Source organism: Mustelus asterias, unplaced genomic scaffold (assembly GCF_964213995.1).
Source record: "Mustelus asterias unplaced genomic scaffold, sMusAst1.hap1.1 HAP1_SCAFFOLD_130, whole genome shotgun sequence".
Taxonomy (NCBI): Eukaryota; Metazoa; Chordata; class Chondrichthyes; order Carcharhiniformes; family Triakidae; genus Mustelus; species Mustelus asterias.
In genome coordinates this window covers 240192-518481 of record NW_027590164.1, presented here as the reverse complement: position 1 = coordinate 518481, position 278290 = coordinate 240192, and the positions used below count along the sequence as shown (strand labels likewise).

The 278290-nt window shown below is 45.8% G+C and overlaps 10 protein-coding genes and 2 non-coding genes across 14 annotated transcripts; 5 read left to right on the top strand and 7 right to left on the bottom strand.

The window, feature by feature from the left end:
* Positions 1–38046: 38046 nt before the first annotated feature.
* On the top strand, positions 38047–63833 carry LOC144484867 (uncharacterized). The gene is made up of 3 exons (XM_078203229.1): positions 38047–39129; positions 47574–48292; positions 63746–63833. Exons 1-3 carry the CDS (start codon positions 38047–38049, stop codon positions 63831–63833), a joined length of 1890 nt encoding a protein of 629 aa, XP_078059355.1.
* A 1385-nt stretch (positions 63834–65218) lies between these two features.
* Positions 65219–251317, bottom strand: LOC144484873 (uncharacterized). The gene is given in 10 exon segments (XM_078203235.1): positions 65219–66734; positions 95663–96001; positions 103835–105004; positions 105256–105690; positions 123021–123026; positions 161760–161952; positions 171104–171852; positions 185078–185083; positions 244838–246074; positions 251303–251317. Coding segments are annotated over 9 exon segments (4380 nt in total). The 5' UTR covers positions 245725–246074; positions 251303–251317; the 3' UTR covers positions 65219–66139.
* LOC144484894 (uncharacterized) lies at positions 71400–74764 on the top strand. Of its 2 annotated transcripts, none has more exons than XM_078203264.1 (2): positions 71400–71504; positions 73004–74764. In XM_078203264.1, exon 2 carries the CDS (start codon positions 74047–74049, stop codon positions 74686–74688), a length of 642 nt encoding a protein of 213 aa, XP_078059390.1. In that variant the 5' UTR covers positions 71400–71504; positions 73004–74046; the 3' UTR covers positions 74689–74764. The 2 variants fall into 2 exon arrangements, with proteins under 2 accessions (XP_078059390.1, XP_078059389.1); XM_078203263.1 differs by lacking the exon at positions 71400–71504 and adding an exon at positions 72424–72692.
* Positions 79376–110490, top strand: LOC144484875 (uncharacterized). The gene is made up of 3 exons (XM_078203237.1): positions 79376–79457; positions 83007–84641; positions 108352–110490. Exons 2-3 carry the CDS (start codon positions 83358–83360, stop codon positions 109570–109572), a joined length of 2505 nt encoding a protein of 834 aa, XP_078059363.1. The 5' UTR covers positions 79376–79457; positions 83007–83357; the 3' UTR covers positions 109573–110490.
* On the bottom strand, positions 113163–116881 carry LOC144484884 (uncharacterized). The gene is made up of 2 exons (XM_078203247.1): positions 116813–116881; positions 113163–115374 (listed from the first exon to the last, which is right to left on the bottom strand). The coding sequence occupies exon 2, from the start codon at positions 115263–115265 to the stop codon at positions 114228–114230; it is 1038 nt and encodes a 345-aa protein (XP_078059373.1). The 5' UTR covers positions 115266–115374; positions 116813–116881; the 3' UTR covers positions 113163–114227.
* On the top strand, positions 127769–213586 carry LOC144484874 (uncharacterized). The gene is made up of 5 exons (XM_078203236.1): positions 127769–128346; positions 158577–158928; positions 177189–178118; positions 194765–195451; positions 212446–213586. The coding sequence occupies exons 1-5, from the start codon at positions 127884–127886 to the stop codon at positions 213362–213364; spliced, it is 3351 nt and encodes a 1116-aa protein (XP_078059362.1). The 5' UTR covers positions 127769–127883; the 3' UTR covers positions 213365–213586.
* LOC144484898 (uncharacterized) lies at positions 131179–134029 on the top strand. Its single transcript, XM_078203266.1, has 2 exons — positions 131179–131285; positions 133123–134029. The coding sequence occupies exon 2, from the start codon at positions 133277–133279 to the stop codon at positions 133685–133687; it is 411 nt and encodes a 136-aa protein (XP_078059392.1). The 5' UTR covers positions 131179–131285; positions 133123–133276; the 3' UTR covers positions 133688–134029.
* On the bottom strand, positions 153666–156020 carry LOC144484887 (uncharacterized). The gene is made up of 2 exons (XM_078203251.1): positions 155906–156020; positions 153666–155551 (listed from the first exon to the last, which is right to left on the bottom strand). Exon 2 carries the CDS (start codon positions 155215–155217, stop codon positions 154294–154296), a length of 924 nt encoding a protein of 307 aa, XP_078059377.1. The 5' UTR covers positions 155218–155551; positions 155906–156020; the 3' UTR covers positions 153666–154293.
* trnah-aug (transfer RNA histidin (anticodon AUG)) lies at positions 209300–209372 on the bottom strand. Its single transcript has one exon. It is a non-coding gene; the product is annotated as a tRNA-His (tRNA).
* On the bottom strand, positions 218885–242915 carry LOC144484904 (uncharacterized). The gene is made up of 5 exons (XM_078203272.1): positions 242911–242915; positions 240581–240961; positions 227589–227602; positions 222790–222896; positions 218885–219826 (listed from the first exon to the last, which is right to left on the bottom strand). The coding sequence occupies exons 1-5, from the start codon at positions 242913–242915 to the stop codon at positions 218972–218974; spliced, it is 1362 nt and encodes a 453-aa protein (XP_078059398.1). The 3' UTR covers positions 218885–218971.
* A 2558-nt stretch (positions 251318–253875) lies between the features above and the next one.
* Positions 253876–261290, bottom strand: LOC144484900 (ER membrane protein complex subunit 4-like). Of its 2 annotated transcripts, XM_078203268.1 has the most exons (4): positions 261107–261290; positions 260358–260469; positions 259998–260151; positions 253876–254883 (listed from the first exon to the last, which is right to left on the bottom strand). In XM_078203268.1, exons 1-4 carry the CDS (start codon positions 261187–261189, stop codon positions 254876–254878), a joined length of 357 nt encoding a protein of 118 aa, XP_078059394.1. In that variant the 5' UTR covers positions 261190–261290; the 3' UTR covers positions 253876–254875. The 2 variants fall into 2 exon arrangements, with proteins under 2 accessions (XP_078059394.1, XP_078059393.1); XM_078203267.1 differs by lacking the exons at positions 259998–260151; positions 261107–261290 and having other exon boundaries at positions 253882–254883; positions 260358–260418.
* Positions 261291–276345: 15055 nt separating this feature from the next.
* Positions 276346–276418, bottom strand: trnar-acg (transfer RNA arginine (anticodon ACG)). Its single transcript has one exon. It is a non-coding gene; the product is annotated as a tRNA-Arg (tRNA).
* Between the last annotated feature and the right edge of the window lie 1872 nt (positions 276419–278290).

Here is a 278290-nt window from a genome sequence, read left to right as displayed (position 1 = left end):
CATAACCCCATGCATTTACCCCAGCTAGTCCCCCTAACACTAAGGGGCAATTTAGCATGGCCAATCCACCTAACCCACACATCTTTGGACTGTGGGAGGAAACTGGAGCACTCGGAGGAAACCTACACAGACACGGGGAGAAGCTGCAAACTCCACACAGACAGTGACCCAAGCTGGGAATCGAACCCGGGTCCCTGGCGCTGTGAGCGAGCAGTGCTAACCACTGTACCACCGTGCCGCCCCAGTTAAATTCTAACTCATTCTGAGTAAATATTCTCACCAGCTCCTCTGTTGGGGCCCTGCTAAGCAGCTTTATTGGTCCGTGATTGCAGAAACTGAGCAGTCACAGGAATGTGGTCAAGATAGTCCAGTCCCATAATGCCTCACATTCAATCTGCTGTCCTTCAATTATAACAGAATATGTGGCTGTATGTAGTTGCCTCGGCCATGGTCAACCCCAACACTGCCTTCCTGAACTGCTACAATGCCTGAGGTGTAAGTACACCCACAGTGCTGTTAGGGAGGGATTTCCAGCTACACATTCCAGACTTTCATTAGACTGCAGGTGGATATCAGATTGATATATTCCATTCAAATACACCCAAGGTGAGTTATTCCAATTCCTTTATTGTCCAGGACAATATATTCACAATATCATTAAAACAGAAATTAAACATTCCCATTTGATTTCAGGTATTAACATATTCTGTTAGTTTGTTCTTTATTGTCGAAGTCAGGCTGGGGTTGTTCTCCTTGGAGCAAAGGAGGTTGAGGGGAGATTTGATAGAGGTGGACAAGATTCTGACAGGTTTAGATAAGGTGGACAAAGAAAAGCTGTTCCCATTAGCTGAAGGGACAAGGACGAGGGGGCGCAGATTTATGGTTTGGGGTCAGAGATGTAGGGAGGGATGTGAGGAAGAATATTTTGATGCAGCGAATGGTAATGACCTGGAACTCGCTGCCTACGAGGGTGGAGGAAGTGGAGACAATAAACAATTACAAAGGAAATTGGATGGGCATCTGGGGGAGTTTAAAACAGAAATAGTGACTATCTCTTCCTCACACCCTGTCACTCTGTGATCCGTGTGAAATTTGAAACCAGGTATTCGCAACAAGACTCAAAGAGCACCAGCCACTGGAAGCAAAGTCATGAGATCGGCCAGTCCAGCAGAAAGAAACCCTCCGACCCTCCCCATTGACCAACTGTGAGAATGAACAAAATGCAGTCCTGGATGTAATTGAGAGCAGAAACAATAACAGCAGAATCCAACCCCTGGAATCACTCGTGAACTCGCTGGTGTCTCAACAGGTGGGAGGACCGAGTGAATCCCTCCCCACACTGAGAGCAGGTGAATGGCCTCTCCCCAGTGTGAACTCGCTGGTGTGTCTGCAGGTTGGACGAATGACTGAATCCCTTCCCACACTGAGAGCAGGTGAATGGCCTCTCCCCACTGTGAACTCGCTGGTGTGTCCGCAGGCTGGATGACTGAGTGAATCCGTTCCCACACTGAGGGCAGCTGAACGGTCTCTCCCCACTGTGAACTCGCTGGTGTGTCCGCAGGCTGGATGACTGAGTGAATCCTTCCCCACACTGAGAGCAGGTGAATGGTCTCTCCCCAGTGTGAACTCGCTGGTGTCTCAGCAGGTCAGATGACCGAGTGAATCCCTCCCCACACTGAGAGCAGATGAATGGTCTCTCCCCAGTGTGAACTCGCTGGTGTGACTGCAGGCTGGATGACAGAGTGTATCCCTCCCCACACTGAGAGCAGATGAATGGTCTCTCCCCAGTGTGGCTGCGCCGATGAGCTTCCAGCTCTGATGGAGATCTGTATCTCTTCTCACAGTCCCCACATTTCCATGGTTTCTCCATGGTGCAGGTGTCCTTGCCGCTCTCTTGGGTGGACAATCAGTTGAAGCCTCGTCCTCACTCACAACACGGGTACAGTCTCTCCCCGCTGTGAATGGTGTGATATTTATTCAGGCTGTGTAACTGGTTAAAGCTCTTTAGTCAGTGCACTGGAAGACTCTCACTCGCGTGTGGCAGTGTGTTGGTGCTTTTCCAGTCACACTGATGTTTGAAATCTTTTCAAATCGACAAACTGGACAATCATTTCTCCTTCTCGATTCAATGGCCGATGATATTCAGCTCCCAAGGAATATGACTCTGTCAGATCTGACGTGACGTTTGAGATTTCGGCCTGTGATTCCTCTTCCAATATCCTGTAAAACAAGTTTACAAAAGTCATCAGTGTCAGTACAGGATAGAAATTCAGAACAGACAATTCTCGTTTCTATGGAACATTCTTTCCTATTTCAGTCCCCAAAAGCTGTAAATCTCCATCCCACACAGTCTCCCTCCATTCTCACTCTGCTGTATCTAATATTCACCCTCCCAATTCTCTTGAAGGTGCTGATTGAGGCTGATTGACAGATCCATGCTCACTGCTTCCTGTCCTGGACACAGAGACCATAACAAATAGGAGCTGCAGTCGGCCATTTGGCCCATCGAGCCTTTTAAACTATTCAATGAGATAATTCGTTCATCTACCTCAGCATCATTCTCCCCACACTAAACCCATATCCCTTGATCTCTTCAATATCCAGAAACCAATCAATCAAACTCTTGAAAATAGTTGATGACTGAGGCTCCACTGTCCTCAGGGGTTGAGAATTCCAAAGCTTTCCCACATCCTTGAGTGAAGAAATCCCCCCACGTATTAGCTTTTGCTCCATCTTCTTGTCTGTTCCCCATAACCCTTGACACCCTTGTCAATCAAAGATCTGTCTAACTGGAATATATTCAATGATCCTCAGCCTCCACTGGTCCCTGTGGAAGAGAAATCCAAAAGACTCACAACCCTCTGAGGGAAGAGATGTCTGGAAATATATAACGTAGCTACAGTTCCATATTACAAGATATTCAGATCCCAAGAAATATGACTCTGTCTAGACGTGACAGTTGAAATTTTTGCCTGTGATTCCTCATTCAATATCCTGTGAAACGAGTTTGCAAAAGTCATCACAGTCAGTATAGGATAGAAATTCAGAGCAGACAATTCTAGTTTCTATGGAACATTCTTTCCTATTTCATTCCCAAAAAGTTGTAAATCTCCATCCATATCTATGGACTCTATTTAAAAATGAAAGTGGATGGGCTCTTGAAGGAAATAAACTTTCAGGAGAATGAGGATATAGAGTGGGAATGGGACTGGAATGTTATACAGAGAGTCAGCATGGACTCGAGTTACCGAATGGATTCCTTCTGTGCTGTAATGACTTTATGACTGGAAATGTATAACATCGCTACAGTATTATATTACAATGCAAGAAATAATAATAAATATATTTTATTACAGAAACATAAATAATTTATCTAATCTGGGTACCATATAATAACACTAGACATATCTCTGTCCTATATTAATTTACTGTCCCCTTAAATGTCAGCCATCTCCTGCCCTTTAATTGTGAACATTGGGAAAGAGACCATCCTTTTAGACAGAAAGAAGATTAACGTTTCAGGGTGGGCAGAATGAATTACAGGAAATAAAAATGTATCAGATTTTGTTGGTCAATATAAGCTCAGAAGTGGAAGGGAAATGATCTCCAGTGGAAGAGAAACAATTCCTGAACATTGTAGGACTAAGCTGGTAAATCAGCAGTGAATAGAGTTGTGAAGTGGTAAAAACCTCATCAAGACATAGCTTGCGGAAATAATAGTTAAAATACACCCATTATTAGAGGTAGAGGAAGGTAGACAATGGCAGAGAGCTGATCAGGGAGGGCAGAGGTGGAACAGAGAAATGGATGGCCGTTTAAAAATTCATAAAAAGCATGGTTAGCAAGTTTGCAGACGATACTAAATTAGGAGGTATCGCTGATAGTGAAGAAGGTTATCAAAAATTACAGGGGGATCTTGATCAGTTGATCGGTTAGGGAAGTGGGCCGATGATTGGCAAATGGATTTCAGTACAGATAATACAGAGTACAGAGGCATAACCTCAGGCTGAAGGGACGATCCTTTAAAACAGAGATAAGGAGGAATTTCTTCAGCCAGAGAGTGGTGATTTGTGGAACTCTTTGCCGCAGAAGGCTGTGGAGGCCGGGTCATTGACTGTCTTTAAGACAGAGATAGATAGGTTCTTGATGAATAAGGGGATCTGGGGTGATGGGAAAAAGGCAGGAGAATGGGGATGAGAAAAATATCAGCCATGATTGAATGGCGGAGCAGACTCGATGGGCCAAGTGGCCTAATTCTGCTCCTATGTCTTAAGGTCTTAAGTGTGAGTGTTGCATTTTGGAAAGTCAAACCAGGGGAGGACTTGTACAGTGAATGGTAAGGCCCTGGGGAGTGTTGAGGAACAGAGGAACCCAGGAGTACAAGTACATAGTTTGTTGGAAGTGGCGGCACAGGTAGACAGAGTGGTGAAGAAGGCATTTAGCGCACTGGCCTTCATCAGTCAGGGCACTGAGTATAGGAGTTGGGACATTATGTTATAGTTGTATAAGTTGTTGGTGACGCTGCACTTGGAGTATTGTGTACAGTTTTGTAATCCTGTTATAGGAAAGACATTCATAAACTGGAAAGAGTGCAAAGAAGATTTATGAGGATGTTGCCGGGACTAATGGGCCTGAGTGATCACGAGAGGTTGGACAGGCTAGGGTTGTATTCCTGCGAATGTAGGAGAATGTGGGGTGACTATGTTGAGGTGTATTAAATCATGGGGGGCATAGATAGGATGAACCCACATTGTCTTTTTACCAGGGATGGGGAATTGAAAACTAGAGGGCCTAGGTTTAAGGTGAGAGGGAAAAGATTAAAAGGGACCTGAGGGGCAACTTCTTCATGCAGAGGGTGGTGTGTACATGGAATGAACTGCCAGAGAAAGTGGTTGAGACAGGTTTAAACATTTAAAAAGCATAAGTACATGAATTGGAAAGGATTCGAGGGATATGAGCCAAACATGGGCAATTGGGACTAGCTGGGAGGGCACCATGGTTGGCATGGATCAGTTGGGCCCAAGGGCCTGTTTCCGTGCTGTATTGCTCTATGACTCTATGTGTTGGCTGCGTCAGCAGCTATTGCCCATAACTCATTGCCCTTGAACTGAGTGGTTTGCATTGCTGGGGGATGTGGTAATTCCCTTCTTTAAAGGACATTATTAAATTGGATGGATTTTTACAACAATTGTCATCAATGGACTTCTAATTCTAGATTTTTACTGAATTCAAATTTCAACATCTGCCACTGTGGGATTCGAACCCAGGGTTCACAGTGCATTGCCCTGGATCCCTGTATTACTAATCCAATAACACTGTCACTGCACCATTGCCTGCCCATCCATGGTAAAGGAGTCACAATAGCCTGAGATCCATGGAATCAGAGCATGCTCTAAATTTAAATTAATGCTCACTCACACTCACCCCAAAACAATTTCACTGTTTTCAACGTTTTAAATCTGCTGGAGTCTACGTCTGCAAAGATCTCAGAGAGATTGGTGTCTGGGAAAAATGTTGCAATCTTCAAATCTTGTCCCTGTAAATGAGGAAAGTTATAGGTGTAATTCAAGGTTAGAAATTCAGGACAGACAAACATTTATTTTGGTCTGAGTTTGCTGTGAGTAAATCCTCCCCTTCTAACCCCCTGTAAAAGGAGTTTCCAAAATCCATCAGCATTTGTCCAGAACAGAAATTCAAAACATTCTCTCCTGTTACCTGCACAGAATTACTTTAGTGGGACAAAATTGCAGTGGAGGCAGTTCAGAGAAGATCCAGTTGGTTGATTCCTGAAATGAGGAGTTTTATCTTTCAGGTTGAGCAGCTGGGGCCTGTACTCTTTGGAGTTTAGAAGACTGAGAAGTAATCTTATTGAAACATCTGGGAATTTCAGGGTGGCATAATGGTTCGCACTGCTGCCTCACAGCACCAGGATCCCAAGTTCAATTCCAGCGTTGGGTCACTGTCTGTGTGGAGTTTGCACATTTTCCCCTTGTCTGTGAGTTTCCTCAGGGTGCTCCAGTTCCCTCCCACAGTCCAAAGATGTATGGATTCGGTGGATGAACCATGCTAAATTGACCCAAGTGTCAGGGGGATTAGCAGGGTAAATGCAGGGGGTTGTGGGGATGGGGCTGGGTGGGATTGTGGTTGGTACAAACTTGATGGGCCGAATGGCCTCCTTCTGCACTGTTGGGATTCTATGATTCATATGATATAAGGTGCTTGACAATGTAGATGCTGAGGATGTTTCCTTTGGTGTGGAATCAAATAAAAATAAAGGATTCAAGATTAAGATGAAGAGAGATCTTTTCTCTCAGCGGGTTGTTGATCTTTGGAACTCTGTCTTCACCAGTGAGGATTGGAGGCAGGTCATTGAATATATTCAAAGCTGAGGTTCTGATCCACAAGAAAGTCATGGGTATGGATGGGGTGGGGGTAGCAAAGTCATAGATTCATAGAGATTTGCAGCATGGAAAACGGCCCTTCGGCCCAACTTGTCCATGCTGCCCTTTTTTTTTAAACCCTTAAGCTCATCCCAATTGCCCACATTTGGCCCATATCCCTCTATACCCATGTAACTATCTAAATGCTATTTAAAAGACTAAATTGTACCCGCCTCTACTACTACCTCTGGCAGCTTGTTCCAAATACTCACCACCCTATCTAATTGCAACGGGATCTTGATCAATTGGGCCAGTGGGCTGACGAATGGCAGATGGAGTTTAACTTAGACAAATGCGAGGTGATGCATTTTGGTAGATTGAACCAGGGCAGGACTTATTCAGTTAATGGTAGGGTGTTGGGGAGAGTTACAGAACAAAGAGATCTAGGGGTACATGTTCATAGCTCCTTGAAAGTGGAGCCACAGGTGGACAGAGTGGTGAAGAAAGCATTCGGCATACTTGGTTTCATCGGTCAGAACATTGAATACAGGTGTTGGAATGTCTTGTTGAAGTTGTACAAGACATTGGTAAGGCCACACTTGGAATACTATGTACAGTTCTGGTCACCCTATTATAGAAAGGATATTATTAAACTAGAAAGAGTGCAGCAAAGATTTACTAGGATGCTACTGGGACTTGATGGATTGAGTTATAAGGAGAGGCTGGATAGACTGGGACTTTTTTCTCTTCAGCGTAGGAAGCTGAGGGATGATCTTATAGAGGTCTATAAAATAATGAGGGGCATAGATCAGCTGGATAGTCAATATCTTTTCCCAAAGGTAGGGGAGTCTAAAACTAGAGGGCATAGGTTTAAATTGAGAGAGGAGAGATACAAAGTGTCCAGAGGGGCAATGTTTTCACACAGAGGGTGGTGAGTGTCTGGAACAAGCTGCCAGAGGTAGTAGTCGAGGCGGGTTCAATTTTGTCTTTTAAAAAGCATTTCGATAGCTACATGGGTATGATGGGTATAGAGGGATATGGGCCAAATGCAGGCAATTGGGATTTTTACAAAAGTGCGGCATGGACAAGTTGGGCCGAAGGGCCTGTTTCCATGCTGTAAACCTCTCTGACTCTATGACCCTCTGTGTGAACAAATTGCTCCTCTGGACACTTTTGTATCTTTCCCCTCTCACCTTAAACCTATGCCCTCTAGTTTTAGACTCCCCTACCTTTGGGAAAAGATATTGACTATCTAGCTGATCTGTGCCCCTCATTATTTTATAGACCTCTATAAGGTCACCCCTCAGTCTCCTGTGCTCCAGAGAAAAAAAGTCCCAGTCTATCCAGCCTCTCCAAAGTAGACATGATCTTATTGAATGATGCAGCAAGCTCGATGGGCCGAATGACTGGCTCCTGTTCCGAATTCTTATGTTCTTCTTCCGATGGTCTTGGATAGTTGCGCATGCGCCCTGCAACATATTGTCCCTCTGATGATCGTGGTTCTGAACCAGCCCCTGAAACCACGCCCATTGTGACCAGCCCGAGAGCATGCGCTCTCCTTCCCCGCTGGAACAAGATGGCGGCCGAAAACCGGGGCCTGTTCCCGGGGAAAAAAACCCGGGAGCTGCAAATCCGGAACTCGCATGGTCTTATTCGGGCCTTGCGACCTGGAGCGGGTATTTGTGAAGCCTCCGCTCCCTCCCCACCCCGACTCCATTCCTCCCTCCGCCACACTGACTCTCACCCGCTGAAAAAACGTCCCCCGCACTCGCAGGGCTCCGAGCAAAGTGGCACTGCGCACACTCCAGATAGAGCACTGCACCTGCGCAATAGGCTCCGGTGGAATGAATAGGATACTTTTAAACCCGCAGGGGCACCTGGGAATTAACGGCGCCATTGTCAATCAAAGACATAATAGAAAACTATCTTGTGCAATTGAGATTAATTAATTTTTAAAAATACATTCCTTTGAATTTGTGATGAATTGGCCTGTGTACTGAGCATATATTAAGGTTCCACTTAAAATTAAAAGAAAAGATGCTGGTAAAACGCAGCAGGATTGAGAGAGAACCCACAGAGGCAAGTTATGAATAGAGTTCAGACTGAAGCAACAATAAAAAAACGCACACGGGGGGCCAGGAACTGAGTTCTACATCCAACAGACAGCCTGAATCATGCCAGCTCCGAACTGTGTTTCTAAACTCGAACCTATAAAACAATAACACAGAAACAAAACTCTGTCGAGACTGTTTCTGGGACAAAGAAAATAAATACTGGAGATATTCATCAGGCCAGGCAGCCTGTGAGAGTCACAAACAGAATTGAGGGTTCAGGTTGCTGACCTGCCCTCAGTCTGCAATTAAATATGTATAGTCAGTCACTGACTAATGGCGGTCACAATTGCCACAATGCTCTGCACCTCAGAAACCCCTCCATTCAACGGTTGGTCACCGCAATTCACAAATCATAGAATCCTGACTGTGCAGAAAGAGGCCATTCGATCCATCGAGTCTGTACTGACTCTATGACATAGAGCATCTTTCCCAGGCACACCCCCATCCCCGTAAACCTACGGATTTACCCTGCTGATCCTCCTCCTGATCTTTTTCTTCACCCTGCCTGCAACGGCAACAATATATTCTGCACCCTACTCTTTTCCTTCCCCCCTATGTACATAGAACATAGAACAGTACAGCACAGAACAGGCCCTTCGGCCCACGATGTTGTGCCAAGCTTTATCTGAAACCAAGATCAAGCTATCCCACTCCCTATCATCCTGGTGTGCTCCATGTGCCTATCCAATAACCGCTTAAATGTTCCTAAAGTGTCCGACTCCACTATCACTGCAGGCAGTCCATTCCACACCCCAACCACTCTCTGCGTAAAGAACCTACCTCTGATATCCTTCCTATATCTCCCACCATGAACCCTATAGTTATGCCCCCTTGTAATCGCTCCATCCACCCGAGGAAATAGTCTTTGAACATTCACTCTATCTATCCCCTTCATCATTTTATAAACCTCTATTAAGTCTCCCCTCAGTCTCCTCCGCTCCAGAGAGAACAGCCCTAACTCCCTCAACCTTTCCTCACAAGACCTACCCTCCAAACCAGGCAGCATCCTGGTAAACCTCCTCTGCACTCTTTCCAGCGCTTCCACATCCTTCTTATTGTGAGGTGACCAGAACTGCACACAATATTCCAAATGTGGTCTGACCAAGGTCCTGTACAGTTGTAGCATAACACCACGGCTCTTAAACTCCAACCCCCTGTTAATAAAAGCTAACACACGATAGGCCTTCTTCACAGCTCTATCCACTTGAGTGGCAACCTTTAGAGATCTGTGGATATGGAGCCCAAGATCTCTCTGTTCCTCCACAGTCTTCAGAGCCCTGCCTTTGACCCTGTAATCCGCATTTAAATTAGTCCTACCAAAATGAATCACCTCACATTTATCAGGGTTAAACTCCATTTGCCATTTTTCAGCCCAGCTTTGCATCCTATCTATGTCTCTTTGCAGCCTACAACAGCCCTCCACCTCATCCACTACTCCACCATTCTTGGTGTCATCTGCAAATTTACTGATCCACCCTTCAGCCCCCTCCTCTAAGTCATTAATAAAAATCACAAAGAGCAGAGACCAAGCATTGATCCCTGTGGCACTCCACTAGCAACCTGCCTCCAGTCCGAAAATGTTCCATCCATGGGCTCTATCAATTTAGTTTTTTTCTGTATAGCACGCAAGAAATAATACTTTTCACTGTATCCCAGAACATGCAACAATAATAAATCAAATTAGACACTGCATATCTTGGGACACCAAGGGACAAATTTACCTAACCTGCAGAGGAGATTTGCAAGGATGTTGCCTGGATTCGGTGGCATGCCTTATGAGGATAGGTTGAGAGAACTAGGTCTTTTCTCCTTGGAGAAGCGAAGGATGAGAGGTGACCTGATAGAGGTGTATAAAATGTTGAGGTGTATTGATAGAGTGGATTCTCAGAGGCTTTTACCCAGGGTTGAAATGGTTGCCACAAGAGGTCAGTTTTAGGGTGCTGGGGAGTAGGTAGAGAAGAGATGTTAGGCGTAAGTTTTTCACTCAGAGGGTGGTGGGTGCGTGAAATCGGCTGCCGGTAGTGGTGGTGGAGGTGGATTCGATAGGGTCTTTTAAGAGACTTTTGGATAAGTTCATGGAAGTTAGTAAGATAGAGGATTATAGTAAGCCTAGCAGGTAGGGACATGTTCGGCGCAACTTGTGGGCCGAAGGGCATGTTTGTGCTGTAGCTTTTCTATGTTCTATTTCGAGTCCAGATGACCCTTTCTCAAAGCTTTGACAAAGCGTCATCTGGACTCAAAGCATCAGCTCTTTTCTCTCCTTACAGATCCTGCCATATCTGCTGAGATTTTCCAGCAATTTCTCTTTTGGTTTCAAATCCCAGCAGCCGCAGTAATTTGCTTTGATTCCACATAAATGTATTGGAATTTACCCTGGTGTTCTGAGACTTCTTACTGTGCAAACTCCACACAGACAGTCACCCACCGCTGGAATCGAACCCAGACTCAGTGAGGCAGCAGTGCTAACCGCTGTGCCACAGTGAAGGGAGTTTGCCTCAAATTTCGGGTGATAACAATGGGCTGGATGTTGCTCAGAATGTGGAGCACTGCAGCAAAGTACAGAGAGACAGAGCAGCAGACTGGACTGAGAAATGGAGTCTGCAGACTGGAACTGGCAGCATGAGGAGAGGTTATTTAGTCTAACACTCACAGCAATCTACAACCCACCCCCATTACCGAGACAGTGAGACAGAGATTACAAACACTCACCAACACAGCTCCAGTGAAACGTCCCAGGAAAAAGAGGGAATCTGTGGCAGTTCCTGTCCTGATATAGCCCCAGGGCTGTCACTCAAACCCCCAACCCGGCCCAGTTTACAGCTCAGCCTCTCAGCTTGCAGCTTCCTGCACCTTGAGCCAACCCTGCCCAGGTGTGGGAGGGTCTGTGGAACCACAGAGTGGGGGAGGGGTGACCTCCTGCTGTGCCCCAAATAGTTTCTCCTTCCCCTCCCCCTTGGCGCTCTCAGCTCTCAATGTGGGTGTGTTGATGGACATTGCAGAGCCTCACTGAGCTTATCCTGGGTCACCCCCTCCCCCTGGGTTCAGTGTGTTCAGTTCGCTGCTTCTTTCCCTGCTGAACCTTCAGTTAATCAAAAACAGAAAGTCATGGAAAACCTCAGCAGGTCTGATCACATCTGTGATCATCCAGACTGGAAGCATTAACTCTATTCTCTCTACACAGATGCTGTCAAACCTGCTGAGATTTTCCAGCATTTTCTGTTTATGTTTCAGATTCCAGCATCCGCAGTGTTTTGCTTTTATCTTCATTTAAACAAGCATTCTTTGATGGCCTTTACCCTCCGTGCTCCTTTCCAGAGCTTCCCACCTTCTGCTATTGTCCCTGACTCCCACATTAACTCTGTCATTCCTCCCCTTTACCCCGCTCACCCTGTCTGAAGTCAGGCTCAGAGTTTTACCGCCATCTCCCCCTCCCCCAGCTCCCACATCCCAACACCCGGAATCTCTAACCCAGCGGTTCCAGTTTGTCTGGTTTGAGTTCAGATTTGCCGCAGCACCGACAGGATTTCACTTCAAACCAGCCGGAACTGACTGCTCACAAATCCCTAAATGTTTCTCCAGCAGCCCGGGCTTGTTAATGTTGTTTAAAGTCAGCGCCCAAATGCAGTTACTCTCTTCAGTTTAAAAAACTTCTCCGTTTAATCTAAGATATTATTCACACCAGACACAAATATAAAACAGTGAACATTATCCCCCCACCCTGACCCGAGCTGGAGTGTCCCGAGGAAGAGACATCTGTTCCGGGTGTGACAATTCTTACACATTCTCTGTGACATAAAACAGAAAACGCTGGAAATACTCATGAATGAAAGCAAATTGTTGCTTTTGTCAAGAGAGTCACCTGGACTCGAAACCTCAGCTCTTTTCCCTATTTACCGATGCTGCCAGACCTGCTGAGATTTTCCAGCATTTTCTCTTTTGGCTGAAAACACTCAACAAGTCAGGCAGCCTCTGTGGAGAGAGAAACAGACTGACTGTGACCTGTCATCGAACTGGGAAATATATTTCCCGCAACTGAAAGAGGTATCTTACAACCTTCGGAACAAAACTGAGTTCAACAATTTTACACCACAATCTCTGCCCCCTTTGCGTTCTGTGTTTCGTTGTTGCTATCTTCACCTTTTGTTTTATTTACTTCGTATTCAGACTGCTGCTATTCACACCTCATCCAGAACATCTTTTGTGACTTTACTTGTCCCATTACCACTCGCTTTGGTATTGAGCCGTGAATCATTTTGTCAGTTTGCAGACCTTCCATTTTGTTCTTCTCCATCTCCCTCTCTCCCTCCTTCACAGGCCTGGCTTTCTCTGTGTGGCACTGGAGAGCGAGCTAGACTTGAGACGTTTGAGACAGAGAGATTGAAATGTTTTTTTCTCTCAGAAGGTCTTTGGTTTCTCTTCCCCAGAGAGCAGTGAAGACAGAGTCATTGAATGTTTTTAAGACTGATTAAGTGGATAAAAGCAAATTACTGCGGATGCTGGAATCTGAAACCAAAAGAGAAAATGCTGGAAAATCTCAGCAGGTCTGGCAGCATCTGTAAAGAGAGAAAAGAGTGGACGTTTCGAGTCCAGACGACTCTTTGTCAAAGCTAAAAGGCATAGAAAGTGGGAGATATTTACACTGCAGGGTGAGGGAATAAAAAATGAGTCACAGCTACAGAAACTCGGGTAAAGAGCTGCTAATGGCTGTCCATCGAGAGAATAAAGGGTGTGAATGGCCAACGGCAGGGAAACTAAAATCAACTGTGACAGATGAAGATGTGGGGGGAGGGGGAGAGGGAATGGGTGGGAGAGAGGTAAAATGGGAAAAGGGGAAAGGGAAATAAAAGGGGGAGAAAAGGTATGGAAAGGATGGATGGATTCTTGATTGACAAGAGAGTCTAAGGGTTTTTTTGGGGGGCGGGTGTTGGGGTAGACAGGAAAGTGGAGTTGTGATCACAATCAGATCAGCCGGGATCTTATCAAATGCTGGAGTAGAGGGGCCACTGCTGCTCCGGATTCATGTGTGTGTTTGACTGTATGTTTCACTCTGTTTCTGTCTCCACAGAAGCTGCCGGGTCTGTTCACTATTTGGGGCTTTGACTATTTTTATTTCAGATTTGAAACATCTGCAGGATATTCTGTCCATGCAAACCCAACACATCTTTCATTGTTTAATGCAGAGCAGTGCGTGTGCACGGTGCTCCCTGTCAACAGGAGAGAATGTTGTGAATTCCTATCCTGGATTGACAGGGATGGATTTTGTAAATTAATTTTGTCTGGGTTAGAAGGGAAGGATTTACACACGCAAAGTTCAAAACCCTGTTTCTGATTTCAATATTGAATATATGTATCGCTGGTAAGGTCGCTGCATTTCAAACAGAGCTTCAGACTGTTTTGAAGTCTTTTCTTTAAAAGTCCCCTTCACTCCTGTGCTACTCAGGAGAAGATTTCACATTCACATTCTCCAGGATAGAGGGGCAAGAGAACGGGCGGCACAGTGTTCAGCACCACTGCCTCACAGCATCAGGGAAATCATAGAAGCCCTACAGTACAGAAAGAGGCCATTTGGCCCATCGAGTCTGCACCAACCACAATCCCACCCCACCCCTACCCCCTTATCCCTACATATTTACCCGCTAATCCCTCTAACCTACGCATCTCAGGACACTAAGGGGCAATTTTAGCATGGCCAATCAACCTAACCCGCACATTGTTGGACTGTGGGAGGAAACCGGAACACCCGGAGGAAACCCACACAGACACGAGGAGAATGTGCAAACTCCACACACACGGGTCCCAGGTTTAATTCTGGCCTCGGGTCACTGTCTGTGTGGAGTTTGCACATTCTCCCCGTGTCTGCGTGGGTTTCCTCCAGGTGCCCTGGTTTCCTCCCACAGTCCAAAGATGTGTGGGCTAGGCTGATTGGCTATGCTAAATTGCCCTTTAGTGTCAGGGGGATTAGCAGGGTAAATATGTGGGGTTATGGGAATAGGGCCTGGGTGGGATTGTGGTCGGTACACACTCGATGGGTCAAATGGCCTCCTTCTGCACTGTCGGGATTCTATGATTCAGACCAATTGCAGGTGTGGCTTTCTTCCCACCTCACTCTCACAGACTCCAGTGAAGACAGTGTGGAAAGGCTTTGGGACAAGATCAGATCTGTGATGCAGTGAACACCCACTCAGCTCATCGGGTTTGAATTGCTCAGGCCGTCACACTGGCTCAACAAGAATGACAAAGAAGTGAGCAAAATCAGAAACTGTCTCTGGATTGAATGGAGTAGTATTCCTCCTATTGAACCATTCACACTGATGTCTCACTGACTGTACCTGTACCAGCTCTCTAACCTGACACATAGTCATATTAAATGGATAAGTGGGCATAGCCTTTAGGTGTTGGTCTGTTAACTACAAGGGAACCATTTTCTTAATTGATTCATGGACATGGGCAGCGCTGGCTGGCCAGCATTTATCGCCCATCCCCAGCTGCCCTTGAGAAGGTGGTGGTGAGCTGCCTTCTTGAAACCCTGCAGTCCATGTGCTGTGGGTTCACCCACAATGCCGTTAGGGAGGGGATTCCAGGATTATGACCCGGTGACTGTGAAGGAATGGTGATACATTTCCAATTCAGGATGGTGAATGGGTTGGAGGGGAACTTGCAGGTGGTGGTATTCCCATGTATTTTCTGCCCTTCCGATGAAGGGTCATCTGGACTCAAAGCATTGGGTCTATTCTCTCCCCCCAGATGCTGTCCGACCTGCTGAGATTTTCCACCATATTCTGTTTTTGTTTCACATTCCTGCATCGACAGTATTTTGCTTTTATCTTCTGTCCTTGTCCTTTAAGATGGAAGTGGTCGTGGGTTTGGAAGGTGCTGCCTCAGGAGCCTTGGTGAATTGCTGCAGTGCATCTTCCTTTAGCAATATACTATATCATCTCTCTGGCTTGTTCCACCAACCAAGATCCATACATTATACATTCAGTAGATTCACTTAATACAATTTTACTTTCTTTAATAATTTGATTGATCATTTGTACGTGAGACTTTAGGGCCTGACCATATGTTGTAAATGTATGGTTAAGATCTGATCTTAAGAGTGGCTAAGTTAATGGTATTAACAACCCTGGTGTTAAAAGCTGTTGCAGCATCATTCATTATACCCCATTACTGTCTGACATTTTGGATATTATTCCCCTTCCTAATGTGGTTTTGGATAACATCCAGATGAAGATGCTGAGGGGGATTGAGCTTCCATCTTAACGTCCTCCTGATACAATAGCCATGGTACAGGTGCACTTTTCACTTCTTTTTCATCATTGTCCCACAGTCACACAGTCCAAAGATGTGCGGGTTAGGTTGATTGGCCATGCTAAAAATTGCCCTTAGTGTCCTGGAATGCGTTGGTTAGAGGGATTAGTGGGTAAATATGTAGGGATATGGGGGTGGGGCCTGGGTGGGATTGTGGTCGGTGCAGACTCGATGGGCCGAATGGCCTCTTTCTGTACTGTAGGGTTTCTATGATTTCTATGAGGTCCGCAGCATATTCTTCACCATGGTGGCACGGTAGCACAGTGGTTAGCACTGCTGCTTCACAGCTCCAGGAACCTGGGTTCGATTCCCGGCTTGGGTCACTGTCTGTGTGGAGTTTGCACATTCTCCTCGTGTCTGCGTGGGTTTCCTCTGGGTGCTCCGGTTTCCTCCCACAGTCCAAAGATGTGGGGGTTAGGTTGATTGGCCATGCTAAAAATTGCCCTTAGTGTCCTGGGATGTGTAGGTTAGAGGGATTCGTGGGTAAATATGTAGGGATGTGGGGGTAGGGCCTGGGTGGGATTGTGGTCGGTGCAGACTCAATGGGCCGAATGGCCTCTTTCTGTACTGTAGGGTTTCTATGATTTCTATGTACCTAACAGTCCTGATCCTTCTCAGCTTCTTCCGTTATCTGGGACTCTGAGCTTCACCGAGTTATGAGAAAACCATTTGACTTTTTAGTAAAAACTTTTATTATTTTATTTGTGCCACAAATAGGCTTATATTAACACTGCAATGAAGTTGCTGTGAAAATCCCCTAGTCGCCACACTCCGTGCCTGTTCAGGTACACTGGGGGAGAATTTTGCACCTAACCAGCATGTCATTCGGACTGGGAGGAAACTGGAGCACCCAGAGGAAACCCATGCAGACACAGGGTGAACGTGCAAACTCCACATAGATAGTGACCTAAGCCAGGAAGTGATCCCAGGTCGCTGGCGCTGTGAGGCAGCAATGCTAACCACTGTACAAGCCGCCCGTTTGCATTTTCAATACAACTGACCTTATCCACTGTAGTGTATGGTCCCTTATACAGGGGTCCAAACACATCTCCCTTTGCACAATTTCTTACCCTCACTTGGTCTCCAATATGACACTCATGTGGTTGGATGGGGCTAATAGAGACCTACTCCAGATACTCATGAGAACCAGTTCTTCATTCCACTTCCTGTGCTGTTCTGTCCACTTCTTTTCTGAGAACAAGCTTCATTCTTTCTACAATTCCCAGCAATTGGTGTGAGCGACTTGCCATCTCCCTCCTTTCAATTTTCCAATTAAATAAAAGCACGGAGGAACAAACTGTTCTCTGGAGCATTCCACATTGCAATGACTCAGCCAGAATCAACTTCCCAACCCATCAGCAAACTCTTTCCATACAGAATAAATTGTTGTTCCCTTTGAAATTTGCTATTCTTGTATGTGTCATGTTAAGTGAAAAAGCTTCTGCAGCATGGCTCATTTTACAGCAATCCTCTGCACTTACAAAGTTTTGAGGAAGCATTTAAGAAGCATCGTAAAGAAAGAGAAAGAGGTAGAGAGGCTTATGGAGGGATTTCCAGAGCTTACAGGTGATGACGCTGAAAGCACTGCCACTGTTGGTCGAGCAAATGAAATATGGTCACTACACGAGGCCAGAATTGTAAATGATCTGATGTTTGAGAGTTGTGGGGCTGGAGAAGATTACAAAGATAGGGAAGGGCGAGGCCATACAGTGATTGAAAATAAGGATAGAAATTTTAAAACAAGGGTGCTGCTTAACCAGGGACTGATGCAGGAGTGATGTGTTTGTTATTTTGGGGGGAGTGGGGGGAGATGACAACAGATTTAAAGGAAAGAGGGACAATACCCGAAGAAAGAAGCGAACCATTAACAATGTAAGCTCACATGGGGATGTTGTGTAGTCAGCAGTTCGGCGAGAATAGGATAGAAGGTGCAGGAAGTGGGTCTTGAGGGCAGAGGTCATGAGGGGAGGTGGGAGAATCTAGAGAAAGATACAGATGCAGGACTCAGATAAGGGGTATTTTAGCTCGGTGGGCTAGTGCATGGGATGGACACGGCAGAAGCAGCTGTCACTAAGATTGAAATCTTCCAATCAAAGAAGATCCATGAGTTCCTCTCACTTGGAGGTGAGGATGGAGCAGATAGAAAGACGGAGAATCCTTCAGAAGGAATTAACTTGTGTCAGATATTCAGGCGACTCACATTGTTTAACACAAAGCCAGTTTATTTGACTTTTAGCCAGGAGATTAGCACTTGTATAACTGGACTGGAGGTTAGTAACATCAGCAAAAACAGACCCCAAATGAACACAGTTCAATCCTGGACGTGATTAACAATATCCAATCATTGCAATTACTTGTGACCTCGCTGGTGTTTCAACATATGGGATGAATGAGCAAATTTCTTCTTACAGACAGTGCAAGTGAATGGTTTCTCCCCAGAGTGAACTCGTTCGTGTAACCGAAGATGGGATGGCTGAGTGAATTTCTTCCCACACTGGGAGCAGGTGTACGGCCTCTCCCCAGTGTGAGTGCGCTGGTGGAGAGAGGGTTGATACGAATGCTTGAACCCAGCCTCACAGTGAGAGCACCTGAACGGTCTTTCATCAGAGTGAATGAGTTCATAGAATCATAGAAACCCTACAGTGCAGAAGGAGGCCATTCAGCCCATCGAGTCTGCACCGACCACAATCCCACCCAGGCCCTACCCCCACACATATATTTTTACCCGCTAATCCCTCTAACCTACGCATCTCAGGACTCTAAGGGGCAATTTTTAACCTGGCCAATCAACCTAACCTGCACATCTTTGGACTGTGGGAGGAAACCGGAGCACCCGGAGGAAACCCACGCAGACACGAGGAGAATGTGCAAACTCCACACAGACAGTGACCCGAGCCGGGAATCGAACCCGGGACCCTGGAGCTGTGAAGCAGCAGTGCTAACCACTGTGCTACCGTGCCGCCCCGATGGCTCATCAGTTCCCTCGAACTATTAAAGCATTTCCCGCACTCTGCGCATTTGAAAGGTCTTTCGTCTGTATGAACCTGCTTGTGTCTCAGCAGGATAGATGAACTAGTAAATCCCTTCTCACACACTGAGCAAGTGAATGGTCTCTCCCTCGTGTGAACGCGCTGGTGTTGGTGCAGATGCGCATTGCGATTAAATCCCTTCCCACACTCGGAACAGTTAAACAGCTTTTCCCCGGTGTGACAGCGTCACTGCATTTCCAGCTCAGATGGGAAATTAAATTCCTTCCCACAGACCCACATTTACACAACTTCTTTCCAGTGTGACTGCGTTTGTGTTTCGACAGGCCAGATGATCGACTGTAGCCCTGTCCACACACAGCACACATAAACGGTTTCTCTCCACTGTGAATGGTGCTTTTTTCATCCATGTTCAAAGTAAAATGATAGTCGGGTTACGATAAATTGGGTAATTCTGTCAGATTCTGCTGTGGGTTTGAATGTCCCGGCTGCAAATCCTTCTCTTCAAATATTCTGAGAGATTTAAAACAGAAAAAAAGAGAGAATGAGAAAACCCACAAGATCACAAAGGCAGTTTGTAAAATTGAACGGAATGGATCTGCTGGTTTATGGAACCAACATGAGGGCAGGAAACTTGCCACAGCAATGGGATGAGAGAGAAAGAGGTGAGAGAGGCAGAGCGAAGTAGAGATTTTTTATATGTACAACTTGACAGGAACAGTGACAGAATATCCCAAACCCTCAATCTCCACAGTCTAGAATGACTAGGGTAAGCAGCTATATGTGAACATCACCTCCAAGTTGCCCTGCACATCAGCCTGATGTTTAATTTGTCTGACACCAGTCCTCCAATAATAAACTGGGAAATCTGAAGACATTGTCCAATTCCTGGCTGCTGACTCTTCCTGACAACTGTGGCAGAACCAATCTGTATCATTGTGTGTTTTTTTTAATTAATGGGATGTGAGCATTGCCAATGATTATTGTCCATCCCTAACCATATTGCCAAATAAGGATGGCAGATTTCCTTCCCTAAAGGATATCAGTGAACGAAGATGGGTTGCTACGACAATTGTCATTAGCCTTTTTAAATTTTATTTTTATTGAATTCAAATGGCCCCCAGATCTTGGCCTGGGTCTCTGGGCTCCTAGTCCAGCGACAATACCATTACGGGGAGTTGATGGCCAAGTGGTATTGTCACTAGACTATCAATCCAGAAACTCAGCCAACGTTCTGGAGGCCCGGGTTCGAATCCCACCACGGAAAGTGATGGAATTTGAATTCAATAAACAAAAAATTAGCTGGAATTAAGAATCTACCGATGACCATGTAACCATTGTTGTAAAAACCTGTTTGGAAATCTGCCATCCTTACTCCGTCTGGCCTACCCATGACTCCAGAGCTACAGCTATGTGCTTGACTCTCAACTGCCCTCAGGCAATTAGGGATGGGCAATAAATGCTGGTCAGCCAGCAATGACCACATCCCATGAATGAATAATAACACCACCACCTTCCCTCATATTGGACCCCAAGATGAGTTTCTGACCACATTTCCATGTCATCATTAGAATCCTATTTTGGTCAGAGTATCATCAAACTTCACCTTTGCCTCATCTCATTGTCCACTGAAACCCTCATCTTACCCTCACAAGCTTCTGGTTAAGACACCACCTTAATTGTTGAAATGATTTTTCAAATCTCTTCATGGCCTTGACTCTCATGATCTCTATAATCTCCTCCAGATGCACAATGCTGACAAATCGCCACTCCTCTAATTCTGGTCTCCTCGCTCTCTACAGCTGTCCACCTCCCTTTCCTCTTTAAAATCTACCTCTTTGACCAAGCTTTTAGATATCTGCCCAAATATTTCCGACCATGGCTGATTGTTAATTGTTAACTCAGCAGGCCGGGTACTGCCTGTGGCGAGAGAAAGAGACAGAATGAACAATTCAGGAAGGTACTGCAGAATGAAATTTGGAGAATAAAAATGGTGCAGGATTTGATGGTCAATCAGCTCAGAAGTGGAAGAGAAATTGACTACAGGAAAAAAAAACGTCCTGATGCTGAAAGATGCACGGTGGCACAGTGGTTAGCACTGCTGCCTCACAGCACCAGGGACCCGGGTTGAATTCCAGCCTTGGGTGACTGTCAGTGTGCTGTTTGCACCTTCTCCCTGTGCTGGCATGGGTTTCCTCCGGGTGCTCCGGTTTCCTCCCACACTCCAAAAATGTGCAGGTTAGATGGATTGGTCAAGCTAAATTGCCCATTACTGTCAGAGGGGATAGCAGGGTAAATATGTGAGGTTATGGGGATAGGGCCTAGGTGGGATTATTGTTGGTGCAAGCTTGATGGGCTGAATGGCCTCCTTCTGCACTGTAGGTATTCCATGATTCTATGCTGTGGGAAGATAAAGCTAGTAATTTTTTAAAAAAGTCATTCACAGAAGAAGGACGAGCCAGCATTTATTGCCCATCCCTAACTGCCCTTGGACTGAGTGGCTTGCTCAGCCATTCCAGAAGACAGATAAGAGTCAACCACATTGCTGAAAATCTGGAGTCACATGTAGGCCAGGCCAGGCCAGGTAAGGACAGCAGATCTTCTTCCCGAAAGGACATTAGTGAACCAGATAGGTTTTTTACAACAATCGACAATGGTTTCATGGTCATCAGTAGACTTTAAATTCCAGATTTTTTGACTGCATTCAAATATCACCATCAATACATAGTCGGGGGAGGGACAACAGTGGAAACTTCATTTCGACAATCTAACAGTAAAATATTAAACACAGTTAAAACATACCCAGCATTAGAGACAGAGGGAAGTTAGACAATGACAGAAAGGTGATCAGGGAGGGCAGAGGTAAAACTGAGCAATGGATGGACATGGATTCAGATCCAAAGATGTGCGGGTTAGGTTGATTGGCCAGGTTAAAAATTGCCCCTTAGAGTCCTGAGATGTGTAGGTTAGAGGGATTATCGGGTAAAATATGTGGGGGTAGGGCCTGAGTGGGATTGTGGTCGGTGCAGACTCGATGGGCCGAATGGCCTCCTTCTGCACTGTAGGGTTTCTATGATTCTATGATCCACAGTAAAGAAGTCAGACCAGCCACACGTGGAACCTCTCTCAGATAACAGAACACACCACTAAAAACTCTCAGTTTCAGAGGAATGGTCACAAGCACTCGCCTCTGAAACAATGCCGCTGTTTTAAAGATAAATCTGCTTCTGGGAGCTGCAGCTGGAAAGATCAGAAACCAGAGAGAGATTTCAAAACTCCCGCCACTGTGGGAACCCCGGAAGTGGGCGTGATGACACCACAATGGTGTGTGCGTGATGGCGTCACCGCATGGTTGCGACTGCGCGATTAGCTCAGAATCTGCACGTGCGCGAACACGTTGACAGGCTGTTCTAATGACGTCACCTAAGGGAAAACTGCGCTTGCGCTGGCAGTGCAGAAAAGAAGTCTTGCAGTTGGATGTTGGGGCATGTTGTGTCTGAACAAAGGAGAGTGAATCACCCAACAAACCCTCAACATGATCAGAACCACTTCACTCAGGTTCATTCACTGCAGTCCAGCTTGTATTTTCATATCGCCTGATGAAGGAGCAGCGCTCCGAAAGCTCATGGTTCCAGATAAACCTGTTGGACTCTAACCTGGTGTTGTGAGACTTCTTACTATTTTCATATCATCAGTCCTTCTTCCCCACATCCCTCCACCAGGGGCGTGGGCACGGTGGTTAGCACTGCTGCCTCACAGCACCAGGGACCCAGGTTCAATTTCTGGCTTGGGTTACTTTCTATGCAGAGTCTGCATGTTCTCCCCGTGTCTGTGTGGGTTTTCTCCAGGTGCTCCGGTTTCTTCCCACTGTCCAAAAGACATGCTGGTTAGGGTGCATTGGCCATGCTAAATTCTCCCTCAGTGTACCCGAAAAGGTGCCGGAGTGTGGTGACTAGGGGATTTTAAAAGTAATTTTATTGCAGTGTTAATGTAAGCCGACTTGTGACTAATAAAAAAAATACTTTTACTTTACCTTCGAATATTCAATCTTTCAAAGTTTATCTTATCCTCTGTGTCTTCAATTCTTCCGGGTTAATCATTGTAACAATTCTCTGTTTTGATTTACATAAGAACATAAGAACATAAGAAATAGGAGCAGGAGTAGGCCATCTAGCCCCTCGAGCCTGCCCCGCCATTCAATAAGATCATGGCTGATCTGACGTGGATCAGTACCACTTACCCGCCTGATCCCCATAACCCTTAATTCCCTTACCGCTCAGGAATCCATCCATCCGCGCTTTAAACATATTCAGCGAGGTAGCCTCCACCACCTCAGTGGGCAGAGAATTCCAGAGATTCACCACCCTCTGGGAGAAGAAGTTCCTCCTCAACTCTGTCTTAAACCGACCCCCCTTTATTTTGAGGCTGTGTCCTCTAGTTTTAACTTCCTTACTAAGTGGAAAAAATTTGATTTATTATTGTCACATTTATTGGGATACAGTGAAAGTGTTATCTCTTGCATGCTGGTCGGACAATAAATACCGTTCATAGAGTACATAGCATAGAAGGAAAGGCTGCAGAATATAATGTTGCACTTACAGATAGGGTGTAGAGAGAGATCTGCTTATTGTGGTAGGTCCATTCAAAAGTCTGATGGTGGCAGGGAAGAAGCTGTTCTTGAGTCCGCTAGTACATGATCTCACCTTTAAAAAAATGATCTCAACTTTAAACTTTAACCTGGCTTTACATGTCCAGATTCAGCACCAATCCAGTATTAAGTTATAACCATAACCTTTTCTTCATGGGATAGGAAATTGTGAATTTCTTGTTATAAACCATTCCTGAAATGCTGCTGGTCCTGGAATGTAAAAGGGAAATTTGTGCTGATCTAGATTAAAGGGAACTGACCAAAATCAGTTTATCCTTTCAGTTGGGTAGATATGGAAAAATGATTTCCTCTGGTGGGGGAATCAAGAACAAGGGAACATTGTGTGAAAGATTGGAGCTCAGAGTGAAATCGGGCAGTAATTCTTCAACTGTGACGAAAAGTCAAAGGACCAGAAACCTTAACTCTGCTTTCTCTCTTGATAAATGCGGGCAGACATGCTGAGTTTTTCCAGTTCTTGTAGCAATTCTTTCCACATGGAAATAGAAAACAAAGGCTGGAAAATCAGATTTAGGAGAATGATTCCAGGGATGAGAAACTTCAGTGATGAAGACAGATTGGAGAATTTGGGACTCTTTCACTTGGAGAAAAGACTGAGAGGAGATTTGATAGAAACATTCAAAATCATGAGGGGTGCAGAAGAGATTCACTGAGACAATCACAGGGAATAGAGGCTTTAGTTATCAGGAAAGATTATAGAAACTGGGGTTCTTTTCACGAGAACTGATTGAAAATCTGGGGATGGGTTCAAAATTTTATCAGGTGAATGAGAAAAAACTATTTCTCAAGTCGATGAGTCAGCAACTAATGGACATCAGATTTAAATCATCACCCAAAGACTCAGAGCCAAGGATGAAATATTGAACAGATTTGTACAACATTGAATCAGACTCTCACTGTCCCTGTGGATTTGTGATGTGGAGTTGCCAGTGTTGGACTGGGGTAGGCACAGTAAGTAGTCTCACAACACTAGGTTAAAGTCCAATGGGTTTATTTGGTAGCACGAGCTTTCGGAGTGCCGCTCCTTCATCGGGCACTCACCTGATGAAGGAGCGGTGCTTGGAAAGCTAGTGCTACCAAATAAACCTGTTGGACTTTAACCTGGTGTTGTGAGACTATTTCCTGTGGATTTGTGTCCACACTGTGCCATTAAACACTGAGGACAGCTACATGGCTGTGTTACCGACACCTCCTCAGGATATCCAGGCTAAGAGAGACACTCTTGAAGGAATGGGCAGCTGGGATTTGTCCATGAGGGTAACCAGAGGTTTGAAAACTGAAATAATCCACTGTAATGATGAGGTGTTAACCTTGGCTCAGTGATTGCTTTCTCATATCTGAGTCAGGAGGCTGTGGTTTCAAATCCAGAGAAGTGAACAGAAATTCCAGACTGACATTCCACTGCAGTACTGAGGGAGCCCCGCACTGTCAGAGGTCCTATGTTCCAAGTAAGACTGAACAGTCAGGCATAAGAGATCCATTGATGCTATTTCAAAGAGCAGGGGAAGAGTCTTGATCAACCTTTATCCCTCAATCAAGATCACTCAAATACATTGTCTGGATTATTTTCCATGGGATCTTGCTGTGCAAATGAGCTGCTGTATTTCCAACATTGTCTGAACTTCAAAAGAATTTGATTGGCTAGGAAAACTTTGGAACAACCTGATATCATGAAAGGCTCAACACAAATATAAATGTTCCTTCAACTGAGAGAAGACCCAGAAATGGAACAGTCGAGAACAGGATTTCAGTTAGTCTCTTAACAAATATGCAACACACCGGGTGTTTGACACTGAGCTGGTTTATTTCATGTGTTTTCAGAATCTTAAACTCCAGCTCAGTTCTTGGGATTATTAACATAGTCATAGAGGTTTACAGCATGGAAACAGGCCCTTCGGCCCAACTTGTCCCATGCTGACCTTTTTTTTAAACCCCTAAGCTAGTCCCAATTGCCCACATTTGGCCCTTTTCCCTCTATACACATCTTACCCATGTAACTATCTAAATGCTTTTTAAAAGACAGAATTGTACCCGCCTCTACTACTACCGCTGGCAGCTTGTTCCAGCCACTCACCACCCTCTGTGTGAAGAAATTGCCCCTCTGGACACATTTGTTTCTCTCCCCTCTCACCTTAAACCTATGCCCTCTAGATTTAGACTCCCCGACCTTTGGGAAAAGATATTGACTATCTCGCTGATCTATGCCCCTCATTATTTTATAGACCTCTATAAGATTACCACTCAGCCTCCTATGTTCCAGAAAAAGCTGAAAAAGTTAGAATCAACATGGTTCAGTCCAGGATGTGAGTAACAGCAGCATAACAGCAGAATCCAATCCCTGCTGTCACTTGTGAACTCGCTGGTGTCTCAGTAGGTGGGATGAATTAGTGAATCTCTTCCCACACTGGGAGCAGGTGAATGGCCTCTCCCCTGTGTGAACTGGTTTGTGTCTCAGTAGGTGGGATGACTGAATGAATCCCTTCCCACAATCGGAGCAGGTGAACAGCCTCTCCCGCGTGTGAACTCGCTGGTGTTTTAGCAGAATTGATGAGTGAATGAATCCCTTCCCACACTCGGAGCAGGTGAACGGTCTCTCTCCAGTGTGAACTTGCTGGTGTGTCTGCAGGTTGGATGACTGAGTGAATCCCTTCCCACACGCAGAGCAGGTGAACGGTCTCTGCCCGGTGTGAATGCGTTGGTGAGTCAGCAAATCCGGTTTCCTTTTAAAACTGTTCTCACAGACAGAGCAAGTGAAAAGTTTGTTATCAGAATGAACAAGATGGTGTGTCTGAAGACAGGATAACCGAGTGAATCCTTTCCCACACACAGAGCAGGTGAATGGCCGTTCCCCGGTGTGACTGCGTCGATGAGCCTCCAGATGGGAAGGACAACTGAATCCCTTCCCACAGTCCCCACATTTCCATGGTTTCTCCATGGTGCCAGTGTCCTTGTGTCTCTCCAGGTTGGATGATCAGTTGAAGCCTCGGCCACACACAGAACACATGTACAGTTTCTCCTCACTGTGAATGGTGTGATGTTTTTTCAGGCTGTGTAACTGGTTAAAGCTCTTTCCGCAGTCAGTTCACTGGAACACTCTCACTCAGGTGCGTGTGTGTCTCGGTGCTTTTCTAGTCACACTGATGTTTGAAATTCTTTTCCCACAAACAGAACAGACAAACATTTCTCCTTCCACATTCAGAGGTTGATGATATTCAGCTCCTGATGAATCGAGTGAATGTCAGATATTGACGAGTGTTTCCCGATTGTAACTCCCTGCGGAAAAAAGTGTTTAGAAAAGCTGTCAATGTAAGAACAGGATAACATTCAGAACAAACGATTCTCTTGGTTTGAGTTTGCTGTGTGTTAATCCTCCCCTTTTAACCCCTTAGAAAAGGAGTTTCCAAAATCCATCACTGTCAGTCCAGGATACAAACTCTGAATTTGGTTATCGGAAGGGGATGAATGAACCGGGTTAGACGGAAAAGGCAGGGGAATAGCTCTCAGTGAATTGCTTATTCTGAGAGCCAGCACAGACACAATGGGCCAAATGGCCTCTTTCTGTGCTGTAACAATTCAGAGAAAGTCACAACATTCCCTCCTCCTGGTTTCTAGCCCAGGATGATGACACATTGATTTGATTTATTGTGACATGTGAAAAGTAATGTTTCTGGCAACCTATACAGACAAAACATACCATTCGTAGAGTATATAAGGGAGAAGTACAAAGTCTCACAACACCAGGTTAAAGTCCAACAGGTTTATTTGGTATCACGAGCTTTCAGAGCACTGCTCCTTCATTAGGTGAGTGTGTTCACCTGATGAAGGAGCAGTGTTCCAAAAGCTCCCAAATTTTTAACAAATTTAACAAAAGAATAACCAATTTTAACAAAAATAACAAACAGAACATAATTTCATTCATGCCTTGTGAAAAACATGGATCTGAATCTTGTGTTCAGAGCTGGGTGTGTGGAGATATTTTCAGATGAGCCTTGGTCACCACCACTGGGACTAACTTTAAATTGCAGCTTGTATGAATTGAATGGATTTGAAGCCCTGTTCCCAGAACATTGTGCTGTCTCTCTGGATTACTAACGCAGTGACATTGCCACAAGTTCAGTCTCTGAATTCAGGGGAATGATCACAGGCACATATTCTTAAAGGGAGACTGCAGGTCCAAGAACATAATCAGCCAATTAACTAGAATATTAAACTCCAGCCAGTACTATAGTTGGTAACATCAGAGAAACAAACCTGAATTGTCAGAATGAACATGGTTCAGTCCTGGGTATGATGAACGCCAGCAACATCAGTGGAATCCAAACCCTTTAGTCACTTGTGAACTTGCTGGTGTGTCATCAGGTGGGCTAGCTGACTGAATCCCCTCTCACACACCGAACAGGTGAATGGCCTCTCCCGGGTGTCAACTCGCTGGTGTGTCAGAAGGTTTGATGAAGTTTTGAATCCTTTCTCACACATGGAACAAATGAATGGTCTCTCACCAGTGTGAACTCGCTGGTGTGTCAGAATGTTTGATGAATTAGTGAATCTCTTCTCACACACAGAGCAGGTGAATGGCCTCTCCCCAGTGTGAACTCGCTGGTGTGTCAGCAGCTGGGGTAACTGAATGAATCCCCTCCCACAAACAGAACAGGTGAATGGCTTTCCTCCAGTATGAACTCTCTGATGTATCAGAAGCTCAGATGACTGAGTGAATCCCTTCCCACATACGGAACAAGTGAACAGCTTCTCTCCAGTGTGACTGAATTTCCAGCAAGGATGGGTATTTGAATCCCTTTCCGCAATCTCCACATTTACACAGTTTCTCCGTGATGCTGGTGTCCTTATTTCTCTCCAGGTTGGATGATCAGCTCAAGCCTCGTACACAGTACACGTGTACGGATTCTCTCTGCTTCAATTGCAATGTTTTATACACTATGCAACTGTTAAAACAATCTTCCCTCCATATTCAAAGGGCAATAATACTCACACTCCGATTCATTGAGTATCAGATATTGATGCGATGTTTGGTTTGCGTTTCCCACCTCCAAATCCTCTGCTTCTAATAACCTGATAAAGGAGTTTGAAAAGTCATCACTGTCAGTACAAGATAGAAATTCTGAACAGACAGTTCTCATTTGGTGGAATATTTTCCACTTTCATTCCCCCAAATTCATTTGGTCCTGAATTGATCCTAAATTGAATATCTTCTCCACAAATCCTCAGCTTCTAATATGTTGTCAATGGAATTTACAAATGTAACCAATGTCAGTCCAGGATATAAATTCTCAACAGACAATTCAAATCTGTATATCCCCATCCCACACACTCTCCCTCCTCCCTGGAAATCCAAATTAAGTTTTGGATAATTCTTTCGAGATCCTTTTAACAAATTTAACAAAAAAAAACAATTTTAACAAAAATAACAAATTGAGCATAATTTCATTCATTACTTGTGACAAACATGAATCTGAATCACTCTGACTGGCCAGACAGAATAACAGACGTTAACAGTTACATGGGTAAGATAGGTATAGAGGGATATGGACCAAATGCAAGCGATTGGGAGTAGTTTAGGGGTTTAAACAAAAAGGGCGGCATGGACAAGTTGGGCCGAAGGGCCTGTTTCCATGCCGTAAACCTCTATGACTCTAACCTTGCGTCCAGAACTGTGTGTGTGGAGATTTTCTCAGAGGAGCCTCAGTCACCAGGGGTTTACAATGGGTTTGCCTCACAGCATCAGGGACCCGGGTTCAATTCCCGGCTTGGATCACTGTCTGTGTGGAGTTTGCATTTTCTCCCCATGTTTGCATGGGTTTCCTCCGGATACTCCAGTTTCCTCACAGTCCAAAGGTATGCAGGTTAGGTTGATTGGCTATGCTAAATTGACCCGAGTGTCAGGGGGGATTAGCAGGGTAAATGTGTGGGGTTACGGGAATAGGGCCTGGGTGTGATTGAGGTCGGTGCAGATTCAATGGGCCGAATAGTCTTCTGTACTGCAGGGATCCTATGATTACCATCACTGAATCTAACTTTAAATTGCAGATTGTATTAATTGAATGGATTTGAAGCCCTGTCCCCAGAACATTGTGCTGTCTCTCTGGATTACTAATGCAGCGACATTGTCACTAGGTCAGTGTGTCCCCCCTGCTCTCTTTATTGGAGGTGGCTTGTGGGGAGAAAACGGAAGCGGTGGATAGTGAGAGTGGAGAATGTTCATTGTAATCCCCCCGGGCACTGACCTCTCACCCGACACCTCACAATGCCCAGGGACTGATTGACAGCAGCTCCGGCCAATAGGAGGAGGGGGCGGGGCTGGAGGACCAATCGGAATGCATGAGAGGCGAGGCTGAGTGAGGCATGCGCAGTGTGATTAAGGGCAATGGGGAAGATTTTTTTTCCGATCTGCAATCGGTCCAGGAGAGAATGGCGGGATGCAGGGAGCGATGGATCAGGTCAGTGACTGGATACGCTTCGTAAGCATGTTATATAGATTGCAAATGAGAAAGAATAACCCACCGGTTCCCGGGGACCGTTCCCCCGCCCTGGAGTGCTTTTCTCACAGAGCTGGGTTAGCGGCCGCCATCCTTATCCGGGCACTCGCAGTCGATAGAGCGCATGCGCAGCCGCCAGTTTTATTCGGGTACCAGGTAGAGTCTAAAGTCTAAAGGTGTGCGGATTACATGGATTGGCCATGCTAAATTACCCCTTAGTGTCAGGGGGGCTAACTATTGTAAATGCATGGGGTCATGGGGATAGGGCCTGAGTGGGATTGTGGTCAGATTGTGGGAGACTTGATGGCCTCCTTCTGCACTGTAGGATTCTATGATTGCACATTTAGATAATACATTGGTTTTCAATAGGGCCATTCTGTTAAAAGCAGGTTGTTACGCTGAAGCTTTATAAAGCAGTGTTTAAACCACAATGTGAGTATTGTGTTCATATCCAGTCAGCACACTTCAGGAAGGATGGGATGGTCCTTGAGAAGGTGCAGAGGAGACTTATCAGAATAGTTCCAGCAATGAGGAATTTTAACTCCAAGGTCAGGTTCAAGAAGCTGAAGTTGTTCTACTTGGAACGAAGGAGGCAGAGGGGAGATCTGATAGAGGTGAACACCATTATGACAGACTTGATTTGATTTATTATTGTCACGTAAATTAACGTAGTGAAAAGTATTGTTTCTTGCACGCTATACAGAGAAAGCATACTGTTCATAGGGAAGGAAATGAGAGAGTGCAGAATGTAGTGTTACAGTCATAGCTAAGGTGTGGAGAAAGATCAACTTAATGCAAGGGAAGTCCATTCAAAAGTCTGACAGCAGCAGGAAAGAAGTTGTTCTTGAATCGGTTGGTATGTGATCTCAAACTTTTGTATCTTTTTCCCGACGGAAGAAGGTGAAAGAGAGAATGTCTGGAGTGCATGGGGTCCTTAATTATGCTGGCTGCTTTGCCGAGGCAGCGGGAAGTGTAGACAGAGTCAATGGATGAGAGGCTGGTTTGCGTGATGGATTTCATGACCTTTTGTAGTTCCTTGTGGTCTTGGTCAGAGGAGGAGCTATGCTAAGCTGTGATACAACCAGAAAAAATGCTTTCTGTGGTGCATCTGTAAAAGTTGGTGAGAGTCGTAGCTGACATGTCAAATTTCCTTACTCTTCTAAGAAAGTAGAGGCGCTGGTGGGCTTTCTCAACTAAGTCAATTACTAGGGGGCATAGGTTTAAGGTGTGAGGGGCAAGGTTTAAAGGAGACGTAAGAGGCAGATTTTTTACACAGAGAGTAGTGGGTACCTGGAACTCGTTGCCGGGGGAGGTAGTGGAAGCGGATATGGTCGTGACTTTTAAGGGGCATCTTGACAAGTACATGAATAGGATGGGAATAAACGGATATGGTCTCTGGAAGGGTAGGGGGTTTTAGTTAAGTCGGGCAGAATGGTCGGTGCAGGCTTGGAGGGCCAAAGGGTCTGTTCCTGTGCTGTAATTTTCTTTGTTCTTTGTTCTATAGTGTCGGCATGAGGGGACCAGGACAGGTTGTTGGTGATCTGGACACTTAAAAAATTGAAGCTCTCGACTCTTTCTACTTCGTCCCCATTGATGTAGACAGGGGCACATTCTCCTCTATGCTTCCTGAAGTTGATGACAATCTCCTTTGTTTTGTTTACATTGAGGGAGAGATTATTGTTGCCGCACCAGTTCACCAGATTCTCTATCTCATTCCTGTACTCTGTCCCGTCATTGTTTGAGACCCGACCCACTACGGTGGTTTCGGCAGCAAACTTGAAAATCAAATTGGAGGAGAATTTGGCCACACAGTCATAGGTGTATAAGGAGTAGAGAAGGGGGCTGAGAACACAGCCTTGTGGGTTTAGATCAAGTGAAGAAGGAAATTGGTCAGAATCTACAGAGACTGCTGGAGGCAAGGCTGCTGATAAACGTAACCTTTAATTACACATTCTTCCAACTCAGTACAGTACAAGGCTCAGCACGAGGCTTCACAGAGAACCATCTCTCAGCACGCTCTTGTCGTCTGATCAATCATCACTGTGTAGAATATTTACAAATTTAACATGAACCCTTTACACTGCACCAAGTCTTTAGTCAGCCCTCCTAACATCCCCTTCTTTGACTCAGTGTCAGTTGTCTGATTTGTCAGTTAATGTTTCTGAGATTCACCTTGGGACACTCTCCTACATTAACGGAGATGAAAGTTATTTTTAAATCATGTTGTAACAGACTGGGGAAGTCAGGATTAAAACAATATCTGGGTAATTGGAGTTAGGTCACAGATCAGTCCTGAGCTCAGTGAGAACAGGCTCAGAGAACAGGCTCGGGGGGGGGGGTAAATGACCCCCTCCTGTTCCTGGTAAACTTGGACTCAGACACCAGCTGATGAATGGAAAGTGATGGGAGACCTGGGGAGAAGAGACTTCATCAGAAACCAGCACTGGAGCAGAGTTCGAGAGTGGGAGAAGCCTGGGGAGAAACTACACAGGAACTGGAGAAGGTCATTCAGCTCTTTGGGTCTGCTCTGTCATTCAGTTAGACCCTGGCTGATCAATCAGATTATCATCAAGATTTATTTGATTCTATTCTGTAGATTAAGCTGCAGCTCAGTTTTATGGGAAATTAACATCAGCAGAAACAAACTCCAACTATCACAATGGGAACATGTGAATTAGGAGCAGGAGAAGGCCACTCGGCCCCTCGAGCCTGCTCCACTATTCAATAGGATCCTGGCTGATGTGATTGTAGCTTCAACTCCACTTTCCTTCTTACCCCTCATACCCTTTGACTCTCTTGTCAATCAAGAATCTATTAAATTCAGACTTCAGAATATTCAGTGAGCCAGCCTCCACCACTCTCTGTGGAAGAGAATTCCACACTGTAACAACCCTCTGAGAGAAAAGGTTTCTCCTCATCTCAGTCTTAAATGGGAGACCCCTTATTTTTAAACTGCCTCTTGTTCTCCTCTCTCTACAATCAACATCCACTCTGTCAAGTCCCCTCTGAATTTTATGTTTCAGTCAGATCCTCTCTCATTCTTCTAAACCCCAATAGATACAGGCCGAACATGGTCAACTTTTCCTCGTATGATAACCCCCTCATCCCAGGAATCAGTCAAGTAAACCTTCTCTGAACTACTTCTCACACAAGCCCTCTCTTAAGTGAGGAGACCAAAACTGTACACCGTGCTCTTGATGTGGTCTCACCAATACCCTGAACAAATGTAGCAAAACATCCCTGCAATAAACAACAATTCATTTACCTTTCTAATCATTTGCTGTATCTGCACACGAACGTCTCCTAATTACAGTACCAGGACACCCAGATCCCTCTGTACCTCAAAGTTCTGCAATCGCTCTCTTTAAATAATCAACTACTTTTCCATCCTGTCCAAATGGACAAGTTCACATTATCCAAAAATCTTGTTCCAACTGCCAACTTCTAACCCACTCACTGACCCTATCTATATCGCTTTGCAGGCTTGTTATGGTCATTCACATCTCACTTTCCGACCTACCTTTGTGTCATCAACAAATTTTGACCCTGTCATCCACGTCATGAAAGTAGTTTGTCAATAGTTGAGGGCCCAGCACTGATCCCTGTGGCACTCCACAGGCTACATCTTGCCATCCCAAAAATGACTCCTTTCTCCCTCCTCTCTGTTTCCTGTTAGCTAATCAATCCTCTATCCATGCTGATACAAAGAACCGACATGGATGGGATGCTAATATGTTATGCCTTATGCTACGAATTCTTATTTTGTGTGGTAAACTTTGATGTGTCAAGTGCCTGCTGGAAATCTAAATACACCACATCCACAGGTTCCACTTTATCCACATTGCTTGTAACTTCCTCAAAGAAATCCAATACATCAATTAAACGTGATTTCCCTTGCACAAAACCATATTGACTCTGCCTGATTGCACAGAGATTATCTGTGTTCCACCCTCCCAGCCTCCTTAATAACAGAATGAACATGATTCAGTCCTGCATGGGATTACTTATTAATTACTTCTATGATAGATAAATAAATAAATGAACATGATTCAGCCCTGCATGGGATTAGCAGCAACAGCAGAATCCAACCCCTGCAGTGACTTGTGAACTTGCTGGTGTCTCAGCAGATTGGCTGACCGAGCAAATCTCTTCCCACATACGGAGCAGGTGAATGATCTGTCTCCTGTGTGAACCTGCTGGTGTCTCAGCAGGTGGGATGACTGAGTGAAGCTTTTCCCACACATGGAGCACGTGAATAATCTCTCTCCAGTGTGAATTTGCTGGTGTCTCAGCAGGTCCTTCGTGCTTTTAAAACTCTTCTCACAGTCAGAACACTTAAAAGGTCTCTGATCAGTGTGGACCAGTTGATGTGCAATGAGCTGGGGTGGCTGAGTGAATCGTTTCCCACATGTGGAGCAAGTGAAGGGTTTCTCCCCAGTGTGAATTCGCTCGTGTATCAGAAGGTGGGGTGAATCAGTAAATCCCTTCCCACACACCGAGCAGGTGAACGGTTTCTCCCCAGTGTGAACTCGCTGGTGTCTCAGACAGTGGGATGAATGGGTGAATCCCATCCCACACACCGAGCAGGTGAACGGTTTCTCCCCAGTGTGAACTCGCTGGTGTGTCACCAAATCCTGTTTACTTTTAAAGCTCTTCTCACAGTCAGAACACTGAAATGGTCTCTTATCAGAGTGAACTCGCTGGTGTGTTTGCAGCTGGGATAAACGTCCGAATCTCCTCTCACACACGGAGCAGGTGAATGGCTTCTCCCCAGTGTGAGTGCGCTGATGGACTTGTAAATCATTTTTACTTTTAAACCTCTTCTCACAGTGAGAACATTGAAATGGTCTCTGATCAGTGTGAACAAGTTGGTGTGTCAGAAGGTGGGATGACTGAGTGAATCCCTTCCCACACACTGAGCAGGTGAACGGTCTCACCGCCATGTGAGTGCGCTGGTGTCTCAGGAGGTCCTTTGTGCTTTTAAAGCTTTTCTCACAATCAGAACATTGAAACAGTCTCTGATCGGAGTGAACCTGCCGGTGAATCAGGAGGCTTGATAAAGCATGACATCCCCTCCCACATTCGAGGCAGGTGAATGGCCTCTCACCAGTGTGAACACGCCGGTGTGTATAGAGGCTGGATGAGTAAGCAAATCCTTTCCCACACTCAGAGCAGGTGAACGGCCTCTCTCCAGTGTGAATGCAAAGATGAATATCCAATTCGGACGGGTAATTGAATCCCCTCCCACAGTCCCCACATTTCAATGGTTTCTCTGTGCTGCGGGTGTCCTCGTGTGACTCCAGGTTGGATGATGAGTTGAAGCCTTGTTTACACAGAATATGTGTCGGGTCACTACTCACTGAGAATGATGTGATTATTTTTCAGACTTTTTAAACCATTTTCCACATTCAGCACATTGGAAACTCACAGGTGTGTGTGTGTCTCGGTGCTTTTTCAGTCACACTGATGTTTGAAATCTTTGCCCGCAGACAGAATGGACATTTCTCCTTCTGGAGACAAAGGCTGACGATATTCAGTTTCTGACGAATCAAATTACTGAAACAGATCTTGATGTGAAGTTTGGTTTGAGTTTCACATCTGGAAATCCTGCTTCATAATACCTTGCAAAAACAGTTTACAAATACCATCACTGTCAGTGCAGGATAGAAATTCTGAACAGACAATTTACAGTTTCTCTGGAACATATTTTCCTCTCTTGTTCCCCCAAATCTATAAATCCCCGTCCCACACACTCCACCTCCTCCCCTGGACTGAAATCCAAACCCATCTCAACATCTCCACCATTTCTTCCCTCCACTCCCAGTTTTCCCCCTCCCTCTCCTCTGTCTGGGTTCAGTTCTTGATGTGGAAATCTCACTAACTGTCCTGGCTGGAGACAATACACATCTCTTTAACCTGTGCTTAACCCTCTCTCCACTCACATTGTCTGTACCTTTAAGACTTGATTACCTGTAAAGACTCGCATTCCAACCATTATCTTGTAAATTGAGTTTGTGTCAATATATATGCCCTGTTTATGAACACAAGTCCTACTCACCTGACGAAGGAGCAGCGCTCCAAAAGCTAATCGCATTTCCTGCCAAATAAACCTGTTGGTCTTTAACCTGGTGTTGTGAGTCTTCTTATTGGGTTCAGTTCTCCAGCTCCTGTCTGCAGACTGACAATAAAACCAATGGGTCTTATTGGAGGTGTTGGGGCCTCCAGCGGGTGTTTGTGAATCCTCCCCGCCCACCTCCCAGGGTTTCCTTCCTTCCCAGAGATCAGAGTCCTCATTGATTTGAGGCCAAAGTGTAACCTCTTATTTATTGTCCCCCTCCCCCATCCTCTGATGTGAACCATCCTCCAGTGGCTGAGCCAGGATGGGGCCGTTAACCTGGGCCTGTTCCCGGGAGGGAGGGAGGGAGAAGCCCCGCAGCTGCAAACCAGGGAGCTGACAATGATTCTGAAGGGTTTGCGGATCCACAAAGTGTTTCCAAATCCTCCCAGCCACCGCCTAACGCTGACTCCGCTTCTCCGGGACAAACAAGCGCCAAGGACAGCAATGACACTGCGCATGCTCCACATCACAATGCCCAGGGGACTGATTGACGGCAGGTCCCGACCAATAGGAAGAGGGGGCGGGGCTGGGGGACCGAACGGGAGCGGCTGGTCCTCCAACCAATCGGAGTGAATGAGGGGCGGGACCTGAAGCATGCGCAGTGCGGGTAATGGCGACGGACGGCCGGTTTTAACCTGGAAGCGAGATCAATACGAGGTAGAGGGCGGCGTGCGGGGAATGATAAATGTGGCGGGTGGGTGGAGAGACTTTGTAAACATGTTGTTCAAACCCAAACCCCGGAAATGAACTTCCCGGTCCCCCCCTTTGTACCAAATGGAGCGGCAGCTTGTAGTGTTAGACCCGGGCTGACTGCCGCCATTGAGGCTGCATGTGGGAGGCCGGCAGGGATTGTGATCGGAGAGGGAAGCCCTGACGTCACAATGGAATGGGTGAGGGTGTGACGTCACAATGGAATGGGTGATAGTGTGACGTCACAATGGAATGGGTGAGGGTGTGACGTCACAATGGAATGGGTGAGGGTGTGACATCACAATGGACTGGGTGAGGGTGTGACGTCACAATGGACTGGGTGAGGGTGTGATGTCACAATGGACTGGGTGAGGGTGTGACGTCACAATGGACTGGGTGAGGGTGTGACGTCACAATGGAATGGGTGAGGGTGTGACGTCACAATGGAATGGGTGAGGGTGTGACGTCACAATGGAATGGGTGAGGGTGTGACGTCACAATGGAATGTGATTGGAGAGCAAAGTTTCACTCTGAAGCTCATTGGCCAACTTCCGCATTGTGATGCCACGATAGAGCCCTGCCTGAATCAGCCAATAGAAATCACTCTGCTCCGCGGTGACGTCTCCGGGTTCCAGTGAGCAGGCCCGGGCGCGCGGACCCGGGAGCCCCGCCCCCACCCATTGTTCCCCTCCCCCTGCACCACATCGAGCCAAGGTTTCCAGGCAACCGGCTGGCGGCTCCGGCCAGAGCGAGAAGCCGCTCGGTGATCTCCCCCTCCCCCTGGCCCGGGACTGCAAAATGTGCGAGGGAGAGGGGAAGCTGCGCATGTGCGGGGGAGAACCCACCCTCTGAATGAGAGAGGAAAGAATGTTCCATAGAAATTGTCTGTTCTGAATTTCTATCCTGTACTGACACTGATGACTTTTGTAAACTCATTTTACAGGATATTGAAAGAGGAATCACAGGCTGAAATCTCAAACGTCACGTCTAGCCATGACAGTCATATCCCTTGGGAACTCAATATCATCGGACTTTGAATCCAGAAGGAGAAATGATTGTCCAGTCTGTCGATTTGAAAAAATTTGAAATGTCAGTGTGAGTGAAAAAGCATCGACACACTGCCACACTTGAGTGAGAGTGTTCCAATGCACTGACTAAAGAGCTTTAACCAGTTACACAGTCTGAACAAATATCACACCATTCACAGCGGGTAGAGACTGTAATCTTGTTCTGTGTGTGGACGAAGTTTCAACTAATTGTCCATCCAAGAGAGAGGTAAGGACACCTGCACCATGGAGAAACCATGGAAATGTGTGGACTGTGGGAAGAGATACAGATACCCATCCCTGCTGGAAGCTCATCGGCGCAGCCACACTGGGGAGAGGCTGTTCATCTGCTGTCAGTGTGAGAAGGGATTTAATCAGTTATCCAGCTTACGGATACACCAGCAAGTTCACACTGGGGAGAGGCCATTCACCTGCTCTCAGTGTGGGAAGGGATTCACTCAGTCATCCCACCTGCAGAGACACCAGCGAATTCACACTGGAGAGAGTCCGTTCACCTGCTCTCAGTGTGGGAAGGGATTCATTCAGTTATCTGAGCTGCGGACACACCAGCGAGTTCACACTGGGGAGAGGCTATTCACCTGCTCTCAGTGTGGGAAGGGATTCACTCGGTCATACAGTCTGGTGACACACGAGCGAGTTCACACTGGGGAGAGGCCGTTCACCTGCTCACAGTGTGGGGAGGGATTCACTCAGTTATCCAGCCTGCAGAAACACCAGCGAGTTCACACCGGGGAGAAACCATTCACCTGCTCTCAGTGTGGGAAGAGATTCACTCGGTCATCTGATCTGCGGATACACCAGCGAGTTCACACTGGGGAGAGACCGTTCACCTGCTCTCAGTGTGGGAAGGGATTCACTCGGTCATCCGAGCTGCGGGCTCACCAGCAAGTTCACACTGGGGAGAGGCCATTCATCTGCTCTCAGTGTGTGGAGGGATTCACGCGGTCATCCAGCCTGCTGACACACCAGCGAGTTCACACTAGGGAGAGGCCGTTCACCTGCTCTCAGTGTGGGAAGGGATTCACTCAGTCATCCAACCTGCGGGCACACCAGCGAGTTCACACTGGGGAGAAACCATTCACCTGCTCTCAATGTGGGAAGGGATTCACTCGGTTATCCACCCTGCGGACACACCAGCGAGTTCACACTGGGGAGAGGCCATTCACCTGCTCTCAGTGTGGGAAGGGATTCACTCGGTTATCCAACCTGCGGGCACACCAGCGAGTTCACACTGGGGAGAGGCCGTTCACCTGCTCTCAGTGTGGGAAGGGATTCAGAGTTTCATCCCACCTGCTGAGACACCAGCAAGTTCACGAGTGATTCCAGGGGTTGGATTCTGCTGTTATTGTTTCTGCTCTCAATTACATCCAGGACTGCATTTTGTTCATTCTCACAGTTGGTCAATGGGGAGGGTCAGAGGGTTTCTTTGTGCTGGACTGGCCGGTCTCAGCCTCCAGTGGGCTGATGCTCTTTGAGTCTTTTTGTGAATACCTGGTTTCAAATGTCACAAGGATCACAGAGTGACAGGGTGTTAGGAAGTTTAGAGGTATTTAGTCAGAAGAAAACAGAGGTTGGCAGTGCAAAGGTACATTTCTGAATGGAGGGCTGTGACAAGTGACATTCCTCAGGGATCAGTGCTGGGACTTTTGCTGTTTGTAATATATATAAATGATTTGGAGGAAAATGTAACTGGTTTGATTGGTAAGTTTGTGGACGACACAAAGGTTGGTGGAATTGCGGATAGCGATGGGGACCGGCAGAGGATACAGCAGGATATAGATCAGTTGGAGACTTGGGCGGAGAGATGGCAGATGAAGTTTAATCCGGACAAATGTGAGGTAATGCATTTTGGAAGGTCTAATACAGATGGGAAATAGACAGTAAATTGCAGAACCCTTCAGAGTATTGATAGGCAGAGGGATCTGGGTGTACAGGTACACAGGTCATTGAAAGTGGCAATGAGATGGAGAAGATAATCAAGAAGGCATACGGCATGCTTGCCTTCATCGGCCGGGGCATTGAGTTTAAAAATTGGCACGTCATGTTGCAGCTTTATTGAACCTTTGTTAGACCGCACTTGGAATCTAGTGTTCAATTCTGGTCGCCACACTACTGTGGTATATTATGTGGTATCAGTATGAATTGACAATGTTGTCCTGGTCCTGCGCTGCATGCAGGCAGCTTCAGTATTCAGAGTTGTGAATGGTCATATACACTGCAATCATCAGTGAACATCCCCGTTTCCCACCCTACGGTGGGGAGACGGTAATTAATGAAGCAGCTGAAAATGATTAGGCCCAGGAGACATGAGGAACAACAAAATATATTTATATAGCGCCTTAAAGTAATAAAACATCCAAGGAGCATTGTAAAATAAAGTATGATATTGAGCCACAAAGAAGATCCTAGGTTAGATGACCAAACGTTTGGTCAAAGTGGTCGATTTTAAGGGGTGTGTTAAAGGAGTAAAGCGAGGTGGAGAGTTGGAGACGTGTAGGGATGGTATTCCAGAGGTTGGAGCCTAAGCAACTGAAGGTAGAGCTTGCAATGGTGAAGCAAGGTCAGGGACAAACTAAAGACCAGAATTAGAGCAGTGTAATATATTGAGGGTTGTGGGGCTTATAGGAGATTATAGATATTGGGACAGGCAAGGTCATGGAGTGATTTGAAACCAAGGATGAGAATTTTAATATTAAGTTGTTGCCTTACTGGGTGGATCATCGTGCACAAGGGTGATAGTGGAATAACACTTAATGTGAGTTTAAACATGGCCAGCAGAGTTTTAGATGAACCCTGCAGTGACCCATGTAGTGATGACTGACCTCGAACAACCACAGCCATCCTCGTCTGTACCTGGTATATCCCCAACCGGCGGAGAGTTCCCCCCCCCCCCAACTCCCACCGATTCCAACCCTGTGTAGGTCCCTTTCTGCCACACTCAATCAAATGATGTCTTGATGGATTTTCTTTGTTTTTTTTTGTTTTGTTTTGTTTTTTTTGTTTAAAGAAAACAAAATTTTCTTTGTTCTTCGTTCTGTCTGGAACATCCCAAATGCCCATCCAATTTCCTTTGTAATTGTTTATTGTCTCCACTTCCTCCACCCTCGTAGGCAGGGAGTTCCAGGTCATTACCATTTGCTGCATCAGAATATTCTTCCTTACATCTCCCCCCCACTCTCCCCTCCCCCCCTTGCATCTCTGACCCAAAACAAGTAATCTGTGTCCCCCCTCGTCCTTGTCCCTTCAGCTAATGGGAACAGCTTTTCTTTGTCCACCTTATCTAAACCTGTCAGAATCTTGTCCACCTCTATCAAATCTCCCCTCAATCTCCTTTGCTCCAAGGAGAACAACCCCAGCCTGACATTGACAATAAAGAACAAACTAACAGAATATGTTACTGTCTGAAATCAAATGGGAATGTTTAATTTCTGTTTTAAAGATATTGTGAATATATTGTCCTGGACAATAAAGGAATCAGCTATAACTGAGCAAGAAGAAGTCGGTTTCAATGTGGAATTGAGTGGAATATTCTCTCTGGATTTAAACAATGGAGGAACTACAAACATGGAAGAAAATAAATTTCAAAATGTGAACTCTGAACAGACTGTTTTCAAAATAGAACTTGAAAATTCACAAATGAACAGCAATGAAGACTCTCTTTTTGCAGGAGGAACTTTGGACTATAATTATTGTAAAAAGAAAACTTTCAGAAAAGACTGCAAGCAGTAATTTCCATCTTCAGTTGACTGAATTCCTGGACATGGAACCCAGCAGTGTGCTGTTATCAAGCTGGACTTGTGAATGTGAAGTGGACAATGGAGGGATTATTATGTCTATTGCAGGTTATAAGATAGATCAACATAGGAAATCAGTGGACTTAGGAACAGGAGGAGGCCATTTGGCCCTTCGAGCCTGCTCCACCATTCAATAAGATCATGGCTGTTGTTAAGATATACAGCATGTTGTATATTGTAATATTCTAAATGGGATATTATGAAGGTGATACGTTTCCATTTTTTCCTGTTTTTGTTCCAAAAATCTAATTTCATAATTCCTATGTTTTAGAAATAAGAATTAGTTTCAAGAATTGCTTTTAAAAAATGGAAAACTTGGATTGAGAATCTGATGAAAACACCCTCAGGGAATTCGCAGTCACAAAGCATGGCCCATGTTGGTTTAAGAAGTCAAAACTCCAGAGGTAAGACCTGTAAAAGGTCAGCTGGAACTTTTAGCTGGAGACATTGGGTCTGACAATTATTGTACTGTTTTTGTTCGGTGAATTCTTCATGCAGACCTCAGGGAAAAAGGGTTTAGTTTTGAAGCTAAATATCTGTCAGATATTCCACCTGGTCTCTGTTACCATGGGGATATGTGATTCAGGGTGGAGCCTTGGTTAGAATTAGACCATAAGATATAGGAGCAGAATTAGGCTATTCAGCCCATCAAATCTGCTGTGCCATTCGATCATGGCTGATAAATCTCAATCCCATTCTCCTGCCTTTTCCCCGTAACCTTTTGAGTCCTTTCCAATCAATGACCTGGTTCCAGCGGACAGTCTGCAGTTAGCTTGGAAGCCACCAGTTGTGGGACCAGGAGCTGTGAACCAGCTGTGGGACTAGAAGCCTGGAGGACCATTAGAAACCAGGGGTGTTTCCAACATTTAACTCCCTCAGCAAGAATGCAATGAAGCCCATGTTTGGACTGAGGAGTCCACAGTTTGAGAGCTTAAAGGAAAATTGGAGGCTTGTTTAGTGAAAAGATAATGGATGGATTCCCATTAACTCTTGGAGCTTGGAGAATATCTGGAGTACTGGGGAGAATTAAAGTGAATTGTGGAGAGCTTTGACATACCTTTGGGATGGTCCGAGGAACAGAAGTGAATGAACCTTCAAGATATCAATAAGTATAAAGAAACTCTTGGGGTGAGGTAAAAAAATAGAACTAGGTTTATATCATAAATCTTTATTGGCTGTAGTATTCAATTTGTAGTGTTGTCTTTTTAAATTTTATTTAAATATTCAGTAAAGTTTGTTTTTGTTTAAAAATGTGGAATCTTGTGATGTAATTCTTTCAGTTAATCACTGGGTGTTCGAATTTCTCTGCAAACGTTAACAGTCCTGACCGGGATCGCAAAAATTCACACAAACAGTGTTTCAAAACAAATCGAAGAAAAAGATGTTTTTTTCTTCTTCAGTCCAAATGTTACACATGAAGAAACCCTCTTCTGGTATCTCCAATAATTTGTTGCTTCGAGCAATTCTTTTCATGGAACAATCAGATAATTGATGACTGAAAATGGAACTAATTGTATCCCTTTAAAGCAGGAGGGCGATCGCCCGGCACAGAGGGGAATTAGGGCTTTCTCCCATAGACCAATTGACAGGGATTCTACCCTCCAACCACCTGAAGTGAATTCTTTACATGAATCATCCGTGCCAGTGCAGGTATCAACTTGCAGTTTGGCTGATCAGAAAATGCTTTGTTGTTGATTTTCCTTGTGTTAGGAAGTGACAGTGCCAAGGCCAGATCTTATTTCCTCCTTGATCGGGATGTAACCCGTGTCCACATCGCCACTTCATGCTTCCACTGGTTGTATGGTTCAGACTCCGAGAGCATCAGCAGGTAATCAGACCCTGACAATTCCCACTGCCTTTCAGTCATTTCTCACAAAAGCTGCTGGGATTGGAAGCTTCCGTCTGAAATATACTTTCTTTTAGTTTCCAACCTTCACCATTGGACAAGCATTTTCTGTTACCATCCTGACAGCCTTGGGGTGGAGTCAATCTTTATTTGGTATAGATTTGTTCACAGAATCAAACATTACAGGTTCAACTCTGACTCCAAGTTATGTTAGTGAGTCCCACTTTATACCCGCTCATTATAACTATCTAATCAGTGCCCTCCATCTGAATAAACTTAACCTCTATTGATATAATTAACAGCCACAGTCAGAGCACCGGAAAGGTCACTAATGGGTGTGACTGCCATGGTGTCTCAGCAGCTTGGGTGAACAAGTGAATCCTTTCCCACACACTGAGCAGGTGAATGGTCTCAGTTTGGAAACTGAGGGAAAATAAAATTTCAGGCAGAAGCTTCCAATCTGGTAGGTTTTATGAGAAATCGCTGAAAGTGAGTGGGAATTATCAGGGTCTCTCCCCAGTGTGAATTCCCTGATGTTTCAGTAGGTCAGATGATGTTCTAAACCTCTTTGCACAGTGAGAGTGCCTGAACGGGGTCTCCTCAGTGTGAATGCGCTGGTCGACCCTCAGGTAGGCTCAGGTTTTAAAGCAGCTCCCACAGTCAGAGCATTGAACAGGTTCCTTATTGGGGGAGGTGCCTCAGTATTCCAGCAGACTGGATGATTGACTGAGTCACTTCCCACACACACATCAGATGAATGGCCTTTCCCCAGTGTGTAATCGTTTGTGTCTCAGCAGACTAGATAATTGAGTGAATCCCTTCCCACACTCGGAGCAGATGAATGGCCTCGGCCCAGTGTGAATGTGTTGGTTTGTCAGCGGGAGGGATGAGTGAGTGAATCCCTGCCCACGCTCTGAGCAGGGGAACAGTCCCTCACCCGTGTGAAATCGCTGGTGGTTCTGCAGGGTAGATGACTGAGTGAATCCCTTTCCACACACACAACAGGTGAATGGTCTCTCCCCATTGTGAACCCGCTGGTGTGTCAGCAGGGCAGACGAATCGCTGAATTTCTTCCCACACTCAGAGCAGGTGAATGGCCTCTCCCTGATGTGAAGTTGCTGGTGATTCCTCAGGGTGGATGAATCACGAAATCCCCTTCCAAACTCAGAGCAGGTGAACGGTATCTCCACAGTGTGGCTGCATCGAAGGGTTTCCAGCTTCGAGGGACAATTGAATCCCTTCCCACAGTCCCGACATTTCCATGGTCTGAGTGTCTTTGTACATCTCCAGGTTCAGATGAAGGTTTGACCCCACAGTTAACACATACATGGTCTCTCTCCTCACTGTGAATCCTTCGATCTTTTCCAGGCTGTGTAACTGGTTAAAGCTCTTTCCACAGTCAGTTCACTGGAATACTCTCACTCGAGTGTCTGTGTCTCAGTGATTTTCCAGTCACACTGATGTTTAATCAGTTTGAAGGAACAGACAAACATTTTCCATTCTAGTTTCAAATGCCGATGGTATTCAGATCCTGAATAATTGGGTGACTGTCAGATCCTAACGTCATGTTTGTTGAGATTTGTGTCTGTAAATTCTCCCCTTCTAATAGCCTGTGAAAGAAATTCACAAAAATCATTGCTGTCAGTCCAGGATAAAAACTCAGAACAGACAATTCTAGTTTCTGTGGAACATTCTTTCCTCTCATTCTTGAAAATTTGTAAATCTCCAACTCAAACACTCTCCCTCCATTCTCACTTTGCTGGACCTGAAATAGACATTGTCCTGAGGGTGCTGATTCATCCTAATCGACAGATCCGTGCTGACTGTTTCATGTACAGGACACATATTCCTGAAATCTTCACACAGGCTTGTGTCTAAGCATATAAAAAATTAGCATATAAAAAATTCGCATATTTAGTGTACTAAAAATGTAAGCAATATTCAGAACTCTTATTACATGATTAGAGATACAGATGGGTGCGGAAGAACTTGACTTGGGGAGCAAGCAATCATGTTCTGGAACTCACTGACGATGAGAGTGATGGAAGTGGAGACGACCAGTGATTTCAAAATAAAATTGGTCGGGCACTTGAAGGAATTAAACGTGCTGGGGAACAGGGATATCGAGGAAAAATGGCACTGAGTGGATTCCCCGACAGAGACTTGGCATGGACTCAAGTTGCTGAATTGATTTATCTTGTGCTCTGATGACTCTTTGACTGGAAAATATACAGAGTAGTTACAATACTATTCTGGAATTAAACAAAATCAACTGTAATACAAATCCATAAATAACATACCCATTATGCACCATATAGTAAGAAGTCTCACAACACCAGGTTAAAGTCCAACAGGTTTATTTGGAATCACAAGCTTTCAGAGCACTGCCCCTTCATCAGGTGAGAAGGAGCAGCGCTCTGAAAGCTCGTAATTCCAAATAAACCCGTTGGATTTTAACCAGGTGTTGTGAGACTTCTTACTGTGCCCACCCCAGTCCAACACCGACATCTCTACATCATATGCACCATATAACAACACCAGACATATCAATGTTGTTACGATCCTCATGGTCACCTTATAATAAACAAATTCCCACAAATCCCAATCGAATAAACAAAGACAATGTTTCATTTTTAAAAAATTTTACTTTAAAAATTAATCTAAAATTAACATCACTGAATCATGCATTAAGAAACAGTATTTGAATAGACAAGATAAATTACACTTTAAAAAGCCCAGACAATAAAAACAGGTTCCACAAAATCACAAACATTTCCCCCTCAGTATATTTGTCTCTAATTCCAGTTCCAGAGAATTTCTCTGTCTCTGCATTTCCCAGGGGGAGAAAGTGTTTTCCTCACAGATGTTGTCCAGAGGATGAAGTTTGAGTCTGTGTGTGAAGTTTGAGTCTGTGGTGAAGTTTGAGTCTGTGTGTGATGTTTGAGTCTGTGTGTGAAGTTTGAGTCTGTGGTGAAGTTTGAGTCTGTGGTGAAGTTTGAGTCCGTGGTGAAGTTTGAGTCTGTGGTGAAGTTTGAGTCTGTGGTGAAGTTTGAGTCTGTGTGTGAAGTTGGAGTCTGTGTGTGAAGTTTGAGTCTGTGGTGAAGTTGGAGTCTGTGTGTGAAGTTTGAGTCTGTGGTGAAGTTTGAGTCTGTGGTGAAGTTTGAGTCTGTGGTGAAGTTTGAGTCTGTGTGTGAAGTTTGAGTCTGTGTGTGAAGTTTGAGTCTGTGGTGAAGTTTGAGTCTGTGGTGAAGTTTGAGTCTGTGTGTGAAGTTTGAGTCTGTGGTGAAGCTACAAACAGAAGCTGTTCTGTTTCAAATCAAACTGCGGGACTTGGAAGAAAATGATGGGAAGAGATTTTGCAAAGTCTCCTCCCCCACTCCCTCAGCTGGCAGCCCAGCGCGCAGGCGCAGAGAGCGCTGCTGAGCCGAGCTGTCCGGAGCAGGCGCAGAAAGCGCTGCTGAGCCGAGCTGTCGGGAGCAGGCGCAGAGAGCCCAGCTGTCCGGAGCAGGCGCAGTGCGGCTGCCGCCAGCGGTCGCTCTCGATCTCTTTTTGGAGCAGCAGCCGCCGTAGAGAGAGGGGGGGAGGGGGAGATCACCGAGCGGCTTCTCGTTCTGGCCGGAGCCCGTCAGCCGGTTGCCTGGAAACCGTGGCTGGAGAAGGTGTAGGGGGGAGGGGAACAATGGGTGGGGGCGGGGCTCCCGGGTCCGCGAACCGGGCCTGCGCCATGGAACCCCGACACGTCACTGCGGAGTCGCGTAATTCCTATTGGCTGATTGATGCAGCGCTCCATTGTGACGTCTCAATGCGGAAGTTGGCCACTGAGCTTCAGATTGAAGCTTCCACTTGGATTTGAAAAGACTTCGGCCATCAGTGAGTGGAAAAGCAGCAACACCCTGCCACACCCGAGTGAGAGTGTTCCAGTGCACTGACTAAAGAGCTTTAACCAGTTACACAGGCTGAATAAATATCACACCATTCACAGCAGGGAGAGACTGTACCCGTGTTCCGTGTGTGGACAAGGCGTCAACTGATTGGCCACCCAAGGGAGAGGCAAGGACACCTGCACCATGGAGAAACCATGGAAATGTGCGGACTGTGGGAAGAGATACAGAGCCCCCTCTCTGCTGGATGCTCATCGGCGCAGCCACACTGGGGAGAGGCCATTCATCTGCTCTCAGTGTGGGGAGGGATTCGCTCTGCTGCCCAGCCTGCAGTCACACAAGCGAGTTCACACCGGAGAGAGACCGTTCACCTGCTCTCAGTGTGGAAAGGGATTCACTGTGTTATCCACTTTGCAGAGACACCAGCGAATTCACACTGGGGAGAGGCTGTTTATCTGCTCTCAGTGTGGGAAGGGGTTCAGTCAGTTTTCCAACCTGCAGACACACCAGCGAGTTCACACTGGGGAGAGGCCATTCATCTGCTCTCGTTGTGGGAAGAGATTCACTCGGTCATCCGACCTGCGGACACATGAGCACGTTCACACCGGGGAGAGGCCATTCGCCTGCTCTCAGTGTGGGAGGAGATTCACTCGGTCATCCGACTTGCGGACACATCAGCGAGTTCACACTGGGGAGAGTCTGTTCACCTGCTCTCAGTGTGGGAAGAGATTCACTCGGTCATCCGACCTGCGGAGACACCAGCGAGTTCACACTGGGGAGAGACCATTTACCTGCTCTCAGTGTGGGAAGGGTTTCAGTCAGTTATCCACCCAGCAGAAACACCAGCAAATTCACACTGGAGAGAGGCCGTTCACCTGCTCTCAGTGTGGGAAGAGATTCACTCAGTCATCCCACCTGCAGAGACACCAGCGAATTCACACTGAGGAGAGGCCATTTACCTGCTCTCAGTGTGGGAAGGGTTTCAGTCAGTTATCCAACCTGCAGAGACACCAGCGAATTCACATGGAGAGAGACCATTCACCTGCTCTCAGTGTGGGAAGGAATTCACTCAGTTATCCCACCTGCTGAGACATCAGTGAAGTTACACTGGGGAGAAACTGTCCACCTGCTCAGTGTATAAAAAGTGTTCAGAATTTCATCACAGCTGCTGAGGCACCAACAAGTTCACAGGGGTTGGATTCTGCTGTTATTGTTTCTGCTCTCAATTACATCCGGGACTGCATTTTGTTCATTCTCACAGTTAGTCAATGGGGAGGGTCGGAGGGTTTCTTTCTGCTGGACTGGCCGGTCTCACAACTTTGCCTCCAGTGAGCTGATGTTCTTTGAGTCTTGTTGCGTATACCTTGTTTTAAATTTCACAAGGATCACAGAGTGACAGGGTGTTCGGAAATTCAGAGATATTTAGTCAGCATTTCTGTTTGAAACTCCCCCAGATGCCCATCCAATTTCCTTTGTAATTGTTTATTGTCTCCATTTCCTCCTCCTTCGTAGGCAGCGAGTTCCAGGTCATTACCATTCGCTGCATCAAAATATTCTTCCTCACATCCCTCCTGTATCTCTGGCCCAAAACCATAAATCCCCTCGTCCTTGTCCCATCAGCTAATGGGAACAGCTTTTCTTTGTCCACCTTATCTAAACCTGTCAGAATCTTGTCCACCTCTATCAAATCTCCCCTCAACCTCCTTTGCTCCAAGGAGAACAACCCCAGCCTGACATTGACAATAAAGAACAAACTAACAGAATTTGTTAATACCTGAAATCAAATGGGAATGTTTAATTTCTGTTTTAAAGATATTGTTAATATATTGTCCTGGACAATAAAGGAATTGGAATAACTCATCTTGGGTGTGGTTGAATGGAATATATCAATCTGGTATCCATCTACAGTCCAGTGAAAGTCTGGAATGTGTAGCAGGAAATCCCTCCCTAACAGCACTGTGGGTGTACCTACACCTCAGGCATTGTAGCAGTTCAGGAAGGCAGTGTTGGGGTTGACCATGGCCGAGGCAGCTACATACAGCCACATATTCTGTTATAATTGAAGGACTGCAGATTGAATGTGAGGCATTATGGGACTGGACTATCTTGACCACATTCCTGTGACTGCTCAGTTTCTGCAATCACGGACCATTAAAGCTGCTTAGCAGGGCCCCAACAGAGGACCTGGTGAGAATATTTATTCACAATGAATTAGAATTAAACTTATTCCAGGACCAGCTGGTGTTCAGCGGCTGAGATTCCTGAATCTGTAAAAAGGGGGTCTGACCAATCAACAAACAGTGGAAGGTAGTTGGTTAAGAAGTTAAAAAGCGTTCTGAACCATTGCTTAACCTATCATCAATTTGTGATAAGAACTGTGAGGGACTTGTGACCCGATATTTGGTGACGTGATGGTCGACTCCCAGGTAACACTGGATTAAAAAGCAGACCTCTGAGAGTAGATTCTAACAGTTATAATCCTATCCAAGCATGGCCAGTGAAAAATCAGAGCTCGAGTGGGGACCGGACAGGTCTCTTACCTGCCATTTGGAAACTAAGAACAAGAAGCTTATAGATGAAATGATTAGAGAATAGAAACAATGTTTTGATTCTGGATGACACTTTGTAAGAAGCTCATCCAGACTCAAAACATTGGCTCTATTCTCTCTCCAAAGATGCTGCCAGACCTGCTGAGATCTTCCAGCATTTTCTGTTTTCGTTTCAGATTCCAGCATCCGCAGTATTTTACTTTTATGATAATTTGATTTGGTCTGATTGGAATCCCCACGACCCTCCCGCAAAACAGAGGGAGCAGTGGCAAAAGGAGAAAAAGGATAAGGATGATAAAGTCTGGGTACTGATTCTCCGAGCCCATGTCGAATTAACAAAATGAGTGAACCAGTTTATAAAGAACACAAGTTACCCATCCCTAACAATAACTGATCAAATTAAAATAATTAGGTTGATGAATATAACAAAAAAAATTAATGGGTGAAGTTTAAAATCAAGTTTGTTTTGTTAGGGAAGTTTTTTAAACTTGTGTAAAGTGTCAAGTTTTTTAAACTTGTGTAAAGTGTCAAGTTTTTTCTGCTCACTCCCCACCCCTTTAGGTTCTGTAGAAAAGTTAACCCTTTCAACAGACAGTTGATTTGTTTTTAAATTGCCCGAAAACTCGTGTCTATTTTAGTTTATAATTGAAGATTTATGGGAATTGGCTAAGATGGTCTTTTGACATTTTTAAAGTATAAAAAAGTGATCTTGAGAAGCCAATTTGGTAGAGAGAGGTGGAGGGAGAGATGTTTACAGAGAGACGTTGAGAGCTGTTGGTTTTACAAGTTATCCACGTTTTCGGAGCCGTCACTTCATGTCCTGGTCTGAGAGGGATGGAGAGAAGTCTGTTCAATTGTTAAAGTTAAGGTTTCTGTAATAATTGTTAATCGACACTTTGCTTTTCATCTCTCTGACTTGTTACATTTTTAATGGTTAACAAACTTTCTGATTTCACCATTTAAAGCATTATTTCTTGCCATATGGTTAAGTCGCTGGAACCTGTTGTGATTTACGATTAGGGAGGTTATTGCAAACAAGAGAACCCTCATAAACCTTCATTCAAATAAATCAAAGTTCTTACAAATGGAATGCTATCCTTTATTATGAGAGAAATTGAACATGGAAGTAAAGATATTATGCTTCAGTTACAGTAAGAAGTCTCACAACACCAGGTTAAAGTCCAGCAGGTTTATTTGGTAGCACAAGCCACTAGCTTTTGAAGCGTTGCTCCTTCATCAGGTGAGTGGGAATTCTGTTCACAAACAGGGCATATAAAGACACAAACTCAATTTACAAAATAATGGTTGGAATGCGAGTCCAGGCAAGTCATGGGGGTTACAGATAGTGTGATATGAACCCAAGATCCCAGTTGAGGCTGTCCTCATGTGTGGAACTTGGCTATCAGTCTCTGCTCAGCGACTCTGCGTTGTTGTGTCGTGAAGGCCGCCTTGGAGAATGCTTACCCGAAGATCAGAGGCCAAATGCCTGTGACCACTGAAGTGTTCCCCAACAGGAAGAGAACACTCTTGCCTGGTGTGAACATTTGGGGAACACTTCAGCAGTCATGGGTATTCAGCCTCTGATCTTCGGGTAAGCGTTCTCCAAGGCGGCCTTTGCGACACACGACAACGCAGAGTCGCTGAGCAGAGACTGATAGCCAAGTTCCACACATGAGGACGGCCTCAACCGGGATCTTGGGTTCATATCACACTTTCTGTAACCCCCATGACTTGCCTGGGCTTGCAAAATCTCACTAACTGTCCTGTCTGGAGACAATACACATCTCTTTAACCTGTGCTTAACTCTCTCTCCACTCACATTGTCTGTACCTTTAAGACTTGATTACCTGTCAAGACTCGCATTCCAACCATTATTTTGTAAATTGAGTTTGTGTCTTTATATGCCCTGTTTGTGAACAGAACTCCCACTCACCTGACGAAGGGGCAGCGCTCCGAAAGCTAGTGTCTTGTGCTACCAAATACACCTGTTGGACTTTAACCTGGTGTTGTGAGACTTCTTACTGTGTTTACCCCAGTCCAACGCCGGCATCTCCACATCATGCTTCAGTTATGCAGGGCGTTGCTGAGACTGCATCTTGAACACTCGGTGCAGCTTTGTCTCCTATTTAAGAAATGATACAAATGCATTGAACGTGGTTCAGAGGAGGTTTAATGGATTGCTTCCCAATTCTTGACCCTCACAGGATAAATTTGTCTGATTTTCTTTGTCTTCAGCTCTGAAAAAGGGTCATCCTGACTTGAAATGTTGTCTCTATTCTCTCTCTACAGATGCTGTCAGACTTGCTGAGATTGTCCAGCATTTTCTGTTTCTGTTTCAGATTCCAGCAACAGCAGAATTTTGCCTTTATACCAATTCTTGTTGGATCAGGGAATCAAAAGTATCGGGTGTAGAACGGGAATGTGGAACTCAACACAAACAGATCAGCCATGATGTAAATAAACGGTGGAGCAGACTCAAAGGGCCAAATGGCCGACTTCTGCTCCGATGTGGAATGTTGGTCACAAATTCCTGAGAATTATGAAATAAGACTGGAAGACTTCTGCTGAGCAGAAACTGATAGCCAAGTTCCGCACACATGAGGACGGCCTCAACCGGGATCTTGGGTCATGTCACACTATCGGTAACCCCCCACAGCTTGCCTGGACCTACAGAATCTCACTGGCTGTCCTGTCTGGAGACAATACACATTTCTTTAACCTGTGCTTAATGCTCTCTCCACTCACCTTGTCTGTATCTTTAAGACTTGATTAGCTGTAAAGATTCACATTCTGATCAGCATTCTGTAACTTGAGTTCGTGTCTCTGTGTGCCCTGTTTGAGAGCAGATATCCATTCCATCTGACGAAGGAGCAGCGCTCTGAAAGCTAATGGCATTTGCTACCAAATAAACCTGTTGGACTTTAACCTGGTGTTGTTAAAACTCTTACTCTGCTCTTTCCCCACAGCCCTGCAAATTCTTCCCTTTCAAGTCTTTTCCCTTTGGGAAGATTCTATTGAATCTGCTTTCAGGCAGATCAGAACAACTCGCTGTGTCAAACAAAATAAAATCTCATCTCCTCCTCTGGCTCCTTTGCCAATTACCTGAGAGGGATTCACTTTCTGTTAAAGAGCCTGCCAACTCCTCTCACCCACTTTCCCTAAAGTGCATCAATCTCAGCAGGAAAAGTCCAGAACAATCAAATATTTTTATTGATAAAAGTTTATTAATGAAACAGAACATGGTTAAAAACAAACAGAAAATGACTTGAGGATTAAAGACAACCAGAGTAAAAGGATGTTCACAATGTTCTGAACCCAAATGGTTTCTCTTTAATTAATCTGTAGCCTGTTCCCTGCCCTCTTTGTGGAACACCTCCGCTCAGTCCACAAGCATGACCCTGACCTTCCGCTTGCCATTAGAATTCACCACCTTGCTCTCACACTCACATTTCTGTCCTCGGCCTGCTGCAATATTCCAGAGAAGCCCAACACAAGCTGGACAAACAGCCCCTCATCTTCCGATGAGGCATTTTACAGCCTTCTGGACTCAACATTGAGTTCAACAACTTCACACCCTGAACTCTCTCCTATGTTTTAATTTGTTTTTATTTGCTGAGTCAGTCTGCATCTTGTTTTCATGTTTTTTTGCTTCCAGACAGAGCTGTCCTTTATTCTGCCATTCACACTTACTCTGGACCAATGCTTTGTTTCTTTCCAACAACCATTACCTCTCCCTTTGCCTTTTGTTCCAGGACATTTTTGTCTTTTAATCTCACCCGTCCTCTAATCAATCCCTGATGTTCCCTTTTGTTCTACCTGACCCTCCCCCCTTTCTCACCAGCATCAAACCCATCACATTTCTCCCTCTCTTTAGTTCTGAAGGAGAGTTACATTGGACGTGAAACATTAACTCTGTTTCTCTCTCCACAGATGCTGCGAAACCTGCTGTGTTTTTCCAGTTCTTTCTGCATTTATTTTAGATCTATCTGTAGCGGTAGAAAAAACACTATTTGCTATCCAGGATAAAATTAGTGTCCTCCATCAGCTTTTCATAGAAATCATAGAAACCCTACAGTGCAGAAGGAGGCCATTTGGCCCATCGAGTCTGCACCGACCACAATCCCACTCAGGCCCTACCTCCACATATTTACCCGCTAATCCCTCTAACCTACGCATTTTAGGATTCTAAGGGGCAATTTTTAACCTGGCCAATCAACCTAACCCGCACATCTTTGGACTGTGGGAGGAAACCGGAGCACCCGGAGGAAACCCACGCAGACACGAGAAGAACGTGCAAACTCCACACAGACAGTGACCCGAGCCGGGAATCGAACCCGGGACCCTGGAGCTGTGAAGCAGCAGTGCTAACCACTGCGCTACCGTGCCGCCGATCTTTTGTGGATCATTTCAGTGGAAATGTGCTCTCCCAGGCTCAAAAAGCATCAGCCCACTGGAAGCAAAGTTGTGAGACCGGCCAGTTCAGCAGAAAGAAACCCTCCAACCCTCCACTTCACCTACTGTCAGAATAAACAAAGTTCATTCTTGGATGTGATTAACAGCAGAATCCAATCCCTGTCATCACTGGTGAACTCGCTGGTGTGCCTGCAGGTAGGATAACTGAGTGAATCCCTTCCCACAGTCAGAGCAGGTGAATGGCCTCTCGAGAAAGTGAACTCGCTGGTGTACCCGCAGGTCGGATGAGCTTCTAAACCTCTTTGAGCAGTGTGCACAGCTGAACGGTCTGTCCTCAGTGTGAATGCGCTGGTGGGAGGTCAGTTCCCGAGAGCTTTTGAAGGCACTCCCACAGTCAGAGCATTTACAGGGTCTCTCCTGGGTGTGAGTGAGATTGTGACTCAATAGGTGGGAGAACTGAGTGAATCCCTTCCCACACACAGAGCAGGTGAACGGCTTCTCCCCAGTGTGAACTCGCTGGTGTCGCAGCAGGGTGGATGACTGAGTGAATCCCTTCCCACACACCAAACAGGTGAGTGGTCTCTCTCCAGTGTGAACCCACTGGTGGACCTGCAGGCTGAATGACCATTTAAATCTCTTTGAGCAGTGAGAACAGCTGAACGGTCTCTCCTCAGTGTGAATGCGCTGGTGGATCATCAGTTCCTGAGAGCTTCTGAAGCCGCTCCCACAGTCAGAGCATTTAAACGGTCTCTCATTGGTGTGCATGAGATTATGTCTTTGCAAGCTGGGTAACTGAGTGAATCCCTTCCCACACACAGAACAGGTGAATGGCCTCTCCCCAGTGTGAACTCGCTGGTGTCTCTGCAGGTCGGATGACTGGGTGAATCCCTTTCCACACATGGAACAACTGAACTGCCTCTCCCCAGTGTGAATTCGCTGGTGTCTCCGCAGGTTAGAAAACCGTCTAAACCTTTTTGTGCAGTGAGAGCAGCTGAACGGTCTCTCCTCAGTGTGAATGCGCTGGTGGGTCACCAGTTCTCCAGAGCTATTGCAGCCACTCCCACAGTCAGAGCATTTAAAGGGTCTCTCATTGCTGTGAGTTAGATTGTGACACAGCAGGTGGGAAGACTGAGTGAATCCCTTCCCACACACGGAGCAGGTGAACGGTCTCTCCCCGGTATGACTGCGTCGATGAATTTCCAGCTGAGATGGGAATCTGAATCCCTTCCCACAGTCCCCACATTTCCAAGGTTTCTCCATGGTGCGGGTGTCCCTGTAACTCTCCAGTTGAAGCCTCTTCCACACACAGAACACGGTAGCAGCCTCTACCTGCTGTGAATGCTGTGATGTATTTTCAGGCTGTGTAACTGGTTAAAGCTCTTTCGTGATGTGGAGATGCCGGCGTTGGACTGGGGTAAACACAGTAAGAAGTCCAACAGGTTTATTTGGTAGCAAAAGCCACACAAGCTTTCGAAGCTCTAAGCCCCTTCTTCAGGTGAGTGGGAATTCTGTTCACAAACAGAGTTTATAAAGACACAGACTCAATTTACATGAATAATGGTTGGAATGCGAATACTTACAACTAATCAAGTCTTTAAGAAACAAAACAATGGGAGTGGGGAGAGCATCAAGACAGGCTAAAAAGATGTGTATTGTCTCCAGACAAGACAGCCAGTGAAACTCTGCAGGTCCACGCAACTGTGGGCGTTACAAATAGTGTGACATGAACCCAATATCCCGGTTGAGGCCGTCCTTGTGTGTGCGGAACTTGGCTATCAGTTTCTGCTCAGCGACTGCGCTGTCGTGTGTCGCGAAGGCCGCCTTGGAGAACGCTTACCCGAATATCAGAGGCCGAATGCCCGTGACTGCTGAAGTGCTCCCCAACAGGAAGAGAACAGTCTTGCCTGGTGATTGTCGAGCGGTGTTCATTCATCCGTTGTCGCAGCGTCTGCATAGTTTCCCCAATGTACCATGCCTCGGGACATCCTTTCTTGCAGCGTATCAGGTAGACAACGTTGGCCGAGTTGCAAGAGTATGTACCGTGTACCTGGTGGATGGTGTTCTCACGTGAGATGATGGCATCTGTGTCGATGATCCGGCACGTCTTGCAGAGGTTGCTGTGGCAGGGTTGTGTGGTGTCTTGGTCACTGTTCTCCTGAAGGCTGGGTAGTTTGCTGCGGACAATGGTCTGTTTGAGGTTGTGCGGTTGTTTGAAGGCAAGAAGTGGGGGTGTGGGGATAGCCTTGGCGAGATGTTCGTCTTCATCAATGACATGTTGAAGGCTCCGGAGGAGATGCCGTAGCTTCTCCGCTCCGGGGAAGTACTGGACAACGAAGGGTACTCTGTCCACTGTGTCCCATGTTTGTCTTCTGAGGAGGTCGGTGCGGTTTTGTCCGATCAAATATTAAGGATAAGTAGACAGTTAATGTACAGAGGGATCTTGGGGTTCAAGTCCAGAGCTCCCTGAAATTGGCCACACAAATATTTAGTCGGTAAAGAAGGCATATGGCATGCTTGCCTTTATTGAGTACAAGAGTCAGCGTGCCATGTTGCAGCTTTATAAAACTTTGTTTGGGCCGCACTTAGAATATTGCGTTCAATTCTGGTCGCCACATTACAGAAAGGATGCAGAGGCTTTGATGAGGGTGCAGAGAGGTTTACCATCTGATGAAGGGACAGCGCTCCGAAAGCTAATGGCATTTGCTACCAAATAAACCTGTTGGACTTTAACCTGGTGTTGTTAAAACTCTTACTGTGTTCTTCCATTGAGCCAATGTCTGATCCAATTTACTACCTCTCCATGTATACCTAGCGACTGAACCTTCCTAACTAACCTCCCATGCGGGACCTTGTCAAAGGCCTTACTGAAGTCCATGTAGACCACAACCACTGCCTTCCCTTCATCCGCTTTCCTGGTAACCTCAGAAAACTCTAATAGATTGGTTAAACATGACCTACCACGCACAAAGCCATGTTGACTCTCCCTAATAAGTCCCTGTCTATCCAAATATTTGTAGATCCTATCTCTTAGTACTCCTTCCAATAATTTACCTACTACTGACGTCAAACTTACCAGCCTATAATTTTCTGCATTACTTTTTGAGCCTTTTTTAAACAACGGAACAACATGAGCTATCCTCCAATCATCCGGCACCTTACCCGTGGATACCGACATTTTAAATATATCTGCCAGGGCCCCTGCAATTTCAACACTAGTCTCCTTCAAGGTCCGAGGGAATACCCTGTCCGGTCCTGGGGATATATCTACTCTGATTTGCCTCAAGACAGCAAGCACCTCCTCCCCTTTAATCTGTATAGGTTCCATGACCTCCCTACTTGTTTGCCTTATTTCCATAGACTCCATGCCAGTTTCCTTAGTAAATACGGATGCAAAAAACATGGTGGGCTGAAGGGTCTGTTCCTGTGCTGTACTGTTCCACGTTCTATTTGTGATCTCCATTTAGAAAAAGGAAATAGAGGCACTGGAGAAGGGGCAAGAAAGATTCACAAGAATAATCCCAGAACTGTAATCACTTGTGAACTCACTGGTGTTTCACCAAGTTTGCTGACTGAGTGAATCCCTTCCCAGTCAGAGCAGGTGACCAGCCTCTGCCTGGTGTGAACTCACTGGTGGGACATTAGTTCCCGAGAGCTTTTGAAGCCACGCCCACATTTAAAGGGTCTCTCCTGGGTGTGATGATGTTGTGTCTGGGCAGGCTGGATAACTGAGTAAATCCTTTCGCACACACCAAGCAGGTGAATGGTTTCTCCCCAGTGTGAACTCACTGGTGTTTCAGCAGTGTTGATGATATTCTAAACCTCCTTGAACAGTGAGAGCAGCTGAACGGCCTCTCCCCGGTGTGAATGTGCTCGGGGATCATCAGTTCCTGAGAGCTTCTGAAGCCGGCCTCTCAGGCAGAGCATTTAAAGGGGCTCTCCTTGGAGTGAGTGGCTTTGTGGTTCCTCAGGCTGGATGACTGAGTGAATCCCTTCCCACACACAGAGCAAGGGAATGGTCTCTCCCCAGTGTGAACTCGCTGGTGTGTCCGCAGGTTGGATGACGTTCTAAACCTCTTTGTGCAGTGAGAGCAGCTGAACGGTCTCTCCTCAGTGTGAATGCGCTGGTGGATCATCAGTTCCTGAGAGCTTTTGAATCCGCTCCCACAGTCAGAGCATTTAAACGGTCTTTCATTGGTGTGAGTGAGATTGTGTGCGCGCAAGTTCGATGAATGATTGAATCCCTTCCCACACACACAGCAGGTGAACGGTCTCTCCCCAGTGTGAACTCGCTGGTGTCTCCAGAGGTTGAATGATGTTCTAAACCTCTTTGAGCAGTGAGAGCAGGTGAATGGTCTCTCCTCAGTGTGAATGCGCTGGTGGGACCCCAGTTCTCCAGAGGTTTTGAATCCGCTCCCACAGTCAGAGCATTTAAAAGGTCTCTCATTGCTGTGAGTGACTTTGTGTTTCAGCAAGCTGGATGAATGAGTGAATCCCTTCCCACACACAGAGCAGGTGAATGGTCTTTCCCCGGTGTGAACTCGCTGGTGTGTCCGCAGGTTGGATGATGTTCTAAACTGCTTTGAGCAGTGAGAGCAGCTGAACGGTCTCTCCTCAGTGTGAGTGCGCTGGTGGGATACCAGTTCACCAGAGCTTTTGAATCCTTTTCCACAGTCAGAGCATTTAAAGAGTCTCTCATTGGTGTGAGTGAGATTGTGTCTGAGCAGGTGGAATGACTGAGTGAATCCCTTCCCACACACAGAGCAGGTGAATGGTCTCTCCCCAGTGTGAACTCGCTGATGTTCCCACAGACTGGATGACGTTTTAAATCTCTTTGAGCAGTGAGAGCAGCTGAACGGTCTCTCCTCAGTGTGAATGCGCTGGTGGGACACCAGTTCTCCAGAGCTTTTGAATCCGCTCCCACAGTCAGAGCATTTAAACGGTCTCTCATTGGTGTGAGTGAGATGGTGTGTGCGCAGGTTCGATGAAACAGTGAAACCCTTCCCACACACAGGGCAGCTGAATGGTCTCTCCCCGGTGTGAATGCGTCGATGAGTTTCCAGTGCAGATGGATATCTGAATCCTTTTACACAGTCCCCACATTTCCACGGTTTCTCCATGGTGCGGATGTCCTTGTGACTCTCCAGGTTAAACAATCAGTTAAATCTCACACAGAACACGGGTACAGTCTCTCCCCGCTGTGAATGCTGCGATGTATTTTCAGGCTGTGTAACTGGTTAAAGCTCTTTCCACACTCAGTGCACTGGAACACTCTCACTCGGGTGTGTGTATCTCAGTGCATTTCTAGTCACAGCGATGTTTACAATCTTTTGAAGCCAAGAGGCCAAACAAACATTTCTCCTGCTAGATTCAAATCTTCAGGTCCCAAGAAATTGAATCACTCTGTCAGATCTCGATGTGATGTTGGAGATTTGTGTCTGATTTCTCCTTGTCTAATATCCTGTAAGTCAATTTAGAAAAAACATCACAATTCAGAATACGATCGAAATTCAAATCTACATTTCTAGTTTCTATGGAGCATTCATTAAAGACACAGTCATGGAGCATTAACCTTGCCGAGCAGGGCCTCCCGTATCAGCACACAGGCAGCTGCTTTGTGAGACTGCCAGCAGCACAGACAAGTCAGAGATAAGGGTGTCCCCAGAAGTGGGATTCATTGTGAAAGCTCAGGGACGGTTGATAAGATGCAGCAATTCTATGATTCTAATGAACATTCTTTCCTCTCTCATTCCCCAAAAGCTGTGAATCTCCATCCCACACACTCTCCCTCCATTCTCACTCTGCTGTATCTAATATTCACCCTCCCAATTCTCCTGAAGGTGCTGATTGAGGCTGATTGACAGATCCATGCTCACTGCTTCCTGTCCAGCTCAGAAATCAGAACAAATAGGAGCTGCAGTCAGCATTCGGCCCATCGAGTCTGCTCAACCATTCATTGAGATTATTGGTTGATCTACCTCTGCATTATTTTCCCCACACTGTCCCCCACATCCATCGATATCTTCAATATCTAGAAACCTATCAATCCCTCTCTTGAAAATTCTTGATGACTGAGGCTCTATAGTCCTCTGGGGTAGAGAATCCAAAACATCACCACGTCCTTGAGTGAAGAAATCCTACCTCATCTGAGCTTTCTCTCCATTTTCCAGCCTGTTCCCAATAATTATTGACTCCCTTGTCATTCAAAAACTGTCTAACTCATCCTTGAGTATATTCAATCCCTCCACTGGTCCCTTTTGGAAGAGAAATCTAGATACTAACAATTCTCTGAGGGAAGAGATTGTTGGAAATATATAATATAGCTGCAGTCCAAAATTACACAGCCAGATATAATAAGTGTATTTTATTACAGAGCTATAAATAATATATCTAATCTGCACCATATAACAACAGGGGAGCTGATAGCCTCGTGGTATTATCGCTAGACTATTAATCCAGAAACTCAGCTGATGTTCTGGGGACCCGGGTTCGAATCCTGCCACGGCAGATGGTGGAATTTGAATTTAAAAACAAAATCTAGAACTAAGAATCTACTGATGACCATGAAATCATTGTTGATTGACCAGAAAAACCCATTTGGTTCATTAATGTGCTTTAGGGAAGGAAATCTGCCGTCCTTACCCAGTCTGGCCTACATGTGACTCCAGAGCCACAGCAATGTGGTTGACTCTCAACCATCCTCCGAAATGGCCCAGCGAGCCATTCAGTTCAAGGGGCAATTAGGGATGGGCAATAAATGCTGGCCCAGCCGGCAATGCCCGTGTCCCAAGGATGAATTAAAAACAACATCAGACACGTCTCTGTCCGATATTAGTTTACTGTCCCCTTTAATATATTTCAGAAATTAGATGGGCACATGAAGGAAATAAACTCGCAGGGGAAAGGGAATATAGAAAGGGAATGGGACTGACTGGATTGTTCTACAGAGAGTCAGCATGGATTCGAGTTACTGAATGGACTCCTTCTGCGCTGTAATGACTCGATGAGTGGAAATATATAACATAGCTTCAGTGTTACATTACAAGATGAGAAATAATAATAAATGTACTTTGTTACAGAACCATAAATAATATACCAAATCTACAATGTAACAACACTAAGCATATCTCTGTCCTATATTAATTTATTGTTCTTTTAAATGTCAGCCATCTCCTCAGGAAACCAGACCTTTAATTGTGAACATTAGGAAAGGGACTTTTTAGCCAGACAAATCAATGTGTCAAGCTGAGGGAGCAAAGGATCTCAATGTCTTTAAGAGAAATTGCAGTGTTAATATAAGCCTTACTTGAGACTAATAAATAAACTTTAAACTTTAAACTTTAGGGGCGGCACGGTAGCACAGTGGTTAGCACTGCTGCTTCACAGCTCCAGGGTCCCGGGTTCGATTCCCGGCTCGGGTCACTGTCTGTGTGGAGTTTGCACATTCTCCTCGTGTCTGCGTGGGTTTCCTCCGGGTGCTCCGGTTTCCTCCCACAGTCCAAAGATGTGCGGGTTAGGTTGATTGGCCAGGTTAAAAATTGCCCCTTAGAGTTCTGAGATGCGTGGATTAGCGGGTAAATATGTGGGGGTAGGGCCTGGGTGGGATTGTGGTCGGTGCAGACTCGATGGGCCGAATGGCCTCCTTCTGCACTGTAGGGTTTCTATGAGTTCTATAATATAAACTACCCAATTCTCCTGAAGGTGCTAATTAATGCTGATCGACACTCACCATTTCATGTTCCTGACAGATCATAAGAAATAGTTAGAAATTCAGCCCACCAAGCTGTTCAATTGAATTTTTTTTATTCATTCATGGGACATGGATGTTGCTGGCTGGCCAGCATTTATTACCCATCCCTAGTAGCCCTTGGAGGGCAGTTGAGAGTCAACCACATTGTTGTGGCTTTGGAGTCACATGAAGGCCAGACCAGTTAAGGATGGCAGATTTCATTCCCTGAAGGACATTCGTGAACCAGATAGGTTTTTCCGACAATCGAAAGGGTTTCATGGTCATCAGGAATTTCTTAATTCCAGATATTTTTAATTGAATTCAAATTCCACCAGCTGCTGTGGGGTGGGATTGTTGTCGGTGCAGACTCGATGGGCTGAATGGCCTCCTTCTGTACTGTAGGATTTCTATGATTCTATGGCAGGATTCAAACCCGGGTCCCCAGAACATTAGCTGAGTTTCTGAATTAATAGTCCAGCAATAATACCACAAGGCCATCGTCTCCCCATCAAGATCATGGCTGATCTGATTGTGATCTTAACTCCACTTTTCTTCCTGTCACCCTTGACTCCCTTTTCGATCAGAATTCTCTGTATTTTGAGTATATTTAATGATGCAGCCTCCACTGCTCTCTGGGGAAGAGAATTGCAAAGACTAACGGCCCTCTGAGGGAAGACATTTCTCCTCCTCGCCATCAGAAATGGGGGACCCTTTATTTTGACAATCTGCCGACTAATTCTGGAATCCCCAACATTGGAAACATCCTCTCTTCATCTATACTAATCACTACCTCACAATCTGATGTCAATACTATGATCACCTCTAAACTCCAGTCAATACAGGCCCAAACTTTCCTCACAAAACAATCCCTTCATCCCAGCTATCAGCCTGCAGATCCTTCTCTGAACTGACAATGACAGAGAGGTGATCAGGGAGGGCAGAGGTGAAACAAAGCAATGGATGGACATGGATTCAGATCCACAGTAACGGAGTCACACCAGCCCCAGAGACGTGGAACGAGAGTACAGATAACAGAGCACAGGACGAAAATTCAAAATTATAGGTAAATGTTCAATAATACTCACCTCTGAAACAATTTCACTATTTTCTCATTTAAAACCTGCGGCTGGAAAGATGTCAGAAGCACTGGAATCAGAGAAAAATTGCAATCTTCAAATGTTCCAACTCCCTGCAAAAGGAGATTACAAGAGTCATGTGTCAATTGTGGCTTGAAATTAAGAAACACACATTTTTTGGGGGGTTTGAGATTGCTGTAAAAATCCTCTTCTTCTAACCATCTGTAAAAGGAGATTCCAAAATCACAGAATCTCTGCAGTGCAGAAGGAGACCTTTTAGCCCATCGAGTCTGCACCAAGTTTCTAACAGAGCTCCTTTACTCAGGCCCTATCCCTGTAACCTGATGTACATACATCACTAATCTTTTCCTTCCCGCTCATCTTGGGACACAAAGGGACAATTTAGCATGGTCGACCAACCCACTCTTTGGAGTGTGGGAGGAAACGAGAGCACCCAGAGGAAACCCACACAGACAGAGGGAGAATGTGCAAACTCCATACAGACAATTACCCGAGGCTGGAATTGAACCGGGTCTCTGGCGCTATGAGACAGAAGTGCTAACCACTGTGTCACCTCCAACAATCCTTTGTCAATCCTGAATCCACATAACATTCTCCCCTCCTGTTTTCTGGCATAAGATTACTTAAGATGGAAAATACTTGCATTGGAAGCAATTCAGACAAGGTTCACTCGCTGATTTCGGGCATGAAGGGGTCTGTTTTATGAGGAAAGTTTAGGAGGGGTGCATCTGTGCTCATTGGATTTTAGATAAATGAGATGTGATTTTTGGAGTGAAATTAAGACTGTGACCTTTGAAAGTTAATGCGTACATGACTACAGGGCTGTGCCCAGCAGTTATCCTGTGGTTAACAAAGATCATTCTGTTGCTGACTAAATAACGAACTAACCTTTGAGCTACATCCTGTTATTGTATAAAAAATACGGAACAGACAAAAAAAACCAGACCGCGAGGTCCTGATGGTCAGCTTAGCTTAAGATAAAGGGGAACCGAAACAAAAAGTTGTGGGTTTTTGTTAACAGTTGTTTTTGAAGGAATGTGATTGGAGGTCAATTATTGCGAGGGGAGCCCAATTGGCTAAGTACAGGTAACCACCCAAAGCTAATGACGAAGTAACCGCTAATGTCTGTATGATCAAAGTGTATAAAAGACGGCGAGCCGCCGCTGCAAATTGAGAAGGTGAAAGGCAGCATCCATTAACCCGGCCTGTCAGTCAATGACTCAAACATTGTCTCTCCTGGTCACCCAAATCCTGAAGCTCTGCCCACTGACCGCGCATGCGCTCTGGTCCCCGCTAAACAAAGATGGGCCTGATCCTGGATAAAATCCACGGAGCTGCAAACCCGGGACCGGAAGGCTCTTATTCAGACCTTGCGGCCTACAGCAGATGTTTGTGAAGCCTCTGTTTCCTCCCCACCCCGACTCCCGGCTCCATTCCTCCCTCCGCCCCACCGATTCCCACCCCTTGAAATAAGCGTCTCCAGCACTCGCAGGGCTCCGAGCAAAGTGACACTGCGCATGCGCCAGATACAGCACTGCGCTTGCGCACCGGGCTCCTGTGCAGTGAATAGGGCAGTCACAGCCGCAACGAATGCTGGGTAATAACCGCCATTGAAACCTCATGCAATTAATTCATAATAACGTTGTAAGCATTTGAGGTAAATTAATGAAATATTGAGAATTGGTACATTGCTGTGCTCCATTTCTCAAAGTTCTGCTGCAGGACCATGCAATGGTTTCAAAGCTTTTATACCGTTTCCCCTCTCACTCCTCCTTTTATGGTGCTGATTCTGGCTGGGTTCAATCGCACAGTCACTGGTTCTTCTCTCTCTCCCTGATACTGAATATTCACTGTTTTAGAGAATGATACAGCATAAATAGAAACCATTTGGCCCATTATGTCTCTGCTGGCTCTCTGGAAGATCTATCCAATTAATTCCACAGCTCAGCTCGTCGAGTCAGAACAATGCATATCTGCTGTAGTAATCTGAGACCTTAATGGAAAAGGGTTTCCACAGTTAAGCATACCAGGTGGCTGGTAGAATGTAATTAAATGTTTCTGCAGATCCCATATACTGCAGTGACATTATCCTAAAGGGCCAAGGGAGTATTCCAGTGTGTTAACCGGAATACTCCAGGGCACAACCTCAGGCTAAAGGGACGATCCTTTAAAACAGAGATTAGGAGGAATTTCTTCAGCCAGAGAGTGGTGAATCTGTTGGAACTCTTTGCCACAGAAGACTGATGTGACTGTGCAATATTTCACTTCTTTGTTTCGCTTCCTTTCATCATTTAATTTCATAATGGACACGGCACTGTGAAGAAGTCAGTAAGAATTGTCAGCAAGGATTAATCAGCACTTTTTAATTGGAGATGTTAATCAGTGGAACATTTCAGACACTGAATTGTACATTTTGTATCAAAGATCAATTTAGGACTGAATTTGGGCGGCACGGTAGCACAGTGGTTAGCACTGCTGCTTCACAGCTCCAGGGACCTGGGTTCGATTCCCGGCTCGGGTCACTGTCTGTGTGGAGTTTGCACATTCTCCTTGTGTCTGCGTGGGTTTCCTCCGGGTGCTCCGGTTTCCTCCCACAGTCCAAAGATGTGCGGGTTAGGTTGATTGGCTATGCTAAAAATTGCCCTTAGTGTCCTGGGATGCGTAGGTTAGAGAGATTAGTGGGTAAATATGTAGGGATATGGGGGTAGGGCCTGGGTGGGATTGTGGTCGGTGCAGACTCGATGGGCCGAATGGCCTCTTTCTGTGCTGTAGGATTTCTAAGATTCTTCTAAGATTCTGAAAACTTCATAACTTTTCTTGCAACTAAACTTCTGCTGAGGGTTCTTGAATTGAGGAGAAAGATCACAGATGGCGATTTTAAAAAGGGACAAAACAGCCCAAAAATCGTGACATCTCCAGATTCTAGCGAGTTATCGGATTGTTAACATCAGCAGAATCAAACCAGATATTGTCAGACTATCGATCCTGAATGTTTTTAACAGCAGCAAACAGTCACTTGTGAATTTGCTGGTGTCTCAACAGACGTTGTGACTGAGTGAACCCCTCCCCACACACGGAGCAGGTGAACGGTCTCCCCCCGGTGTGAACTCGCCGATGTGACAGCAGTTGGGATGACCAAGGGAATCCCTTCCCACACACGGAGCAGGTGAACGGCTTCTCCCCAGTGTGAGTGTGTTGGTGTTTATTGAGGTCGGTTGACTGCCTGAAACTTTCTCCACAGGTGGTGCACCTGAATGGATCCTCCTTCGTGTGCATTCGGTGGTGTGACTGGATAGCAAATATCTGAGTGAATCCCATCCCACACACAAAGCAAATGAATGGTTTGGCACCCGTGTGAATCCGCTGGTGTTCAGTGAGAAGGGATGAAGTCTGGAATTTCTCTCCACAGGTTGTGCAGCTGAATGGCTTCTTCACAGCGTGAACCCGCTGGTGTAACCGAAGGGCAGCTGACTGAGTGAATCTCCTCTCACACACGGAACAGCTGAATGGCTTCTCCCCAGTGTGAACGCGTCGATGGATTTCCAGCCGGGATGAAGAATTGTATCCTTTACCACAGTCCTCACATTTCCATGATTTCTCCATGGTGCCAGTTTCCTTGTCCCTCTCCAGGTTGCAGAATCAGTTGAACACACACAGAGTACGTGTAGTTACTCCCCGCTGCGAGCGGTCTGATGTTTTTACAGGCTGTTTAACTAGTTAAAGATCTTTCACGGTTAGTGCTCTGCAGCACTCTCATTCCAGGATGTGTTTTGATGCTTTTCCCGTCACACTGATGTTTGAAATGGTCTCACAGACAAACATTGCTCCTTCCAAATTCAAACACTGATGATATTGGCTGTGGTGAACTGAGTGATTCTGTCAGATCATTCTGTGATGTTCAGTTTGAGCTTACTGTCCAATAATCCACACACTCTAATTTCCTGGAAAAAGGAGTTTACAAAATTTATAAATGGAGAAATTCTGAACAGAATTACATTTTTCATGATACATCTGTCTTTACTTGTGCCTTGAAAACAGTGACTCCTCATCCCACACACTCTTCCCAGGCTAACTATCTGTCCCATATTTAACAGGATTGATCTGTATTTGAGTCCACTGTCCCAGGCTTTCTCATTGCATACAACCCCATCCCTCACTGTTTGCATGTTCCCACAACTCTGGCCGACGCCACTTCCACACAGCCTGACCTCAGTTCTGGCAAGACCCATCCACCATTCATTTGGTCTCCAGGGCAGGCTGTACCATAATTTTCACCATGAGAGTTGATCAGCCTGCTAAATCCATCACACCATCTTCACAATTCCTTTCCTTACTTGCAGATTCCACCCCCTCCCTCTGGGGTGGCACAGTGTTTAGCACTGCTGCCTCACAGCGCCAGGGACCCAGGTTTGATTCCTGGCTTGGGTCACTCTCTGTATGGAGTCTGCACATTCTCCCCATGTCTGCGTGGGTTTCCTCCGGGTGCTCCAGTTTCCTCCCACAGTCCAAAGATGTGCCTCCAATCCATTGACTCTGCTACACTTCCTGCTGCCTCGGCAAAGCAGCCAGCATAATTAAGGACCTCATGCATCCCGGACATTCTCTCTTCCATCTTTATCGGTCGGGAAAAAGATACAAAAGTCTGAGGTCACGTACCAACCGACTCAAGAACAACTTCTTCCCTGCTGTTGTCGGACTTTTGAATGGACTTACCTTGCATTAAGTTGATTTTTCTCTACACCCTAGCTGTAACTGTAACACTACATTCTGCACCCTCTCATTTCCTTCTCTATGAACGGTATGTTTTGTCTGTATAGTGCGCAAGAAACAATACTTTTCACTGTATGATAATACACGTGACAATAATAAATCAAATCAAAGAATGGTGAATGGGTCTTGCCAGAACTGAGGTCAGGCTGTGTGAGGCTGTCTTCTCCCAGAGTTGTGGGAACATACAAACAGTGAGGGATGGGGTTGTGGTCGGTGCAGGCTCACTGGGCCGAATGGTCTCCTTCTACACTGTAGGGATTCGATGATTTATTGTCCCCCTCCCCCATCCTCTGATGTGAACCATCCTCCAGTGGCTGAGCCAGGATGGGGCCGTTAACCTGGGCCTGTTCCCGGGAGGGAGGGAGGGAGAAGCCCCGCAGCTGCAAACCAGGGAGCTGACAATGATTCTGAAGGGTTTGTTTCAGCTCACAATGCCCAGGGGCTGATTGACGGCAGCTCGGACCAATAGGAAGAGGAGGCGGGGCCGGATGACCGAGCGGGAGACGCTGGTCCTCCAACCAATCAGATTCAATCGGGATCTGGAATGAGCCTGGAACTCCCTCTGTCTGCGCACGCGCTCCGCCGCAAGCTGTGCCCGTCTCAAGATGGCGGCCGTTCACCCGGGCCTGTCTGAGGGTAAAGCCCGAGCAGCTGTCATCCGTTTAAATACCGAATCCGAGCTTCGTATGAGGACTTGGGGCCTATACAGCATGTCTTATGAAGCCTCCAAACCAACCCACCCACCGGCTCCGTCTCTCGTTCCTGATTTATCCGGCGGTATCTCCCGGGCTGATAATTCCCACAACCGCCTCAATCCTCAACTGTGAGCGGCAATGCGCATGCTCCAGATCACAATGGGGGTCCGCACTCAGCCCCGCCCCTCATTCACTCCCATTGGCTGGAGGACCAGGCTGTCCCGCCCCGTCCACCAGCCCCGCCCCTCATTCACTCCCATTGGCTGGAGGACCAGACTGTCCCCCTCGGTCCTCCAGTCCCGCCCTTCATTCACTCCTATTGGCTGGAGGACCAGGCTGTCCCGCTTGGTCCTCCCGCCCCGTCCCTTATTCACTCCGATTGGCTGGAGGACCAGGCTGTCCCGCTCAGTCCTCCAGCCCCGCCCCTCATTCACTCCGATTGTCTGGTCACTGGAGATAAATCAGCAGGGGAAACAAAACAGGATTTTAACCTCCTGAAGCCAATTCAAGTCTGAGATGAAGAGGAATTTCTTCTCTCAGGGCGTTGTGAGTCTTTGGAATTCCTTGCCAGAGAGAGCTATGGGAGCAAAATCCTTGTGGTATATTTAAGGCTGAGTTAGATTTTTGATCAATAAGGGAATCAGGGGTTATGGGGAAAGGGCAGGAAAGTGGATGTGAGGAATGTTGGGTCAGCCATGATCCTATTGAATGCTGGAGCAGGCCTGAGGGGCCGATCTGCCTTCTCCTGTTCTTATTTCTTTTTGTCTTAATCATAGAATCCTACGTACAGAAGGAGGCCATTCGGCCCATCGAGTCTTCACTGACCACATTCCCACCTAGGTCCTATCCCCATAACCCCATGCATTTACCCTAGTAGTCCCCTGATACTAAGGGGCAATTTAGCATGGCCAATCCACCTAACCCGCACATCTTTGTAGTGTGGGAGGAAACCGGAGCGCCCAGAGGAAACCCACACGGAGAGAATGTGCAAATGACACATAGACAGTTACCCAAGCTGGGAATTGAATCCAGGTCCCTGGCGCTGAGGCAGCCGTGCTAACCACTGTGCCACCCGAGGATTCTGAGGTCAATTATAGCATGCGTGTTGATGTCTACCTGTCATGTGTCAAATTTTTCCGCACAGTCATAGGTGTATCAGGAGTATAGTAGGGGGCTGAGAACACAGCCTTGTGGGGCACTAATGTTGAGGATGATCATGGAGTAGGTGTTGTTGCCTATCCTTGCTGATTGTGGTCTATGAATTAGGAAGTTCAGGATCCAGTCAGAGAAGGAGGTGCCAAGGCCCAGGCCATGGAGTTTGGAGAGGAGTTTCTTGGGAATAATAGTGTTGAAAGCTGAGCTGTAGTCAATAAATAGGAGCCTGACATAGGTGTCCTTGTTATCTAGGTGTTCCAGGGTTGAGTGCAGGGCCAGGGAAATGGCGTCTGCTGTGGACCTGTTGCAGTGGTAGGCAAACTGTAGTGGATCCAGGTAGTCCGGGAGGCTGGAATTGACTTGTGCCATGACTAACCTTTCGAAGCACTTCATAATGATGGATGTCAGAGCCACCGCCGATAGTCATTAAGGCATGCTGCTTGATTTTTCTTAGGTACCGGGATGATGGTCATCTTCTTGAAGCAGATAGGGACCTCAGATTCTTGTAAAGAGAGGTTGAAGATGTCTGTGAATACCTCTGCCAGCTAATCCGCGCAGGATCTGAGTGCATTTCCAGGTACCCCATCTGGGTCAGTTGCTTTCCGTGGGTTGACCTTCAACAAAGCTGCTCTGACATCTGAAGTGGTGACCCCAGATACAGGTTCATCCAGGGCTTCCAGGGTGGAGGGTATGCTCTTGCTGACCACTTTCTCAAAACGGGCGTAGAATGCATTGAGCTCATCAGGGAGGGGTGCGTTGGAGCTGGCAATTTTATATGCCTTCATCTTGTAGCCTGTTATGTCTTGCAGACCTTGCCATAATTGGGGTCGGTGTGGCTTGCCTGGGACTCTAGCTTGGTCTGGTATTGTCTTTTGGCATCTTTCGATTGTATCTGGCTTTCTTGTGTAGGTCAATGTCCACCTTCCACCTTCTTCTGTCGGGAAAAAGATATAAAATCTTGAAGTCACATACCAACCAACTCAAGAACATCTTCTTCTCTGCTGCCATCAGATTTTTGAATGGACTTACGTCGCACTAAGTTGATCTTTCTCTACACCCTAGCTATGACTGTAACACTACATTCTGCACTCTCTCCTTTCCTTCTCCATGAATGTTATGCTTTGTCTGTATAGCACGCAAGAAACAATACTTTTCACTGTATATATTTGACAATAATAAATCCAATCAAATCAAAACAAATTTGGATGTGAATGTACAATGCATGGTTAGTAAGTTTGTGGATGATACTAAGTTAGGAGTATTATTGATAACGAAGATGTACAATGTCAATGGCACCTGCTAGGTATTGTGCAATACATCTAATCCTATCAGATTAGAGCAGCAAGGATTAGGGCCAAGGGAATATTGGACTGCAGAGTTACAATAACATTAGATTTTTTTTCTCCTTCTAACCTGTCTTAGAATTTCCTTCAATAACGAGACGATCAATATTTCCTTCAACAACTAGATGATCAATATGAGAGGATGAGCATTTCTGTAATTACAAAAGGAAAATTAGTGGCTGCAATTATCCTGAGATATTCTGCATTGTCTACTATCTCCAAATGGGCCTGATAACATAGGGTGGGAACGGAATGTTTAATGTTAGTGTTTGTTGTTGTTTCTGTGCTGAATGTAAGATTCTGTTTCAGAGAAGAAGGTCGAATATTGGATGGTCAAGACTGCTCGTTGTCCTTGGAGGGTCATTTTTCCCGAAATTTCTTGAACTTTGTGGCTTTATCCCGAATATTAGACAGGTGGGTGAGCGTTGTCCGCCCCAAAGGACAGTAAGTGTCCCGTGTGTATATTTGTGTGTGAGTAAGTGTATCCATGTGTGTATCATGGAGTAAATCTGCGTATATCCTCTGTGCATGTACCTGTTGATATACGTGGGTTTCTGTGCGTTGAGAAGATGTCCGTTTGTGTGTGACTGCGGGAGAGAGTGTGTGGGCCTCTGTGTTTAGCTGTGTGCTGCTTTTCATTAACTGTACTACAAGCCTTCCTCTCCAAACAAACAATGTGGTTCCTGAGAATTCCATGGAGTGATTTGAATGATGCAATTCGGAGATTCTCCATCCAGGGTGAAACCACAGGCTGCCCGTGTGCTGTGTAAAACTTGACATTGCAGAGGTCCTATTTCTCCCAGAATAACCTGGTGTCTGCTGCTTTCCAGATCCCTTCCTTTCCGCTCATCTGTTTGAAGCCACAAACAGAAAGGTCCAGTTTTCTCCTGGAGTTTGACACAAAGCAGCTTTCACAATGATGCAGAGTTTCAGCCAATGAGGGAGATCCGGGCTCAGCCCCGCCTCTCATTCACTCTGATTGGTTGGAGGACCAGCCGCTCCCGCTCGGTCCACCAGCCCCGCCCCCTCTTCCTATTGGTCCGGAGCTGCCGTCAATCAGTGCCCGGGCATTGTGATGTGGAGCATGCGCAGTGTCATTGCTGTCCTTGGCGCTTGTTTGTCCCGGAGAAGCGGAGTCAGCGTTAGGCGGTGGCTGGGAGGATTTGGAAACACTTTGTGGATCCGCAAACCCTTCAGAATCATTGTCAGCTCCCTGGTTTGCAGCTGCGGGGCTTCTCCCTCCCTCCCTCCCGGGAACAGGCCCAGGTTAACGGCCCCATCCTGGCTCAGCCACTGGAGGATGGTTCACATCAGAGGATGGGGGAGGGGGACAATAAATAAGAGGTTACACTTTGGCCTCAAATCAATGAGGACTCTGATCTCTGGGAAGGAAGGAAACCCTGGGAGGTGGGCGGGGAGGATTCTCAAACACCCGCTGGAGGCCCCAACACCCCCAATAAGACCCATTGGTTTTATTGTCAGTCTGCAGACAGGAGCTGGAGAACTGAACCCAGTAAGAAGTTTAACAACACCAGGTTAAAGTACAACAGGTTTATTTGGTCGCAAAAGCCACAAGCTTTCGGAGCGCTGCTCCTTCATCAGGTGAGTGGGAATTCTGTTCACAAACAGGGCATATAAAGACACAAACTCAATTTACAGAATAATGGTTGGAATGCGAATACTTACAGCTCATCAAGTCTTAAAACCACATCATGAACTGAACCCAGACAGAGGAGAGGAAAGAAATGGTGGAGATGGGTTTGGATTTCAGCCCAGGGAGGAGGGAGAGTGTGTGGGACGGGGATTTACAGATTTGGGGGAACAAGAGAGGAAAAAATGTTCCAGAGAAACTGGAATTGTTCAGAATTTTTATCCAGTTCTGACAGTGATGACTTTTCTAAACTTTTTTACAGGATATTCGAAGTGAAGGAACGGCAGTCGGAAAACTCAAACCGGACATCACATCTGACAAAGTTATTCAGTTCCTTAGGAGCTGAATATCATCGGCCTTTGAATGTGGAAGGAGAAATATTTGTCTGTTCTGCCTGTGGGCAAAGAAATTTAACATCAGTGTGACCGGAAAAGTATCGGGACAAACCCACACCCGAGTGAGAGTGTTCCAGCGAACTGACTGTGGAAAGATCTTTAAACAGTTACACAGCCTGAAGAAACATAACACTTTTCACAGCAGGGTGAAACTATCTGTATGTTGTGTGTGTGGACCAGGCTTTAACTGATCATCCAACTTGGAGAAGCACAAGGACACCAGCACCATGGAGAAACCGTGGGAATGTGTGGATTGTGGGAAGGGATTCGGTTTCCCATCACAATTGGAAGTTCATCGGCGCAGTCACACTGGGGAGAGACCGTTCACCTGCTCCGTCTGTGGGAAGGGATTCACCCATTCATACAATCTTCTGACTCACCAACGGGTTCACACTGGGGAGAGGCCGTTCACCTGCCCTGTGTGTGGGAAGGGATTCACTCGCTCATCCCACATTGTGACACACCAACTTGTTCACACTGATGAGAAACTGTTTACATGTTCTGACTGTGAGAAGAGTTTTAAATGCAAAAAAGATCTGCTGACACACCAACGAATTCACACTGGGGAGAGACCGTTCACCTGCTCTGTGTGTGGGAAAGGATTCATTCAGTCATCCCACTTGCAGACACATCAACTTGTTCACTCTGATAACAAACTTTTTAATTGTTCTGACTGTGCGAAGAGCTTTAAAAACAAAAAGGATCTGCTGACGCACCAATATACTCACACTGGGGAGAGGCCATTCACCTGCTGTGTGTGTGGGAAGGGATTCAGCTGCCCATCTGCCCTACTGAACCACCAGAGAATTCACACTGGGGAGAGGCCCTTGTGGGGGTAGGGCCTGGGTGGGATTGTGGTCGGTGCAGACTCGATGGGCCGAATGGCCTCCTTCTGCACTGTAGGGTTTCTATGATTTCTATGACCTGCTCAGACTGTGGGAAGGGATTTATTAATTCATCCAACCTTCTGATACACCAGCAGTTCCATACAGGGGATCGACCGTTCACCTGCTCTGAATGTGGGAAGGGATTCACCCATTCATACAACCTTCTGACACACCAGCAGGTTCACAGTGAGGAGAGGCCATTCACTTGCTCCGTGTGTGGGAAGGGATTCACCCGTTCATACAACCTTCTGACACACCAGCAGGTTCACAGTGAGGAAAGGCCATTCACTTGCTCCGTTTGTGGGAAGGGATTCACTCGTTCATCCAACTTATTGAATCACCAGCGAGTTCACACTGGGGAAAGGCCGTTCACCTGCTCCACGTGTGGGAAGGGATTCAGTCAGTCATCCAACGTGCTGACACATCAGAGAGTTCACAGTGGGGAGAGGCCATTTACCTGCTCTGTTTGTGGGAAGGGATTTTCTCATTTATCTTATCTTCTGAAACACCAGCGAGTTCACACTGGGGAGAGGCCGTTCACCTGTAATGTCTGTGGAAAGGGATTTATTCAGTCATCCCACCTGCTAACACACCGGCGAGTTCACAAGGGACTGCAAGGTTTGGATTCTACACTTATCGATGCTGTTAATCATATCCAGGTCTGAATCATGTTCACTCTGACTTTTTTCTTCTGTTGAGGTTTGATATTCTGAATAAATGTGAAATAGACATTTGATTGAATCATTGTTGTAGATTTTTGTCTTTTCCATTTGAGTGTTTAACGTCACCAGGCTGGAGCTCAGAAAGGGCAATCTGAGGGAGGATCACACAGTAGCAACAGAACTTCATTCTTGACCCAGTCCTTCAGGGTCTCGCTGAGAGGGACAAACAGCACTTTGGTCTTTTTCGTCACTTTCCACTGACAGCAAAGTCCCCGTGTGGGTGAATCCTGAGGTGTGAAAAAAATGTGTCCCAGTCGCTCTTTTCCATGGTTCCGAGCTCCTAGACACGGAAAAGAAGCTCCTTTACAACTGTGTTTAGAGTCAGGAAGAACAATGGTGAATGCTGGAAACGTGCTGTCAAAGATTGGTGTAAAACTGGGATCTATTCCTGACTGAGAGTGAAACGGCAGGATTATGTTTCCAGACTAAAAATGAAAAAAAGTCTAAAACGTTTTAATGTGTGTGTGTGTCAGTCCTGGTTTATTGAACAGAAACTGGCTTCAAATAAATTGGTTGAAGTCTGCATCAAAGTAGCAGCTGGAGAAGTTCAAAGGAGCCTGTTAACTGCTGGGACAATTAGACAACAATTTGATTCCCAGATAGAGAAGGAGCTGCAGTGTGTGTCCAAGAATTCTCAGTTTTGTTGTGTGCTTCCCATACACTATCCTTTTAAATAAACCTCACTCCTATCAGCCTTTAACCATTATGAACAGAACAGAGAGAAGCTGAGCAGCACCAGAGCCCTGACTGATCATTTAAGAATGAGTGATGTGTTCAGCTGAAGTTTCCTGTTGGTAGTTTTCTGGGTGATCTCCTTATTTTGATCATCCTCAGTGACCCCTGGGTGTGAACCTGCTCTCCTCTCTTTCAGACATTCACTCACTTAACATCTCCTCTCTCTCAGAAACTCAATCACTCAACATCTCTCATCTCTCTCACACTCACTGAACGTCTCTCTCTCTCTCCAGGCATTCACTCACACTTACCTCACCTTCCACCTCTCTTACACTCTAACCTCGCTCCTCTCTCATTTTCACTTAACCTCTCTCCTCTCAGAAACTGTCTTCGTCACTTAATGTCTCTCTATCTTTCTTTCAAACACTCACTCATTTAACCTTCCTATTTCAGATCTGCTTATACTTGTTCATTGTTTTCTCTCTCTCATTACCTCTCTCTGAAAAAGCACAAACACACTTCATCTCTCTTCGCTGCCTGAGAAAACATGTAATTGATGGAGATTCAATCCTCTCTGTTTCTCTCTCCCACTGCCTCTGACAGGCCCTGACTCACTTTAAATCTCCTCTTTTCTAATAACCCTCTTTGGGAAAACTCATTTGTTCTCTAATTCCTCCTCATTTCTCCCAGTGATGACCCTCAGTCCATCTCCCAATTCAGTGAATGTGTTAAAAATCCATAATAATCTCCTTTCTTTATTGTTTAAAATAGGAATGGAGGTGACTGTAATGCTGAGACCGGCAGCAATCTGTGTGGTTGTTCTTGATGCTGTCAGAGTGAGTTCACCCTCACAGACAGGAAGACTGTTCATGGTGATAACATCAAACTGACACCGGCTGTTTCATTCTCAGGTATCACAACTTCCTGTTTCTCTGCTGCCGGTTCCAAACCTCACATCTCACTTCTGAGCAGAAAATAAATCCAGGGAAAGCAATCTGGTGAGAACATCTGTCAATGCGGCCTATATCTGTCCACAGAGTCGCGGCAGAGTCACACAGATCACATTGTGGTGACATTTACAAATGAGCCAGTTATTTCTGTTCAGAGTTTCCATTCGCAGATATAACCAGCTGTGTCTGTGGATCAGTTACTGAATCATAGAAACCCTACAGTGCAGAAAGAGGCCATTTGGCCCATCGAGTCTGTACCGACCACAATCCCACCCAGGCCCTACCCCCATATCCCTCCATATTTTTACCCGCTAATCCCTCTAACCTACACATCTCAGAAAACTAAGGGGCAAATTTAGCATGGCCAATCAGCCTAACCCACACATCTTTGGACTGTGGGAGGAAACTGGAGCACCCGGAGGAAACCCACGCAGACACGAGGAGAATGTGCAAACTCCACACAGACAGTGACCCGAGCCGGAATCGAACCCAGGTCCCTGGAGCTGTGAAGCAGCAGTGCTAACCACTGTGCTACTGTGCCGCCCACTGAGTTCCCTCTGCTCTGACGTGGAGATGCCGACTCTGCTCCCCATAGCTGGGAACTGATAGCCTGCTCCCTTATATTCTATATCATTCTCTCTGTATTGCTTGTTTCCTCTGTTTCTCAGCTTTTATCTTTGACCGCCTCATCTTCCTGCTTTTTAAAATCTTTCTCAATTTTTCTCTCAGTCTTTCTGTCTCTCCCTCTGTACCTCTCTCAGGCTCTGTGTGTTCCTATTTGATCAAGATGTTCAAAATCATGAAGAGTTTCTGATTGATTATAGAGGGATAAACAGGGAGAAAAGCAGAAAAACCCGGCAGGTCCGGCGGCATCTGTTCAGAGAGTTAACATTTTGAGTCCATATAATTCTTCAGGGCAGGAAAAACATGGGTTATCCATCTTAGATCAGGGAATGTGATGGGGAGATTTAATAGAGGTGTTTAAAATGACAAATGATTAATGATAGTATCAATGGAGAGAAATTATCTCCCAGGAGCAGGAGGGTCTGTCGATGGAGAGAATCGATTTCCTTGGTGCAGGAAGGTCTGTAAGCAGAGGATACAGAGATTTAATTTAATTGACAACAGAATTGGAGGGGGTGATAAGGAGAATGTTTTACACAATAACTTCATATGATCTGGAATGCACAAACTGACAGGTGCTAGAAACAGGTTTACTAGTAACTTTCAAAGGGAATTGGATAAATACTTGCAGAAGGTAAATTGGCAGAGTTATGGAGAATGGGATTAATTGGACAGTTCACTCATCTTTGTGACATTCTGAATGTTTCTCTCCTCAGGTTTTAATATTTGATCTTTTCGATTATAATGTGTCTCAAACAGAAGATTAAAATATTGTGTTTGATGAGCTGTCAGATCTCTTTCCTGTGTGTCTGTGTAACTTGAGAACTGGAGATAACCATGAGGAGGAACTGATTATTTTCAGTTCCTCGAACAGATACACCTCAGATATCAGAAATCCCTGGAGTTCCCCATGTCCTCATTATTCTCGCCTCGAGTATAACAGCTCTCAGTCAGGCCGAATCAGTCACATGTATCTGTCGTGATGTTTCCACTTGTATTTTATCACTCACCTCCCAGTAACACTCACCATAACACAGACACCTTAAAATATCATTGTTCCCTTACACTTTGTCCTCCTATTATAATCAAATGTTTGTTGGGCCTCTTGTCTCCCTTAATGTCAGATTACCTGCAGTTAAAATGACCTCAGAGACACTGAAACCGACCTTTGTGATTATTATACCAGACTCCAATCAGCCCCAGGAGCTGCAGTTGTAAAATACAGTAAGAGTTTTAACAACACCAGGTTAAAGTCCAACAGGTTTATTTGGTAGCAAATACCATTATCTTTCGGAGTGCTGCTCCTTCGTCAGCGCTCCGAAAGCTAATGGTATTTGCTACCAAATAAACCTGTTGGACTTTAACCTGGTGTTGTTAAAACTCTTATTGTGTTCACCCCAGTCCAACGCCAGCATCTCCACATCATGACAACCATCGACGTTGTAAAATACAGCAGAATTGGAATAACAGACAGGTTATTGTTTGATACTGACAGTGGCAGAGTAACACACACCGGAATCTAAATACATTATATCAATAGACCATGACTCACTCACACTATCAAATGAAACCTAAACTTTGGTTATGGTGCACTAGATACTGACTGTATTACCATTACATTGGATCTAATGCTGTGTTCGCTAACATACTGCAACGTGACTCTTATTATTTGAACAAACATTGTATTTGTTGCACTCAGAGTAAGTCAGTGCTTTGCTGTGTTGTCTCTGTGCCCCATCTCCACTCTGATTGTATTGGAGTCTGTGTGTGTCATTGTTACACTCAGAGTAAGTCAGTGCTTTGCTGTGTTGTCTCTGTGCTCCATCCCCACTCTGATTGTATTGGAGCCTGTGTGTGTCATTGTTACACTCAGAGTAAGTCAGTGCTTTGCTGTGTTGTCTCTGTGCTCCATCCCCACTCTGATTGTATTGGAGCCTGTGTGTGTCACTGTTACACTCAGAGTAAGTCAGTGCTTTGCTGTGTTGTCTCTGTGCTCCATCCCCACTCTGATTGTATTGGAGCCTGTGTGTGTCACTGTTACACTCAGAGTAAGTCAGTGCTTTGCTGTGTTGTCTCTGTGCTCCATCCCCACTCTGATTGTATTGGAGCCTGTGTGTGTCATTGTTACACTCAGAGTAAGTCAGTGCTTTGCTGTGTTGTCTCTGTGCTCCATCCCCACTCTGATTGTATTGGAGTCTGTGTGTGTCATTGTTACACTGAGACTCTGTCACTGTGATTATTGGACAAGCAGCAAGTCACCGTCACAATGCCCGGCTGATTGACGGCAACGCGGGCCAATGGGAAGAGGGGGCAGTGCAACCAATAGGAGCGAACGGGGGGCGGGGCCAACTTTAACTCGAGCATGCGCAGTGTGAGTAATGGCGATGGAAAACGGCTTTTGTTTTGGGCTCGGAAATCTGTTCGAGGTGATTGGCGGTACGGAGAGAGCAATGGATCGCCCGGGTGGGTGGAAACGCTACGTAAGCATGTTGTGTAAGCCGCAAACCGCGGAAGAGAGCTTCCCGGACCCAGTTTGTACCGAGCGGGGCTGCAGCTCCTCGTGTTCGTCCCGGGTTAACGTTCGCCATCTTTATTGGGGGCAATATGGAGCAGTGCGCACGTGCGGCCGCCATGTTTGTAGAGGGCAATGTTGTCAATGAGTGGGAGGCGCTTGTTCCCCAGTGTTCAGAATGGAGACAACTTGTCCATCAAACTGCATCAACCCTCTGAGTCCCAATGTCTTATTGATGAGACAGAGCGGTGACAGAGAAGGAAAAAGAAAGGGAAATAAAAACAGAAAATGCTGGAAAATCTCTGCAGATCTGACAGCATAGAACATAGAACATTACAGCGCAGTACAGGCCCTTCAGCCCTCAATGTTGTGCCGACCTGTGAAACCAATCCAAAGCCCCTCTCATCTACACTATTCCAATACCATCCATATGTTTATCCCCAATGACCATTTAAATGCCCTTAATGTTGGTGAGTCCACTACTGCTGTAGGCAGGGCATTCCACGCCCTTACTACTCTCTGAGTGAAGAACCTACCTCTGACATCTGTCCTATATCTATCACCCCTCAATTTAAAGCTATGTCCCCTCGTGCTAGCTATCACCATCCGAGGAAAAAGGCTCTCACTGTCCACCCTATCTAATCCTCTGATCATCTTGTACGCCTCTATTAAGTCACCTCTTAACCTTCTTCTCTCTAACGAAAAATTACACTGTAGATAAGTAAGCCCCACCAACTTTCCCAGAAGACTAAGGAAATTTGGCATGTCCGCTACGACTCTCACCAACCTTTACGGCTCCCGGGTCAAGGTCAGGGTAGGAGGATAAACATTCTCTCCACCTCTGTGTCTTTTTCTACCGCGCGGAGGCGTTTCCTGTGCGGGCTGCTGCTGCACACCTTCCACTGCCGCCTCCTCGCCTGTCGCGCAGATACACCTTGGCGGGCCTTGTTTCCGTAGAGGTCCCTCTATGGAGGGATTGCCCCAATTACATCGGGGACCTGGGGTGAAGGGTGATGCATGCAGCAGTTCCGCACAACCGTAGGATTCACTGGTTCACGGGCTATGAAGCTTGCCCCTTCTGTGGCCTTGTGGAGTCCGTGGACCATGTCTATGTTTTGTGTCTTAGGTTGCACTCTCTTTTTGTTGGGGTCGGGATGGCGACCTCCTCGTGAACCTGCTCCTGGGATTGGCGAAATGCGCCATTTACCGGTCCAGGCACCGGGCGATCGAGGGGGCCGTCCATCCTGACTGTCTTCCCCTCTACCGCAGCTACGTTCGCGGCTGGGTGTCCCTGGAGAGGCGGCATGCGGTGTCCACGGGCGCGGTTGACGCCTTCCGTGCCCGTTGGGCACTGCATGGGTTGGGGTGCATTATTGACCCTAATAATCACATTTTAATTTGATGTTTTTAAGTTTCCTTTGTACTTTGATTTCTGTTCAGGCTGTTCCTCCTCCTTTTGGGGAGCTGCCCCTTTTACTTTGTCCTGATTTAACTTGAGTTTGTTTATTTGTTTTGACCTAAAAGAGGGCAACATCTGTGAGTAAAACACTTTCTTTTCTCCCCCTTTCCATTTCTTTTCTCATTCTGGGGGAAATTGGGGACTTGCAACAACTGAAGGGAAAGGAAGTGAATCCAGGGAGGCTGCAGACTCTGGAAAGGTTGGCCCAGGTCTCCCTCTCTCTCTCTCTGGAAGACATTGATATAGAAACATAGAAGATAGGAGGAGGCCATTTGGCCCTTTGAGCCTGCTCCGCCATTCATTATGATCATGGCTGATCATCCAACTGAGTAGCCTAATCCTGCTTTTTCCCCATAACCTGTGATCCCATTCGCCCCAAGTGCTATATCCAGCCGCCTCTTGAATACATTCAATGTTTTGGCACCAACTACTTCCTGTGGTAATAAATTCCACAGGGTGACCACTCTTTGGGTGAAGAAATGTCTCCTCACCTCCGTCCTAAATGGTCTACCCTGAATCCTCAGACTGTGACCCTTGGTTCTGGACTCCATCGGGAACATCCTCCCTGCATCTATCCTGTCTCGACCCTTAGAATTTTATAAGTCTCTTTGAGATTCCCCCCTCATTCATCTGAACTCCAATGAAAACAATCCTAACCTCGTCAATCTCTCCTCATACATCAGTCCCGTGATTCCCTGAATCAGCCTGGTGAACATCCTTTGCTCCCTCAGCTTGACACATTTATTTGTCTGTCTAAAAGGATGGTCTTTTTCCTCATGTTCACATTAAAGGGCAGCTTTCCCCAGGGGATGGATGACATTTAAGGGGACAGTATGTTAATATAGGACGGAGATATGTCTAGTTTTGTTATAAGGTACCCAGATTAGATACATTATTGATGTTTCTGTAATAAAATACATTAATTATTATTTCTTGCATTACAATATAATGCTGTAGCGATGTTATACATTTCCAGTCATAAAGTCATTACAGCACAGAAGGAATCCATTCGGTAACTCGAGTCCATGCTGACTCCCTGTATAACATTCCAGTCCCATTCCCCCTCTATATCCCCATTCTCCTGAAAGTTTATTTCCTTCAAGTGCCCATCCACTTTCATTTTTAAATAGAATCCATAGATATGGATGGAGATTTACAACTTTTTGGGAATGAAGTAGGAAAGAATGTTCCATAGAAACTAGAATTGTCTGCTCTGAATTTCTATCCTGTACTGACTGTGATGACTTTTGCAAACTCATTTCACAGGATTTTGAACGAGGAATCACAGGCAAAACTCTCAACCGTCACATCTAGACAGAGTCATATTCCTTGGGATCTGAATATCTTGTAATATGGAACTGTAGCTACGTTATAGATTTCCAGACATCTCTTCCCTCAGAGGGTTGTTAGTCTTTCGGATTTCTCTTCCACAGGGACCAGTGGAGGCTGAGGATCATTGAATATATTCCAGTTAGACAGATCTTTGACTGACAAGGGTGTCAAGAGTTATGGGGAACAGACAAGAAGATGGAGCAAAAGCTAATACGTGGGGGGATTTCTTCACTCAAGGATGTGGTAAAGATTTGGAATTCTCAACCCCTGAGGACAGTGAAGCCTCAGTCATCAACTATTTTCAAGAGAGAGATTGATTGGTTTCTAGATATTGAGGATATCAAGGGATATGGGTTTAGTGTGGGGAGAATGATGCTGAGGTAGATGAACGAATTATCTCACTGAATAGTTTAAAAGGCTCGATGGGCCAAATGGCCGACTGCAGCTCCTATTTGTTCTGGTCTCTGTGTCCAGGACAGGAAGCAGTGAGCATGGATCTGTCAATCAGCCTCAATCAGCACCTTCAGGAGAATTGGGAGGGTGAATATTCGATACAGCAGAGTGAGAATGGAGGGAGAGTGTGTGGGATGGAGACTTACAGCTTTTTGGGGAATGAGAGAGGAAAGAATGTTCCATAGAAACTAGAATTGTCTGTTCTGAATTTCTATCCTGTACTGACACTGATGACTTTTGTAAACTCGTTTTATAGGATATTGAAAGAGGAATCACAGGCCGAAATCTCAAACATCACGTCGAGATCTGACAGAGTCATATTCCTTGGGAGCTGAATATCATCGGACTTTGAATCTAGAAGGAGAAATGATTGTCCAGTCTGTTGATTTGAAAAGATTTCAAACATCAGTGTGACTGGAAAAGCAGCAACACACGGCCACACTCGAGTGAGAGTGTTCCAGTGCACGGACTAAAGAGCTTTAACCGGTTACACAGTCTGAATAAATATCACACCATTCACAGCGGGGAGAGACTGTACCCGTGTTCTGTGTGTGGACGAGGCTTCAACTGATTGTCCACCAAAGAGAGAGGCAAGGACACCTGCACCATGGAGAAACCGTCGAAATGTGGGGACTGTGGGAGGAGGTACAGATCCCCATCTCTGCTGGAAGCTCATCGGCGCAGCCACATTGGGGAGAGGCCATTTACCTGCTCTCAGTGTGGGAAGGGATTCACTCGGTCATTCAACCTGCAGTCACATCAGCGAGTTCACACTGGGGAGAGACCATTCACATGCTCTCAGTGTGGGAAGGGATTCACTCACTCATCCCACCTGCGGAGACACCAGCGAGTTCACACTGGGGAGAGGCCATTCACCTGCTCTCAGTGTGGGAAGGGATTCACTCAGTCATCCCACCTACAGATACACCAGCGAGTTCACACTGGGGAGAGGCCATTCACCTGCTCACAATGTGGGGAGGGATTCACTCAGTCATCCCAGCTGCAGATACATCAGCGAGTTCACACTGGGGAGAGGCCATTCACCTGCTCTCAGTGTGGGAAGGGATTCACTCAGTCATCCAGCCTGCAGACACACCAGCGAGTTCACACTGGGGAGAGACCGTTCACCTGCTCTCAGTGTGGGAAGGGATTTACCCGATTATCCAACCTGCGGACACACCAGCGAGTTCACACTGGGGAGAGGCCATTCACCTGCTCTCAGTGTGGGAAGGGTTTCACTCAGTCATTCAACCTGCGGGCACACCAGCGAGTTCACACTGGAGAGAGGCCATTCACCTGCTCTCAGTGTGGGAAGGGATTCACTCTGTCATCCCACCTGCGGAGACACCAGCGAGTTCACACTGGGGAGAGGCCATTCACCTGCTCTCAGTGTGGGAAGGGATTCACTCAGTCATCCCACCTGCAGATACACCAGCAAGTTCACACTGGGGAGAGACCATTCACCTGCTCTCAATGTGGGGAGGGATTCACTCAGTCATCCCAGCTGCAGATACATCAGCGAGTTCACACTGGGGAGAGGCCATTCACCTGCTCTCAGTGTGGGAAGGGATTCATTCAGTCATCCAGCCTGCTGACACACCAGCGAGTTCACACTGGGGAGAGACCGTTCACCTGCCCTCAGTGTGGGAAGGGATTTACTCGATTATCCAGCCTGCAGATACACCAACGAGTTCACACTGGGGAGAGGCCATTCACCTGCTGTCAGTGTGGGAAGGGATTCTGTGATTCATCCAGGCTGCTGAGGCACCAGCGAGTTCACACTGGGGAGAGACCGTTCACCTGCTCTCTGTGTGGGAAGGGATTCACTCGGTCCTCCCACCTGCGGATACACCAGCGAGTTCATACTTGGGAGAGACCATTCAGCTGCTCTGTGTGTGAGAAAAGATTCAGTCTTTCATCCCACCTGCTGAGACACCAACAAGTTCACGAGTGATTCCAGGGTTTGGATTCTGCTGTTATTGTTTCTGCTCTCAATTACACCCAGGACTGCATTTTGTTCATTCTCACAGTTGGTCAATGGGGAGGGTCGGAGGGTTTCTTTCTGCTGGACTGGCCGGTCTCATGACTTTGCCTCCAGTGGGCTGATGCTCTTTGAGTCTTGTTGCGAATACCCGGTTTCAAATTTCACACGGATCACAGAGTGACAGGATGTTGGGAAGTTAAGAGTCGCTATTTTTGTTTGAAACTCCCCCAAATGCCCATCCAATTTCCTTTGTAATTGTTTATTGTCTCCACTTCCTCCACCCTCGTAGGCAGCGAGTTCCAGGTCATTACCATTCGCTGCATCAAAATATTCTTCCTCACATCCCCCCTTCCTCTCTGACCCAAAACCATAAATCTGTGTCCCCCTCGTCCTTGTCCCATCAGCGAATGGGAACAGCTTTTCTTTGTCCACCTTATCTAAACCTGTCAGAATCTTGTCCACCTCTATCAAATCTCCCTTCAACGTACTTTGCTCCAAGGGGAACAACCCCAGCCTGACATCGACAATAAAGAACAAACTAACAGAATATGTTCGTACCTGAAATCACATGGGAATGTTTAATTTCTGTTTTAAAGATATTGTGAATATATTGTCCTGGACAATAAGGGAATTGGAATAACTCACCTTGGGTGTGGTTGAATGGAATATATCAATCTGATATCCACCTACAGTCTCGTGAAAGTCTGGAATGTGTAGCTGGAAATCCCTCCCTAACCGCACTGTGGGTGTACTAACACCTCAGGCATTGTAGCAGTTCAGGAAGGCAGTGTTGGGGTTGACCATGTCCGAGGCAGCTACATACAGCCACATATTCTGTTATAATTGAAGGACAGCAGATTGAATGTGAGGCATTGTGGGACTGGACTATCTTAACCACATTCCTGTGACTGCTCAGTTTCTGCAATCACAGAACATTAAAGCTGCTCAGCAGGGCCCCAACAGAGGACCTGGTGAGAATATTTACTCAGAATGAGTTAGAATTAAACTGGGGCGGCACAGTGGTCAGCACTGCTGCCTCACAGCGCCAGGAACCCGGGTTCGATTCCCAGCTTGGGTCACTGTCTGTGTGGAGTTTGCACATTCTCCCCGTGTCTGTGTAGGTTTCCTCCGGGTGCTCCGGTTTCCTCCCACAGTACAAAGAAATGCGGGTTAGGTGGATTGGCCATGCTAAATTGCCCCTTAGTGTCAGGGGGACTAGCTAGGGTAAATGAATGGGGTTATGGGGATAGGGTTGGTGGGATTGTGGTTGGTGCAGACTTGATGGGCCGAATGGCCTCCTTCTGCACTGTAGAGATTCTATGAGATTATTGCGGGACCAGCTGGTGTTCAGCAGCTGAGATCCTGGAATCTGTAAAAAAGGGGCTGACTAATCAATAAACAGTGATAGGTAGCTAAGAAGTGAAGCGTTTTCAGGCATGTTTATATTATTTTATCATAAATTTGTGATAAGAACTGTGAGGGACTTGTGACCGGTAGTCGGTGAAGTGACGGTATACTCCAAGTAGCACTGGACTGAAAAATGGACCTCTAAGAGTGGATTCTAATGGTTATAATCCAACCCAAGCATGGCCAGTGACAAATCAGAGCTCGAGTGGGCACCAGACAGATTTCTTACCTGTGTTTTGGAAACTAAGAACAAGAAACTTACCGATAAAATGATTTGAGAATAGAGCCAACATTTTGAGACTGGATGACACTTCATAGGAGCTCTCATGAAGGGTCATCCAGACTTGAAACGTTGGCTCTATTCTCTCCCTACAGATGCTGTCAGATCTGCTGGGATTTTCCAGCATTTTCTGTTTTTGTTTTACTTTTATAACAAATGATTCGGTCTGATTGGAATCCCCACGATCCTCCTGCAAAACAGAGAGAAAGTGGTGATAAAAGGAGAAAAAGGAAATGGATGATAGAGTCTGGGTTCTGATTCTCCGAGCCCATGTAGAATTAACAAAATGAGTGAACCAGTTTATAAAGAACAGAAATTACCCATCCCTAACAAAAACTGATCAAATTAAAATAGGTTGAGAATATAACAAAAAAATTAATAGATGAAGTTTAAAATCAAGTTTCTTTTGTTGTTAGAGAGGGGATTTTTCACAGTAACTTCATTGCAGTGTTAATGTAAGCTTACTTGAGACTAATTATAAACTTTAAGTTTTTTAAAGTTATTTTGTTAGAGGGGTTCAGAATACCTTGAGATTAAAAACTAATAAAGGCTATTGAAACAGGGTGGACTGACTTAGACTAACGTAGAATAAGGATCACAATGTGCCTTATTTATATTATACAAAGGTACTGTCTGCATAGAGACACATATAACCACTGGTAGAGAATTTAAACATGTATTTCAGATTTAAATATGTACTTTTTGTACTGAAATGTATACCTTGGCCAAACTGCAGACTGCCCTAAAGCATAATGGGATAAAAGCTGAGTGAGACAGTCCACGTTCTGTCAGAACAGTGAACAGTGAAGCCACAGAGCACAGTTTTTATCAGTATGAGTTATAAGGGATGGCTCAGCAGACAGTGGAAAGGAACTTTTGAACCCTATAACCTTTGTAATAGAAGTTGCTGAGAGTCAGTTAGAAAGCAACCTTTGAACCCTATGGACCTACGTAAGTGAAAGTTGCAAAGTAACAGTGGGCAGGAACTTCCAGATTCTGCAGACCAATGAATTCCCATTCTTCCAGAAGATCGGATGTTATTGGCCAAGGTAAATATTGTGCACGAACATGATTGGAGCATCCAGTTAGGATGACAGAGTGGGTGGGTGAAATGAACTTTCAAAATAGTATAACTACACGGCCAATGTATTGTAACTTTAGAAAGGAGTTGGACTGCCCAGCTGCCTTTCTCCCAGCGCGTGTTGGTCAATAAAGAATGTCTTTAACCAGTATACTGTCTTTTGCAAATCTTTGTATTAACTGGGTTCAGCTCAATACTTCGCCTCTGAGAAAAACCCCCATCACATGTAAAGTGAAGTAATTGTGTGCCAAGTTTTTTCTGCTCACTCCCGACCCCTTTAGGTTCTGTAGAAAAGTTAACCCTTTCAGCAGACAGTTCATTTCTTTGTAAATCACCTGGAAACTCATGTGTCTATTTTAGTTTTTGATTGAGGATTTATGGGAACCAGTTAAATGTGGAAATTTTAAGCGGAGCCTGGAGGAATTTGGAAGAACTGTGAGAATTTTATATTGTTGTCATCTCGACCCCAGATAAAGAACAAAGATTTTGCAGCTGGCAACATGTTTGGGATTTTAAATCAACAAAGACTAGATGTTTCCTATAAAATCAGGCCTTGGAAGTTGGCTAAAAAAAGGTTAAGTTACAATGAAGGGGAATGAAGGATCTTGTGTCTTATTTTAATCAAGGAGTTGTGAGCTTAGACCATAAGACATAGGAGCAGAAATAGGCCACCAGACCCATCGAGTCTTCTCCGCTATTCAATCATGGCTGATATTTTTCTCATCCCCATTCTCCTACCTTTTCCCCATAACCCCTGAATAATCCCCTTAATAATCAAGAACCTATCTATCTCTGTCTTACAGACACTCAATGAACTGACCTCCACAGCCTTCTGCGGCAAAGAGTTCCACAGATTCACCACTCTCTGGCTGAAGAAATTCCTCCTCATCTCTGTTTTAAAGGATCATCCCTTTAGCCTGAGGTTGTACCCTCTGGTTCTAGTTTTTCCTACCAGTGGAAACATCCTCTCCACGTCCACTCTATCCAGGCCTCGCAGTATCCTGTAAGTTTTAATAAGGTACCCCCTCATCCTTCTAAACTCCAATGAGTACAGGCCCAGAGCCCTCAACCGTTCCTCATACGACCAGCTCTTCATTCCAGGGATCATTCTTGTGAACCTTCTCCGGACCCTTTCTAAGACCAGAATATCCTTCCTTAGATGTGCGGCCCAAAACTGCTCCGAATACTCCAAATGTGTCTGACCAGAGCCTCATACTGTCTCAGGCGTACATCCCTGCTGTTGTATTCTAGCCCTCTTGACATGAATGATAACATTGCATTTGCCTTCCTAACTGCCAACTAAACCTGCACATTAGCCTTAAGAGAATCTTGATCAATGACTCCCAAGTCCCTTTGTGCTTCTGATTTCCAAAGCATTTCCCCATTTAGGAAATAGTCTATGCCTCCATTCCTCCTACCCAAGTGCATAATCTCACACTTTTCCACATTGTACTCCATCTGCCACTTCTTTGCCCACTCTCCTGGCCCATCAAAGTCCTTCTGCAGCCCCCCTGCTCCTTCAATACTACCTGTCCCTCTACATATCTTTGTATCATCTGCAAACTTAGCAACAGTGCCTTCAGTTCCATCTTCCAAATCATTAATGTATATTGTGAAACGTTTGTAGTGCTCTGTCGCTTTAAGAAGCTATAGCTGCGAGAGAGAATGCTGAGGATTCATTTGAAATTTACGAGCTGTGAGAATCTGTGTTTCATTTGTTTTATGTGGATGTTTGTCGATGTGTTTTATCATTGTTTTGGGCTACATTTGTTAAGGTTTATCTTTCTGGAGAATTAACCTTCTCTTGAGTCTTTAATTAAAGGCATTTCTGGAAGTTTAGAAACAGAACCACAAGAACGCTTAAGGAATTAATTTCAGTTATTGTTGTAAAGCACATGCTAAGTTTCTCTGTTTGTGTGGATGATATTTGTGGGTTGAATGCTTCAAGCTTTGAGGTTTTCTGTCTGTGATTTAAATCAAACAGATTTAAATAAAGGACGTGTAATTAATGAAGCTTTTTTTCACAAAAGTTGTGAACCTAGAACCACATTCACTGGCCAGAGACATGATTCCAGGATACTGTGCTAAACTTGTGGGAATTTTAATCCGGATTCAAACTCACACATGTGAGAATGAGAGAGTTTTAATTGTAATGGTTATTTAAAATTTGGGACATGTGAAATAATTCTGACCATTCCTGTGTTCATTGAATCATAGAATCCCTCCAGTGCAGAAGGGACCATTCGGCCCATCAAGTCTGCACCGAGTCTCTAACAGAGCACCTTACCCAGGCCCTCTCTCCCTGTAACTTACACATTTACCATGGCTAACCTATCTAATCTGCACATCTTGGGACACTAAGAGGGAAATTAGCATTGCAAATCCACCTAACCCGCACATCTTTGGTCTGTTGGAGGAAACCGGAGCACCCGGAGGAAACCCACGCAAACATGGGGAGAACATGGAAAGTCCACATGGACACTCACCCAAGGCTGGAATTAAATGGGTCCCTGGCGCTGTGAGGCAGCTGCGCTGACCACTGTGCCACCATGCCACCCTATAGTTGAGGCCAAAACATTATCTGATTTCAAGAAGATATGAAATATAGCTCTTGGGGCTAAAGGAATCAAGGGATATGGAAGGAAAGTGGGAATCAGGAAATTGAATTCAATGATCAGCCATGATCAAGATGAATGGTGGAGCAGGCTCAAAGGGCTGAATGGCCTACTCCTGCTTCTAGTTTCTATGTTTCTCTCCACTGGGCCAGCATTCCATCCAGTGGCACAGTGGTTCGCACTGCTGCCTCAAAAAAGCAAATACAGCAATGGCTTTGGCATCTGCTACAATGTGACTGACAGTTTGACAACAGAGTCAAGGGCATCAGGAGCAAAAGATACCCTGGGAGGTGGAGAAGAATGTGACGGAGATTACGAGCGGGTCTTTGATAGGTTTTCTAAAGAGATTCAGAAAGGAAATAGCGAGTTGGAAAAAGTCCAGAATAAATTAATTTCCAGTTACATTGGAAACCTGTTGCCTCACAGCTGAGTACAAAATATAAAGAGTTGAGGGAACTGGTGGATAAGCTGCAGAATGGAGCTGATTGCTGGCAGGAGAGCACGTCTGACCTGGACAATCAGTTACATTGGGAACAGGGGGCAGATGATAGGGTGAGTGGAGCTCAGAAAAATCTACTGCTGTTCGGCCAAACTCTGGAACAAGATATTGATTTACAGTCAGAAAATATCAGATCAAGTGAAGAGTTAGAAAATGCAATGGGGATTTTGAGGAAGTTAACTCAGCCACAAAGAGACACCTCCCTGAGACAGACCACTCCCCGTGTTTAGCTAACATCAAACAACCTGAGACACAAATCAGTCACCGGTGAGAAGATGTCGTTGTTTTCTCCAAAAAAAAGAATCACTGAAAGCACTCCTCCCTCTCCTCTGCCTCTCCTGTGTGATAAGGGAATGCAGGTGTGTGAGGTTAGCCATGACTTCTGCACCGTCATGATCCACAACGCTTACTCCAAGTTGGTTTGCCCAGTTGAAGGAATACTGTACATTTGAGTCATAATTGTTGAAGCAGGGTGCTGTTTGAAAGCATCATAGATTCGAAGAATTAGTTTGGAAAGGGAATAAAAATTAATTTAAATTGCACTGCCGTGTGTTTCTGTTTGAAATAAATTCAGAATGTACTAAAATGTGAAAGGAATGTATTTGGGTTTGAATTGCGAAGGCCAATTTGCTCCCAAAACACAAAGATAAGGCTGCAGTTTGGCAGCAAACCAGTTCCAACTTTCCAAAACATCTGAGTTAAAATTGTTGAGATTCGGTTAACAACACATTTCACAAAGTATTTCTTTCAACTTTGATTAAGTAACAAATATTGAAAATTGAAATTGGTATTCAAAAATGGATAGAGAAAAGAGATGAAATTTGAACAAAATTGAAGAAAATAACATGAGGGAAGTTTTTTAAATTATGTAAGTTGATGCAATTGCCAAGTTTCCTCTGCCCACTCCCCGCCTCTCTCGGTTCCACAGAGAAGTTAACCCTTTCAGCCGACAGTCGATTTTTATAAATCTCCACACAGCCTTTGTTTTTTAATGTAACCTGTGATTGGACATATTAACTCACTGGGATCTTGGCCAGAGCCAGATGGATTGTTTGTGTTTTTTTTAAACAGGTGATGTTGTTTTCCAGCTCTGAGTGAAGTCAACAGTTTTGAGAATTAAAGCAGAGAATAAAATACTTTACTTTTCAGAAAACCACCAAGCCTGCTTAGGATATTGGAATTGATAAACATCTGACGTGAGTTGCTATTTCAAGCATTGAAAATGGAAATCACCTGTTGTTTAAGGGAAAGAACAAAGTTGATAATGCCTGGAATCAAACACAAATTTGGGGCAGCACGGTGGCACAATGGTTTGCACTGCTGCCTCACAGTGCCAGGGAACAGGTTCGATTCCCGACTTGGGTCACTGTCTGGGCGGAGTCTGCACATTCTCCCTGTGTCTGCGTGGATTTCCTCCGGGTGCTCCAGTTTCCTCCCAGAGTCGAAAAGACGTGCTGGTTAGGTGCATTGGCCATGCTAAATTCTCCCGCAGTGTGCCAGAGCAGGTGCCGGAGTGTGGCGACTAAGGGATTTTCGCAGTAACTTCATTGCAGTGTGAATGTAAGCCTACCTGTGACGAATGAATAAACTTTTACTTCAAATATTGTTAAAGTTTTTAAAGTTTATTTATTAGTGTCACAACTAGACTTACATTAACACTGCAATGAAGTTACTGTGAAATGTTTGGTTTCTTTTTAAAGTTATTATGAGTATATTTCATGTTTTAAAAGATTCTCCAGAACTCCGGAAAGTGTAGTTTAAAGGAATGCATACATTCGGGTACGGAACATTCTGGTAAAGGGGAAGTATAGACGAGGTAAATGAGGTGGCATCTTTTTCTTGGAGATATTTAAAGTTTATTTATCAGTGTCACAAGTAATGCTTACTGCAATGACGTTACTGTGAAATTCCCCGAGTCACCACATTCCGGCGCCTGTTTGGGACAATGCTCCTAATCAGCACGTCTTTCAGTCTGTGGGAGGAAACCGGAGTACCCGGAGGAAACCGACGCAGAGACGGGGAGAATGTGCAAACTCCACACAGACAGTGACCCGAGCCGGGAATCAAACCCAGATCCCTGGTGCTGTGAGGCAGCAGTGCGAGCCACCGTGCCACCCCTTGTTTGTTTCTTTGTCCATGAACTGTTTGAGAGAAGTGAATTTTATAATCTGGCCACCATCTGAGACATTGGGATTGTGCAGGGGGAAATCAGCAAATATGTCGAGATGGAAAACCCCTTTGACCCCGGCTTTTGACTTTCTTTTGAAGTTTCCAGCAGAATTATTGAATGGTGCATCCTTTGAAAGAGAGTGGAATTCAGGATGATGATTGGTAAAATACCCAGCACCATCGCTATAGACCTGATAAACCTTTCACAAATACAAAACAAGGATTTGTGGGAGAGGACAGAGAGATAACAACAAGCAAGACAAAGTACATGTCTAGTTAATAACAACAACATGAGAGACAACATTTAACATGCAGGGAAATGTGTGAAGATGGCTTATGAATGTGAGACTCCAACAGAGAATTAAAGAAGGAATTGGAACACTGATGTGAGAGTGCAGAATTGGTTTGTAAGTTGTGAATGAACTAACATCCGAGAGTGCACAGTGCAGCTGTGCTGAAGAATGAAGTGTGGCACGGTGGCACAATGGTTAGCAGTGCTTCATCACAGCGCCAAGGACCCGGGTTCAATTCTGGCCTCGGGTCACTGTCTGTGTGGAGTTTGCACAATCTCTCCGTATCTGCGTGGGTTTCCTCCAGGTGCTCCGGTTTCCTCCCACACTCCAAAGATATGCAGGTTAGGTTGATTGGCCATAGTAAATTGCTTCTGAGCGTCAGGCGAACTAGCAGGGTAAATAAATGGGGTTTTGGGGATAGAGCCTGGATGGGATTGTGGTCGGTGCAGACACGATGGGCCAAATGGCCTCCTTCTGCACTGTAATGATTCTATGATTCAAATGGGACTTTCTCAGCTGCTTGACTAACAGCGTGACATGAAATGGTTAATATGACCTGAAGAGTAAGAAATCATTTTGAAATGATCAAGGCACTGACACAGACTCCAGAGAAACTGACTAAGAACAAATTAAAGTCAATGGAATTTTGGACTGGGACAAATGAAGGCGAGGGAGAAATAATACTGAATAAGAATTATTACAAGATGGAGCAGGTTAAGGGACAGCTTGAGAATTGTTTTGAATCTATGCAATTTATACAGCAATTATGTTATCACTGCTTTTATATCCAATTATACCACTTCAATTATGTAATTAGTTGTGAGAAGGAGATTGTAAAGGGAATGGAAGTTGGCTACCTTGGGCTAAGCCAATGAGGAAAAGGGGGAAAATGCCAGAGTGAATGAATAGATTTAGTAAAAGGGGTGATAGATGTAACACCCCTGCATTAGAGTAAAATCACATGTTAATCAAATGCTCCACATCAAGGTTCTAATATCAGCAAGGTTGTTTACTTGTTTGAGGAACAAACAGTTTCTGGATTACAGACAAGTCTTTGGGTGAAGTTTTAATAATAAACCTACATAGGCAAAATAGGAATTTTTGAACAATGTTCTGTGTTCTGACTAACAGTATAACATTCATAGCTGTATTGGAGCTGGGAGCTGTGTTAGAATGCTCAGTGGGATTTGTGAGTGATCTTGGGCTTTGCAGGTTGGACTCTAGTTGTGGAGGTACTGAGTGCCCCTGGGGCAGGATTTTGGGAAATCGCCTTTGGTTCAGGACCCCGAGGAAGATTCACATTTCTACTTGGGGTGGTCACTCAATGGAGTTAGTGAAAGTCATTATTGTTATTCATAATTTTACCTTTCTAAAAATAAACTTTGAAATGGGAATGGGAAAATGAGCTGTAGTCCAGAAGCCAGTGTTGAGTGTTGTGAGGTACTGAGGAGGGTATCAAGGTTGCAGGAGTGTACCGGCAGACAGGAAGGTGGGTTGAAGTGTGTCTACTTCAATGCAAGGAGCATCTGGAATAAGGCAGGTGAACTTGGAGTGTGGATCGGTACTTGGGACTACAATGTTGTGGCCATTACGGAGACATGGTTAGAACAGGGACAGGAATGGTTGTTGGAAGTTCTGGGGTATAGATGTTTCAGTAAGAGTAGGGAAGGTGGTAAAAGAGGTGGAGGAGTAGCATTATTAATCAAGGATAGTTTAACGGCTGCAGAAAGACAGTTCGAGGGGGATCTGCCTACTGAGGTAATATGGGCTGAAGTTAGAAATAGGAAAGGAGCGGTCACGTTGTTAGGAGTTTTCTATAGGCCCCCAAATAGTAATAGAGATGTGGAGGAAGAAATTGCAAAGCAGATTATGGATAGGTGTGGAGGTCACAAGGTAGTTGTCATGGGTGACTTTAACTTTCCAAATATTGATTGGAACCTTTATAGGTCAAATAGTTCGGATGGGGCAGTTTTTGTACAGTGTGTGCAGGAGGGTTTCCTGACACAATATGTGGATAGGCCGACAAGAGGTGGGGCCACATTGGACTTGGCCCGTTTCATTACCCAGTACCAAGTGTTCGGTTTGTTTGTGGGAGAGCACTTTGGAGATAGTGACCACAATTCGGTGTCTTTCGTTATTGCAATGGAGAGGGATAGGGCCATACGGCAGGGCAAGGTTTACAATTGGGGGAGGTGGAATTATGATGGGATTATTTTGATGCAGCGAATGGTAATGACCTGGAACTCGCTGCCTACGAGGGTGGAGGAAGTGGAGACAATAAACAATTACAAAGGAAATTGGATGAGCGTTTGGGGCATTTCAAAAATAAATGCTGACTAAATATCTCTGAACTTCCTCACACCCGGTCACTCTGTCATTCTTGTGAAATTTGAAATCAGGTATTTGCAACAAGACTCAAAGAGCATCAGCCCACTGGAGGCAAAGTTGTGAGACCGGCCAGTCCAGCAGAAAGAAACCCTCCGACCCTCCCCAATGACCAACTGTGAGACTGAACAAAATGCAGTCCTGGATGTAATTGAGAGCAGAAACAATAACAGCAGACTCTCATCCCCATATTCACTTCTGAACTCGCTGGTGTCTCAGCAGATTCGATAACTGAGTGAATCTTTTCCCACATGCAGAGCAGTTGAATGGCCGCTCTCCTGTGTGAACTCGCTGGTGTTTCTGTAGGTTGGATGACTTACTGAATCCCTTCCCACATTGAAAGCAGCTGTATGGTCTCTCCCCTGTGTGATCTCGCTGGTGTGTCTGCAGGCTTCATATCCGAGTAAATCCCTTCCCACACTGACAGCAGGTGAATGCACTCTCACCAGTGTGAACTTGCTGGTGTCTCTGCAGAGTGGATGAATCAGTGAATCCCTTCCCACACACCCAGCAGGCGAACGGCCTCTCCCCAGTGTGGCTGTGCCGATGAGCTTCCAGTGGAGAGGGCACTTTGTATCTCTTCCCAGTGTGTTGTGCCTGATTCAATCGACAAACAGTTTATTGAGTTACGCCAGCGGGGAGAAGCCACAGGGGCTGACCATGTGCAACTCCACCCAACACAGAATATCATCAATTCTTATCCAGTTACTCAGCCCATCCCGGCTGGACACAATCCAATCAGAATGGTGATAGATTACACACATTATAGGTTCAATAAAATTAGTATCTGGGCATTATGGGGCTTTGTGATCATCTCATGGACAGGTGCCCCCATCATGATGCTTTCCAGACCCCCCTTGGGGGGGTCTTTCTTGGGCTTTCTTTGTACATAGACTCCCTTAGTTAGAAATGGGGCGGATTAAAAGTTCTCAAATGGACGTCAGCACCCTTCCTTTGTTTTAATCGAATGACCACATGGTCTGGGAATCATTTCTATTTAATACTCTCTCTTTTTAAACTCTTTTCTTCAGTATCCAATTCCAGAATTTTCCTTTCCTTTGTGTGACTTGTGTCAGGAATAAATCTTTGGACCTGACAGGAAGTTTAACCCAAGATCAATCCAACACAGGATTGGTCAGAATCATTTCACATGTGTCAAATTTTAAAGAACCATTACAAATTAAAACTCTCATTCTCACATGGGTGAATTGTATCCGGATTAAAATTCCCAGATGTTTAGTAAAATATCCTGGAATCCTGTCTCTGGCCAGTAAATATGGCTCCAGGTTCATAACTTCTGAACAAAAAAAGTTTTATTGATCACACTTCCTTTTTTAAAAATCTGTTTGATTTAAATCACAGACAGAAAACCTCAAAGCTTGAAGCGTTCAACCCACAAATATCATCCATACACAAACAGAGAAACTTAGCATGTGCTTTACAACAACAATGACCAAAATTAATTACTTAAGCGTTCTTGTGATCCTGTTTTTAAACTTCCAAAAATGCCTTTAATTAAAGACTCAAGACAAGGTTAATTCTCCAGAAAGATAAACCTTAACAAATGTAGCCCAAAACAATGATAAAACACATCTACAAACATCCACAAAAAACAAATGAAACACACAGGTGGAAAAAGTGGTGAAGGCATATGGCATGCTTGCTTTTATTGGAAGGGGCATAGAGTATAAAAGTTGGCACATGATGTTGCAGTTATATCGAACGTTGGTTAGGCCGCATTTGGAATACTGCGTCCAGTTCTGGTCACCACACTACCAGAGGACGTGGAGGCTTTGGAGAGAGTGCAGAAAAGGTTTACCAGGATGTTGCCTGGTATGGAGGGTATTAGCTAGGAGGAGAGATTGAGTAAACTAGGGTTGTTCTCTCTGGAAAGAGGTTGAGGGGGCAACCTAATAGAAGTTTATAACATTACGAAGGGCATAGATAGGGTGAACAGTTGGAAGCTTTTTCCCAGGTCAGAAATGACAAACACAAGGGGTCACAAGTTCAAGGTAAGGGGGGCAAGGTTCAATACAGATATGCGGGGGACGTATTTTACACAGAGGGTGGTGGGGGCCTGGAATGCACTGCCAAGCAAGGTGGTTGAGGCAGACACGCTAGGATCATTTAAGACTTATCTAGATAACCACATGAACAGACTGGGAATAGAGGGATACAAACGGATGGTATGTTAGGAATACATGATCGGTGCAGACTTGGAGGGCCGAAGGGCCTGTTCCTGTGCTGTATTGTTCTTTGTACATATTCCAGACTTTCACTCGACTGTCGGTGGATATCAGATTGATATATTCCATTATAGGGTCTGTTCTGTGCTGTACTGTTCTATGTTCTATAACATCTTTGTTGATTTAAAACCCCAAACACGTTACACCCAAACACCGGCAAAATCTTTGTTCTTTATCTGGGGATAAAATTCTCAGTTATTCCAAATTCCTCCAGGCTATGCTTAATATTTCCACATTTAACTTATTCCCAGAAATCCTCAATTATAAACTAAAATAGACACATGAGTTTCCGGGCAGTCTCAGGAATATGGTCAAGATAGTCCAGTCCCACAATGCCTCACATTCAATCTGCAGTCCTTCAATTATAACAGAATATGTGGCTGTATGTAGCTGCCTTGGCCATGGTCAACCCCAACCCCAAGGTTCCTTCTTGAACTGCTGCAATGCCTGAGGTGTACGTACACCCACAGTGCTGTTAGGAAGGGACTTCCATCGAAACACAGAAAAACTACAGCACAATACCAGCCCTTCAGCCCACAAAGTTGTGCCGAACATGTCCCTACCTTAGCGATTACTAGGCTTACCTATAACCCTCTATCTTACTAAGTTCCATGTACTTATCTAAAAGTCTCTTAAAAGACCCAATCGAATCCGCCTCCACCACCGTTGCTGGCAGCCCATTCCACGCACCCACCAACCTCTGAGTGAAAAACTTACCCCTGACATCTCCTCTGTACCTACTCCCCAGCACCTTAAACCTGTGTGGTCTTGTGGCAACCATTTCAGCCCTGGGAAAAAGCCTCTGACTATCCACTCGATCAATACCTCTCAACATCTTATACACCTCTATCAGGTCACCCCTCATCCTTCATGTCTCCAAGGAGAAAAGACTGAGCTCACTCAACCTATCCTCATAAGGCATGTCACCTAATCCAGGCAACATCCTTGTAAATCTCCTCTGCACCCTTTCTATGATTTCCACATCCTTCTGTAATGAGGCGACCAGAACTGAGCACAGTACCCCAAGTGTGGTCTGACCAGGGTCTTATGTAGCTGCAACATTATCTCACGACTCCTAAACTCAATTCCTCGATTGATGAAGGCCAGTACACCATCCACCTTCTTAACCACAGCCTCAACCTGCACAGCTGCTTTGAGCGTCTTACGAACTCTGACCCCAAGATCTTTCTGATCTTCCACTCTGCCAAGAGTCCTACCATTAATATTATATTCCGCCATCCTATTTGACCTGCCAAATGAACCACCTCACACTTATCTGGGTTGAACTCCATCTGCCACTTCTCCACCCAGTCTTGCATCCTATCAATGTCTCGCTGCACCTTCTGACATCTCTCCACACTATCCACAACACCTCCAACCTTTGTGTCATCAGCAAACTTGCCAACCCATCCTTTCACTTCCTCATGGAATTGCGGATAGCGAAGAGCATTGTCGGGCAATACAGCAGGATATAGATAGGCTGGAAAATTGGGCGGAGAGGTGGCAGATGGAATTTAATCCGGATAAATGCGAAGTGATGCATTTTGGAAGAAATAATGTAGGGAGGAGTTATACAATAAATGGCAGAGTCATCAGGAGTATAGAAACACAGAGGGACCTAGGTGTGCAAGTCCACAAATCCTTGAAGGTGGCAACACAGGTGGAGAAGGTGGTGAAGAAGGCATATGGTATGCTTGCCTTTATAGGACGGGGTATAGAGTATAAAAGCTGGAGTCTGATGATGCAGCTGTATAGAACGCTGGTTAGGCCACATTTGGAGTACTGCGTCCAGTTCTGGACGCCGCACTACCAGAAGGACGTGGAGGCATTGGAGAGAGTGCAGAGAAGGTTTACCAGGATGTTGCCTGGTATGGAGGGTCTTAGCTATGAGGAGAGATTGGGTAGACTGGGGTTGTTCTCCTTGGAAAGACAGAGAATGAGGGGAGATCTAATAGAGGTGTACAAGATTATGAAGGGTATAGATAGGGTGAACAGTGGGAAGCTTTTTCCCAGGTCGGAGGTGACGATCACGAGGGGTCACGGGCTCAAGCTGAGAGGGGCGAAGTATAACTCAGACATCAGAGGGACGTTTTTTACACAGAGGGTGGTGGGGGCCTGGAATGCGCTGCCAAGTAGGGTGGTGGAGGCAGGCACGCTGACATCGTTTAAGACTTACCTGGATAGTCACATGAGCAGCCTGGGAATGGAGGGATACAAACGATTGGTCTAGTTGGACCAAGGAGCAGCACAGGCTTGGAGGGCCGAAGGGCCTGTTTCCTGTGCTGTACTGTTCTTTGTTCATCCAGGTCATTTATAAAAATCACAAAGAGTAAGGGTCCCAGAACAGATCCCTGGGGCACTCCACTGGTGACCGACCTCCATGCAGAATATGACCCGTCTATAACCACTCTTTGCCTTCTGTGGGCAAGCCAGTTCTGGATCCACAAAGCAATGTCCCCTTGGATCCCATGCCCCCTCACTTTCTCAATAAGCCTTGCATGGGGCACCTTATCAAGTTTCCAGTTACTGAGAGAGACAAGAGATGAAATTGCTGGGCCTCTCACAAAAATCTTTGTTTCTTCATTGGACACAGGTGAGGTCCCAGAGGATTGGAGGATAGCAAATGTGGTCCCGTTATTTAAGAAGGGTAGCAAGGATAACCCGGGTAATTATAGGCCAGTGAACTTGATGTCCGTGGTAGGGAAATTGTTGGAGAAGATTCTTAGAGATAGGATCTATACACATTTAGAACTGAATAATCTCATTAGCGATAGACAACATGGTTTTGTACAAGGGAGGTCATGCCTCATAAATTTGGTTGAGTTTTTTGAGGAGGTGACAAAAATGACTGACGAGGGAAGGGCCGTGGATGTCGTCGACATGGATTTTAGTAAAGCGTTTGACAACGTCCCTCATGGAAGGCTGGTGCAAAAGGTTAAATCTCATGGGATCAAAGGTGAACCAGCTAGATGGGTACAGAACTGGCTTAGCCATAGAAGACAGAGGGTAGCAGTGGAGGGGTCTTTTTCTGATTGGAGGTCTGTGACTAGCGGTGTTCTACAGGGCTCTGTACTGGGACCTCTGCTGTTTGTGATATATATAAATGATTTGGAGGAAGATGTAGCTGGTGTGATCAGTAAGTTTGCGGACGACACAAAGATTGCTGGAGTTGTGGATTGTGATGAACATTGTCAGAGAATACAGCAGGATATAGATAGGCTGGAAAATTGGGTGGAGAAATGGCAGATGGAATTTAATCCAAATAAATGTGAAGTGATGCATTTTGGTAGATCTAATGCAGGGGGGAGCTATACAATAAATGGCAGAACCATCAGGAGTATAGACACACAGAGGGATCTGGGTGTGCAAGTCCACGATCCTTAAAGGTGGCAGCACAGGTGGAAAAGGTGGTGAAGAAGGCATATGGCATGCTTGCCTTTATTGGGGCATAGAGTATAAAAGTTGGCACATGGTGTTGCAGTTATATGGAACGTTGGTTCGGCCGCATTTGGAATACTGTGTCCAGTTCTGGTCACCACACTACCAGAAGGACGCGGAGACTTTGGAGAGAGTACAGAAAAGGTTTACCAGGATGTTGCCTGGTATGGAGGGTATTAGCTATGAGGAGAGATTGAGTAAACTCGGGTTGTTCTCCCTGGAAAGACGGAGGTTGAGGGGCGACCTAATAGAAGTTTACAAAATTACAAAGGGCATAGATAGGGTGAACAGTTGGAAGCTTTTTTCCAGGTCAGCAATGACAAACACAAGGGGTCACAAGTTCAAGGTAAGGGGGGCAAGGTTCAATACAGATATGCGGGGGACGTATTTTACACAGAGGGTGGTGGGGGCCTGGAGTGCACTACCAAGCAAGGTGGTTGAGGCAGACACGCGAGAAACATTTAAGACTCATCTTGATAACCACATGAACGACTAGGAATAGAGGGATACAAATGGATGGTCTAGTTAGGAACACATGATCAGCGCAGGCTTGGAGGGCCGAAGGGCCTGTTCCTGTGCTGTACTGTTCTTTGTGCTTTAAAATAGACACATGAGTTTCCGGGCAGTCACAGGAATATGGTCAAGATAGTCCAGTCCCACAATGCCTCACATTCAATCTGCAGTCCTTCAATTATAACAGAATATGTGGCTGTATGGAGCTGCCTTGGCCGTGGTCAACCCCAACCCCAAGGGTGCCTTCCTGAACTGCTGCAATGCCTGAGGTGTACGTACACCCACATTGCTGTTAGGAAGGGACTTCCAGCTACATATTCCAGACTTTCACTGGACTGTAGGTGAATATCAGATTGATATATTCCATTCAACCACACCCAAGGTGTGTTATTCCAATTCCTTTATTGTCCAGGACAATACATTCACAATATCTTTCAAACAGAAATTAAACATTCCCATTTGATTTCAGACAGTAACATATTCTGTTAGTTTGTTCTTTATTGTCAATGTCAGGCTGGGGTTGTTTTCCTTGGAGCAAAGGAGGTTGAGGGGAGATTTGATAGATGGGGGACAAGATTCTGACAGGTTTAGATAAGGTGGACAAAGAAAAGCTGTTCCCATTAGCTGATGGAACAAGGACGAGGGGGGACACAGATTTCTTGTTTTGGGTTAGAGATGCAAGGGAGGGGGGAGTGGGGGGCTGGGGGGGGGGGGGGGGGGAATTGAGGGGGGAGATGTGAGGAAGAATATTCTGATGCAGTGAATGGTAATGACCTGAAACTCGCTGTCTATGAGGGTGGAGGAAGTGGAGACAATAAACAATTAAAAAGGAAATTGGATGGGCATTTGTGATGTTCCAAACAGAACGAAGAACAAAGAAAATTACAGCACAGAAACAAGCCCTTTGGCCCTCCAAGCCTGCAGCAACCATGCTGCCCGTCTGAACTAAAACCCCCCACCTTTCCGGGACCATATCCCTCTATTCCTATGCTATTCATATATTTGTCAAGACACATCTTAAAAGTCACTATCGTATCTGCTTCCACTACCTTCCCCGGCAACGAGTTCCAGGCACCCACCACCCTCTGTGTAAAAAACCTGCCTTGTACATCTCCTTTAAACCTTGCCCCTCGCACCTTAAACCTATGCCCCCCAGTAACTGACTCTTCCACTCTGGGAAAAAGCTTCTGACTATCCACTCTGTCCATGCCCCTCATAATCTTGGAGACTTCTATCAGGTCTCCCCTCAACCTCCGTCGTTCCAGTGAGAACAGACCAGGTTTCTCCAAACTCTCCTCATAGCTAATGCCCTCCACACCAGGCAACATCCTGATAAATATTTTCCGTACCCTCTCCAAAGCCTCCACATTCTTCGGGTAGTGTGGTGACCAGAATTGAACACTAGATTCCAAGTGCGGTCAAACTAAGGTTCTATAAAGCTGCAACATGACTTGCCAATTTTTAAACTCAATGCCCCGGCCGATGAAGGCAAGCATGCCATATGCTTTCTTGACTACCTTCTCCACCTGCATTACCACTTTCAATGACCTGTGTACCTGTACACCGAGATCCCTCTGCCTATGAATGCTCTTAAGGGTTCTGCCATTTACTGTATATTTCCATTCTGTATTAGACCTTCCAAAATGCATTACCTCACATTTGTCCGGATTAAACTTCATCTGCCATCTCTCCGCCCAATTCTCCAACTGCTCTATATCCTGCTGTATCCTTTGCCGTTCCCCATCGCTATCCGCAATTCCACCAACCTTTGTGTCGTCCACAAACTTACCAATCAAACCAGTTACATTTTCCTCCAAATCATTTATATATATTACAAACAGCAAAAGTCCCAGCACTGATCCCTGCGGAATGTCACTTGTCACAGCCCTCCATTCAGAAAGGTACCTTTGCACTGCCAACCTCTGTTTTCTTCTGACTAAATATCTCTAAACTTCCTAACACCCTGTCACTCTGTGATCCTTGTGACATTTGAAACCAGGTATTTGCAAAAAGACTCAAAGAGCATCAACCCACTGGAGGCTGAGACCAGCCAGTCCAGCACAAAGAAACCCTCTGACCCTTCCCATTGACCAACTGTGAGAATGAACAAAATGCAATCCTGGATGTAATTGAGAGCAGGAACAATAACAGCAGAATCCAACCTCTGGAATCACTCGTGAACTTGCTGGTGCCTCAGCAGCCGGGATGAAACGCTGAAACCCTTCCCACACACAGAGCAGGTGAACGGCCTCTCCCCAGTGTGAACTCGCTCGTGCGTCTGCAGGTTGGATAACTGAGTGAATTCTTGCCCGCACTGAGAGCAGGTGAACGGCCTCTCCCCAGTGTGAACTCGCTGGTGTGTTTGCAGGTTGGAAAGCTGAGTGAATCCCTTCCCACACTGAGAGCAGGTGAACGGCCTCTCCCCTGTGTGAACTCGCTGGTGTGCCCGCAGGCTGGATGACTGAGTGAATCCCTGCCCACACTGAGAGCAGGTGAATGGTTTCTCCCCTGTGTGAACCCGCTGGTGTGTCCGCAGGTCGGATGACCGAGTGAATCCCTTCCCACACTGAGAGCAGGTGAATGGTCTCTCCCCAGTGTGAACTCGCTGGTGTGTCTGCAGGCTGGATAACTGAGTGAATCCCTTCCCACACTGAGAGCAGGTGAACGGCCTCTCTCCAGTGTGAACTCGCTGGTGTCTCTGCAGGCTGGATAACTGAATGAATCCCTTCGCACACTGAGAGCAGGTGAATGGTCTCTCTCCGGTGTGAACTCGCTGATGTGTCTGCAAGTGGGATGACAGAGTGAATCCCTTCTCACATTGAGAGCAGGTGAACGGTCTCTCCCCAGTGTGAACTCGCTGATGTCTCTGCAGGTGGGATGACCGAGTGAATCCCTTCCCACACTGAGAGCAGGTGAATGGGGGCTTCTCCCCAGTGTGAACTCGCTGGTGTGCCCGCAGGTCGGATGACCGAGTGAATCCCTTCCCACACTGAGAGCAGGTGAACGGCCTCTCCCCAGTGTGAACTCGCTGGTGTGCCTGCAGGTTGGATAACTGATTGAATCCCTTCCCACACTGAGAGCAGGTGAACGGCCTCTCCCCAGTGTGAATTCGCTGGTGTGTCAGCAGGCTGGATGACCGAGTGAATCCCTCCCCACACTGAGAGCAAGTGAATGGCCTCTCCCCTGTATGAACTCGCTGGTGTGTCCGCAGCTCGGATAACTGAATGAATCCCTTCCCACACTGAGAGCAGGTGAATGGCCTCTCCCCAGTGTGAACTCGCTGGTGTCTCTGCAGGCTGGATAACTGAGTGAACCTCTTACCACACTGAGAGCAGGTAAATGGCCTCTCTCCAGTGTGAACTCGCTGGTGTCTCTGCAGGCGGGATGACTGAGTGAATCCATCCCAAAATGAGAGCAGGTGAACGGCCTCTCCCCAGTGTGAACTCGCTGGTGTATCTGCAGGCTGGATAAATGAGTGAATTCCTTCTCACACTGAGAGCAAGTGAACGGCCTCTCTCCAGTGTGAACTCGCTGGTGTCTCTGCAGGTGGGATGACTGAGTGAATCCCTCCCCACATTGAGAACAGGTGAACGGCCTCTCTCCAGTGTGAACTCGCTGGTGTGACTGCAGGCGGGATGACCGAGTGAATCCCTCCCCACACTGAGAGCAGGTGAATGGCCTCTCCCCAGTGTGAACTCGCTGGTGTGTCTGCAGGCTGGATAAATAAGTGAATTCCTTCTCACACTGAGAGCAAGTGAACGGCCTCTCTCCAGTGTGAACTCGCTGGTGTCTCTGCAGGCTGGATATCCGAGTGAATCCCTTCCCACACTGAGAGCAGGTGAAGGGCCTCTCCCCAGTGTGAACTCGCTGGTGTCTCTGCAGGTGGGATGACTGAGTGAATCCCTCCCCACATTGAGAGCAGGTGAACGGCCTCTCCCCAGTGTGAACTCGCTGGTGTCTCTGCAGGTTGGATAACTGACTGAATCCCTTCCCACATTGAGAGCAGATGAACGGCCTCTCCCCAGTGTGGCTGCGCCGATGAGCTTCCAGCTCTGATGGGGTTCCGTATCCCTTCCCACAGTCCGCACATTTCCATGGTTTCACCATGGTGCAGGTGTCCTTACCTCACTCTTGAGTGGACAATTAGTTGAAACTTCGTCCACACACAGAACAAGATTACAGTCTCCACCTGCTGTGAATGGTGTGATATTTATTCAGACTGTGTAACTGGTTAAAGCTCTTTAGTCAGTGCATTGGAACACACTCACTCGAGTGTGGCAGTGTGTTGATGCTTTTTCACTCACACTGACATTTCAAATCTTTTCAAATCGACAGACTGGACAATCATTTCTCCTTCTGGATTCAAAGTCCGATGATATTGAGGTCCCAAGGAATATGACTCTGTCAGATCTAGACGTGACGTTTGAGATTTCAGCCTGTGATTCCTCTTTCAATATCCTGGAAAATGAGTTTCCAAAAGTCATCAGTGTCAGTACAGGATAGAAATTCAGAACAGACAATTCTAGTTTCTATGGAACATTCTTTCCTCTCTCATTCAGAGGGTGGGTTCTCCCCCGCATATGCACAGCTTCCCCTCTCCCTCGCACATTTTGCAGTCCCGGGCGGGGGGAGGGGGAGATCACCGAGCGGCTTCTCGCTCTGGCCAGAGCCGTCAGCCGGTTGCCTGGAAACCTTGGCTCGATGTGGTGTAGGGGGAGGGGAACAATGGGTGGGGGCGGGGCTCCCGGGTCCGCACGCCCGGGCCTGCACCATGGAACCCGGAGACATCACCGCGGAGCGCAGTGATTCCTATTGGCTGATTCAGGCAGGGTTCTATCGTAGCGTCACAATGCGGAAGTTGTCCAATGAGCTTCAGAGTGAAATTTCGCTCTCCGATCACATTCCATTGTGACGTCACACACTCACCCATTCCATTGTGACCTCACACTCTCACCCATTCCATTGTGACGTCAGGGCTTCCCTCTCCGATCACAATCCCTGCCGGCCTCCCACATGCAGCCTCAATGGCGGCAGTCAGCCCGGGTCTAACACTACAAGCTGCCGCTCCATTTGGTACAAAGGGGGGGACCGGGAAGTTCATTTCCGGGGTCTGGGTTTGAACAACATGTTTACAAAGTCTCTCCACCCACCCGCCACATTTATCATTCCCCGCGCGCCGCCCCCGACCTCGTATTGATCTCGCTTCCAAATTAAAACCGCCCGTCTACCCGTCGCCATTACCCGCACTGCGCATGCTTCAGGTCCCGCCTCTCATTCACTCCGATTGGTTGGAGGATCAGCCGCTCCCGCTCGGTCCCCTAGTCCCGCCCCCTCTTCCTATTGGTCCGGAGCTGCCGTCAATCAGTCCCCGGGCATTGTGATGTGGAGCATGCGCAGTGTCATTGCTGTCCTTGGCGCTTGTTTGTCCCGGAGAAGCGGAGTCAGCGTTAGGCGGTGGCTGGGAGGATTTGGAAACACTTTGTGGATCCGCAAACCCTTCAGAATCATTGTCAGCTCCCTGGTTTGCAGCTGCGGGGCTTCTCCCTCCTTCCCTCCCGGGAACAGGCCCAGGTTAACGGCCCCATCCTGGCTCAGCCACTGGAGGATGGTTCACATCAGAGGATGGGGGAGGGGGACAATAAATAAGAGGTTACACTTTGACCTCAAATCAATGAGGACTCTGATCTCTGGGAAGGAAGGAAACCCTGGGAGGTGGGCGGGGAGGATTCACAAACACCCGCTGGAGGCCCCAACACCCCCAATAAGACCCATTGGTTTTATTGTCAGTCTGCAGACAGGAGCTGGAGAACTGAACCCAGTAAGAAGTCTCACAACGCCAGGTTAAAGACCAACAGGTTTATTTGGTAGCAAAAGCCACTCGCTTTCGGATCACTGCTCCTTCATCAGGTGAGTCGGACTTGTGTTCATAAACGGGGCATATATATTGACACAAACTCAATTTACAAGATAATGGTTGGAATGTGAGTCTTTACAGGCAATCAAGTCTTAAAGGTACAGACAATGTGAGTGGAGAGAGGGTTAAGCACAGGTTAAAGAGATGTGTACTGTCTCCAGCCAGGACAGTTAGTGAGATTTCCACATCAAGAACTGAACCCAGACAGAGGAGAGGGAGGGGGAAAACTGGGAGTGGAGGGAAGAAATGGTGGAGATGTTGAGATGGGTTTGGATTTCAGTCCAGGGGAGGAGGTAGAGTGTGTGGGACGGGGATTTATAGATTTGGGGGAACAAGAGAGGAAAATATGTTCCAGAGAAACTATGAATTGTCTGTTCAGAATTTCTATCCTGCACTGACAGTGATGGTATTTGTAAACTGTTTTTGCAGGGTATTATGAAGCAGGATTTACAGATGTGAAACTCAAACCAAACTTCACATCAAGATCTGTTTCAGTGATTTGATTCATCAGAAACTGAATATCATCAGCCTTTGTCTACAGAAGGAGAAATGTTCATTCTGTCTGCGGGCAAAGATTTCAAACATCAGTGTGACTGAAAAAGCACCTACACACACACCTGAGAGTTTCCAATGTGCTGAATGTGGAAAGTGGTTTAACAAGTCTGAAAAACAATCACATCATTCTCAGTGAGTAGTGACCCGACACATATTCTGTGTAAACGAGGCTTCAACTCATCATCCAACCTGGAGTCACATGAGGACACCCGCAGCACAGAGAAACCATTGAAATGTGTGGACTGTGGGAGGGGATTCAATTACCCGTCCGAATTGGATATTCATCGTCGCATTCACACTGGAGAGAGGCCGTTCACCTGCTCTGAGTGTGGGAAAGGATTTGCTTACTCATCCAGCCTCTATACACACCGGCGTGTTCACACTGGTGAGAGGCCGTTCACCTGCCTCGAATGTGGGAGGAGATGTCATGCTTTATCAAGCCTCCTGATTCACCGGGAGGTTCACTCCGATCAGAGACTGTTTCAGTGTTCTGATTGTGAGAAAAGCTTTAAAAGCACAAAGGACCTCCTGAGACACCAGCGCACTCACATGGTGGTGAGGCCGTTCACCTGCTCAGTGTGTGGGAAGGGATTCACTCAGTCATCCCACCTTCTGACACACCAACTTGTTCACACTGATCAGAGACCATTTCAATGTTCTGACTGTGAGAAGAGATTTAAAAGTAAAAATGATTTACAAGTCCATCAGCGCACTCACACTGGGGAGAAGCCATTCACCTGCTCCGTGTGTGAGAGGAGATTCGGACGTTTATCCCAGCTGCAAACACACCAGCGAGTTCACTCTGATAAGAGAACATTTCAGTGTTCTGACTGTGAGAAGAGCTTTAAAAGTAAACAGGATTTGGTGACACACCAGCGAGTTCACACTGGGGAGAAACCGTTCACCTGCTCGGTGTGTGGGATGGGATTCACCCATTCATCCCACCGTCTGAGACACCAGCGAGTTCACACCGGGGAGAAGCCATTCATTTGCTGTGTGTGTGGGAAGGGATTCACTGATTCACCCCAGCTCCTGATACACGAGCGAATTCACACTGGGGAGAAACCCTTCGCTTGCTCCACATGTGGGAAACGATTCACTCAGCCACCCCAGCTCATTGCACATCAACTGGTCCACACTGATCAGAGACCTTTTAAGTGTTCTGACTGTGAGAAAAGCTTTAAAAGCTCTAAGGACCTGCTGAGACACCAGCAAATTCACACTGGAGAGAGATCATTCACCTGCTCCATGTGTGGGAAAAGGTTCACTCAGTCATCCCATCTGCTGAGACACCAGCAGGTTCACACAGGAGAGAGATCATTCACCTGCTCCGTATGTGGGAAGAGATTTGCTCGGTCAGCCAATCTGCTGAGACACCAGCAAGTTCACAAGTCACTGCAGGGGTTGGATTCTGCTGTTGCTGCTAACCCCATGCAGGACTGAATCATGTTCATTTATTTATTTATCTATCTATTATTGAAGTAATAAATAAATAATCCCATGCAGGACTGAATCATGTTCATTCTGTTATTAAGGAGACTGGGGTGGGACACAGATAATCTCTGTGCAATCAGGCAGAATCAACATGGTTTTGTGCAAGGGAAATCCTGTTAATTGATTTATTGGATTTCTTTGAGGAAGTGACAAGCAATGTGGATAAAGTGGAACCTGTGGATGTGGTGTATTTAGATTTCCAGAAGGCATTTGACAAGGTGCCACATCAAAGTTTACCACATGAAATACGAATTCGTAGCATAAGGCATATTAGCATCCCATCCACGTTGATTCTTTATATTAGCATGGATAGAGGATTGATGAGCTAATCGGAAACAGAGAGGAGGGAGAAACAAGTCATTTTTGGGATGGCAAAGTGTAGCCTGTGGAGTGCCACAGGGACCAGTGCTGGGCCCTCAACTATTGACAAACTATTTTCATGATGTGGATGACAGGATCAAAATTTGTTGATAACACAAAGGGTAGGTTGGAAAGTGAGATGTGAATGACCATAACAAGCCTGTAAAGCGATATAGATAGGGTCAGTGAGTGGGTAAAAAGTTGGCAGCTGGAACAAGATTTTTGGATAATGTGAACTTGTCCACTTTGGCAGGAAGGATGGAAAAGCAGTTGATTATTTATACAGAGAGAGAGAGAGATTGCAGAACTTTGAGGTACAGAGGGATCTGGGTGTCCTGGTACTGTAATCAGGAAAAGTTAGTGTGTGGACACAGCAAATGATTAGAAAGGTAAATGAATTGTTGTTTATTGCGGGGATGTTTTGCTGCATTTGTTCAGGGTATTGGTGAGACCACATCTAGAGCACGGTGTACAGTTTTGGTCTCCTTACTTGAGAGAGGACTTGTGTGAGAAGTAGCTCGGAGAAGGTTTACTTGACTGATTCGTGGGATGAGGGAAATATCATACGAGGAAATGTTGGACATGTTCGGCCTGTATCTATTGGGGTTTAGAAGAATGAGAGAGGGTCTGATTGAAACATATAAAATTGAGAGGGGACTTGACAGAGTGGATGTTGATTGTAGAGAGGAGAACAAGAGGCAGTTTAAAAATAAGGGGTCTCCCATTTAAGACTGGGATGAGGAGAAACCTTTTCTCTCAGAGGGTTGTTACAGTGTGGAATTCTCTTCCACAGAGAGTGGTGGAGGCTGGCTCACTGAATATTCTGAAGTCTGAATTTAATAGATTCTTGATTGACAAGAGAGTCAAAGGGTGTGAGGGGTAAGAAGGAAAGTGGAGTTGAAGCTACAATCACATCAGCCAGGATCCTATTGAATAGTGGAGCAGGCTCGAGGGGCCGAGTGGCCTTCTCCTGCTCCTAATTCACATGTTCCCATTGTGATAGTTGGAGTTTGTTTCTGCTGATGTTAATTTCCCATAAAACTGAGCTGCAGCTTAATCTACAGAATAGAATCAAATAAATCTTGATGATAAACTGATCAGCCAGAGTCTAACTGAATGACAGAGCAGACTGGAAGGCTGAACAACCTACTCCAGTTCCTGTGTAGTTTCTCCCCAGGATTCTCCCACTCTCTAACTCTGCTCCAGTGCTGGTTTCTGATGAAGTCTCTTCTCCCCAGGTCTCCCATCACTTTCCATTCATCAGCTGGTGTCTGAGCCTAAATTTATCAGGAACAGGAGGAGCTCATTTATCACCCTGAAACCTGTTTTCTCATTCACCGAGGTCATGGCTGATCTGTGACCTAACTCCATTTGCCCAGATATTGTTTTAATCCTGACTTCCCCAGTCTGTTACTAAGGACCCCAGGCATCCCAGATATTCTCTTTCACCTTCTTCCATCAGGAAAAAGATACAAAAGTCTGAGGTCAGGTACCAATCAACTCAAGAACAGCTTCTTCCCTACTGTTGTCAGTCTTTTGAATAGACCTACTTTGCATTAAGTTGATCTTTCTCTACACCCTAGCTATGACTGTAACACTACATTCTGCACTCTCTCATTTCCTTCTCTATGAACGGTGTGCTTTGTATAGTGCGCAAGAAACAATACTTTTCACTGTATGTTAATACATGTGACAATAATAAATCAAATCAAATCAAAATAACTTTCATTTCCATCAGACCGTTAATGTAGGAGAGTGTCCCAAGGTGAATCTCAGAAACATCAACTGACAAGTCAGACAACTGACACTGAGTCAAAGAAAGAAATGTTAGGAAAGTTGACTGAAGACTTAGTGCAGTGTAAAAGGTTAAAATTAAATTTGTAAATATTGTACACAGTGATGTAAGATTAGATGATAAGAGTATGCTGAGAGATGGTTCTATGTGAAGCCTCATGCTGAGCCTTGAATTGTACATTGTTAGAAGAATGTGCAATAAAAGGTTACGTTTACCAACAGCCTTGCCTCCAGAGGTCGCTGTAGAACCTGACCAATTTCCTTATCCACTTGATCTAAACCTGTCATAATGATCCCCTCTCTCAGATCTCCCCTCAGCCTGTTTCGTTCCAAGGAGAACAATTGCAGGTTCCCGAACCTGACCTTGGAGCTAAAATCTCTCTTTGCTGGAACCATTCTGGTAAATCTCCTCCGCACCTTCTTAAGGACCATCCCATCCTTCCTAAAGTGTGTTGACTGGATATGAACACAGTATTCCTATTGTGATTTAAATAGTGCTTTATAAAGCCTCAGCATAACTTAACCTGCTTTTAAAACAATGGCTCTATTGGAAACCAACATATTATCTACCTTTTTTAATTGTGCAATTAGTTTGGAACTGTTTATTTCTTTGATATTAATCAGTGTAGATGGGTTGTGGTGTAACCCCGTGTGTGGAGTCTCTCATGGTGGTAACATGGAACATCGAGGGTGGTAGAAGAACCCAGACCGAGGATGCCTGAAGAACTGCACTGAACTGCATTGTGGGTTCAATGTGCAAAGCATGCTGGTCAATGTAGTCAAGTTACAGTCCTGCTGGAATTAGCAATGTCTGCAAAATTAGAAAGATGTGTTTGTTTGAAGTAATAAAGATGTCTGCAGCAGCTTGGGGATTGAAACAGTGTCAGAGATAACACAACGGAGTCAGGCTGGTTCTATTCCTTCAAGTATAACCGTGTAATAGGCCCAGGACATAAGGACAAGTCAGAAGGCAATGCTGTCATTGAAAACCAATTCAATGGACTAAAAACAGGTATTACCTTATTTTTTATTCGTTTATAGAGGTCAAAGCCTACAGTCTGCCCTGAATAATAAAACGTGGGCGTCACCGGCTCGGCCAGCATTCATTGCCCATCCCTAAATGGCCTTGAGAAGGTGGTGTTGAGCTGCCTTCTAGAACCACAACATCCCCTGTGGTGTAGGGACACCCACAGTGCTGTTAGGGAGGGAGTTTCAGGATTTTGACCCAGTGACAGCGAAGGAACAGCGATATATTTCCAAGTCAATATGGTGAGTGTTACAATCCCAGTTGATATAACTGGACGGGAAGATCCCAGGATGGAACCCTGGTTCAAAACACTGTAACTTTTACATTTAAAATAAAAGAGGAACTGAGTCACAGGATTGCCAATTAGCTTTTAACAACAAAATATTTATTAAACACGAAGCATTTGACTATAATAAAATACTCCTTCACTAACACTTACCTTCACAAATGTACACAGATTTCAAGGATAACACAGATTACAAAATTTCTTATGCTATAATGTTCTCAGTAAACACACAGTCCCTTTAAACCCACAGATTGACTGTGATCAGACAACCCCCACTCTGAAACTAAGTGTTAGATGCAACTCAATTGATCCTCTGTGGATTTCGCCTCAAATTTCCCCTGAAATTGTGACACGAGTGTTTCCAAACTCCGCTCTCAAAAAGATACACTTTACAATCTTCTTCCAAACCAATGGATGATGTCACCCAGTGGCAGCATGTAGATGGGAAATAGGAGGGGCCAAGGTAAGATCCTTAGGGGACACAAAAGTTCCAAGGACTTTGGAGATTACAGGGAGGTTGGAGTTGGGACGGTAGTTTGTGACGATAGTGGGGTCAAGGGTTTTTTTCTTAGGATGGATGATGAGGGTGAATTAGAGGTGAGGGGGACAGTCCCAGAAGAGACAGATCCATTAACAATATCAGATCACATGGGGAAGTTGGGTTATTGGTGCTTTAGTGGGAAAAGGGTAAAGGGAGTTGAAAGCAGGACTCATGGACACGATGAACAATCAGAAAGTTTGATGGGACATAGGAGAGAGACTGGAGAAAGATGTGAGTTCAGAGCTTGGACACAGAGGAGCTTTACAGACAGTCTGGTCCAGTGGGCGAGTGGAAGGGAAGGAAGCAGCAGAGGCAACTGAACAGATTGTCTCAATCTTAGTGACAAAGAAACTCCATCAGCTCCTCACACTTTGTTGTTGGAGGTGAGGATGGAGGAGACAAGAGAAAGGGAGAGTCCTTAGAGATATTAGAAAGGCTCGACACAGCATGTTTAAATCAAAGACAACATATTTGATTTTTGTCCAGAATATTAGTCTCTATAACTGACCTGAAGTTTATTAACATCAGCAGAAACAGACCCCAATAGAAATAGCTCAGTTCTCAATCTGATTGACAACACAATCCAATCTCTGGAGTTAATTGTGAACTCGCTGGTGTCTCAGCAGGTTGGATGACTGAGTAAATCCTATCCCACACTCAGAACATGTGAATGGTCTCTTTCCAGTGTGAACTCGCTGGTGTGTCAGCAGGTTGGATGACTGAGTGAATCTCTTCCCACAATCATTGCAGATGAACAGTCTCTCCCCAGTGTGAACTCGCTGGTGTCTGAGCAGTGCTGATGACTGAGTGAATCTCTTCCCACACCTCGAGCAGGTGAACGGTCTCTCTCCGGTGTGAACTCGCTGGTGTCTCAGCAGAGTGTATGACTGAGTGAATCCCTTCCCACACTCAGAGCATGTGAACGGTCTATCTCCTGTGTGAGTGCGCTGGTGAACTGTGAGATGAGATGATCGCCTGAACCCAGTACCGCAGTGAGAGCACCTGAACGGTCTCTCGTCAGTGTGAACTTGTTGATGGTACATCAGTTCCTGAGAGGTTTTATAACACTTCCCACAGTCCAGACATTTAAACGGTCTCTCGTCAGTGTGATTTCTTTGGTGTGTCGTCAGGTTGGATAAATTAATGAATCCTTTCCCACACGCAGAGCAGGTGAACGGTCTCTGCCTAGTGTGAACTCGCTGGTGTGTCAGCAGGGTGGATTGGTGAGTGAATCCCTGCCCACAGTCAGAGCAGGTGAAAGGCCTCTCCCCAGTGTGAATTCGCTGGTGTGTCAACAGTGTGGATGATTGAGTGAATCCGATCCTACACAAAGAGCAGGTGAATGGCCTCTGCCCAGTGTGTGTGCGCTGGTGTGTCAGCAGGGTGGATGACTTAGTGAATCCTTTCCCGCAGTCCGAGCAGGTGAACGGCCTCTCCCCGGTGTGACCACGCCGATGAGTTTCCAGCTGGGATGGATAATTGAATCCCTTCCCACAGACCCCACATTTCCACGGCTTCTCCCCATCATGACTGCATTCATGTTTTGACAGGTCAGATGATTGGTTGAATCCTCGTCTACACACAGAACACGAGTATGGTTTCTCTCCGCTATGAATGGATCTTTTTCCTTCCATGTTCAAAATATGACAATATTCAGGTTACGATAAGTTGGTCGACTGTATCAGTCCCTGATGTGATGTTTGGTTTCAGTTTCCCAATTGCAAATCGTCCCCTTCTAAAACCCTGTGAAATTAATTTAGAACAGAAAAAAGGGACTGAGAAAGAACCCACAAAAACACAAAGGCAGGCTGTGAAATTGAGCTGAATGAATCTGGTAATATGTGGGGCCTGCACTAGGAAAAAGTGACCATGAAACGTGCTGGATTCAATTGATTCACTCATGTCCTTCAGGGAAGGAAACTTGCCAACTGGTCTGGACTCTGTACTGAATCTCTGACAAAGCATCCCACCCAGGTCTTATCCCCGTAACTCCACATATTTATGTCATTACCTCCCCAACCTACACATCTTGGGGCACTAAGGGGCAATTTAGCATAGCCAATCCAGCTAACCTGCACATCATTGGACTGTGAGAGGAAACCGGAGCACCCGGATGAAACCCCACACAGACAAGAGGAGGCAGAGTCACTCGAGGCTGTATTGAACCCGGGTCCTTGGAGCTGTGAGGCAGCAGTGCGAACCCTTTTCAAAGAACTGTAACAATTTTGTGAAATTTCTGAGGCTATTTTATTTTGTTAAAGACACATAAGAATACAAATGATCTTCACTGCCCTGATATTGTTGTTCTGCCTCATCAGTAAGAAATTGGAAGTGAAAGAATGACAGCGGTTTAGAACCATAGAACCATACAGCACAGAAACAGGCCTTTTGGCCCTTCTTGTCTGTGCCGAACTATTTTTCTGCCGAGTCCCGCTGACCTGCACCTGGACCATATTCCTCCACACCCCTCTCATCCATGTACCTGTCCAAGTTTTTCTTAAATGTTAAAAGTGAGCCCGCATTCACCACTTCATCTGGCAGCTCATTCCACACTCCCACCACTCTCTGTGTGAAGAAGCCCCCCCCAATATTCCCTTTAAACTTTTCCCCCTTCACCCTTAACCCATGTCCTCTTGTTATTTTCTCCCCTAGCCTCAGTGGAAAAAGCCTGCTTGCATTCACTCCATCTATACCCATCATAATTTTATACACCTCTATCAAATCTCCCCTCATTCTTCTACGCTCCAGGGGATAAAGTCCCAACCGATTCAAACTTTCTCTGTAACTCAGTTTCTCAAGTCCCGGCAACATCCTTGTAAACCTTCTCTGCACTCTTTCAACCTTATTAATATCCTTTTGATGTGTGATGGACAAGTTGTTCACATTCTGTCTCTGGGAAGATGTCAAAACATTGCCCCCAACAAACATGGCAGCTACGCATGCGCCCTGCTGCGAGTGCCCCGAATAAAGATGGCGGCCGCGCATGCTCCCCATTGGGTGTGCCCAGATAAAAATGGTGGCGGTTAATCCGGATCCGTAACTGGAAGAAAACTGCTCTGTGCAAAGGGCTGGGATCAGCCCCGGATATCGGTAGGTTTTTTTTGCAGAAGATGATCGTGATTACAAAGCCTCTCTGATCCCCCGCCTGATCCACTGCTCCCTCCGACAAGCAAATTCTCACCTTTTTCTGATTTTGGACCCGAACAAGAATTTCTCCATCGCCATTAATCTCACTGCGCATGCTTCACTCAGTCCAGCCCCGCCTCTTCATTCACTCCGATTGGTTGGAGGAGCAGTCCGTTCCGCTTGGTCCTCCAGCCCCGCCCCCTCCTCCTATTGGCCCGGAGCTGCCATCAATCACTCGGGCATTGTGAGGTGTCGGGTGAGAGGTCAGTACCGGCGCGGCGGGGCGGGGCGGGGCGGGGGTTCACAATGAACATTCTCCACTCTCACTATCCGCCGCTTCTGGCTTCTCCCCGCCAACAAAGAGAGCAGGGGAGACACACTGACCGAGTGGCAATGTCACTGCATGAGTAATTCAGAGAGTCAACACAATGTCCTGGGGACAGGGCTTCAAATCCATTCAATTAATACGATCTGCAATTTAAAGTTAGTCTCAATGATGGTGACTGAGGCTCCTCTGCGAAAATCTCCACACACTCAGTTCTGGACACAAGGTTAACGTCTGTGGTTCTGTCTGATCAGCCAGGGTGACTCAGGTTGATGTTTTTCACAAGTCATGAATGAAATTATCTCCTTGATAGATGCATGAACTGGAGGCGAACAGAGTGATAGAAACCGCGTATCGACGCAGGCTTGGTGAGCCAAAGGGCCCTTTCCTGTGCTGTATTGTTCTTCGGCTACATTCATGGATCTGTGGCTGTGGGAACATATGAATTCGGAACAGAAGTAGGCAAATTCAGCCGTTTGAGCCTGCTCTGCCATTCAATCAAATCATGGCTGATCTCTCCCTGGTCTCAAATCCACCTCCCCACATGTTCCCCATATTCCCTTATCCATTTTTTAAAATTAGAAATATATCTATCTCATTGAAACCATTGAACAATTCAGAGTGCATTGTACTATAGGGCAGCGAGTTTCACAGATTAACCACCATCTTCGAGAAGTAGTTCCTCCTCATCTCAGATTTAAATCTACTGCCTCTCAAGCTATACCCGTGACCTTCTGCACTCCAACATCCCTCTGTTCTTCTACAATTCTCATAGTTCTGCCATTTATCAGTAATCCTTTGTCTTGTTTTCCCTCCAGCTTTCTGCCTCACTATCAAGTGCACAACCATTTTTAGGATCATCGGCAAACTTCTTAGTCATGTCCCTACATTTAATTTCAAATCAATGATATAAACCAAGAATGAAGGACCCAGTATTGAGCCCTATGAAACCCACTCTGGACACAGCCTTTTGATTCTTTACTGGATGTGGGTGTCACTGGCAAGACGAGCATTGTTGCTCAATCCTAGTTGCTCTCAAGCTCAGTGGCTTGCTGTGCTTTTTCAGAGCGCAGTTCATAGAATCATAGAAGAATCAGAGAAACCCTACAGTGCAGAAAGAGGCCATTTGGCCCATCGAGTCTGCGCTGACCACAATCCCACCCAGGCCCTAACCCCATATCCCTATATATTTACTCGCTAATTCTTCTAACCTACGCATCTTAGGACACTAAGGAACAATTTTAGCATGGCCAATCAACCTAACCTGCGCATCTTTGGACTGTGGGAGGAAACTGGAGCACCCGGAGGAAACCCTGGAAGTTCTGGAAGGCAACCACAATGCTGTGGGTCTGGAGTCACATGGAGACCAGATCAGTTAAGGGCACTGGTGAACAGGATGGGTTTTTACAACAATTGCCAATGATTTCATGTTCACCCAGGGATTCGTTTTCAATTCCAGATTTATTAATTCAATTTCCACCAGCTGCCACGTTGGGATCTGAATGCATGTCCCCAGTCCATTAGCTTGGGCCTCTGGATTACTCGTCCAATTACATGACCACTGCATCAGCATCTTCCAGTCACAAAAAAACACACATCAACTGTCACTCATTGCCTTGTGCAACTGAGACAATTTTGTATCCAAAACGTAGCTTGCTCTTGGATCTTTATTTGTTGCCCAGTGTACCATGTGGGACCTTGTAGATGTAGCACAAATGTTTCCATTTGCAGGAGAATCCAAAACAGATTTGATTTGATTTATTGTCACGTATTAGTATAAAGTGAAAAGTATTTTTTCTTGCATGCTGTCCAGACAAAGCATACCATTCACAGAGAAGGAAAGGAGACAGTGCAAAATGTAGTGTTACAGTCAAAGCTAGGGTGTAGAGAAAGATGAACTTAGTGAGAGGTTAGTCCATTCAAAAGTCTGACGGCAGCAGGCAAGAAGCTATTCTTGGGTCGGTTACTGACCTCAGACTTTTGTATCTTTATCCCGTTGGAAGAAGGTGGAAGAGAAAATGTCCGGGGTGCGTGGGGCCCTTAATTATGCTGGCTGCTTTGCTGAGGCAGTGGGCTGATTTGCGTGATGGACTGGGCTTCTCGACCTTTTGTAGTTTCTTGCTGTCTTGGGCAGAGCAGAAGCCATACCAAGCTGTGATACAACCAGAAAGAATGCTTTCTATGGTGCATCTGTCAAAGTTGGTGAGAGTGGTAGATGATATGCCAAATTTCCTCAGTCTTTAGGAAAGTAGAGGCGTTGGTGGGCTTTCTTGACTATAGTGTTGGCATGGGGTACCAAGATAGGTTGTTGGTGATCTGGACACCTAACAACTTGAAGCTTCTGACCATTTCTACTTTGTCCCCATTGATGTAGACAGGGGCATGTTCTCCTCTACGCTTCCTGAAGTCGATGATTATTTTGTTGACATTGAGGGAGAGATTGTTGTTGCTGCACCAGCTCACCAGATTCTCTGTCTCGTCATTGTTTGAGATGCGACCCACCACAGTGGTGTCATCAGCAAACTTGAAAATCGAGTTGGAGGGGAATTTGGCCACACAGTCATAGGTGTATAAGGAGTATAGAAGGGGGCTGAGGACACAGCCTTGTGGGGCACCGGTGTTGAGGATGATCGTGGAGGAGGTGTTGAGGGTGATTGTGGAGGAGGTGTTGTTGCCTATCTTTAGTGATTGTGGTCTGTGAGTTAGGAAGTTCAGGATCCAGTCACAGAGGGAGGAGCCGAGACCCAGGCCATGGAGTTTGGAGATGAGTTTCATTGAATATGGTGTTGAAGGCTGAGCTATAGGGCCCGATTTTACCATTGCAGGCACGAAAACATAGTAAAGTTAGGTGTGAGACCATTAACACGCTCCGCGCCCGCGCAGATGGCCACTTTACTGAGACCCGGGAATGGCCATGACCTGATTCACACCCGAAACGGGCGCAACGGTGATTTAAATGCATTTGCATGCATTTAAATTGAATTAATGAATTGCCTGCCCAAGTTTACCAGCATTTCTCCCTTTACCACCACGTTAGCCGATCCGGAATCGCACCGAAATGGACCTGCTGAATAAAAGTCTGATTCGAGCACTCCAGCTGCTGAAGAGGCGCGTTCAGAGCTTCCAACGGCTCACTAACCCAGATCGACCGGAGCGGGGGGAGGGGGTGGGGGCAGAGGGGAGGAGGCGGGTCAGATGTACCTCGGGGGAGGGGGGAGTAAAGCCAGATCATTCTCTTGGGGGGTGAGGGAGGATTAGGCCAAATCATTCCCTGGCCCGGGGGGGGGGGGGGGGGGGGGGGAGGGGAGGTGGGGGGCAGATCATTCTCTTGGAGGGGAGGAGGGAGGTGGGTAAGATGTATCTCTGGGGGGTATGGGGGGTGGGCATCGTCCTCTGGTGGCGGGGGGGGGGGGGGGGGGGGGGGAGTGAGGCCAGATCATTCTCTGGGGGGTGGGGAGGGAGGCGGGTAACATGTATCTCTGGTGGGGGAGAGGGGGGGCCCGATCGCTCTCTGGCAGGGGGACAGGGGGGGGTCTCTTCCATTGTTCAGGGCTCCTCGACACGGAACAGAAACTCCTTTACAACTGGGTTTAGAGTCAGGAAGAACAATGGTGGATGCTGTAAATGTGCTGTGAAATCAGAGATTGGTGTAAAACTGGGATCTGTTCCTGACTGAAAGTGAAATGCTGTTTAAGTTTAAACAGAAAGAAACTTTACAAGTGTTTTGTGTGTGGACAAGACTTTAACTGATCATCCAACCTGGAACGACACAAGGCCACTGGCACCATGGAGAAACTGTGGAAATGTGGAGACTGTGGGAAAGGATTCAATTACCCATGCCAGCTGGAAATTCATCGACACAGACACACTGGGGAGAGACCGTTCACCTGCTCTGTGTGTGGGAAGGGATTTGCACAGTTATCCAAGCTCCCTATCCACATGCGGGTTCACACCAGCGAGAAGTCATTCCCCTGCCTGGTGTGTGGGAAGGAATTTGTTCAGTTATCCAGCCTGCTGACACATCGGCGTGTTCATTCTGATAAGAAACCTTTCAACTGTCCTGAATGTGAGAAGTGTTTTGCGGAAGTGAGGTACTGATACACAAGCGCAGTCACACTGGAGAGAGACCATTCACCTGCTCCATGTGCGGGAAAGGGTTCAGTCAGTCATCCAGCCTGCGGAAACACCGGAGAGCTCACACTGTTGAAAGACCGTTCAGCTGCTCCATATGTGGGAAGAGATTCACTCAATCCTCCACTCTGGTGGAACATCAAAGAGTTCACACTGGGGAAGAGGCCATTCATCTGCTCTGTATGTGGGAAGGGATTCACTCATTCATTCAACCTGCTGAGACACCAGCAAGTTCACAAGTGAGAGCAGGGGCTTGTTATGACTGTTGTTAATCACATCCAGACAGAAGCATGTTGGTTTGGATAATTGGAGTTTGTTTTGCTGATGTTCAAAGCCCTGTAACTTGGGTGGTGTTTAATGTTCAGGATAAATTTTAAACTTGTTTTAAACACATTGTAGATTTTTGTCTTTCCCACCTCCATGTTTAACATCACCAGGCTGGAACTCAGAAAGGATAATCTGCAGAAGGATCACACAGTAGGAACAGAACTTCAGCCTGGACACAATCCTTCAGGGTCACACTGAGAGGGACAAATAGCACTTGGCTCTTTCACATCGCTCTTCACTGACAGCAAAATCCCCGTGTAGGTGAATCCTGAGGTGGGTAAGAAATGTGTCCCCGCTGCTCTCTTCCATGGTTCAGGGCTCCTCGACACAGAACAGAAACTCCTTTACAACTAGGTTTAGAGTCAGGAAGAACAATGATGGATGCTGTAAATGTGCTGTCAAATCAGAGATTGGTGTAAAACTGGGATCTGTTCCTGACTGAAAGTGAAATGCTATGTTTAAGTTTAAAAGATAACTTGGTAACCAGGGTTTCTCAATGACTTAGAAGAAGAATCTGAAGGAGAGTCAGACTGTTTTGTGTCCCTAACTCTGTTTCTTTGTCCACAGTTACTGCCAAACTTGCTGAGTTTTTCCAACATTTCCTGTTTTCATTTCGCAATTACACACTTGACTGGTCAACACAGGTTGACTTATTACAGAACTCCCTGCTTCTTCTGCTCTGACTAAGATCGCAAGAAACTACAAAGAGTTGGGAATGTAATCCAGTCCATGATGCAAATCAGCCTCCCATCCATTCACTCCATCTAAACTTCAAAGAACAAGAAAAGTACAGCTCAGGAACAGGCCCTTTGGCCCTCCAAGCCTGTACCAATAATGATGCCCTAACTAAACTAAAAAATAAATTTCTGCCCATACTCAGTCGGTATCCTTCATTCCCTTCCTATTCATGTACCATCCAGATGCCACTTAAATGTTACTAATGTGCCTGCTTCCACCACCACCTCTGGCAGCACATTCCAAGCATCCACCACTCTCTGCGTTGAAAACGTTCCCCCTCTCACCTTGAGCCCGTGCCACCCTCAGAAAAAGCCTCAGACTATCCATCCTGTCTATGTCTCTCATAATTTTGCCGTTGACTCAGGAAAGTAGCCAGCATAATCAAGGATGCAAAACACCCTGGAAATACTCTCTTCCACCTTCTTCCATTAGAAAAAAGATGCAAAGGTCTGCTAATATATAGCAATCAACAAGAACAGCTTCTTCCCTGCTGCCAACAGACTTTCGAATGGACCTACAATATATTAAGCTGATCTTTCTCTACAGCCTGTGTGTGACTGCAGCACTATATTCTGCACCCTCTCCTTTCCTTCTCCCCTATGTACTCTATGAATAGTATATTTTGATTGTACAGCGCACAAGAAACAATACATTTCACTACATCCCAGTACCTGTGACAAGAATAAATCAAATCAAATCCCTTGATCCTCTGAGACCTCTTCCTGTTGGCTTCCAGGACAACATTACACTGTCAGATAAAGTTAAGGGGCTTGGAGACAGGAACAAAATGAGGCCATGAATCAGAGTTGGGAAATTAAATCAGATTAGCATGATTAATTTTTTTTAAAGTAGACAATTAATAAATGATGAAATGAATTATTACTTTTAAGATATTAATTTTGCACCGGATAGCTAATGAGTAAGAGTAGCTAGCACAAGTGTGTCCTTGTGCAGGAATCTCAAGGAGTTGGTTTGCAGATGCAGCAGGTAATTAAGAAGGCAAATGGAATTTTGTCCTTCATTGCTAGAGGGATGGAGTTTAAAAACAGTGAGATTATGTTGTAGCTGTATAAGGTGCTGGTGAGGCCACACCTGGAGTACTGTGTACAGTTTTGGTCTCCTTACTTGAGAAAGGATAAACTGGCATTGGAGGGGGTGCAGAGGAGATTCACTAGGTTGATTCCGGAGTTGAGAGGGTTGGCTGATGAGGAGAGACTGAGTAGACTGGGGCTATACTCATTGGAATTCAGAAGAATGAGGGGAGATCTTATAGAAACATATAAGATTATGAAGGGAATAAATAAGATAGAAGCTGGGAAGTTGTTTCCACTGGTGGGTGAAACTAGAACTAGGAGGCACAGGCTCAAAATAAGGGGAAGCGGATTTAGGACTGAGTTGAGGAGGAACTTCTTAACACAAAGGGTTGTGAATCTGTGCAATTCCCTGCCCAGTGAAACAGTTGAGGCGACCTCATTGTATGTTTTTAAGGCAAGGATAGATAAACTTTTGAACAGTAAAGGAATTAAGGGTTATGGTGAACGGGTGGGTAAGTGGAGCTGAGGCCACAAAAAGATCAGCCATGATCTTATTGAATGGCAGAGGAGGCTCGAGGGGCCTGATGGCCAACTCCTGCTCCTAGTTTTTATGTTTATTTATAATGTTCACTGCTTTCTAACATTTTATTTTTCAATGACTGTGACACTTGATATTTCATTCCATTGATGAAATAAATGCCAGGTTAACACGCACGTGCCTGTTAAGCTCTGCACCCAGTGCCCACCTCCCTGAGCGGAGCATGCGCAGTGTGGCTGCAGGAGGCTGAGGGGACGAGCGCAGTCTTGACAATGATGTGAAGATGCTTGTAGATGTGGAGACTCACCTGATGAAGGGGCGGTGCTCCGAATGCTCGTGATTCCAAATAAACCTGTTGGACTTTAACCTGGTTGTGAGACTTCTCACTGAGTCTCAGCAACAGCGGATAAATAATTCTAAACTCACTGGATCAATGGCGGGGATGTTACCCAACCTGCCCCGCGGGAGAGAATGTCCCCGATCAGAGCAGGAGACCTGAACGCATGCGCAGTTCCTCGTTGTACTGAACATGCGCAGGCTGGACAGTGGACGAGAAGCTGGTTTGTCGAACGGCAAGAGGCGGCGGCGCGAGAAGAAACGGCGGCCGGTAGGAGGCGGAGGGTGAGGACAGAGTTCATTAACACCTGGTGTAGGCCGCGAATCACCAATAAAATCCTGCAGCTCTCGCGTTTGGAGCACCGAGGCTTTTCCCGGCAACAGGCCCGGGGTTACGGCCGCCATCTTGTTCCAGCGGGCAGCAGGGCGCAGGCGCGGCTATCTGTGACGTCACAAAGGGCGGGCGGGTTCTCAGGGTCCCCGTGACCAGGAGAGAAAATGTTTGATTCAAGAATTTTATTCTCAATCCGTTCACAGGAGCGAAGGAGGAAGCTGGAAGTGGAGGGTGGAGATGCTGCAGTGGGTGTGAATACTCAATGAATGGGAGGATTCTAGGAAGTAGAGCAGAGAGACCTAAGGGTGCATGTGCAAAGATCCTATCAGGAAGCAGGACAGGTTGGTAAGGTGGTTACAAGGCATATGAGATAGTTACCTTTATCAGCCAAGGCACAGAACAGAAGAGCAGGGAAGTTATGATGGAGCTGTATAAAATGCTCGGTTGGCCACAGCTAGTGCTGTGTGCAGTTCTGGTCACCACACTACAGGAAGGATGTGATTGCACTAGAGAGGATGCAGAGGAGATTCACCAGGATGTTGCCTGTGTTGGAGCATTTCAACTATGGAGAGAAGCTGGCTACGCTGGGATTGTTGTTCTTAGAACAGTGAAGGCTGATAGGGACAAGATTGAAGTCTTTAAAATTATGAGGGATATAGTTAGGATAGAGTCAGAGGTTTGCAGCATGGAAACAGGTCCTCCAGCCCAACTTGCCCATGCTGCCCCTTTTTTAACCCCTAAGCTAGTCCCAGTTGCCTGCATTTGGCCCATACCCCTCTACCCATCTCGCCCATGTAACTGTCTAAACACTTTTTAAAAGACAAGAATGTACCTGCCTCTACTACTGCATCTAGCAGCCCGTTCCGGACACTCTCCACCCTCTGTGAAAAAAATTGCCGCTCTGGACCCTTTTGTATCTCTCACCTTAAACCTGTGCTCTCTAATTTTATACATCCTTACCTTTGGTAAAATATATTGACTATCTAGCTGATCTGTGCCTCTCATTATTTTATAGACCCCTATAAGGTCACCCCTAAGCCTCCTACGCTCCAGAGAAAAATGTCCCAGTCTATCCAGCCTCTTCTTATAACTCAAACCACCAAGTCCTGGGAGCATCCTAGTAAATCTGTTCTGCACTCTTTCTAGTTTAATAATATCCTTTCTATGGTAGGGTGACCAGAACTGTCCACAGTATTCCAAGTGTGGCCTTACCAATGTATTGTGTACAACTTCAACAAGACGTCCCAACTCCTGCATTCAATGTTCTGACCAATGAAAGCAAGCATGCCAAATGCCTTCTCCACCACTCTGTCTACCTGTGACTCCACTTTCAAGGAGCTATGAACATGTACCCCTCGATCTCTTTGTTCTGTAACTCTCCCCAACACCCTACCATTAACTGAGTAAGTCCTGCCCTGGTTCGATCTACCGAAATGCATCACCTCACATTTATCTAATTTAAACTCCATCTGCGATTCGTCAGCCCACTGACCCAATTGATCAAGATCCTGTTGCAATCCTAGATAACCTTCTTCACTGTCCACTATACCACCAATCTTGGTGTCATCTGCAAACTTGGGATAAAAGCATCTTCATCTGTCACAGCTTACTCTCTGATTTCAGCTTCTTTGCCATTTGGCCATTTATACCTTTTATTCTCTCTATGGACTGTCATTAGCAGCCTTTTCCCCTTGTTTTTGTGGCTGTGACTCATCTTTCATTCTCTCACCCTACAGTATAAATATCTCACACTTTCTATGCCTTTTAGGCATTGTAGGAAGTATCTCAACACCAGGTTAAAGTCCAATAGGTTTATTTGGATTTTATTTGAGTCCACTCACATGATGAAGGGGCAGTGCTCCGAAAACTCATGCTACCAAATAAACCTATTGGACTTTAACCTGGTGTTGTGAGACTTCTTACTGTGCCCACCCCAGTCTAACGCCGTCATCTCCACATTGTGCCTTTTAGCTTTGACAAAGGGTCATCTGGACTCAATGTCAGCTCTTTTCTGTCCTTACAGATGCTGCCAGACCCGCTGAGATTTTCCAGCATGTTCTCTTTTTGTTTAGGATAGACAGGAAGTTACTTTTCCCCTTAGAGGGGTCAAAAACCAGCTGGCATAGATTTGAATTAAGGGGCAGGAGATTTAGAGGGGATTTGAGAAAATACTTTTTCACCCAGAGGCTGGTGGGAATCTGGAACTCACGACCTCAAAGGGTGGTAAAGGTGAGAACTCTCAAAATTTAAGAACCATTTAGATGAGTGTTTGAAATGCAATAGCATAGAAGGCTCTGGACCAAGTACAAGAAATGGGATGAGAATAGATATGTTTGATGGCCGGCACTGACACAATGGGCCTCTTTTTGTGCTGTAAAACTCTGTGACTATGATTTCAGGCCAGGAAGGAGCAAAAATGTGAAGGATGGGGATTTACAGCTTTGGTGCAATGAGTAAGGAAGAAATGTTCCATAGAAACTAGAATTGTCCTTTCTGAATTTCTGTCCTGTACTGACGGCGATGACTTTTGTAAAATACCTTTGTCTCAGAAAACAAAGGATTTCTAATTTCAATGTGACCGCCTCCTTCTGTGCTGTGACCTTTGTCTCTTTCTATTCTTTTATAAAAGGATCTGGAAGCACGCACACCCAAGCAAAAGTGTCCAGTGAACTGAATGTGGAAAGTGGTTTCTCTGGTTATACAGCCTGAAAAAATATAACACCGTTCATAGCGGGAAGAAACTATACATGTGTTCTGTGTGTGGACGTGTGTGTGTCATCCAACCTGGAGAGAGACAGGGACACTGACACCATGAAGAAACAGTGGAAATGTGGGGACTGTGGGAAACGATTCAATTTTCCATCCCGGCTGGAAATCCATCAACGTGTTCACAGTGGGGCTGGCACGATGGAAAAACCGTGGAAATGTGTGGAATGTGGAAAGGGATTCAATTATCCATCCCTGTTGGAGATTCACCGACGCAGTCACACTGGAGAGAGACCATGGAAATGTGAGGAATGTGGGAAAGGATTCAATTATCCGTCCCTGCTAGAATACCATCGACGCAGTCACACTGGGGCAGGGGCCATGGAGAAACCATGGAAATGTGAGGATTGTGGCAAAGGATTCAATTTCCCATGCCTGCTGGAAATCCATCGACGCAGCCACACTGGGGAGAAGCCATTCTCCTGTTCTGTGTGTGGGAAGGGATTTACTAAGTCAACCAACTTACTGAGACACCAGCGAAATCACACTGAGGAGAAGCCCTTCAGCTGCACTTACTGTGAAAAGAGTTTCGGACAGTTATCCAACCTCACTGCACACCAGCGGGTTCACACTGGGGAGAGACCATTCACCTGCTGTATGTGTGGTAAGGGATTCACTCAGTCAGCCAGCCTCACGTTACACCAGCGAATTCACACAGAGGAGAGGCCATTCAGCTGCAAGCACTGTGGAAAGAGGTTCAGGCAATCTTCCGACCTCACTGCACACCAACGCACTCATACTGGGGAGCGACCATTCACCTGCTCTGTGTGTGGGAAGAGATTTACTCACTCAAGTGGCCTTTGGTCACACCAGCGAATTCACACCGAGGAGAAGCCATTCAGCTGCACTTCCTGTGAAAAGAGGTTCAGACATTCTTCCGCCCTCACTGCACACCGACGCACCCACACTGGGGATAGGCCATTCACCTGCTCCGAGTGTGGGAAGGGATTCTCTCAGTGCTCTCACCTGCAGACACACCAGAGAATTCACACTGGGGAGAGGCCGTTCACCTGCTGTGTGTGTGGAAAGGGCTTCACTCAGTCACAGCACCTGTTGACACATCAGCAAGTTCACAAGTGACAACAGTTGTTGAATTCTGTTATTGCTGCTGTTAATTTTGTCAAGGATTGATCATCTGAATATATCTGGTTTGTTTCTGCCGATTAGAGAATAACTGGCTGGAGTTTAATATTCTGGAGATGTTACTGATTCTCAGGAGTGCAGTTTTGGGTTTTGAAAGCACCCTCTGATCTCTCCTTCATCCAAGAACTCATGACAGGTACCTAATTACAAAATTCTGAACTATTACTTCAATCCTAAATTGATCTGTGGCGCAACATTGACAATTCAGTGTCTGAGAAGTTCCACTGATTAACATCTCCAACTAGAAAGTGCTGAGTAATCTTTGCTGATAATTCTTACTGGCTTGCACATTACACAGTGACACCTGCATTATGAAATTATCATGGAACATTAAACAGAATGGTGAAATATTTTATACATCAATAAAAGAGGAAACCTGTGATGTGAATTGGACTATGAAGGGACAGACAGCACAATACCACAGCTAATGATCTACAGATTACCGAAATCTTCAAACATTCTTTTGCTTCATTGTACTCTGGGAGAGAGAATAGATAAATAAAAAATTGAGTGATCAGATGAGTAATGAGAAGTTCATTTAAAATCAAGAAAGGATGTGTTGGATAAACTAATATAACTTAAAGGGGATGGATTAAATTCACATTTTAAAAGAATGTCGGGAAGAGATAGCAGAGGCAGTACTACTCATAATTAATTCACAATGTGTAGTGCCAGAGGACTGGCAGAGAGCTAATCTGATTCCGACATTTCAGAAAGAGGACAGATAGACTAGTCAGCCTCATGTCGATAAATAGAATCCCAAGTAAAGGACAGAACATACGAAAATCGAGAAATCAGTATGGATTTCAAAAGGGAACATTTCCCTGAACAATCTTATCGAATGTTTTGAGGAGGTAACAGAGAGAGTTGGCAATGAAGTTGATGTAATTTATCAGGATTTTCATTCGGCCATTGATAGGATTTACCACAAGGACCCCACGCACCGCAGACATTGTCTCTTCTGCCTCCTTCCACTTGGAAAAAGATACAAAAGTCTGAGGACACGTACCAACTGACTCAAGAACAGCTTCTTCCCTGTTGCTGTCAGACTTTTGAATGGACTTACCTTGCATTAAGTTGATCTTTCTTTACACCCTGGCTATGACTGTAACACTACATTCTGCACCCTCTCCTTCTCTATGAACGGTATGCTTTGTCTGTGTAGCGCTCAACAAACAATACTTTTCAATGTATACTAATACATGTGACAAATCAAAAGACAATCATCAGTAATAATTTTAAACATAAAGTTTGCAGTAAGGATTGAAGCGGGGACTTTCTCCTGTAAAGTTGCGGTGATAATGAGTGTCCTGGGGAAATGAGTGTGAACCCCCCAGCCCTGGACAGAGGGGAACTGACCATCCATCTCCAGCTCTAATTCCCAAACACAAAATGCTGCCGATAATCAGCAAGTCAGCCTGAGTCTGTGGCCCCTCCCACCATCTGAAACCGTCACAATGCCCGGCTGATTGACGGCAGCTGCGGACCAATAGGAGGAGAGGGGGCGGGACTGGAGGACCGAGCGGGAGCGGCTGGTCCTCCAACCAATGGGAGTGAATGAGGGGCGGGGCTGGGAGTGGAGCATGCGCAGTCCGGGTAATGCCTGGCGGATAGTATTTTTTCTGGGACCCAGGTTCGGTGAGGGAATGGGCTGTGCCGAGGGAGCGATGGATCAGGCTGGTGAGCAGGGAGGTTTCGCAAATATGTTGTGCAAACCGCAACCTCTCAAAAAGATTTTACCCCGTTTGCATCATGGATCTATCTCACTGCCAGAAAGGGTGGTAGAGGCGGAAACGTTTACAACATTTAAGAAGCATTTAGATGAGCATTTGAAACGCCATAGCGGACAAGGCTATGGATGAAGTGCTAGAAAGTGGGATTAGAATAGATGCAGGGTGGCTGGTGGAGACATGATGGGCCGAGTGGCCTCTTTGGGCTGGAAAACTCCATCATTCTTCAGAATATAATTTCTGGACTCGTGCTGGAAGTCATAAAGTGCATCAAGGTAGATAAATCCCCGGGACCTGATGAAGTGTATCCCAGGACATTGTGGGAGGGTAGGGAGGAAATTGCGGCTCCCTGAGCAAAGATATTTGAGTCATCGATAGCAGGTGAAGTGCCTGAAGATTGGAGGGTGGCAGATGTTGTGGCTTTGTTTAAGAAGGGCTGCAGGGAAAAGCCTGGGAACTACAGTCCGGTGAACCTAATGTCTGTCGTGGGTAAGTTGTGAGAAGATATTCTGAGAGACAGGATCTACAAGCATTTAGAGAGGCAAGGACTGATTAGGGACAGTCAGCATGGCTTTGTGAGTGGAAAATCATGTCTCACAAATTTGATTGAGTTTTTTTTTGAAGGGATAACCAAGAAGTTGGATGAGGGCACTGTAGTTAACGTTGCCTACATGGACTTTCGCAAGGCCTTTGATGAGGTACCGCATGGTAGGTTGTTGCACAAGGTTAAATCTCATGGGATCCAGGGTAAGGTAGCCAAATGGATACAAAATTGACTTCATGACAGAGGGTGGTTGTAGAGGGTTGTTCTTCAAACTGGAGGCCTGTGACCAGTGGTGTGCCTCAGGGATCGGTGCTGGGTTCACTGTTTTTTATTCGTTATATTAATGATTTGGATGAGAATTTAGGAGGCATGGTTAGTTAGTTTGCAGATGACACCAATGTTTGTGGCCTGTTTCCATACTGTAAATCCCTGTGACTCTGTGGAATGATCATGATGTTTTTGTATACTTCTTTTACCGGATATTAGAAGAGGATTTGCAGAGAGAAATCTCAAACCAAACCTCATCAAATTCTGACAGCATGACTCAACCCATCAGGACCTGAATATCATTGATCTTTGCGGGTAAGCATTGAGTTCCAGGTCATTATCACTCACTGTGTAAAATCTCTTCTTCATATCGCCACTATTGATCTTGCTCAAAATCTTAAATCTGTGTCTCAAGTATTGTCCATCCTCAGTTAGTTGTGGAGAAATAACAATTTGTATGTATTTTGTATAAAAAAGTCAGGAGCTTTTTTTGGTCAGCGAACACAGAGCTGATGTGTAAACACTTGGTGTGAATGGGCACACGGACAGCAGTGACTTGGATGACCTTAAGGTGACGGGGAGGTTGAATGTGCGAGGCTGCTGGAAGTGCATGAGGAAAGTTAAGCCAAGAGGTAACAAAGGAATGGATGAGGGTCTCAAAGGCAGATGAGCTGAGACTTGGTCAGAGTTGGGTGATGTTACTGAGGTGGAAACATACAGTGGTGGTGATAATGTGGATATGTGATTGAAAGGTCAGTTTGGGATGAAATATTTCACCATTGTTCTGAATAATCTGGATCGGTCTCAGACAGTTTGCAAGGGGGAGAATGGAGTCAGTGGCAAGGGAGTGGAGTTTGTAACAGGAACTAAAGGAGATAGATGTATTTCTGATGGAACAAAAAGGCTTAATGGGATATGGGGAACAGGAGGGGAGGTGGATTTGAGACGAGGGAGACATCAGCCATGATCTGATTGAATAGCGGAGCAGCTTGAAGGGCTGAATTTGCCAACTTCTGCTCCGAACCCTACGTTCCAAAAACAAAGGCTTTCAATTCACAACATTTTAGTGAAGGAATTTTCAAGTTTTCGGCACTGGATGTCAAGTCAGGACAATGTATGAACTGGAGGGGAACTTGGAGATGATGATGTTCACATACAGCTGCTATCCTTGCTCAATGGTGGTGGTTGAGGGTTTAGGAGGTTCTGTGTAAGTTCCAGCTGAGTTGTAAATATATAACATTCCTCTCCTTCACCCCTTGCCTCTTCCCCCTTCTGTCTCTCTCTCTCCTGCTATGGAGACTAGAGTCTTGCACAGATCCAGACCGGGTGGCAGGTTCCCTTCCCTGAAGGACATTGCTGAGTCAGTTGGTGTTTTATGACAATCCAGCTGTTTCATTGTCACTTGGTCCTAGTGGCAGCCCCACAAATTACCAGATTCATTCAGCTCAATTTCACAACCTGCCTTTGTGTTTTTGTGGGTTCTCTCTCACTCCTCTTTTTGTGTTTAAATCAATTTCATAGGTTTTTAGAAGAAAAGGATTTGAAGTCAGGAAACTAAAATCAAACATCACCCAATTTATCCTGCCCTGAATGTGATCGAGTTTTGAACATAGGAGGAAAAAGCACTGTTCACAGTGGGGAGAAACCATACACGTTTCTGTGTGTGGACGAGGCTTCAGTCGATCATCTGGTCTGTCAATTAATGGGTCGTTAATCTTTGCAGTTCTCTTGCCCAGAGAGCAGTGGGGGCTGCATTATTAAATATAGGGTCAAGGGTTATGGGTGACAGGAAGAAAATGAAGTCAGAATCACAATCAGATCAGCCATGATCTTATGAAATAGAACAGCAGAGTTGGTGAGCCGAATGGCCGACTCCTGCTCCTATTTCATAGGATCCTATTGTCACTTGGTCGAGAACAAGAGTGTCAAAAGTGCCCATCAGCATGAATTAGCACCTTGAAGAGAATTGGGAAGGTGAATACAGCAGAGTGAGAATGGAGGGAGTGGGGAGTTGGGGGGGATGGAGCAAGAGGTAGTAACTTACAGGTTTGGGGAACGAGAGTGGACAGAATGTTTCACAGCAACTAGGATTGTCTGTTCTGAGTTTCTGAGCTGTACTGACAGTGATGACATTTGTAAACTCCTTTTACAGGATACTAAAAGGAGAGGATTTGCCATCAGAAATCCCAAACTAAACTTCACATCAAGACCTGACAGAGTCACTCGATTCATTTGGACGCAGGAAACCATCACCCATTTTGCCATCAGTGTGACTGCAAAAGCACTGAGACACAGACAGCCACACCATGGGGAAACCATGGAAATGTGCGGATTGTGGGAAGGGATTCACTTCCCCATCTCATCTGGAAATTCACAGGCGCAGTCACACCGGGGAGAGACAGTTCACTTGCTTCCAGTGTAGGAAGGGATTTGTTAATTCATCAAACTTGCTGACACACCAGCGAGTTCACTCTGGGGACAGTCCCTTCACCTGCTCCACGTGTGGGAAAGGATGCAGAAATTCATCCACCCTCCTGGCACACCAGCGAGTTCACAGCGGAGAGAGTCCATTCAGCTGCTCCGACTGTGGGAAGGGATTTATTAATTCATCAAGCCTCCTGAGACACCGGCGAGTTCACACTGGGGAGCAGCCATTCACCTGTTCTGTGTGTGGGACAGGATTCACTCGATCATCCCACCTGCTGAAACACCAGTGAGTTCACACTGGGGAGAGGCCATTCATCTGTTCTGACTGTGGGAAAGGATTCACTCAGTCATTCAGCCTGCTGAAACACCAGCGGATTCACAAGTGATTTTAGGGGTTGGATTTTGCTGTTGTTGCTGCTGTTAATCACATCCAGGACTGAAGCATGTTCATTCTGACAGTTGATAAAGTGGGAGGGTCAAAGGGTTTCTCGCTGTTGGACTGACCGGTGTCTCAATTTTTATTCCAGTGGCTGATTCCCTTTAAGTGAGGGCACGTTTCCATTGAAATTATGCACAAAAGCAGATGTACATTAATTTTATTTTGGACAGTAAATAGTATTTTTCCTCCCACTACAAGTGCCTTGTCTTTCATCCATCCTCGTTCTGAGGGTTGGTCACACTCTGAAAAATCTTTCTCCACTGATTTATCTGCTGCGTTCACTGTCTGTCCCATTGAGAGGCCAGTCCACATTCCGATATTATTCACCTGTGCCTTCTTGGATCTTCCTTGTACACATTTTCCAGGTGTTGTGTCTCACATTGCCTCTTTTTCCAAACACTCCCTCTCTAGTCACAACGCATGTCCAAAATAGGTGAGCTTCCGGGATGTCAGAGCCTCAGACAGGTTCCGGTGAACACCAGCTTTCTCCAGCACCCACTCATTCACCCACTTTGCCGTCCTTGACACACGCAATATCCGTCCGAGTCCTTTCATTTCAAACACTTTTATTGGCGGCTCATCGCTCTTCTCAATGGTCCAGCTTTCAAACACACATTGTCACCGGCCACATAAGGGCTTTCAGAAGATGAACATTCATTGTAACCGAGTTGCTGTGGGTGCTCCATACTCTTTTAACTTAGATCACAACACCATGACTCTTAATTCTGACCTGAATTTGATAGATTCTGCATTTACTACTGCACTGGAACTAAAATAAATACATTTGTCTCTGTTCCATTGAGTCTACAGCACAGGGCCGGGCCAGTCGGCTGAATTGGTCTATGTCAGTATTTATGCTCCACATGAGCCTCCACCCACCCCTCTTCATCTCCCCCCATCAGCATATCCTTCTATTCCTTTCTCCCTCATGTATGTGTCTAGCTTCGAGTGCAGATGGGACACGGAATCCCTTGCACATTCCCCACATTTCCATGGTTTTGCCATGTCTCTCCAGGTTGGACAATCAGTCAAAGCCTCGTCCACACACACAACACGTGGACAGTTTTTCCTCGCTGTGAACGGTGTGATGTTTTTTCAGGCTGTGTAATTGGTCAAAGGTCTTTCCAGTCAGTTCACTGGGACACACTCACCTGGATGTCTGTGTCTCTGTGTTTTTCTGTCACACTGATGTTTGAAAACTTCAGAAGGTGACAGAACAGACAAGATTTCTTCTTCTGGGTTCAAATCAAATGATTTTCAGGTTCTGATGAATCAAACGCTTCTGTCAAATCTTGACCTGTTTTGTTTGAGATTTTTGTCTGAAAACCCTTCCCTTTAAATATCCTGGAAAAGGAGTTTGCAAAAGTTATCACTGCAAGTACAGGATAGAAATTCAGAATAAACAATTCTAATTTCTGTTGAAAATTCTTTCCTATTTCCAAAAACCACGACATCCCCATCGGATACACTTTCCCCCCCATCCTCACTCTGCTCCCATCCTCACTCTGCTCTTCCAAATATTCACTTTCCTAATTCTCCTGGTGGTGCTAATTCATGCTGACTGAAGAAAAAGTCTCCTGTTCTGGGCAAAGAGACCCAAAATTTTCATTGATGCTGCTGGACTCTCTCTCTCATATATATATATATATAAAATAAATCTCAACATTTTGTGGTGTAAAAATGCAAATAGACTGTATTACAGTATTACATAATTAGAAATGAAGAAAGTTTATGAACAAGAACATTATCTAAGCAGTGAGGGCTATGACTTGGAACTCACTGCCTACACAGAAAGTATATGTGGAGATGATCAGTGATTTCAAAATGAAATTGGATGGACAATTGAAAGAAATAAACTTGCAGCGGAACAGTGAAGTAGAGGGAGAAGTGGATTGCTCGAGTCAACGTGGATTCGAGTTGTCGAATGGAATCTTTCCATGCCATAATGACACTTTAAAGTAATAAATTACGCAGCCATGAGCTGCAAGACTATATCTCAGTGTGATAAATAAAGACTATATAACTATAGTCTTTAACTGTGTGCTATATAACAACCAGAGTGACGGATATTTCAGGGACACAGACATGACCATGCATGCACTCTGTTGCCCAAGATGGTGGCCGCTAACCTAGAATCATAGAATCCGACAGTGCAGAAGGAGGCCATTCAGCCCATTGAGTCTGCAGGCCCTATCCCCATATAACCCCATGCACTAACCCGAGCTAGTCCCCCTGACACTAAGGGGCAATTTCTCATGGCCAATCTACCTAATCCACACATCTTTGGACTGTGGGAGGAAACCGGAGCACCCGGAGGAAACCCACACAGACAGTGACCCAAGCCGGGAATTGAACCCGGGTCCCTTGTGCTGTGAGGCAGCAGTGCTGACCACTGTGCCACCTGGGCCAGTGCCCAGGAGTGAATCCCCGGAGCTGCAATCTCGACTCTCATTCTGGGCTTGCGGCCTCCAGCGGGTGTTTGTGAAGCCTCCGCTCTCCCCCCCCCCCCCCCCCAGCCCGTCTCCCGGCTCCATTCCTCCCTCCGCCCGACCGACTCTCACCCGCTGGAAAAAGTAGCTCCCGCACTCGCAGAACTCTGAACAAAGTGACACTGCGCATGCTCCAGATACAGCAAGGCGCCTGCGCACTGGACTCCTGTGGAGTGAATAGAGCACTTGTAGGGCCGCAGGGAATGGTGGGTAATAGCACGGCCATTGAATTGACGTACCGGGGATAAAATCAGTGTTACCAAATGAAGACAAATTAACAAATACACGAAGATTCTTTATTATTTAATTTCTTCCACCCTCTAACCTACCCTTGATGATCTTCTTTGCCCCATCTTTCAAAAGTCACTGGAGTCAGGGAAAGTCCCAGAGGATTGGAAAATCGCTGTTGTAACCCCACTGTTCAAGAAGGGAACAAGAAAAAAGATGGAAAATTATAGGCCAATTAGCCTAACCTCAGTTGTTGGCAAAATTCTAGAATCCATCGTTAAGGATGAGATTTCTAAATTCTTGGAAGTGCAGGGTCGGATTAAGACAAGTCAGCATGGATTTAGTAAGGGGAGGTCGTGCCTGACAAACCTGTTAGAGTTCTTTGAAGAGATAACAAATAGGTTAGACCAAGGAGAGCCAATGGATGTTATCTATCTTGACTTCCAAAAGGCCTTTGACAAGGTGCCTCACGGGAGACTGCTGAGTAAAATAAGGGCCCATGGTATTCGAGGCAAGGTACTAACATGGATTGACGATTGGCTGTCAGACAGAAGGCAGAGAGTTGGGATAAAAGGTTCTTTCTCAGAATGGCAACCGGTGACAAGTGGTGTCCCGCAGGGTTCAGTGTTGGGGCCACAGCTGTTCTCTTTATATATTAACGATCTAGATGACGGGACTGGGAGCATTCTGGCCAAGTTTGCCGATGATACAAAGATAGGTGGAGGGGCAGGTAGTATTGAGGAGGTGGGGAGGCTGCAGAAAGATTTAGACAGTTTAGGAGAGTGGTCCAAGAAGTGGCTGATGAAATTCAACGTGGGCAAGTGCGAGGTCGTACACTTTGGAAAAAAGAATAGAGGCATGGACTATTTTCTAAACGGTGACAAAATTCATAATGCTAAAGTGCAAAGGGACTTGGGAGTCCTAGTCCAGGATTCTCTAAAGGTAAACTTGCAGGTTGAGTCCGTAATTAAGAAAGCAAATGTAATGTTGTCATTTATCTCAAGAGGCTTGGAATACAAAAGCAGGGATGTACTTCTGAGGCTTTATAAAGCACTGGTTAGGCCCCATTTGGAGTACTGTGAGCAATTTTGGGCCCCACACCTCAGGAAGGACATACTGGCACTGGAGCGGGTCCAGCGGAGATTCACACGGATGATCCCAGGAATGGTAGGCCTGACATACGATGAACGTCTGAGGATCGTGGGATTATATTCATTGGAGTTTAGGAGGTTGAGGGGAGATCTGATAGAAACTTACAAGGTAATGAACGGCTTAGATAGGATGGACGTAGGGAAGTTGTTTCCATTAACAGGGGAGACTAGGACGCGGGGGCACAGCCTTAGAATAAAAGGGAGTCACTTTAGAACAGAGATGAGGAGAAATTTCTTCAGCCAGAGAGTGGTGGGTCTGTGGAATTCATTGCCACAGAGGGCTGTGGAGGCCGAGACGTTGAGCGTCTTCAAGACAGAAATTGATAAATTCTTGATTTCTCGAGGAATTAAGGGCTATGGGGAGAGAGCGGGTAAATGGAGTTGAAATCAACCATGATTGAATGGTGGAGTGGACTCGATGGGCCGAATGGCCTTACTTCCGCTCCTATGTCTTATGGTCTTATGGTCTCTTATGGTCTTATCCCATCCATTATATTAACAGTTCAATGGGAGATGAAGTAATGCTATTGGAAAGACCAATGTCATTATCTTAAGTCACCACTACAAATTCCGTTCCCTAACTACCAAGTCCATCCCTATGGGGTAATATTGAGATACATTTCCCTGTGTTCGTCAAGCCAGGAGTCTTTATTCCCAAGCGAGAAAGAGATAAGTGGACATATTAATGAGAGGCAACATGGTTTTGTGAAGGGGAAGTCGTGTCTCACTAACTTGATCGAGTTTTTGTAGGAAGTGACGAAGATGATTGATGAGGGTAGGGCAGTGGATGTTGTCTACATGCACTTCAGTAAGGCCTTTGACAAGGTCCCTCATGGCAGACTGGTGCAGAAGGTGAAGTCGCATTGGATCAGAGGTGAGCTGGCAAGGTGGATACAGAACTGGCTCGGTCATAGAAGACAAATGGTAGCAGTGGAAGAGTGCGTTTCTGAATGGAGGGCTGTGACAAGTGGCATTCCTCAGGAATCAGTGCTGGGACCTTTGCTGTTTGTAATATATATAAATATAAATGATTTGGAAGGAAATGTAACTGAATTGATTAGTAAGTTTGCAGACGACACAAAGGTTGGTGGATTTGCGGATAGCGGTGAGGACCATCAGAGGATGCAGCAGGATATAGATTGGTTGGAGACTTGGGTGAAGAGATGGCAAATGGAGTTTAATCTGGACAAATGTGAGATAATGCATTTTGGAAGATCTAATACAGATAGAAATATACAGTAAATGGCTGAACTCTTTAGAGTATTGATAGGCAGAGGGATCTGGGTGTACAGGTACACAGGTCACTGAAAGTGGCAACGCAGGTGGAGAAGGTAGTCAAGAAGGCATACGGCATGCTTGCCTTCATCGGCCGGGGCATTGAGTTTAAAAATTGGCAAGTCATGTTGCAGCTTTATATAATCTTAGTTAGGCCGCACTTGGAATATAGTGTTCAATTCTGGTCGCCACACTACCAGAAGGATGTGAAGGCTTTGGAGAGGGTACATAAAAGATTTACCAGGATGTTGCTGGCATGGAGAGCATTAGCTATGAGGAGAGATTGGAGAAACTTGGTTTGTTCTCACTGGAGCGATGGAGGTTAAAGGGCGACCTGATAGAAGTCTACAAAATTATGAGGGGCTTGGACAGAGTGGATAGTCAGAAGCTTTTTCCCAGGGTGAAAGAGTCAATTACTAAGGGGCAAAGGTTTAAGGTGCGAGGGGCAAACTTTAAAGGAGATGTACGAGGCAAGTTTTCTTTTTACACAGAGGGTGGTGGGTGCCTGGAACTTGCTGCCGGAGGAGGTAGTGGCAGCAGATACGATTGTGACTTTTAAGGGGTGTCTTGACAAATACATGAATAGGATGGGAATAGAGGGATACGGTCCCCAGAAGGGTAGGGAGCTTTAGTTCAGATGGGCAGCATGGTCGGTGCAGGCTTGGAGGGCCAAAGGGCCTGTTCCTGTGCTGTAATTTTCTTTGTTCTTTCTTTGTAGATACACACAGAACGATTCCTATAATATGTAATACATTTCTGAAGTTTTCATTAGGTTATTAGACTGTGATTTCTTACAAATCTCCCATCTTGAGAAAGGATTAGCTTCACTGTCTACTCAAAAACTGATTTCTGAATAACCCAGCGATTCTAAGTTACAAGCTTGTTTTCCTAATTTCTTGATTACATTCCATAGACAAGAAAACTAAAGGTACTAGAATGATCAGAATCAGCAACACAAACCCTTGAGTTGTCACCAGAAATAAAAGTAAATACTTTGCCGTATTATAATTGAGGTCAGAAACTCCAAAGTATTTATGAAGTCAGCCTGGACCACAGGTTTTGCAGTTTGAATTTGGCTGGGGTAAACATACCTGCAGTGAAACATTGTATGATTCAAATGACTCATTGGGGAGATTTTATCAAACAAAGTTTATTTAAGAATACAGTTAACACATAGAAAGAAAATTAGCAATCGCTTTTGCCAATTACAAACAAGAAAACAACCGTGATATTGTAGAAACCTAAACAACTAAATGCACTGTTCCAATACGACAAACCTCTCTACAAACATACACCTGTCACAGGTTTAGCACAGAAAATAAGAATGTTCATGTGATTCTGGAAATTAGTCCTTTGGTTGGAGAATTGAAATTCTGACTTCACCATTCTGGAAACTCCCAGCACCTTGAGGTAGAGATAAAGCCACAGCTGGCATTACCTGGCAAATCACCAACATCAGAATCTCTCACTCCAGGAGGGCAAGAAAAACTGCCTCCAATATCGCAGAATTTCTAATATCAAGGAGAGAGAACAGAAATACTGCCTTTCAGTCTGGAGGCCAAACGCCTCCTAACTAACCAGCAACCAAAACTAAAAGTAAGAACTCTTGGGAGAGAGAAAAAGAACTGTCCAACCTGACCTGTCAATCATTCTTCCCACAACACTTCAAACTCACAAAGTGCCTTAAACCCAGATTAAAGATAAACCCATTCAAACCATTTAAGCAGCAATAAAAGCACACACAAACATTCAGCCAATGCCACAATGAAAAACAAAGGCCTGCTTCCAAACTGCAGAAAACGTGATTTAAAAATACAGTTCTTAAATGCACAGTAACATCACACCAGTAAATGTGACAATCATCGACTTTGATTCATCCTCCCCATCTGCAGATTATCTCACACAATTCTAAATTATTGACGAGTTGTAAATACATCTGGTTCAAATATTCAAGCACAAACTTCAAAGGTTCTCCAGCTCTCTGCTCACCTGCATCCACCTTGAGGATATTTTCAAAAGCCAGATTTAGGTCACTCTTCAGCTTAAGTTTACTCCCTCTGATAGATACCAGTGTGTTTCATTCGATCCTGATTGTTTTAAAGTCAGTTTCTCTGCAAAATATGCCAATATCTTGACAAATTAAAATATCTTCCCATTCTACTGACAATGTTAAGCACTCAATGTTGTTCTGTTGTCGAATTGCTGAACACGTTTGTTCCTCAGTGCAGTGGCACATGTTAGTTACACCACATGTAACATATCACATCTGCACACTCACACTGGTATCCCAAAGGATGCTCCATGTACCATCTGAGACACCCATTCCTAGATTTTCAAGTAATCGCAAGGAAGTGTCTATATGAAATGTTTGCTTATCTCTCTCTCTGTATGGTTCCAATGTCTTCAGGCAGAGGCCAGGTTATCTGATTCAGTTTGTTTTAAAGTTCACAAACAAGGATACAAACATCTCCAAAAGAAAACTATTACTTGACTCATCTCCACTTTCCTGACTTCTACAAGAACGTACGTGGATATCCTGTTTGTCTATTCCATTGAACTAGACCCAGAGTGAATTACTTCAATTCCCATTTGCTGGTGTCAATTTTTTCCATGTTTGATTCCAAACGGGGTTTCCCTTTCTCTCTGTTTCAGGAGAATGCGGAAACTTTTCTGTCCAATTGAACACTCACTCAATAGTGTATTTTGAGATCAGAGGCAGAAGTACAGGTAGTTGTATCAGTTTGGGGTAACGCTCATATCTCCCATTCTCAGGAGCTTTGATTTAAATGATAACAAATGGGATGAAGTCAAATCTTCAAAAAGCAGAATCTTTGGTTTAAGTTGTCACTGTGCTGCCTGATTGTAAAAGGGTGAAGCAAATATTCCAATTATGTCAACTTTATTTTCAGATCAAAGGTGAACCAAACACCATTTTGATCTTTGTGTTTCCAATTATTTTGGCATTTTTTCTCAGTTTTTCCAAAATGTTATTTTTTTCTTCATTCTTCAAGTGTCTTTCCAAATAAATATATTATAACTCAAGGAAAATTAAACCACAAAAGTGAGTTTTCACAGGTAAATGTCAACCTTCTTAGATCAGAAAGAGTTAAAGAGGGTGGAGCTTCCCTCAGCCTGTGAGCTCCGAAACACAACTTCAAAGTTTAAGTTAAGAATCAAACATTTTGGTGCCTTTTCCAATTGTACAAGTAAATTGTGATTCACACCGAAAGGTTCACTTTCACTCAGTAATTAGAACATTTCACTTTTCTCAGCACAGGGGCTGGCAGCATTTTAGATTCAATACTAATTGTTCACTCCTCTTGTCGCTGGTGTGTGGAGAAGATCATGTTCACTGGAGATCTGTCAGGACAGAAACCACACTGTGCTTCTGGATAGACTCAGTCTGCAGATAGCTGGAGTCATTTAAACATGACTCTAGTGAAGGCCTTCCCAGTGATGCTAAGGAGTGAGATGTTCCTGTAGTTGTTGCAATCTCCTCTGTCACTTCACGTTTTGTATATTGTGAAGATTTTTGTGTCACGTATCTCCTGTGGAACAGGTCCTACCTCCCAACAGAGAAGCAGGAGGTTATGAAGATGTGGCAGCGATGGGACTTTCCGTGTCTGAACAGTTCAGCTGGAACTCATCCTTGCTGGGAGCCTTTCTGCTTGTTCCGCAATCAATGGCCTTTTCCAGCTCAAGTGATGAGGATTCCTCGTCCAACTCAACCATGACAGGAAGCTGCAGTAGAATCAAACAGAGACTGGGAGGTATCCGTCTCACGGGAGTACAGCTCACAGTCGTGTTCAACCCAGTGGGACATCTGTTTACTTCTGTCGGTGAGAACTTCACCATCTGCCGATTTCAGGGGAACAATTTGGTGATTGTAGGACAAAGCATCATATTCATCCCATCATACATCGCACAGAGATATTCATTATCACAGGCAGTTTGGAATTATTGGTGTAGGATTGTCCGGTGTTTATTGACAGAGTATCTCACTGTTTTCAGAATTTCTGATGCAATGTTCCAGCTGTTGAGTTTATGTTGAGCATCAGGTAGGCTTTGCTTTTTGCTTCAATGACAGGTGTCATCTCTGCTGAGTGGGTCTCAAACCAGTCTGTTGTGGGAGCCACCTTTACCAAATGTTGCTGCTGCTGTGTCAGAAATGGGTGAACTCAGAGACCTCCAAGTTTCATTAAGTTCAATATTGATTGTTAAGGATTTTATGTAAGATTTAACTGTGCCTGTATAATATTTCACTATTTTGTTTATGTTCCTTCATATTTAATTTCATAATGGATGTGTCACTGTGAAGACTTCAGTCATAATTGTCAGCAAGGATTAATCAGGACTTTCTAATTGGAGATGTTAATCAGTGGAACCTCTCACACACTGATTTGCATCAAAGATTAATTTAGGATTGAAGTAAAGTTCATCATTTTATGTTGAACAGGTTCTTGTTAAGGATTCTTGAATTTAGGGGAAAGATCACAGAAGGTGTTTTTAAAAAGGGACATTGCAGCTCCGAAAATCAGTGACATCTCCAGAATATTAAACTCCAGCTACTTATAGGGATGTTAATATCAGCAAAATCGAACCAATATTATCAGACTATCAATCCTGGCTGTGATTAAAAGCAGAATCCAATCCTTGCAGTCTATTATGAATTTGCTGGTGTCTCAGCAGGCTGGAGGACCTTGTGAATGCCTTTCCACACAAGGAGCAGGTGAAAGGCCTCTCCCCAGAGTGAGTGCGTCGGTGAGTCAGGAGGTTGGATGACTGCTTGAAACTCTTTCCACAGGTACTGCAGCTGAATGGATTCTCCTGAGTGTGAGTGCGGTGGTGGGACTGGAGGGTGAATAACCGAGCGAATCCCTTCCCACACACCGAGCAGGTGAATGGTCTCTCCCCGGTGTGAAGTCGCTGGTGTCTCACCAGATCGAATGACTGGGAGAATTTCTTCCCACACACGGAGCAGGTGAATGGTCGCTCCCCGGTGTGAGTGCGTTGGTGAGCAGTCAGGGTGGATGACTGCCCGAAACTCTTTCCACAAGAAGTGCAGCTGAACGGTTTCTCCTCAGTGTGAATTCGCTGATGTGTCCAAAGGCCGGATGACCGAGTGAATTTCTCACCGCACACAAAGCAGGTGAACGGCTTCACCCCAGTGTGAATCCGCTGGTGTGTAGCGAGGCTGGATGTGCTGTTGAACCTCTTCCCACAGTGAGTGCAGCTGAAGGGCCTCTCCTCAGTGTGAATTCTCTGGTGTAACATCAGGTATGTTGTCTTGGTAAATCCCTTCCCACACACAGAACAGACGAATGGCTTCTCCCCAGTGTGACTGCGTTGATGGATTTCCAGTCGGAATAAAGACTTGAATCCCTTACCACAGTCCCCACATTTCCAAGGTTTCTCCATGGTGCCAGTGTCCTTGTGTCTCTCCAGGTTAGATGATCAGTTGAAAGCTCGTCCTTGCAGATAACACGTGTACAGTTTCTCCCCGCTGTGAATGGTGTGATGTTTTCTCAGGTTGTGTCACTGGTTAAAGCTCTTTCCACAGTCAGTTCACTGGAACACTCTCACTCGGGTGTGTGTGTCTCGGTGTTTTTCCAGTTGCACTGATGTTTAAAATCTTCAAGAGATAAACATTTCTCCTTCCACATTCACAGATTGATGAATGATCGATTGACTCAAACCAAAATGTTTGTTTTGAGTTTTGCATCTACAAATCTTTCCCTTGTTAATACCTGGAAAAAGAGTTTACAAAATTAATCACTGTCAGTCCAGGATAGAAATTCTGAACAGATAATTCTAGTTTTGTTTTTGGAACATTTTTTCCTCTCGTTTCCTCCAAATCTGTAAATCCCCATCTCACACACTCTCCCCCGTCCCTGGGCTGAAATCCAAACCCATCTCACCCTCTCCACCAATTCTTTTCTCCACTCAGTTTTCTCCCTCCCTCCACTCTGTCTGGGTTCAGCTCTCAGGCCCCTCTGTGCAGAATTGTTGTCTCTCCTGGTCACTGAGACCCTGAAGGCCCACGCACCCTCTGCTTCACTGTTACTGATGGCTGAAGGGACCAATCCGTGAGGGGCAGGTTTTGCCACAAGTGAAGTGGTTCTCAGGTCTGGTTGTGGGTTGTTGTTTTCAGTGTTGGCTCTTGTTGCCGAGCCACTGGAGTGACCTTCCTCCATCCTGTGAATGTACCTGAGCTGGAAAAGTCACCTCCACTTGATGGGAACCCATCACCTTTGGGAGACAATGAATTGTAGATTTTGCATCAAAGATCAATTTAGGATTGAAGTAAAAAGTTCATAATTTTATTGCAACCAAGTTTCTGTTGACAGTTCTTTAATTCAGCTGAAAGATCACAGATAGTGCCTTTAAAAAGGGACATCTCCAGATTATTAAACTTCAGCCAGTTGTAGGGTTGTTAAGAAGTTTAACAACACCAGGTTAAAGTCCAACAGGTTTATTTGGTAGCAAAAGCCACACAAGCTTTCGGAGCTCCAAGCCCCTTCTTCAGGTGAGTGGGAATTCTGTTCACAAACAGGGCATATAAAGACACAAACTCAATTTACAGAATAATGGTTGGAATGCGAATACTTACAGCTAATCAAGTCTTAAAGGTACAAACAATGTGAGTGGAGAGAGCACCAAGACAGGTCAAAGAGATGTCTATTGTCTCCAGACAGGACAGCCAGTGAAATTCCGCAAGTCCAGGCAAGCTGTGGGGATTACAGATCGTGTGACATGAACCCAATATTCCGGTTGAGGCCGTCCTCATGTGTGCGGAACTTGGCTATCAGTTTCTGCTCAGCGACTCTGCGCCATCGTGTGTCATGAAGGCCGCCTCGGAGAACGCTTACCCGAATATCAGAGGCTGAATGCCCGTGACCGCTGAAGTGCTCCCCAACAGGAAGAGAACAGTCTAGCCTGGTGATGGTCGAGCGGTGTTCATTCATCCATTGTCGTAGCGTAGCGTCATGGTTTTCCCAATGTACCATGCCTCGGGACATCCTTTCCTGCAGCGTATCAGGTAGACAACGTTGGCCGAGTTGCAAGAGTATGTACCATGTACCTGGTGGATGGTGTTCTCACGTGAGATGATGGCATCCGTGTCAATGATCCGGCACGTCTTGCAGAGGTTGCTGTACCAGGGTTGTGTGGTGTCGTGGTCACTGTTCTCCTGAAGGCTGGGTAGTTTGCTGCGGACAATGATCTGTTTGAGGTTGTGCGGTTGTTTGAAGGCAAGAAGTGGGGGTGTGGCCTTGGCGAGATGTTCCTCTTCATCAATGACATGTTGAAGGCTCTGGAGGAGATGCGGGGAAGCTACGGCATCTCCTCCAGAGCCTTCAACATGTCATTGATGAAGACGAACATCTCGCCAAGGCCATCCCCACACCCCCGCCCCCCCACAGTCACTGACACCAATCTCCGCCTGTGTGATATAAACCCCACAGTCACTGACACCAATCTCCTCCTGTCTGAAGAGGAAAGAGTCGAATTGGACTCCTCCGGAAGGCCGCTGCCCTCGACTTGACATGTATGCCCAAGCCGTCAGGAGGTGCGTCAACACCAAATTCATCAGCCGCACTCACAAGACAGCCCCGAACATCACCCAAGCACAACGTAACGCCATCCACGCTCTCAAGACCAACCGCAACATTGTCATCAAACCAGCAGACAAAGGAGGGGCCATCGTCATACTGAACAGAACGGATTACTGCAAAGAAGTGTACCGACAACTCAACAACGAGGAACACTACAGACAGTTACCTGCAGATCCGACCAAAGAACACACCCGTCAACTCAACACTCTGATCAAGACCTTTGATCCGGACCTTCAGAACACCCTCCGTGCTCTCATCCCACGTACTCCCCGCGTTGGAGATCTCTACTGCCTCCCGAAGATACACAAGGCAAACACACCCGGCCGTCCCATCGTATCGGGCAATGGGACCCTGTGCGAGAACCTCTCCGGCTATGTCGAGGGCATCCTGAAACCCATTGTACAAAGAACCCCCAGCTTTTGTCGCGACACGACGGACTTCCTACAGAAACTTGGCACACATGGAGCAGTTGAACCAGGAGCGCTCCTCGTCACAATGGATGTCTCAGCACTCTACACCAGCATCCCCCATGACGATGGCATTGCTGCAACGGCCTCAGTGCTCAGCGCCAACAACTGCCAGTTTCCAGATGCAATTTTACATCTCATCCGCTTCATCCTGGACCACAATATCTTCACCTTCAACAACCAGTTCTTCATCCAGACACACGGAACAGCCATGGGGACCAAATTTGCACCTCAATATGCCAACATCTTCATGCACAGGTTCGAACAAGACTTCTTCACCGCACGGGACCTTCAACCGGTGCTATACACTAGATACATCGATGACATTTTCTTCCTTTGGACTCATGGTGAACAATCACTGAAACAACTCTATGATGACATCAACAAGTTCCATCCCACCATCAGGCTCACCATAGACTACTCTCCGGAATCGGTTGCATTCTTGGACACGCGCATCTCCATTAAGGACGGTCACCTCAGCACCTCACTGTACCGCAAGCCCACGGATAACCTCACGATGCTCCACTTCTCCAGCTTCCACCCTAAACACGTTAAAGAAGCCATCCCCTACGGACAAGCCCTCCGTATACACAGGATCTGCTCGGATGAGGAGGATCGCAACAGACACCTCCAGACGCTGAAAGATGCCCTCATAAGAACAGGATATGGCGCTAGACTCATTGATCAACAGTTCCAACGCGCCACAGCGAAAAACCGCACCGACCTCCTCAGAAGACAAACACGGGACACAGTGGACAGAGTACCCTTCGTTGTCCAGTACTTCCCCGGAGCGGAGAAGCTACGGCATCTCCTCCGGAGCCTTCAACATGTCATTGATGAAGACGAACATCTCGCCAAGGCCATCCCCACACCCCCACTTCTTGCCTTCAAACAACCGCACAACCTCAAACAGACCATTGTCCGCAGCAAACTACCCAGCCTTCAGGAGAACAGTGACCAAGACACCACACAACCCTGCCACAGCAACCTCTGCAAGACGTGCCGGATCATCGACACAGATGCCATCATCTCACGTGAGAACACCATCCACCAGGTACACGGTACATACTCTTGCAACTCGGCCAACGTTGTCTACCTGATACGCTGCAAGAAAGGATGTCCCGAGGCATGGTACATTGGGGAAACTATGCAGACGCTGCGACAACGGATGAATGAACACCGCTCGACAATCACCAGGCAAGACTGTTCTCTTCCTGTTGGGGAGCACTTCAGCGGTCACGGGCATTCGGCCTCTGATATTCGGGTAAGCGTTCTCCAAGGCGGCCTTCGCGACACACGACAGCGCAGTCGCTGAGCAGAAACTGATAGCCAAGTTCCGCACACACGTGGACGGCCTCAACCGGGATATTGGGTTCATGTCACACTATTTGTAACGCCCACAGTTGCGTGGACCTGCAGAGTTTCACTGGCTGTCTTGTCTGGAGACAATACACATCTTTTTAGCCTGTCTTGATGCTCTCTCCACTCCCATTGTTTTGTTTCTTAAAGACTGGATTAGTTGTCAGTATTCGCATTCCAACCATTATTCATGTAAATTGAGTCTGTGTCTTATAAGTTCTGTTTGTGAACAGAATTCCCACTCACCTGAAGAAGGGGCTCAGAGCCTCGAAAGCTTGTGTGGCTTTTGCTACCAAATAAACCTGTTGGACTTTAACCTGGTGTTGTTAAACTTCTTACTGTGTTTACCCCAGTCCAACGCCGGCATCTCCACATCAGGAATGAGCAGCCGAACAAGCTCATTGTCCACTTCCGCATTCAGACAATGGGGGAGCTCTGATTGGCTGGAGGACCAGAGAACTTCCGGTCCTCCAACTTTCCATTGGCCAACACCTCAGCATACAGGTCAAATGGTTGGCTCCCCCGGCACATGCGCATCTTCCCCTCTCCCTTGGACATGCGCAGTCCCGGGCCGAGGGAGGGGGCGATCACGACGCGGCTTCTCGCTCTGGTCGGAGCCGTCAGCCGGTTGATTGGAAACCGTGGCTGGAAGAAGTGGAGGGGGAGGGGGAAAAATGGGTGGGGGCGGGGCTCCCGGGTCCGCGCGCCCGGGCCTGCGCACTGGAACCCAGAGACGTCATCGCGGAGCAGAATGATTCCTATTGGCTGATTTAGGCAGAACTCTATTATGATGTCACAATGCGGAAGTTGTCCAAACTCCCTCCTCTGGGCAACATCTGGGAGGAAATCAATGTTTCCCCCTTTCCATTTCTTTTCTCATTCTGGGGGAAATTGGGGACTTGCAGCAACTGAAGGGAAAGGAAGTGAATCCAGGGAGGCTGCAGACTCTGGAAAGGTTACAGATGAAGACCGGATTCAGGAACAGGACTAGGCCCAGGTATATTTTTGTTTCTCTCTCAAAGACATTGACATCTTTTAGTTCCCTCAGTTTATCTGGCTAATAGGGTAGCCTCTTACCCAATGTTCACAATTCAGTTTTCCCAGAAGAGGGCTAACATTTAAATCAACAGTAAATTTGTATGGGAGAGAGATATGTTATTTATGATCCCATATTTTTTGTCTTGAAATATACAGCAGTGTGGCTGCTTTATCAATTTCCAGTGATGCAGAGATTACAACATAGAAGGAAATGCATTTGGCAACTTAAATCCATGCTAACTCTGCGTGGTAGCCATGATGTGGAGATGCCGGCATTGGACTGAGTTGGGCATAGTAAGAAGTCTCACAACACCAGGTTAAAGTCCATCAGGTGAGTGACCTGAGGAAGGAGCAGTGCTCCAAAAGCTCATGATTCCAAATAAACCTGTTGGACTTTAACCTGGTGTTGTGAGACTTACTGAACTCTCTGTGGAGCAATTTGGTCAGTTCCATTCCCTTGAGTTCCACGTCACATTGGAATGGATGAGAGTTCCAGATGAAGTGAGACTGGGGTGGAGTCGGGCAATATCACTGAGATGGGAATAGGCGGTTTTGATGATGATGTGGCAATGTGGTTGGAAGCTCATCTTGGGGTGAAATATTTCACCATGGTTCAGCCTCAGACAGTTACCAGGAAGATAGAGTTGCTGGCGAGGGAGTGGAGTTTGTAGTGGGGACTGAAGACAATGGGTTCAGTCTTCCCAGTGTTTATGAAAGAAGTTTCAGTTCTTTTAGTACTGGATGTCAGACAAGTCAGGATTGTGTGTGAGTTGGGCGGGGGAGGGATCTTGGAGGTGATGGCGTTCACATCTACCTACTACCTCGGTCCTTCTAGGTGGTGGAGGTTGAGGATTTGGGAGATTCTGTCAAAGTTCTCATTGAGTTCTAGATGTATAAAATCCCTCTCCTTCACCCCGGCCCCTTCTACTTCTCTCTGTCTCCACTCTAGACCAGGTGCCAGATTTCCTTTCTTGACAGACATCAGCATACCCCTTGGGTTTTTATGATAATCCAGCAGCTTTCCTCCATGTCTGTGTGGGTTTCCTCCAGGTGCTCTGGTTTTCTCCCACAACGGATGAATCTTGCTGTTTTTAAACTCCATCCCTCTAGCAATGAAGGACAAAATTCCATTTGCCTTCTTAATTACCTGTTGCACCTGCAAACCAACTCTTTGAGATTCCTGCACAAGGACACCCAGGTCCCTCTGCACAGCAGCATGCTGCAATTTTTTACCATTTAAATAATAGTCCATTTTGCTGTTATTCCTACCAAAATGGATGACCTCACAATTACCAACATTGTACTCCATCTGCCAGACCCTCGCCCACTCACTTAAATTATCTATATCCCTTTGCAGACTTTCAGCGTCCTCTGCACACTTTGCTCTTAGTGTCATCTGCGAATTTTGACACACTACTCTTGGTCCCCACCTCCAAATCATCGATGTAAATCGTGAACAATTGCGGTCCCAACACTGATCCCTGAGGCAAACCACTAGTCACTGATCGCCAACCAGAAAAACACCCATTTACCCCCACTCTTTGCTTTCTGTTAGTTAACCAATCCTCTATCCATGCTAATACATTACCCGTACAACTGTGCATGTTTATCTTATGCAGCAGTCTTTGGTGCGGCACCTTGTCAAATGCCTTCTGGAAATCCAGATACACCACATCCACAAGTTCCCCATTGTCCACTGCACATGTAATGTTCTCAATGAATTCCACCAAATTAGTCAAACATGACCTGCCCTTCATGAACCCATGCTGCGTCTTACCAATGGGACAATTTATATCCAGATGTCTCGCTATTTCTTCCCTGATGATAGATCCAAGCATTTTCCCTCCTACAGAAGTTAAGCTAACCAGCCTATAGTTACCTGCCTTTTGTCTACCTCCTTTTTTAAATGTTTGTGATTTTGTGAAACCTGTTTTTGTTGTCTGAGCTGACTGGAATTAGAGCCAGAGCAGGAGTAATCCAGGGGAATGATTTGGAGGTAAAGCAAAATCCAGCAGATGCTGGAGTTCTGAAAAGAACCGACCTGCTGAGTTTATCCAGCATTTTCTCTATTTATTATAATGATTTTGGGACCTGGGTTTGAATCCCACCACGTTTCAACAAAAATATTGATGAGCATGAATTAATTGTTGTAAAAACACATCTGGTTCTGTAATGCCCTTTAAGGAAGGAAATCTGCCGTCCTGATCCAGTCTAACCGACATGTGACTGGATTCACAAACAATTCAAGGGCTGACTGGGTAAACAGGGAATGTCACCATCAGAAAAACAGAGCCCCCTGGAGGGCAGAAGGGTTATGACAGGTTATGGAGAGGTTAAAACTCTCATCATTGAGAACAACACAGACTTTAATGGAACAACTGGTCCCAAACACAATCTCTTGTAGTTAGTTTTAAACCTGATTCACCTGTGGTGAATCAGGTTTAAAAAGAGTCAAATTATATATGTTTTCTAGTTTGGACAACCACATTTAAATCTGGGACTCGGATGAGGATATGAATTGGTGGTTGGTGGTAAGATCTAAATGTGTGTATTACGCCAGGAAGCCTTAAACCCAGAGTGAGAATATTTCAAACCAGGGTTCAAAATGAACGGCTGTGGATGGTGAATTCACCCTCAAAAGAAAACAAAGAAAATTACAGCACAGGAACATCCCTTCGACCCTCCAAGCCTGCACCAACCACGCTGCCTAACTGAACTGAAACCCCCTACCCTTCTGGGGACCATATCCCTCCATTCCCATCCTATTCATGTATTTGTCAAGACGCCCCTTAAAAGTCACTATTGTATCTGCTTCCACTACCTCCCCCGGCAGCGAGTTCCAGGCACCCACCACCCTCTGGGTAAAAGATCTGCCTCGTACATCTCCTTTAAACTTTGCCCCTCGCACCTTAAACCTAAGCCCCCGAGTAATTGATTCTTCTACTCTGGGAAAAAGCTTCTATCCACTCTGCCCAAGCCCCTCACAATCTTGTAGACTTTGTCAGATCGCCCTCAACCTGCGTCGTTCCAGTGAGAACAAGCCAAGTTTCTCCAACCTCTCCTCATAGCTAATGCCCTCCATGCCAGGCAACATCCTGGTAGATCTTTTCTGTACCCTCTCCACCCTCTCCAAAGCCTCCACATCTTTCTGGTAGTGCGGCGACCAGAATTGGACACTAGATTCCAAGTGCGGCCTAACTGAGGTTCTATAAAGCTGCAACATGACTTGCCAAAAGGCCCGCAGAAATTCTGTCTTGGGAGGAACTACTGGAAGAAAATAAATCATCCTGTACATGGGAGAGACAGAAACTGTGAGGACCATCTCCTCCAATCACAGATTCTGTCTCTCCCGGTGTTGCTACATCTGCAGAGACAGAGTCTCAAACTGGAGGAACAGCTTTGCCACCTATTTTGAGAAAAGAAGTTCACTGACTCAGCAGCCTATCGGTGACGTGTGGAGGAGTTGTGTCTTCCTGCTACAGAACTAGTTTCATAGCAGTGAGAGCCTCAAAAGGAATGATCCAACCATCGGCAGAGCTTTCCCCATTCTGCTGAACAAGTCTTGATTATTTTTATATATCTCAGAAGGTGGGGTGTACAACTCAGGAATTTGAGTAACCAGATATTGTGAACATACTTACCAATCACTTGGGTCATCACATTAGAAATTGAAATCCATTCATCCAGGTTCATATTCTAAACTGCTTTTATTTGCAGTTTAACGTTCACAGACAACATACAGAATCCCCGGTCAGAGCTGATCTCAGCTGGTGTAGTGAGGTTATTGATGGGTTATCAATGTAAATCCACACACAATGAAGATCAGAATCGGGAGAGTTTTTTCCTGCTCCACCGTCTGAACCAGTAAACATCTGATTCCGTTACCTTGTGTCAAATAGTTAGAATTCTCATTTTGGAAAGAGAGTATGGGAGTATTTTAAAAATAAATTCACAAAAAATATCATTCATAGATTCCAATTTAAAAGATTTAATATATACACAGTCTTCAGTATTTGTGTTACCTTATCTGAAGAAGTAAACTAACAGAAACACAAAAGGTAATGTTACTACGTGACTACATCACTCATAAAGGAGTTACTGAGAATGGAAAACGATCCCCTGGAAACCAAAAAATAGCCCTTAAAAATCGAAGAGCAGCTTTCCAGAAAATCTCAATACAAGCATTGAAAATAAATACTTTGTGCCCTGCAGATGGATCTTTCAGAGAATGAATTGTAGATTTTGCCCCAAAGATCAAATTAGAATTGAAACAAAAGTTCTTAATTTTATTCTAAACAGGTTCCTGTTGAGAGTTCTTCAATTAAGGGGGAAGATCACAGGTGTTGCTTTTAAAAAGTGACATTTCATAGAAATCATAGAAATCATAGAAACCCTACAGTGCAGAAGGAGGCCATTCGGCCCATCGAGTCTGCACCGACCACAATCCCACCCAGGCCCTACCCCCACATATTTACCCGCTAATCCCTCTAACCTATGCATCTCAGGACTCTTAAGGGGCAATTTTTAACCTGGCCAATCAACCTAACCCGCACATCTTTGGACTGTGGGAGGAAACCGGAGCACCCGGAGGAAACCCACGCAGACACGAGGAGAATGTGCAAACTCCACACAGACAGTGACCCGAGCCAGGAATCGAACCCAGGACCCTGGAGCTGTGAAGCAGCAGTGCTAACCACTGTGCTACCATGCCGCCCTGAATATCCCAGAATATTAAATTCCAGCTAGTTATAGGGTTTGTTAACATCAGCAGAAATAAAATATTGTCAGACTGTCAATACTGAACAGCAGCAAAAACAGCAAAATCCAACCCCTGCAGTCACTTGTGAACTTGTTGATGTCTCAGGAGCCATTGTGACTGAGTGAATCCCTTCCCACACACAGAGCAGTTGAATGGCCTCTTAGTGTGAGTGCATTGGTGAGCCAGCAGGTTGAAAGACTTTGCGAATCCTTTCCCACACACGGAGCAAGTGAATGGCCTCTCCCCTGTGTGAACTCGCTGGTGAGCAGAGAGGTTGGATGGCCGATTGAATCCCTTCCCACACACGGAGCATGTGAATGGTCTCTCTGCAGTGTGAGTGCGTCGGTGAGCAGTGAGGTTGGATGACTGCCTGAAATTCTTTCCACAGTCAGTGCAGCTGAATGGCTTCTCTTCAGTGTGAATTTTCTGGTGTCTCAGCAGTGTGGGTAAAACTGTGAATCCCTTTCCACACACAAAGCAAGTAAACGGTCTCTCCCCAGTGTGAATTCGCTGGTGTGCAATGAGGGAGGATGCCTGTCTGAAACTCCGTCCACAGTCAGTGCAGCTGAATGGCTTCTCCTCAATGTGAACTCGCTGATGTGACAGTAAGTGGGATGACCCAGTGAATCCCTTCCCACAGTCGGAGCAGGTGAACGGCCTCTCCCCAGTATGAACTCGCTGGTGTGACAGCAGGTGGAATGACTGAGTGAATCCCTTCCCACACACGGAGCAGATGAATGGTCTCTCCCCGGTGTGACTGCGTTGGTGCACAGTGAGTGCTGAAGAATGCCTGAACCTCTTCCCACAGGAGGTGCAGGTGAATGGCTTTTCCTCAGTGTGAATTCTCTGGTGAGACCAAAGGCCAGATGACTGAATGAATCCCTCCCCACAGACAGAACAGGTGAACGGTCTCTCACCAGTGTGACTGCGCCGATGGTTTTCCAGCAGGGAAGGGTAACTGAATCCTTTCCCACAGTCCCCACATTTCCACGGTTTCTCCATGGTGCTGGTGTCCTTATGTTTCTCCAGGTTGGATCATCAGTTGAAGCCTTGTCCACACACAGAATACGTGTATCGTTTCTCCTCGCTGTGAATGCTGTGATGTTTTTTCAGGCTGCGTAACTGGATAAAGCTCTTTCCACAGTTAGTTCACTGGAACACACTCACTCGGGTATGTGTGTGTGTCTTGGCTTTTCCAGTCACACTGATGTTTGAAATTTTCTCTTCCAGGCAGAACAGACAAACATTTCTCCTTCCACGTTCAAAGTCTGAGGATATTCAGGTCCGAATGAATCGAGACTCTGTCTGATTTTGATGTGATGTTTCCTCACCTCACCTGTAAAAGTAATTTACAAAAGTCATCACTGTCAATCCAGATAGAAATTCAGAACAGACAATTCTCGTTTCTCTGGAACATTTTTTCCTCTCTTGTTCCCCCAAATCTGTAAATCCCGGTCCCACACACACTCCCTCCTCCCTGGGCTGAAATCCAAACCCAGCTCACCATCTCCACCATCTCTTTCCTCCACTCCCAGTTTTCTCCCTCCCTCTCCTCTGTCTGGGTTCAGTTCTCGGAGCCTTCAGCTACTTCACAGCAAGGAGCTTAAGGCTCCGAAAGCTTGTGGCTTTTGCTACCAAATAAACCTGTTGGACTTTAACCTGGTGTTGTTAAAACTCTTACTGTGTTTACCCCAGTCCAACGCCAGCATCTCCACATCATGGGTTCAGTTCTCCAGCTCCTGTCTGCAGACTGACAATAAAACCAATGGGTCTTATTGGGGGTGTTGGGGCCTCCAGCGGGTGTTTGTGAATCCTCCCCGCCCACCTCCCAGGGTTTCCTTCCTTCCCAGAGATCAGAGTCCTCATTGATTTGAGGCCAAAGTGTAACCTCTTATTTATTGTCCCCCTCCCCCATCCTCTGATGTGAACCATCCTCCAGTGGCTGAGCCAGGATGGGGCCGTTAACCTGGGCCTGTTCCCGGGAGGGAGGGAGGGAGGGAGAAGCCCCGCAGCTGCAAACCAGGGAGCTGACAATGATTCTGAAGGGTTTGCGGATCCACAAAGTGTTTCCAAATCCTCCCAGCCACCGCCTAACGCTGACTCCGCTTCTCCGGGACAAACAAGCGCCAAGGACAGCAATGACACTGCGCGTGCTCCACATCACAATGCCCGGGCACTGATTGACGGCAGCTCCGGACCAATAGGACGAGAGGGCGGTGCTGGAGGACCGAGCGGGAGCGGCTGGTCCTCCAACCAATCAGTGTGAATGAGGGGCGGGGCTGGAGCAAATATTTCAGCACCGGGTGAAGCGCTGGAGCCGGCGGTTGGAGATTGGGGAGGATTCGCAAACCGTTCAGAATCATTGTCAGCTCCCTGGTTTGCAGCTGCGGGGCTTCTCCCTCCCTCCCTCCCGGGAACAGGCCCAGGTTAACGGCCCCATCCTGGTTTGGGAGCTGGAGCATGCGCAGTGCCTGCGGCAGACGGTAAGGAGCTCGAGCTAGCGGGTTTTAAATGGAGATTTTTACAAAGACCGAGTGCAGATCCAGAGCCTGAAATAAAACCGGAAACATAAATGGAGTTTGCGGGTGGATGGTGAGGCTTTATAAACACCCGGTGTCGGCCACAGTCCCTCAATTTGCGAAGCAAATTCCTCAGACCTTCTGATGGTTTCAGGCCGGAGTTCAAATCCGCCATCTTTATAAAGGTCCGTGTACTGCAAAGCGCATGCGCATCCGCCATCTTTATTGAGGTAAATTGGAACAACGCATGCGCAGCCACCGTATTTGTTGAGGGTGAAACCAAATGAATAACCCACGGGAACAAAAAAAATCAGAGTTTGATTTCATAACAAAATCGATGTGTTGTTGTAAAACCGGAAGTTAGGGTTACAGCCAACAACAACTTCTATTTATATAACACCATTAATATCAGGGTGGTTAGCACTGCTGCCTCACAGCTCCAGGGACCCAGGTTCGATCCCAGCCTTGGGTCACTGTCTGTGCGGAGTTTGCACGTTATCCCTGTGACTGTGGGTTTCCTCTGGGTGCTCCGGTTTCCTCCCACCGCCCAAAGATGTGACGTTTAGGGGAATTGGCCATGCTATATTGCCCCTTCGTGTCCAAAGATGTGCGGGTAAGGGGGATTAGTGGGGTACAGATCAGGGGTAAAATATTCAGAGTCAGTGTAGACTTGATGGGCTAAATGGTTTCCTTCTGCACTGTAGGAATTCTTTGAGAAGTCATCCTTGTGCACTGAAGGTCTAGTCACTAATGGTGGAGTGATTAAAATAGGGAATGTGCAGGAAACCAGAATCAGCACAGTGTTAGAGGTGATTCCAGAGATAGGAACAGGCCTTGGAGTGATTTGTACAAATTAGTTGTAAGGATGCATGAAAAATACGCATTTCATTTGGATCTCATAGAATTCTACAGTGCAGAGGGAGGCCATTTGGCCCATTGAGTCTGCACTGACCACAATCCGACCCAGGCCCTATCCCCATTACCACATGCATTTATCCTAGCTAGCCCCCCTGATACTCAGGGGTAATTTAGCATAGCCAATCTATCTAACCCGCACATGTTTGGACTGTGGGAGGAAACCAGAGCACCTGCAGGAAACCCATGCAGACACGGGAGAACATGCAAACTCCACACAGACAGTGACCCAAGCTGGGAATCAAATCGGGTCACTGGGGCTGTGAGGCACAGGGCTAACCACTGCGCCACCATGCCGCCCTCTGCTCAGGGAAGAGGGAGAGTGTATGGGACAGATTTACTGTTTTGGGGAACAAGAGCAGAAAAGTTGTTCCTTAGAAATTAGACTTGTCTGATCAGAATTTCTATCCTGGACTGACAGTAGTTTTGTAAACTTCTTCTTTTGCAGGATATTTGATGGGGAAGATTTACAGTCAGAAAAATTGAATCAAGATTTAACAGTCGCTCAATTCACCAGCACCTGAACACGATCAGCCTTTGAATGTGGAATGCGGGAAAAGATTTCAAACATCAGTGTGACTGGAAAAGCACTGAGACAGACACACACCCGAGTGAGAGTTTTCCAGTGAACTGACTGTGGAAAGAGCTTTAACCAGTTACACAGCCTGAGAAAACATCACACCATTCATAGCAATGTGAATCTGTGCATGTGTTCTGTGTGTGGACGAGGCTTCAACTAATCACTCAATATGGAGAGACATGATGATACTGACATCATAGAGAAACCGTGGATATGTGGAGACTGTGGGAAAGCATTCACTTGCCCATCCAAACTGGAAACTCATCGACGCACCCACACAGGGGAGAGACCCTTCACGTGTCCCGTGTGTTGGAAGGAATTTACTCAATCATCCTGCCTAACATTACACCAGCGAGTTCACACTGGAGAGAGACCATACACTTGCTCAGTGTGTGGGAAGGGATTCGTCCAGATGTATAACCTACAATTACACAGGAGAGTTCACACTGGAGAGAGGCCGTTCACCTGCTCCGTGTGTGGGAAGCGATTCATTAATTCATCCAACCTTGTGACACACCAGCGAGTTCACACTGAGGAGAGGCCATTCAGCTGCACTGACTGTGGAAAGAGCTTCAGACATTCATCCAGCCTCAAAGCACATCAGCGACTTCACACTGGGGAGAGACCATTCACCTGCTCAGAGTGTGGGAAGGGATTCACTACCTCCTCCCACCTGGTGACACACCAGCGACTTCACGAGTGAATGCAGGGAGTGGATTCTGCTGTACCTGCTGCTGTTAATCACATCCAGGAGTGAGCCACATTCATTCTGACATTTGAGGTTTGTTTCTGCTGATAATAATCCCTGTAGCTGGGCTGGAGTTTAATATTCTCGATCGAGAGCTGATTGTGTTTTTGGGGTTGCCATTTCCCTTTAAGAACCACTGTCTGTGATCTTTCCCCATCATTCAGGAACTCTCGTCACCGATTCTTCACAGTACAGAAAGAGGCCATTCAGCCCACCAAGTCTGCACTGGCTCACTGAAAGAGCCTTATCCCATTCCCCTGCCATACTTCTGTAACCTTGCACACTCTTTCTTTTCAGATAACAATCCAATTCTCTTTTGAGTACCTTGATCAAACCTGCCTCCACTGCTCTCACAGGAAGTTTATTCCAGACTCCAACCACTCACGAGGTGAAAATAATTTTCCTTGCATCACTTTGACTCTGTTTTCCCCATTAACGTAGGTCTGTGCCCTCTAGTTCTTGATGTTCTCTTGGTGGGAACATTTTCTCACTATTTCACCTGCCCAATTCCTCAGGATCTTGAATACCTGTATTAATCTCCTCTCGACCATCTTCAATCAGACAATTAACATTTATTTCTTCTGATGTTAATCTCTAACTGACCTGGAATTTAATATTCTGAAATCTGTTAAATAAATCAGCTTTGTTCCAAACACACGGTGTGTTAAATCCTTGATTTCTCCAGGATAAGAGATTAATTGATGTCTTGTTACTGACTTCTGTTTTTTGGTTCTTTTCTCCTTTTAACTCCAGATTATTTCAGTCTCAGACCTTCAGTTACACTCATTTTTTTAAAATTTGACTTATTATTGTATTAGCATAAAATGAAAAGTATTGTTTCTTATCATGGACAAGTCCCAGCTCCCTATACTTTCTAGAATGTCTCTCCCAGCCTTGAGATCTAGGGAAGTTTTCAGTATTTAAAAACAGAAAATACTGGAAATTATAATCCATACTTTTCCAAGTGTCAGTTGATTGTGTCCCAGATTATTGGCTTTTCCCCACCGCTGATGTTAAGCTGATTGTTCTGTAATTGCTGTGTTTTTGAACAGGGATGTAACATTTACATTCTCTGTCCTTTGTCACTACGACTCTATAAGGATTGGAAGGTTGTGGCCAGAGCTCCACAAGCTCCATGTGAAGGACAGTGTGTGTCAGAGTGCAGCAGTCCCTCAATGTCAGACTGCAGTGTCAGCCTAGATAATGTGCTCAGCTTGATGAGTATTTCCTGTTGTTATTGATGTGGATCATTCAGAAACAATGGTCTCTGATGATGTCATCCAGTCCTGCTGCGATGATGTCATAGAGACTATTACATCACAGCAGAGCCTTAGTAGTGAAAACAGTTTTGTTCCAGATGAGAGGTGATGGCCCAATGGTATTATCCCTAGACTTAATCCATAAACTTAGCTAATGTTCTGGGGACCGGGTTCAAATCCCACCACAGCAAGTGGTGTAATTTGAACAAAGAACAAGAAAAAAGAAAATTATAGCACAGGAACAGGCTCTTTGGCCCTCCAAGCCTGCACTGATTATGCTGCCCGTCTGAACTAAACAGGCCTCCGGGGACCATATCCCTCTATTCCCATCTTATTCATGCATTTGTCCAGTGTCCCTTAAAAGTCACTATCATATCTGCTTCCACTACCTCCCCCGGCAGCGAGTTCCAGGCACCTGCCACTCTTTGTAAAAAAAAAAACTTGCCTCGTACATTTAATTCAATAAAAATAATTGAATTCAATAAAAAAAAATCAGAATTAAGAATCTACTGCTGACCATGAAACCATTGTCAATTGTCAGAAAAAAACCATTTGGTTCAGTAAAGTAAAAAGTAAAGTTTATTTATTAGTCACAAGTAGGCTTACATTAACAGTGCAGTGAAGTTACTGTGAAATTCCCCTGGTTGCCATACTCCGGCATTTGTTCGAGTCAATGCACCGAACCAGCATGTCTTTCAGACTGTGGGAGGAAACCGGAGCACCCGGAGGAAACCCACGCAGAGAACATGCAAACTCCACACAGACAGTGACCCAAGCCGGGAATCGAACCCGGGTCCCTGGCGCTGTGAGGCAACAGTGTTAACCACTGTGCCACCCCATGAATGTCCGTTTGGGGAAGGAAATCTGCTGTCCTTACCTGGTCTGGCCTACATGTGACTCCAGAGCCATAGCAATGTGACTGACTGTCAACTGCCCTCTGAAATGGCCCAGTGAGCCACTCAGTTCGATGGTAACTAGGGATGGGCAATAAATGCTGGCCGTGCAGTGACGCCCATGTCCCACAAATGCATAAAAAATCCTCACAGTTTAAATTCACACAGCCATTCTGTCTCCTTTTGTAATTACCACTCACTTCACCAGTTTAAAAAAATGGACGTCAATGAACATAATTCATTCCTGGATGTGATTTACAGTAAAATCCAGTCACTGATTATTTGTGAACTCGCTGGTGGCTCATCAGGGTGGATGAGCGAGTGAATCTCTTCCCACACACGAAGCAGGTGAATGGTCTCTCCCCAGTGTGAATTCGCTGGTGTCTCTGCAGGGTGGCTGACTGAGTGAATCCTTTCTCACACTGCAAACAGATGAATGGCTTCTCCCCAGTGTGAACCCGCTGGTGTGCAGTCAGTTGACATAATTGTCTCAACCCAGTCCCGCAGTGAGAGCACCTGAACGGTCTCTCGTCAGTGTGAACAAGCTGATGGCGCATCAGGTCCACAGAACCTTTATAGCATTTCTCACAGTCAGCACATTTAAAAGGTCTCTCGTCAGTGTGAACTCGCTGGTGTTTCAGCAGAGTGGACGAATCGCTGAATCCCTTCCCACATTTGGAGCAGGTGAATGTTCTCTCCCCTGTGTGAACTCGGTGGTGTTGTCGAAGCCCTGATGATCGAGTGAATCTCTTCCCACATTTGAAACAGATGAACGGCTTCTCCCCAGTGTGAATTCGCTGATGTGCAGCGAGTTCAGATGATTGTCTGAACCCAGTCTCACAGTGAGAGCATCTGAAGGGTCTCTCGTCAGTGTGAACATGCTGATGTCGCATTAGGTTCTGAGAACTTTTATAGCACTTCCCACAGTCCAGGCATTTAAACGGTCTCTCATCAGTGTGAACTTGCTGATGTTTCAGCAGAGTGGATGAATCAGTAAATCCCTTCCCACACTTGGAGCAGGTGAATGGCCTCTCCCCAGTGTGAATTCGGTGGTGTTGTTGCAGCCCAGATGATCGAGTGAATCCCTTCCCACACTCGGGACAGGTGAATGGCTTCTGCGCATTATGAACACGCTGGTGCCTCAACAGGTTGGATGACCAAGTGAATCCCTTCCCACACTCAGGGCAGGTGAATGGCCTCTCCCCAGTGTGACAGGGCTGATGAGTTTCCAGCTCAGACGGGGATCTGAATCCCTTCTCACAGTCCCCAGATTTCCACGGTTTATCTACACTGTGAACATTGCTGTTTTCTTGCATGTTAAAAACCCGATGATATTCAGATCCTGATGTGATGTTTGGTTTCAGTTTCCCTGACTGCAAATCTTCCCTTTCTAACGCCCTGTGAAATTGATTTAAAACAGGAAAAAGGGAGTGAGAGAGAACTCTCAAAAACAGAAAGGCAGGTTGTGAAATTGAGCTGGTTTTACCTCCAATTTCCCACCCCCTCCCCGAATCCTTTGATTCCCTGAAAAATCTCTCCAGCTCTGGGCTAGAATTTTCCTCCATTTTAATCCTGGGAAAAGTGCAGTTATTGTCACCGCTCTCTGCTACAAATTCTACCCATTGACTCCATCCCTCTCCTCGGAAACTGTCTGAGACGGAGCCAGACTGTTCACAACCAGAGCAAAATATTTCACCCAACCTGAGAATCTGACCACAAATCCACATCATTACCAAGACCAGTTCCACCTCAGTAACATCACCCAACTCCAGTCTACTCTCAGTTCATCTGCGGCTGAAACCATCACCCATTCCTTTGTTTTGTTTTGATTTGATTTATTATTGTCACATGTATTAACATACAGTGAAAAGTATTGTTTCCTGTGTGCTATACAGCCAAAGCATACCGTTCATAGAGAAGGAAACGAGACTGTAGTGCTACAGTTATAGCTAGGGTGGAAAGAAAGATCAACTTAATGCAACGTAGGTCCATTCAAAAGTCTGATGGCAGCAGGGAAGAAGCTGTCCTCGAGTCGGTTGGTACGTGACCTCAGACTTTTGTATCTCTTTCCCGACGGAAGAAAGTGGAAGAGAGAATGTCCGGGGTGCATGGAGTCCTTAATTAAGCTGGCTGCTTTGCCGAGGCAGCGGGAAGTGTAGACAGAGTCAATGGATGGGAGGCTGGTTTGAGTGATGGATTGGGCTACATTCATGACCTTCTGTAGTTCCTTGCGGTCTTGGGCAGAGCAGGAGCCATACCAAGCTGATGCTAATTCTTTCTATGGTGCATCTGTAAAAGTTGGTGAAAGTCACAGCTAACATGCCAAATTTCATAGTCATACAGGTTTACCTCATGGAAACAGGCCCTTAGGCCCAACTTGCCATGCTGCGCTTTTTAAAAAACTGCTAAGCTAGTCCCAATTGCCCGCAATTGGCCCTTATCCCTCTTTCCCCATCTTACCCATGTAACTGTCTAAACGGTTTTTAAAAGACAATATTGTACCCGCCTCTACTCTGGCAGCTTGTTCCAGACACTCGCCACCCTCTGTGTGAAAAAGTTGCCCCTCTGGATCCTTTTGTATTTCTCCCCTCTCAACTTAAACCTATGCCCTCTAGTTTTAGACTCCCCTACCTTTGGGAAACGATATTGACTATCTAGCTCATCTATGCCTCTCATTATTTTATAGACCTCTATAAGATCACACCTCAGCCTTCTACGCTCCAGAGAAAAAAAGTCCCAGTCTATCCAGCTCTCCTTATAACTCAATCCATCAAGTCCCGGTAGCATCCTAGTAAATCTCTTCTGCACTCTTTCGAGTTTAATAATATCCTTTCTATAATAGGGTGACCAGAACTGAACACAGTATTCCAAGTGTGGCCTAACCAATGTCTTGTACAACTTCAACAACTCCTGTATTCAATGTTCTGACCAATGAAACCAAGCATGCCGAATGCCTTCTTCACCACTCTGTCCACCTGTGACTCCACTGTCAATGAGCTGTGAACCTGTACCCCTAGATCTCTTTGTTCTGTAACTCTCCCCAATGGCCTACCATTAACTGAGTAAGTCCTGCCCTGGTTCAATCTACCAAAATGCAATACGTCGCATTTATCTAAATTAAACTCCATCTGCCATTCGTCGGCTCACTGACCCAATTGATCAAGATCCCGTTGCAATCCGAGATAACCTTCTTCAATGTCCACTATGCCACCAATCTTGGTGTCATCTGCAAACTTACTAACCATGCCTCTTATATTCTCATCCAAATCATTCATATAAATGACAAATAACAATGGACCCAGCACCGATCCCTGAGGCACTCCGCTGGTCACAGGTCTCCAGTTTGAAAAACAACCCTCTACAACTACCCTCTGGCTTCTGTCATCAAGCCAATTTTGTATCCATTTAGCTACCTCACCCTGGATCCTGCGAGATTTTCCTTCGTCTTCTGAGAAAGTAGAGGTGTTGGTGGGCTTTCTTAACTATAGTGTTGGCTTGGAGGGACCAGGACAGGTTGTTAATGATCTGGGCACCTAAAAACATGAAACTTTCGACCATTTCTACTTCATCCCCGTTGATGTAGACAGGACACGTTCTCCACTATGTTTCCTTATGTCGATGGCAATCTCCTTCATTTCTGTTTACAATGAGGGGGAGATTATTGTTACTGCACCAGTTCAACAGATTCTCTATCTCATTCCTGTATTCTGTCTTGTCATTGTTGGAGATCCGACCCACTACGGTGGTGTCACCAGCAAACCTGAAAATCGACTTGGAGGGAAATTTAGCCGCACAGTCATAGGTGTATAAGGAGTATAGTCGGGGCTGAGAACACAGCCTTGTGGGGCACCGGTGTTGAGGATGATCGTGGAGGAGGTGTTGTTGCCTGTCCTTACTGATTGTGGTCTGTGGGAAGTTCAGCATCCAGTCGCAGAGGGAGATGCCGAGACCCAGGCCACGGAGTTTGGAGATGAGTTTCGTGGGAATAATGATGTTGAAGGCTGAACTGTAGTCAATAAATAGGAGTCTGACATCACTGTCTTTGTAATCTCGATGTTCCAGGGTTGAGTGCAGAGCCAGGGAATTGGTGTCTGCTGTGGACTTGTTGGGCGGTAGGTGAACTGTAGTGGATCCAGGCAGTCCGAGAGGCTGGAATTGATTCGTACCATGACTAACCTTTCGAAGCACTTCATAATGATGGATGTTAGACCCACCGGATGATAGTCATTAAGGCACGCTGCCTGGCTTTTCTTTGGTACTGAGATGATGGTCATCTTCTTGAAGCAGATAGGACCTCAGATTGTTGTAAAGAGAGGTTGATGATGTCTGCGAATACCCCCGCCAGCTGATCCATGCACGATCTGAGTGCTTGTTACCATTAGACTTAATAATTCTAACACACCCCTGGCCGGTCTCCCTCACTCAACCTGTCTATTAACTTGAGGTCATCACAATTCTGCTGCCCACATGTTTACTCATTCCAAATCTTGTTCACCCACCACCCCTGTGCTACAAAGGCTCCTGTTTATGAATCAACATTTTAAATTTCTCATCCTTGTCCTCAAGTACCTCCATGGTTTCACCCCTCCCTATCTCTGTAATCTCCTCTCGCCTCACAACCCTCCAATATCTCAGCATTCCTTTCATTCCGGCTTCCTCAGCATTCACAGTTTTAATCACTCCATCATACGTGTCCGCACTCCCAGTTACCAAGGCCATAATCTTTGGAATTTCCCCCTAAACTGCTCCCCCTCTGTGTCATCCTTCCCCCCTTTAAGATACTCATTAAAACTACCTCTTTAACCAAGCCTTCACCCATCCACCCTCATGTCTGCTCACATGACTGTCAAATGTTGCTTTATAACACACCTGAGAAACGCCTCAGAATGCTCCAGTACATGAAAGATGCTGTATAAATACACATTGTAATTATTGATTTGGAGATGTATCACTGTCCCTCCTTCATCACTGGGTGAATAGCCTGTAACTCTTGACCTAAAGGGGAGCACCTTCACCACATGGACTGCAGCTGTTTTTTGTTTATTGGTGTCACAAGTAGGATTACATTAATACTGCAATGAAGTTACTGTGAAAATCCCCTAGTCGCCACATTCCACCACCTGTTCGGGTGCACGAAGGGACAACTTTAGCATGGCAATGCACCTAACCAGCGCGTCTTTTGGACTGTGGGAGAAAATCAGAGCACCCAGAGGAAACCGACGCAGACACAGGAAGAACATACAAATTGCACACAGACTCAAGCCAGGAATCGAACCCGGGTCCCTGGCGCTGTGAGGCAGCTATGTGCCACTGTGCCACCCCGTGTGAGGTCCTTTTTTTTTCTTCAAGAAGATAAAACATAATCTTCTCCACAGGTAATTTCATAGAAACCCTACAGCACAAACAGAGGCCATTCGGCCCATCGAGTCTGCACCAACCACAATCCCACCAAGGCCCTACCCCCATATCCCTACATATTTTACCCGCTAATCCCTCAAATCTACGCATCCCAGGACACTAAGGGGCAATTTTTTTTAGCATTGCCAATCAACCTAACCCGCACATCTTTGGACTGTGGGAGGAAACCGGAGCTCCCGGAGGAAACCCACGCAGACACGAGGAGACAGTGACACAAGCCGGGAATCGAACCCAGGTCCCTGGAGCTGTGAAGCAGCAGTGCTAACCACTGTGCTACCGCGCCGCCCGTTTTGGGGATGGGAAATATTTTCTGTTGGTCTTGTTAGTGAAAAGACAGGGTAGTGGGATGAGCTGATTCCCTTGTAGAGAACCAGCGCATGCATGACTGGTTAGTCATTTTCTGTAGTGCAATAATTCAATGTTCCTGTGGCTTAATGGAAAAGAGACCAATTCTGGAGGCCAGGAACTAACTTCTGGAATCAATGCCCACTGCCTCCTATGGAGGTGGTGGCTGCACATGCGCGCTGTTGCCCATTGCCCCCTATAAAGATGGCCACCGCCCTGCTGTCCATTGCCCCCAATAAATATGGCGGTCACGCTGCCCATTTTTCTCTAAAGATGGAGACTGCAAAATCGGTCAGGCAGGGCCTCGGGCGTCTTATTTGTGGTTTGAAGCTAATATCCGATGTTTATGAAAGCTCCGCTTCCTATACCGGGTGTTTATGAGTCCTCCCTTTTGACTCTCAGGCTCCATTTAACCTCACTCACCCGGTGTCTACAATCAGTTTCTACTCTCCCTGCTGCTCCGACACCACCCCATCCGACCACTGCCTATACCGCACTGCGCATGCTCCAGTCAGAGAGGCACTGAGCCTGCGCAATAATCTCCTGTATTGAAGATAGGGTATCGTCACCCTCTCGGTGCACGCTGGGTAATAGTACCGCCACTGCCACTTGATGTTGTCAAATACAAATACATCTTTTGTGGTCCATGATCAGAATGACTGGCCTGGCCGAGAATGGCTTACTCCTGTTCCTATTTTCTATGAAAATATATTTAAACAGGCTTATTTTAAATTACTTAACACCTTTCTTGAAATAGTGTGCAGTGTAATTACCACAATCATTTGTCTTCTGGAAATTAAAACCTGCTGTTTCACTTTCAGTCAGGAACACGTCCCAGTTTCACACTAATCTTTGATTTGATAGCACATTTCCAGCCTTCACCGTTGTTCAAAATTTTTGCAAACTCTTGGCAGCTGTGACGGAATTTGTAAAGACAGAAACAGAGTCAATGTTTCTAGTCCAATATGACTCTTCAGTTCCAAAACATTTGCTCTGTTTCTGCAGAGATGCTACCAAACCTGCTGAGTTTTTCTTGCTTTGTTTTTATTTCCGATTTCCAGCATCTGTAATATTTTGATTTTCTTTCAGAATTGTTCACCTGACTCGAAACATAGTTTTAAAAGAGCCTTCTGTTCCATGTCTAGGAGCTCTGGACTATAGAAAAGAGCAGTTGGGACACATTTCTTACACACCTCAGGATTAACCCACTTTGCTGTCAGTGAAGAGAGATGAGAAAGTCCAAAGTGCTGTTTGTCCCTCTCAGTGTGACCCTATGGCAGGAACAGACTGCAGTTCTGTTCCTGCTGTGTGAACCTCCCCCAGATTGCCCCTTCTGAGCTCCAGCCGGCAATGTTAAACATTCAGCTGGGAAAGATGAACATCTGCAACTATGTATTCAAATATCACTGTTTTATTTCACATTTATTTAGAATATTAAACTCCAGTCCAGTTACAGGGATTATTAACATAATTAGAAACAAATTCCAAAATATCAGAATGAACAAAGTCCAGTCCTGAATGTGATTCACAGCAGCAGCAATAACAGCAGAATCCAGCCCCTGTAGTAACTTATGAACTTGCTGGTGTGTCAGAATGTGAGGTAAACAAATGAATCCCTTCTCACATGGAGCAGGTGAACACCCTGTGAATGTGTTTGTGTATCAGCAGATACATTTTCCATTTAAATCTCTGCTCACAGTCAGAAGTTTGAAAAAGTTCCTTATCAGTGTGAACAAGTTGATGTGCAGTGAAGTGGGATGACTGAGTAAATCTCTTGCTAAACATGGAGCAAGTGAACAGCCTCTCCCAGAGTGAGTGCACTGGTGGACACTGAGTTCACATGACCAGCTGAACCCAGTCCCATAGTGAGAGACTCTGGATGGTCTGCTGTCAGTGTGAACCTGCTGATAGCACATCAGATTCATAGAAATTTTAAAACATTTCCCACAATCCAGACATTTGAAACACATACCATCAGTGTGAACTCACTGGTGTGTTAACAAAACGAATGAATCAGTGAATTGTTCCCACACATGGAGCAGGTGAATGACCTCTCCCTGGTGTGAACTCTCTGCTGTTGCTGCAGGATGGACAATCGCTTGAACCTCTCCCTGCACTGAGAGCAGATGAGTGGAGTGGAACGGACTGAATGCACTGGTAAACCATCAGTGAATGTGGGTTTTTAAAGCTCCTGTCACAGTCTCAGCATTTAAATCCTCTCTCTGCAGTATGAACCCACTGGTGTGTGTGGAGACTGGATGAAGAAAAGTGGGAATTCGGGGCTCAGACAAGAGGGATGTTTAGAGACAGTTTGGCCCATTGGGCTAATGGAATGGAGCAAAGCAACAGAGACAGCTGATTGGATTATCTCAATCTTAGTGACAAAGTACTTCCATGAGCTCCTCACACTTGTTGTTGGAGTCGAGGATGGAGGAAACGGGAGAGGGAGAGCCCTTCGAAAGGAACTGACTTGCACTAGAGCTATTAAAAATATTCACGATGTGAATATTTTTCGAACTTGATCGAGTTTTTCGAGGAAGTGATGAAGATGATTGATGAGGGTAGGGCAGTGGATGGTGTCTACATGGACTTCAGTAAGGCCTTTGACAAGGTCCCTCATGGCAGACTGGTGCAGAAAGTGAAGTTGCATGGGATCAGAGGTGAGCTAGCGAGGTGGATACAAAACTGGCTCGGTCAAAGAAGACAGAGGGTAGCAGTGGAAGTGTTTCTGAATAGAGGGCTGTGACAAGTGGTGTTCCTCAGGGATCAGTGCTGGGACCTTTGCTGTTTGTAATATATATAAATGATTTGGAGGAAAATGTAACTGGATTGATTAGTAAGTTTGCGGACGACACAAAGGTTGGTGGATTTGCGGATAGCGATGAGGACCATCAGAGGATACAGCAGGATATAGATCAGTTGGAGACTTGGGCGGAGAAATGGCAGATGAAGTTTAATCCGGACAAATGTGAGATAATGCATTTTGGAAGGTCTAATACAGATAGGAAATATACAGTAAATGGCAGAACCCTTAAGAGTATTGATAGGCAGAGGTATCTGGGTGGACAGGTACACAGGCCACTGAAAGTGGCAATGCAGGTGGAGAAGGTAGTCAAGAAGGCATACGGCATGCTTGCCTTCATCGGCTGGGATATTGAGTTTAAAAATTGGCAAGTCATGTTGCAGCTTTATAGAACCTTAGTTAAGCCGCACTTGGAATCTAGTGTTCAATTCTGGTCGCCACACTACCAGAAGGATGTGGAGGCTTTGGAGAGGGTATAGAAAAGATTTACCAGGATGTTGCCTGGTATGGAGGGCATTATATCCCCCCAGGCGAAACCGAGAAGTATTTGGGTGCTCGGATAGACCCGTGGGTTGGAGAAACTTGGTTTGTTCTCACTGGAGCGACGGAGGTTAAGGGGAGACCTGATAGAAGTCTACAAGATTATGAGAGGCATGGACAGAGTGGATAGTCAGAAGCTTTTTCCCAGGGTGGAAGAGTCAATTACTAGGGGGCATAGGTTTAAGGTGAGAGGGGTAAGGTTTAAAGGAGATGTACGAGGCAAATTTGTTACGCAGAGAGTAGTGGGTGCCTGGAACACGTTGCCAGGGGTATAGTGGAAGCGGATACGGTAGTGACTTTTAAGGGCCATCTTGACAAGTCCCTGAATAGGATGGGAATAGACAGATTATGGTCCCCGGAAGGGTAGGGGGTTTTAGTTAAGTCAGGCAGCATGGTCAGTGCAGGCTTGGAGGGCCGAAGGGCCTGTTCCTGTGCTGTAATTTTCTTTGTTCTTTGATGTTTAACACAAATCTAGAATACCTAAGTGCAGAAGGAGGCCATTTGGCCCATTGAGCATACACTGATAACAATCCCATCCAGGCCCTATCCCCGTAACTCCATGTATTTGCCCTGCTAATCCCCCTGACAATGAGGAGCCACTTAGCATGGCCAATCAACCTGACCCACAAACCTTTAGACTGTGGGAGGAAACCCACGCAGTCATCCGGCATTCCAAGGCTGGAATTGAACTCGGGTCCCTAGCGCCGTGAAGCAGCAGTGCCAACAACTGTTACCATGCCGCCCTGAGAAAGAGTTTATTAACATCAGCAGAAACAGAGCCCAATAAATATGGTTCATTTCTGGATGTAATTGATGGCAAAATCCGCTCACTTGTGAACTCGCTGGTGTGTCAGCAGATTGGATGAATGAGCGAATCCCTTCCCACACACAGAGCAGGTGTACGGCCTCTCCCCAGTGTGAACACGCTGGTGTATCAGCAAGTTGAATGAATGAGAGAATCCCTTTCCACATTCTGAGCAGGTGAACGGCCTCTCCCCAGTGTGAGTGCGCTGGTGTACAGTGAGGTGACATAATTCTCTGAATGCAGTCCCACAATCAGAGCACCTGAAAGGTCTCTCCCCAGTGTGAACGCGTTGATGGGACACCAGATTGCTGGAAATTTTAAAGCCCTTCCCACAGTCTGGACATTTAAAAGGTCTCTCCTCAGTGTGAACACGTTGATGACGTACCAGTTCCCCTGAACTTTTAAAGCATTTCCCACATTCTGCGCATTTAAAAGGTCTCTCCTCAGTATGCGTGCGCTGATGTGATGTGAGGACAGGCGATGTCTTGAATCCAGTCCCACAGTGAGAGCACCTGAACGGTGTCTCATCAGTGTGAATATGTTGATGGCGCAGCAGCTTTGCAGAACTTTTATAGCACTTCCCACATTCTGGGCATTTAAATGATCTCTCAGTCGTGTGAACTTGCTGGTGTGTCAGCAAGTTGGTGGACTGACTGAATCCCTTCCCACATTTGGAGCAGATGTAAGGTTTCTCGTGAGTGTGAACTCGCTGGTGTCTCTGCAGACTAGATGAGTGAGTGAATCTCTTCCCACATTGAGAGCAGGAGAATGGCCTCTCCCCAGTGTGAGTGCGCTGGTGTACAGACAGGTCACTTGATTGCCTGAATGTAGTTCCACACTGAGAGCATCTGAAAGGTCTCTCATCAGTGTGAACACGTTGATGGGACATGAGTTCCCCAGCACTTTTAAAGCACTTCCCACAGTCTGGGCATTTAAAAGGTCTGTCCTCAGTGTGAACTCGCTGGTGTGCGAGCAGGTTAGGTGACCTTGAGAATCTCTTCCCACACTCGGAGCAAATGAATGGCTTCTCCCCGGTCTGAACTCGCTGGCGTTTCATCCCACACTCAGAGGAGGTCATTGGCCTCTTCCCACTGTGAACTTGCTGGTGTCTCAGCAAGTTAGTGAACTGAGTGAATCCCTTCCCACAGTCGGAGCAGGTGAATGGTTTCTCCCCAGTGTGACTGCAGCAATGCATTTCCAGGTGAGATGGGGATAGGAATCTCAATGCCCCGGCCGATGAAGGCAAGCATGCCGTATGCCTTCTTGACGACCTTCTCCACCTGCATTGCCACTTTCAATAACCTGTGTACCTGTACACCCAGATCCTTCTGCCTATCAATACTCTTAAGGGTTCTGCCATTTACTGTATATTTCCCATCTGTATTAGACCTTCCAAAATGCATTACCTCACATTTGTCCGGATTAAACTTCATCTGCCATCTCTCCGCCCAAGTCTCCAAATGATCCATATCCTGCTGTATCCTCTGCCACTCCCCATCGCTATCCGCAATTCCACCAACCTTTGTGTCGTCCACAAACTTGCCAATCAAACCAGTTCCATTTTCCTCCAAATCATTTATATATATTACAAGCAGCAAAAGTCCCAGCACTGATCCCTGAGGAACGTCACTTGTCACAGCCCTCCATTCAGAAATGTACCTTTGCACTGCCAACCTCTGTTTTCTTCTGACTAAATATCTCTAAACTTCCGAACACCCTGTCACTCTGTGATCCTTGTGACATTTGAAACCAGGTATTCGCAAAAAGACTCAAAGAACATCAGCCCACTGGAGGCTGAGACCGGCCAGTCCAGCACAAAGAAACCCTCTGACCCTTCCCATTGACCAACTGTGAGAATGAACAAAATGCAGTCCTGGATGCCACTGAGAGCAGAAACAATAACAGCAGAATCCAACCCCTGCAATCACTCGTGAACTTGCTGGTGTCTCAGCAGCCGGGATGAAACGCTGAAACCCTTCCCACACAGAGGGCAGGTAAACGGCCTCTCGCCAGTGTGAACTCGCTGGTGTCTCTGCAGGCTGGATAACTGAGTGAATCCCTTCCCACAGTCGGAGCAGGTGAACGGCCTCTCCCCAGTATGAACTCGCTGGTGTGACAGTCGGTGGAATGACTGAGTGAATCCCTTCCCACACACGGAGCAGATGAATGGTCTCTCCCCGGTGTGAGTGCGTTGGTGCACAGTGAGTGCTGAAGAATGCCTGAACCTCTTCCCACAGGAGGTGCAGGTGAATGACTTTTCCTCAGTGTGAATTCTCTGGTGAGACCAAAGGCCAGATGACTGAATGAATCCCTCCCCACAGACAGAACAGGTGAACGGTCTCTCACCAGTGTGACTGCGCCGATGGTTTTCCAGCAGGGAAGGGTAACTGAATCCTTTCCCACAGTCCCCACATTTCCACGGTTTCTCCATGGTGCTGGTGTCCTTATGTTTCTCCAGGTTAAACGATCAGTTGAAGCCTCATCCACACACAGAACACGTGTACAGTTTCTCCTTGCTGTGAATGGTGTGATGTTTTTTAAGGCTGCGTAACTGGATAAAGCTCTTTCCACAGTCAATTCACTGAAACACTCTCACTCAGGTGTGCGTGTATCTTGGTGCTTTTTCAGTCACGCTGATGTTTGAAATCTTCTCCTCCAGACAGAAGACAAACATTTCTCCTTCCACGGTCAAAGTCTGAGGATATTTAAGTCCAAGTGAATCGAGACTCTGTCTGATTTTGATGTGATGTTTCTTCACCTCACCTGTAAAAGGAGTTTACAAAATTAATCACTGTCAGTCCAGGATAGAAATTTTGAACAGGCAATTCTAATTCTCTGGAATATTTCTTCCTCTCTTGTTCCCCAAATCAATAAATTCCTGTCCCACAAACTCTTCCTCCTCCCTGGGCTGAAATCCAAACCCATCACACCATTTCTTTTCTCCACTCCCAGTTTTCTCCCTCCCTCTCCTCTGTCTGGGTTCAGTTCTGATGTGGAGATGCCGGCGTTGGACTGGGGTGAACACAGTAAGAGTTTTAACAACACCAGGTTAAAGTCCAACAGGTTTATTTGGTAGCAAACACCTAATGGTAGCTAATGGTGTTTGCTACCAAATAAACCTGTTGGACTTTAACCTGGTGTTGTTAAAACTCTTACTGGGTTCAGTTCTCCAGCTGCTGTCTGCAGACTGACAATAAAACCAATGGGTCTTATTGGGGGTGTTGGGGCCTCCAGCGGGTGTTTGTGAATCCTCCCCGCTCACCTCCCAGGGTTTCCTTCCTTCCCAGAGATCAGAGTCCTCATTGATTTGAGGCCAAAGTGTAACCTCTTATTTATTGTCCCCCTCCCCCATCCTCTGATGTGAACCATCCTCCAGTGGCTGAGCCAGGATGGGGCCGTTAACCTGGGCCTGTTCCCGGGAGGGAGGGAGGGAGAAGCCCCGCAGCTGCAAACCAGGGAGCTGACAATGATTCTGAAGGGTTTGCGGATCCACAAAGTGTTTCCAAATCCTCCCAGCCACCGCCTAACGCTGACTCCGCTTCTCCGGGACAAACAAGCGCCAAGGACAGCAATGACACTGCGCATGCTCCACATCACAATGCCCGGGGGCTGATTGACGGCAGCTCCGGACCAATAGGAAGAGGGGGCGGGGTTGGAGGACCGAGCGGGCGTGGCTGGTCCTCCAACCAATCAGAGTGAATGAGGGGCGGGATCTGAAGCATGCGCAATGCGGGTAATGGCGACGGAAAGGCGGATGGTTTTAACTTGGAAGCGAGATCAATACGAGGTAGAGGGGGCGCGCGGGGAATGATAAATGTGGCGGGTGGGTGGAGAGGCTTTGTAAACATGTTGTTCAAACCTAAACCCAGGAAATGAACTTACCGGTCCCCCCCTTTGTACCAAATGGAGCGGCAGCTTGTAGTGTTAGACCCGGGCTGACTGCCGCCATTGAGGCTGCATGTGGGAGGCCGGCAGGGATTGTGATCGGAGAGTGAAGCCCTGACGTCACAATGGAATGGGTGAGAGTGTGACGTCACAATGGAATGGGTGAGAGTGTGACGTCACAATGGAATGAGTGAGGGTGTGACGTCACAATGGAATGGGTGAGGGTGTGAGGTCACAATGGAATGGGTGTGAGTGTGTGACATCACAATGAAATGGATGAGGGTTCCAGATGAGCTGAGACTGGGCTGGAGTCGGGCGATGACACTGACATGTGGCCCGGTGGCACAGTGGTTAGTGCAGCTGCCTAACAGCGCCAGGGACCCGAGTTCAATTCCAGCCTCGGGTCGCTGTCTGTGCAGAGTTTCTACATTCCCCCCGTGTCTGTGTGGGTTTCCTCCGGGTGTTCCGGTTTCCTTCCACAGTCCAAAGATGTGCCGGTTAGACGGATTGGCTATGATAAATTGTCACTTGGTATCAGGGGGATTAACAGGTAAATATGTGGATAGGGCCTGGATGGGATTGTTGTCGGTGCAGGCTCGATGGGCTGAATAGCCTCCTCCTACACTGTATTTTATTATTCATTATTATTAATAAATTACTATTCTGATTTCCAGGTGTTTCTGAGTTTTAACTGTATCCTCTATTGTGAACACCGAGGCAAAATACTTGTTCAATTCATCTCCCAGCTCCTTATTTTTCATTATCAATTCCTGGACTCACTTTCTATTGGATAGTTAGGAAATGAGGTCGAGCAAGTGACTGAAGTGTCAGTCAGGGAGCACGATTGGGAGCACCAATAGTTTCAAAATAGTTCTTGAAAAAGATCGGACAGGTTCACAGGTCAAGGCCCTAAACTGGAGCAGGGCCACTTTTGTGGGCATTAGGCAGGATCGAGCAGATGTCGATTAGGTGAGTTTGTTTGAAGGGAAAGGAATGACTGGCAAATGGGAGGTTTTAAAAGTGTGATATCAAGAGTCCAGGGGCAGTATATTCCTGTTAAGATGAAGGGAAAGAATGGTAAATTTAGGGATCTCTGGCAGACAAGGGACATTGAGGCTCTGGTCAGGTAAAAGAAGGAAGCATACATTGGGTTTAGGCAATCGGGGACAAGTGAATCACTCTGACTATAAAAAGTGTAAGAAAATACTGAAGAGGGAAATCAGGAGGACAAAAAGAGGGTATGATATGGATCTGGCAGGTAAGATTAAAGAAAATTCCAAGAGGTTCTATAGATATATTAAGAGTAAAAGGGTGGCTAGAGAGAGAATAGATCCCCTTAAAAATCAGTATGGCCATCTGTGTGTGGAGCCACAGGAGATGGGTGAGATTTTTAATGAATACTTCTCCTCTGTGTTTACTGCGGAGAGCACCATGGGTGCTAAAGAAATAAGGGAAACAAGTGGTGATGTCTTGGGCACACGCATGTTACTTGGGAGGAGGTATCTGCAGCCTTATAAAAGCAAATTACTGCGGATGCTGGAATCTGAAACCAAGAGAGAAAATGCTGGAAAATCTCAGCAGTTCTAGCAGCATTTGTAAGGAGAGAAAAGAGTTGATGTTTCTTGTCGAGATGACCCTTTGTCAAAGCTCTGAAACATCAGTTCTTTTCTCTCCATACAGATGCTGCCAGACCTGCTGAGAATGGGGAGAGAGTGTGTGGGATGGAGATTTCCAGGTTTTGGGAAATGAGAGAGGAAAGAATGTTCCATAGAAATTGTCTGTTCTGAATTTCTATCCTGTACTGACACTGATGACTTTTGGAAACTCATTTTACAGGATATTGAAAGAGGAATCACAGGCTGAAATCTCAAACGTCACGTCTAGACGTGACAGAGTCATATCCCTTGGGACCTCAATATCATCGGACTTTGAATCCAGGAGGAGAAATGATTGTCCAGTCTGTCGATTTGAAAAGATTTGAAATGTCAGTGTGAGTGAAAAAGCACCAACACACTGCCACACTTGAGTGAGAGTGTTCCGATGCACTGACTAAAGAGCTTTAACCAGTTACACAGTCTGAATAAATATCACACCATTCACAGCGGGTGGAGACTGTAATCTTGTTCTGTGTGTGGACGAAGTTTCAACTAATTGTCCACCCAAGAGAGAGGCAAGGACACCTGCATCATGGAGAAACCATGGAAATGTGGGACTGTGGGAAGGGATACGGAGTCCCATCAGAGCTGGAAGTTCATCGGCGCAGCCACACTGGGGAGAGGCCATTCACCTGCTCTCAGTGTGAGAAGGGATTTAATCAGTTATCCAGCTTACGGACACACCAGCGAGTTCACACTGGGGAGAGGCCATTCACCTGCTCTCAGTGTGGGAAGGGATTCACTCGGTTATCCCACCTGCGGACACACCAGCGAGTTCACACTGGGGAGAGGCCGTTCACCTGCTCTCAGTGTGGGAAGGGATTCACTCAGTTATCCAGCCTGCAGACACACCAGCGAGTTCACACTGGGGAGAGGCCATTCACCTGCTCTCAGTGTGGGAAGGGATTCATTGAGTTATCCAGCCTGCAGAGACACCAGCGAGTTCACACTGGAGAGAGGCCGTTCACCTGCTCTCAGTGTGGGAAGGGATTCACTCAGTTATCCAGCCTGCAGACACACCAGCGAGTTCACACTGGGGAGAGGCCATTCACCTGCTCTCAGTGTGGGAAGGGATTCATTGAGTTATCCAGCCTGCAGACACACCAGCGAGTTCACACTGGGGAGAGGCCATTCACCTGCTCTCAGTGTGGGGAGGGATTCACTTGGTCATCCAACCTGCAGTCACACCAGCGAGTTCACACTGGAGAGAGGCCATTTACCTGCTCTCAATGTGGGGAGGGATTCACTCGATCATCCCACCTGCAGAGACACCAGCGAGTTCACACTGGGGAGAGACCGTTCACCTGCTCTCAGTGTGGGAAGGGATTCATTCGGTCATCCCACCTGAGGATACACCAGCGATTCCACACTGGGGAGAGACCATTCATCTGCTCTCAGTGTGGGAAGGGATTCACAAACTCATCTGACCTACAGACACACCAGCGAGTTCACACTGGGGAGAGGCCGTTCACCTGCTCTCAGTGTGGGAAGGGATTCAGAGTTTCATCCCAGCTGCTGAGACATCAACAAGTTCACGAGTGATTCCAGGGGTAGGATTCTGCTGTTGTTGTTTCTGCTCTCAGTTGCATCCAGGACTGCATTTTGTTCATTCTCACAGTTGGTCAATGGGAAGGGTCAGAGAGTTTCTTTGTGCTGGACTGGCTGGTCTCTGCCTCCAGTGGGCTGATGCTCTTTGAGTCTTTTTGTGAATAGCTGGTTTCAAATGTCACAAGGATCACAGAGTGACAGGGTGTTAGGAAGTTTCGAGATATTTAGTCAGAAGAAAACAGAGGTTGGCAGTGCAAAGGTACCTTTCTGAATGGAGGGCTGTGACAAGTGACATTCCTCAGGGATCAGTGCTGGGACTTTTGATGTTTGTAATATATATAAATGATTTGGAGGAAAATGTAACTGGTTTGATTGGTAAGTTTGTGGACGGCACAAAGGTTGGTGGAATTGCGGATAGCGATGGGGACCGGCAGAGGATACAGCAGGATATAGATCAGTTGGAGACTTGGGCGAAGAAATGGCAGATGAAGTTTAATCTGGACAAATGTGAGGTAATGCATTTTGGAAGGTCTAATACAGATGGGAAATATACAGTAAATGGCAGAACCCTTCAGAGTATTGATAGGCAGAGGGATCTGGGTGTACAGGTACACAGGTCATTGAAAGTGGCAATGCAGGTGGAGAAGATAGTCAAGAAGGCATACGGCATGCTTGCCTTCATCGGCCGGGGCATTGAGTTTAAAAATTGGCAAGTCATGTTGCAGCTTTATAGAACCTTAGTTAAACCGCACTTGGAATCTAGTGTTCAATTCTGGTCACCACACTACCAGAAGGATGTGGAGGCTTTGGAGAGGGTATGGAAAATATTCATCAGGATGTTGCCTGGTGTGGAGGGCATTAGCTATGAGGAGAAGTTGGAGAAACGTGGTTTGTTCTCACTGGAACAACGGAGGTTGAGGAGGGCAACCTGATAGAAGTCTACAAGATTATGAGGGGCATGGACAGAGTGGATAATCAGAAGCTTTTTCCCAGGGTGGAAGAGTCAATTACCAGGGGCATAGGTTTAAGGTGTGAGGGGCAAGGTTTAAAGGAGATGTACAAGGCAGGTTTTTTACACTGAGGGTGGTGGGTGCCTGGAACCCGTTGCCGGGGAAGGTAGTGGAAGCAGATACGATAGTGACTTTAAGATGTGTCTTGACATTGCTCCACCAATGACCCTCCCCCCATCATAAAGTCGAAAGCGGAGCTGTTCATTGATAACTGCAGTACTCATGGCTGAGAATGATACCAGGGATGAGGATTTTGTTTTATTCTTTCAGGGGATGTGAATGTGACTGGCAAGGCCAACATTCATTGCGCATCACTGATTGCTCTTGTAAAGAAAATGAGCCACTTTCTTGAATTGCTGCAATCCATCTGGTGTAGGTATACCCACAACGCTGTTAGGGAGTTCCAGGAATTTGATGCAGTGACAGAGAAGGAATGGTGATTGATTTTCAAGTCAGAATGGTATGTGATGTGGAGTACAATTTACAGATGGTGGCATTCCCATACGCTGGCTGCACTTGTTTTTCAAGTGGTAGAAGTTAGGGTTTGGAACATTGAAGAAGGGAAAGGGTTAATGTTTTTTGTACTCAATGTATTTTGTGCCTAAAAGGTTGAACTTTGTACCTGGAATGTATCACAAACATAGCCCTTCCTTGTGGCGAGCCTCCTTTTTGTTTATATTGCTCCTGGTAGTAATATAAGCCATTTGTTCATGTCTTTCATCTTTTACTTTTTGTATAAGCTATTTGTTCATGGTTCCCTCGCTTGTTTATATCATTCTGATAAAACAGACAGTTAAATATAGATGTTGGGGGATAAGTCTTTCTTTCTCGTAGGCTTGTGTATGATTTAAACAAAGGAAGGAAATGGTAGAGTGCGAGAATGGCCGTTTGAAGGAGGACTCCCACTGGGACAGTTGCACTCAGTCACTCAGTCACTTCAAAGGAAACGCTGCGGGAAGAGCAGGGGATCAGAGGTGACACCTTGGCTTCGACTACCAGGAGAATTGTGCTTTATGACCCAAGGATACCAGATGGTCTCTAACCATGATCCAGAGACTATCAGAAGCTGTTAAAGGAACTATAATTTATGATCAAGGACTGTTAACTGGACTTTGCTTCATGACTTGTATTGGGAACCCTGATGTATAAATATCCATGCTTCTTGTGTTCAGAGAGAACTTTGGCTTCCGCAAGTTCTCCCATAAGCTTATGAGAATAAAGCATGACTGTATTTTGACTCATACCAGCCTATAGAGGTATATTTTCCGACTTCAAACATGCTGTGAAAACAGCCTTGGTGATTTCTTGCAGTGCATCTAATATGTGGGATACACTGCCACCATTGTGGGCTAATGGTGGAGAGTGAATGTTTAAGGTGGTATTTGAGATGCTGATCAGGCGGGCTACTTTGTCCTGGATAGGATCTACAAAATTGTTGCAGATACACTCATCCAGGTAGGGAATATTCCACCTTACTCCTGATTTATACCTTGTGAATCATGGCAAGCCTTTGGGGAGTCATTAAGTGAGTAACCTGCCACAAAACTCCCAACCTCTGATCTGCTCTTGTAACCACAGTATTTAAATGACTGGTCAATGGTAACCCCAAAGTTATTGCTGGTGGGACATTCACTGATGGTAATGCCATTGAATATCAAGGGAAGATGGTTAGATTTTCTTGCTGGAAATAGATATTTCCTGATAATTATGTGGTGTCAGTATGAATTGACAATCAGCTCTAACCTGAATGTTGTCCTGGTCCTGCGCTGCATGCGGGCAGCTTCAGTATTCAGAGTTGTGAATGGTAATATGCACTGCAATCATCAGTGAACATCCCCGTTTCCGACCCTACAGTGGGGAGACGGTAATTAATGAAGCAGCTGAAAATGATGAGGCCCAGGAGACATGAGGAACAACAAAATATATTTATATCGCGCCTTGAAATAATAAAACATCCAAGGAGCATTGTAAAATAAAGTATGATATTGAGCCACAAAGAAGATATTAGGTTAGATGACCAAAAGTTTGGTCAAAGTGGTAGATTTTAAGGGGTGTGTTAAATGAGTTAAGCGAGGTGGAGAGTTGGAGACGTGTAGGGATGGTATTCCAGAGGTTGGAGCCTAAGCAACTGAAGGTAGAGCTTGCACTGGTGAAGCAAGGTCAGGGACAAACTAAAGACCAGAATTAGAGCAGTGTAATATATTGAGGGTTGTGGGGCTTATAGGAGATTATAGATATTGGGACAGGCAAGGTCATGGAGTGATTTGAAACCAAGGATGAGAATTTTAATATTAAGTTGTTGCTTTACTGGGTGGATCATCGTGCACAAGGGTGATAGTGGAACAACACTTAATGTGAGTTTAAACATGGCCAGCAGAGTTTTAGATGAACCCTGCAGTGACCCTTGCAGTGATGATTGACCTCCAACAACCACAGCCATCCTCGTCTGTACCTGGTATATCCCCAACCGGTGGAGAGTTCCCCCCCGAATCCCACCGACTCCAACCCTTAAAAGGTGAAGGGGGAAAAGTTTGTGCGGAACCGTTAGAAATGGCGGAGGTGCTTAATGAATACTTTACCTCGGTATTCACGGTGGAAAGGGATCTGGGTGGTTGTACTGCTGGTTTGCGGTGGACAGAAAGGATCGAGCATGTGGACATAAAGAAAGAGGATGTGTTGGAACTATTGAATGGCATCAAGGTTGGTAAGTCGCCGGGACCGGATGGGATGTACCCCAGGTTACTGTGGGAGGCGAGGGAGGAGATTGCGGAGCCTTTGGCGATGATCTTTGCATCGTCGATGGAGACAGGAGAGGTTCCGGAGGATTGGAGGATTGCAGATGTGGTCCCTATATTCAAGAAAGGGAACAGGGACAGCCCGGGAAATTACCGACCGGTGAGTCTAACCTCAGTGGTTGGTAAGTTGATGGAGAGGATCCTGAGAGACAGGATTTATGATCATCTAGAGAAGTTTAGTATGATCAAAAGTAGTCAGCACGGCTTTGTCAAGGGCAGGTCGTGCCTTACGAGCCTGGTTGAGTTCTTTGAAAATGTGACCAAACACATTGACGAAGGAAGAGCGGTGGATGTGGTCTATATGGACTTCAGCAAGGCGTTCGATAAGGTCCCCCATGCAAGACTTCTTGAGAAAGTGAGAGGGCATGGGATCCAAGGGGCTGTTGCCTTGTGGATCCAGAACTGGCTTGCCTGCAGAAGGCAGAGAGTGGCTGTGGAGGGGTCTTTCTCTGCATGGAGGTCAGTGACCAGTGGAGTGCCCCAGGGATCTGTTCTGGGACCCTTGCTGTTTGTCATTTTCATAAATGACCTGGATGAGGAAGTGGAGGGATGGGTTGGTAAGTTTGCTGACGACACCAAGGTAGGTGGTGTTGTGGATAGTTTGGAGGGATGTCAGAAGTTGCAGCGAGACATAGATAGAATGCAAGACTGGGCGGAGAAGTGGCAGATGGACTTCAACCCGGATAAGTGTGTGGTGATCCATTTTGGCAGAACCAATGGGATGAAGCAGCAGTATAAAATGAAGGGTACCATTCTTAGCAGTGTAGAGGATCAGCAGGACCTTGGGGTCTGGGTCCATAGGACTCTTAAATCGGCCTCACAGGTGGAGGATGCGGTCAAGAAGGCGTACGGCGTACTGGCCTTCATTAATCGAGGGATTGAGTTTAGGAGTCGGAAGATAATGCTGCAGCTTTATAGGACCCTGGTTAGACCCCACTTGGAGTACTGCGCGCAGTTCTGGTCACCTCATTACAGGAAAGATGTTGAAGCCATTGAAAGGGTGCAGAGGAGATTTACAAGGATGTTGCCTGGATTGGGGGGCATGCCTTATGAGGATAGGTTGAGGGAGCTTGGTCTCTTCTCCCTGGAGAGACGAAGGATGAGAGGTGACCTGATAGAGGTTTACAAGATGTTGAGAGGTCTGGATAGGGTAGACTCTCAGAGGCTATTTCCAAGGGCTGAAATGGTTGCTACGAGAGGACACAGGTTTAAGGTGCTGGGGGGTAGGTACAGAGGAGATGTCAGGGGTAAGTTTTTCACTCAGAGGGTGGTGGGTGAGTGGAATCGGCTGACGTCGGTGGTGGTGGAGGCAAACTCGTTGGGGTCTTTTAAGAGACTTCTGGATGAGTACATGGGATTTAATGGGATTGAGGGCTATAGATAGGCCTAGAGGTGGGGATGTGATCAGCGCAACTTGTGGGCCGAAGGGCCTGTTTGTGCTGTGGCTTTCTATGTTCTATGTTCTATGTAACCCTGCGTCGGTCCCTTTCTGCCAAACTCAGTCAAATGATGTCTTGATGGATTTTCTTTGTTTTTTTTTTGTTTTTTTTTTGTTTTCTTTGAGAAAACAAAATTTTCTTTGTTCTTCGTTCTGTTTGGAACATCCCAAATGCTCATCCAATTTCCTTTGTAATTGTTTATTGTCTCCACTTCCTCCACCCTCGTAGGCAGCGAGTTTCAGGTCATTACCATTCGCTGCATCAGAATATTCTTCCTCACATCTCCCCTCCCCGCTTGCATCTCTGACCCGAAACAAGAAATCTGTGTCCCCCTCGTCCTTGTCCCTTCAGCTAATGGGAACAGCTTTTCTTTGTCCACCTTATCTAAACCTGTCAGAATCTTGTCCACCTCTATCAAATCTCCCCTCAACCTCCTTTGCTCCAAGGAGAACAACACCAGCCTGACATTGACAATAAAGAACAAATGAACAGAATATGTTCCTGTCTGAAATCAAATGGGAATGTTTAATTTCTGTTTTAAAGATATTGTGAATATATTGTCCTGGACAATAAAGGAATCAGCTATAACTGAGCAAGAAGAAGACAGTTTCAATGTGGAATTGAGTGGAATATTCTCTCTGGATTTAAACAATGGAGGAACTACAAACATGGAAGAAAATAAATTTCAAAATGTGAACTCTGTACAGACTGTTTTCAAAATAGAACTTGAAAATTCACAAATGAACAGCAATGAAGACTCTCCTTTTGCAGGAGGAACTTTGGACTATAATTATTGTAAGAAGAAAACTTTCAGAAAAGACTGCAAGCAGTAATTTCCATCTTCAGTGGACTGAGATTCCTGGACATGGAACCCAGCAGTGTGCTGTTACCAAGCTGGACTTGTGAATGTGAAGTAGACAATGGAGGGATTATTGTGTCTATTGCAGGTTATAAGATAGATCAACACAGGAAAACAGTGGATTTAGGAACAGGAGGAGGCCATTTGGCCCTTCGAGCCTGCTCCACCATTCAATAAGATCATGGCTGTTGTTAAGATATACAGCATGTTGTATATTGTAATATTCTAAATGGGATATTATGAAGGTGATACATTTCCATTTTTTCCTGTTTTTGGTACAGAAATCTAATTTCATAATTCCTATGTTTTAGAAATATGAATTAGTTGCAAGAATTGCTTTTAAAAAATGGAAAACCTGGATTGAGAATCTGATGAAAACACCCTCAGGGAATTCGCAGTCACAAAGCATGGCCCATGTTGGTTTAAGAAGTCAAAACTCGAGAGGTAAGAACTGTAAAAGGTCAGCTGGATCTTTTAGCTGGAGACATTGGGACTGACAATTATTGTACTGTTTTTGTTCGGTGAATTTTTCATGCAGACCTCAGGGAAAAAGGGTTTAGTTTTGAAGCGAAATATCTGTCGGACATTCCACTTGGTCTCTGTTACCATGGGGATCTGTGATTCAGGGTGGAGTCTTGGTTAGAATTAGACCATAAGATATAGGAGCAGAATTAGGCTATTCGACCCATCGAATCTGCTGTGCCATTTGATCATGGCTGATAAATCTCAATCCCATTCTCCTGCCTTTTCCCCGTAACCTTTTGAGTCCTTTCCAATTAATGACCTGGTTCCACAGATAGACAGCGGACAGTCTGCAGTTCGCTTGGAAGCCACCAGTTGTGGGACCAGGAGCTGTGGGACTAGAAGCCTCGAGGACCATTAGAAACCAGGGGTGTTTCCAACATTTAAATCCCTCAGCAAGAATGCAGTGAAGCTCATGTTTGGACTGAGGAGTCCACAGTTTGAGAGCTTAAAGGAAAATTGGAGGCTTGTTTAATGAAAAGATGGACTCCCATAAACTCTTGGAGCTTGGAGAATATCTGGAGTACTGGGGAGAATTAAAGTGAATTGTGGAGAGCTTTGGGATGGTCCTAGGAACAGAAGTGAATGAACCTTCAAGATATCATTAAGTATAAAGAAACTCTTGGGGTGAGGTAAAAAAATAGAACTAGGTTTATATCATAAATCTTTATTGAGTGTAGTATTCAATTTGTAGTGTTGTCTTTTTAAATTTATTTAAACATACAGTAAAGTTTGTTTTTGTTTAAAAATGTGGAATCTTGTGATGTAATTCAGTTAATCACTGGGTGTTCGAATTTCTCTGCAAACGTTAACAGTCCTGACCGGGATCGCAAAAATTCACACAAACAGTGTTTCAAAACAAATCGAAGAAAAAGATGTTTTTTCTCCTTCAGTCCAAACGTTACACATGAAGAAACCCTCTTCTGGTATCTCCAATAATTTGTTGCTTCGAGCAATTCTTTTCATGGAACAATCAGATAATTGATGACTGAAAATGGAACTAATTGTATCCCTTTAAAGCAGGAGGGCGATCGCCCGGCACAGAGGGGAATTAGGGATTTCTCCCATAGACCAATTGACAGGGATTCTACCCTCCAACCACCTGAAGTGAATTCTTTACATGAATCATCCGTGCCAGTGCAGTTATCAACTTGCAGTTTGGCTGATCAGAAAATGCTTTGTTGCTGATTTTCCTTGTGTTAGGAAGTGACAATGCCAAGGCCAGATCTTGTTTCCTCCTTGAACGGGATGTAACCCGTGTCCATATCGCCACTTCATGCTTCCACTGGTTGTATGGTTCAGACTCCGAGAGTATCAGCAGGTAATCAGACCCTGACAATTCCCACTGCCTTTCAGTCATTTCTCACAAAAGCTGCTGGGATTGTAAACTTCAGTCTGAAATATACTTTCTTTTAGTTTCCAACCTTCACCATTAGACAAGCATTTTCTGTTACCATGTTGTAATCCTGACAGCCTTGGGGTGGAGTCAATCTTTATTTGGTACAGATTTGTTCACAGAATCAAACATTACAGGTTCAACTCTGGCTCCAAGTTATATTAGTGAGTCCCACTTTGTACCTGCTCATTATAACTATCTAATCAGTGCCCTCCATCTGAATAAACTTCACCTCTATTGATATAATTAACAGCCACAGTCAGAGCATCCAAAAGGTCACTAATGGGTGTGACTGCCATGGTGCCTCAGCAGCTTGGGTGAACAAGTGAATCCCTTCCCACACACTGAGCAGGTGAATGGTCTCAGTTTGGAAACTGAGGGAAAATAAAATTTCAGGCAGAAGCTTCCAATCTGGTAGGTTTTATGAGAAATCGCTGAAAGTGAGTGGGAATTATCAGGGTCTCTCCCCAGTGTGAATTCCCTGATGTTTCAGTAGGTCAGATGATGTTCTGATGTGGGAGGTCCTGGAGGCTCCTAGCCTCCCGGACGACCATATCTGTGCTGGGTGTGTTGAGCTGCGGTTCCTAAGGGACCATGTTAGGGAACTGGAATTGCAGCTCGAGGACCTTCGCCGGGTTAGGGATAGTGAGGAGGTCATTGACAGGAGCTATCGGCAGGTGGTCACACCGGGACCACGGGAGGAGGGTAACTGGGTAACAGTGAGGAAGGAGAAAGCTCGGTTGATGGTGAGCACCCCGGTGGATGTGCCCCTTAATAATAAGTACTCCTGTCTGAGTACTACTGGGGAGGACAGCCCACCTGGGGGAAGCAGCGGTGGCAGTGTCTCTGAAGCTGAGCCTGGCCCAGTAGTGCAAAAGGGTAAGGAAAGGAGGGTAGTGCTAATTGGGGACTCTACGGTGAGGGGGTCAGATAGGCGTTTTTGCGGACACAGACGGGACTCTCGGATGGTGGTTTGCCTCCCTGGTGCAGGGGTCCGGGATGTCTCTGGTCGAGTCCCAGAAATCCTGAAGGGGGAGGGAGAGGAGCCGAAGGTCGTGATGCATATAGGTACTGCTGACATAGGTAGGAAGAGGGAAGGGGTCATGAAAAGAGAATATAGGGAGTTAGGTAGACAGCTGAGAAAGAGGAATGCAAAGGTAGTAATCTCGGGATTGCTGCCTGTGCTGCGGGAGAGTGAGAACAGGAATCGGTGGAGAATGAATGCGTGGCTGAGGGACTGGAGCAAGGGACAAGGATTTGGGTACTTGGATCATTGGGACCTCTTTAGGGGCAGGTGTGACCTGTTTAAAAAAGACGGGTGGCACTTGAATCCCAGGGGGACCAATATCCTGGCGGGAAGGTTGGCTAAGGCTACTGGAGAGACTTTTAACTAGAAAGGTTGGGGGGAGGGAATCGAAATGAGGGGACTGAGAGCGAGGAGGTTAGCTCGCAAATAGATAAGGAATGTAGACAGGGTAAGAGGGAGGTTAGACGAGTGATGGAGAAGGGAAGTGCTCAGGCTGAAGGCCTGAGATGTGTCTATTTTAATGCCAGGAGTGTAGTGAATAAAGTGGATGAGCTTAGAGCGTGGATTTCTGCTTCGAATTGTGATGTGGTGGCCATTACGGAGACTTGGATGTCTCAGGGACAGGACTGGGTGCTTCAGGTGCCGGGTTTTAGATGTTTCAGGAAGGACAGGGAGGGAGGCAAGAGAGGGGGGGGAGTGGCACTGTTGATCAGGGATAGTGTCACGGCTGTAGAGAAGGTGGACGCCGTGGAGGGATTGACTACGGAGTCTCTGGGTGGAGGTTAGGAACAGGAAGGGGTCGGTAACTTTGCTGGGTGTTTTCTATAGGCCGCCCAATAGTAAGAGAGATGTTGAGGAGCAGATGGGGAAACAGATCCTGGAGAGATGTAGGAATAACAGAGTTGTCGTGATGGGAGATTTTAATTTCCCAAACATAGATTGGAATATCCCTAGGGCTAGGGGTTTGGATGGAGAGGAGTTTGTTAGGTGTGTCCAGGAGAGTTTCCTGACACAGTATGTGGATAAGCCTACTAGAGGAGAGGCTGTACTTGATCTGGTGCTGGCTAATGAACCTGGACAGGTGGAGGATCTCTCGGTGGGTGAGCATCTTGGGGATAGCGATCATAATTCTATCTCCTTCACGATAGCATTGGAAAGAGATAGGATCAGGCAGGCTAGGAAAGTGTTTCTCTGGAGTAAAGGGAAATACAGTGTCATCAGGGAGGAAATTAGACGGGTAAATTGGAAGGAGGCATTCTTGGGGAAAAGTACCGAAGGAAAGTGGAGGATTTTCAAGGAATGTTTGTCTGGAGCTCTGCATGACAACGTTCCGACGAGACAGGGGGGTGTTGGTAGGGTACGGGAACCGTGGTGCACGAAGGTTGTGATGAACCTGGTGAATAAGAAAAGAGAGGCGTACAGAAGGTTCAGAGAGCTAGGAGGTGTTAAGGATTTAGAGGAGTATACGGGATGTAGGAAGGAGCTTAAGAAGGAAATTAGGAGAGCGAGAAGGGGTCATGAGAAGACCTTGGCGGGTAAGATTAAGGAGAATCCCAAGGCTTTCTACAAATATGTCAAGAGTAAAAGGATGAGATGTGAAGGCATAGGACCCTTAAAAGGTGAAGGGGGAAAAGTTTGTGCGGAACCGTTAGAAATGGCGGAGGTGCTTAATGAATACTTTACCTCGGTATTCACGGTGGAAAGGGATCTGGGTGGTTGTACTGGTTTGCGGTGGACAGAAAGGATCGAGCATGTGGACATAAAGAAAGAGGATGTGTTGGAACTATTGAATGGCATCAAGGTTGGTAAGTCGCCGGGACCATAAGACCATAAGACATAGGAGCGGAAGTAAGGCCATTCGGCCCATCGGGTCCACTCCACCATTCAATCATGGTTGATTTCAACTCCATTTACCCGCTCTCTCCCCATAGCCCTTAATTCCTCGAGAAATCAAGAATTTATCAATTTCTGTCTTGAAGACGCTCAACGTCTCGGCCTCCACAGCCCTCTGTGGCAATGAATTCCACAGACCCACCACTCTCTGGCTGAAGAAATTTCTCCTCATCTCTGTTCTAAAGTGACTCCCTTTTATTCTAAGGCTGTGCCCCCGCGTCCTAGTCTCCCCTGTTAATGGAAACAACTTCCCTACGTCCATCCTATCTAAACCGGATGGGATGTACCCCAGGTTACTGTGGGAGGCGAGGGAGGAGATTGCGGAGCCTTTGGCGATGATCTTTGCATCGTCGATGGAGACGGGAGAGGTTCCGGAGGATTGGAGGATTGCAGATGTGGTCCCTATATTCAAGAAAGGGAACAGGGACAGCCCGGGAAATTACCGACCGGTGAGTCTAACCTCAGTGGTTGGTAAGTTGATGGAGAGGATCCTGAGAGACAGGATTTATGATCATCTAGAGAGGTTTAGTATGATCAAAAGTAGTCAGCACGGCTTTGTCAAGGGCAGGTCGTGCCTTACGAGCCTGGTTGAGTTCTTTGAAAATGTGACCAAACACATTGACGAAGGAAGAGCGGTGGATGTGGTCTATATGGACTTCAGCAAGGCGTTCGATAAGGTCCCCCATGCAAGACTTCTTGAGAAAGTGAGAGGGCATGGGATCCAAGGGGCTGTTGCCTTGTGGATCCAGAACTGGCTTGCCTGCAGAAGGCAGAGAGTGGCTGTGGAGGGGTCTTTCTCTGCATGGAGGTCAGTGACCAGTGGAGTGCCCCAGGGATCTGTTCTGGGACCCTTGCTGTTTGTCATTTTCATAAATGACCTGGATGAGGAAGTGGAGGGATGGGTTGGTAAGTTTGCTGACGACACCAAGGTAGGTGGTGTTGTGGATAGTTTGGAGGGATGTCAGAAGTTGCAGCGAGACATAGATAGAATGCAAGACTGGGCGGAGAAGTGGCAGATGGACTTCAACCCGGATAAGTGTGTGGTGATCCATTTTGGCAGATCCAATGGGATGAAGCAGCAGTATAATATGAAGGGTACCATTCTTAGCAGTGTAGAGGATCAGAAGGACCTTGGGGTCCGGGTCCATAGGACTCTTAAATCGGCCTCGCAGGTGGAGGATGCGGTCAAGAAGGCGTACGGCGTACTAGCCTTCATTAATCGAGGGATTGAGTTTAGGAGTCGGGAGATAATGCTGCAGCTTTATAGGACCCTGGTTAGACCCCACTTGGAGTACTGCGCGCAGTTCTGGTCACCTCATTACAGGAAAGATGTTGAAGCCATTGAAAGGGTGCAGAGGAGATTTACAAGGATGTTGCCTGGATTGGGGGGCATGCCTTATGAGGATAGGTTGAGGGAGCTTGGTCTCTTCTCCCTGGAGAGACGAAGGATGACAGGTGACCTGATAGAGGTTTACAAGATGTTGAGAGGTCTGGATAGGGTAGACTCTCAGAGGCTATTTCCAAGGGCTGAAATGGTTGCTACGAGAGGACACAGGTTTAAGGTGCTGGGGGGTAGGTACAGAGGAGATGTCAGGGGTAAGTTTTTCACTCAGAGGGTGGTGGGTGAGTGGAATCGGCTGACGTCGATGGTGGTGGAGGCAAACTCGTTGGGGTCTTTTAAGAGACTTCTGGATGAGTACATGGGATTTAATGGGATTGAGGGCTATAGATAGGCCTAGAGGTAGGGATATGATCAGCGCAACTTGTGGGCCGAAGGGCCTGTTTGTGCTGTGGCTTTCTATGTTCTATGTTCTAAACCTCTTTGCACAGTGAGAGCGCCTGAACGGGGTCTCCTCAGTGTGAATGCGCTGGTCGACCCTCAGGTAGGCTCAGGTTTTAAAGCAGCTCCCACAGTCAGAGCATTGAACAGGTTTCTTATTGGGGGAGGAGCCTCAGTATTCCAGCAGACTGGATGATTGACTGAGTCACTTCCCACACACACATCAGATGAATGGCCTTTCCCCAGTATGTAATCGTTTGTGTCTCAGCAGACTAGATAATTGAGTGAATCCCTTCCCACACTCGGAGCAGATGAATGGCCTCGGCCCAGTGTGAATGCGTTGGTGTGTCAGCGGGAGGGATGAGTGAGTGAATCCCTTCCCACACTCGGAGCAGAGGAATGGCCTCGGCCCAGTGTGAATGGGTTGGTGTGTCAGCGGGAGGGATGAGTGAGTGAATCCCTTCCCACGCTCTGAGCAGGGGGACAGTCCCTCACCCGTGTGAAATCGCTGGTGATTCTGCAGGGTAGATGACTGAGTGAATCCCTTTCCACACACACAACAGGTGAATGGTCTCTCCCCGTTGTGAACCCGCTGGTGTGTCAGCACGGCAGACGAATCGCTGAATTTCTTCCCACACTCAGAGCAGGTGAATGGCCTCTCCCTGATGTGAAGTCGCTGGTGATTCCTCAGGGTGGATGAATCACGAAATCCCCTTCCAAACTCAGAGCAGGTGAACGGTGTCTCCACAGTGTGGCTGCATCGAAGGGTTTCCAGCTTCGAGGGACAATTGAATCCCTTCCCACAGTCCCTACATTTCCATGGTCTGAGTGTCTTTGTACATCTCCAGGTTCAGATGAAGATTTGACCCCACAGATAACACATACATGGTCTTTCTCCTCACTGTGAATCCTTCAATCTTTTCCAGGCTGTGTAACTGGTTAAAGCTCTTTCCACAGTCAGTTCACTGGAATACTCTCACTCGAGTGGATGTGTCTCAGTGATTTTCCAGTCACACTGATGTTTAAACAGTTTGAAGGGACAGACAAACATTTTCCATTCTAGTTTCAAATGCCGATGGTATTCAGATCCTGAATAATTGGGTGACTCTGTCAGATCCTAACGTCATGTTTGTTGAGATTTGTGTCTGTAAATTCTCCCCTTCTAATAGCCTGTGAAAGAAATTCACAAAAATCATTGCTGTCAGTACAGGATAAAAACTCAGAACAGACAATTCTAGTTTCTGTGGAACATTCTTTCCTCTCATTCTTGAAAATTTGTAAATCTCCATCCCAAACACTCTCCCTCCATTCTCACTTTGCTGGACCTGAAATAGACATTGTCCTGAGGGTGCTGATTCATCCTAATCGACAGATCCGTGCTGACTGTTTCATGTACAGGACACATATTCCTGAAATCTTCACACAGGCTTGTGTCTAAGCAGATAAAAAATTAGCATATTTAGTGGACTAAAAATGTATGCAATATTCAGAACTCTATTACATGATTAGAGATACAGATGGGTGCGGAAGAACTTGACTTAGGGAGCAAGCAATCATGTTCTGGAACTCACTGACGATGAGAGTGGTGGAAGTGGAGACGACCAGTGATTTCAAAATAAAATTGGTCGGGCACTTGAAGGAATTAAACGTGCTGGGGAACAGGGATATCGAGGAAAAATGGCACTGAGTGGATTCCCTGACAGAGACTTGGCACGGACTCAAGTTGCTGAATTGATTTATCTTGTGCTCTGATGACTCTTTGACTGGAAAATATACAGTGTAGTTACAATACTGTTCTGGAATTAAACAAAATCAACTGTAATACAAATCCATAAATAACATACCCATTATGCACCATATAGTAAGAAGTCTCACAACACCAGGTTAAAGTCCAACAGGTTTATTTGGAATCACAAGCTTTCAGAGCACTGCCCCTTCATCAGGTGAGAAGGAGCAGCGCTCTGAAAGCTCGTAATTCCAAATAAACCCGTTGGATTTTAACCAGGTGTTGTGAGACTTCTTACTGTGCCCACCCCAGTCCAACACCGGCATCTCCACATCATATGCACCATATAACAACACCAGACATATCAATGTTGTTACGATCCTCATGGTCACCTTATAATAAACAAATTCCCACAAATCCCAATCGAATAAACAAAGACAATGTTTCATTTTTAAAAAATTTTACTTTAAAAATTAATCTAAAATTAACATCACTGAATCATGCATTAAGAAACAGTATTTGAATAGACAAGATAAATTACACTTTAAAAAGCTCAGACAATAAAAACAGGTTCCACAAAATCACAAACATTTCCCCCTCAGTATATTTGTCTCTAATTCCAGTTCCAGAGAATTTCTCTGTCTCTGCATTTCCCAGGGGGAGAAAGTGTTTTCCTCACAGCTGTTGTCCAGAGGATGAAGTTTGAGTCTGTGGTGAAGTTTGAGTCTGTGGTGAAGTTTGAGTCTGTGTGTGAAGTTTGAGTCTGTGTGTGAATTTTGAGTCTGTGTGTGAAGTTTGAGTCTGTGGTGAAGTTTGAGTCTGTGTGTGAATTTTGAGTCTGTGTGTGAAGTTTGAGTCTGTGGTGAAGTTTGAGTCTGTGGTGAAGTTTGAGTCTGTGTGTGAAGTTTGAGTCTGTGTCTGAAGTTTGAGTCTGTGTCTGAAGTTTGAGTCTGTGTCTGAAGTTTGAGTCTGTGTCTGAAGTTTGAGTCTGTGGTGAAGTTTGAGTCTGTGTCTGAAGTTTGAGTCTGTGGTGAAGTTTGAGTCTGTGGTGAAGTTTGAGTCTGTGTGTGAAGTTTGAGTCTGTGTGAAGTTTGAGTCTGTGTGTGAAGTTTGAGTCTGTGGTGAAGTTTGAGTCTGTGTGTGAAGTTTGAGTCTGTGGTGAAGTTTGAGTCTGTGGTGAAGTTTGAGTCTGTGGTGAAGTTTGAGTCTGTGTGTGAAGTTGGAGTCTGTGTGTGAAGTTTGAGTCTGTGGTGAAGCTACAAACAGAAGCTGTTCTGTTTCAAATCAAACTGCGGGACTTGGAAGAAAATGATGGGAAGATTTTGCAAAATCCCCTACCCCACACCCTCAGCTGGCAGCCCAGCACGCAGGCGCAGAGAGTGCTGCTGAGCCGAGCTGTCCGGAGCAGGCGCAGAGAGCGCGGCTGAGCCGAGCTGTCCGGAGCAGGCGCAGAGAGCGCTGCTGAGCCCAGCTGTCCGGAGCAGGCGCAGAGAGCGCTGCTGAGCCCAGCTGTCCGGAGCAGGCGCAGAGAGCGCTGCTGAGCCGAGCTGTCCGGAGCAGGCGCAGTGCGGCTGCCGCCAGCGGTCCGCTCTCGATCTCTTTTTGGAGCAGCAGCCGCCGGAGAGAGAGGGGGGAGGGGGAGATCACCGAGCGGCTTCTCGCTCTGGCCGGAGCCGCCAGCCGGTTGCCTGGAAACCTTGGCTGGAGGAGGTTCAGGGGGAGGGGGAACAATGGGTGGGGCTCCCGGGTCCGCGAGCCGGGCCTGCGCCATGGAACCCCGCAACGTCACTGCGGAGCCGAGTAATTCCTATTGGCTGATTCCGGCAGCGCTCCATTGTGACGTCTCAATGCGGAAGTTGGCCACTGAGCTTCAGATTGAACCTTCCACTTGGATTTGAAAAGACTTCGGCCATCAGTGAGTGGAAAAGCACCAACACACTGCCACACCCGAGTGAGAGTGTTCCAGAGCCCAGACTAAAGAGCTTTAACCAGTTACACAGCCTGAATAAATATCACACCATTCACAGCAGGGAGAGACTGTACCCGTGTTCCGTGTGTGGACAAGGCTTCAACTGATTGGCCACCCAAGGGAGAGGCAAGGACACCTGCACCATGGAGAAACCATGGAAATGTGCGGACTGTGGGAAGAGATACAGAGCCCCCTCTCTGCTGGATGCTCATCGGCGCAGCCACACTGGGGAGCGGCCATTCATCTGCTTTCAGTGTGGGGAGGGATTTGCTCTGTTGCCCAGCCTGCAGTCACACAAGCGAGTTCACACCGGAGAGAGACCGTTCACCTGCTCTCAGTGTGGAAAGGGATTCACTGTGTTATCCACTTTGCAGAGACACCAGCGAATTCACACTGGGGAGAGGCTGTTTATCTGCTCTCGGTGTGGGAAGGGGTTCAGTCAGTTTTCCAACCTGCAGATACACCAGCGAGTTCACACTGGGGAGAGGCCATTCATCTGCTCTCGTTGTGGGAAGAGATTCACTCGGTCATCCGACCTGCGGACACATCAGCACGTTCACACCGGGGAGAGGCCATTCACCTGCTCTCAGTGTGGGAAGGGATTTACTCGTTCATCCGACCTGTGGACACACCAGCGAGTTCACACTGGGGAGAGGCCATTCACCTGCTCTCAGTGTGGGAAGGGATTCACTCGGTCATCCGTCCTGCGGAGACACCAGCGAGTTCACACTGGGGAGAGACCATTTACCTGCTCTCAGTGTGGGAAGGGTTTCAGTCAGTTATCCACCCAGCAGAAACACCAGCAAATTCACACTGGAGAGAGGCCGTTCACCTGCTCTCAGTGTGGGAAGAGATTCACTCAGTCATCCCACCTGCAGAGACACCAGCGAGTTCACACTGAGGAGAGGCCATTCACCTGCTCTCAGTGTGGGAAGGGTTTCAGTCAGTTATCCAACCTGCAGAGACACCAGCGAATTCACATGGGGAGAGACCATTCACCTGCTCTCAGTGTGGGAAGGAATTCACTCAGTTATCCCACCTGTTGAGACATCAGTGAAGTTACACTGGGGAGAAACTGTCCACCTGCTCAGTGTATAAAAAGTGTTCAGAATTTCATCACGGCTGCTGAGGCACCAACAAGTGCACAGGGGTTGGATTCTGCTGTTATTGTTTCTGCTCTCAGTTACATCCAGGACTGCATTTTGTTCATTCTCACAGTTGGTCAATGGGGAGGGTCGGAGGGTTTCTTTCTGCTGGACTGGCCGGTCTCACAACTTTCCCTCCAGTGGGCTGATGCTCTTTGAGTCTTGTTGTGAATACCTGGTTTCAAATTTCACAAGGATCACAGAGTGACCGGGTGTGAGGAAGTTCAGAGATATTTAGTCAGCATTTCTGTTTGAAACTCCCCCAGAAGCCCATCCAATTTCCTTTGTAATTGTTTATTGTCTCCACTTCCTCCACCCTCATAGGCAGCGAGTTCCAGGTCATTACCATTCGCTGCATCAACATTTTCTTCCTCACATCCCTCCCTACATCTCTCACCTGAAACTTTAAATCTGTGTCCCCCTTGTCCTTGTCCCTTCAGCTAATGGGAAGAGCTTTTCTTTGTCCACCTTATCTAAACCTGTCAGAATCTTGTCCACCTCTATCAAATCTCCCCTCAACCTCCTTTGCTCCAAGGGAAACAACCCCAGCCTGACATTGACAATAAAGAACAAACTAACAGAATATGTTAGAACCTGAAACCAAATGGGAATGTTTAATTCCTGTTTTAATGATATTGTGAATATATTGTCCTGGACAATAAAGGAATTGGAATAACTCACCTTGGGAGTGGTTGAATGGAATATGTCAATCTGGTATCCATCTGCAGTCCAGTGAAAGTCTGGAATGTGTAGCTGGAAATCCCTCCCTAACAGCATTGTGGGCTTACTTACACCTCAGGCATTGTAACAGTTCAGGAAGGCAGTGTTGGGGTTGACCATGGCCGAGGCAGCTACATACAGCCACATATTCTGTTATAATTGAAGGACTGCAGATTGAATGTGAGGCATTATGGGACTGGACTATCTTGACCACATTCCTGTGACTGCTCAGTTTCTGCAATCACGGACCATTAAAGCTGCTTAGCAGGGCCCCGACAGAGGACCTGGTGAGAATATTTACTCAGAATGAGTTAGAATTAAACTTATTCCAGGACCGGCTGGTGTTCAGTGGCTGAGATACCCGAATCTGTGAAGAGAAGGTCTGACCAATCAACAAACAGTGGGAGATAGTTGGTTAAGAAGTTAAAAAGCGTTCTCAGGCATTGTTTAAATTATTTTATCCCAAATTTGTGATAAGACCTGTGAGGGACATGTGACCCGTTAGTCGGTGCAGTAACGGTATACTCCAAATAGCACTGGACTGAAAAGCAGACCTCTGAGTAGATTCTAATGGTTATAAACTGACTCAAGCATGGCCAGTGAAAAAATCAGAGCTCGAGTGAGGACTGGACAGGTCTCTTACCTGCTGTTTGGAAACTAAGAACAAGAAACGTATCGATAAAATTATTAGAGAATACAGCCAACATTTCAAGTCTGGAAGACACTTCATAACCGCTCTTATAAAGGGTCATCCATACTTGAAACATTGACTCTATTCTGTCTCCACAGATGCTGCCAGACCTGCTGAGCTTTTCCAGCATTTTCTGTTGTTGTTTCAGATTCCAGCATCCGCAGTGTTTAACTTTTATGATAAAATGATTCGGTCTGATTGGAATCCCTACGACCTTCCTGCAAAACAGAGGGAGTGGTGGCAAAAGGGGAAAAAGGATAAGGATGATAAAGTCTGGGTTCTGATTCTCTGAGCCCATGTAGAATCAACAAAATGAGTGAAGCAGTTTATAAAGAACAGAAGTTATCCATCCCTAAAAAAACTGATCAAATTAAAATAATTAGGTTATGGAATATAACAAAAAAATGAAGAGCTGAAGTTTACAATCTAGTTTGTTTTGATTTTTTTACTTGTGTAAAGTGGTATTATTGTGTGCCAATTTTTTTCTGCTCACTCCCCATCCCTTTAGGTTCTGTAGAAAAGTTAACCCTTTCAGCAGACAATTCATTTCTTTTCAAATCATCTGAAAACTCATGTCTATTTTAGTTTATAATTGAAGATTTATGGGAATTGGCTAAGATGGGCTTTCAACATTTTTCTATTCTTTCTCTATTAACTGTTAATCGACACTCTGTTTTATCTTTCTGACTTGTTACATTTTTAATGATTAATAAACTTTCTGAATTCACGATTTAAAGTGTTCTTTCTTGCCATTTGGTTAAGTCACTGGAACCTGGTGTGATTTACGATGAGGGAGGTTATTGTAAACAAGAGAACCCTCATAAATCTTAGTTCAAATAAATCAAAGTTCTTACAAATGGAATGTTATCCTTTATTACGAGAGAAATTGAACACAGGAGTAAAGATGTTCTGCTTTAGTTATGATGTGGAGATGCCGACGTTGGACTGGGGTGAACACATTAAGAAGTTTAACAACACCAGGTTAAAGTCCAACAGGTTTATTTGCTACCAGATAAACCTGTTGGACTTTAACCTGTGTTGTTTAAGACCATAAGACCATAAGACATAGGAGCGGAAGTAAGGCCATTCGGCCCATCGAGTCCACTCCACCATTCAATCATGGTTGATTTCAACTCCATTTACCCGCTCTCTCCCCATAGCCCTTAATTCCTCGAGAAATCAAGAATTTATCAATTTCTGTCTTGAAGACGCTCAACGTCTCGGCCTCCACAGCCCTCTGTGGCAATGAATTCCACAGACCTACCACTCTCTGGCTGAAGAAATTTCTCCTCATCTCTGTTCTAAAGTGACTCCCTTTTATTCTAAGGCTGTGCCCCCGCGTCCTAGTCTCCCCTGCTAATGGAAACAACTTCCCTACGTCCATCCTATCTAAGCCGTTCATTATCTTGTAAGTCTCTATCAGATCTCCCCTCAACCTCCTAAACTCCAATGAATATAATCCCATTTAACTTCTTACTATGCTTCAGTTATACAGGGCATTACGGAGACTGCATCTTGAATACTGGGTGCAGCTTTGTCTCCTATTTAAGAAATGATACAAATGCATTGAAAGTGGTTCAGAGGAGGTTTAATAGATTGCTTCCCAATTCTTGACCCTCACAGTATAAATTATGTCCGATTTTCCTTGTCTTCAGCTCTGACAAAGGGTCATCCTGACTCAAAATGTTGTCTCTATTCTCTCTCTGCAGATGCTGTCAGACTTGCTGAGATTGTCCAGCATTTTCTGTTTTTGTTTCAGATTCCAACAACAGCAGAATTTTGCCTTTATCCCAATTCTTGTTGGATAAGGGCATCAAAAATATCGGGTGTAGAACGAGAATGTGGAACTCCACACAAACAGATCAGCCATGACCTAAATAAACGGTGGAGCCGACTCAAAGGGCCAAATGACCTACATCTGCTCCGGTGTCGAATGTTGGTCACAGATTCCTGAGAATTGTGAAACAAGGCTGGAAGATTCACCTTGCTTGTGTTACTGGGAAAATGTCCAGGAGAACCATCACTGTGAAGGACAGTTCTGGGATTAAAGGTTGCCCGACTGGAAAAGGAAAACAATGGAAATAAACCCTTGGGGAGTGAAGAATCACTTTGGACTGGTTTTTGGAGAAAGAGTGTCAACATTCCAAGGCACGGTAGCACAGTGGTTAGCACTGCTGCTTCACAGCTCCAGGGTCCCAGGTTCGATTCCCGGCTCGGGTCACTGTCTGTGTGGAGTTTGCACATTCTCCTCGTGTCTGCGTGGGTTTCCTCCGGGTGCTCCGGTTTCCTCCCACATCCAAAGATGTGCAGGTTAGGTTGATTGGCCAGGTTAAAAATTGCCCCTTAGAATTCTGGGATGCGTAGATTAGTGGGTAAATATGTGGGGGTGGGGCCTGGGTGGGATTGTGGTCGGTGCAGACTCGATGGGCCGAATGGCCTCCTTCTGCACTGTAGGGTTTCTATGATTCTATGATAACGGTTGAGTGGGATATTTAATGGTGTTAAGAGTAAAAGGGCAAAGTTTAATTTTAAGTTTAAGAGCAATGTTCCCTATAAAAAAGTGTTTAGTCATTGTTGCTTCCAGTTTGTTGGAATAAACGCCAGAAACTTGAAGTTTTGTTGTGTGATTCTTTAATTTACTCACTGGGCTTAGAATTCTTTTTTTTAAATTGTTGATCGTTACAGAGATCCTAACAGTTCATTTAAAGCCCCGAGTTTTGATTTCCCATTTGAGCCTGGGACACCTTTCTGTCTCTCTCTTGCTCGTGTCAATGACAGCCAGGTGACGGAGCTGAGGGCTGAATTTAGCTGAGAATAATGAGGCCTGCGCCCCAGTTGGGAAACTGCCCTGGGCATCGCACTAATAGAGAGACAGGAAGATGCTGGAGGACTGACTGGGAAATGGGCCTCCAACCAATTGTTATATCTGTCACTCAGAGCTAAAGAGAAACCTGTCTCTTTAAATACAGATACAGGGAAGAGGCTGCACTGAAATCTGTCCCTTTTAACCTGCACAAAAGCAGGAGGCTGAGATTGACAGGCTGCAGGAGGAGTCCATTCAGCCCATCGTGCCCCTGCTATCTCTTTGAAAGGACTGTCTGATTCATCCTACCACTCTGATCTGTCCCCACAGCCCTGCAAATTCTTCCCTTTCAAGTCTTTACCCTTTGGAAAGATTCTATTTAATCTGTTTTCAGGCAGATCAGAACAACTCACTGTGTCAAAAAATAAAATAAAATCTCATCTCCCCCTCTGGCCCCTTTGCCAATTACCTTAGAGGGACTCACTTTCTGTTAAAGAGCCTGCCAACCCCTCTCACCCACTTTCCCGAAAGTGCATCAATCTCAGCAGGAAAAGTCCAGAACAATCAAACACCTTTACTGATGAAAGTTTATTAATGAAACAGAACTTGGTTAAAAACAAACAGAAAATGACTTGAGGATCAAAGACAACCAGAGTAAAAGGATATTCACAATGTTCTGGACACAAATGGTTTCTCTTTAATTCATCTGTCGCCTGTTCCCTGCCCTCTTTGTGGTAAAGGCAGAATTCTCTGGATGGTAAATTTTAAAAGAAGTTTATTGAATGAAAAAGTTTTACTGAACAACTTTAAGATATTGACTTTTACAACTTTGTGTGGGTGATTGGTCCATAGAAGCGTAACCCTCTCTGGCTCCTTTCACAGGAATTATTGTGGAACTCGGGAGTCTTTTTTAAAATAAAATCTCATCTCCCCCTCTGGCTCCTTTGCCAATTACCTTTGAGGGATGACTTTCTGTTAAAGAGCCTGCCAACCCCTCTCACCCACTTTCCCTAAAGTGCATCAATCTCATCAGGAAAAGTCCAGAAAAGTCAAATATTTTACTGATAAAAGTTTATTAATGAAACAGAACATGATTAAAACAAACAGAAAATGACTTGAGGATCAAAGACAACCAGAGTAAAAGGATGTTCACAATGTTCTGGACACAAATGGTTTCTCTTTAATTCATCTGTAGCCTGTTCCCTGCCCTCTTTGTGGTAAAGGCAGAATTCTCTGGATAGTAAATTTAAAAAGAAGTTTATTGAATTAAAAAGTTTTACTGAACAACTTTAAGATACTGACTTTTACAACTTTGTGTGGGCGATTGGTCCATAGAAGCGTAACCCTCTCTGGCTCCTTCTTTGACAGGAATTCTTGTGGAATTCAGCCTTGGGAGTCTGGCTCCTTCTCTGACAGTAATTTCCTTAGAACTCAGCCTCGGGAGTTTTCAGTATTTGGCTCGCAAGGAAGACCTTCAGAACCTCTACTTTTATCCACAAAGTGACGATGACCTCACGTCAGAGTTGGGCCTGTTGTAACATGACAATTGGTCAATTTGATCACAAGATTAATTTAACTGGATCCTCAATTACTGACACCACCTTCTCTCATTATCTTAGACAGGAATACAAGAGAACTGGTTCATACTATCCCTTTATCTGATTCGATACAATCCCTTATTCTCACAGTTTCAAATGTTGAGGCTAACCAGAGCTTGAAGGTCTCTCTCGCCAGTACATTTATCCTCATTGCACATTCTTTACATCCACAGCAATTAAACTCTTACAGCAAATAAAACTCAATCTTTTACTAGAACTACTGATTCATTATTCATTGATTAACTATAACTCAATTAAGGCTCATGACTTTCTCATCTGTTAATGACTGGTAGCTAATAAATAGCTACCAGATGGGGCAGATGTTTGAGGGCAAATCAACATCTGGCATGTGGGAGGCTTTCAAGTGTAAGCTGATAGGGATTCAGGACTGGCACATTCCTGTAAGGATGAAGGATAAGTATGGCAAGTTTTGGGAACCTTGGATAACGAGAGATATTGTGAGCCTCGTCAAAGAGAAAAACGAAACATTTGTCAAAGCTAGGAGGCTGGGAACACACAAAGCAAGTGTGGAATACAAGGAAAGTAGAAAGAAACTTCAGCAAGGAGTAAGGAGGGCTAAAAGGGGTCACGAAAAAGCATTGGCCAGCAGGATTAAGGAAAATCCCAAGGCTTTTTATACATATATAAAGAGCAAGAGGGTAGCCAGGGAGAGGGTTGGCCCACTCAAGGACAAGGGAGGGAATCTATGTGTGGAGCCAGAGGAAATGGGCGAGGTATTAAATGAGTACTTTGCGTCAGTATTCACCAAAGAGGACTTGGTGGTTGATGAGTCTGGGAAAGGATATGTAGATAGTTTGAGTCATGTTGAGATTAAAAAGGAGGTGGTATTGGGGTTCTTGAGAAACATTAAGGTAGACAAGTCCCCAAGGCCTGATGGGATATACCCCAGAATACTGAGAGAGGCAAGGGAGGAAATTTCTGGGGTCTTCAGAGAGATCTTTGTATCCTCACTGGCTACAGGGGAGGAACACACGAAGCAAGTGTGGAATAGAAGGAAAGTAGAAAGAAACGTAAGCAAGGAGTAAGGAGGGCTAAAAGGGGTCACGAAAAATCATTGGCCAGCAGGATTAAGGAAAATCCCAAGGCTTTTTATACATATATAAAGAACAAGAAGGTAGCCAGGGAGAGGGTCGGCCCACTCAAGGATAGGGGAGGGAATCTATGTGTGGAGCCAGAGGAACCTGGTGTTGTTAAACTTCTTACTGTGTTTACCCTAGTCCAACGCCGGCATCTCCACATCATACAGGGGAGGTCCCAGAGGATTGGAGAATAGCCAATGTTGTTTCTTTGTTTAAGAAAGGTAGCAAGAATAATCCAGGTAATTACAGGCCAGTGAGCCTTACATCAGTGATAGGGAAATTATTGGAGAGAATTCTTCGAGACAGGATTTATTCCCACTTGGAAATAAGTGGATGTATTAGTGAGAGGCAACATGGTTTTGTGAAGGGGAGGTCGTGTCTCACGGACTTGGTCGAGTTTTTCGAGGAAGTGACGAAGATGATTGATAAGGGTAGAGCAGTGGATGTTGTCCACATGGACTTAGACAAGGTCCCTCATGGCAGATTGGTGCAGAAGGAGAAGTCGCATGGGATCAGAGGTGAGTTGGCAAGGTGGATACAGAACTGGCTCGGTCAAAGAAGACAGAGAGTAGCAGTGGAAGGGTGCGTTTCTGAATTGAGAGCTGTGACAAGTGGCGTTCCTCAGGGATCAGTGCTGGGACCTTGCTGTTTGTTATATATATATATATAAATGATTTGGAGGAAAATGTAACTGGTTTGATTAGGAAGTTTGCGGACGACACAAAGGTTGGTGGATTTGCGGATAGTGATGAGGACCATCAGAGGATACAGCAGGATATAGATTGGTTGGAGTCTTGGGCAGAGTGATGGCAGATGGAGTTTAATCTGGACAAATGTGAGGTAATGCATTTTGGAAGGTCTAATACAGTTAGGAAATATACAGTAAATGGCAAAACCCTTAGGAGTATTGATCGGCAAAGGGTGTACAGGTACACAGGTCACTGAAAGTGGCAATGCAGGCGGAGAAGGTAGTCAAGAAGGCATACGGCATGCTTGCCTTCATTGGCTGGGGCATTGAGTTTAAAAATTGGCAAGTCATGTTGCAGCTTTATAGAAGCTTAGTTAGGCCACACTTGGAATACAGTGTTCAATTCCGGTCGCCACACTATCAGAAGGATGTGGAGGCTTTGGAGAGGGCACAGAAAATATTTACCCGGATGTTGCCTGGTATGGAGGGCATTAGCTATGCGGAGAGGTTGGAGAAACTTGATTTGTTCTCACTGGAACGACGGAGGTTGAGGGGCGACCTGATAGAAGTCTACAAGATTATGAGAGGCATGGACAGAGTGGATAGTCAGAAGCTTTTTCCCAGGGTGGAAGAGTCAATTACTAGGGGACACAGGTTTAAGGTGCGAGGGGCAAGGTTTAAAGGAGATGTACGAGGCAGATTTTTTATACACAGAGTAGTGGGTGCCTGGAACTCGTTGCTGGGGGAGGTAGTGGAAGCGGATATGGTTCTGACTTTTAAGGGGCGTCTTAACAAATACATGAAAAGGATGGGAATAGAGGGATATGGTCCCCGGAAGGGTAGGGGGTTTTAGTTTAGTCAGGCAGCATGGTCAGTGCAGGCTTGGAGGGCTGAAGGGCCTGTTCCTGTGCTGTAACTTCTTTTTCTTTGTTCTAAATACAGTAATATTTAATGAACACATTTAGTTTGTGCAATGTGGTTGACTCTCAACTGCCCTCTGAACAAGGGCATCTCGGGATGGGCAATAAATGTTGGCCAGCCAGCGACGCCCATGTCCCACAACTGAATAAGGTTAATACAAGATATACTGGTTCGAAAAGACACTTGCTGCAAGCCAATAGCTTTCCTTCTTACTTGAACTGAGCAATCAACCTTATTCTTGAGCCAGATTTGACAGAATATAATGTCCTCCAACTGATCAAATTCATAGAAGAAATTCTTAGTTTATACAATTCCTGCTGGCTATGCAGCTTCCACAAGCATGTAGGTGAATCCAACATTAATTTTTAAAATAAAGCTCCAGTCACATGTTAGAATTTAACATGTCTTCCTTGACCTTGTTGCTGAGAATGTTTGAAGAGGCAGCAGGGGCACAATGGGTCACATGGCCTCCTTTTGTGCTCTCTGCTCCTCGTTTGCATTTGAAGTGGTAAATATCTGGGACTCACTTCCTACGAGCGGCTGAAGCAGAGATAATGGAATGTTTCCAAAAGGAAATTGGACGGGCATTTCAGGGAAATCAATCTGCAGGGACACGGAGAGAGAACAGGGCAACAGTTTGATCTACAGAGAGCCAGCATGGACTCAATGGGCTGAATGGCCCCATTCCCAATCCTACTGCCTGTCTGATCTAAAGAAAGAACATAAGAGAACATAAGAACATAAGAAATAGGAACAGGAGTCGGCCATCTAGCCCCTCGAGCCTGCCCCGCCATTCAATAAGATCATGGCTGATCTGAAGTGGATCAGTTCCACTTACCCGCCGGATCCCCATAACCCCTAATTTCCTTACCGATCAGCTGCTCCAGTCTCTCGAACTCACTGAAGTCCCTCATCCCTGGAGTCATTCTCGTAAATCTCCTCTGCACCCTCTCTAAGAACTTCACATCTTTCCTAAAGTGTGGGGCCCATGTATAGGGTTCCATTCCAGAGGGATAGAATTGACAAGCAGGGAGGTTCTGTTCAACTTGTTTAGAATCAGGGTTCGGCTACACTGGGAGCACTGTCAACATTTGTGATCTCCATTTAGAAAAAGGAAATAGAGGCACTGGAGAAGGAGCAACAACGATTCACAAGAATAATCCCAGAACTGAGAGCATTTAACCCTCAGGAAAGACTGGGGCTGCTTTTCTCCAGAAAAGAGAAGACTGAAGGGTGACCTGATGGAAGAATTTAAGGTTATGAAAGGGGTTCAATAATCCAACAGGGATTTCAGTGAGAAACCTCTTTACCCAGCGAGTGGTGAGAATGTGGAACTCACTATCACAGCGAGTGGTTGAGGTGAACAGCATGAATACATTGAAGGGGAAGCTAGATACATACATGAGGGAGAGAGGAATAGAAGGATATGCTGATGGGGGGAGGTGAAGAGGGGTGGGTGGAGGCTCATGTGGAGCATAAATACTGACACAGACCAATTGGGCCGACTGGCCTGGCCCTGTGCTGTAGACTCAATGGAACAGAGACAAATGTATTTATTTTAGATCGACCTGCAGTGGGAGGAAAAACACTATTTACTGTCCAGGATAAAATAAATGTTCTTCGTCAGTTTGTGTGGGTCATTTCAGTGGAAATGTGCTTTCCCAGGCTCAAAGAGCACCAGCCCACTGGAAGCAAAATTGTGAGACCGGCCAGTCCAGCAGAAAGAAACCCTCCGCCCCTCCCACTTCACCAACTGTCAGAATGAACATGGTTCAGTCTTGGATGTGATTAACAGCAGCAATAACAGCAGAATTCAACCCCTGTCATCACTTGTGAACCTGCTGGTGTCTCAGCAGGAGGGATGAACTGGTGAATTTCTTCCCACACACAGCAGCTGTGATTGGACTGGTGGATCATCAGTTGCTGAGAGCTTTTGAAACCATTCCCACAGTCAGAGCATTTAAAGGGTCTCTCCTGGGTGTGAGGGACATTGTGTATCAGCAGCTGGGGTATCGAGTGAATCCTTTCGTACACACAGAGCAGGTGAATGATCTCTCCCAGTGTGAACTCGCTGGTGTCTCCTCAGTGTGCATGTCCTTCCAAACCTCTTTGTGCAGTGAGAGCAGCTGAATGGTCTCTCCCCAGTGTGAATGCGCTGGTGATCTATCAGATGCTCAGAAATTTTGAAGCCACTCCCACAGTCAGAGCATTTAAAGGGTCTTTCCTGGGAGTGAGTGACTTTGTGTCTGTGCAGGCTGGATAACCGAGTGAATCTGTTCCCACACTCGGAGCAGGTGAACGGTCTCTCCCCGCTGTGAACTTGCTGGTGAGTCAGCAGGGTGGATGACTGAGTGAATCCCTTCCCACACTCGGTGCAGGTAAATGGTCTCTCCTCGGTGTGAAGACGCTGGTGTGTCAGCAGGGTGAATGACTGACTGAATCCCTTCCCACACACAGAGCAGATGAACGGTCTCTCCCCGGTGTGAACTCGCTGGTGTCTCTGCAGTGTGGATGACCTCTTAAACCTCTTTGTGCAGAGAGAGCAGCTGAACGGTCTCTCCTCAGTGTGAATGCGCTGGTGGGACACCAGTTCCCCAGAAATTTTGAATTCACTCCCACAGTCCGAGCATTTAAAGGGCCTCTCACTGGTGTGAGTGACTTTATGACTCAGCAGGTTGGGTAAATTAGTGAATCCCTTCCCACACACAGAGCAGGTGAATGGCCTCTCTCCGGTGTGAAGTCGCTGGTGTGTCAGCAGGGTGGATAACTGCGTGAATCCCTTCCCACAGTCAGAGCAAGTGAATGGTCTCTCCCCGGAGTGAACTCGCTGGTGGTTCCGCAGGTTTGATGATGATCTAAATCTCATTGTGCAGAGAGAGCAGCTGAAAGGTCTGTCCTCAGTGTGAATGCGCTGGTGGGACATCAGATCCCGAGAACTTTTGAAGCAACTCTCACAGTCAGAGCATTTAAAGGGTCTCTCATTGGTGTGAGTGACTTTGTGCGTCAGCAGGGCGGATGACCGAAAGAATCCCTTCCCACACACATTGCAGGTGAACGGTCTCTCCCCAGTGTGAATTCGTTGGTGTGCCCGCAGTTCGGAGGACCGAGAGAATCCCTTCCCACACATGGAGCAGCTGAACGGTCTCTCCCCAGTGTGAACTCGCTGATGTCTCCGCAGTGTGGATGACCATTTAAATTTCATTGTGCAGTGAGAGCAGCTGAATGGTCTCTCCTCACTGTGAATGCGCTGGTGGGACACCAGTTCTCCAGAGCTTTTGAATCCGCTCCCACAGTCAGAGCATTTAAAAGGTCTCTCATTGGTGTGAGTGAGATTGTGACTCAGCAGGTGGGAGAACTTAATGTATCCCTTCCCACACACTGAGCAAGTGAAGGGTCTCTCCCGAGTGTGACTGCGTTGATGAATTTCCAAATCACAGGGCAACATGAATCCTTGTCCACAATCGTCACACTTCCACAGTTTCTCCATGATGCGGGTGTCCTTGTGACTCTCCAGGTTTGATGATCAGTTGAATCCTTGTCCACACAGAACACGTGTACGGTCTCTCTTCACTGTAAACGGTGCAATGTTGTTTCAGCCTGTGTAACTGGTTAAAGCTCTTTCCACTATCAGTGGACTGGAACACTCTCACTCGGGTGTGTTCCAGTCACACTGATGTTTAAAATCTCCTGAAGCAAACAGATCAGACAAACATAGAACATAGAACATAGAACATTACAGCGCAGAACAGGCCCTTCGGCCCACGATGTTGCACCGACCAGTTAAAAAAAAAAAAAACTGTGACCCTCCAACCTAAACCAATTTCTTTTCGTCCATGAACCTATCTACGGATCTCTTAAACGCCCCCAAACTAGGCGCATTTACTACTGATGCTGGCAGGGCATTCCAATCCCTCACCACCCTCTGGGTAAAGAACCTACCCCTGACATCGGTTCTATAACTACCCCCCCTCAATTTAAAGCCATGCCCCCTCGTGCTGGATTTCTCCATCAGAGGAAAAAGGCTATCACTATCCACCCTATCTAAACCTCTAATCATCTTATATGTTTCAATAAGATCCCCTCTTAGCCGCCGCCTTTCCAGCGAAAACAATCCCAAATCCCTCAGCCTCTCCTCATAGGATCTCCCCTCCATACCAGGCAACATCCTGGTAAACCTCCTCTGCACCCTCTCCAAAGCCTCCACATCCTTCCTGTAATGTGGGGACCAGAACTGCACACAGTACTCCAACATTGCTTTTCTAGATTCAAAGGTCGATGATATTCAGGTCCCAATAAATCGAATGACTGTCAAATCTTGATGTGATGTTTAGTTTGAAATTTCTGTCTATAAATCCTCACCTCCTGATATCTATGAAAGGAATTTACAATAGACATCATTGTCAGTACAGGATAGAAATTCAGAACAGACAATTCTAGTTTCTATGGAACATTCTTTCCTCTCTCATTCTCCAAAATCTGTCAATCTCCATCCCACACACTCTCCCTCAATTCTCACTGCGCTCTCCTGAGTATACAACCTCCCAAGTCTATTGAAGGTGCTGATTCAGGCTGATTAATGGATCCATGCTGACCACTTTCTATATTGGACACAGAGATCTGAAAATCTATGTGTAACGACCGGCCTACACACTAGAAATTAAAATCTGTGCCATATGTGGGACCGGATAACTGGATTGGGAGAAAGGGAAGGATGTGGGGAAGAATTTTATTTTGGTGCAGAAAGGTCATTACCTGGAACCCGCTGCCTCAGAGGGTTGTGGAAGTGCAAATGATCCATGATTAATCTTCAAGCTGACAGCCACGTTAAAGTTTTACATTTGGCCATAAATGAGCAGACTGATGATGTGTGTAATGCACTGTATTACCTGGTTACAGATACATGAAGAATGTGAGGAGGATTTTTATTTAGGCAGCGAGTGGTGACCTGGAAGTTAAAAATTCAACAAGTCCCCAATTTCCCCCAGAATGCAAAAGAAACGCAAAAGGGGAACAAAGCAAGTGTTTTATTCACAGATGTTGGCCTCTTTTAGGTCAAAAGGAGTTCACAAACTATTTTTCAAATTGACATCGAGCCAGCCAGGAGTCGAACCTGGAATCTTCTGATCCATAGTCAGACGCGTTATCCATTGCGCCACTGACCCACACTCTCCCAGATATTAGAGACAGGAGGAAGGTTGAGTCTGTCTGAAGTTCAATCTCCATTCAGAGAGAAGCAGCAGCAGCTTTGCTGGGCAGGAATGAGCAGCTGAACAAGCTCATTGTCTAACTTCCGCATTCAGACAATGGGGAGCTCTGATTGGCTGGAGGACCAAAGTCCTTCCGGTCCTCCAGAGTTCCCATTGGTCAACACCTCAGAATGAAGGTCAGTGGATGGGCACTCCCCCGCACATGCGCAGCTTCCCCTCTCCCTTGGACATGCGCAGCCCCGGGCCTTGGGGGAGTGGACAGATTCAATCTTCCTCCTCTCTCCAACATCTGTGAGTGGGAAAGATTGGATTGTCCAGCCAGTCCACCATATTGGCCGTTCGCTTTGCGTGTTGGCCAGTATGGTGTGCTCCAGGCAGGGGGCGGGCAGAGGATAAGGAGTTCAAGGCGGGCTTAATGCGCGCCTTGCGGTGAGCTTTTGGAAATGTGGCCGCTGGGAGGAACGCCTTGGTCGGCGTGAAGTTTCTGTTTCAAGTGCTTGGGTTCGTGACTTGTGTAAGAACTTTTTGTTTCGGCTGGGGCTTGTTGAATGCTGCTCTCGCTGGGATTCCTGTGCCTTGAAAGGCGTGGCCCAGGTAGATGCAATCTCGGAAGACCCAAGCCAGGGAGGAGCCATTTGGGAACTATGGTTTCGGAAGGTTCAGCCGCGGAAGGTGTGACCCCAGACGGTGCAGCCCCTATGGGTGTGATTTTGGAAGTTCTGGCCCGGAGTGGTGGACTTTGGAGGACTGTAGTTGAGCGTTGTCGACTTCGGACGGTGGAATGTTGATGGGCGAAGCTCTGGAAGGCGATGCCTCCGAAATGTTTCACAATTGTATGGTTGTTCATGGATTGTTTGTTATTGTAATATGTGGTTTTCCTGTTATGATAGTTGGTGGTTCCGGCCCCCGTCTATTTTCTTGCGTTATTGTGGCCTGGGGGGCATCCCCCCCTGGATGGAGTCACCCCCGGGGGGTGTGACATCCACTTGGGGAAAGTTCTGGGTGGTGAAGCCCCGGACATAGTAACACCAGAGGGATTTTATTCTCCGGGAGAAAAATTGGGAAGGCAGGCCCGAACTGAGTACCCTGGAGAGACTCTCCCACCGCCCCGGCTGAAATTCCGGAAGGGATTCCGGATTGAGTAGGCGGGGTGGTTTCCCCCATTTCCCCCCTCCGGCTGAACATCCGTAAGGTGTAACCCCCGGATATGAGTACCACTGGAGGGTTGCATCCCCCGGCAGGTGGACAAACCCAGGGGACGGTGCCCTTATGCTTCAGTGTTTATTTTTTGTTGTGTACAGTTGTAGTGTTGTGTTAATGTTTGTAGATTTGTAGATTATGATTTGTAAATGAAGGTGTATTTTGAGGGCAATGCCCTGGAAAACTGTAATTGACGATGAACCCTTCCGAAATGGAAGGTAGTAACTGATAAATGGATGGCGTTAGCCATTGGTAATGTATTTTTTCACATTTGTTTTTTGTGTATTTGTAATTGTTTTGTATTAACGTATTTGTAATAAACAAAAAGAAACCAACAGTGTTGTTGTGTGTGTGTTAGTAGCATTGAATTTGCTGCTGCAAATCATCACATTTCTTTGCATGTGAAAGCACTGGTTGAAAGAACTGAGCAGTTTTCTCTGCCCTGTGCATTGGTGGTTCAGTGGTAGAATTCTTGCCTGTCATGCGGGAGGCATGGGTTCGATTCCTGGGCAATGCAAAGCCGCTTCTTTTACCTTAAAAGAGGCCCACATCTGTGAGTAAAACACTTTCTTTTCTCCCCCTTTCCATTTCTTTTCTCATTCTGGGGGAAATTGGGAACTTGCAGCAACTGAAGGGAAAGGAAGTGAATCCAGTCTGTACATTCCACACATTGTAGTGTAGTGGTTATCAAGTTCGCCTCACACGCGAAAGGTCCCTGGTTCGAAACCGGGCAGAAACATTTATGGGGCGGCACGGTAGCACAGTGGTTAGCACTGCTGCTTCACAGCTCCAGGGACCTGGGTTCGATTCCCGGCTTGGGTCACTGTCTGTGTGGAGTTTGCACATTCTCCTCGTGTCTGTGTGGGTTTCCTCCGGGTGCTCTGGTTTCCTCCCACAGTCCAAAGATGTGCGGGTTAGGTTGATTGGCCATGCTAAAAAATGCCCCTTAGTGTCCTGAGATGTGTAGGTTAGAGGGATTAACAGGGAAATATGTAGAGATATCGGGGTATGGCCTGGGTGGGATTGTGATTGGTGCAGACTCGATGGGCCAAATGGCCTCTTTCTGCACTGTAGGGTTTCTATGTTTGTTAGTCCAGTCAGACAGACATATATCTGTCTGGCAGCCAGCATGGAGATTTCCAGCTCTCTGTGTCCAGGACAGGAAGCAGTGAGCATGGATCTGTCAATCAGCACCTTCAGGAGAATTGGGAGGGTGAATATTAGATACAGCAGAGTGAGAATGGAGGGAGAGTGTTTGGGATGGAGATATACAGCTTTTGGGGAATGAGAGAGGAAGAATGTTCCATAGAAACTAGAATTGTCTGTTCTGAATTTCTATCCTGTGCTGACATTGATGAATTTTTCAAACTCGTTTACAGGATATGAGAAGGTGAGGATTGACAGACCAAAATCTTGAAACAAACATCACATCAGCATCCGACACCCTCACTCAATTCATCGGACCTGAATATTATCAGCCTTTGAATCTGGAAGGAGAAATGTTTCTCTGTTCTGTCTGCATCAACGGGCCTTTAATATCAATGTGACTGGAAAAGCACCAAGGCACAGATACACCCGAGTGAGAGTGTTCCAGTGCACTGAGTGTGGAAAGAGCTTTAACCAGTTACACAGCCTGAAAATACATCGCAGCATTCACAGCGGGAGAGACTGTACCCGTGTTCTGTGTGAGATTTAACTGATTGTTTAACCTGGAGAGTCACAAGGACACCCGCACCATGGAGAAACGGTGGAAATGTGGGGACTGTGGGAAGAGATACAGAGCTCCCTGTAAACTGGAAATTCATCGACGCAGTCACACCGGGGAGAGGCCATTCACCTGCTCTGTGTGTGGGCAGAGATTCACTCGGTTATATAATCTGCAGCGTCATCAGCTGGTTCATACTGGAGAAAGAGCGTTCATCTGCTTTGAGTGTGGGAACGGATTCGCTCATTTACCCGATCTGCAGAAACACCAGCGTGTTCACACTGGAGAGAGACCATTCACCTGCTTGGTGTGTGGGAAAGGATTTATGCAGTTATCCAACCTGTCGAAACACAAAGTCACTCACAGCAATGAGAAACCCTTTAAATGCTCTGACTGTGGGCGTGATTTCAAAACCTCTCGGGAACTGATGATTCACCAGCGCATTCACACTGGGGAGAGACCGTTCACCTGCTTGGTGTGTGGAAAAGGATTTACGCAGTTATCCAACCTGTCAAAACACAAAGTCACTCATAGCAATGAGAGACCCTTTAAATGCTCTGACTGTGGGAGTGGTTTCAAAAGCTCTCGGGAACTGATTATCCACCAGCGCATTCACACTGGGGAGAGACCGTTCAGCTGCTCTCACTGCGCAAAGAAATTTAGAACGCCATCCCACCTGCGGATACACCAGCGAGTTCACACTGGGGAAAGACCGTTCACCTGCTCTGTGTGTGGGAAGGGATTCACTCAGTCATCCAGCCTGCAGAACCACAATCTCACTCACACCAATGAGAGACCATTTAAATGTTCTGACTGTGGAAGTGATTTCAAAAGCTCTCGGGAACTGATGATTCACCAGCGCATTCACACTGAGGACAGACCGTTCAGCTGCTCTCACTGCACAAAGAGATTTAGAACGTCATCCCACCTGCGGATACACCAGCGAGTTCACACTGGGGAGAGACCGTTCACTTGCTGTGTGTGTGGGAAGGGATTCACTCAGTCATCTAGCCTGCGGACACACCAGCAAGTTCACAAGTGATGACGGGTTGGATTCTGCTGTTATTCCTGCCATTAATCACATCCAGGACTGAACCATGTTTATTCTTATAGTTGGTGAAGTGGAAGGGTAGGAGAGATTCTTTCTGCTGGACTGGCCGATCGCACGACTTTGCTTCCAGTGGGGCTAATGCTCTTTGAGCCTGGGAGAGCACATTGCCACTGAAATGATCCACAAAAGCTGATGAAGGACATTTATTTTATCCTGGATAGTAAATAGTGTTTTTCCCCCCACTACAGGTAGATCTAAAATAAATACAGGAAGGACTGGAAAAACGCAGCAGGTCTGGCAGCATCTGTGGAGAGAGAAACAGAGTTAACATTTCACACTACTGGATTGGGAATCAATCTAGTAAATCTCCTCTGAACTGTTTCCATGGTATTTATAAAATGGGGCAGCACGGTGGCACAGTGGTTAGTGCAGCTGCCTCACAGCGCCAGGGACCCAGGTTCAATTCCAGCCTGGGTCACTGTCTGTGTGGAGTTTGCATGTTCTTCCATGTCTGTGTGGGTTTCATCCGGGTGCTCCGGTTTCCTCCCACAGTCCAAAGATGTGCGGGTTAGGTGGATTGGCCATGTTAAATTGACCCTTGTGTCGGGGGGGATTAGCAGGGTAAATGTGTGGGGTTATGGGAATAGGGCCTGGGTGGGATGCTGTTTGGTACAGACTCGATGGGCAGAACGGCCTCCGTCTGTACTGCAGGGATCCTACGATCCTTTGTTTAATTGGAGACAAAGCTGCACCCGGTGTTCAAGATGCAGTCTCAGTAACGCCCTGTATAACTGAAGCAGAATATCTACTTCTGTGTTCAATTTCTCTCGTAATAAAGGATAGCATTCCATTTGTGAGAATGGTGATTTATTTGAACTAAGACTTATGGAGTTCTCTTGTTTACAATAACTCCATAACTGTCAATCACACCAGGTTCCAGTGACTTAACCATGTGGCTCGAAAGAATACTTTAAATGGTGAATTCAGGAAGTTTATTAACCATTAGAAATGTAACAAGTCAGAAAGATAAAAAAGGAAAGTATCGATTAACAGTAAAAGGAGAAAGCTCAGCTTTAACAATTGAATGTATGAACTGATGTAACGTAATGGGGAGAAGGCAGGAACATGGAGATGAGGAGCACATCAGCCATGATCGAATGATGGAGCAGATTCGATGGGCCGAATGGCCTAATTCTGCTCCAAGATCTTATGAACAGATTTCTCTCTATCCTTTTCAGACCAGGACATGAAGTGATGGCTCCAAAAACATGGATAACTTGTAAAATCAACAGCTCCCAACACCTCTCTGTAGGGCACAGTGGTTTGCACTGCTGCCTCACAGCGCTAGGGCCTGGGTTCGACTCCCGGCTTTGGGTCACAGTATGCACATTCTCCCCATGTCTGCGTGGGTTTCCTTCAGGTGCTCCGGTTTCCTCCCACAGTCCGAAAGACATGCTGGTTTTCAGAGTAACTTCATTGCAGTGTTAATGTAAGCCGACTTGTGACACTAATAAATGAAGTTCCTGGGAAAATCCCCGAGTCACCGCACTCTGGCATCTGTTCGGGTAGACTGAGGGAGAATTTAGCATGGTCAATGCACCGAACCAGCACATCTTTCGGACTGTGGGAGGAAACCAGAGCACCCGGAAGAAAACCAGGCAGACACAGGAACAACGTGCAAAGTCCACAGAGTCACCCAAGCCGGGAATCAAACCCAGGTCTCTGGCGCTGTGAGGCAGCAGTGCTATCCAGTGTGCCACCGTGCCACCCTAACAAGTCTTGTCATGTTTTGTCTATTCTGTTGGCATCAGAAGGCAATATCTTATAATTCCCACAGCATTTTAACCATTCTTATGTTTATAATTCTAACAGTTAAAAACTTTTGTGTTCAAATTTACATTTCCATCCTAACATCTGTATTAATGAATCATTTATTCTTTAATTGTCTCTCAATTCAGGCTGTCTATTTAACTAATCTCCTGCTTCACAATTGTGCGAATTTCAGTCCACAAATAAGGTAGTCGAATGCATTGTTAAAAGCAGGATGTTCTTTATGTAAATAAATAACAAAGTTTAAAAATCATTGGCAAACAAAAGGAAACAGGAGCATTGGAACCAGCCTGGACTTGCAGACTGAAACCCCGCCCAAAGCCACACGTGCTCAGAAGGGAGAAAGGTTGAGAAGAACACTCTGTAACACTTCTCCCCTTAACTTTAAATCCCCCATCAGGACAGAAATACAACAAAGTAATGTCTTTAACAATACGGAAGTCTGTCAGGAGCTTTGTGGTTGCATTGCGACCTGTACAATACCACTGGTAAATCTTGTAATGGTGTTTCTGGAATGGGAGGTGAAGAGGTAGTTTGAGAATCTGTACATGAACATTCCTCTTCCACTCCCACAGCAGAGTCAACTGGCAAAGCTGGAACCATTTCCTGGTGAACATCCACAGCAGCATGACCCTCTGCCATGTTCTCAGCAATGGTTGCTGACTCTGAAACTGTTCCTGACTCGGGGTCACACCGCAAGCGAATATGGTCTTGGTGTCTGCGAACAACTCTTCCGTTTTACAGTCTCACCACCCAAGATACTGGACCACTTTGGTTTAAAATTTGATTACTCCCAAAGTTTCTGATGTAAACCTGATCACCCGGTTTGAACTGCCTCTCTTTGGAGTGGTAGTCGTGTCCCTCCTTTTGCTTCTCTTGTCTCCTGCTCATTTTTGCTCTGAGATCTGGATGAAGCAGATCCGAATGAGACTTCAACCTTCTACCTAAAAATTCCACAGGAGAGAGTCCGGTTGTGGATTGTGGTGTGATGCGAAACTGGAACAAAAATCTTGAGAGCTTGTTCTTAAAGTATCGCCTGCCATTCTTTTCAATCCCTCCTTCAGAGTTTAAACAGCTCTTTCTGCCAAACCATTTGTACAGTAAGAGTTTTAACAACACCAGGTTAAAGTCTAACAGGTTTATTTGTTAGCAAATGCCACTCGCATTTAACCTGGTGTTGTTAAACTCTTACTGTGTTTACCCCAGTCCCAACGCCAGCATCTCCACATCATGAAGACCATTTGTAGCCAGATGAAACGATGCAGTACACACATGGCGTAGACCATTCCTTTACAGGAATTCCTGAAACACCTCACTTGTAAACAGAGTGTCGTTATCTGAAACAAGCCAATCTGGTAACCCAGGGCTTGTGAAAATTTGACAGAGCTTCTCTATTGCTACAGGAGCTGGAATATTACTCATGATCTGTGCTTCCAATCATTGCAAATGTGCATTTACAACAACCAAACACGTGATTCATGAAAGGTCCTCCAAAGTCCATATGTAGTCTGGACCACGGCCTATCAGACCACTCCCAAGGATGAAGTGGTAATGTACCCAGTGTGTTGGGGGGAATAAACTCAGAAGAATCATTCAACACTCAATCCTGATTCGATCAATGAACAGTATATTGCGGGGAGAAGCCACAGGGGCTGACCATGTGCAACTCCACCCAACACAGAATATCATCAATTCTTATCCAGTTACTCAGCCCATCCCAGCTGGACACAATCCAATCAGAATGGTGATAGATTACATCAATTATATATTGGTCCAATGAAATTAGTATCTGAGCATTATGGGGTTTTGTGATCATCTCATGAACAGATAGGTGCCCCCATCATGATGTTTTACAGACCCCCTTATCTACCATCCCTGGGCTTTCTTTGTACATAGACTCCCTTGGTTTGAAAAGGGGTGGATTAAAAGTTCTCAAATGGACATCAGCATCTTCCTTTGTTTTAATCTAATGACCACATGGTCTGGGAATCATTTCTATTTAATAATCCCACATTTTAAACTTTTTCCTTCAGTATTCAATCCTAGAATTTTCCTTTTCATTGTGTCAATTGCATCAGGAATAAATCTTTGGACCTGACAGGAAGTTTAACCCAAGGTCAGTCCAACACAGGATTGGTCAGAATCATTTCACGTGTCAAATTTTAAATAACCATGACAAATTAAAACCCTCATTCTCACATGGGTGAATTGTATCCGGATTAAAATTCCTGCATGTTTAGTAAAATATCCTGGAATCCTATCTCTGGCCAGTAAATATAATGTGAAAAAAAAGCTTTATTAATTACAGTTTAAAAAAAAATCTGTTTGAATTAAATCACAGACAGAAAACCTCAAAGCTTGAAGCAATTCACAAATATCATACATACACAAGCAGAGAAACTTAGCATGTTCTTTACAACAACAATAACCAGAAGCATCAAGCATTTTTGTGGTTCTGTTTTTAAACTTCCAGAAATGCCTTTAATTAAAGACACAAGGTGAGGTTAATTCCCCAGAAAGATGAACCTTAACAAATGTAGCCCAAAACAATGATAAAACACATCTACAAACATCCACACAAAACAAACAAAACACACAGATTCTCACAGCTCGTAAATTTCAAACAATGAATCCTCAGCATTCTCTCTCAGAGCTATAGCTTCTTAAAGTGGCAGAGCACTACAAGCTCACAACTCCTTGATTGAAATAAGATACAAGATCCTTCATTCTAACAACCTTTTTTAAGCCAACTTCCTGGGCCTGATTTTATAGGCAACATCTAGTCTTTGTTGCTTTAAAATACCAAACACGTTACCACCTGCAAAATCTTTGTTCTTTATCTGGAGTTGAGGTGACAACACGATAAAATTCTCAGTTATTCCAAATGCGTCCAGGCTTAAAATTTCCACATTTAACTGGTTCCTATAAATCCTCAATTATAAAATAAAATAGATGCATAAAATCTCAGCAGTCGAGAAAACTCGAAATGTTAGCTCGATTCTCTCTCCACAGATGCTGTCAGATCTGCCGAGATTTTCCACCATTTTCTGTTTTTGTTTCAGATTCCAGCATCTTTTTGTGTTCATTTACCGGAGTTATCCCAATTCCTTTATTGTCCAGGACAATATATTCTCAATATCTTTAAAACAGAAATTAAACATTTGATTTCAGGTATTAACATATTCTGTTACTTTGTTCTTTATTGTCGATGTCAGGCTGGAGTTGTTCCCTTGGAGCAAAGGAGGTTGAGGGTAGATTTGATAGAGGTGGACAAGATTCTGACAGGTTTAGATAAGGTGGACAAAGAAAAGCTGTTCCCATTAGCTGATAGGACAAGGACGAGGGGGGACACAGATTTAAGGTTTTGGGTCAGAGATGCAGGAGAGGATGTGAGGGAGAATATTTTGATGCAGCGAATGGTAATGACCTGGAACTCGCTGCCTACAAGGGTGGAAGAAATGGAGACAATAAACAATTGCAAAGGAAATTGGATGGGCATCTGGGGGAGTTTCAAACAGAAATGCTGACTAAATATCTCTGAACTTCCTCACACCCTGTCACTCTGTGATCCGTGTGAAATTTGAAACCAGGTATTCGAAACAAGACTCAAAGAGCATCAGCCCACTGGAGACAAAGTTGTGAGACCGGCCAGTCCAGCAGAAAGAAACCCTCCGACCCTCCCCATTGACCAACTGTGAGAATGAATAAAATGCAGTCCTGGATGTAATTGAGAGCAGAAACAATAACAGCAGAATCCAACCCCTGGAATCACTCGTGAACTTGTTGGTGTTTCAGCAGCTGGGATGAAACTCTAAATCCTTTCCCACACTGGGAGCAGGTGAATGGCCTTTCCCCAGTGTGAATGCGCTGGTGTCTCTGCAGGCCGGATGAGTCAGTGAATCCTTTCTCACACTGAGAGCAAATGAACGGCCTCTCCCCAGTGTGAACTCGCTGGTGTGTTTGCAGGCTGGACAATTGAGTGAATCCCTTCCCACACTGAGAGCAGGTGAATGGTTTCTCCCCAGTGTGAACTCGCTGGTGTGTCTGTAGGTTGGATAACTGAGTAAATCCCTCCCCACACTCAGAGCAGATGAACGGTTTCTCCCCACTGTGAAGTCGCTGGTGTCTCTGCAGGCTGGATAATGCAATGAATCCCTTCTCACACTGAGAGCAGGTGAATGGCCTCTCCCCAGTGTGAACTCGCTGATGTGACTGCAAGTATGATAACCGAGTGAAACCCTTCCCACATGCAGAGCAGGTGAACGGCCTCTTCCCAGTGTGAACTCGCTGGTGTGTCTGCAGGGTGGATGAATGACTGAATCCTTTCCCACACTGAGAGCAGGTGAATGGCCTCTCCCCAGTGTGAACCCGCTGGTGTGACCTCAGGTTGGATGACCATTGAAATCTCTTTGTGCAGTGAGAGCAGCTGAACGGTCTCTCCTCAGTGTGAATGCGTTGGTGGGACACCAGTTCTCCAGAGCTTTTGAATCCACTCCCACAATCAGAGCACTTAAAGGGGCTCTTCTTGGTATGAGTCACTTTGTGATTCAGCAGGTTGGATAACTGAATCCCTTCCCACACACAGAGCAGGTGAACGGTCTCTCCCCAGTGTGACTGCGCCAATGAATTTCCAAATCAGATGGAGCTTTGAATTGCTTCTCACAGTCCCCACATTTCCACGGTTTCTCCATGGTGCGGGTGTCCTTGGGAGTGTCCAGGTTAAACAGTCAGTTAAATCTCACACAGAACACGGGTACAGTCTCGCCCCGCTGTGAATGTCACCGGTTAAAGCTCTTTCCACACTCAGTGCACAGGAACACTCTCACTCAGGTGTGTGTGTGTCGGTGCATTTCCAGTCACACTGATGTTTAAAGTCTTCGAAAGCAGGCAGAGCAGAGAAACATTTCTCCTTCTAGATTCAAAGATCGATGATATTGAGGTCCCGATCAATTGAGTGACTGTCAGATGTTAATGTGACGTTTGTTTCAAAATTTCATTCTGTAAATCCTCACCTTCTGATAACCTGTAAATGAGTTTGAAAAAGTCATCAGTGTCAGTACAGGATAGAAATTCAGAACAGATAATTCAAGTTCCTATGGAACATTCTTTCCTCTCTCATTCCCCAAAAGCTGTGAATCTCCATCCCACACACTCTCCCTCCATTCTCACTCTGCTGTATCTAATAAACACCCTCCCAATTCTCCTGAAGGTGCTGATTGAGGCTGACTGACAGATTCATGCTCTCTGCTTCCTGTCCTGGACACAGTAAGAAGTCTCACAACACCAGGTTAAAGTCCAACAGGTTTATTTGGTAGCAAAAGCCACTAGCTTTCGGAGTGCTGCTCCTTCATCAGGTGACTGGGAGTTCTGTTCACAAACAGGGCATATAAAGACACAAACTCAATTTACAAAATAATGGTTGGAATGCGAGTCTTTACAGGTAATCAAGTCTTAAAGGTACAGACAAAGTGAGCAGAGAGAGCGTTAAGCACAGGTTAAAGAGAGGTGTATTGTCTCCAGCCAGGACAGTTAGTGAGATTTTGCAAGCCCAGGCAAGTCGTGGGGATTGCAGATAGTGTGACATGAACCCAAGATCCCGGTTGAGGCCATCCTCATGTGTGCGGAACTTGGCTATCAGTCTCTGCTCAGCGACTCTGCGTTGTCGTGTGTCGTGAAGGCCTCCATGCAGAATGCCAGCCTAACAGAAATATCACTATGTTCCTCAACTAAAAATGTTTTAAATGGATTGTTTGTGAGTGAAGATACAGGGGGGTTGTGACTGATGCTGATATTGAACTTGCTGCCAAGGTGGGTGATCATAGAGTTTTACAGCATGGAAAGAGGCCCTTCAGCCCATCGTGTTTGTGCCAGCCATCAAGCACCATTCTATTCTCATCCCTTTCCACACTTGGTGCGTAACCTTGTATGCTATGGCATTTCAAGAGCTTATCTAAATTCTTCTTAAATGTTATGATGATTCCCACCTCTACCACCCTTTCAGGCACTGAGTTCCAGATTCCCACCGCCCTCTGGGTGAAAACATTTTCCCTCACATCTCCTATAATCCTCCTGCCCCTGAGCTTTAATCCATGCCCCTGGTTATTGACCCCTCTGCTGAAGGAAAAAGTTCCTTCCTATCCCCCCTATCTGTGCCCCTCAGAATTTTATACACCTCAATAAGGCCCCCTTCATCGTTCTCTGCTCCAAGAAAAACAATGCCAGCTTATCCAGTCTCTCTTGATAACTGTAACACTCCAGCCCAGCCAACACCCTGGGGAATCTCCTCTGCACCTTCTCCAGTGCAATTACATCCTTCCTATAGTGTGGTGACCAGAACTGCACACAGTACTCCAGCTGTGGCCTATCCAGTGTTTTATACAGCTCCATCATAACCTCCCTGCCCTTATATTCAATGCCTCGGTTAATAAAGGCAAGTATCCCATGTGCCTTCTCAACCACATTGTGTCCCTGTCCTGCTGTCTTCAGAGATCTATGACATGCACACCAAGGTCCCTCTGATCCTCTGTACTTCCTCGGATCTGACCATTTATTGTGCATTACCTTGTTAGTCTTCCCAAAATGCATTACCTCAAACTTTTCAGGTCTGAATTCCTTTTGCCACTGTTGTGCCCTTCTCACCAAAGTTTTAAAGTTTATTTATTAGTGTCACAAGTAGGCTAACATTAACACTGCAATGAAGTCACTGTGAAAATTCCCCTAGTTGCACCTGTTCGGGAACACTGAGGGAGAATTTAGCATAGCCAATGCACCAAACCTAAAGCACGTCTTTCGGATTGTGGGAGGAAACCGGAGAATCCAGAGGAAACCAAGCAGACATGGGAAGAAAGAGAGAGAGAGTGACCCAAACCGGGAATCAAACCCAGGTCTCTGGTTGTGTGATGCAGCAGTGCCACCCCGTCGATATCATCCTCTAATCTAAGGCTTTGCCCTTTGATATTTACCACATCACCAATTTTGTGCCATCTGCAAACCTACTGATCATACCTCCTACATTCTCATCCAGATCATTAACTTACACTAAAAACAAGGGACCCAGCACTAATCCCTGCGGAACACCACTGGACACAGACAGCTCATCAGAAAAACAGCATTCGACCATCCCCCTCTGACTCGTGCCACTTTTGGATCCAGTTTGGCAAATTACACTGGATCCCGTGGGCTCTTATCTTCTTCATCAGCCTCCCATGCGGAACCTTGTCAAAAGCCTTACTGAAGTTCATGTCCACTACATCAACTGCACTCCCCTCATCTACACACCTCCTCATCTCGAAAGTTCAACCAAATTTGTAATACTTGATCTCCCTTTGCCAAAATCATGTTGACTATCCTTGATTAATCCTTACCTCCCCAAGTGGAAAGTAATCTGTCCCTCAGAAGTTTTTCCAATAGTTTCCCTACTGCTGAAGTTGGACTCACTGGCCTGTAATTTGCTGGTTTTTTCCCTATGTCCCTTCTTGACTAATGGTACCACATCAGCTGTCCTCCACTCCTGTGGCACCTCTCCTGTGATGTGGAGATGCCGGCATTGGACTGGGGTAAACATAGTAAGAAGTCTCACAACTCACCCTGATGAACTCCCACTCGTCTGCTGAAGGGGCAGTGCTCTGAAAGCGAATGGCTTGTGTTCCCAAATAAACCGGTTGGACTTTCACCTGGTGTTGTACGACCTTTCCTGTGGCCAAAGAAGATTTGAAAATTATTGTCAGAGTGGCTGCAATCTCCTCTCTTGCCTCCCACAGCAGTCTGTGACACACCTCATCTGGAGCTGGGGATTTATATAATTTTAGGCCCAGTTCAAACCATTAATACCTCCTCCCTCTCGATGTGAAGTTGTTGAAGTGAATCACAAAGCTGCTCCCTGGTATCTATACTCTATACGACTCACCTGATGAAGGTGCAGTCTCAAACAAGCAGCCAAAAGCTCGTGATTCCAAATAAACCTGTTGGACTTTAACCTGGTGTTGTGAGACTTCTTACTGTGCTTTCTATACCTACATCACCCACCCCCACAGTGAATACAGATGCAAAGTATTAATTTAAAACCCCACCAATATCTCCCAGCTCCATGTACAAATTACCACATTGCTCCCGAATGGACCCTATTCTTTCCCTGGTCACCTCCTGCCCTTCACATGATGAAAGAACACCTTTGGATTTCCTCCCAGATGTTGGACGGAGAAGGGGGTTTTGGTCTGAAGCTCATCGGCCAACTTCCGCATTCACACAATGGAGGAAACGTGATTGGCTGGAGGACCAGAGAACGTCCGGTCCTCCACTCTTTTCCATTGGTCAATACCTCAGTATGCCGGTCAGGGGATGGGTTCCCCCGCACATGCGCAGCGTCCCCTCTCCCTTGGACATGCGCAATCCCGGGCCGGGGGGGGAGGGGGAGGGGGCGATCACCGAGTGGCTTCTCGCTCTGGCCGGAGCCATCAGCCGGTTGCCTGGAAACCTTGGCTCGAGGAGGTGCAGGGGGAGGGGGAACAATGGGTGGGGGCGGGGCTCCCGGGTCCGCGCGGCGGAGATCCCACCCCCTGACCTTCACTCTAAGGTATTGGCCAATGGGAAGAGTTGGAGGACCGGAACGACGCTGGTCCTCCAGCCAATCAGAGCGCAGGCTTTATGTTAATGCAGATTGAGCTTCAGACAGACTGAAACTTCCTCCTGTCTCTACCATCTGTGAGTAAAACACTTTCTTTTCTCCCCCTTTCCATTTCTTTTCTCATTCTGGGGGAAATAGGGGACTTGCAGCAACTGAAGGGAAAGGAAGTGAATCCAGGGAGGCTGCAGACTCTAGACAGGTTGGCCCAGGTCTCTCTCTCTCTTAAAGACATTGACATCCTTTGCTCCCTCAGCTTGAGACATTTATTTGTCTGGCTAAAAGGATGGTCTCTTTCCTAATGTTCACAATTAAAGGGTTTGTTTCCCCAGGCGATGGCTGACATTACGAAGGAGCAGCGCTCCGAAAGCTTGTGTGGCTTTTGCTGCCAAATAAACCTGTTGGACTTTAACCTGGTGTTGTGAGACTTCTTACTGACATTTAAGGGGACAGTAAATTAATATAGGATAGAGACATGTCGAGTGTTGTTATATGATATAGATTAGATATATTATTTATGACTCTGAAATAATATACATTTATTATTATTTATAGTCTTGTAATATAGAAACGTAGCTACGTTATATATTTCCAGTCATCTTCACAGGCAATTGTTATTCTTGAATTTCCTTTCCACAGGGATCATTGCAGGTTGAGAATCATTAAATATATTCCAGGATGAGTTAGACTGATTTTTGACTGACAAGACTGTCAAGGCTTATGGGGAACATATGGGGAAATGGAGAGAAAGCTAAGATGACGAGGGATTTCCTGATTCAAGGATGTGGTGAAGCTTTGGAATTCTCTAGCCTGGCGGCCTGTGGAGCCTCAGTCATCAAGAATTTTCAGGAGAGAGAGATTGGTTTCTAGATATTGAAGAAATCAAGGGAGATGGGTTTAGTGTGGGGAGAATGATGCTGAGGTAGATGAGCCAACGATCTCCCGGAATGGTTTAAAAGGCATGATAGGCCAAGTGGCCGACTGCAGCTCCTATTTGTTATGGTCTCTGTGTCCAGGACAGGAAGCAGTGAGCATGGATCTGCCAATCAGCCTCAATCAGCACCTTCAGGAGAATTGGGAGGGTGAATATTAGATACAGCAGAGTGAGAATGGAGGGAGATTGTGTGGGATGGAGATTTACAGCTTTTGGGGAATGAGAGAGGAAAGAATGTTCCATAGAAACTAGAACTGTCTGTTCTGAATTTCTATCCTGTACTGACAGTGATGACGTTTGCAAACTTGTTTTACAGGATATTGAAAGAGGAATCACATGCAGAAATCTCAATCGTCACATCTAGATCTGACAGAGTCATATTCCTTGGGACCTGAATATCATCAGCTTTTGAATCTAGAAGGAGAAATGATTGTCTGGTCTGTCGATTTGAAAGGATTTTAAATGTCAGTTTGACTGGAAAAGGACCAACACACTGCCACAATCAAATGAGAGTGTTCAAGTGCATTGACTAAAGAGCTGAATACAGATCACACTATTAACAGTGGGGAGAGACTGCACTCGTGTTGTGTGTGTGTTAACGAGGCTTCAACTGATTGTCCACCAAAGAGAGAGGCAAGGACACTGCACCATGGAGAAACCATGGAAATGTGGGGCCTGTGGGAAGAGATACAGATACCCATCAGAACTGGAAGTTCATTGGCGCAGTCACACTGGAGAGAGGCCATTCACCTGCTCTCAATGTGGGAAGGGATTCAGTCAGTTATCCGAGCTGCGGACACACCAGCGAGTTCACACTGGGGAGAGGCCGTTCACCTGCTCTCAGTGTGGGAAGGGATTCACTCATTCATCCAACCTGCGGGCACACCAGCGAGTTCACACTGGGGAGAGACCATTCACCTGCTCTCAGTGTGGGAAGGGATTCACTCATTCATCCAACCTGTGGGCACACCAGCGAGTTCACACTGGGGAGAGGCCGTTCACCTGCTCTCAGTGTGGGAAGGGATTCAGTGAATCTTCCCGCATGAGGAGACACCAGCGAGTTCACACTGGGGAGAGACCATTCACCTGCTCTCAGTGTGGGAAGGGATTCACTCAATTATCCCACCTGCGGACACATGAGCGAGTTCACACTGGGGAGAAGCCTTTAACATGCTCTCAGTGTGGGAAGGGATTCAGTCAGTTGTCCACCCTGCAGACACACCAGCGAGTTCACACTGGGGAGAGACCATTCACCTGCTCTCAGTGTGGGAAGGGATTCAGTCAGTTGTCCAACCTGCGGAAGCACCAGCGAGTTCACACTGGGGAGAGGCCATTCACCTGCTCTCAGTGTGGGAAGGGATTCATAGTTTCATCCCAGCTGCTGAGACACCACCAAGTTCATGAGTGATTCCAGGGGTTGGATTATGCTGTTATTGTTTCTGCTCTCAATTACATCCAGGACTGCATTTTGTTCATTCTCACAGTTGGTCAATGGGGAGGGTCGGAGGGTTTGTTTCTGCTGGACTGGCCGGTCTCATGACTTTGCCTCCAGTGGGCTGATGCTCTTTGAGTCTTGTTGCAAATACATGGTTTCAGATTTCACAAGGATCACCGAGTGACAGGGTGTTAGGAAGTTCAGAGATAATTAGTAAGGATTTCTGTTTGGAACCCCCCAGATGCCCATCCAATTTCCTTTGTAATTGTTTATTATCTCTACTTCCACCACCCTCGTCGGCAGCGAGTTCCAGGTCATCACCATTCACTGCATCAAATTATTCTTCCTCACATCCCCCCCTGTATCTCTGACTCAAAACTTTAAATCTGTGCTCCCCTCGTCCTTGTCCCATCAGCCAATGGGAACAGCTTTTCTTTGTCCACCTTATCTAAACCTATCAGAATCTTGTCAGGAATGTGTAGCCGGAAATCCCTCCCTCACAGCACTGTGGGTGTACCTACACCTCAGGCATTGTAACAGTTCAGGAAGGCAGTGTTGGGGTTGACCATGGCCGAGGCAGCTACATACAGCCACATATTCTGTTATAATTGAAGGACTGCAGATTGAATGTGAGGCATTATGGGACTGGACTATCTTGACCACATTCCTGTGACTGCTCAATTTCTGCAATCACGGACCATTAAAGCTGCTTAGCAAAACTCCGAAAGAGGACCTTGTGAGAATATTTACACAGAATGAGTGAGGATTAAACTTATTCCATAAGTTTGGGCAGCATGGTAGCACAGTGGTTAGCACTGCTGCCTCACAGCGCCAGGGACCCGGGTTCGATTCCTGGCTTGGGTCACTGTCTGTGTGGAGTTTGCACATTCTCCCCGTGTCCCCGTTTCCTCCGGGTGCCCCGGTTTCCTCCCAAAGTCCAAAGATGTGCGGGTTAGGTGGATTGGCCTCGGGAGTCAGGGGGACTAGCTAGGACAAATGCATGGGGGATAGGGCCTGTGTGTGAATGTGGTCGGTGCAGACTCGATGGGCCAAATGGCCTCCTTCTGCACAATAGGATTCTATGAATCTATGAATAACCAGCTGATATTCAGTGGCTGAGATATCCGAATCTGTAAAAAGGGGGTCTGACCAATCAACAAACGGTGGTAAGTAGATTAAAAAGCATTCTCAGGCATTGCTTAAATTATTTTATCATACATTTGTGATAAGAACTGTGAAGGTCTTGTGACCCGTAGTCGGTGAAGTGACGGTACACTCCAAGTAGCACTGGACTGAAAAGTGGATCTCTAAGAGTGGATTCTAATGGTTATAATCCAACCCAAGCATGGCCAGTGAAAAATCCAGAGCTCGAGTGAGCACCAGACAGATTTCTTACCTGTCTTTTGGAAACTAAGAACAAGAAACTTATCGATAAAATGATTTGAGAATAGAGCCAACATTTTGAGTCGAGATGACACTTCATAGGAGCTCTCATGAAGGGTCATCCAGACTCGAAACGTTGGCTCTATTCTCTCTCTACAGATGCTGTCAGATCTGCTGGGATTTTCCAGCATTTTCTGTTTTTGTTTTACTTTTATAATGAATGATTAGTCTGATTGGAATCCCCACGACCCTCCTGCAAAACAGAGAGAAAGTGGTGGCAAAAGGAGAATAAGGATATGGATGATAGAGTCTGGGTTCTGATTCTCCGAGCCCATGTTGGATTAACAAAATGAGTGAACCAGTTTATAAAGAATAGAAATTACCCATCCCTCACAAAAACTGATCAAATTAAAATAGGTTGAGAACATGACAAAAAAATTAATAGATGAAGTTTAAAATCAAGTTTCTTTTGTTGTTAGAGAGGGGATTTTTCACAGTAACTTCATTGCAGTGTCAATGTAAACTTACTTGAGACTATTAATAAACTTTAAGTTTTTTAAAGTTATTTTGTTCGAGGGGTTCAGAATAGGTGATTGAAACAGGGTGGACTGACTTAGACTAACGTAGAATAAGGACCACAACATGCCTTATTTATATTATACAAAGGTACTGTCTGCATGGAGACACATATAACCACTGGTAGAGAATTTAAACATGTATTTCAAATTTAAATATGTACTTTTTGTACTAAAATGTATACCTTGGCCAAACTGCAGACTGCCCTGAAGCATAATGGGATAAAAGCTGAGTGAGACAGGCCACATTCTGTCAGAAGAGTGAAGCCACAGAGCACAGTTTTTATCAGTATGAGTTATAAAAGTAAACGCTTCCCAGACACTAGAATGAATAGAATTATTCATTTTTTACTGATAAGGGATGGCTCAGCAGACAGTGGAAAGGAACTTTTGAACCCTATAACCTATGTAATAGAAGTTGCTGAGAGTCAGTTAGAAAGCAACCTTTGAACCCTATGGACCCATGTAAGTGAAAGTTGCAAAGTAACAGTGGGCAGGAACTTTCAGATTCTACAGACCAATGAATTTCCATTCTTCCAGAAGATAGGATGTTATTGGCCAAGGTAAATATTGTACACGAACACGATTGGAGCATCCAGTTAGGATGACAGAGTGGGCGGGTGAAATGAATTTTCAAAATAGTATAACTACACGGCCAATGTATTGTAACTTTAGAAAGGAGTTGGACTGCTCAGCTGCCTTTCTCAATAAGTAATGCCTTTAACCAGTATACTGTCTTTTGCAAATCATTGTATTAACTGGGTTCAGCTCAATACTTAGCCTCCGAGAAAAACCCCCATCATATGTAAAGTGAAGTAATTGTGGGCCAAGTTTTTTCTGCTCACTCCCCACCTCTCTAGGTTCTGTAGAAAAGTTAACCCTTTCAGCAGTCAGTTCATTTGTTTGTAAATCACCTGGAAACTCATGTGTCTATTTTAGTTTTTGATTGAGGATTTATGGGAACCAGTTAAATGTGGAAATTTTAAGCGGAGCCTGGAGGAATTTGGAAGAACTGTGAGGATTTTATCGTGTTGTCACCTCAACCCCAGATAAAGAACAAAGATTTTGCAGCTGGCAACATGTTTGGGATTTTAAATCAACAAAGACTTGATGTTTCCGATAAAATCAGGCCTTGGAAGTTGGCTAAAAAAAAGTTTAAGTTATAATGAAGGGGAATGAAGGCTCTTGTATCTTATTTTAATCAAGGAGTTGTGAGTTTAGACCATAAGACATCGGAGCAGAAATAGGCCACTCGGCCCATCGAGTCTTCTCCGCTATTCAATCATGGCTGATATTTTTCTCATCCCCATTCTCCTGCCTTTTCCCCATAACCCCTGAATAATCCCCTTAATAATCAAGAACCTATCTATCTCTGTCTTACAGACACTCAATGAACTGACCTTCACAGCCTTCTGCGGCAAAGAGTTCCACAGATTCACCACTCTCTGGCTGAAGAAATTCCTCCTCATCTCTGTTTTAAAGGATCATCCCTTTAGCCTGAGGTTGTACCCTCTGGTTCTAGTTTTTCCTACCAGTGGAAACATCCTCTCCACGTCCACTCTATCCAGGCCTCGCAGTATCCTGTAAGTTTTAATAAGGTACCCCCTCATCCTTCTAAACTCCAATGAGTACAGGCCCAGAGCCCTCAACCGTTCCTCATACGACCAGCTCTTCATTCCAGGGATCATTCTTGTGAACCTTCTCCGGACCCTTTCTAAGACCAGAATATCCTTCCTTAGATGTGCGGCCCAAAACTGCTCCGAATACTCCAAATGTGTCTGACCAGAGCCTCATACTGTCTCAGGAGTACATCCCTGCTGTTGTATTCTAGCCCTCTTGACATGAATGATAACATTGCATTTGCCTTCCTAACTGCCAACTAAACCTGCACATTAGCCTTAAGAGAATCTTGAACAATGACTCCCAAGTCCCTTTGTGCTTCTGATTTCCAAAGCATTTCCCCATTTAGGAAATAGTCTATGCCTCCATTCCTCCTACCCAAGTGCATAATCTCACACTTTTCCACATTGTACTCCATCTGTCACTTCTTTGCCCACTCTCCTAGCCCATCAAAGTCCTTCTGCAGCCCCCCTGCTCCCTCAATACTACCTGTCCCTCTACATATCTTTGTATCATCTGCAAACTTAGCAACAGTGCCTTCAGTTCCATCTTCCAAATCATTAATGTATATTGTGAAACGTTTGTGGTGCTCTGTCGCTTTAAGAAGCTATCGCTGCGAGAGAGAATGCTGAGGATTCATTGTTTGAAATTTACGAGCTGTGAGAATCTGTGTGTTTTGTTTGTTTTATGTGGATGTTTGCAGATGTGTTTTATCATTGTTTTGGGCTACATTTGTTACGGTTTATCTTTCTGGAGAATTAACCTTCTCTTGAGTCTTTAATTAAAGGCATTTCTGGAAGTTTAGAAACAGAACCACAAGAACGCTTAAGGAATTAATTTCAGTTATTGTTGTAAAGCACATGCTAAGTTTCTCTGTTTGTGTGGATGATATTTGTGGGTTGAATGCTTCAAGCTTTGAGGTTTTCTGTCTGTGATTTAAATCAAACAGATTTAAATAAAGGACGTGTAATTAATGAAGCTTTTTTTCACAAAAGTTGTGAACCTAGAACCACATTCACTGGCCAGAGACATGATTCCAGGATACTGTGCTAAACTTGTGAGAATTTTAATCCGGATTCAAACTCACACATGTGAGAATGAGAGAGTTTTAATTGTAATGGTTATTTAAAATTTGGGACATGTGAAATAATTCTGACCATTCCTGTGTTCATTGAATCATAGAATCCCTCCAGTGCAGAAGGGACCATTCGGCCCATCAAGTCTGCACCGAGTCTCTAACAGAGCACCTTACCCAGGCCCTCTCCCCCATCCTATCCCTGTAACTTACACAGTTACCATGGCTAACCTATCAAATCTGCACATCTTGGGACACTAAGAGGGAAATTAGCATTGCAAATCCACCTAACCCGCACATCTTTGGTCTGTTGGAGGAAACCGGAGCACCCCGAGGAAACCCACGCAAACATGGGGAGAACATGGAAAGTCCACATGGACACTCACCCAAGGCTGGAATTAAGCCCGGGTCCCTGGCGCTGTGAGGCAGCTGCGCTGACCACTGTGCCACCATGCCACCCTATAGTTGAGGCCAAAACATTATCTGATTTCAAGAAGATATGAAATATAGCTCTTGGGACTAAAGGGATCAAGGGATATGGAAGGAATTGGGGAATGAGGATATTGAATTCGATGATCAGCCATGACCAAGATGAATGGTGGAGCAGGCTCAAAGGGCCGAATGGCCTACTCCTGCTTCTAGTTTCTATGTTTCTCTCCACTGTGCCAGCATTCCATCCAGTGGCACAGTGGTTCGCACTGCTGCCTCAAAAAAGCAAATACAACAATGGCTTTGGCATCTGCTACAATGTGACTGACAGTTTGACAACGGAGCCAAGGGCATCAGGAGCAACTGATCCACTGGGAGGTGGAGAAGAATGTGACGGAGATTACGAGCGGGTCCTTGATAGGTTTTCTAAAGAGATTCAGAAAGGAAATAGTGAGTTGGAAAAAGTCCAGAATAAATTAATTTCCAGTTACATTGGAAACCTGTTGCCTCACAGCTGAGTACAAAATATAAAGAGTTGAGGGAACTGGTGGATAAGCTGCAGAATGGAGCTGATTGCTGGCAGGAGAGCACGTCTGACCTGGACAATCAGTTACATTGGGAACAGGGGGCAGATGATAGGGTGAGTGGAGCTCAGAAAAATCTACTGCTGTTCGGCCAAACTCTGGAACAAGATATTGATTTACAGTCAGAAAATATCAGATCAAGTGAAGAGTTAGAAAATGCCATGGGGACATTGAGAAAGTTAACTCAGCCACAAAGTGACACCTCCCTGAGACAGAACACTCCCTGTGTTTAGCTAACATCAAACAACCTGAGACACAAATCAGTCACCAGCGAGCAGATGTAGTTGTTTTCTCCAAAAAAAAGAATCACTGAAAGCACTCCCCCCTCTCCTCTGCCTCTCCTGTGTGATAAGGGAATGCAGGTGTGTGAGGTTAGCCATGACTTCTGCACCATCATGATCCACAACCCTTACTCCAAGTTGGTTTGCTCAGTTGAAGGAATACTATACATTTGAGTCATAATTATTGAAGCAGGGTGTTGTTTGAAAGCATCAGAGATTCGAAGAATTCGTTTGGAAAGGGAATAAAAATTAATTTAATTTGAACTGCCGTGTGTTTCTGTTTGAAATAAATTCAGACTGTACTAAAATGTGAAAGGAATGTATTTGGGTTTGAAATTAAGTTGTTCAAGGTTAGAATTGTGAAGGCCAATTTGCTCCCAAAACACAAAGATAAGGCTGCAGTTTGGCAGCAAACCAGTTCCAACTTTCCAAAACATCGGAGTTAAAATTGTTGAGATTCTGTTAACAACACATTTCACAAAGTATTTCTTTCAACTTTGATGAAGCAGCAAATATTGTAAATTGAAATTGGTGTTCAAAAAAGACAGATAAAAGAGATGAAGTTTGAACAAAATTGAACAAAATAACATGAGAGAAGTTTTTTAAATTATATAAATTGACACAATTGCCAAGTTTCCTCTGCCCACTCCCCGCCTCTCTCGGTTCCACAGAGAAGTTAACCCTTTCAGCAGACAGTCGATTTTTATAAATCTCCACACAGCCTTTGTTTTTTAATGTAACCTGTGATTGGACATATTAACTCACTGGGATCTTGGCCAGAGCCAGATGGATTGTTTGTGTTTTTTAAAGAGGTGACGATGTTTTCCAGCTCTGAGTGAAGTCAACAGTTTTGAGAATTAAAGCAGAGAATAAGAGAGTTTACTTTTCAGAAAACCACCAAGCCTGCTTAGGATATTGGAATTGATAAACATCTGACGTGAGTTGCTATTTTAAGCATTGAAAATGGAAATCACCTGTTGTTTAAGGGAAAGAACAAAGTTGAAAATGCCTGGAATCATTCACAAATTTGGGGCAGCATGGTGGCACAATGGTTCGCACTGTTGCCTCACAGTAAGAAGTCTCACAACACCAGGTTAAAGTCCAACAGGTTTATTTGGTAGCAAATAGGCCAGGGACCCGGTTCAATTCCCGACTTGGGTCACTGTCTGGGTGGAGTCTGCACGTTCTCCCTGTGTCTGCGTGGATTTACTCCGGGTGCTCCAGTTTCCTCCCAGTCGAAAAGACGTGTTGGTTAGGTGCATTGGCCATGCTAAATTCTCCCGCAGTGTGCCAGAGCAGGCGCCGGAGTGTGGCGACTAAGGGATTTTCGCAGTAACTTCATTGCAGTGTGAATGTAAGCCTACTTATCATTAATGAATAAACTTTGACTTCAAATATTCTTAAAGTTTTTAAAGTTTATTTATTAGCGTCACAACGAGACTTACATTAACACTGCAATGAAGTTACTGTGAAATGTTTGGTTTCTTTTTAAAGATATTACGAGTATGTTTCATGTTTTAAAAGATTCTCCAGAACTACACTCCAGAAAGTGTAGTTTAAAGGAATGCATACATTCGGGTACGGAACATTCTGGTAAAGGGGAAGTATAGACGAGGTAAATGAGGTGACAGCTTTTTCTTGGAGATATTTAAAGTTTATTTATCAGTGTCACAAGTAAGGCTTACTGCAATGACGTTACTGTGAAATTCCCCCAGTCACCACATTCCGGCGCCTGTTTGGGACAATGCTCCTAACCAGCACGTCTTTCAGTCTTTGGGGGGAAACCGGAGTACCCGGAGGAAACCGACGCAGACACGGGGAGAATGTGCAAACTCCACACAGACAGTGACCCAAGCCGGGAATCAAACCCAGATCCCTGGTGCTGTGAGGCAGCAGTGCGAGCCACCGTGCCACCCCTTGTTTGTTTCTTTGTCCATGAACTATTTGAGAGAACTGAATTTTATAATCTGGCCACCATCTGAGACATTGGGATTGTCCAGGGGGAAATAAGCAAATATGTCGAGATGGAAAACCCCTTTGACCCCGGCTTTTGACTTTCTTTTGAAGTTTCCAGCAGAATTATTGGATGGTGCATCCTTTGAAAGAGAGTGGAATTCAGGATGATGATTGGTAAAATACCCAGCACCATCGCTTTAGACCTGATAAACCTTTCACAAATACACAACAAGGATTTGTGGGAGAGGACAGAGAGATAACAACAAGCAAGACAAAGTACATGTCTGGTTCATAACAACAACATGAGAGACAACATTTAACATGTAGGGAAATGTGTGAAGATGGCTTCTGAGTGTGAGACTCCAACAGAGAATTAAAGAAGGAATTGGAACACTGATGTGAGATTGCAGAATTGGTTTGTAAGTTGTGAATGAACTAACATCCGAGAGTGCACAGTGCAGCTGTACTGAAGAGTGAAGTGTGGCACGGTGGCACAATGGTTAGCAGTGCTTCGTCACAGCGCCAAGGACCCGGGTTCAATTCTGGCCTCGGGTGACTGTCTGTGTGAAGTTTGCACAATCTCTCCGTATCTGTATGGGTTTCCTCCAGGTGCTCCAGTTTCCTCCCACACTCCAAAGATATGCAGGTTAGGTTGATTGGCCATAGTAAATTGCTTCATAGCGTCAGGCGGACTAGCAGGGTAAATAAATGGGGTTTTGGGGATAGGGCCTGGATGGGATTGTGGTCAGTGCAGACACGATGGGCCAAATGGCCTCCTTCTGCACTGTAATGATTCTATGATTCAAATGGGACTTTCTCAGCTGCTTGACTAACAGCGTGACATGAAATGGTTAATATGACCTGAAGAGTAAGAAATCATTTTGAAATGATCAAGGCACTGACACAGACTCCAGAGAAACTGACTGGAAGAACAAATTAAAGTCAATGGAATATTGGATTGGGACAAATAAAGGCGGGGGAGAAATAATACTGAATAAGAATTATTACAAGATGAAGCAGGTTAACATAAGAACAGAAGAACATAAGAAATAGGAGCAGGAGTAGGCCATCTAGCCCCTCGAGCCTGCCCCGCCATTCAATAAGATCATGGCTGATCTGAAGTGGATCAGTTCCACTTACCCGCCTGATCCCTATAACCCCTAATTCCCTTACCGATCAGGAATCCATCTCTCCGTGATTTAAACATATTCAACGAGGTAGCCTCCACCACTTCAGTGGGCAGAGAATTCCAGAGATTCACCACCCTCTGAGAGAAGAAGTTCCTCCTCAACTCTGTCCTAAACTGACCCCCCTTTATTTTGAGGCTGTGCCCTCTAGTTCTAGTTTCCTTTCTAAGTGGAAAGAATCTCTCCATCTCTACCCTATCCAGCCCCTTCATTATCTTATAGGTCTCTATAAGATCCCCCCTCAGCCTTCTAAATTCCAACAAGTACAAACCCAATCTGCTCTGTCTCTCCTCATAATCAACACCCCTCATCTCTGGTATCAACCTGGTGAACCTTCTCTGCACTCCCTCCAAGGCCAATATATCCTTCCGCAAATAAGGGGACCAATACTGAACACAGTATTCCAGCTGCAGCCTCACCAATGCCCTGTACAGATGCAGCAAGACATCTCTGCTTTTATATTCTATCCCCCTTGCGATATAGGCCAACATCCCATTTGCCTTCTTGATCACCTGTTGCACCTGCAGACTGGGTTTTTGCTTCTCATGCACAAGGACCCCCAGGTCCCTTTGCACAGTAGCATGTTGTAATTTTTTTCCATTTAGATAATAATCCAATTTGCTCTTATTTCCTCCAAAGTGAATAACCTCGCATTTGTTAACGTTATACTCCATCTGCCAGATCCTCGCCCACTCACTCAGCCTGTCCAAATCACTCTGCAGACCTTCTACGCCCTCCACACGATTCACTTTTCCACTTATCTTTGTGTCGTCTGCAAACTTTGTTCCCCTACACTCAGTCCCCTCCTCCAGATCGTCTATATAAATGGTAAATAGTTGAGGCCCCAGTACCGATCCCTGCGGCACGCCACAAGTTACCATCCGCCAACCAGAAAAGCACCCATTTATTCCGACTCTCTGCTTCCTGTCAGATAGCCAATCCCCAATCCACGCTAACACCCTACCCCCAACTCGTGTGACCCAATCTTCTTCAGCAACCTTTTGTGAGGCACCTTATCAAACGCCTTTTGGAAATCCAAAAACACCGCCTCCACTGGTTCCCCTCCGTCAACCGCACTAGTCACATCTTCATAAAAATCCAACAAGTTTGTCAAGCACGACTTTCCCCTCATGAATCCATGCTGCGTCTGCTTAATTGAACCATTCTTATCCAGATGGCCTGCTATTTCTTCTTTAATGATGGATTCCAGCATTTTCCCAACTACAGACGTTAAGCTAACCGGCCTGTAGTTACCCGCCTTTTGTCTATTTCCTTTTTTAAACAGCGGCATAACATTAGCCGTTTTCCAATCCGCCGGCACTACCCCAGAATCTAACGCATTTTGATAAATAATCACTAACGCATCCGCTATTACCTCTGACATTTCTTTCAGTACCCTGGGATGCATTCCATCCGGGCCCGGGGACTTGTCCACCTTCAGTCCCGTTAGTCTACCAAGCACTGCCTCCCTGGTAACATTAATTGTATTGAGTACCTCTCCTCCTACCAACCCTCTATCGTTAATATTCGGTAAACTATTTGTGTCTTCCACCGTGAAGACCGACACAAAAAACTTATTTAAAGTTTCAGCCATTTCCTCATTTCCCACTATTAAATCCCCCCCTCTCGTCCTCCAAGGCTCCAACATTCACTCTTGCCACTCTATTCCTTTTTCTATATTTGTAAAAGCTTTTACTATCATTTTTTATATTTAGGGCTAGCCTAACTTCATAACCTATCTTTCCTTTCTTTATCGCTTTCTTAGTCGTTCTTTGTTGTTTCTTAAAGTTTTCCCAATCTTCCGATTCTCCACTATTTTTGGCCACTCTGTACGCATCGGTCTTTAATTTAATACTCTCCTTAATTTCCTTCGTTATCCATGGCTGGTTATCCCTTTTCTTACAGTCCTTCTTTATCACCGGAATATATTGTTGCTGAGAACTGAAAAGGATCTCCTTAAAAATGCTCCACTGTTCCTCAGCTGTCCTACCTACCAGTCTGCTCTCCCAGTCCACCTTAGCCAATTCAGCCCTCATCCTATTGTACTTCTCTCTGTTCAAACAGAGGACAGTGTTATGGGACCCTACTTTCTCCTCTTCCATTTGTATCAGAAATTCAACCACATTGTGATCACTTGACCCAAGAGAGTCCTTCACAAGAACATCCTTAATTCTACCTACCTCGTTACACATTACCAGATCTAAGATAACTCGTTCCCTCATCGGTTCTGTAACATACTGTTCAAGGTAACTATCCCGACAGCATTCTAAGAACTCTTCCTCCATCCCACTCCTTCCAACTTGAGTCTGCCAATCAATATGCAGTTTGAAGTCCCCCATCATTATTGCCGTTCCGTTTTTGCACGCATCCATTATTTGCTTGTTTATAGCCCGCCCCACCTCAACATTATTATTTGGGGGCCTATAGACCACGCCTACTAGTGTCTTTCTCCCCCTACTATTCCTTATCTCTACCCATAATGATTCCACATTTTGTTCCTCAGAGCCTATGTCATCCCTCACTACTACCCTGATATTAAGCCACCCCACCACCTTTTCCTTCCTGTCTATTCTTCCTAAATGCCTGATACCCCTGGATATCCATCTCCCAGTCCTGGTCTCCCTGCAGCCACGTTTCTGTAATGGCCACTAGATCATACCCATTTGTGCTGATTTGCACCATCAACTCATTAACTTTGTTCCGACTGTTTCGTGCATTCAGGCAAACTGTCTTTATTCCAGCTTTTATCTGGACCCGATTTGATGAAACACTATCAACCTCTCCCTCGCCCTCTACTCCTTTAACTACTTGAATGCCCTCATTCACTTGCACTCGCTCCCTCTCCTCTACCATTGATTTCGTAATTCCTCTTACCTCTGCACCCTCCCCCCCCCATAAATTAGTTTAAAGCCCGATCTACAGCCCTAGTGATATGATTCTCCATGACTCTGGTCCCAGCAAGGTTCAAACGGAGACCATCCCATCTATACAGGTCCCATCTGCCCAAATACGGGTGCCAATGCCCCATGAATTCGAACCCATTCCTCCCTCACCCATCCTTGAGCCACGCATTCGTCTCCTTAATCCTATTAACCCTGTGCCAATTCGCACGTGGCTCAGGTAGTAATCCAGAGATTACCACCTTGTTGGTTCTGCTTTTTAATTTGTCCCCGAGCTCTTCATACTCCCTCTGTAGATCCTTAGTTCCTGTTTTGTCTATGTCATTGGCACCTACATGGATCACGACAACTGGATTTTCACTCTCCCACTCCAAATTCCTCTGCAGCCCAGATGAAACATCCTGGACCCGAGCACCAGGCAGGCAACACAACCTATGGTATTCCTTATCCTGGTCACAGAGAACAGTGTCTATGCCCTTAACTACACTATCCCCAATTACTACTACATTTCTCTTTGATTTCTCCATTAAGGGACAGCTTGAGAATTTTTTGAATCTATGCAATTTATACAGCAATTATATGTTATCACTGCTTTTATATCCAATTATACTGCTTCAATTATATCTAAAAACTAGTTGTGAGAAGGGGATTGTAAGGGGGATGGAAGTTAACTACCTTGTGCTAAGCCAATGAGGAAAAGGGGGAAAATGCCAGAGTGAATGAATAGATTGAGTAAAAGGGGTGATAGATGTAACACCCTGCGTTAGAGTAAAATCACATGTTAATCAAATGCTCCACATCAAGGTTCTAATATCAGCAAGGTTGTTTACTTGTTTGAGGAACAAACAGTTTCTGGATTACAGACAAGTCTTTGGGTGAAGTTTTAATAATAAACCTACATAGGCAAGATAGGAATTTTTGAACAATGTTCTGTGTTCTGACTAACAGTATAACATTTATACCTGTATTGTAGCTGAGAGCTGTGTTAAAATGCTCAGTGGGATTTGTGAGTGATCTTGGGCTTTGCAGGTTGGACTCTAGTTGTGGAGGTACTGAGTGCCCCTGGGGCAGGATTTTGGGAAATCCCCTTTGGTTCAGGACCCCGAGGAAGATTCACATTTCTACTTGGGGTGGTCACCCAATGGAGTTAGTGAAAGTCATCAGTGTTATTCATAATTTTACCTTTCTAAAAATAAACTTTCAAATGGGAATGGGAAAACGAGCTGTCGTCCAGAAGCCAGTGTTGAGTGTTGTGAGGTACTGAGGAGGGTATCAAGGTCGCAGGAGTGTACGGGCAGACAGGAAGGTGGGTTGAAGTGTGTCTACTTCAATGCAAGGAGCATCCGGAATAAGGCAAATGAACTTGGAGCGTGGATTGGTACTTGGGACTACGATGTTGTGGCCATTACGGAGACATGGTGAGAACAGGGACAGGAATGGTTGTTGGAAGTTCTGGGGTATAGATGTTTCAGTAAGAGTAGGGAAGGTGGTAAAAGAGGTGGAGGAGTAGCATTGTTAATCAAGGATACTTTAACGGCTGCAGAAAGGTAGTTCGAGGGGGATCTGCCCACTGAGGTAATATGGGCTGAAGTTAGAAATAGGAAAGGAGCGGTCACGTTGTGAGGAGTTTTCTATAGGCCCCCAAATAGTAATAGAGATGTGGAGGAAGAAATTGCAAAGTAGATTATGGATAGGTGTGGAGGTCACAAGGTAGTTGTCATGGGTGACTTTAACTTTCCAAATATTGATTGGAACCTTTATAGGTCAAATTGTTCAGATGGGGCAGTTTTTGTGCAGTGTGTACAGGAGGGTTTCCTGACACAATATGTGGATAGGCCGACAAGAGGTGGGGCCACATTGGACTTGGCCCATTTCATTACCCAGTACCAAGTGTTCGGTTTGTTTGTGGGAGAGCACTTTGGAGATAGTGACCACAATTCGGTGTCTTTCGTTATTGCAATGGAGAGGGATAGGGCCGTACGGCAGGGCAAGGTTTATAATTGGGGGAGGTGTAATTATGATGCGATTATTTTGATGCAGCGAATGGTAATGACCTGGAACTCGCTGCCTACGAGGGTGGAGGAAGTGGAGACAATAAACAATTACAAAGGAAATTGGATGGGCGTTTGGGGCATTTCAAACAGAAATGCTGACTAAATATCTCTGAACTTCCTCACACCCGGTCACTCTGTCATTCTTGTGAAATTTGAAACCAGGTATTTGCAACAAGACTCAAAGAGCATCAGCCCACTGGAGGCAAAGTTGTGAGACCGGCCAGTCCAGCAGAAAGAAACCCCCCGACCCTCCCCATTGACCAACTGTGAGACTGAACAAAATGCAGTCCCGGATGTAATTGAGAGCAGAAACAATAACAGCAGACTCTCATTCCCATATTCACTTGTGAACTCGCTGGTGTCTCAGCAGGGTGGATGAATGACAAAGTCCCTTCCCACACTGAGAACAGGTGAATGGCCTCTCCCCAGTGTGAACTTGCTGGTGTCTCTGCAGGTGGGATGACCGAGTGAATCTCTTCCCACACTGAAAGCAGCTGTATGGTCTCTCCCCAGTGTGATCTCGCTGGCGTGTCTGCAGGCTTGATACCTGAGTAAATCCCTTCCCACACTGACAGCAGGTGAATGCACTCTCACCAGTGTGAACTTGCTGGTGTCTCTGCAGAGTGGATGAATCAGTGAATCCCTTTCCACACACCCAGCAGGTGAACGGCCTCTCCCCAGTGTGGCTGCGCCGATGAGCTTCCAGTGGAGAGGGCACTTTGTATCTCTTCCCAGTGTGTTGTGCCTGATTCAATCGACAGACAGTTTATTGAGTTACGCCAGCGGGGAGAAGCCACAGGGGCTGACCATGTGTAACTCCACCCAACACAGAATATCATCAATTCTTATCCAGTTACTCAGCCCATCCCGGCTGGACACAATCCAATCAGAATGGTGATAGATTACATACATTATAGGCTCAATAAAATTAGTATCTGGGCATTATGGAGCTTTGTGATCATCTCATGGACAGGTTCCCCCATCATGATGCTTTCCAGACCCCCCTTGGGGGGGGTCTTTCTTGGGCTTTCTTTGTACATAGACTCCCTTAGTTAGAAATGGGGTGGATTAAAAGTTCTCAAATGGACGTCAGCACCCTTCCCTTGTTTTAATCTAATGACCACATGGTCTGGCAACATTTCTATTTAATAATCTCTCTTTTTAAACTCTTTTCTTCAGTATCCAATTCCAGAATTTACTTTTCTTTATGTTACTTGCGTCAGGAATAAATCTTTGGACCTGACAGGAAGTTTAACCCAAGATCAATCCAACACAGGATTGGTCAGAATCATTTCACATGTGTCAAATTTTAAATAACCATTACAAATTAAAACTCTCATTCTCACATGTGTGAATTGTATCCGGATTAAAATTCCCACATGTTTAGTAAAATATCCTGGAATCCTGTCTCTGGCCAGTAAATATGGCTCCAGGTTCATAACTTCTGAACAAAAAAAGTTTTATTAATCACACTTCCTTTTTTAGAAATCTGTTTGATTTAAATCACAGACAGAAAACCTCAAAGCTTGAAGCGTTCAACCCACAAATATCATCCATACACAAACAGAGAAACTTAGCATGTGCTTTACAACAACAATAACCAAAATTAATTACTTAAGCGTTCTTGTGATCCTGTTTTTAAACTTCCAAAAATGCCTTTAATTAAAGATTCAAGATCAGGTTAATCCGCCAGAAAGATAAACCTTAACAAATGTAGCCCAAAACAATGATAAAACATACCTACAAACATCCACATAAAACAAACAAAACACACAGATTCTCACAGCTCGTCAATTTCAAACAATGAATCCTCAGCATTCTCTCTCACAGCTATAGCTTCTTAAAGCGACAGAGCGCTACAAACTCACAACTCCTTGATTAAAATAAGATCCAAGATCCTTCATTATAACAACCTTTTTTAAGCCAACTTACAAGGACTGATTTTAGAGGCAACATCTTTGTTGATTTAAAATCCCAAACACGTTACACCCAAACACCAGCAAAATCTTTGTTCTTTATCTGGGGATAAAATTCTCAGTTATTCCAAATCCCTCCAGGCGATGCTTAATATTTCCGCATTTAACTTATTCCCAGAAAACCTCAATTATAAACTAAAATAGACATGAGTTTCCGGGCAGTCACAGGAATATGGTCAAGATAGTCCAGTCCCACAATGCCTCACATTCAATCTGCAGTCATAGAAACCCTACAGTACAGAAAGAGGCCATTCGGCCCATCGAGTCTGCACCGACCACAATCTCACCCAGGCCCTACCCCCATATCCCTACATATTTTACCTGCGAATCCCTCTAATCTATGCATCCCAGGACACTAAGGGGCAATTTTAGCATAGCCAATCAGCCTAACCCACACATTTTTGGACTGTGGGAGGAAACCGGAGCAGCCAGACACGAGGAAAATGTGCAAACTCCACACAGACAGTGACCCAAGCCGGGAATTGAACCCAGGTCCCTGGAGCTGTGAAGCAGCAGTGCTAACCACTGAGCTACCATGCCACCCCACCACTGTGCTACCGTGCCGCCCCTTCAATTATAACAGAATATGTGGCTGTATGTAGCTGCCTTGGCCATGGTCAACCCCAACCCCTTCTTGAACTGCTGCAATGCCTGAGGTATATGTCCACCCACAGTGCTGTTAGGAAGGGACTTCCAGCTGCATATTCCAGACTTTCACGAGACTGTACGTGGATATCAGATTGATATATTCCATTCAACCACTCCCAAGGTGAGTTATTCCAATTCCTTTATTGTCCAGGACAATATCTTCACAATATCTTTAAAACAGAAATTAAACAATCCCATTTGATTTCAGACAGTAACATATTCTGTTAGTTTGTTCTTTATTGTCGATGTCAGGCTGGGGTTGTTCCCCTTGGAGCAAAGGAGGTTGAGGGGAGATTTGATAGAGGTGGACAAGATTCTGACAGGTTTAGATAAGGTGGACAAAGAAAAGCTGTTCCCATTAGCTGAAGGGACAAGGACGAGGGGAGACACAGATTTCTTATTTTGGGTCAGAGGTGCAAGGGGGGCAGTGGGGGGTTGAGATGTTAGGAAGAATATTCTGATGCAGCGAATGGTAATGACCTGGAACTCGCTGCCTACGAGGGAGGAGGAAGTGGAGACAATAAACAATTAAAAAGGAAATTGGATGGGCATTTGGGATGTTCCAAACAGAACGAAGAACAAAGAAAATTACAGCACAGAAACAAGCCCTTTGGCCCTCCAAGCCTGCAGCAACCATGCTGCCCGTCTGAACTAAAACCCCCTACCCTTCCGGGGACCATATCCCTCTATTCCTATGCTATTCATATATTTGTCAAGACACATCTCAAAAGTCACTATCTTATCTGCTTCCACTACCTTCCCCAGCAACGGGTTCCTGGCACCCACCACCCTCTGTGTAAAAAACCTGCCTTGTACATCTCCTTTAAACCTTGCCCCTCGCACCTTAAACCTATGCCCCCAGTAATTGACTCTTCCACCCTGGGAAAAAGCTTCAGATTATCCACTCTGTCCATGCCCCTCATAATCTTGTAGACTTCTATCAGGTCGCCCCCCTCAACCTCCGTCGTTCCAGTGAGAACAAACCAAGTTTCTCCAACCTCTCCTCATAGCTAATGCCCTCCACACCAGGCAACATCCAAATAAATATTTTCCGTACCCTCTCCAAAGCCTCCACATTCTTCTGGTAGTGTGGTGACCAGAATTGATTCCAAGTGCGGTCCAACAAAGGTTCAATAAAGCTGCAACATGACTTGCCAATTTTTAAACTCAATGCCCCGGCCGATGAAGGCAAGCATGCCGTATGCCTTCTTGATTATCTTCTCCACCTGCATTGCCACTTTCAATGACCTGTGTACCTGTACACCTCGATCCCTCTGCCTATGAATACTCTTAAGGGTTCTGCCATTTACTGTATATTTCCCATCTGTATTAGACCTTCCAAAATGCATTACCTCACATTTGTCCGGATTAAACTTCATCTGCCATCTCTCCGCCCAAGTCTCCAACTGATCTATATCCTGCTGTATCCTCTGCCGGTCCCCATCGCTATCCGCAATTCCACCAACCTTTGTGTCGTCCACAAACTTACCAATCAAACCAGTTACATTTTCCTCCAAATCATTTATATATATTACAAACAGCAAAAGTCCCAGCACTGATCCCTGAGGAACGTCATTTGTCACAGCCCTCCATTCAGAAATGTACCTTTGCACTGCCAACCTCTGTTTTCTTCTGACTAAATATCTCGAAACTTCCTAACACCCTGTCACTCTGTGATCCTTGTGACATTTGAAACCAGGTATTCACAAAAAGCCACTGGAGGCTGAGACCAGCCAGTCCAGCACAAAGAAACCCTCTGACCCTTCCCATTGACCAACTGTGAGAATGAACAAAATGCAGTCCTGGATGCAACTGAGAGCAGAAACAATAACAGCAGAATCCAACCACTGTCATCACTCGTGAACTTGCTGGTGTATCCGCAGGTGGGTTAACCGAGTGAATCCCTTCCCACACTGAGAGCAGGTGAACGGCCTCTCCCCAGTGTGAACTCTCTGGTGTGTCCGCAGGTTGGATAACTGAGTGAATCCTTTTCCACACTGAGAGCAGGTGAATGGTTTCTCCCCAGTGTGAGCTCGCTGGTGTCTCAGCAGCTGGGATGAAACGCTGAAACCCTTCCCACACTGAGAGCAGGTGAAGGGCCTCTCCCCAGTGTGAACTCGCTGGTGTGTCCGCAGGTGGGTTGACCGACTGAATCCCTTCCCACACTGAGAGCAGGTGAATGGTTTCTCCCCAGTGTGAACTCGCTAGTGTGTCTGCAGGTTGGATAACTGAGTGAATCCCTTCCCACACTGAGAGCAAATGAACGGCTTCTCCCCTGTGTGAACTCGTTGGTGTCTCTGCAGGTCGGATGACACAGTGAATCCCTTCCCACACTGAGAGCACGTGAATGGTTTCTCCCCAGTGTGAACTCGCTGGTGTGTCCGCAGTTCGGATAATCGAGCGAATCCCTTCCTACACTGAGAACAGGTGAACGGCCTCTCTCCAGTGTGAACTCGCTGGTGTCTCTGCAAGTCTGATAACTGAATGAATCCCTTCCCACATTGAGAGCAGGTGAATGGTTTCTCCCCAGTGTGAACTCGCTGGTGTATCTGCAGGTCGGATAATCGAGTGAATCCCTTCCCACATTGAGAGCAAGTGAACGGCCTCTCCCCTGTGTGAACCCGTTCGTGTGTCCGCAGGTTGGATGACTGAGTGAATCCTTTCCCACACTGAGAGCAGGTGAATGGTCTCTCCCCAGTGTGAACTCGTTGGTGTGCCCGTAAGCTGGATAACTGATTAAACCCCTTCTCACACTGAGAGCAGATGAACGGCCTCTCCCCAGTGTGACTGCGCCGATGAGCTTCCAGCTCTGATGGGGTTCTGTATCCCTTCCCACAGTCCACACATTTCCATGGTCTCTCCATGGTGCAGGTGTCCTTACCTCTGTCTTGGGTGGACAATTAGTTGAATTTCGTCCACACACAGAACAAGATTACAGTCTCTACCCGCTGTGAATGGTGTGATATTTACTCAGACTGTGTAACTGGTTTAAGCTCTTTAGTCAGTGCATTGGAACGCTCTCACTCGAGTGTGGCAGTGTGTTGATGCTTTTTCACTCACACTGACATTTCAAATCTCTTCAAATCGACAGACTGGACAATCATTTCTCCTTCCGGATTCAAAGTCCGATGATATTGAGGTCCCAAGGAACACGATTCTGTCACGTCAGGACGTGACGTTTGAGATTTCGGCCTGTGATTCCTCTTTCAGTATCCTGTAAAATGAGTTTCCAAAAGTCATCAGTGTCAGTACAGGATAGAAATTCAGAACAGACAATTTCTACGGAACATTCTTTCCTCTCTCATTCCCCAAAAGCTGTAAATCTCCATCCCACACACTCTCTCCCCATTCTCAGCAGGTCTGGCAGCATCTGTATGGAGAGAAAAGAACTGATGTTTCAGAGCTTTGACAAAGGGTCATCTAGACAAGAAACATCAGCTCTTTTCTCTCCTTACAGAGGCTGCCAGACCTGCTGAGATTTTCCAGCATTTTCTCTCTTGGTTTCAGATTCCAGCATCCGCAGTAATTTGCTTTTATAAGGCTGCAGATACGTCCTCCCAAGTAACGTGCGTGTGCCCAAGACATCACCACTTGTTTCCCTTATTTCTTTAGCACCCATGGTGCTCTCCGCAGTAAACACAGAGGAGAAGTATTCATTAAAAATCTCACCCATCTCCTGTGGCTCCACACACAGATGGCCATACTGATTTTTAAGGGGATCTATTCCCTCTCGAGCCACCCTTTTACTCTTAATATAGCTATAGAACCTCTTGGAATTTTCTTTAATCTTTAAACCCAATGTATGCTTCCTTCTTTTACCCGACCAGAGCCTCAATGTCCCTTGTCTGCCAGAGATCCCTAAATTTACCATTCTTTCCCTTCATCTTAACAGGAATATACTGCCCCTGGATTCTTGATATCACACTTTTAAAACCTCCCAATTGCCAGTCATTCCTTTCCCTTCAAACAAACTCACCTAATCGACATCTGCTCGATCCTGCCTAATGCCCACAAAAGTGGCCCTGCTCCAGTTTAGGGCCTTGACCTGTGGACCTGTCCCATCTTTTTCCAGAACTATTTTGAAACTATTGGTGCTCCCAATAGTGCTCCCTGACTGACACTTCAGTCACTTGCTCCACCTCATTTCTTAACTGTCTAATAGAAAGTGAGTCCAGGAATTGATAATGAAAAATAAGGAGCTGGGAGATGAATTGAACAAGTATTTTGCCTCGGTGTTCACAATAGAGGATACAGTTAAAACTCAGAAACAGCTGGAAATCAGAAAACAGAAGTGTGGGATGAACTCTGAAAAAGCACAATTCCCAGGGAAGTGGTCCTCAGCAAACTGTTGGAGCTGTGGGCTGATGAGTCCTCGGGTCCTGCTGGGCTTCATTCTCGGGTCTTAACAGAGTGAGATAGTTGATGTGTTGTTCAATTTTCTAAAATTCCCCATCGGGAATTGGATAAAGGGAAACTGGTGCATGCGCTGTACTCAGATTTCCAGAAGACATTTGATGAGGTGCCACATCAAAGGTTATTGCAGCAAATAAAAATTCATGCTGCAGGGATAACATATTGGCGTGGATAGAAGATTGGCTAACAGCAAACAGTGGGCAGAAATGGATCATTTTCTGGTTTAAGAGAGAGAGAAACCTGGACCAACCTTTCCAGAGTCTGCACCCTCCCTGGATTCACTTCCTTTCCCTCCAGTTGCTGCAAGTCCCCAATTTCCCCCAGAATGAGAAAAGAAATGGAAAAGGGGTTGAAAAGAAAGTGTTTTACTCAAAGATGTTGGACCCCTTTTTAGGTCAAACCAATTAAACAAACTCAAATTAAGTCAGGACAAAGTAAAAGGGGCAGCTCCCCAAAAGGAGGGGGAACAGCCCGAACAGAAATCAAAGTACAAAGGAAACTTAAAACATCAAATTAAAATGTGATTATCAGGGTCAATAACACACCCCAACCCCTGCAATGCCCAGGGGTTGGGGTGCGTTATATCCGCACCGGGTGTCTGTAGATCAGGAGCGTGGGACTGAAGTGCAAACAAAACATCATTAAAAGGTTCTTTAGGGAAACAAAAAGGGAGTGCAGCCTAAGACACACAACATAGACATGGTCCACGGACTCTGCAAGGCCACAGAAAGGGCAGTCTTCGGAGCCCGTGAACCAGTGAATCCTACGGTTGTGCGGAACTGCTGCATGCATCACCCTCCACCCCAGGTCCCCGACGTAATTGGGGGAGATCCCTCCATAGAGGGACCTCCAGCAGGGACCTCCGCCGCCCGGTGGCAACAAGGCCCGCCAAGGTGTATCCGGGCGACAGGCGAGGAGGCGGTAGTGGAGGGTGTGCAGCAGCAGCCCGCACAGGAAACGCATCCGCGCGGGAGAAAAAGGCACGGAGGGCATTTCCGCGAGGCGGCTCAGGCTGTGGGGCACCTCACCCAGGGAGGGGGGTTGAGGATTTGGGCCACTGTGGAATTCCGCCCGAACAGGGGAACGCTCGGGCGGGATCCCACCGCACGCCTGCGCCGCCTCGAGTTTATATTTTCGGGGCCGAGCACGACCGTCCTAAGGTCTAGGATGGCTTTGGCCGCGCGCCGGACGGTCGTCCCCACGCGCTCAGCCAGCACGCGGGGACTCATCCAGCCCGCCCCTCCGCCATCGAGCACGTCCCCGATTAGGTCCCGGACCAGTTGGAGGTTATCGTGTATACAACGGCCCGGGACCGTGTAGGACTGGTCAGGGTGGATCATGTGGTCCAGCACGGATCCAAGGCATGAAGCAATAGCCTTGGCAAAGATTGTATAATCCGTGCTGAGGAAGGAGGCCGAGCGCCAGTTTTTTAGGAGGCATAGATCCCACTTGTTGGGCAGCAGGGCAATGATGGCCCTGCGCCACAAAAGGGGCATCTCCCCGGTAGCGACGCTCTCCCCCAGGACCCCCGCGTAGTCGCTCCCCAGGAGAACTCTACTGTCAGCCCGTCCAGCCCCGGGGCCTTGCCCCGACTGAGGCCATTGAGGGCGCCGGTCAGCTCGGCCATGGTGGTGGGGGCTTCAAGCCTGCCGACGCCCTCCGGGCTGACCTGCGGCAGGTCCTCCCACAGAGGTCTGCGGGAATCCTCGCTGGACGGATCCGGAGAGAAGAGGGAGGTGTAATCATCCCGGGCAATGGCCCGGATGCCCTCGGGATCCGAGACGGGGGAACCGTCGTCGGCCAGCAGCGTAAGGAGCTGCTGACGGTTAGCCCGCCCTCTTTCCAGCGAGTAGAAGAAGGGGGAGCCGCGGTCCAGGTCCACCTGGAACTGGAGCCGCGACCTCACCACCTTCTTTTCCCTGTACTCCGAACACAGGGCCGGGTCCGCGTCGGGCTGACTGAGACGTGCCTCCTTCTCCAACTCCTCGAGCCTGGATTTCCGTCCCTTTGTCGACCCCCTTGCGTACTCCTGACAGAAGGTACGGACGTGAGTCTTGCCCACATCCCACCAGAGCCTCAAGGAGAGGAAGCCTCCCCGCTTCCTTCTCCAGCCGGCCCAGAATCGACGGAACAAGTCCAGGAAGCGCTCGTCCTCCAGCAGCTTGTTGTTAAAGTGCCAGTACGCGGACCCCCGCCGGACACGAGACGGCACAAAGTCCGCCCACATCAGGTTGTGGTCCGTGCACGACACCAGCCGCATGGAGCCGAAGACACGCCGGACACGTTCGCCCTCGAAATGTAAAGGCGGTCGAGCCTGGACGCTCCGACTCCAGGCCTCACGTAACTGAAAGCTCTGGAGCCAGGATGGAGATGTCTCCAAATGTCCACCAAGTCGTGGGACCCGAGCAGGTCCCGCAACTTCACCATCACCGGGGTGCGCAGCGAGGGGCCGGTGCGGTCCCGTGCCTCGAGGGTACAGTTGAAATCTCCCCCGAGGATAATGCATTCACCCCCCGCAATGGTGTCGAGATGAGCGGACACTTTCTCATAGAAAGTCATTTGCTGCGGTCCGGCGGTTGGGGTGTAGACGTTCAGCAAGTGAATGACCACGCCCCCCTCACGGACCGTCAAGTGCAAATATTCTAACTCCCTGCAAAAGGAGATTACAAGAGTCATGTGTCAATTGTGGCTTGAAATTAAGAAATACACATTTTTTGGGGTTTGAGATTGCTGTAAAAATCCTCTTCTTCTAACCATCTGTAAAAGGAGATTCCAAAATCACAGAATCTCTGCAGTGCAGAAGGAGGCCTTTTAGCCCATCGAGTCTGCACCAGGTTTCTAACAGAGCACCTTTACTCAGGCCCTATCCCTGTAACCTGATGTACGTACATCACTAATCCTTTCCTTCCCCCTCATCTTGAGACACAAAGGGACAATTTAGCATGGTCGATCAACCCACTCTTTGGAGTGTGGGAGGAAACCAGAGCATGCAGAGGAAACCCACACAGACAGAGGGAGAATGTGCAAACTCCATACAATCACCCGAGGCTGGAATTGAACCGGGTCTCTGGCGCTTTGAGACAGAAGTGCTAACCACTGTGTCACCCCCAACAGTCATTTGTCAGTCCTGAATATAAATCCATAACATTCTTTCCTCCTGTTTTCTAGCATAAGATTACTTAAGATGGAATATACTTACAGTGGAAGCAATTCAGACAAGGTTCACGAGCTGATTTCGGACATGAAGGGGTCTGTTTTATGAGGAAAGGTTAGGCAGGGTGCATCTATGCTCATTGGATTTTAGCTAAATGAGAAGTGATTGTTGGAATGAAATTAAGACTGTGACCTTTGAAAGTTAATGCGTACGTGACTACAGGACCGGCTGCGCCCAGCACGTATCCTGTGGTTAACAAAGATCATTCTGTTGCTAATAAATAACGAACTAACCTTTGAGCTACATCCTGTTATTGAATAAAAAATACAGAACAGACAAAAAAAACCAGACCGATAGGTCCAGATGGTCCGTTTAGCTTCAGATAAAGCGGAACCGAAACTTGTGGGTTTTTGTTAATGGTTGTTTTTGAAGGAATGTGATTGGAGGTCAATTGTTGCTCGGGGAGCCCAATTGGCTAAATACATGTAATCACCCAAAGCTAACGACGAAGTAACCGCTAATGTCTGTATGATTAAAGTGTATAAAAGACGGCGAGCCGCCGCTGCAAATTGAGAAGGTGAAAGGCAGCATCCATGAACCCGGCCTGTCAGTCAATGACTCAAACATTGTCTCTCCTGGTCACCCAAATCCTGAAGCTCCGCCCAGTGGCCGCGCATGCGCTCTGCTCCCCGCTAAACAAAGATGGCGGCCGCGGCACTGGGCCTGATCCCGGATAAAATCCCCGCAGCTGCAAACCCGGGACCGGAAGGCTCTTATTCAGGCCTTGCGGCCTACAGCAGATGTTTATGAAGCCTCTGCTCCCTCCCCACCCCAACTCCCGGCTCCATTCCTCCCTCCGCCCCACCGACTCTCACCCCTTGAAATAAGCATCTCCACACTCGCAGGGCTCCGAGCAAAGTGACACTGCGCATGCCCCAGATACAACGCTGCGTCTGCGTACTGGGCTCCTGTGGAGTGAATAGGGCACTTTCACACCCGCAGCGAATGCTGGGTAATAAACGCCATTGAAACTTCATATAGTTAGTTCAAAATAACATTGTCAGCATGAGGTAAGTTAATGAAATATTGAGAATTGGTGATCTGCTGTGCTCCATTTCTCAAAGTTCTGCTGCAAGACCATGCAATAGTTTCAAAGCTTTTATACCGTGCCCCTCTCACTCCTCCCTTTATGGTGCTGATCCTGGCTGGGTTCAATCGCACAGTCACTGGTTCTTCTCTCTGTCCCTGATACTGACTATTCACTCTTTTAGAGAATGATACAGCATAAATAGAAACCATTTGGCCCATTATGACTCTGCTGGCTCTCTGGAAGATCCATCCAATTAATTCCACAGCCCAGCTGGTCGAGTCAGAACAATGCATATCTGTTGTAGTAATCTGAGACCTTAATGGAAAAGGGTTTCCACAGTTAAGCATATCAGGTGCCTGGTAGAATTTAGTTGAATGTTTCTGCAGATCTCATATACTATAGAATCATAGAAACCCTACAGTGCAGAAGGAGGCCATTCGGCCCATCGAGTCTGCACCGACCACAATCCCACCCAGGCCCTACCCCCACATATTTACCCACTAATCCCTCAAACCTACGCATCTCAGGACTCTAAGGGGCAATTTTTAACCTGGCCAATCAGCCTAACGCGCACATCTTTGGATTGTGGGAGGAAACCGGAGCACCCGGAGGAAACGTACGCAGACACGAGGAGAATGTGCAAACTCCACACAGACAGTGACCCGAGCCGGGAATCGAACCCGGGACCCTGGAGCTGTGAAGCAGCAGTGCTAACCACTGTGCCACCGTACCGCCCTATGTCATACTGCAGTGACATTATCCTAAAGGGCCAAAGGGAGTATTCCAGTGTGTTAACCAGAATACTCCAGGGCACAACCTCAGGCTAAAGAGGGCACAACCTCAGGCTAAAGGGATGATCCTTTCAAACAGAGATTAGGAGGAATTTCTTCAGCCAGAGATTGGTGAATCTGTGGAACTCTTTGCCACAGAAGGCTGTTGAGGCCAGGTCATTGAGTGTCTTTAAGACAGAGATAGATAGGTTCTTGATTAATAAGGGGATCAGGGGTTATGTGGAAAAGGCAGGAGAATGGGGATGAGAAAAATATCAGCCATGATTAAATGGCGGAGCAGACTCGATGGGCCGAGTGGCCTAATTCTGCTCCTATGTCTCATGGTCTTATGGTTAAGAGTAGATGAATGTTGGAATTACAAAGAAAAGGCATTCATATCCTGAATTTTCATAATTATCACTTGTCTGGGATGTTTCAGTCTGAAAGAATCCCATGTACTTGTCAGGTGAGAGGTCGTGTCCAATAGACCTGTGAAAGACAAATCACTGTCAGATTGCACTGGGGTTTATGCGATCAGGTCTTGGTTTTATGTACAAGGTCTGTATCAGACTGGAGCTGTGTCTTTGATTCTCCACAACAGTTGTAGTATCCTTACTAAATATCCACCACAACCACAACAGTCCGGAAGACAGGTTATTGTGATCACAGCCCTTCAAATTGGATGCACAAATTCTTTCCCACACGGAGCAGGTGAATGGCCTTTTCACTATGTGTGTACATTGAAGAGGCAGTGGCATAGTGATATTGTCACTGGAGCAGTAACCCAGAGACCCAGGGCAATGCTCTGACTATGAAACCATTGCTGATTGCTCACTAACATCCTCTGGGTAAGGAAATCTGCTGTCCCTCTCCCCACCCTATACCCGTAATCCCATACATTTTACCATGGCCATTCCAGCTAGCCTGCACATCTTTGGAGTGTGGAAGAAACCGGAGCACACGGAGGAAATCCACACAGACACAGAAAGAATGTGCTTGCTCCACACAGGTTGAAATTGTACTCAGGTGTCTGGATCTGTGAGTGCGAACCACCATGCCACCTTGCTGCCCAAATAGGAGACCAAAAGTATATATCCTTGGGAGACACCAAGTTCAAAGACTTTGGAAAGGGAGGCTGGAGATGGGGCCATAATTTGCAAGCAAAGTGGGATCAAAGGGTTTTTTTTCAGAAAGGGTGATGTTTGTGTAGTTAAAAGTGAGAGGAACAAAACCAGAAGAGAGGGAGAGAATCATTAACAATATCAGCCAATATGGGGAAGTTGGGTGGTCAGCAATTTAATGAAAATAGAGTCAGGGCCAAGACAGGAAAGAAACTGTTGAAAGATGCAGGTTCAAGGCTCAGACAGGGAGAGGCTTTAGGTACATTAGTTTGGCTCAGTGGGAGGGTGGAAGAGAGGGAAGCAGCAGGGGCAGCTGATTGGGTTGGCTCAATCCGAGTGACAAAGAAGCTCCATGACTTCATCACACTTTTTGTTGGGGGTCAGGATGGAGGAGACAGGGGAGAGGGAGAGCCATTCGAAAGGAATGGACTTGAGTCAGAGATAAAAAAAGTTTCAACAGATTGTTTAACATAAAAGCAGATTTATTTGACTTTCATCCAGGACATTAGTATTTATTTGCGGGCTCAAATTTATTTACATCAGAGGCGAATGACCACAATCAACATGTTTGTGATTTGTGATAAACAGCAGAATCAAACTCCAGCAGTCACTTGTCAACTCGCTGATGGCTCAACAGGTTGTATTTCTGAGTGAATCCCTTTCCACATTTGGAGCAGGTGAACGGCCTCTCCCCAGTGTGAATTCGCTGGTGGACAGTGAGTTGGGATGGTCGCCTGAACCCAGTCCCGCAGTGAGTGCACTTGAACGGTCTCTCATCAGTGTGACCACGTTGATGAGACATCAGATCACTGGAGCTTTTATAGCATTTCCCGCAGTCTGGACATTTAAAAGGTCTCTCCTCACTGTGAACACGTTGATGGGACACTAGATTGCTGGAACTTTTACAGCACTTCCCACAATCTGGACATTTGAATGGTCTCTCATCGGTGTGAACTTGCTGATGTGCCATGAAGTGTGATGTCCGAGTGAATCCCTTCCCACAGTCGGTGCAGGTGAACGGCCGCTCCCCAGTGTGAATTCACTGGTGTTCAGTGAGTTGAGATGACCACCTGAACCCAGTCCCGCAGTGAGAGCACCTGAACGGTCTCTGGTGTGTCAGCAGGGTGGATGACTGAGTGAATCCTCTCCCACACTCAGAGCAGGTGAACAGCCTCTCCCCAGTGTTACTGTATTGGTGAATTTCCAGCTCAGACAGGTCTCTGAATCCTTCCCCACATTTCCATGGTTTCTCCTCAGTGTGACTGCACTTGTGTCTTGACAGGCCAGATGATTGTCTGAATCCTTGTCCACACACAGAACACATGTACAGTTTCACCCCATTGTGAACCGTGGTTTTTCCTTCCATGCTCAAGGTTCAGTTATATTCAGGTTACAATAAGTTGGGCGACTCAGTCAGATCCTGATGTGATGTTTGGTTTGAGTTTCCTGACTGCAAATCCTCCACTTCTAAAACCCTGTGAAATTGATTTAAAACAGTGAAAAGGGAGTGAGAGAGATCCCACAAAAACACAAAGGCAGGTTGTGAAATTGAGCTGAATGAATCTGGTCATTTGTGGGGCCGGCACCAGAAAAAAGTGACCATGGAAACTGCTGGATTGTCACAAAAACCCAACTGATTCACTAATGCCTTTCAGGGAAGGGAATCTGCCATCCAGTCTGGGACTCCACAAGGCTCTGGCCTCAATGGATGGAGAGAGAGGTGGGGGCAAAGGAGGGACTTTATGTATCTACAACTCAACCAGTGGTTTGAACCTTAAAACCGTTAACCTGCACACCGAGAAGGATCAGGGTAAGAGGTGTATGTGAACACCATCATCTCCAAATTCCCTCCAATTTTACACACCATCCTCCCTTGTCTGACATCCAGGACTGGATGAGCAGTAATTGCCTTTGTTAAATATTGGAAGATGAAGGCTGTCATCATCAGCCCTGCAACAAATCCCACTTCCTAACCACTGACTCCATCTGTCCCCATTGCGACTGTCTGAGGCTGAACCGGAATATTCACAACCTCAGTGACATGTTTCACTTCAAACTGAGCTTCCAAACATATCCTCATAGAATCTACAGCACGGAGACAGGCCCTTCGGCCCAAACTGGTCCACGCTCACCAAAAATGCCCATGTGAGCTAACTCCATTTGGCCCATATCCCTCTAAACCTTTCCTATCCATGTATCTGTCCAAATGCCTTTTAAATGTTGACAATGGCCCTGCCTCAACCACTTCCTCCGGCAGCTCATTCCACATACGTACCACCCTCTGTGTAAAAAAGCTGCTCCTCAGGTTCCCATTCATTCTTTCTCCTCTTAACTTAAACTTATGCCCTCTAATTCTTAATTCCCCAACCCTGCGAAAAAGACTGAGTGCATTCAACCTATCCATGCCTCTCATGATCTTACACACCTCTATAAGATCACCCCTCAGTCTCCGACGCTCCAAAGAAAAAAGTCCTAGCCCGTCCAATCTCTCCCTGTAACTTGAGTCCTGGCAACATCCTTGTAAATCTCTTCTGCACTCTCTCCAGTTTAATAACATCTTTCCAAATCAAGGTGACCAAAACTGAACACAATATTCCAGGTGCAGCCTCACCAAAGTCCTGTACAACTGCAACATAACTTCCCAACTCCTATACTCAATGCCCTGACTGATAAAGGCCAGCATGCCAAAAGCCTTCTTCACTGCCCTATCTACGTGTGACTCCAACTTAAGAGAACCGTGTACCTGAACTCCAAGGTCCCTCTGTTCCACGATACTCCCTGAGGTCCTCCCATTCACCGTGAAAGTTCTACCTTGGTTTGACTTTCCATGATGCAACACCTCACACTGATCTGTATTTAACTCTATTTGCCACATCACCACCTACACTACCTATTTCCACCTCAGTGACACCGCCCCACTTTGTCCTGGCCTCAGCTCACCTGCTGCTGAAACCGGGTGGAGGAAGAAATTGCTAAGCAGATTATGGATAGGTGTGGGGGTCACAGGGTAGTTGTCATGGGGGACTTTAACTTTCCAAATATTGATTGGAACCTATGTAGGTCGAACAGTTTGGATGGGGCAGTTTTTGTGCAGTGTGTGCAGGAGGGTTTCCTGACACAATATGTGGATAGGCCGACAAGAGGTGGGGCCACATTGGATTTGGTACTGGGAAATGAACCGGGCCAAGTGTTAGATTTGGTTGTGGGAGAGCACTTTGGAGATAGTGACCACAATTCGGTGTCTTTTGTTATTGCAATGGAGAGGGATAGGGCCTTACGGCAGGGCAAGGTTTATAATTGAGGGAGAGGTCATTATGATGCGATTAGGCAAGAATTAGGGGGCATAAAATGGGAACAGAAACTGTCGGGGAAAGGCACTAATGAAAAGTGGAACTTTTTCAAGGAACAAATACTGTGTGTCCTTGATAGGTATGTCCCTGTCAGGCAGGGAGGAAATGGCCGAGTGAGGGAACCATGGTTCACAAAAGAGGTGGAATGTCTTGCAAAAAGGAAGAGGGAAGCTTATGAGGAAACAAGGTTCAGATGGCTCGATTGAGGGTTACAGGTTAGCAAGGAATGAGCTGAAAAAGGGGCTTAGGAGAGCTAGGAGGGGGCATGAGAAGTCCTTGGCGGGTCGGATCAAGGAAAATCCCAAGGCTTTTTACTCTTATGTGAGGAATAAAAGAATGACCAGGGTGAGGTTAGGGACGATTAAGGACAGTAGTGGGAACTTGTGTATGGAGTCAGTAGAGATAGGAGAGGTGATGAAAGAATACTTTTCTTCAGTGTTCACCAAGGAGAGGGGTCATGTTTTTGAGGAAGAGAAGGTGTTACAGGCTAATCGGCTGGAGGAAGTAGATGTTCGGCAGGAGGGTGTACTCGCAGTTTTGAATAAACTGAAGGTCGAGAAGTCCCCCGGGCCTGATGAAATATATCCTCGGATTCTTTGGGAGGCAAGGGATGAGATTGCAGAGCCTTTGGCTTTGATCTTTGGGTCCTCACTGTCCATGGGGATGGTGCCAGAGGACTGGAGAGTGGCGAATGTTGTTCCTCTCTTTAAGAAAGGGAATAGAAATGACCCTGGTAATTATAGGCCGGTTAGTCTTACTTCGGTGGTTGGTAAGTTGATGGAAAAGGTCCTTAGGGATGGGATTTACGACCATTTAGAAAGATGCGGATTAATCCGGGATAGTCAGCACGGATTCGTGAAGGGCAAGTCGTGCCTCACAAATTTGATAGAATTTTTTGAGGAGGTAACTAAGTGTGTTGACGAAGGTAGGGCAGTTGATGTCAGAAACATGGATTTTAGTAAGGCGTTTGATGAGGTCCCCCATGGTCAGCTTATGATGAAAGTAAGGAGGTTGGGATAGAGGGAAAGTTGGCTGATTAGATAGGTAACTGGCTGTCTGATCAAAGACAGAGGGTGGTGGTGAATGGAAAATTTTCGGACTGGAGGCAGGTTGCTAGCGGAGTGCCACAGGAATCAGTGCTTGGTCCTCTGCTATTTGTGATTTTTATTAATGACCGAGAGGAGGTGGCTGAAGGGTGGATCAGTAAATTTGCTGATGACACCAAGATTGGTGGAGTAGTGGATGAGGTGGAGGGCTGTTATAGACTGTAAAGAGACATAGATAGGATGCAAAGCTGGGCTGAAAAATGGCAGATGGAGTTTAACCCTGATAAATGTGAGGTTTTTCATTTTGGTACGACAAATTTAAGTGTGGATTACAGGGTCAAAGGTGGGGTTCTGAAGACTGTGGAGGAACAGAGAGATCTTGGGGTCCATATCCACAGATCTCTGAAGGTTGCCACTCAAATGGATAGAGCTGTGAAGAAGGCCAATAGTGTGTCAGCTTTTATTAACAGGGGGTTGGAGTTTAAGAGCCGTGGGGTTATGCTGCAACTGTACAGGACCTTGCTGAGACCAAATTTGGAATATTGTGTGCAGTTCTGGTCACCTCACTATAAGAAGGATGTGGAAGCGCTGGAAAGAGTGCAAAGGAGATTTACCAGGATGCTGCCTGGTTTGGAGGGTAAGTCTTATGAGAAAAGGTTGAGGGAGCTCGGGCTGTTCTCTCTGGAGCGGAGGAGGCTGAGGGGAGACTTAATAGAGGTTTATAAAATGATGAAGGGGATAGATAGAGTGACCGTTCAAAGACTATTTCCTCGGGTGGATGGAGGTATGACAAGGGGTCACAACTATAGGGGTCATGGTGGGAGATATAGGAAGGATATCAGAGGTAGGTTCTTTACGCAGAGAGTGGTTGGGGTGTGGAATGTACTGCCTGCAGTGATAGTGGAGTCAGACACTTTAGGAACATATAAGCGGTTATTGGATAGGCACATGGAGCACACCAGGATGATAGGGAGTGGGATAGCTTGATCTTGGTTTCAGATAAAGCTCAGCACAGCATCGTGGGCCGAAGGGCCTGTTCTATGTTCGATGTATGACTTACTCAGTTAATGGTATGTGTTGGGGAGTGTTACAGAACAGAGAGATCTAAGGGTACATGTTCATAGCTCCTTGAAAGTGGAGTCACAGGTGGACAGAGTGGTGAAGAAGGCATTCGGCATGCTTGGTTTCATTGGTCAGAACATTGAATACAGGAGTTGGGACATCTTGTTGAAGTTGTACAAGACATTGGTAAGGCCACACTTGGAATACTATGTACAGTTCTGGTCACCCTATTATAGAAAGGATATTATTAAACTAGAAAGAGTGCAGAAGAGATTTACTAGAATGCTCCCAGACTTGATGGTTTGAGTTAGAAGGAGAGGCTGGATAGACTGGGACTTTTTTCTCTTGGGCTGAGGAGGCTGAGGGTGATGTTATAGAGGCCTATAAAATAATGAGGGGCATAGATCAGCTAGATAGTCAATATCTTTTCCCAAAGGTAGGGGAGTCTAAAACTGGGGGGCATAGGTTTAAGGTGAGAGGGGAAGATAGAAAAATGTCCAAAGGGGCAATTGTTTCGCACAGAGGGTGGTGAGTGTCTGGAACAAGCTGCCAGAGGTAGTAGTAGAGGGGGTACAGTTTTGCATTTTAAAAAGCATTGAGACAGTTACATGGGTAAAATGGGTATAGAGGGATATGGGCGAAATGCGGACAATTGGGACGAGCTCAGGGGTTTCAAAAAAAGGGTGGCATGGACAAGTTGGGCCGAAGGGTCTGTTTCCATGCTGTAAACCTCTATGCCTGTTTGCCATGGATCAAACTGACACCCAGGAACTCCCAAATGCTGCAGCTTGAATGTGTACTAATAAACTATTTCTTTTATCCAATGATAATTTATTTTTGTTTTTAAGTATTTTATTAACCTTACCACCTGTTGCTATACTATTTTGATCCTTAGGAACAGAATAAATCTTAGTTACTTCGCAGATACTCACCAAAAATCTGGCTTCTTCTCCTGTAGAAGAGTAAGATCACTTCCCAAAGGCTGAGAAAGTTGGAAAGCAAAAGGGCACCCCTTTCCCTTCCTTCCCTAACTCCCTTAATTACCCAACTCCCAGAACTCTATTCTAAGCTGCACTCAAGTGATGCCGGTTCAGAGCTGTTTCTGAGCTGTAGATTCAATACAATACTCACTTGCAGACATGGACATCAAGGCCTGTATGGGTCTCCAGGCCATCATGCACACCATCATGATAGGGAGGATGGAGATGGTGTTGGCAGCCATGTACATGATGAACAGATTCATGGGCAACTGTTTCAGTGGGTCCAAGGCGATGTCCCAGCAGGACTGAAAACAGAAAGTGAGCAGTGTATCAGTAAAGGGGGCCGGTTAGGGGAGGCCATATGCTGATCTTATACCCAGGCCTGGAAGTAAGGATGATGATTAACCCTTTATCACACAGGCTGCTGTGGTTCACCAAGGTACTTCACCACCGTGGACAAACCAGGGGCGTTGTCAGTCACACACTAAAGACACATTCAAATCCAACTTACTTTCTCGACCAGGATCCGGTCTGTTTCTTGGACGCAGATGTCCGGTAGCTGTTTGTCCGAACATGCGACTGGGCACGTGGAGTCTCTCTGGCCACACTGTTGATCACGGCTCCTATGAGAAACAGAAAACACAAATTGGTCACCCTTTCAAGACCTTTTCTCAAGAGGGAGTCTCTCTGTTGAGGACCCCAACGTGGTGGCAATAGTGACAGCACGAATTAAAGCTTGGGCAAACCTCAGACACACACTGCCATTGCGTGTACCAAACTGCCAGGGTAATGGAGGGATGCAGAAGTGGATTTAGTGTGAATTGATAATCAGGGTGCCAATCCGCTTGCCCTCCATTTAGGGACAAAGTGACAAATCACCAGATGTACCAAATTGTATCTTGAAAACAAACTGAGGGATATTGAGAGAGATCCAGTTCAGCGCCCGGCCCTGGAAACGACCAATCGTTCCTCCAACCACCACCGCAGTTGGCACCTGACCAGGTGGAGGGCTGAAACCAAAAGGGCATCTCAGGGTTATGACCTGGGGAAAAGATGCCAAGTGGGGTCTGAGTGGTTTGTGGGGGATTTGAGGGGCTGCTTTGTGCTGAGGAGCTCGGTGAGGGGTAAAAGAGACGTGAATAACCCGAAGTTGAGAAGTTTTGGGTTGGTGTCACATCCCCAGGTCGCCTCCGCTGGAGAGGCGAGCTGACCCGGCTTGCATCCTACTCGAGCCCCCGGCTCCCCGCGCGGCCTCCGCACCTGCTGCCACTGTCGCTCAGGTTGAGCTCGAGGGTCCACGTGTGCCAGCGCGTGCTGTTGGCGAGCCCCGCCCCTGCCGCCATGGCAACGCCTGCCACCGTTAACCGTTCCCCCTTTCAAATCTGATTCCGATCCGGAGAAGAACCCGCGCGCTTCCGTCAACAAAACACTCCGCTGCAATGCGCATGTGCGATCCCAACCTCCTCAGCGTTCTGCGTACACCGCCCATTGCCCCGCCCCCACGTCGCCGCCATCTTTGTTGAGGGCACATTGGTTCTTCATCTTCTGTCCAAACGGAGGACGTCTGCCCCACACAAAGATGGACATCACTTAATTTCAGAGATATTTAAAATATTGCTTTTATCGCTTCAACCGTAACGCCGCATAAAACGTCAATAAAACCGAAAGGACCTTGTCTCCTCATTCAGCAACCAAAATTATAAGAATCCATTGTTAATAGGTTTCTCCACAGATGCCGCCAGGTCTGCTGAGTTTATCCAGTATTTTCAGTTTAAATTTCCCAATTCCAACATCCGCAGTATTTTACTTTTATTTCCTTCCCATTCTACCTCCAGTGCAACTGGATATCATGAGTAAAGCTACCACCAGGCTGATCCTTCCGGGTGGAACAGTGGTTAGCATTTACAGTGCTTGGGATCTGGATTTGATTCTTGCCTTGGGTGACTGTGCGGAGTCCACCCACTGTGGTTGACAGGGCTCTTGACTGTGTCCAACTCATGCCCCAGGCCACTGCTCGCACCCCCTCCCCTCCCTCCTAGAAAGAGGACAGGGTTCCCACGTCCTCACGTTTTACCAGACCAGAGACCAGCCTCTGTGTTCAAAGTATCATCCTCCGCCATTGCTGCCAATTCCAGCATGAAGCCACTCCTCAACACATCTTCACCTCACCCCTCACACCCAACAGCATTTCACGCGGAAGGTTGTCTCTGGGACAGCCTGGTCCACGCCTCCATCCCACCCAACATCCCATCCTCTGCCCACAGCATCTTCCCATGCAATGGTAGAGGGTGCAACACCTGTCCCTTTACCTCCTCCCTGCTCACCATCCCAAGTCCTGAACACCCTTTTCAGGTGAAGCAGCGATTCACATGCATCTCCTTCAGTCTAGTCTATTGCATTCGCTCCTCCCCATGAAGTCTACTCTCCTACATTGGAGAGACCAAACACAAACTGAGTGATCGCTTTGCTGAACACCTTCAGTCCGTCTGCAAGCAGGACCCAGAACTTCCAGTTCTTGCCACTTCAACACAGCACCCTGCTCTCCTGTCCACATGTCCGTCCTTGGCACTTTGCAATGTTCTAGTGAACCCCAACGCAAACTGGAGGGACAGCACCTCATCTTTTGATTGAACACTTTACAGCCTTCCGGACTAAACATTGAGTTCAACAACTTCAGAGCATGAACTCTCCCCTGCACGTTTATCCCCTTTCCATTTATTTCATTTCATTCTGTTTCTTCTTTTCATCTCATTCACCCATTTTTATCATACTTCTTTCTCGCTTCCATTTTTCTATTTCTTGATTCCTGCTCTCCTTCTTGCCTCCCTCCCACGCACCCCCCGCCCCCCCCCCCCCCCCCCCCCAACACTCCTCTTTCAGGGCAACTGCCTTAACCACATTTACCTCTGCTCTGCCATTCTGATTGCTTAATGGACATTTTTAGCATCTCTCTCAGCCGTCTTTATCCTAATTTGGATTCCCTTTGTCCACTTACAGCACCCGCCTTCCACCCTCATAATTTAAATCTTTTCTGCTTTTCTTTGCTCTTAGCTCTGACGAAGGGCCATCCAGACTTGTATTGTTGGCTAGTTACTCAATATTTGTTTTGTTATTCGATATTAAATATTAATACATGTATTTAATACATACGTCTTCATTCTGAATTGAATATCTCGGGAATATGCAACATTGAATTGCAAACTTGACTGACCAATAAAAGAAATCGAGTCACTGGGTAATACACATCCCATGGTGCCTATTTGAGACAGTCAGCTTTTAAACAATATCAAATATCTTTAAAGGGAAAAGATTTAATAATGATTTGCTAGTTATACTTGATCCCTCTTTATTCTGCATGTGAAACATTCTGGCGCCTAAATCCCGTTCATCTATAGGAAAGTCCAGCAGATCTACGCTGAGTTTCGATTTACTCATCTGCCTCAGTGATTTTTTTTCCATTTCTTTATTATGAAGAACAATTTTAAAAATATGCTGCCGGGAAATGTGCGCCATTTCCTCTAGTTCAGTTACACTTTCACTTGTGTCTGTCTTTATGAGCACACACTACTATTACACATGTTTCAGATGGTGATTAACTATGTTAGTCTGCATTTATACATCCTTTAAATTCTGTTATGGACTGAACAAGTTGCTAATATGCGCACGGTGTTAAAAGTACAAACTTTTATTTCCTCATTGCGTCTTAAAATACAGCATTTCTGATTTTGCTGAAAGCATTTGTGGCCGAGTTCCGAGCAAAGATAACACGGCTGCAACATGGAGAATCGGATAATGTTCAGCAACAACTACCATGCAAAACTTCCCTCACACTAAATAAAGTGAATGTTTCTGCCCAGTTTCGAACCGGGGACCTTTCGCGTGTGGGGTGAACGTGATAACCACTACACAACAGAAACAACTGATTGCATAGCGCCGCCAATTGGCCTGGCCACAATGTTCAACTCTACTGTGTTGCTGCAGGTTCGAATGGTTATACTGAGAGCCCATGTCACTGAATACAAGACAAAAATCGTTTCTTTCAACCTGATTTCTCAAGTTATCTTGAACTTCAACCTTTAAAAGCGGTCGTCGGGCAAATATCGAAGGAAGCAATGATTTCTGCTCAATCATTAATGCATCATTCTCATCTTCCTTCGAATAATTTCAACCAATTCTACCCAGTATTTGTTCGTTGTTCAATGTTTAATATTAATATATTTTTATTAATTACATATCTCCTCATTCTGAATGACATATCTCCGAAATAGACAACATTGAATTTCAAACATGGCTGACCAACGAAAGGAATCGAATCACTGGGTAATACACATGTCACGGTGCTTCATTGAGATTGACCACAATCAGCTTTTGAACAAAATCAAATATCTTTAAAGGGAATAGATTTAAGAATGATTTGTTAGTTATACCTGACCCCTCTTTATTCTCTGTATGAAACACTCAGACGTCTAAATCCCATTCAGCTGTAGGAAAGTCCAGTACATCCGCACTGATTCTCGATTTCCTCAACCGTCTGAGTCGTTTTCCCTCTTTGTTTACTCTGAAGAACGATGTTAAAATAATGGTTCCGCGCAATGTGCGCCAATTCCTCTAGTTCAGTTACAGTTTCACTTGTGTCTGCCTTTTTGAGCACACAATACTATTAGACATGGTTCAGATGATGATTCACTTTGTTAGTCTGCATCAACAAAGCCATTAAATTCTGTTGTGGACTGAATGAGTTGCTGATATGTCCACGGTGTCAAAACAGCAACATTTATTTCCTCTCATTAAGTCATAAAAATACAAGATCTCTGATTTTGCTGAAAGATTTTGAGGCCGAGGACAGAGCAAAGATAACATGGCTTTAATATTGAGTTTCGGATAATGTTGAGCAACAAATTTCAATCTTGTAAACTTCCCTCACTCTTAATGAACAAATGTTAATAATATTTCGGCATGGTTTTGAACTAGGGACTTTTGTGTCTGAGTTAAATGCAACCACCATTACACTACAGAAACTGCTGGCGTCCGTAGGACACAATGGAACTCTCTTGAAATGTTGCAACATTCATTGGGACTGCTGTAGACATATTGATCCAAGAATGACTTTGATTTGATTTATTATTGTCACATGTATTAACATACAGTGAAAAGTATTGTTTCTTGCGCGCTATACAGGCAAAACATACCGTTCATAGAGAAGGAAATGAGAGTGTGCAGAATGCAGTGTTACAGTCATAGCTAGGGTGCAGAGAAAGATCAGCTTAATGCAAGGTAAGTCCATTCAAACGTCTGACAGCAGCAGGGAAGAAGCTATTCTTGAGCCGGTTGGTATGTGACCTCAGACTTTTGTATCTTTTTCCCGAAGGAAGAAGGTGAAAGAGAGAATGCCCGGGGACATGGAGTCCTTAATTATGCTGGCCGCTTTGCCGAGGCAGCGGAAGTGTAGACAGATTCAATGGATGGGAGGCTGGTTTGTGTGATGTATTGGGCACATTCACGACCTTTTGTAGTTCCTTGCAGTCTTGAGCAGAGCAGGAGCAATGCCAAGCTGTGACACAGCCAGAAAGAATGCTTTCTATGGTACATCTGTAAAAGTTGGTGAGAGTCGTAGTTGACATGCCAAATTTCCTTAGTCTTCTGAGCAAGTAGAGGCGTTGGTGGGTTTCTTAACTATAGTGTCGGCATTGGGGAAGGGGTGGAGGGGGGGTGGGGGGGGGGTGGGGGGGGGGGGGTGGGGGGGGGGGGGAGGAACCAGGACAGATAGTTGGTGGTCTGGACACCTAAAAACTTGAAGCTCTCGACCCTTTCTACTTCGTCCCCGTTGATGTAGACAGGGGCATGTTCTCCTTTACGCTTCCTGAAGTCGATGACAATCTCCTTCGTTTTGTTGGCATGGCGGGAGAGATTATTGTTGCTGCACCAATTCACCAGATTCTCTACCTCATTCCTGTACTCTGTCTCATCATTGTTTGAGACCCGACCCACTATAGTGGTGTCGTCAGCAAACTTGAAAATCGAATTGGAGGGGAATTTGGTCACACAGTCATAGGTGTATAAGGAGTATAGTCGGGGGCTGAGAAAACAGCCTTGTTGGGTACTGGTGTTGAGGATGATTGTGGAGGAGGTGTTGTTGCCTATCCTTACTGATTGTGGTCTGTGAGTTAGGAAGTTCAGGATCCAGTCACAGAGGTGGTGCAGAGGCCCAGGCCACGGAGTTTGGAGATGAGTTTCGTGGGAATAATAGTTTTGAAGACTGAGCTGTGGTCAATAAATAGGAGTGTGTCCTTGTTATCTAGGTGATCCAGGGTTGAGTGCAAGGCCAGGGAAATGCCGTCTGCTGTGGACCTGTTGCGGCGATAGGCAACTGTTGTGGATCCAGGTGGTCCGGGAGGCTGGAATTGATTCGTGCCATGACAAACCTTTCAAAGCGCTTCATAATGATGGATGTCAGAGCCACCGGCCGATAGTTATTAAGACACGCTGCTTGATTTTTCTTAGGTACCGGGATGATGGTCGTCTTCTTGAAGCAGACAGGGACCTCAGATTGTTGTAATGATTGAAAATGGTTGGCAATGGCAAAGAACAATAAGAGTCCCTTCAACCCACCATGCCTATGCCAGCTATTTTATGACGAGCTACCAAACTGACGTGTCGGTGCGGGCTTGGTGGGCCGAAGGGCCTGTTCCTGTGCTGCACTGTTCTTTGTTCTCATTTCAATTTCCTCCTCTCATTCCATGAAGTTGATTTTTCTCCCTTTCAAGTCATTGTCCAATCCCCATTTGAAGAAGGAGTTTCTGTGGAATCCATGTACAGTTTGCTTTAAGTAACAACGTTTCGCTGACCCAATGGCATAAAGTATTGGATATAGCTTCCCAATATAGTTTTCAATGTAAACATATATTTATTTATGCAATTGATTTCAAATCGAATTTACAAAACGAGTTTAATCGGATAAAGCATCTCCTCATTATTTCTGAATTATATATAATATTAACTCCGCAACTTTCCACAGAGTGTGGAATATAACAGAGGAGAATGAATCACCTATACCTGAAGCAGTCTCCTTGTGTTGTCCTCCTGTGTCCCGAACATCCGATCTGGCAACCTCGAGAATGGTGGGGAATCTGTCTTACCTACACCGACCTCATACGGGGTGGCACGGTAGCACAGTGGCACGCTGCTGCCTCACAGCGCCAGGGACTCGGGTTTGATTCCTGGCTTGGGTCTGAGTGGAGTTTGCACGTTCTTCCTGTTTCTGTGTGGATTTGCTCCAGTTTCCTCCTACAATCTGAAACACGTGCTGGTTAGGTGCATTGCTATGCTACATTTCTCCCTTAGTGTACCCGAACAGGTGGCGGAGTATGGCGACTAGGGGATTTTCACAGTAACTTCATTGCAGTATTAATGTAATCCTACTTGTGACATTAATAAATAAACTTTAAACAAGATATGTGTTTGGCTGTTAAAATAAGTACATCCATTATTGCTTATTCTCCAAAAGTGTCCACTGTTGAGTCATCAATTAATGATCACCATTGATGAGAAATAGATTTCTGGCTGTTCCTGTTGTTAAAATGGACAGTTCCATCGCAATGAATATCTAACACGATATTGCCGCACTGACATGACTCTAGGGAATTCCAGTTCAGAAAGTTACTCTGGAGCTAGTACGCTTTCGGGATAGTCAATGAGTGCACTTCTCTTGAGTGTGTCAGTGGCTGTGTTAATCTGATTGTTTATCTTCCTCAGTGATTGTCTGTGTGTCTATGTTTGAGTCGATCAGTTTGAGAATCGATCACTGTGTTTACTTGTCCCTGTGTCTATGCTTTTGTTGATTCTGTGCGGTTCACGAGGCTTCCAGTGAACACGGAGTTGGAGTTATTCATGTATTTTCATAGTTAGCAACTCAGACTAATGTGTCAGAAATCTACAGAATAATTCTGGATTTATAACGAGGGACGTTAGAATTGATGTCAGTGTCTGGGCATATATCTATATGGTTATATATCCTCACACGTGTTGGTCTTTGCACGTGGCCGTGTGTGTATCTGCTCTCTCCGTCTCTGCGTGGGTTTCCTCGGGTGCTCCGGTTTCCTCCCACGGTCCAAAGATGTGCAGGTTAGTTTGATTGGCCATGCTAAATTGACCCCAGTGTCAGGGAGATTAGCGGGGTTAATGTATGAGGTTACGGGAATAGGGCCTGGATAGGCCCTATTCCCGTAACCTCATACCGTACAAACCTCATACCGTACAAATTCTATGATTCTATGATTCTATTATCTAGATATGTGTCAGTCTTTGCAGGTTGCCGTGCGTGTGTCTGTTTCCAATATGCAGCAGTGCTGTCCACGGGAGGGCGCTCTCTGATAACTTATGAAAAATCACGATTCCCTTCAGGAGGGAGCGATTGTTGGAAGATTAAAAATGGGCGGAGAGACGGAGTCACATTGGACGTCATTACAGTCCACTGACTGTTTCAACTTCTCAATTTCCAGGTCTTATGCAGACAGTCTGTCTCTGGTGTTCAGACTGGAACTATGGAGCTATGACAGCTCTGTCTGTCTCTGGTTATTTTCCTGATCACAGGTCGGTCATTTTGAACCTTTGACTGAAATCCACCAATCACCATATTAATTGCCCATTTCCATTTCTCGGCGATTATTCCGTTGTTGTTACTCCTTCTAACCCGCTGCGTGTCTGTTGTCTATTTTCAGAGATGAGTAACGGTGACTCAGTGTCCCAGTCAGAACCAGGAGTTGAAGCAGCAGAGGGTGAAGATTCAGCAATACCCTGCAGTTACTCGGTACCGAGTTCAGATGCAGTCTATGTCCTGTTCTGGCATCGCCAGTATCCACACCGAGCTCCTCAGTATCTGCTCAGAGCCGATAGTTATGGATTTACCGATACGGCTCCCGGCCTTAAACATTTCAGCGGGAATCTCAGCCAGACACAAAACACTTTTCACTTGTCCATGAAAGATTTGAAGATGTTAGACAACACCGTGTATTACTGTGCACTCAGACCCACAGTAAATGAGGCTCCCGCGGACCTCGTACAAAAACTGGCGCAGGTCCACAATCAATGGTTCCTTGTCCGCAAAACACATTGCGTTGAATTTCAGAGAAAATGAACCTGACAATGCAGCCTCATCTGAGTGGCTTTCCCTCCCTAACGTCAGTGATTGTCACAGTTGGGAAAATGTGACATTTGGCGCTCAGATTACTCCTGGATAAATCCAATCACAAAACCCACAGATGTCTCGGGTGAATAACTTAATAAATCAATACTTCTAATCTTTCTGCATCAGATGCCTATCTGTCAGGGGAACCTGTTAAATGTGATCCAATATTAAAGGCACACTGAGAGTTGTCACATTTTGAAGTTTCTGGACAGAAATAATGACTGATTGAATCAGTACTTTCCCAGTATAAGAGTAATCCCAGTGGAAACGCAAGTCAATGTGGACTTGGGTGAATACTTATCCCCGGTATAAATAAAGCAGTGACTACTATTATGTTCATGCAGTGGATGCACTCATTAATACCCACAGAGTAAATGAGGGTAAATTATTTATTTCATTTTTAACTTTATTTAGAAAGAAAAATCTATCTATAAAAAGGGGGATATTGAGTTCGAACGAAAGAGGGTTAACCGAGAAAGAGACAGTGTAACTGATAACGTTATTCACCTTTCATGGAGAGAGAAAGAGAGTGAGAAAAACACACACAGCCCGGGATGGAATGTGTTTGGAGGGAGCCAGCTGTGTTTAGTCCACCACTAACAGTGTTTGGTCCACAGCTGACGTCATCTCAAGGCGACCAGCCATTTGCAACACTGGGAAAACCCCCCAATTTGCCAATGATTGAAGCTGCCTCTGATCTGAGTTTACTCCGTGATATAAGACTAGAAGCAACAACATATTTTAAACAGTGTCGCTGTTTACTGTCCATTCAGGAACCACATGTTCCCTGCGTGTTCTACTGATGATAATGGACATGCTGCCCCGTGAGTCTGAGCTCAAATCCTCAGTGTGTGTTCAATGGGTTATATTCACTCACAGATTTCTCACACAGTCTATATGTTGTTACAGGAACCAATGGCCAAACTTCAGTTTCCCAGGAGCCGCCTGAATTAACGGTTCAGGAAGTACAGACGGTAATTTTGAACTGCAGTTATAAAGCTAAGTACGTTGACCAAACTCTATTCTGGTACATCCTGTATCCCGGAGAAGCTCCGAGATATTTATTGAAAAGTTACGGCCAGGGGAAGGGGGATAAGTCTCCTGATTTTTCGGACCAGTTTTCTGCTAATTTGGACAGAGACAAGAAAACAGCTTCATTAAATATCACCGGGGTCCGTGTCTCTGACTCTGCCGTGTATCTGTAACAGTGTGCGCTGAACCGCAGTTACAGAGACACAGTTAGTCCGTACAAAAACCAGCAAAGGCATTCTCACCTCCTCTCACTGAATCCGATCTCTGAGCTGGATTGTGAACAGTTAATAGAAACAAAATCATCTCATTAAAACCAATTAAACCGAATGATCAGGTTCTTTGTGCTGAATGTCTGTCAGTGTATGTAAAATCCCTCTTTATAGTAGTTTCTGTCGTTTACGAGCAACTCTGAATAGGAGACTCTGGTGCTGTAATGACCAACATGAAATAATTACAACATGAAATAAAACTCATCAGAGGCATATCTCAAAAATCATCTCAGTCAAAAACCATACATTCGCTTTAATGCACTCTATGTGTCAAAGAGAGCGATGATTGTTCAGTCGTTTGATTTCTTGAAGGCAGTTGATAGATTTGTGGATATTCAGGGAAATAACGGATATGGAAGTAGTCACAGAGTCATAGAGGTTTACAGCATGGAAACAGACCCTTCTGCCCAACTTGTCCATGCTACCCTTTTCTAACCACTATGCAAGTCCCAATTGCCCGCGTTTGGCCCATATCCCAACAAAATATTTGTCTGAGCATGAAGACTTATCCCGCGGTTTCGATTTCCCATAGCACTTCTGGTGATTACAGCAGACTTTTAAAGAAAGACTTTCGGGCATGTGGGCTTTGCTGGCTCGGCCGCTATTTATTGCCCATCCCTAGTTGTCCTTCAGGAACTTTCTGACGCTCTTCTCAATTAGATTTTTGCATTCAGTCGATTTTCTTACCAAATGTTCCAGTGTCTAGAGTACACCAAACTTATTCTTCGAGATTATTAATAGAGATATTAATCATTGTTCATTGGATTCTAAGCATGTATTGAAATAAACTTTTGTACCTTTACTGTTAAGAATTCTGAGTTTTAATATGTGTCAAGTGTTCATTGTGTTAACATGAGTCACATTCTTCCGAACTCTTTCCAATGAAGTTTCTCTTCGATTCTCAGTTGATATTTTATTTCATTACTGTAACATTGAGAGATGTTTAATCAGGCTGTTGTGATTATGAGGATTTGCCTCAGCAGGCGGGCATCAGTTTACACTATTGACTGACATATCAAACCGAACAGCATTGGTTTCTTTGCCCCGAGTGTTCTTTGAAACATCAGAACAAGGGTACAACTAGTTCAAGGCTACCTGCAGCATTTTGAATTCTCAATGTTCGTGCCGATTTCCCGGTGATTCCAAATAAACAACAGCTAATTCTTCCCTCGCACAGTGAATGTAATAATCAGACAGAATCTGTGAACGATTTTAGATGGTGTTTGTGTGAATTGTGGTCTGGTTTGCGTTCACAGGAATGTATTGACGTGTTAGTTTATAACCCGCTGTTAGAAACAACACTCGACAGACAGCAGCTGTGACTCAGAAACCTGCGGCAGTTTTTGTACGAGGATTTCACTCGTTCTCATCACTGTGAGACTCTGTGCACAGTAATAGACCGCAGTGTCAGACAGCCGCAACTCCGAAATAGTCACTCGGTACAAATTGTCTGACTGCTGGACTGAATCAGAAATCCGGGTCTGAGCGAAATCCGCCTTTAATTCAAAACCGCCGTTCTTGTCTCTCCGGACTGCAAACTCGGGCTGTCTGCCTGGATATTGACGGTACCAAAATAAATAATAAGCACCGTCGTTAAAGGTGCAGTTTAAAGTGACATCTTCTCCCTCTGTCCGTGTGAGTGAGGATTCCCGCTGAGTAACAGAATCTCCATCGCTCAGATCTGAAACACACGGTTAAAGAAAGAAAAAACATTGTTTCAAAGTTCAATTGAACTAAGAGAGAAAATTCACTGACAGTGTAACATAAAAATATGTATTGAATGTATTGAATCATGCCACATTCTCTCCAACTGATCTATGTTCCCGTTTACAATCCCCTGGAGATTCCTCCCTCTCGCCTCTTCTCAATGCATCTGTCCCTTTCTTCCTCAGCTGTTTAGTTTAGTTTACCTTTAAATTAATCTTTGCTCCTCTCCTCAAGTGTTCATTGTGTTAATATGAGCCACATTCTACCCAACTCTTTCGAAAGCTGTTTCTCTCCGATTCCCAGTTAATCTCTTTGTTTCCTTGGAATCATGAGACATATATTTGGAATCCTTCCACAAGTGGAATCATCCTCTCCCCGTCCACCACACCAATCCTCTATTTAATTGTAAATAAATCAGTCAGGTTTTTTTCGTCAGTGGAGAAGTTAATCATAACCTTGCATTCTGATAGCTCTCATCTTCCAATCCTGGTACCATCTCTCGAAATCGCCGTTGCAGTGTGCTTTTCGAATCTATTTTCAAAAGATTAAAACCACTCGCAAGGATTCATTTGTGTTCTACGGCAGGTCCAATACCTGTATAACATGAATGTCCTGCTTTTCAACTTTATCCCTCCAGAAAATAATTCATTTTTAAAGTGTTAAACTCACCAACAATGAATGTCACCCAGATCAGAGAGAAAAAGGGGAGCCGCATTGCTGCTGCTCCTGGATTGCCGGGACCTGTGGCTCCGAAAACTGCAAAAGATCGAACAAGATAAAGTTGAGAGCATTGGCTGTGGCTGGTCTGACGTCACACCCTGCAGACCCTATGGTCGGAAGAGCGGAGATCACTGAATGGAGAATAAAGAGCTGATTGGATATCACAATCTACAAGTTAATTTATTCCTGACAGCGTCATCAGGTGATATCCAATAAGCTCCTGGGCGCTTTACTCTGGATTCATCCAATCAACTGAGAGCTCCTTTCTGCTAATTCATGACATCAGAGCGGGGAGCCGTGACGGGAACAGGAATTAAACACAATGTGGTCCCGTCAACAGTTTATGTCTTGGAGGTGTGGGAAGTGAAGGGAAACAGTTCGTACTGTGTTGCTATTAGTGCTGGGGGCTCCCATTAAAAGAACCATTACATCTGACCACAGTTAGTATAAAGTTTGATAGAAGGCAGCGAGATCGAACCGCTTTGATAATGTAAACAAATGTGGGCAATTCCACCTATGAGATGAATGAAATGGGGGCGGGTTTGCAGGTTTGAGCCGAATGTAAGGTTGCAGCAGCAGCTAGAATCAGACAAACTGTGAGGACCAGCTCAGCACAATATATTTTCAGCGTTCTTAATATCACAATCCGTCATCATACAGTTTAAAATTTAAGAAAATGCTCATTGGACTGAATGCCTCTATTTCAGATTCTATGTCTCTCATTGTTTGTCCAAATGAAATAACTGAATAATATTTCAAAGATGTAAAGGAGGAATTGTCTTGGGTTTGATTAAATTTGATTTGATTGGATTTATCGTTGTCACATATAGTGGCATACAGTGGAAGGTATTGTTTCTTGCATGCTACACAGACAAAGCTTACCGTACATACAGAACATAGGGGAGAAGGACAGGAGAGGGTGCAGGATTCAGTGTTACAATTAAAACCAGGGTGTAGAGAAATAAAAGCTTAATGTATGGTAGATCAATTTAAAAGTCCAATGGCAGCAGGGGAGAAGCTATTCTTGAGTAGGTTGGTACGTGACCTCAGAAATCTGTTTCTTTTTCCCAACGGAAGAAGGTGGAAGAGCGTATGTCCTGTGTGTGTGGGGTCCTTGATTATGCCGGTCGCTTTTCCGAGGCAGCGGGAAGTGTAGATAGAGTCAATGGATGGGAGGCTGGTTTGTGTGATGGACTGGGTTTCGTTCAGAACTCTTGGTAAAGAGCAGAGATGTGGAATTATTTCGATAGCCCATGCGAAGTCCTGGCACAGGCACAATGGGCCAACAGACTCCTCCTTGACTGTGCGGTGCACAGATCTCCGTCTGCAACTGAAGTGACTGAACAAATAACTGCTGTCGGTGCAGACCTGGCTCAATATCGCGGTGATTATATTAATTTGGATTAACCTTTCCCGCACAACAGTCAAGAGCTAAAGGTTAACAAAACGCATAGAACTAAAGAGCAGTAAAATATTAACAGGCTTCAGCCCGCCCGAGAAACCATTTTCCTGAGGAATGGATAGCACCATAGAGTCATAGAGTCATAGAGGTTTACAGCATGGAAACAGGCCCTTCGGCCCAATTTGTCCATGCCGCTCTTTTGTTTAAACCGCGAGGCTAGTCCCAATTGCGAGCATTTGGCCCATATCCCTCTAAAACCATCTTACTTATTCTACTGATCACTGATTTCTTTTAAAAAGCTGACTGTGGTCAATCTCAAATAAACAGCATGGCATGTGCATTACCCAGTGACTCGATTGCTTTTGTTGGACAGTCATGTTTGCGTTTCAATGCTGTGTATTTCAGAGATATTCAATTCAGAATGTGTTATCTTGATATTTAATGTTGAATAACTGGATATAACTGGTTGAAATTATTCTACGGAAGATGAGAAGGATGCATTTATGCTTTATCAGAAATCACTGCCCCCTTAGTCATTTGCCGGACGAACGCTTTTCAATTTTGAAATTCTAGAGAAGTTGAGATATAAGGTTGAAAGTAGCCATGATGTTGAGATGCTGGCGTTGGACTGGGGTGGGCACAGTAAGAAGAATCACAACACCAGGGTAAAGTCCAACATGTTTATTTGGTAGCACGAGCTTTCGGAGTGCTGCCCCTTCATCAGGTGAGTGGAGAGTTGGGTTCACAAACAGGGCAACCGTTTAATGTAACGCCTGTCTTCTTGTATTGAGGTACATGAACTCTCAGTCTAACCATTAGAACCTGCAGCAACAGAGCGGAGCTGAACAATGCAGAGAGACCGATCGTTAGTTCCAGAAATAGTAAATTGAGAATCAGGACATACAGATTAAATAAATTGATTGATATTAAATGTTGAATGAAGCTGTGCAGGTTAGGTGGACGGGCATGCTAAATTGCTCCTTGTGTTAGATGGATTAGATATGGGAAATGAGTCGTGTTACGGGGATAGGACAGGAGAAAAGGCCTGGTTACGATACTATGCCGTCGCTGCAGATTCGCTGGGCTGAATGGCCTTTTCAACATGTAGGCAATCTATAAACCTATGAAACAAATACTGAGTATATTTGGTTGAAATTATTCGCAGGAAGATAAGATTGAAGTATTAACGATTGCGCAGAAATCTTTGCTTCATTAGACATTTGCCACACGAAAGCTTTTTAATTTTAAAGTACAAATTAAATTGAGATATCAGGTTGAACGTAACGGATGTGTTTTTCTCTTCAGTGACATGGGCTCTCGATCTTACCATTCGAACTTGCAGCAACACAATGGAGTTGAGCGTTGTAGTCAGGCCAATTGGGAGAAAAGGGCAGTTGGTCACTTGTTTGTGGAGTCCAGTGATTGTCACGTTCGCCTCACACGCTGAAGGTCCCCAGTTTAAACCTGGGCCGAAACGTTAATTTATTTTTCTTGTGTAGGGTGAGGGAAATCTGTCTGATTTCAGTTTGTTGCTGAACATTATCCGAATCTCGATGTTGCAGCCATTTTATATTTGCTCTGGCCTCGGCCTCAAATTCTTTGTGTCAAATAAGAAATGCTGAATTTTTGCGACGCAATGACAGAAACGAAACGTTCCTATTTTGACACCGTGCACATATCAGCAAGCAGTCCAGTCTACTGCCCAATTTAATGGGTTTATAGGTGCAGACTAACATAGTTAATCACTATCTGAAACATGTCTAGAGTGAGTGAAGTCTGTATGATTTCAGTTTGGGGCTGAATATAATCGGAATCTCGATGTTACAGACATATTATCTTTGCTCTGACCTCGGCCTCAAATGCTTTCTCCAAAATCAGAAATGCTGAATTTTATGACACAAAGTTTACAAAATTGTGTAAATTCTCTCAGACATGTTGAATTTTGTCCAAAATGTATTTGAGTTTAGCATTTATTTAATGTCCTAATCTTATTAAATGAATTTTCTTTCATAGAATTTAACTTAAAATAGTCGGTTTCAGTTCATAAACAATTTCCTAACATTAACTTCTCCAGAGAAGCTTAAAAAGTGTTGGTCAGCATTTATCTGAATAAGTGTAAAGCTATTGAAGACATTTTTCATCGAAAGTAACATGGAAATTGTGAGCATGTTTTAAAAGTTTGCACCGAGCCAACCAGGAGTCGAACCTGGAATCTTCTGATCCGTAGTCAGACGCGTTACCCATTGCGCCACTTGCCCATATGTCAAGAAGTTGCAGTTGTTGCACATTGGCCCGATATTTCGAAAGTTTCAAGCAGAAACTTTGTCAAAACGTTTGCGTTTACTTGTGAGGAAATGGTCCATCATTGCGATTGTCTTTATTCATTTACAATCATCTCTAATTGCCCTTGAATTGAGTTGCTGAGTTAACCTGCCGTGTTGGAATTCAAACTGCTGTCCAAAGACTATAAGACGACCAAACCACGAACCATTCCCCTCAGAGAATCAACGCTCGAATATTACTTGAATGTAATACTTTACACGCATATAGCATTAGCTCTTACATATGCCTCAATATGCATTCAGAAAGAAAATGAAACTGAGGTGCTGAGAATCCACTGCACACTGAGCAGGAAAAGTCATGCTCCTATTTTGACTCAACACACACTTTCTCAGTTCGTGCAGTGGCTACAAGAACAGTTCAGAGGCTGGGAATCCTGCGGAGAGTAACTCACCTGACTCCCCAAAATCTGTCCACAAGGCACAAATCGGGAATGTAAGTGAATGCACCCCACTTGCATGGTTGGTACAGGAACTCACCAAATACACCTTAGGCAGCACTTTCCAAACCCAAGACCGTTACCAGGAGGAAGATTCCCTCCAAGCCGACCACAATGTTGACTTGGAAATGTATCGCTGAACCTTCTCCGTCATTGGGAAAAGGTCATGGAATAACCGCTCCCCCCGCCACTAACAGCACTATGGATGTCCTAGACCAATAGACTGCAGCAGTTCAAGAAGGCAGCTCACCGCCACCTTCTCAAGGAAATTAGTGATGGGTAATAAATGCCGGCCGAGCCAGAGACACCCGCATCTCGTCAATGAATAAACAGAAACATCCAGCCAACTGCCTGAACTGCCTGAACGGGCAATCATGGGGTCCCGTGAACAGGTGAATGATGATAAAATGAATGTCCCCTTCCAAGTCAACCCTTTTGAAAGCTGCTTTTCGAGCGAGCGTGTTGTGTTGATGGATTCCCTGCAGTTTGTGCTCAGATTCTCAAACCAAGCCCCATGTGAACCAATCTGTCTGTAACGGGAAGAAATGAACAAAACCTGCGAATAGGGCAATAGGAAACAACATCACAGAGCTCGTGCAGGATTTGAACTCATCATTTCGTGCACATTTGATCTCAAATACCAACATCAGGAATCATACCCCTGGAACAAAGAGTCTGCACTTGGGGTACTTTCACCAAATTGTTCATTTTATTCCTATTAATAATTCCATCTTTCATAAGGTTGTATTAATAATTTGTTATGAATAGAATCTTGTCATCGCCCTAACCAGCAAAGTCTCATAACAACTAAAATGTGCGTGTGTGTGTATATATATATATGTATATATATATACTGGTTATCAGCAAAGCATGTCATTAAGTCCAATAGGTTAAGCACAGATAGAATTAAAACCTCCCTCCACAATCTGGTATCACATTATAGGACAGGTATGGTATAGGTGTGATGCAGTACAAATCTCCCTCCACATTATCCAATCACTCATTCCCAGATTCAGTGCCGCATGCGTTAGAAACAAACGGTAACCCTGACCAACGTGAGATCTCCCGATCCTGGGGAAAGTACATCGAGATGGGGAGTCATACTAACTGAAGGTAAAAGTAAGAGAGTGAGGGAGGGTCGGCCCTTGGCTGCGTGGGGCGGTGCACATGGTGAGTAATAGAGATTCGAGCAGAAAGGAACTTTAATTTTCAACTGTAACTACTCAGAGAAGTTCTTCTGAACACGCATGCAGGCCGTTCATTCTTCTCTCCTTGAAGTTGATATGATATGCAAGCAAATCAAATCTCGGAGCTGAAATCCAGGACTTTAGAATGAAAAGATCTCAGCTTC

Bases quoted from the DNA above. Each gene is read 5' to 3' on its own strand.
- LOC144484894 (XM_078203264.1), top strand. From the start codon at position 74,047: ATGATTTCTATGACCTGCTCAGACTGTGGGAAGGGATTTATTAATTCA.
- LOC144484874 (XM_078203236.1), top strand. From the start codon at position 127,884: ATGTGTGGTAAGGGATTCACTCAGTCAGCCAGCCTCACGTTACACCAG. The intron at 128,347-158,576 runs ATCAGCAAGTTC...GCCTAACATTAC, and splicing joins GTCACAGCACCTGTTGACAC to ACCAGCGAGTTCACACTGGA. The intron at 178,119-194,764 runs GTGATTCCAGGG...TCATCGGCGCAG, and splicing joins AGACATCAACAAGTTCACGA to CCACACTGGGGAGCGGCCAT.
- LOC144484884 (XM_078203247.1), bottom strand. From the start codon at position 115,265: ATGGAAGGAAAAAGATCCATTCATAGCGGAGAGAAACCATACTCGTGT.
- LOC144484898 (XM_078203266.1), top strand. From the start codon at position 133,277: ATGGGGAAACCATGGAAATGTGCGGATTGTGGGAAGGGATTCACTTCC.
- LOC144484904 (XM_078203272.1), bottom strand. The intron at 219,827-222,789 runs GTGAGTTGTGAG...TTTGGAAATTCA, and splicing joins ACGAGTGGGAGTTCATCAGG to TTGGCGCAGTCACACTGGGG.
- LOC144484887 (XM_078203251.1), bottom strand. From the start codon at position 155,217: ATGGAGAAACCGTGGAAATGTGGGGACTGTGGGAAAGGATTCAGTTAC.
- LOC144484867 (XM_078203229.1), top strand. From the start codon at position 38,047: ATGGAGAAACCATGGAAATGTGTGGACTGTGGGAAGAGATACAGATAC. The intron at 39,130-47,573 runs GTTCACGAGTGA...AAGAGATACAGA, and splicing joins ACCTGCTGAGACACCAGCAA to GCCCCCTCTCTGCTGGATGC. The intron at 48,293-63,745 runs GCCATTTACCTG...TTCTGGCATAAG, and splicing joins CGAATTCACACTGAGGAGAG to ATTACTTAAGATGGAAAATA.
- LOC144484875 (XM_078203237.1), top strand. From the start codon at position 83,358: ATGGAGAAACCGTCGAAATGTGGGGACTGTGGGAGGAGGTACAGATCC. The intron at 84,642-108,351 runs GTGTGTGAGAAA...CGCAGCACAGAG, and splicing joins AGAGACCATTCAGCTGCTCT to AAACCATTGAAATGTGTGGA.
- LOC144484900 (XM_078203267.1), bottom strand. From the start codon at position 254,378: ATGGCACATCAGCAAGTTCACACCGATGAGAGACCATTCAAATGTCCA.